At 38.6% G+C, this 253,030-nt stretch overlaps 26 protein-coding genes, 1 long non-coding RNA gene and 4 pseudogenes across 32 annotated transcripts; 13 read left to right on the plus strand and 18 right to left on the minus strand.

The window, feature by feature from the left end:
• Positions 1 to 10,339: 10,339 nt before the first annotated feature.
• Positions 10,340 to 20,967, minus strand: LOC122651803 (protein phosphatase inhibitor 2). 4 transcript variants are annotated; one of them, XM_043845342.1, is made up of 7 exons: positions 20,720 to 20,808; positions 19,607 to 19,613; positions 19,298 to 19,304; positions 12,644 to 12,717; positions 11,412 to 11,524; positions 11,140 to 11,315; positions 10,340 to 10,564 (listed from the first exon to the last, which is right to left on the minus strand). In XM_043845342.1, the coding sequence occupies exons 3-7, from the start codon at positions 19,301 to 19,303 to the stop codon at positions 10,361 to 10,363; spliced, it is 573 nt and encodes a 190-aa protein (XP_043701277.1). In that variant the 5' UTR covers position 19,304; positions 19,607 to 19,613; positions 20,720 to 20,808; the 3' UTR covers positions 10,340 to 10,360. The 4 variants fall into 4 exon arrangements, with proteins under 4 accessions (XP_043701277.1, XP_043701278.1, XP_043701276.1 ...); XM_043845343.1 differs by lacking the exons at positions 19,298 to 19,304; positions 19,607 to 19,613 and adding an exon at positions 20,901 to 20,967 and having other exon boundaries at positions 10,346 to 10,566; positions 11,142 to 11,315; positions 12,644 to 12,707; positions 20,762 to 20,814; XM_043845341.1 differs by lacking the exon at positions 20,720 to 20,808 and having other exon boundaries at positions 10,346 to 10,566; positions 11,142 to 11,315.
• Positions 20,968 to 23,093: 2,126 nt separating this feature from the next.
• On the minus strand, positions 23,094 to 37,505 carry LOC122651801 (ornithine aminotransferase, mitochondrial-like). The gene is made up of 10 exons (XM_043845339.1): positions 37,271 to 37,505; positions 35,533 to 35,641; positions 34,734 to 34,964; positions 32,887 to 33,046; positions 32,414 to 32,469; positions 31,832 to 31,984; positions 30,598 to 30,695; positions 29,669 to 29,749; positions 29,140 to 29,373; positions 23,094 to 23,310 (listed from the first exon to the last, which is right to left on the minus strand). Exons 1-10 carry the CDS (start codon positions 37,402 to 37,404, stop codon positions 23,169 to 23,171), a joined length of 1,398 nt encoding a protein of 465 aa, XP_043701274.1. The 5' UTR covers positions 37,405 to 37,505; the 3' UTR covers positions 23,094 to 23,168.
• Positions 37,506 to 42,493: 4,988 nt separating this feature from the next.
• On the minus strand, positions 42,494 to 51,646 carry LOC122651800 (KH domain-containing protein At4g18375). Of its 2 annotated transcripts, XR_006331514.1 has the most exons (8): positions 51,632 to 51,646; positions 50,398 to 51,027; positions 48,647 to 49,147; positions 47,885 to 48,124; positions 47,531 to 47,794; positions 43,660 to 43,703; positions 43,460 to 43,560; positions 42,926 to 43,067 (listed from the first exon to the last, which is right to left on the minus strand). XR_006331514.1 is itself a non-coding variant. In XM_043845337.1 (7 exons), exons 1-7 carry the CDS (start codon positions 50,989 to 50,991, stop codon positions 42,936 to 42,938), a joined length of 1,884 nt encoding a protein of 627 aa, XP_043701272.1. In that variant the 5' UTR covers positions 50,992 to 51,027; the 3' UTR covers positions 42,494 to 42,935. The 2 variants fall into 2 exon arrangements, 1 of the variants encoding a protein (XP_043701272.1); XM_043845337.1 differs by lacking the exon at positions 51,632 to 51,646 and having other exon boundaries at positions 42,494 to 43,067; positions 43,460 to 43,556; positions 43,648 to 43,703.
• Positions 51,647 to 54,692: 3,046 nt separating this feature from the next.
• LOC122651864 (leucine-rich repeat receptor-like serine/threonine-protein kinase At1g17230) lies at positions 54,693 to 61,901 on the minus strand. The gene is made up of 3 exons (XM_043845424.1): positions 57,607 to 61,901; positions 57,095 to 57,478; positions 54,693 to 54,891 (listed from the first exon to the last, which is right to left on the minus strand). Exons 1-3 carry the CDS (start codon positions 60,536 to 60,538, stop codon positions 54,875 to 54,877), a joined length of 3,333 nt encoding a protein of 1,110 aa, XP_043701359.1. The 5' UTR covers positions 60,539 to 61,901; the 3' UTR covers positions 54,693 to 54,874.
• A 2,185-nt stretch (positions 61,902 to 64,086) lies between these two features.
• LOC122651121 (uncharacterized protein At3g28850-like) lies at positions 64,087 to 66,687 on the plus strand. The gene is made up of 2 exons (XM_043844447.1): positions 64,087 to 64,221; positions 66,190 to 66,687. The coding sequence occupies exons 1-2, from the start codon at positions 64,087 to 64,089 to the stop codon at positions 66,685 to 66,687; spliced, it is 633 nt and encodes a 210-aa protein (XP_043700382.1).
• An 11,725-nt stretch (positions 66,688 to 78,412) lies between these two features.
• On the plus strand, positions 78,413 to 80,980 carry LOC122651122 (WAT1-related protein At3g30340-like). The gene is made up of 5 exons (XM_043844448.1): positions 78,413 to 78,617; positions 78,694 to 78,761; positions 78,870 to 79,203; positions 80,606 to 80,757; positions 80,860 to 80,980. Exons 2-5 carry the CDS (start codon positions 78,727 to 78,729, stop codon positions 80,978 to 80,980), a joined length of 642 nt encoding a protein of 213 aa, XP_043700383.1. The 5' UTR covers positions 78,413 to 78,617; positions 78,694 to 78,726.
• Positions 80,981 to 84,273: 3,293 nt separating this feature from the next.
• Positions 84,274 to 101,132, plus strand: LOC122652196 (cytochrome P450 736A117-like). Its single transcript, XM_043845875.1, has 2 exons — positions 84,274 to 84,728; positions 100,490 to 101,132. The coding sequence occupies exons 1-2, from the start codon at positions 84,345 to 84,347 to the stop codon at positions 101,108 to 101,110; spliced, it is 1,005 nt and encodes a 334-aa protein (XP_043701810.1). The 5' UTR covers positions 84,274 to 84,344; the 3' UTR covers positions 101,111 to 101,132.
• Positions 86,407 to 87,131, plus strand: LOC122652197 (cytochrome P450 736A117-like). Its single transcript, XM_043845876.1, has one exon. The coding sequence runs from the start codon at positions 86,464 to 86,466 to the stop codon at positions 87,079 to 87,081; it is 618 nt and encodes a 205-aa protein (XP_043701811.1). The 5' UTR covers positions 86,407 to 86,463; the 3' UTR covers positions 87,082 to 87,131.
• Positions 89,034 to 94,003, plus strand: LOC122652195 (cytochrome P450 71A1-like). The gene is made up of 3 exons (XM_043845874.1): positions 89,034 to 89,065; positions 91,170 to 92,129; positions 93,371 to 94,003. Exons 1-3 carry the CDS (start codon positions 89,054 to 89,056, stop codon positions 93,986 to 93,988), a joined length of 1,590 nt encoding a protein of 529 aa, XP_043701809.1. The 5' UTR covers positions 89,034 to 89,053; the 3' UTR covers positions 93,989 to 94,003.
• On the minus strand, positions 98,044 to 98,526 carry LOC122652198. Its single transcript, XR_006331565.1, has 3 exons — positions 98,481 to 98,526; positions 98,172 to 98,312; positions 98,044 to 98,072 (listed from the first exon to the last, which is right to left on the minus strand). It is a non-coding gene; the product is annotated as an uncharacterized LOC122652198 (long non-coding RNA).
• Positions 101,133 to 104,794: 3,662 nt separating the features above from the next.
• On the plus strand, positions 104,795 to 106,542 carry LOC122651123 (annotated as a pseudogene).
• A 2,250-nt stretch (positions 106,543 to 108,792) lies between these two features.
• On the plus strand, positions 108,793 to 109,608 carry LOC122652860 (probable glutathione S-transferase). Its single transcript, XM_043846741.1, has 2 exons — positions 108,793 to 109,192; positions 109,273 to 109,608. Exons 1-2 carry the CDS (start codon positions 108,857 to 108,859, stop codon positions 109,606 to 109,608), a joined length of 672 nt encoding a protein of 223 aa, XP_043702676.1. The 5' UTR covers positions 108,793 to 108,856.
• A 1,391-nt stretch (positions 109,609 to 110,999) lies between these two features.
• LOC122652266 (probable glutathione S-transferase parA) lies at positions 111,000 to 112,396 on the minus strand. The gene is made up of 3 exons (XM_043845958.1): positions 112,331 to 112,396; positions 111,579 to 111,904; positions 111,000 to 111,415 (listed from the first exon to the last, which is right to left on the minus strand). Exons 2-3 carry the CDS (start codon positions 111,891 to 111,893, stop codon positions 111,071 to 111,073), a joined length of 660 nt encoding a protein of 219 aa, XP_043701893.1. The 5' UTR covers positions 111,894 to 111,904; positions 112,331 to 112,396; the 3' UTR covers positions 111,000 to 111,070.
• A 1,279-nt stretch (positions 112,397 to 113,675) lies between these two features.
• LOC122651124 lies at positions 113,676 to 114,449 on the minus strand (annotated as a pseudogene).
• Positions 114,450 to 123,345: 8,896 nt separating this feature from the next.
• On the plus strand, positions 123,346 to 124,207 carry LOC122651649 (probable glutathione S-transferase). The gene is made up of 2 exons (XM_043845131.1): positions 123,346 to 123,730; positions 123,858 to 124,207. The coding sequence occupies exons 1-2, from the start codon at positions 123,416 to 123,418 to the stop codon at positions 124,200 to 124,202; spliced, it is 660 nt and encodes a 219-aa protein (XP_043701066.1). The 5' UTR covers positions 123,346 to 123,415; the 3' UTR covers positions 124,203 to 124,207.
• A 7,781-nt stretch (positions 124,208 to 131,988) lies between these two features.
• Positions 131,989 to 133,029, minus strand: LOC122651125 (receptor-like protein EIX2). The gene has a single exon (XM_043844450.1). It carries the CDS (start codon positions 133,027 to 133,029, stop codon positions 131,989 to 131,991), a length of 1,041 nt encoding a protein of 346 aa, XP_043700385.1.
• Positions 133,030 to 133,957: 928 nt separating this feature from the next.
• Positions 133,958 to 135,193, minus strand: LOC122651126 (receptor-like protein EIX1). The gene has a single exon (XM_043844451.1). It carries the CDS (start codon positions 135,191 to 135,193, stop codon positions 133,958 to 133,960), a length of 1,236 nt encoding a protein of 411 aa, XP_043700386.1.
• Positions 134,481 to 145,057, plus strand: LOC122651651 (probable glutathione S-transferase). The gene is made up of 3 exons (XM_043845133.1): positions 134,481 to 134,491; positions 144,260 to 144,608; positions 144,698 to 145,057. Exons 2-3 carry the CDS (start codon positions 144,294 to 144,296, stop codon positions 145,040 to 145,042), a joined length of 660 nt encoding a protein of 219 aa, XP_043701068.1. The 5' UTR covers positions 134,481 to 134,491; positions 144,260 to 144,293; the 3' UTR covers positions 145,043 to 145,057.
• A 983-nt stretch (positions 145,058 to 146,040) lies between these two features.
• On the plus strand, positions 146,041 to 146,865 carry LOC122651652 (annotated as a pseudogene).
• Positions 146,866 to 147,424: 559 nt separating this feature from the next.
• LOC122651656 (probable glutathione S-transferase parA) lies at positions 147,425 to 162,369 on the minus strand. Its single transcript, XM_043845135.1, has 3 exons — positions 162,354 to 162,369; positions 148,422 to 148,841; positions 147,425 to 147,817 (listed from the first exon to the last, which is right to left on the minus strand). Exons 2-3 carry the CDS (start codon positions 148,734 to 148,736, stop codon positions 147,482 to 147,484), a joined length of 651 nt encoding a protein of 216 aa, XP_043701070.1. The 5' UTR covers positions 148,737 to 148,841; positions 162,354 to 162,369; the 3' UTR covers positions 147,425 to 147,481.
• LOC122651654 lies at positions 157,939 to 159,223 on the plus strand (annotated as a pseudogene).
• On the minus strand, positions 160,746 to 162,048 carry LOC122651648 (glutathione S-transferase U25-like). Its single transcript, XM_043845130.1, has 2 exons — positions 161,671 to 162,048; positions 160,746 to 161,171 (listed from the first exon to the last, which is right to left on the minus strand). Exons 1-2 carry the CDS (start codon positions 161,983 to 161,985, stop codon positions 160,827 to 160,829), a joined length of 660 nt encoding a protein of 219 aa, XP_043701065.1. The 5' UTR covers positions 161,986 to 162,048; the 3' UTR covers positions 160,746 to 160,826.
• Positions 162,370 to 164,779: 2,410 nt separating the features above from the next.
• Positions 164,780 to 165,721, minus strand: LOC122651650 (glutathione S-transferase U22-like). The gene is made up of 2 exons (XM_043845132.1): positions 165,360 to 165,721; positions 164,780 to 165,155 (listed from the first exon to the last, which is right to left on the minus strand). Exons 1-2 carry the CDS (start codon positions 165,672 to 165,674, stop codon positions 164,811 to 164,813), a joined length of 660 nt encoding a protein of 219 aa, XP_043701067.1. The 5' UTR covers positions 165,675 to 165,721; the 3' UTR covers positions 164,780 to 164,810.
• A 1,662-nt stretch (positions 165,722 to 167,383) lies between these two features.
• LOC122651653 (glutathione S-transferase U25-like) lies at positions 167,384 to 168,157 on the minus strand. The gene is made up of 2 exons (XM_043845134.1): positions 167,823 to 168,157; positions 167,384 to 167,728 (listed from the first exon to the last, which is right to left on the minus strand). The coding sequence occupies exons 1-2, from the start codon at positions 168,135 to 168,137 to the stop codon at positions 167,384 to 167,386; spliced, it is 660 nt and encodes a 219-aa protein (XP_043701069.1). The 5' UTR covers positions 168,138 to 168,157.
• Positions 168,158 to 171,872: 3,715 nt separating this feature from the next.
• LOC122651657 (probable glutathione S-transferase) lies at positions 171,873 to 186,006 on the minus strand. The gene is made up of 4 exons (XM_043845136.1): positions 185,995 to 186,006; positions 177,087 to 177,090; positions 172,298 to 172,627; positions 171,873 to 172,208 (listed from the first exon to the last, which is right to left on the minus strand). Exons 3-4 carry the CDS (start codon positions 172,610 to 172,612, stop codon positions 171,951 to 171,953), a joined length of 573 nt encoding a protein of 190 aa, XP_043701071.1. The 5' UTR covers positions 172,613 to 172,627; positions 177,087 to 177,090; positions 185,995 to 186,006; the 3' UTR covers positions 171,873 to 171,950.
• Positions 173,945 to 174,714, minus strand: LOC122651127 (probable glutathione S-transferase). The gene is made up of 2 exons (XM_043844452.1): positions 174,394 to 174,714; positions 173,945 to 174,286 (listed from the first exon to the last, which is right to left on the minus strand). Exons 1-2 carry the CDS (start codon positions 174,712 to 174,714, stop codon positions 173,945 to 173,947), a joined length of 663 nt encoding a protein of 220 aa, XP_043700387.1.
• On the minus strand, positions 177,895 to 178,218 carry LOC122651128 (probable glutathione S-transferase parC). Its single transcript, XM_043844453.1, has one exon. It carries the CDS (start codon positions 178,216 to 178,218, stop codon positions 177,895 to 177,897), a length of 324 nt encoding a protein of 107 aa, XP_043700388.1.
• On the minus strand, positions 179,264 to 180,137 carry LOC122651658 (probable glutathione S-transferase). The gene is made up of 2 exons (XM_043845137.1): positions 179,812 to 180,137; positions 179,264 to 179,615 (listed from the first exon to the last, which is right to left on the minus strand). The coding sequence occupies exons 1-2, from the start codon at positions 180,130 to 180,132 to the stop codon at positions 179,265 to 179,267; spliced, it is 672 nt and encodes a 223-aa protein (XP_043701072.1). The 5' UTR covers positions 180,133 to 180,137; the 3' UTR covers position 179,264.
• A 10,175-nt stretch (positions 186,007 to 196,181) lies between the features above and the next one.
• Positions 196,182 to 196,517, minus strand: LOC122651130 (probable glutathione S-transferase parA). Its single transcript, XM_043844454.1, has one exon. The coding sequence runs from the start codon at positions 196,515 to 196,517 to the stop codon at positions 196,182 to 196,184; it is 336 nt and encodes a 111-aa protein (XP_043700389.1).
• Positions 196,518 to 196,823: 306 nt separating this feature from the next.
• Positions 196,824 to 205,571, plus strand: LOC122652930 (cationic amino acid transporter 5-like). 2 transcript variants are annotated; one of them, XR_006331672.1, is made up of 3 exons: positions 196,824 to 196,953; positions 197,067 to 197,070; positions 203,575 to 203,587. XR_006331672.1 is itself a non-coding variant. In XM_043846815.1 (3 exons), the coding sequence occupies exons 1-3, from the start codon at positions 196,867 to 196,869 to the stop codon at positions 205,310 to 205,312; spliced, it is 1,827 nt and encodes a 608-aa protein (XP_043702750.1). In that variant the 5' UTR covers positions 196,825 to 196,866; the 3' UTR covers positions 205,313 to 205,571. The 2 variants fall into 2 exon arrangements, 1 of the variants encoding a protein (XP_043702750.1); XM_043846815.1 differs by lacking the exon at positions 197,067 to 197,070 and adding an exon at positions 203,177 to 203,178 and having other exon boundaries at positions 196,825 to 196,953; positions 203,575 to 205,571.
• Positions 205,572 to 226,194: 20,623 nt separating this feature from the next.
• Positions 226,195 to 228,140, plus strand: LOC122649888 (gibberellin 2-beta-dioxygenase 1-like). The gene is made up of 3 exons (XM_043843145.1): positions 226,195 to 226,860; positions 226,956 to 227,304; positions 227,778 to 228,140. Exons 1-3 carry the CDS (start codon positions 226,460 to 226,462, stop codon positions 228,042 to 228,044), a joined length of 1,017 nt encoding a protein of 338 aa, XP_043699080.1. The 5' UTR covers positions 226,195 to 226,459; the 3' UTR covers positions 228,045 to 228,140.
• The last annotated feature ends 24,890 nt before the right edge of the window (positions 228,141 to 253,030 follow it).

Here is a 253,030-nt window from a genome sequence, read left to right on the forward strand (position 1 = left end):
TCAAGATTCGAGCTCGTCTGTTCAAGGGTATTACGGTAATTTAGTCCACTCAGAAGACAAAAGAGGGGTATAATGGGTATTTGGGTTAAAAATTGGGGTTTAAATCTTAAAACTCAAAGCGAGAAATACCATTTTTAACAGGGAATGAGGAATCCCACGTTCCCACCTCTCACGCGGCCACGCGTCTCTGGGCAAGTAACTCGCTGTTCTCTTACAGTGGATCCCACACGTACGTTTGTGTGTTGCCGACTCTCGTCTTATGAGAAAGGATCACCTGCGCGTCGGGCTCACAGCCTCACAATTCTTCTTCCCCCTCCAAAAAGCGGAAAGGACCACGGATGTATCGGTATGTTTCGGCACAGCTACAGTAACTAGATCGATTTTTCGTAAGAAATTTTTGTTTTGATCAATGTATTCGATTAGTTTGATTCAATTTCGATTTCTACCAGTTCTATAAAACCTCAATATTCGATTCAGATTGAACATTGAGACCCCCTTATCTCGTAATTAGAGCGCAATACCTGCCAAGTGACACCGCAAGACACTTGAGATTTTCATCGTCCCAAGTGTGGTATCTTTATATTCTCCCAAGTGATGGGTGGACAGTTGAATTCTCAAGTGTGATGCACTGAATAGTGCAGTGCAATTTCCCATTAAGGAGTCATTGACATCCAAATAATCATAATTTTTTCTAGGAGAAGAACAATATCTGGTCACATGGCCCGGGCCTAAACACGGTGAGGTGTGTAATGACTGCCCCACCCCATGAGAAAGATGGAAATCCCACAACCTATGATGCTTGTATACATGCTCCTATTGGGTTTCGCACTAATACAGTGGTGCAAGGACCACACAACCAGATAACGTTCTGTTGCTTTTATTTATTAAAAAATAATCATTTGACAAATGAAAATTTAAATAAGTAGGCATTCTTCCATTTTTTTTAATACAACATCGTGATGGTTTTTCAAAAAAAAAGAAAAATTGTAATGTTTTTGTTTTTTTTTTTCGTTAAACTTTTTCTTTCCATATAATTAGGTTTATCTTCATAAACCTGAAACTAGGAATGGGATGGGGACTCCCTAATTTAAGGGGAAAAGTTCTCTCAGCCCACTCTCTCCCTCTTACTCTAACCTGCTCCATTGCCATTGCCATTCCCATTCCCATGTAAATGATGTAAAACATTAAATTAACTGTGTCTTTTTTTTCCCTCCTGCATGTCAACTTCAAATCATAAAAGTCAAATTTTTTACCCCTTTTTTCGTCTTACAAACAATGGATTTCAAATTTACTCCCTCTTTTTTATCCCTCCTGCATGATAACTTCAAATCATAAAAGTCAAAATTTTTACCCTTTTTTTCTTCTTACAAACAATGGATGGAAAAGGTATATTATTTCGACAATATTTATAAGTTTAGATGCCTTTTTTTTTTCTCCACATTCAACGAAAGGGTATAGATGAAAGTCTACTTTTCTTTATAGCAACTTCATAACAGAAAAACCATCAAAAAAAAAAACTTCCTAACATAAAATTTTATCAAAAATTTTCTAACCTATTAATGAACCAACATTAGAATATTTCATTACAAAAAAAAAAAAGGATAGAGATCGCTTAACTAGTTAACTACTGGTACACCTGCATAGCAGAAGCTAGTGCACACACTTGTTGTGTCTATCTCTCTCTTCCCTTTTCTTAAATGAATTTAGCTCATCACCAGGGAGGTGTGCGCCCAGGGTGCTGCCAGGGGGCATCCAGCGATTGAGCTGTACCACACACATCTCGACGCATGCCTAAGGATGTGTGCGGCATAGCCCAATAGCTGGCAGCACCCTGGGCATTCTCTGCTCCCTGGAGACGATCCTGATCCCTTTGAAATGACCTCTGTCTCTTTTGTATGATGTTTCATCTCACATCCTCATTGGTGCTACCCACTAATTACCACACGGGCCGTGTGCCTATCTCCCTTAAGGAGAAAAGTATTGAAAATTTAAGAATACACTATTACATAGACCTATCCTTCATATATTGAGTGCAAAATTAAGAGATCCTAAAGATGCTTAGCACGTAACACTTAGATAGGCTTCTTAGGTGGGTGTTATCTTGTAGTCATGTCCTAAACCTGATACTATTTTTAATATTGCATTATATATATACTTCTCAAGTTGCAATATTTGATCGTGAACAAAACAAAAACAAAAACATTAATTATTGAACATTATTGAAAATTTCAAAGTCATACATTATACGTTTCTCGAATATAACTATAGGAGTTGTTTTCCTACGATGCCAAAAGACCCATGCTCCCTCAATCTTTCTCCTCCCTGACACACTCTCTCTCTCCTACCCCTATTAAGAAACCAATCAACAACAGCCTTTGGCCTGACATAGGAAACCCTCTCCACCCCGGCATTGTGGGAAACCTCCTCCCATAACTATAGTAGGATTTTCATTGATAATAAAATTAACTATTGATGTTTTTCTTTCTTTTTTTACAACAAAGATAATAAGTAGTAACAAAAGTTTACCCAAAGTAAGATTTACTCCCACTATACATAATATTATATATTCAAGAAAAAGGTTCTCCAAACCGCCGGGGTAGGGTATGCTTGCTTATAGGCACAATTACATATGATATCCTTGATTAAGCAAGTTATTGACCAAGATTTTGAAGAGAATTAAAATAATCACCAATTACTCCCTTTCTTAGTATATATTTTTTGGTAATTCTTCCTAGTATGTTAAGGGTCACTAAGAAGTAAGAACATCTACTTTATAATGAAGTGAATTCATTACCTAAAATCCCTAGGTCCTAAAATTTTAAATTCGATTCTTTGTTCTCAGCACCCCCATGCCTAAAATATATGCTCTCTCACTTTCTCATGCTCTCCTCCTCTAAACCAGCCTTAAGATTTCTCTTTTATGCTAACCTCTCATACTTGAATCTCTCACTTCCAACCCCATAAAAAAGATATGCATGTTACTTTTTATTAAATATAAAATATTTTTGTTCAAGCCATAAAGTGAATTTTTACATGAGCTTAGGTCCTAAAATATTTTCATTTCAATAACATTTTGAGGAAGTATTTTTCCCTTTGATTGATTTTTTTTTTCTTTTTTCAATAAAATCTTCCCATTCCCTAAACTCATGCACCAATTGGATTTCATATTGCTTCAAATTTAAATGATTCTTAATGAGTTTATGAATAAATAATTCAATCTTATTTGAACACAGTTTTGAAAAAGATTTTCTGAGCTGCCGGGTAGGGTACGCTAGCATTTTAATGCCTATCTCTCTCCTCCCCCTATGAAATGAAGTTGGCCTCCAATGACCAGTACCATTTTGTCACATCTCATTTGTGCGCTGCCCTTATGCCGCTTGCTTAGAGAACACTCTCCCTAAAACTGAAATAACATTTTCAAGACTTGAACTCAAAAAGTTGTAGTATGTTTTATGCACATTGATGGTTGATGATTTTTCTACTCCAACTGACATGTGAGGAGAAGTAAGGGAGCTTCCTTTGGAAAAAGAAAAACAAACATTGGAAGTTGATGGTTAAACTCAGTTTTGAATTATTTTTACATAATTCTAAAATTAAGCTAATTAACTATATGAGTAATTACTTATTGGCGAAAGAGAATCCATGTAACTTACCTCATTTAGTTTGGATAAGATTAAGTTGAATTGAATCATTATTGTTGTTGCTACAGAGGTAACATAGCCCAAATATCTAACATGCAATAGCTACATTGATATTCAATTTTTAAGACATGCATTCCACATTATCATTTAACAATTTTAAAAGTTTCAGTCCAATCCAATTAGTTGACATTTCAAGATCTACGGTCACCCTCTCCGATTTATTCTATTGGTTGTGCTTTTGTAAGTCAAGATGCCCTCAAGATGGATGGTTTTCTACTCCAATTGACCATTTGAATGCTTTAATCTTGAATGGTTTAATTATTTATGAATAACAATAATAATAGATCATTGGGATGCATTAGAAAAACTAAATGATCTTATCTAGTTCAAAGAAAGGCCAAAGTAGAGGGGAGGGGTATGTAAAAAAAAGATTGAAAAGTGATGTTGTACTTAAATTCAAATTCTTTTTGGTGGTTTTTAATATTATATAAATTTACTATCATATCTAGTGATATTTTTTTATTTTATTATTAGTTAATTATTTTGCAAGTAATTTATCATGTCATGGTATTAGTGATTGTTATAAACAATACAACTACATGTTGATCAATATGTATATAGTGATTGTACATAACGAAGGAGATAAGAAAAGAAAGAGAGAAGGAATGCAACCTAGGCGTGTGCGGTGCGCTGTTCCTGCACCCAGACACAGAGGCTGGCGAAATGACTGCTGCACCCCTATGAAAAGGCAGAATTTCTTGGGGTGACGACAGTCATTTTGTTTGCCATTGTGTCTGGGCACAAGGGCAGTGTACCACATGTGCCCAGTTTACATTCTCTTTCTCGGAAAAAAAAAAAATTAGTAGGAAGAGTGAGAATGACAAAATTAAAAAGAAATACTTTCAATGAGGACTCATGAATTACACCAATAGGTGAAAAAGAAGACAATGTTGATGGAGATGGTTTGGACATTAAATATGTGCAACAAAAACTAATAAATGTGTCTGTAAGAAAGGGTATGATTCAAATATTATAGGTGGTAAGAAGGTTTCAGAACTTGGATCAGAATTAGCGAAATCGGTTGATTTGCCGATTCCAATTATATCCAATTCAATGCATTTTGAGTTCGATAGAGTTATGTCGGAATGATTTCAATCAAAATCGATAGAGACCAATCTCATACCCAATAAATTCTTAACGCTTAGGCGGTAGAAAGACAGAATAGAGGCCTACAATGACTTTGCATTGAAGTGCAAATAAAGGACATGGATGTACTACTACTAGTATGGTTTTAAATAGAATGAGTTTTGAAGTCTTAATCGTGGGGCTATATAGGACCTGTAAACTACACAACCCTTGCCAGCTAGGACCCAAATAACTAGCCACATATATAGATAGAGACATTCAAAACCTTATGGGGTCCTGCCTTAAAAAGATATTTTACTTCAAAATGAACATGACCCCACATTTTAAATTCATTTATCAATGCAAAAAAGTGCTTGGTTGAAATTATTTCCAGTTAATCTCTTTGATCCCACAACCTAGTTCCTCTTACCACATGTGGCATGGTTTTGATCACAAATTGTTTTTTATTTTTATTTTTATTTTTTTTATATTCCTAGAATATCTAAATGAATTATTATTAGTACTATACAACGTAGTATGAGAATCAAAGCGATTCATTGAAAATAAAATTATTTACTTTTTATATTGAAATCATACACATCTAGATCGAGGGGGTGGTGAGTTTTGATGAATATCGATTCATATAAGGGGACCGTTCTCTCGTATTCGCCTTTTTCCCTCGTTTATATTTGGGACTCATAATAATTCTGTTATTTTATAGCCAAATACCTAATTAACATGGTCCATCATTTTAGTTGGATGAAGATATTTGTAAGAGTAAATGGAGAGAGAGAGAGAGAGAGAGAGAGAGAGAGAGAGAGAGAGTAACATGTTACTATCTAATGAGTTCTTTCACGTGTATTAGAATTACAATTTCATTAAAGTGTTTCTTTACTTAGGAGTTAGAATTAGAAATCACACAGCTTTAATAAGGAAGTCACTCAACCTGAGATTGTGAGATTGCTTACAATTGTGACCGTTAGTCACATCTTAGTTTGAAATTAAGGAACAGTTTGAAATTAAGGAACCAATAAAAGCAACCCACATAGCAAATTCCCTCATTATGAGATTGAGTAGAGTTGTCTTCAATATGCTTATTTGTTTGGTTATGGTGAGCTCTCATCTACAAAGTATAGCTGTAATTAATGTGATCTTTCTTCTTTTTGTATCTTTCTAAAAACTGCTCAACCTCATACAATGGGCAAAGTCATTTGAGCACTTAGAAGTAACTTAAAATTATATTTTAGTACAAGATTGGGTCTCTAGAATTTGCATATGCATGATGACCAATGGGAGTTCACGCACAAGCATTGTCTTGGGTGGAAAATTTGCTTTTCTACGGGGACAGTGCAATGCTTTTGTGTGCTTCTGTGTCTAGATACATGAATAATACAGGTTATGCAACTAGGTAGCGTTCTTTTCTTTTATATTTTAATAGTAATTTTTGTCTTTTGAGTAGAAGAAAACTCCAAATTTCTCCAATTTTGGTAGCACCTAAATCATTTAACCACATAATGAGATTTCAATTTAAACAAGAGGGAAAAAAAGAAGGTAATTTTCATTGTAAGAGACCCAAGTCCCTTAAATAACTATTTGTACATTTTAGCTTCTTTCTTGAAACCATCATCAAGTGCCTTAATTAACTATTTGTACTTTTTAGTTTCTTTCTTGAAGCCTTCATTGAAGAATTTTTCATTACCTAGATACAGCAAGTTGAGTAAATTAATCTCTGTAAAGCTCATTGAAGAGAGACATAGAATGACTTGTTTGAATACCCATATAACTTAGATCTGCATAAACTTGAGAAAAAATAAACAAACAAAACAACATAGCCCACAAGACAAGTTTTCAAATCTGAAGCTCTTAATTTGGTGGCAAGGCAAAAGGACAGAAGCAGGTGCTTTTGCCGTACTACCATTTTAACAATAACAAGTCAACAACCCCCATCTACCTTCACTTTTGTTTTTTTAACTAAGCCTTTAACTACAATTTTGGTTATTCTTTTTGTTTTTTTTTTTAACAACCCTTTTAATTAACTAACTAACCTGTCCTTGTTCACTCTATCTCCATATGATATCTCTATATAAGAAACCCAAATGATATGACTGAAATATCCCTTCAAGAAGTGAGGGTATTTTTGTCATTTACAAATTATACAACATAATTAATTTGAGCATTTAATGAGCATGGAGTGGGCTGAAATTGAAGCTGGACTGAATTAGGAGGTGAAGGTGCATGGAACCTTCCAAGAAATGGGAAAGGACACATCTGGAATAATCTGGAAAAAGAGAAAAATAAAGAGAAAAAAAAAACTAATCAACGGATTGACAAACATGAACACATTTAATTCATAACTCATGAGAAGAAGACAGTTATGGATTTAAAGATTAATAAAGGGATGAAAGCAAAGTGAGAGATTATTAATTTAAAAGTATGGAGGAATGAACAAAAAATTGGAAATTTGTGCAATAAGGATGTCCTTATGTATGGGGATTAATTAGGCTCTGTAAATCCTAATTAGGTTCGGACAATCCGGCCTGATTTTTGGCCGATAACCAGAGACAGATGCATCGGTGTTGATTGATCCACTCGATAGAACCCCGATACTTGAAACATTCAATAAATTTCTCTCCCTTCAAAAAATGTTGGATTCAAACCCATGGCATTATCTAAATCTCAGATGTCTTTTTTAAGTGGAATTAGAAGCTAATATTATTGTTTAGTATCACAAATGAGGTGCAAGAACTATTAGTAACTAACAATTGGTTACCCTATATCTATCAAGCAAACCTGTCATTTGGGACCATTTACTCAATTCAGATATTCGATTAGTATCGACAAAGAGATCCTAACTGTTAATGGATTTGACTTCGTTTTAATCACTAAAATCTACTCTTAATTGAGTATTAATTGAACTAAACAAAGCTCAAATTGATGCTTAGGTGGGTTTCATCTTATATCATTCTGTATATTAAAATTTCATATCACTACTATATAATATCAGCTACAATCCCTACATGAGCTGAGAATGCTAATTAGTTTATAGTTTTCATCAACCTTATAGATCATAATATCTCCCTACATGATTTATTAAACACAGATTAGTTTAAAACAACAATCTAAAATAAAGAACAGAGGATTGTTCTTATAATATAATCTTAAAACAGCTAAGCTTTTCTGTTTTTATTTATTTATTTATTTTTAAAGCAGAGTATTGCCATTCTCATTCCACTTTTTTTAAGTCTGTATTATAAAGAGAAGAGAGTTAGTGATTGACAATAAAATAATTGATACAACTAAGGACCTTACAAGTTTGTCTTAACAGTGTCTCCTTTAAAACCAAATTATAATTTGAATCCTCTCATGAATTTCATAAACTATTCATATAAATTACTATTATTCTAAAGCAAAGAAGTTGTCTCTTGCAGTTTAATTATGGAAGAGCTGAGGCTTTTACTTTATTTTGTCTCAGTCATGTCTCCCTTAGCCAAGAAATGGTTTTTAGAATATTAAACCTAACCAAGTAAACAATATGAGCTAGATTTACTCTCTTTATAGACTAAGTAATGTCAAAACAGAGAAGGGGTTGCCTTGAAGAGAGCACCTTTTTAATTTTAGTAGAACCAATAAGGTTTTACCCTCTTATATATCATCCATCCATCCATCCATCCATCCATCTTCCCACGTGCTTATTGCACGTGTACCCCACCAATTAAGGAGGAGATCTGTTTAAAATGCTTATAGTATCCACCATCACTCTCTCACGTGAATTCCACACACACTCAACAAGTTTTAGGTATATTTTTAGCAACCCTTTTGCTCCTAAAGGCATCACTGTACTAGTTATTGAAAGTAGATCAGTGTATGCTCTTATATATTACTCTTAGGAAGGGATTTAAAAACTGGAATCGGATCAGGTAAATCGGTGGATTCAAACCGATTCTGATCCCAATTCGTGCCATTCTGGAGCGGGAGATCCATATATGATCGATTCTGATCTATTCTCGATCAATTCCGACCAATCTAGAACGAAATCGGCTAAACCCTGCTCTTAGGGGGAATGCAAGATTTTCCAATCATGTTTAACTTGATGAAGGTTGGGGGTGACATACTATTCATATGGCCCAAGTATCTGTTACCTGAAGTGGCCAATCAGGATTCCAGTTTGAATGACCCATGCTTAAAATTTCATTTCAAGACTGTAACAAGAGGTAGATTCTATACATTTCTCTCCATATCGATTACTGATTCATAAAATGTACCCCAAACGTTGTTTCTGTTGAAGTCTTAATTTTTGTCAATCTATTCATAAGATTCAGAAAATTTGAACGAAAAGAAACTCACCTCACAAGAGGGTTCATGGACAATTATTGGGCAGTATGATTTAACCCAAAATAAATAAATGAAAAAAAAGCTCCCAATGCAACTTTATGTAGTTTCTATATCATTCTAGATGCATGAAGCTTATTTATAATCCTTGAATTTTTCATGGGAAAATGCAGTGTTTGATTAATACAGCCCCAACTTTACTAGGAGAAAGATTTTGTATTTTTGGGAAAATATTTGAAAACCCCCTCGTAGAAACAAATCGTATAATAAAAACCCATTGTTTAATTTATTACCAAAAAAAAAGCAATTTTTTGGGCAAAAGATCGCTTCCTGGTTGTGTGGCCCCTGTACAAACGCGAGGGCCCATGAATGCATACGGCAGAGACATCAAAGAGAATGTGATTTTTATTTCATGATGGCGGGACAGGCTCCACACAACCAATCAACGCTCTTTTTCCTTTAATTTATGTATATCCGTTGAGTCATTAAAGATAAAATTCTCTCTTCCATCCTTGTAATCAAGAAAGCATACATAATGACCAAAATACTCATCAAGATACCTTCAAAATGAAACTCGTTTGGTGTATTTTTATCTTTAGCATTTCTTTCTTCTTTTATCTTTTTTTTTGGTAGAATTTATCATTAGCATTTCATAACAAACAAAACCTTTTAGAAAATCTAATCCTAAAAAAACCTTTTACAAAAGCATTACGTATGTTTTGAGACCCAATTCCACATCCCTAGCTTCTCCTGTTAGTGATTCATGAATCTTGCAAAATTGAATGTGAGAATAGAAGATCCCAAAAGTTAGTGAACTTCACTTATTGGTACTAGTTTTATGATGATAGACTGGGAAAACAATCCATCCAACAGGTCATCCAAATCAACTGAGGTTGAAGGTAAAGCTGAAGGGACTTTCTTCGAAACCAAAGTTAAAAGAAATTCCCATTCTCACATCTTAAGCTGCACCAGTTGGAGTTCAGCATAAAGGAACCGGAGTACGGCCAGCTTACCTGAAGATCCAGTTCTTGTGCTCAACCAACCAACCAGTTCAACTGACTAAGTGAATAAACAAGAAGAGAGAGATCCGCAAAGTATCACGGCATATAGAAAATATCTATTAACAAGTGCATAGAAATACAGAATAGTGAGAGCTGATGACACAGCTCAAGAACTGTTTTGAGACACAGCCACCTCACCGGTGGGGGGGGAGGGGCGTAAAGTTTAGGCCAATTTTTTTGAAGTCAACTTTGCTGGTTAGCATCTCAAGCCCCATTGACCGGTGAATCAATTTCTATTTCCCTTGCACCATTGACCGTTGGAGCCCCTTCCACCACCTTACCATTACCATCCTCATCATCGTCATGTAGAAAAGATCCCTCCCGTTGCAGTTCTTTCACCTTCCGGTATTCATCATAATGTGCTCTTCTGTGCTCCCGAAAACTCATACCGCTTCTATCTGTTTCAGAGTCTGGGAAAAGTCCAAATACAATAAATAAGAGAAGGTTAAAAGTAGACAAATAAATAACAACCAACCTACAGAATGGTTGGATAAATTTCTCAACAACCAATTAAGCAGATTTCAAGAGACAAAGAAGACGACTTATTGATTTAGTTTGGACCAGGTGACTCTTCTGATACAAGTAAAACTACCAAGTGTATTTATACACAGACTGCACAAAAATGGAATTAGACCACAAACAAGTCCACCAATACAGCTTGATTAATGAATTAGAAAACATTTCCAAAATCATGAGGTAAGAAGAGATGGTAGATAACCCAGAAAACACCAATTTGGTTGAGAAAGGTGAAAACCATAATAATCTGACCTTCATGAGGTAAGAAGAGATGGTACATAACACAGAAAACACCAAATTGGTTGAAAAAGGTGAAAACCATAATAATTTGACCTATTGAAAATCTCATTTAGAGTGTCAAGCAAAAGACCTAAGCCCAAGAAAGACGAGCATGGATCTGAAGATGAAAATCTGAAATGAATGGTGAGACAGGAATTGGCATATAATGTTTGTGGGAGAAATTGGGAACCTTCATCATCTTGTTCCATGGCGTCTGCCTCATCCTCAGAAGATGTCCAGCCCCCAGACCTCATAGAGTTATTTCTACTTGATGAAGCTACATCATTCAAGGCAGTCCTTATGGCATCAGCATGCTCAGCATTATCAAGGCATTCATCAAAATGCCGTACAGGAGATAGGGATCCTGCAGAAATGGAAACTATCCAGTTAAATTTGATCACCATCATTGAATACAATCTTCACAAAGTACTCAGACAAGAAATGAGGTCCATCAACACACCATCATCGTCAATCATGGGATGGTATGGTGTCTTGGGCTCCGTGATTTTCTGCCTTACAGGTTTATTTTTCTCAATTTCTCCTAAGTTAGCCTCATCCCATCTTACACGCCCCCTGATTCCAGAAAAGAATGAGCAAGTCACTATATTATTCGCTTGAAATTGGAACAAACACATAATGAACAAAAAAATTCCAGAACTAAAACACACAATTAACAAGTAAAATTCTGTATCTGGAATATGTTGAGCATATATCCAATTTAAGGCAACACATGTTTTATACAATTTAAAACCAAATTATACACCCAATTCACTAACATGAATGTGGAGAAACAATCCCCCCCCCCCCAACCCTCTTCTGACAAATCAAAGCCTGAACTCGTCAAAAACAAAAACACACAATCATATCTTTCTTTTCTACAAATCAAAGTTTTCTAGTGCTGTGGCTGCTTGGGATCCCAAAAGGGAACTGCAATATTTGCCATGTCACCCTATCTGTACGTGGTGAGCATTTGCCACAGTTGCCTGGCCATCTTAAAATAAGAGCCAGATAAGTGTGCCACAAGAGTGGTACCATATCCTTGCTGTATCTAATTTCCTTTGTCAAGATCCTACCTAAACCAAATTATTTTGGATTAAACCATCTGAAATCATTGGCCCGTGGGACCATAAGACTCGATGTTTCTCAGCTGAAATCATCCACTTCTGCAAGGTATGCCCCCTGATTCAAGGGTTTTCCTTGTGTTGTTTAAGAAAGTCACGGTGAAATGCTGCATTTGAAGGATTTGAGCAAATGATAGCATAATGGCAGTGGATTGTTACAATGGTTCTAATAATACAATAGTTCAATAATTCCCGCAGAGGCCAAGTTCAAAATGGAACATGCATCGTAGGATGCAAAACAGCATTCAGACACAGCAAATATCTTCTAGATGATATTCAAACAGAAATTACATGAGCTATTAAATAGCAGTAACCGTAGTACTTGTTCATAGCCTATCCATGACCATGAATCACAATCACGAGTGCAATTGATCAGAAGGTACTCCTGATAAGAAGAGATTTTAGCTCCACAGAAGGTAATAACGAGTTATTAGTGTCATTGATCAGGTTATCCAGCTATCATCAGCAATTAATACATATCAAGAATACAATGTCCACAATAGTTGAACTCCAACAACAAATGAGAAAGATATGAAAAGACACAAAATCTTGCAAAAGATAGATGAACTACCCCATTTCTTTAGGTGACCGATCTCTTAAATGACCCAAACACAGCAAGAAATTGCCAGAGGAACCTAAATTCACAGAAAAACAGTTAAGAAAAAGTCATACATTCTTAATATCTTATAGAATAAAAGAATGTTCAATAACTCAGGGGAAAAAAGGGGAGAGGAGAAAAAAAATAGAGAATGTCGAATAGTGTATAAAATCACTCTTAGTAAATTATGATACAGGAACAAATATTCCTGAATAATAAGTGCCACTTGGGCTGCCCCAAATGATATATCAGGCTTACAATTGAACTACATCGTGCTGTGTCTGCAGTTCAACCCTGTCTTAATATATCAATTGCACAACACAGGACAGCATGAGTTGCAGCCCTAGCAAAAAGGCATCTTGCCATGTGTTTGTCTTTAGTAAAAGGGTCAATAAAATCTAAAGAATATAATGGAACTCGCACATCCCATCACATAAAAGTATAATTCACAGAGCATGCCAATAAATAGAATTATAAAGCTAACTGCTAGCCAATAATATTAAGTTAGTTGCCAAAATAAATGAAACTAATAAAAAACATTTGTGCAAACAAATGCTTTCAAGTTCTGTTCCCAACACAGAAAACAAGTAATAAATTCCATTGATAGACTTTGGGTGTAAATATTTTCATAGAAAAATTAATAGAATTGTTGCAGTTGCATATAAAATGAAAGATTGTCTCAGGCTAATATTACAGGAAGAGAAGAGGACCTAGAACCTTCACACACTCTGACAAATTACTTAACCTAGCTTTGTATGAGCCCTTTGCATTTTTTCTTTCTAATGCAGAACTAAACTCAAACCAGGGTAAATCCAGTGGGAGATTAGCTTGTGACCAGATCGCAGGAAAAGAACCTCACCAGCACTCAGGAGAAAATCGTTAACCAAACAAAAACAGATCAGATCAGGCTATGGCTACGTTTGGTTGCACTCCCACACCATGAAGTCGATCTTAGGCAGAATTGATATTTCTTGATTCTTAATGAATAATGGATTTTGGTAAACATGTTCCGGAATCAATTCTGAAATCCAAAAACCTAGGTGCAGGCCTAAAATGACCATTGGAGAAGTTGTGAGGAAGGACATGCACTGTCTGGGTCTTGTACCAAGTATGACCTTAGATAGAGCCTGTTGGAGGGCAAGGCTCCTGTTGCAGACCCCATTTAGCTGAGAATTATCCCGACTTGTTGGGTTGTGCCTCCCTCTTACTTTCATTTTTCATTTTGCTGTTATTTTCCATCTTCTTTTTTTTTTTTGTTTCCATCTCATCCCCCATCCCTCTGTTCCCATCTCTTCATCCCCCTTTTCTTGTTTAGACATTTGTTTTCCCTACTTTGTTTTGTTGAATCCATGTAGCCGACCCCATTAAGTTGGGATAAGGCTGAGTTTGTTGTTTTTACGGAATCAATTCAAACACTACACATTGATTACGAAAATGCCATTATAACATGAGGACATGGTTAAGTAATCAGTGTTCGGTATAAAATCAGCCAGATCGACCAAACGTATCAGTATCGACAGAAGAAGCCTGTTTTAGTAGAAAAACAGTGGCAAATCCGTCCAATCTGAACAGATACGAATTGGCATTGGCCGATGACGAGCACTCTTGTGGCTCTCTCATAGTTCTCAGCCTGTAAACATAGGTTTTACCCGCCTAAATCTCAAACCAGTACTAAACTGCTGAAATAGTTCAAAGGAGATCTGGGGAGAGGAGAAGAGAAAGCGCAAACCTGGTCTCCTCTGGGCAGGGGCAAAGATGATTCTGGTTGCAGTTTAAAGACAGAGATATTGGCTCGAGGTTGAAGACGCTCAGCAGCGCACAAGTTACAGAAGCTTGAGCCCAGAGAGAGAAGAGGAGGGTGAAGTCATAGCTTCAGCTTAAGGTTGAAGACTCACTAGAGCTCACAAGAAACCCCCCCCCCCCCCCCCTTCCCATTTTTTTCAGATGAGCTCAAGAATATCATGAAGGTGGGAGGGGGTGTCTTATCGGGATCAAGGTAGGTTTCATTCCATTTTTTTCAATCCAGAACTCAAGTAGCATCTATAAAATGCTCCTTGATTCCTGATTCTTAGTGAAGTTTTTCACCGGTTCAATACGTGGGAGCAAGGAATTGAACCGACATAGCAAACAGAATTCCACTCTCAAATTGATTCCGAGAGAAAGAATCAATAGTACTAAGAATTGGGAGTGCAACCAAATGTAGCCTACAAGTCTGGTGAAAGGTCAGTTATGGGTGGAGAACAATTCTGCTGCAGTTAGAGCAGATTCTGACTTGAATGAGGAGACCGAAAACCATGTAAGAACAGAATTCAATACCAGAAAATTAATGACCTTTAATCAGAAATCAGAGAATGATATTGTATCAGGAATAATCAGATAATCAAGCTAGAATATCAAACTGAAATCAGATATCAGAAATTAGATCAGAAACAGGAGATTTTGAGAAAACAGGCTTAGAAAGCAATGTCAAAAAGCATAATGGATTAGAACAGTGATAACAGGAACATTCATTAACAGAATCAGAACACTGTTCTAAACTCAGATTTAAGAAATTAGAACAAAAGACGAAATTTTGAAACAGTTTAAATTAGTCTAGGAAAGCTAGAAATTGATTAGAAAAAAAGAAGATTTGAAACTGAACTGATTTAATAAAGGAAGATGAAGAGAGGTAGAAAGAAGGACATGAATCAGGAATCCCACCTGATCCTCAGGGTTGGCAGCTTGGAATCTCCACCAGGTTTCTACTGAATCACCAGAGCAGAGAGAGCTCTGGATCTCACAAAACCTTAAGGCAAAAGCCTTTCAACTAATCAAACTTGTGTCCAGGGCTGAAGACCTTTGAAACCTTATATAATACACTCAAACTAAGGTTAAAACTCCTCTAGCCAGTAGCTTACTATGGAGGTAGTCTTAACTAACTAAAACTCTGCATAAATAAAGGAAAGCAGCTTAACAAGGGTGGACCATAGAGCCCCTAATCCAGCCATCTACTAACACTTAATAACAATTAAAATATAAAAAAAAAGACTTTACCTAGACTACCTAATAAAAAATCCTCCATTTCTACCTCCTATCCCATATTCTAGGTCCATCAAAGTGGCATATTATAAAGAAAATCCAATGGACCAAAGGCCAAACATATATGTAACTCAATCCAAGGCTTATTTCCACAAAAACAAAGAGGGTCATCTGTGTTTATCTGCATCACTCTCTGTTTCTGAAGATGGAATGAATCTAGAAATTCAAGAATATCAAAGGCGGCATGAGTAGAATGGCAATAACAGGTTTCATCCCGTGGTTTGAACCTCATGAACGGATCAAACCTTACAATTAAATCTCAACCTACAGTTTGAATCCTATCATTCGAATTCTGAATATTGCTTTAAACAATTTGATTCCTATTGCAAATAGTCTCTTGAGTTTGTTCCCCTATCAAAATTTTTTGTAATAAATCCATTTTCTTCAATCCAACTGCTATCATAAATCACAGAGTTGGAAAAAAAATAAATAAAATAAGCAGGAGAAGAGCAATCAAAAAATTTCCATAATCTACCCAAGGAAGTGAAAAAAGATGAAATCAAACCTAAAGAGGCATAAATCTTTTGAAACTGCAAAGAATAGCCTGCAAGTCCCTCAAATCAAATGCACAGTATATGTGGGAAAATAACCACAACATTATGCCTATTCCCCCCATCCCACTAAGCCCCTTTTCATTAGTAGGGGTGGCAATAGGTACCCATTAACTGCCTCACATCATAGTTGTCACAGTGTCTAGGTGACCCAAGGCATTGGAGACCAAAATCAAGGCAACACCAACTAGGCCACCAAAGCTTCGCCGACGCTTTGACAACTATGCCTCACATAACCCTTCTTTGGAAGTTAAGGGTAAGAAACACATACCTATAAGTAAAACCTGGGGGAAGGGAGCTGTTGGGAATTGGATAGCATGTTGCTGGACTTGAAAATGATGTACTTTACTGAAACTTACTTACCCAACAACGGTCATATAAGTGTTAGCAACTGGGAAATGTCTAGGGAGTTGGGAACCCTAGGGTCCATCATCCAGAGAATTCCTGAAAATGATGTACTTTACTGAACCTTACTTTCCCAAAGGAATGAAAGGATCATATAAGTGTTAGCAATTGGGAAATGTCTAGGGTCCATCATCTAGAGAACCCCCATATTGGATTGGACTTTATGGAATAAAAAAGTTTCTGCAAAGAAGGCAATGAAACACGGGGATACCAAGTGATGCAAGTGCATAGATAGCTCCCCGGGTTGTCTTAGCATTTCTTTTAGCAATTTCTAGCCAGATTCATTTTTCAAGCAATTCATGCTATGTAATGGCTATTATATTTGTTGAAGTACTGTTCATGTGACACTGTTCATGTGAACAGTGATTTGGTTGATATGTGTATCTTCTATTTTCCTAGTCCTAGTTGGAGTCCTAGTTTCTAATTATGTCAAGTCCTAATTCTACTGTGAGTTGTTAGTCTTAGTTTCAGTTTGAGTTATTAGTTCTAGTTCTTTTCCTATTGTAACTTGGAATCCTATCATGATTAGGAATTCCTAATCTGATTAGGAGTTCCCCTTTCTATTGTAATTTGAGATTATACATACAAGCATTATGAGGGAGACTGATAAGTTGAACAGTTCTCTCCTCTTCCTCATCTTTTCTTCTCACTCAAGTTACTGGTTACAAGTCCTAGGTTTTCTACAATATTCCATCGGGAACCATTCATATTGTGGCCTTCAAATTATTAAAGGAAAAAAATACAAAAAAAAAAAAACCCTCCAATCAGCAACATGGACACTCACAATTGATAGTGTCAAAGTAAAGCAATAAAAATCAGATAATATGTAATCAAGGGTTAAAGTACCAGAATCGGGTATCGTATCGGAAGGGTGATTTTAAGAGACGTATCATATCGTAATAGAGAGACGCAAGATACGTTAAAGATACGCATGGAAATGTGCAAGAAATGCAGGATGTGCTTAGGATACATGCAAAATATAGTTTGAAGCCATAGTTGTGTCATGGCGATCCAAGTCGGTGGAGGGGTGTATATTGACACGTCACCCGCCATGGCGTTGCCATGGCAATCATGTCGACCATGGCAGAATTGTAATCAAATCCAAAGTTGAATGGCAAAGTTGAATGGCAAACTAGTAGATAAATCGAGATTTATAAGAGCAATGGAAGAATTGTAATTAAATCCAAAGTTGAATGGCAAACTAGTAGATAAATCAAGATTTATAAGAGCAATGGCAGAATTGTAATTAATCTGAAGTTGTAAAGGAGTGGCAGAACTGTAATTTAATGGAGTTAAAGAGAAAACTGAATGGGTTAAACAGAATAGCAATAGAGAATATAAGGGGTTTTATATAAATAATATAAGTCGTCCTTACTTGCAATTTTAAAGACTTAATGTCTTCTTCAAACTTGCAATAACACGATAGAAAGAGAGGCCGAGAGGCGGTGAACTGGAGTAGTTCCAGCAGAGGAAACTCCTTATGAAGACAATTCTCCCTGCAATTTCTGGAACAAAATCGCAGCACCCAGGTCTGCCGATCCCAACGAGAAATAGCCCCAAAATTCTACTGGCAACCGAATGGTGAGATCTGAAATCAGATCTGGCGGATGTCTTAGTTGTAGGTTACTAAACCAAGGCTAAAATAGGAGATTTTGGGAAGCAGGGAGTGGGTCTAAGGTTGGGGAAGAAACAACAAATTAAAGAAGAAGAAATCGAAGAGGGAAAGAGAGACAGGTTGCCATGGCGTAGGTCGATATGCACAGACCTCCAGCGCCAGGACGCCATGGTGGCGCCATGGCGATGCCATGACAACTATGTTTGAAGCATAAAACACCTTATTATGCAATATGTAAATATATATTAGTTTGATGCAAGGATTTGAGGTGGTTGTACCTAATGTAGTGATGAATAAAAGATAGAGAGATCTGCAACTTTACCACTTTTACGCTCAAATCTGTTTCGATCGTGATTTGAAACTTGTAAATCCCAAAAACTTGTAGAAAAGGTGAAGATTATCCTTTTTTTATGCTAGATGATTTCTCCCAACTCAAATTGAAGAGAAAAACAATTTTCCAAGGCCTTCAGTTGCTCTCGGTTTCATATCTCACTTATGGATTCTGTTTTGCATGTTTAAAGGAGACATTTCGAGTGTATCTTACTTGTATCAATCTGTATCAACTCGTATCAGTCCTGTATTGAGCCGTATCAGTCGATACAGGGAAGATACAACTACTTTTTTTGTTTAAACATATCGCATCAATACTGTATCGTAACAAGGCCTTCCGATACCGATAAGTATCGGTCGATATGGACTCATACAAATATGATACGATACATTAAAACTTGTATGTAATCTCCCCCCCGGTTCATACAAAAAGTGGAAGGAGAAGAAATAAGGTGAGCAGGTCTATTAGCTTTTCGGAAATGTCCAGTTCATGTCAATCTCAGTTGACAATTTTTGAATCTGCAGACTCCTTGATATTTCTAAATGGTTGTTGTTTAGAACATTACGCCATTCTATTTGTGCAGAGATGGAGTCAGGGAAAAATATCACTGATTACAATTACTGTAACCAGTATTTCCCTTCCCACCTCACCATTGAAGTTGTCTGCGTAGAAGTTTTTCTTAGTGTTTTTTTTTTTTTTTTGGTTTTGGGGGGGGGGGGGGGGGGGAGGGGGAGAGGATTCTGAAAAGTAAATAATACACAACTTTATTAATTTTATTGAATTTGGTAGAAATTCTAAAGCCAACTGATTAGTAGCTTTGATGCTATACATATTGAAAAGCAAATGAGGTACAAGACAAACTTAATTTATTAATGTAATAACCTGAGAAATTGACAAATGTACAAAAAATAGCAATAAAAGAAAAAGAGTTTCAGTTATTTTTGTTCTTTTATTGTATTGATCCTGCTGCAATCGATCTCCCACTAGTTTCCCTGGTTCAAGGTCAACTTTTGCATTAAGAGACATAGTCAAGATTAGTTATCAGGGAACATCTGGGTTCCAAGAATCCAATATCCAATATCAGTGTCAAGAAGCAACCTGTTTTAAAGTTTTCCAATAAAAAAAAAAACAACCTAGGGTTTGATTAACAGTAGCAGCAGGTTGATAATAAGCAGCAAATCACGCCTAAAGCTATGTGACGGCAACAATGAAGGCATAAAATGCACTAGTCATGGCCTATTCCCTCAAGAATTATCAATCTCCATTATACTATCCAAAATCAACCCATAACAACTGATCCCAATCTGTACGTATAGCCATTGCCTTAATCCCACCCCTAAAAGGGAAAAAGAATAAATAATTTCTGGAAATGAGGTACTAGAGAGGTTCACTATAATATACTCCATTAGAATATGACTAGATTTGGACCACTGATTAAGGTCCCCCTATGGAGCAACTATTGTTCTTTGAGGTTAAGTGACTACAGTAACTAACTGCACTTGATCACCAATCATTTCATTTTGTAATGAGAAATTCTTGCTTCAGTGAACAGTAGCATTGACATCTCTGTGTTTTCTATCAAGACAATGTAGACATCCCCATCAGAAGATTGAAAGAAAATCTAATAAGATCCTAGAAATCCTCTTACCTATATATATATTAAAAAAAAATTTGGTTGGGGGGGGGGGTGTTCTAGATGATGAGAGTTTCTAAATTCTAATAGGCTTATCAGAAACGCTGTAACCAAGTAAGCATAAACAGAAATGGTTATGAAGAAATAATTGCTGTCCAGACCTATAAGAATATCATTATTACAGCGGCAACTGATCGGGGCCCGATCAACTTCAGAAAAGGATATCCTTTCCCTTGCTTATCTAACCAATAATTACAAGAATTTTGGACCATGCTCGACACTCGAGCCAAACAAAAAGAATCAAAGCAGCGCAACATTGATAGACACTCTATTACCGTCCTTTCTCGCCAATTTAGTGAATAAGAGCAAATCCAAAAGAAACAAAACATGGAAGAGCACATATAGAAATTCAGTACCTGATCTCTCATATTCTAACCACACGGACAGACAGAGAGGGGAGGAGGGGGGGGGGACACACCTGTTCTGAATCTAGTCGACGGCGGAAAGCTCTTTAACAACCACAATGATGCCCTAAAACAGTTCCAGAAAATGAACGCAAAGATAAAGCAATCGAGCCGAGAGAGAGAGAGAGAGAGAGAGAGATCACACATAATTACCAGAAAAAAGAGGTCGCGGGTCGTGTCGACGAGAGTTCTCCAGAGGTTGAGGATGCCCCGGCTGAGAGAGAGAAGACAACCAAACTCGCTCCCTTAACGAAGACAACTGCGCTAGCAGTTGGTGGGACCCTGCTAGTATGGTATACGGTAACCAGCAGATCAGGGAATCGATTCTCCTCCTCCACGAGGGACTTGGGAGCGGGTTTAAAGTCTTCGCCTACCCTGTATCCCATCTTATAGGGGTAAAAAGATGGTTAACCAGTAGAATAGTATTTCAAATGCTAACTTACAAGTCACCTGTCACTTTGGAACTCTTATTTATCGATCTTCACCTCGCTGAGGATACAAATAACTTCTCAGGTAGGGTTGTAAATGGATAATCAAAAATTCAAATTCGATCCGTATCCGTATCCATTTTGAAGCATTCGAATTCGTTTAGAGATATTCGAAAAAAAATCCGAATACTCCGATAAAAATTTGAATCCAAATACTTAATTATAAAAAATTAAGTAAATAATGATCTTGAGAGTTTTTGAAGATTCAACAGGTTCTAGAATATGAGAAAAAGAGAATCATGGTCTAAAACTATGGATTGAGAATGAATTGTATCTACTAGGGGGAGGAAGGTTCGGGCTACACAAGGCAGAGGTGTAAACGGATGGTCGAAAATCCAAATTTAATCCGCATCCGAATCCATCCGAATCCGTTTAGAGGTATCTAAATCCGATCAAAAAATATCCGAATCCGATTACATCCGATCCATATCCGAACCGAATCCGATCCGTTTACAGGCCTATTCTCAGGTTTAACTTCTCACTTGTACAAAGGGAATACTGGCCATCCTGAACAGCCAAACTGACGTTAATGTAGTTTTGTTTGTGCGAGGGCCTCTCACAAAGAGTTGGAAAAGTCATAAATTCCCACTCGTTAATTAATGCCTTGAAACTCTCACTCTCTCACATACACGATTTATACGACCGTGTGTGAAAACTTTCCCAAAAAAGGTTACACAAGCGTTAATAAAAACTTTCCCCAAAAAAAAAAAGATTTCTACCAAACAAAATATCTTTATTGAAAGGGAAAAACCCAAAATTGAAAGGTACTTCACCATTGTGTCTTTAACCTTACAAGTACCTCATGGAAAAATCCTGAATGGAATTGACCCAATTTTAATATGTTGGATAATGGGTTACATATTTTTACCAACTCGGACAATTCGGTCTATCTAACCTGGAAAAAATTATGTTAGGAGAAAGAACAAATTGTTTGAAGGACAAGACTTTCTATGTTGGCAATTTTGTGATATATCGAGGAAAAAATATTGCTACACTGCCCTAGTTCATATTCTTTTATGGGAAGGAGTTTGGGAGCATGGCCCGACACCAAGTGGGGACAATGAGAACGTACACGAAAGCATCTATCTGGGTGGCATTTTTGCCTTTCATGGGTTGTGGGGGTCATTTTACCCTCTTTGTGTCTGGCACAAGGCACACTCATAAACAGTGTTCTTTTTTCCCTTATTTTATATTCTCTTCACATAATAAAACATAGGAAACCACATTGGCATTTCTCTCTTTCTCACTCCTGCTTATTTGGACTCATGTAAGGGCCGTCCCATATAAATAATATCACTTTCCAACCCCTCAGTAGTTGTAGTGTATGAATTCCTTCTTACACTACCTTTGTAGGAAACCCTCTTTTGCTCTTCACATATACTAAATAGGGAGAATATGATTCCTCCATGTATGTGGGGGCCAATGAGAGAGCCCACAGGAGCATCATGGGGGTAGTACTTTCGCCTTTCATAGGCAGCAGGGCAGTCATTTCACAATAGCCAACATTGCCCCCCCACCCCCCAAACTATGTCTGGGCATGAAGGGTACTGGCAAGACTTACCCCACAGAAAAATTCTCCTATAAATATAACTTATTCAAAAACAGATGTTTGTTGTCTTAAATCCCGGTCAAGTCCAATGAATATGCATAAGCAAATTAAATTTCTCAAGCAATTCTTCGACAGAGTGAATCAACCAAAAATGGATATTGGGTCCTTATGTTGGTTCATGTGGTTCAAGATAAATGAAGCTTCCAGGTGATGGTCCTTGAATCATGCAGGAAGATACAGAGGTGTAGATGTGCTCATCAATGGACGACTTTTTTTTTTATTTTTTTGGGGGTGGGGGGGGGGGGGGGGGGGGTGCAGAGCTATGTAGGAATCATAGTATGGCGTAAAAGTTCACATTGGAGTCAGATATCTTTATCTGAAGAATCAATACATATTTCGACCGCAACGGTCACAAACATCAGAGATTGCTGCACCCACTGCTTCTGGCTTCTGCTGCTTCATCTTTGGTAGGTCAGTCTCCAGAACCTTATGTAGTGCTTTGGAAGCTTCTTGGAGATCGTCTGAACTGTAAACAGCCATGCAAGCGGTAAAAACAAAGTCAAGGGCCACAATATATTATGGAACTGAAGCAGTCTTACCAAGAAGGCCTAGAGAAACTGTTACAATTATATACATTGAGCATGCAATGCAAGAGAGTACTACAAAACCCTCACTAATGATATAGCCTTGCATGGTAAAGCGTTATTAGTGGTGGGTTTCATCTGGGAGATCTGTCAAAAGATTAACCTGATTAAAATGCCAAAACATCAGGTTTTAGAAGCCATTGTGGAACGCTTCTGTTCTTCCCAAGAATTGAATGCCATTGGACCATTGCAAGCGGCTTATAGTGTAATTTTTGGGTGTCAGAATTCTCTGATAAGGACGGAATTCGCACCATTGGCATGGTATGCAATAGTATTTATCATTACGGTCACATAGATAAATGCCAACTTTTTCCTAGTGTATGGAATATAAAGATGAAATTGTAAGCAAGACATTTGACTTACCAAAACGGAATCAATGCAAGAAAAAATAAGTTCACAAATAAAATCCCACTGAAAATTCTCATGTATCCAGGTCATCTATTTCGATAGATTATCCACCAAAGAAAAATCTTGTGTGCGCAGTACAAAAATGAGAAGATTGTTTCAAGATGGAATTATTTCAATAGTCGAAAAATGTCCACTACCACTATCAGTTCCTACAAAACTGTCTCGGGAGGTCGCAAGAAGAATTTGGACCTGCATCAGTTCAAGAATTTTCAAAGAAATTTTTTCCTGGTTGTGCGTATACCAGTCCTACACTAAACTACACCACAAAGAGGATGTGTTACACAAAAAGAGAGGGAGAGGAGAAAGACTTATTGTGCAAAGTGAAGGGCAGGAGAGTCAGTCCCTCAACAAGCTGCAGGGGTATTGACCAAATGTGCTAGCAGTTGCCTTCTCAAAGAAGTAGGTCAGTATTACTCATTAGATGCCATTATATTCACAATAATCTTCAGCAACATATAAATACTACTCAGGAAGTAGAACAGGCCCCTCGTAACAAAATTAAGGCAGGAAGATATTAGCTACAAGTAATAACTATGTCCAAATTTCAGTTGAATGGAAAAGAGGGATGGTGTAGAGTAGAGAAGGGATAAATAATGGATAAAGGAAGAGACTCCATTAATTGTGTGAGTTTCATAGGAATATGAATATTTCAGATGTTTTGCATTTAGAGTATAATTGAAAATTTTTATTGATCATCGGAGATTATTTTCTAATTTCTAGAATCATATACCAATCCATGTAATGGATGACATCACATCCCATTGAATAGTATTTGCAAAATCAATTCTAGGGAGTTATTAAGTGCAAGTCCAATGAGGCATTTGAGTTGTTTACAAAACTAACAAGACATGTACCTAAAGGTTGACTCAATTATAAAAAATCAGAAAAAAAAAAAGATGTGGTTTATATATAAAAATTAGCCCCTTTAAACATAAATGATTTAAGAGTGTTAATGAAATTGCCTGGATAAGATAAGTATGGTGGTACATAATTATGTATAACTATGGACAGATGCATCTTCATATGAGGAATATATTTTCACCACATAGAAAAAACCAGAAACCCCCTTACAATATTCAATATTCACCCTTTTTTCAATTTGGGGTAGACCTGTGGGGGGGGGGTGTTTACACACTGCTCCATGGTGAAGATGGGACTCAAACCCACATGTGGAGTATGACGACCCGAAGACATTAGATTAAAGAACATTGTAATCTTCATAATGAAATTCTTAGTAAAAAATAAGAATATTAGTGTCCTAAAGCATGCACAAATTAGTTCCTCAGAATATTATTAGATATAAGAGGTTGTTCTCTGTAAAATATTGATTCTGAGAAGGCCTACTGTATAAATTACCAGATATAAACTTTAAAAACAAAAAAAAAAGTGTCCTAGTGCACGAGGCTCCCGCTACTGCAGGGTCTGGGAGGGGCAAATGTAGACAGCCTTACCCCCTGCTTTGTAGGAGAGGTTGGTTTCCAAGTTTTGAACCCGCAACCAACAGGTTGCAACAGCGCAACTTAACCGTTGTGCCAAGGCTTGCCCAGATATAAACTATTCCACCTATATAACTTCTCCAACTAAAAAAGGATGAAAGGTTCATACGAAATAAAGAAAAGCATGGGTAGCCAACCATCACTAGGGGTCGTGAAATTTTGACCAACCCATCCTACCGGTTCTACCTGACCCAGTCAAAACCAGGTCGGTCAATTCAGACAAGTTGACCTGGTTTTGTAAGGATTTCAAACATTTAAGATATGAAAAAATGATATGTTTTCCTAGATTCAAATTAGTATTAGGTCAGGCTCTCTTTGGTATAGTTTATGTTTCTATTTATCTGACCTATTTTTATTTATGCAAGCATTTGATATGGTTTATGGTCCTTATTTCTCACAAACATAAATCAAAATAAACATAAACTCATAAACAGCTTGAGACCTATTTGTGATTTAGTCACAAATTGTTTATTTCTATTTGTGTGCTAGTTGTTAATCAACATGTGCTTATAACAGCTTAAATAGAAGGGTAATTCGGTCACTCACATGATTTTTAAAAGAATTGGTTGGAAACCATTGCAACCGCAGCTAGGGCTGTCAAAAAAGCCCGGCCGACCCTAACCCGCCCTGAGCCCGGACCCGAACCGACCCTGTATTTTCAGCCCGAAGGGCGGGTTAGGGTTTATTAATACCCTGACCCTGGCAGGGTCGGGTCGGGATCGGGTTTAGGCCTCGGGCTCAGCCCGGCCCGGACCGACCCGACCCTGTATTAATAATTATACTTATTTATAATATAGGTGGGGTTTTGGGGATCTATTTTGGAGCGTAGGATTGAATTGGATGCATTTAAGTTGTTGGTTAGAAATGAGAAACCCTAAAATTTCTTAACTCCTCATCTATTGTTCTCGATTTCTCCTTTGGAGGAGAAGGTCATCGGAACCTAGCCGCATTGTTCTTCCTTTCAATGGGAGTTGCGAGTCTACAACATAGACACATAGAGGGAGAGATCAGTTTTAGGGTTTGTCTTTGAGGAAGAGAATGTGAAGAGGAGAAGAGCTCTGCTTCGTTAGATCTTCAAAAGCTTGGAAAATTGTTTAAGTTTGTAAATCTGAGATGGACAGAGATTTCTTGGGTTTGAATGCAAAGGAATCGTCGCCGGCGGTGAAGGAGGAGAGCAAGAAGGGATCAAAAGATTCTGGTATTCTATTATTTTCCAATTTCTACTTTAATTTGAGAAATTTTGTTTCTCTAAAGTTGAATTCCCTTTTTTTTCTTTATTTGATAGTTAAGAACTTCACTCCGCTCCCTTCTATTCTTCTTCCACACAGGGAATCAGCCATTTTTTGAAACCAGTTTTTGGTGGTGTCTCGTTGGAGAGTCTCCTCTCCTTCTCTGTTTGTTTCTGCAGTTCATCGTCCTCCATCGTTCACGGATTATTGGCTCTTTGTTCTCAGTTCTGGAGGATCGATTTGAGCTTGCTAGGCTCTTAAATTTTGGGTTTATGTTGAGGATTCATCTTTGTGATTGTCTAGATCTAAGATTCAATATAATTCCATTGCAGAGGATTTTTTCTTTGAGTTCTAAACTGATGGGCAAGGTAAAACCCTTCAATGTATCTTTTGATTTGGGTAATTTGTGGTTCTTTGGTCTGATTCTATTATTCTTTGGCTTGAATTCATGGCACAAAGCTTCAATGGTTGACTCTTATTTTCTAATTAGATAAGATTCATGGTTCTTTTTAAAATAAAAAAAATGATACTGTTCACTGATTATATAGCAAAAACTATTTACAAAAAAAATAAAATAAAGTCAAGGTCAGGTTAGGGACAGGGTCAATCAGGGCCAACCTGACCCTGCCCCTTGACCCTGCCCGACCCTATCAGGGTCGGGTCGGGCCGGGCCGGGTTAGGGAAAACCCTGGCAGGGTCGGGTCAGGGTTGAGGGTTTCTTGGCCCTGCCAGGGTTGGGTCAGGGTCAGGGTTTAGGTTAAGGCCTCTAGGGTCAGGGTCAGGGTTTAGGCAGGCCCGGCCCAACCCGACCCATTGACAGCCCTAACCGCAGCTCAAACACCCTTACCATCTCCACACACATGGCAGCTCTCCGGCCCTCCCTGCACTCCCCCTTCCCTTCATCTGAACTCCCTGACCCACCTGCTACTCCCACACCCATCTTCCCACCCCTGCCTTTCCTGCCCCTCCCACTCCCATCCGACCCCTCCACAAAACTTCCCCACTCCTTATCTCCCCCTCACCAGCCCCTCCCCACCTCCCAGCTCCCACGGCCCCCTCTCTTACCCTCCCTCCCTTCCCTTCTTCCCCACCAGCCCGATCCCCTGTCTAAACCCAACTCCTGCACTCTCACAGAGGTCGGCAGGAAAACACTGTTCATCACCTTAAGCCACTTCAGGTGCCATGAAAAGGGGTTCCCTGCAATTGTCATCTCTGGAGCATGCTCCCCAACCCATCTCACACAACCCAAGTTGCAATTTTGGCTCCATTTTGTCCAACCAAGACATTGTGACCCTTAAGGTCACAATACACTAGACCACAAGAGTGTAGGTAATCCAACCACCGCAGAATCGCTCACATGTGAGACCGGATCGCAGACTCGTTGAGGTGACCACCTTGGTCCCAAAGTGTTCTCTCTTCTAAAAATAAGAAATACCAAACCTATTATTATTATGTCTATTGCTACCAAAGGATTTTTATTTACGACTCACAAATAAGTATTGTGAATCATTTTTCATAAATTGGACATAAACATAAACTATATCAAAGAGAGCCTCAACTGATAACAAGTTTTGGTTATATATATCGGGTTTTTTAGTTCAAATCTTCAAACATCGTAATCTAACGCTATACCTTTTGTGATAAAAAAAAAAATATTAAATATGATATATTTGGAAAAACCAGGTCAGACATGGAGAACCCTGCCAGGATTCAAACTGTGGGTTGAACATGGACATATGTCCTTGTCCAAAATCCAAGTCCGTGTCAGGCAGATTGTAGAGCACTCGCTCCCGGTGGTCGAGACCTGGATTTGTTGAATTTTTTCCATCCCTAACCATCATCCCCCTTCATCCCCTGCACATGAGTGCAAGGGTTAGGTTTGGTATCTTGCACCAGATAGGCAGGTGATTACCTGTTGCTTTTAGCAGTCTACCACTCTACCCAACCTAAAATAATCCAACCCAATCGTTAATCCTAATCACTGCCCTATGAAATTTTGGTAACTAAATGTTCAACTCCTAGGTAATCTGGAAGAGTGACAGCTTAATTTTTCTCTATTAACCCGAATAGTACTAAATTTATTCAATAATATGAAAGCCGGGGGTTCCCGCTGGTAGGGTACGAAATGATGTTCAATTTCAAAAATTCTGAGTTGCATAAAAGTCAAATCTAGGAGATGCTAAGCACCATAGAAATTGATGGCGTTTACACCAACTATCAAAATGTGGCCTACCCATGCATCAATCCTCGCATTTCATAGTGGATTAGAACTGGCAATGGCCAGAAATTCTTAAGACCTGCAAAAACTCAGCATCCAATCTAGAGTATCAACTCTGGGAAGGAAAGAAAAAAAAAACACTGAACACAACCATCAGGAGTCCATACATCCAGACAGTAAAACCACAAATGGTATAAAGTTTTGGCCTTTTATCACATAAAAAGGGTATCCAAATGATTCAAGTCAAAAGACAAAGTATAGTGGTCAACAAAAAAAACCTCAATGGGGCTGTCACCATATATCTATTGTCATGAAAATTAACTAGAGACAGGTTTTGAGGATTAATGAATCATTATTTACCTCATGGAGAGTGGCGGGGTTAGTCGAATTATAGTGTCATGTGTTGGCTTAGCAAGAATTCCTCTATCTTTCAGCTTGAGACAGATATCATAAGCAGAAACAGGGAACAGAACCTTGCCATTGAGCTCCACAGCATTGAGCAAACCTTTTCCTCGTACTTCCTTTACCAATTGAGGAAATTGTTGCTGAACCTTCACTAGCTGATGCCTAAATTCCTCGCCCAACTTTGCAGCCCTATAAAGTGATAGAATAATAACAATCACTTTTTCTTTTTCAATTCAGAAAATAAGGTGCAGCATTCAAAACCTGATCAAGTAAATTCAAATTAGCAAGATTTAACTTTTCCGAATGCTTTTATCGCCCCTTAAAACTAAGTTCAACTACACTGTTTTTAAAGAATAGCTATATTTTTGTCTGTATCTAGACAAAAAATCGCACTTTCTCCAATATGAAGTACTGGTGCAATTTGGAGTCTCATCATTAGGTTTTATTATCTTGAAGATAGCATAGGAGATGCAATATTTCATACCTCTCATCAAGTCCCTCTTCAATGATGACATCTAGTGAAGCAATGGCCACTGCACTTCCCAAAGGATTTCCACCAAAGGTGCTGAAAACAATCAAATCAGAGGAAATAAAACCTAGTAATGATACCAAGAAAGCAACCATGTACACACTATAGGTGTCTCTGACATGTGTGTGTGTGCATGAGAGAGAGAGAGAGAGAGAGAAACTCTAAAACCTGTGAATCTGTGATATAGGCAATTGAAATGTACACTGATTATGTAACACCATTGGTTGAGGAATCTATGGAATTTGATATACCAAACCCGGCTATAGAAAGTAAAATAAATCATATTTATTGTTTTCTGGAAAGCTGGACCTTCAGTTCAGTCTAAATTTAACTATGATCTCACTTACCATTCTTCCTGTGACCAGTACACTAAGCAGACCTAATACACAGATGATTGGAGTTGTTGATCAAGTATCATGACAATGTTTTGCAGATCAACATGGAATGATTTATGATTAGATCCAAAAGTAAGGATACAACTTGAGCTGGCAATTGAGAAATTCAGGCTTAAATTTGAGCTGCATAGGTCTGGGTCGTCAGTCTTGGTCCTATCCAAATTTCATCAAGTGCACAACCCAACTTTGTCTGATTCGAACCCTTATAAGAACAGAATAAGGATTAAGCAGCAAGCCATGGTGAAGATTTGGAGAACATGTTTCTATGCAGTAAGTTGATTTTGGACCTGAAACCTGAAAATATCAATTCCATGCCATGCTACATGGGTGTGGCAGAGATACAACCTAGGCATGGTATCTTGTACTAGGATGAAGTGGTTTGACATGGCTAAATCTCCTAGTCCAATGCATCCAAAAATCATAATTTGCACTTACTGCAACAATAGATTAAGAAATTTCCGGGACAATAAATCATTAGAACCAACAAACCTTCCATGTTCTCCAGGCTTGATGCACAGCATTATATCCTTGTCTGCAAGCACGGCACTTACGGGTATGACTCCCGCACCTATTGCTTTTCCTAGGATCTTAGTCAGATAAATGTAGATAAAGTAATTAAAAATCAAAAGCATGAATGAAGAATGAAGTCTCAATAAGATGGCATAATTAGGTATTCGCGAATAGTAAAAGACATGTATGTAGAGATCAAACATGGCAGAACATATTTGCACATAAAACTGGTAAATGAATATAGACAGCATGAGGTTTATGCTTAGTTGGCCATCCATAGCATATAGTCTTGTAACATACTATTTTGAGTACATTACTCAGACGGTCAGACCTCCCTTGGACTTTGCCCTAATTCCAATCACCTCCCCTGTATTTTCAACAATTACAACCATCCCATTTTGTGGAGATTAAATTACTCTACTATTTTATTAGTGAAACGACTGAGCTTCAGGGACATAGTGGAACTGACAGTAATTCCATCAGTGAAAAGATTTAAGATTACTAAGAAGGATTGCTTTTGGATTCTCATCCAAAGTGCCAAATCCCCTTTTTTTTTCCCCCAACATCTAATAAGACAAACATCAATTGGCAGCTCTTTGAACAGATACATGGACCTTTTTTGTGTACGGTTGTTATGTAGTCCAATAAAAAAGACTTTCAACATCAAACAGCATTACAGTTAAGCTTCCCATTACTCAGATGCCATTTATATGGTGCAGATGCAATGGATTTTCACTATTCAATTGGTCAATCATCTCTTCGGTCAAAATCTAGAATCAGCATAATTGCGTGGGATATTATTCTGAAATATTGACTAGAGATGACATGTATGAGAAGAAATCAAATGAAGTAATTGCTAATCCAATCTCTTGGGGCTGTGACATCTACATGAATGATCCAGACAACCTTGAATCGTAGCATGTCTTCCATACTGACTGTTACACTTTTTAAATCTTATCTTAGCCTCTAAAGGAATAAGAAATTAAAAGTTACAGTGTTTACCTCCAAAAGAAAACAGAATTTTAAAGAAGAATACAAAAGGAGATGGGAAAATTAAATTAAAAAATGAAGAAACTTCTAAACCAAAAACACAAGATTGATGTTTACATGTGTATCCACACCAATGTACTGGAAGCTACATAAATACACTAAAAGTGTGTTCTCCTTGACAAATTGTAGGGTGTTCACAGATAAATAGATTAGAAGGTCATACCACAACATCAGGTCTAACATCTTCCCAGTCACAAGCCAGCATTTTTCCGGTGCGTGCTATGCCAGTTTGTATTTCATCGGCAATCATTAGAACATTGTATTTCGAGCATAGATCTCTCACAGCTTTTAGATAACCATCTGGTGGAACTATAACCTAGAGGAAAAGGGACAAAACATTGAGATCCAATTATCAAAGCAGCATTTACTCAAACTTTTAGAAAAAAGTACACGACAATATATTTATAAAGGGCAGAGGTTTCCCACGATGCCAGAGTGGGAAACCGCACCAATGATAGGGCAGGAGATGGATTCATTCAGCAAGGGGCCCACATTTTGTCTAAGGAGAGAGAGTATCATGTGTGGGACCCACAGATCATTATGTGAGAGGGTGTGGGAAGGAATCCCCACTCCAGAGACTTGGGGATCTTTTTCCCATTTATAAAATAAGGATTTGGAGCTTTGATTAGGTGGCACTCATAAAATAATTGCACTGGATTGAGTTTCAAAAAGGAGGAAAAAGTGCATAAAGTCTTGAGCATCGTTCAGATAGCCTGCGATAACTTCCTATCCCAAGAAGACATACCCCAGCCTCTCCTTGAATGGGTTCAAACAAAAAACCAGCAATCCGATCTCCTTTTTCTGCATTCCGGAACAGAAGAAAATGATTAAACTTCCCGGCTATATGCCTGTTTACCAATGGAAAATCTGTATAGATGGATCATATGCATATAACTGGACCCAATCATCCAATGGTTTACTCATAAGAGATCTCATAAACAATTTAATAAATTACATGATTATGAATATAAAACCTATAATATAATTTATGAAAGACAAATAAAAAGAAGGATCAAGATTATCTGATTAGGATTATTTTTGCATATCTGATCTTCCCGATTGTAGACCACCAAATAGCTAGTACCAGCATGTTTAACTTTAACATGTTTATTCTTTGGATTTTCACACTTGCGGTCGCTTCAACAGTGACTTGAAACTGATAGAAATTAATAAGACACAATCAGAACCATTGTTCAGCATAATATCTTATTTATATACCTTTGAAGATGTTCTCAAGCATATCAGCATCACCAAAATCAACTTTAAGATGGCCAGGTAACAAGGGTCCGAAACCACGAGTAGCTTCATTGTCACAACTCATAGAAATCACACCAATGGTACGGCCATGGAAGCAGCGACAACATGAGACAATAATAGCCTGAACATGACTCAGTTTGAATAAAGGTTGTTAGTTTGCTTCTTTCCCAACAAAACTGAACTGGATACTAAAGACTTGATCAATTACCATTCATCCCTATGTCCTACAAAAAAAAAAAAAGTAAATAAATATGCAGTTCAGGAAAGTAAACTGACTTATGGAGTAAATGTAACTAGACCATCATAATGTCTAGTAAAATTTGGGCCTTCAATTATTACAAGATTACTCTTTTGTTTTTCATAAGAAATTAAAGGTTACTCATACATGAAAGTTAACAAATGTATATATATATATATATATAAACACATAAATCCTAAGAAGGTGTAAGCCCAGCCAAAAGATACAAAGGGCCACTCTATACATAACAAGGCCCCGTGAAACAAATTAGTACAAAAACTTATATCAGTTAGCATGTATCTCATCCATCAACATAGTACAGACTCTACAAGACATAACCCATAAAACAGCTTTATCAGCTACTTTATCTGCCTGAAGACATTGTTCTCAGATGCCCTTCTATTCTTTCAAGCCAAATGCACCACAAAATTGATGAAAGGATGAGACCTCAACAGTTTGTGTCCCCAAAGGGTCTACAACATGATATTCCACCTACTAATGAGATCATTGACCCGAAAGTACCATCCCAGAACTGCATTATTGGAGCTGAGAATGTAATGCCACACCTCTAGTGCGGCCAAAATACAAATAATAAAGCAAAAACAAAGATGAGAGGCACCAACTCCGTATATCATTAATATGTATCGTGAGATAAGATGGTTAATGGTAAGAATTTTGTCCAGGAAAGCATACCATAAGAAAAACTAAACCTTAAGAGAGCTCCCATTGATCTAAACCATAGAAACTAGGTGAGATGAAGGTTGATCTATGGAAAAACCTTCATTTTTTGATTTAATAGAAATTATACCAGAACATGAACTGAACCATCCTCATTCTCCCAGTCATTAAGTTTCTTCTTTAACTAGGAGTTCCCATAGTATTTGAGTTAACCACTTCAAGGTAATGGAAAACCAGAGCTTCATGGTTGCCAGCTAGATCATATACATAGGAAAAGGTTAGGTTGGGAGGTTAACCTTGGAATGGCAACCTAGATGGCTAGAGATGATGGATTTACGAATTTTACATTTTTCTTTATTCTCTTTTCAAAAGACCTTACGCCATTCATAAATCTACACTTCCTTCAATTTTGTTATGCATCAAAGTCTTTGATTAGAAAGGAAAAATAAATTCATCGGAAATTGAATTAATACGCAGGTCTACACAAAGTAATCCCCATTTAGTTGGGATAAGGCTTAGTTGTTGCTGTTGTTGTTGTCTATACAAATTAATAATGGCTCCAAATGTTCCAAGAGGGCCAATGCAGAACAATCCAGTGATCCTCTTGTTTGCCAAGGATTATTTTCTAGCAATACTATCAAGAAGGTGTATTAAAAGAACTTGCAAGACTCGTCAGATATGCCAAGAAATTTTAACAGTACTTTATACGACAGCCCAAAAGGAAAACACAGATATCTCCAAATTCATTCTCATTCACAGACAGATTGTTCAGATACATCATTAACCACGTTTCATCAGTTTATTCAAATATTGTATTTGAACACCAAGGCTAACCCAAAAAATCATAAGCACTAATAGACTTGATACTCATGGTTGATTAGGTGCTTCGTACCTCATCCTTGGGAATATTTTTCTTTTCATAACCCCATTTTCTTGCCAATTTAAGAGCTGTTTCTACACCTTCAGCTCCAGTATTCATTGGTAGCACCATGTCATAACCAAAGATGCTTTTTAGCCGCTCTGCAAATGGTGGGAATTTATCATTATAAAAGGCCCTAGAGCTGAGGGTGAGCCTTTCTGTCTGTTCAACCAAGGCCTTCATGATCTTTGGATGACAATGTCCCTGCATTGCAGAAGTCAAAGGTGAATTTTACATCAAGTTATAATACAAACAAGAGTCTTCTCATGTGTTTGTTAGCTATAGTCATAAATAGGCATTCTCAAAAATAGAAGATTTTGTTGATTGCCTTTGCATATATATATATATATATATTTTTTTTTTTGAGGGGAGTTGGTCTGGGTTGGTTCTCAATTACCACTGACCAGGGAAGATGCTTAAGCTGAGCCCAGCCTGATGAGCAGTTGTGTTGGGATGTGTCAACCCAAACTGGGGAACTGCCTGGCCCATGAAGTAATTGGATCGGTACTTGCTAATTCGAACGTCATATTTTGGAGTTGAAAATTTCACATTGAAAACAAAGGGGAATTGGGTAAAACCAAGTGGAAAGAATTCACTGAAAACTTGGATCTGTTTTTGTGTGCAATCATAGGAATTACAAACTTCATAGTGAAAAAAGAGCAGTTAAGGTTTTGGTAAAAATCATAAAACAAAATCCAAACTGACCAAAATAAGTTGCTTCTTAGATCTACAATTCCAAATCAATAGCTCATTTAGTATTAAGAGGAATGACCTGATTGACTGCAGAGTAAGCTGAGAGGAAATCCAGATATTTGTGGCCTTCAGGATCCCATACACATGATCCCTTTGCTTGAGAAAACACTACAGGTATTGGATGGTAACTGCATTTCAATCCAACAGAATCACTTAGAATAGGACACATGCAACAAGATGAAGGAATTCAAAGCCAAAATGAATACAATCACAAGGGATTACTAAAAGGCAAAAGGGAGCCCAAAATAATACATATATTGTGACAAAAGATAAGGAACACAGAAAATCAAACCCTCAGTGACTCTCCTCTGACTCCAAAAGCTTCATTTCAACTTGTGTGTTCTTGATTGTTGGATCTGATTAGATCTCTCATCTCTGCTCATATATCCTGATTGATAGCACCCACCTGCTATAGGGATTTCTATTATTCTTTTTCTTCTTTTGTTAGTTTGCTTCTATATCTGAATTGTGCACCTATATTGCAATTCTGGACAGGTACAACCGATACTTGTAACAGCAACCAAAATAAGAGAGCAACGTATGTTTTTCTCAACCATAGTCTCTATTAGAGAATAACAAACACTTGACTGAAATATGTGCTGGTTCGGAATTGAAAGAAAGAAAGAAAAAAAAAAATGTGTATCCAGTGCACAAGTTCAAGGTTCAGTCTTAGTTTGGTGCCCATTGCCAGCAGGTTGTCTATTCTGGCTGCATCGCTGACCGACTCTCTCTGTATTTGTAGAGGCTAGAGATCTAATAATAGTCTTGGCTTTAGAAAAGGTCTCATGCAATATCTGTATCCTTGTGTCCTATTCAGATGTTAAATTTGAATTTATTCAATTTGGAACAATGTCCAATCAATGACATTTCACAGGAGAAAGTTGCATTTGTGGTTCTAAATTGACAATGTAAAATATGACAATAAGGAATATATTATTAGGTGAATTTTCCATGCTAAAGTCCTATAGCTTTAATCATTCAAGTGGCAAAATGAGTGATTCAATCTGCTACTCCTACAAGCCCATTTCTCCTAGGTTTTTAATATCTGTCCAAAGTGCTAGTTTGGTTCTAATTAGCTTCCAAAACATTATAAAATGAAGACATTCTCTCCTATCCAAATCTTCAATAGCTCAATCAGTGATCAAAATGTGAAACAGACCTTGTCCAATTTATTAAGAGTAGTATTACTTAAATGCCAGCCAGGCAAGTGTTAATGGGCATGATCCTAGTGTCTGAGGACATGGGCTATATAAAGCAAAGAGACAGGCAGCTGTCTTTAAGCAATCCTAGCCACCAGACTTCGACCAAGAGAGCCCACAAGTATAACGAAAATCTCAGTTGAAAATTACTTTCTTCGTTATAACAAACACATGAATGTTAGACTTAAATCTTCTACAGAGACTTCTTATGGAAATCGATCTAGTCAAAAGACATTAGTTACAAGCTTACAGCATCCGATTGCCCTTAGCGGTCACCCACCAAGGCAGAACATAAACATTTAGGTAACGTAGATTCACATTAAATAAAATGAACAAATCAAATACTGAAGCACATCATCTCATGGGAAAATTGATCAAAAGCAAGAACAAAACTATAACTCTTGTTTGTATGCATGGGTATGTACGTGGATTAAGAAGATAAACGAAAGAATCAAAGCAGAATAGAAAACCCAGCAACTAAAAAAATTAGAGTGAAATAATTTTACTACTGTGAGTCTGATGACTCTCATTTTAACATGAGAGAGAGAGAGGACCAACTTGTGAGCGCTACATTCATATTCCTTATTGATGAGTTCTTGAGAAGAGGAAGGGCTTCCTTCTGGGAGAGAACTGAAACTCCTCCCCTTGCAAATCCTATTCAATACATACATTAAAGGTCTCCTGGTAGCCATTGATGACAGTGGTTGGTCTGTTTTCCCACCAACTAAAGATGATCTTCTCAAACGTCTCGGAATTTTCTTCTTCTTGAATTTGGGGACCAACTCAGATCGCAAAGTCCTGCAAAAATCGCCTAAGTCTCCTTCCCTTCTGCAATTCTATAGATTCCTCGGATTTTGATTCTATGTACTCACAGATTGCAGTTCCCACTTCCCAAAGCATATCCATGAAAACTGATCGCCTTGATCCCAGCCAAACAAGCATACCGAAACAGACCCCACCTAGTTTTTTTCTTAGGTCCTAAACTACCCCTAAGTTCTGCTTCAATTCCTGCTTATGGTCCATTATCCTAGACAGACTCCTGATCAAATTCATCAAAACCCTCCGTTTACCCGAGTTATCCTCTTCAATTTTTAAATCTCGGCAGTGCGGGAGTGCCAGGTGGAGTGTCATGTCCGAGCTGTCACATGTTGGTATCTTCACCTAGCACTGCTGCACTGCCAAGCCTTAAGAAATTTGAGAAGATAATTTTTCAGCACAACATTTTCTCTCTCTCCCTACCCCCCCCCCGGAAAAAAAAAGGGTTTTCATAGAATTACAATTAATCATAGGCTTTATGATCGTTAAATTTATAATTATGTGCATTTTTCATTATTAAATTTTTTTTTGGATAAACAAAATATTAAGGGTATGTTTGAAAAGAAAAAATATGATAAGACAAAAATAATAGTTACTACGATGATTAATTTTTTTCTTACATAACTAAAAAAAAATAGGCTAAAATCATAATAAGATAATAATTGATTTATGTAACATTCTCTTTCCTCAAGGCAAAGGGTAGAGTAATAGAGAGACACACCCACAATGATAATATTCTCTTTCCTTATTAACCATGTGAGTCTTATTTATATATCGAAATGAACTTCATGTTTTGTTCCCAACAGTTTCACATGTATCTTACCCAAAAACAGTTTCACATGTATGATGCCAATATATCCGATAATATCCCTCTCCTTCGATTAAATCATGTGTTTAAAAGAAAGATAATTAGATGAGGACACATCTTAACAAGAGGGTAAAGGGTGATTTTGTCATTTCAATGCCTCGATAATGATGTCCTGTTTGGATAATGTTAATTAATGGATTCATTTCATCCACAGTGGGTCAGAAGGATGATTGGTAGTAACACGTCTTTTTTGGTAAAATGGTAGTAACACGTCAACATCCACAAGATGATGCGCCGATGCGGTACCTCGTAAGTAAACCATATACCAGATTTTTTTTTTTTTTTTTTTTGGTAGAACCATATACCAACTCATCCTCTGCCTCCCATACATTGACACCTTACACTTCAGGAATTGAGATGGACATATCTGTTTACTGGGCCCATCACTTACTGAAGGACCAAAATGAAAGGAAAATGACTCCAAGGAACCTTTGGCCTCTGACTACGGCCCACTCCCACATCCCATAATTTAACCGACTAAAGAGGATTCTCTTTATGCTTTAACCCTAATAAGCATCTACCATTTGATTGGCGTCTGTTTGCAAGGTAAAGTAAAAGGAAGCGAATAAAATTCATTTTAAAAATGAAACTTTTGACATCATTATTCATCATTATTATTCCTTTTTTTTTTTGGTAATAATTCAACATGAATATTTAACTAACTCCAGAATACAAATTACATCTAAAAAATATTCTTATTAAATATAATAAAAAAGTTAAGCAATTCATAGAGTCACGTCTCACATTGGTAATAATTATAGAGGAGAAAGTTTTTCGTTCACCACGTGATGAAGGGTTAGCAACCCATCCTAGGTTCCCAAACTCTGATAGGGGTTTAATATAAATCCCAAAATTCCCTCATCCTTCAACCCACAACGGCTCGCAGGAAAACTGTGTCCTAATTACAAATTTTAAAAATTTTCATTTCTTTTTGCTTTAATTTTTCCCTTGCAACCAAGGGTAGTCTAAAGGCTGATCAGCATTGCTTATGAGGCGACAAGTTTGGTAGCTATTTGTATTGAACTTAATTTTTTTTTACATGAAAACAGAACAACTTCATTGAGAATGAAGTAAATAAACATTTCATTCTTACCACTAAAAAATAAATAAATAAAACATTTCATTGTTCCTCAGATTGTTTGTTCCAACTGATGTTAAAAGTTTTAGAAGTATGGAGACTTGACTCTTGATTGATTACCAATAGGAGGCGTAGTTTGATGATTCAGTATCAAATCGTTATGGAATTGGAGGTAAACTGGTAAACAGATTCCTTGCTGATCCCGTATCAGTGGATTGGTAGGGACAAGGGTAAATAAGTACAAAAAAAAAATTCGAATTTTGAACAAAATCAAAGGTATATCTGACCTGATACCGTATCTGATAACTCATACCTAATCTTAAATTCATCATCGGAAATGAAAATTTAAATGAGACAAGAATCCAATCACATGGTGAATAAAGATGTGAACAGAAATTATAAAATTTGCAATTGATTCATATTCATTTAGAAAAATCTGTATGAGAAAAATCACTTTCCAAAATCTATTCAAATCCATCCAAAAACCAATCAGATACAAATATGATAATCCGACAATAATAATACATCTAAAATATATAATCGTATCTGCTTATTTTCAATTATAATTTTAAGTACCTATTAATTTAAATAGTAATAGTTGGCGGGCAGCTGACGACAATGTCTTTCCTAGACTCTGGTAACCAGCAATAATCTTCTTTTTCCTTCAACTCTAGTGTATACCAGTTTTGGTTTTTCTTCTTTCTTCCTTCCTTCCAATACGTTTTCTCCTCTTTTTCTTCTTTTTCTTCTTCGGACTCCGATTCCCTCTCTTCTTCCTACGATTCTGATTTATTTTTTTCTTCGGAAATGATTTACTGATTTTATTTCATCAGAAAAGTGGCAATCAAATAATCATAATTGGTCCAGATCTAAAAATATAAAATGAGAGCAAACTAAACCCATACAGTCCATATCAGCAGATTCGCATCGGAATACACCATTATTTAAATCTTTGTAGGTGGGAGTTCCAATAGGACTCAATTTGCGGTAGATACTAAGAGCGTCTAATCGCCAATCCCACTCTCACAGCAGAAATAAAAAAGCAACCTCGATAACCTCTCCAACGAAGCCACCTAGAAAAAGATCTACTTCTATGACCAAGAAAAATGTGTATGTAGCTCCTATCTAAAATTCTGGTGAAGTAAAGGAATCTAACTGGCATTTAGAGACCAAGCCGAGAAGAAAATTGTGTTATGTAGTTCCTATCTAAAATTCTGGTTTTTAAGAGTGTAACTGGCATCTAGGGACCAAGTCGAGAGGATATATTAGACAGTATAGTACAATAAGAAACAATTGGGGAGCAATCTACTCCAGTGACCTAAATATTGGCGTCCCATACGAAGCCCACCATCAGCTGAAGTTGGAATCTATCATCCCAGATGAAGAAACCTCTACATCTGCCAATGATGAACCCTTGTAGGTCACCATGACAACTCCAGAGAACCTTATGACAACATAGTACCACCAAGTACCATAGCAATTTTTAAAACAAAACATACACCAGGAACAAAGCAAATAAGGCAAAGGAACCATCACCATACGGTCACTCCCAACTTATTTAATGCTTACACTACATTTCAACTTAAAATTTTGAACAATAGAAATGGGTGCACCTGTATTATGAGCCAGTGATCAGAAGAAATTGAAGCTCATTCACTATTTCCTTTACAGTTGATATTGTAACAAAGAAGGCTGTAATCATAGAAGGATGTATGCATTATACAATTTTAAGCATACAAACCAGTGATTCCTTCAAATTCCATACCCCATGACAAAAAATGAAGGGGGAATATACATTAGCACTGTTCAGTGAATTTTAAGCTGATTAGAAGGATGTATGCATTATACAATTTTAAGCATACAAATCAGTGATTCACTCAAATTCCATACCCCATGAACAAAAAAACTGAAGGGGTAAGTTACCTCTTGGAGAATGTCCTAAGAAAAATTATACCATGCTAATCAGCTTTTCAATTAGCACTGGTTCGGTCAAGTCTAGAAGTAACAGGTTTGATAAATTTATAAAAACAAAAAGTGGAGACAAGTCAGGGAACTAGTTAAGACAATACTGAATCGTTAGTATAGTGAAAGTCAAAGAACCAGAGGAAAACCACTCTTGGAGCATGTCACCCAAAAAATATTAATGGCATGCCATAAAGAGCCATTTGATTAGCATATTACTTCCAAGTCCCAAACTACTTGGCTTGGTAACAAGGATGGAGTCAAGTCGGGAATTAGAACAACCATTGTCAATTCTAGTCTGAATTTTCAGTAGAGCGGTTGAGAAAGAGGAACGAAAAGTAACAAAGCTTGGAGCATGTCACCACAAAAAATGAAGGCATGCTAAACATCTTTTAGATTAGCATTTTTTTGTTTTAGTATAGTATCAAAATGACTGGTTTGGTAAGATAGGATGGAAATAAAAGTCAGGAACCAAAACAAGTGTCATCAATTCTAGTTCAGATATCAAAGAAATTACAGCTGAGAGAAGTCACGGACAGAAAAAGAGGGGAGGGAGAAACAGCAAACATGATAGTAAAATTAGGAAAAACAGCTGAAGAAAACTGCATAAAATACATATAATGACGAAGAGAAATCACAGATCTCAATCCACAAATGAAATTGCAGAAGGCTATGTTCTAGTAGGGATGGATAACTTAGGTAAGAGTCCTTGTTATAAAATCTGCAAGAATAAATGAACCCAGCTGAAATGCAGAGACTAAAATTATGATTGAGATGCCAGGTCATAAAATTCTACTATTCAAATCCACAAGGATTTCTTCCTAACCAAGCTCAAGAGACAACTCCATAAGCAGAACCACAGAAGGAAGGAATCCAATATTTCTCAGATGGTATCAGTCTTGGCAGTAAAATGGATTCTCTGGGATAAAACTAGGCTGCATTCCTCAATCGATGAGGAGAAAACCAAGAAAACAGCTACCTACCACAGCCGCATTGCCCTGTATATCATCGATAGACAATGATCCTATTCACAAAAAGCTGAAGGCAAGGATTGAACGACAAGTAAAGCATACACATTTATTATGAGTCGCAATGAACGAAGTTATGGTCATTAAAGAGAATATTACTGGAGTGAACATCATTATAAAGAGCACAGCAGCACACTGGAAATAAGACGGGTCTATGCTAGTCAAAGATAAGGCATGATAAAATACCAAAATAGGAAAGAAAGATCCTATTTTAGTTCTAAGATAACAGGACAGAAAAGATTGAGCAACTTAGATAAAAGCCCAGCTCCCAAAAAAATAACCAGAGTGAATCTGCCAATAAATCTCGAGTAGGCTCTTTTATGAAGGGAATAGGAGTTCCAGTTGGAGAGGCCTAGGAACACTGAATTCTTCTGGAGCAACACCTAAAGGAAACATGGAGGAATCGTCTGGGGAAGAAATCCCCGTATCTATATTAGAATTCACCTTCAAATACCAGAGTGATCCATAATCTCATGTGGCCATTATGAACGCCTGAATTAAGTTCTCAGCAGAACGCTTCTGATCAGGGGAACCAGATATCTGGGCAATTCTATCACCACGAGATGTCTTTGAGTCGAGAATCTCTATCAATGCTCCTGAGATCTGGCAAACAAACAGTAAAATATGATTTAAGGAGCAGAAACAAAATACTGCTCAGCAAGCAATGAGTACATCCTTTTCAATAGGACAGTTGCCAAAATCAATGCCCTTTATTAATAAATCGAACAAAAACAAGTCCAGTAATTCCACTCAAGAGAGATTGAAGCAAGACCCACTTTCATTGTTTCCAATTAAACAAATTATAGAAAGAAACTAGACTCCAAATCCCTAACACCAATAATTCTTAATAAGTTATTTCATTCTTATGGTCATTATAATCAAGGTGTTTTTATCTTTGACAAGGTGGGTTGCAAAACAACCAAAGCCCTAAGGTAATCCATCAACAAAAAAAGAGAGAAAAATGTCAATTCAAGATGGATAGAATAGAGACACACCTTCCGAATGTTAGCAATGTTTGCTCCCCCTTTACCAATCACTTTACCCACCGCATTGGCAGGTATCACCATATCAAAGTTTGAAGGCGGTGGCAATCTGCAACAAGGATTGTATAAGATACAAAGTCAAACAAGTATATGACATATCAAACTTTGCAAATAGAAGTTGTATGTTTAAAAATACAAACCCTCCATATGGCTTTGATGAGTATGAAGATAAGGAACCATAGCCATTCTCTCCCATCTTCAGAAAAATATCCAGTAGAGACATCATCAGAAAGACGAACAATATTTTTACACAATAGCTCAGATGCAAAACACAAATAGATCAGCTGCAAATATACTAACATTAATTCTATAATGGTCGCTAGAGAGAATTTGGACAGTACCACAAGTAGAATACATGCCCTTGCACATGATCGCATAGAAATTTATTTGACATGTAAAAGAGGCATCTAGAACAAGAAACATGAACTAATTTCCGCCAGATACCAGAATAAAACATCCAATGTGTTTTTTTATCTTTTGGGTGCATAAAGAAAAAATCACATTAATTGGGGCAAAATACATCAGAGTTTTTTTATACAAAAAGAGGACTTCCCCATTAAAGTGCAGAGAGCTAAATGCTGCATAATGTAAACTAAAGGATTAGTAGGGTTCGGCTAAACTGATATTGAAAAAATATCAGTCAAAAATTGAAGTAATGAAAGCATGAATTTTTATGGCCAAAATTCCTTAGAAGGATTCAGTAGCAAAGTTGGAAGAATACTATTGTAACACCATATCTCGCTGACAGGAGTCTGATCATCCTTTGCTTGACCAAGTCCTGCCAGAATTCCAATGTGTTGATCGTAACCATCCAATGCATTTTTCAGGTTCAGTGGAAAACAACAGGTTAGATCTTTCCCTATGATAGTATTTATTTGATGCACATCAAATGGAAGATGCAAAATTAATGTAATTCTAGATTGGTAGGAGACTAACTAGAACCAATAACCAGGATCTGCTATGGATTGGGAAAATCGGCTAGGTCAAATTATGTGAAATTGTGAAATTAGGGTTAGGGTTTGATGGGACCTAGGGTTAGATGGTAGGATTAAGTTAGAAGAGTGTGGATTATATGGGGGAGAAGAGATACTGAAAGTTTTAAACCAGATGACTAAATCTGAAGTTTTTGAGGACTCCTAGTAGACATAGGATTGAGGGGTAAAAGGTACTTTCAGACAATCGGTTGGGTGGATGGTAATGAAATTTGGATCGAGTCTCTCTTGGGGTTTACGGAAGATTCGATCAAAATTTCAGCAGGTTCCAACGGTTAGATTTGGCTGGGAAGATTTCTCGCGAAAAATCACCTTGCATGTGACCTTCCAGAAGAGAAGAATAATCGCAGAATTTCAATTTCAGACTTGCTTGTTTTTTGAAAATATCTTGAACTTTGCAGAGAAATTCCAGCAACTGAATATTTTCTTCAAGAGATCGGCTATGATAGAGTTGAAACTTGAATGGATCTTGATTGGAGATCGATGGAGTGGGTTGGAGAAGGGGATGGCTATCTCAGCGCACCCTGGGCATCTCACCCAACCTATCTCAAGCTTTTTAACAAAGGCTAAAGCCAATAGTTCATTAATAAAATCGTGTACATGCTGGCCTCCCTTACAAACTTATATAGAAGACTCAAAAATAGACTTAGACACTAAAAAGGAAAGGCCTAACCCTACTTTAACTAATAAGACAACCTAAATTGACTACGAAAGTGAAATAATAAAGAAAACAAACTCAAAATAGGACTCTAACTAAACTAAGTAAAACCCGTTTTCTTATTTTCTACCCATATTTTAGGCCCATTAAATTGGCCAATTACAAAATAAACCCATGGGATCAAAAGCCCAACACATATATTACCCAACACAAAGCTTATTTCCACTAAAATAATCCCTAAGTGACTTATTTACATAAAAAATATAAGAACATAAACCTGTGTTCTAACTCAGCACCTTCACAGACATAAATGTAGTTAATCCACAAATACGATAGCAAGTCCATTTATCAGAAGACAACAATCATAGCCATTCAATGCATTTTTTTAGTTCAGCAGAAAACAACAGGTTAGGCCTTGATCTTTAGCATCATCTAGTAAGAAATTTTTCCCTATGATACTATTTATTTGACGCCCATGAAAAGGAATATACAAATATAAGAACATGAACCTGTGTTCTAACTCTACACCTTCACAGACATAAATGTAGTTAATCCACAACTATGAGAGAAAATCTAGTTATCAGAAAACAACGATCATGTGATGTCATTGATATTCCAGGATTTAAAAAGACACCCACCAATATTGGGGACCAAAACCAAAAAAAGGTGTACCAGTTGTACAGGAGGATGGTTACTCATGCAAACACGAGCAATCCCATAATAATGGGGCACTGGAACAAACTAATATGAAAAATAAAGATGATCATCCATTATTTATACCTAGATATTTTTTATTTTTTTGGCATGATATTGACAACCTATGACATAACTTAGGACAGCAGATAGAAGTGCACAAATGTAGAGGAACCAAAATCTCTAGAAACCTCCAACCAGGAATATTATGAGTCCATACATGGACCTTAAATGGGCTGGCAAGTGAACTTCACTACACCCAAGCCCAGCTTTCTAGTTTCTACCAGTTGAATTTTGTCCAACTAACGCGCACTTAAAAAGAAACCAAAGAACAAAAATAATTGAAATTATAATCTGCACACAACATTCTCCAAGTCCACAAAATTGCCCATGTAGTTTTCACTCTCTACTTACCAAAGTTCAGATTTGAGAGAACAAAGAAAAGAAACATTTGTTTTTCAATTGCTGTTGGTTCACGGAGCGGTTTGTGTAATGCTCACATAGCCGGTCACTGACTTTTATCAATGCATCAATTCTTTTAAGCGTGAGTTCAATAAGATATGTCTCAATTCTAGCCTCTATTAACACGATCATATATAGACAATATAATAAGCTCCATTCACCAACAAATTATGTTTAAACCACATAAAATGGAATGAGTTTTACAACTTTAGAATTTATCAATTTTTGATATATCATATTGCTCTGTTTAAATCATTCCTACATCACTCGCTCATATACATAAGTGCGCATAAAATATTCCTCTCAAGCTGAAACCAGAACATATTATTTTAACAATTCTACATCCCCTACCCACAATCCCATTTGGATTCACATGCACACTATACCCCCACCCAACACACAATATTCCTCAAGCCAACCCAAAGATTGGGGACTTTAACATGCACAATCCACGCAATAAGATTTTCAGCACCCAAATACTAATTATTTTGTAAGAAAATAAATTAATTTCCCTATTAACAGTCCCATGGAATTGACTCTCCTGCAGACAAACAGTAATATATCTTTTACAAATTTCACAAAACCCTAAACCATGAATTTTGGGCATTCATAATGCAAAGAGTAAGATTACATTAACTAATATATAATATTCACATCTTGGGATGGCTAGCACTAGGTGCCCTACATAAAATGAACCTCCTAATTAGAAAATCCTCTTAATAATCTTGAAGGATTAAGTGTTTTGTTTACCCTAAGGTCACAGAGGTCATTTAACTTATGTTTAAATTAAGATAATTTAAAATTTCTCATGACAGCAGCATTTGCATTCACCTAATGACACTCTTCACGTGTTGACAACATGAGGCTGCTGAAGGGTCTCAGATAAATCTATATACCTCAACAAATCCAGAGAGCAGCCTTAAGAGTGTCCATCAGTGACCTCATTTTTAAGCGCAAACGGACATATACAACCTACCATATGATAGTGGTAAATTGTGGCTATGCAACTCACCAAAACAAATGTAACAGCTATGTTCAGAAACCTGTGTTCAAGTGAAGTTAAAGCAGCTCCAGGAGCATGACCCATATCCATAAAAAGTCCCCCCCCCTCCCCAATAAGAAAGACTGAGAAAAGTGTCCAATAGGAACATGATCTTTATACATGCATTTTGCAATAATAAAAAAAATATATTGTATAAGAAACTGCATGTAACATACCGGAAATGACCCGTACCCATAGAGGCTGTTTGAGGAAAGCATGCCCAAGCCGCTTCCACTATCAACCCTTTGATCATAGCCGAATGGAGCAATAGCAGGAACACTAGGCAAGGCCGAAGGCATTGAAAGATTACCACTAGAATAAAGAGAATCCAAAGCAGGAGGAGGATTGTGACCACTGTCCTTATCTTTCAAGGCATCATCCCGGAGCCTCAAAACAATCTGAACAAGTGCATCTCTCACACTACTAACCTCTCCAACCACCTAGAAGACCAACAGCAAAGCTAAGAAAATGAACATAAAAAGCAATTACATCGTTGGGGTTATTTACAAAAAGAAGGCACAGATACAGACCTCAACAAGCTCATCATTCACATCAGCACATTTTGGCTTCTCGCCTTTTGATATACGAACATCTGCTTTAGTTCTCTTCCGAATTTCATTTATAATTGAACCACTCTTTCCAATAATACACCCAATAATTTTAGATGGAACAAGGAAACGGATACGAACAGTGTCATCATCGTCGTCATTTATCTTCTCTTGTAGCAGTAGAACGGCTTCAACCGCCACTGATTTCACATCATCTGAAGACTGCCACAGATCAATGACACTTATCATCAACACATAAATACTAAATAGGAAATTCATAGAAAGAAGTTAAGAAAGAAATAGAAGTACATACGTTAAGATCCCACCCATGAAGATAAATCAAGTTCACACTAGATCCTTTTGAAATAATAAAAGCTACTTTATTTTTTTTTCCAAAATCAGAAGAATTATGATGTACAATCTACAAACTATAACATTTTCTAAGCATATTTATCTGTTCAGCCAAGAAGAAAACCTTCACCAGAATTATCTCTAAAAGAAATATATTTTAATTAAAAAATGTGAATGATCCCCTCAACCCCATGGATGTGTAGCAAAAGTTCTTTGAACAGCAGCAGAGACAACACAAAATAATTCTTTTCAACTCCTAAAAAAAAGAGTGTCCCAGTGCACGAGGCTCCTGCAACTGCAGGGTCTGGGAGAGGCAAATGTACACAGCCTACCCCCTACGTCGAAGGAGAGGCTCCTAACAGGAAATAAAAAGGGAAAGCTGAAAGGCCTAACCTCTGTTGATGTGATAGTGATGAGGCACTCGTCACGATCAACTTTTTTGTCATCAACCTCGATACGAGCACCACTTGCCTGCCTCACACCTTTAATGGAACTTCCTCCCTTGCCAATAACACGGCCAATCTTGTCATACGGACACAACAGTCTTACTGTTAGCTCCTCGGATCGAGATGGAGCTACATAACCAGAAACCATAGGAAGGGCACTAGAATACACTGGCCATGCACTCCCTGTATCCGCATATCCAGGGAGATCTGGTACATGAGGTGTAGATCCAATGACTGGGGGAACAGATCTAGAAGGAGGAACCATAGAATCAGCACTTGGATAGAAGCCTGCAGCCGGATAAATAGGGACATCTGATGGGATAATGATACTAGGAGGTGCTTCAGGGACGGATGCCTCAAGAGAAATATCTTCTCTGGGAGTGAACTTGTACATGATAGAAGATATGGCATACAGTGCCTTTTTTACTGCTTCAGCCTCGCCCGTTATCTGCTCACAAAGTAATACATCGTCAGAAAAGAAGAGGTTGAAAGTAAAATAACAAAAGCAAGACAGTTAGCAACTTAGTATGGATAGTTATTTCAGCAGGAAATTTTTTAAACTTAAAGTTCAGGATTCTGTAACACAAAATATGACGTAGGATAGAAGTATGGATTATGATAACAAAAAATCAATAGACATCAATATAAAATTACAAGGTCCTCACTCTATTACATACAGAACCAAAGTCATTCTCTAGAGCATATTATCAGCCAACTCGTTCCTTGCAGTTTAAGCAGTTAAGAAGCAATTTAAATAAAAGGTCAACAAAAATCCTGACAGCATAAATCCAATTGCACTCCACAAATGATACCATCCACAAGGGCAAACCAGTTGAGGTCTAGGGAAAGTCTAAGTATACTATACAGACACAGTAGACGATGTTATACAATAGACATTGATAAAAAATTCTGGCAACTGGACCAAAAGAGAGAACTTTCAATAGAAATCAATATAAAATTACAAGGTCATCCCTCTATTACAATAAGAACCAAAGTCATTCTCTAGAGCATATTATCAGCCAACTCCAACATTCCTTGCAGTTCAAGCAGTTAACAAGCAATTTAAATAAAAGGTAAACAAAAATCTAACAACATAAATCCACTTGCACTCCACAAATGATACCATCCACAAGGGCAAACCTGTCAAGGTCTAGAGGAAGTTTAAGTAAACTACACAGACACATTAGAAGATGTTAGACATTGTAAGCTAAGACATAGAAGCCCAATTCCAAATAGTTGGAAAAATTTAGATCCCATTTTCCCGGGAGTTTGAAAAAAGAAAAGAAACAGGAAAGCCCTATGTCTAGTTCATATTACAGTCAATTGTTATTGTGTAAATACATTCAACATAGGAGAAGTTTGATCTTGCAATATCCCTCTCTTTTAATTTATAATAGATTTATGGAAACGAGAACGCTACATGGTCGCATGTGGCACGTGGCTCCTACGCATAGACACAGGGCCGTCCGCCGCACCCTCAGGGATTTCTGCCTTTCCTTAAGGTGCGGCAGTTATTTCGCATGGCCCTGACCACACACGATCAGTAGCGTTCTTTTCCCCTAAATTTATTTACAAAGATCTTGATTGTAATAGCTATTGCTTACAACATGACTTAAGTTTAACAGATTAGTTTCTGACAACAAATTTACAGACAAGCATCTTTCAACAATCTGCACAAAATTTTAAAAGGATGCTTACCAGAACAAAGTTATCGAAGTCCATAGCACATGAATGAGTGGGGTCACTCGTGTCCTTTGGATTAACTTTGATGTTTGCCCTTGTCTTGTTTCTTAACTTCTTGATAGTTGCCCCAGACTTACCGATGATATTCGCTGCTTGGCTGGAAGGAACAAGAAGGTGTGCTTCCTCTTTATCTTTCCGTTTCTTGTCAGATTCTCCAACTGTAGCCAATGCATTAGCAATGGCTGCATGCACTTTGAGGAAAGCATCCTGGGCAGGGCAGAGAGGATCCATGTCCTCATCTTCATCGTCAACCTCCACGTCGCTCTTGTCCTTAACATAGCAATATATTGTGATAACCCTGTCCTTAGCTCCAGGAAAAGGGTCCACGACCTTAACCTTTGCTCGTGTCTCCTGCCTTATTGAATTTATTACTTTCCCACTCTTACCAATCACACTTCCAATAACGCCGTCTGGGCAGAGGATGCGATATACAATCAACTCACCATCCCCGGAATCGTCTTTGTTGGCTGCCCGTTTCTTCTGGTGTTTACCGTCTCCATCATTATCCCTATCCCTCCGTGAACGCGATCGTTTTCCAGTCTCACCCATACTGGGCAATGGGTATGCGACAGAGAAATATGCCTCCTGGATGCAAAATATACTGTACCAATGAGTATTAAAAAAAAATGGGAATATATAAAAGAATAATGAGAACCCAAACCAGCACTTTCACCGGAACACAAAAAGTAACACAGCCGATTGCAAAAATTGTACAAAGCATAACAGCATAAACACCAAGTTTCCCAACCAAGGACGTGTATTTACGGTACTAAACAGTCAGATATGCTACACACCGAGGAGAAATTCGACTCAACTAACATGAACAAAATTAAGAACAGGGGAAATTGGGTAACGGTAAAATGCACAAAAAAGGACGGAGGGAAAGGAAGAAGAAAGGACGAAGAGACAAGGGGAAAAAAAAGGCGTTCATCTACAAGAACAACCAATAAGCATAATGCATAGAAGAAAAAAAAAAAGGATATAAGAACAACACTAATAAGCTGGAATTTTGCGGCTGCGGAAAAGTCCAAACAATGTTGGAACCTAATCTCAGCAAACAAATCCAGGGAAACAAGAAACCCTGGCAAGAGGCAAGAAAACCCTAACCCCAGATATGAGATAACAGAAACAAAATGAAACGAAGAACTACACAGAGTACAAAAACCAAAAACCCTAGGAGGAACCGTACCTGCAGAGATGGAGAAGACGAGAAAAAACCCCAAACCCTACGAAGAAGCGCAGAGGAATCGTTGACGCCGCTGCTGAGCTTTTTTATGTTTTGACTAATGATTAATGAAACCTCAGTGAGAGAAGTATCTAGGCCTCTAGGGTTAAAATTTTGAGCCGGTTCGTACGATGAGATGTGGAAGGGAACCGGCGATAGGGGGTCGTCAAAGCACATGACCTTCTTAATTAAGCAACCGGTTCACCGGTGAGCAGCCATCATGGGCTATGAAATTATCCCAATTTAAAGGCTTTTTCGTTTTATAAGGTAACAAGCCCAGTGGACTGGGAATGAGGAATTCTATTTTACATGTTCATAAAAAAGTGGGCCGGGCATGGATCATTAGGCGATTTTTTGTTCCAAATGCTAGGAAAAAGAACATTGTTTGGTCGCATGCCCCTCTGCTAACATGAGTAATGAGAAATTTTTCACTGGCCAATGGAAGGCTTTCTGGGTCCAGTCAATCTACAGAGAGTGAATCGATACCTAAAGGAAGCCCTGAAAGGGCTGGCATCCTATGGGTACATGAAAGTGATGAAGTTGCTTTAACTACTGAATCATGCATGTCTATTGGAGCGAATTGAAAGATTTGGCCGAGGGAACAAGCAAGGGATGAGTGCTAGCTAATCTATGACCACCGTTGCGCGTTTGCATGCACTGGTTGACAACCAACATGATTTGTGGCCAGACATAGGAGTGTACGAAGTTACCATTCCGTCCCCTATGAAATCAAAAAATCTCATTCATATTGATGCTCATGCGCTAGTGCAAGGACCCCGCAACGAGACACTAATCTCTTGCTCTAAATGCTATTTAAAAAATGAAACGAGGAATTGGGTTTTATATGATGTCAGAATGGGTACAAATTTGAATGTCAAACCAATGGTGGTGTAGAAAATATTATCATCCATATGAGACCCACATGGGACATAACAGGGGGAGAAAATATTATTGTATACCCCATGACTCATTATGTGAGATGACGCATGATGGAATCACGTCACCATCCTCTCTCTCTCTCTCAAGTCTCAAGCACACATACACCGTATTATTTGTATTGAATTGCCCTGATGGATGGGCATGTTCAATCAATATAGGGAGAAATCCAAATTGCTAAACATCCATTTTTTTTAATATTATTTATAATTCATTCAACAAGAAAGGGAAAAAATAAGAATAGAGGTATTTACAAGACTTACAGAGAGATTGGGACTTCAAGCAAATATTATGGCTCTTCAACCAGTAGTTATAGGGGTTGACTCAACTCTCCGAAATTATTGTTTCTCATTATTAGGAAAAGGTAACAAAGATAAAATACAAGCTTGTTTTATAGCAAAAGTAATTAATCATTGTTGTTTCAATATGCACTCGTCTAGATAAAAAATTTCCTTGTTCACTAATAAATCAACAAATTAAAACTCATGTTTCTATAATTAATTCGATTCATAAATTTGTAAATCTAAATAGTTTTTGATTTTCAATGGGATCTAATTCTACCCAATGTGAATGAGGCTTAGAACATGTCCATTAATATAGGAGATAATTTATCTCTAATGGGATCTAATTCTTCCGAATGTGAATGAAGCTTAGAACATGTCCATTAACAATCCAATCCACCCACAAAATTTATTGTATCCAAATATATGGAAACTGATTTTTCAATCTAGAATGTGGTGATTAATTTTTATTTTAGGCTATTTTCATTCACTTGCCTTGCTACACTTTACCATTGAAAATTTTAATATAATCTACTTCAAACTAACTACATAGGGCCAAAAGGTCCAACTGCTCTCCTATATGCTTTTAACTGAAGATCATGGAGAACAGGAGAAATGACACATTGCCTTATTTCACTTGATTGATATGAGCCAAGAACTCACAACTATGAAAAACCCCATCTGTGAACCTTCCATGGTTTGAAAGTCCAGCTCTTATGGCATCAGATATTTCATCACTAAGCAGGGGTTTCTATGTCATCTATAACTGGGTGAATCTTGGCTGATCAATGGAACTGCTTCTGAAGAATAATCAATTTTGGTCTGATTGGAACTGACTGTGTTAACCGATTTTGGTGTCAGTTTCAAAACCTGGAACTGATTATTGATTTCAGTTTGGGTCCATTACAGCCCGAACCGATTAGTAACCCAACCGATAAATCGAAACCAAGCCGACTAACACCCTTACACAAAGGACATGTTGGCAAATATTGACCAGTGAAAATATAATACATAATATTGAAAGGTTGTAATATTTTTTGTTGAGGCTGAAACAAACATTGTTTTTTATTCCTTGGAAGTGGAAATCTAGCATGGGGATTCAGAATGTAGCAATCAGTGTCCCTTTTCTCTTTTCCCCTGCTACTATTATTCTCCCCTCCATAGGGACAATGTTGCTGTCCCATTGTCTTCAATATGATCCATGACTGACCCAAATGCTATTTTCAAGTAGATGATATTTTTCCTCCAATTCCATTTGTTTTCATGTGGTGGAAAAATAAGATTTCTTACAATAGGATTTATAGTATTTGTTGTGATGCAAAATACTAAAAATTACATTGAAAAAAAAAGAAAAATCATGTAAAACATCATTTGTAAGAAAAATTTTAAGAAAACAGAAGGAGCCTTCATGGAGTAGGAAATAGCCTATTCAAATGAACCAAAAGCATATTATTCACTCTTATCAGTGAATTTTCTCCCACTTTTAATGGACTATAGATGCCCATGCCAGTCAATAGATTCCCAGTAAACCATGCACATAAGTTAAAAACTTACAGCGATATTTCGCCATGGCCAACCTCTTTTGAGGTTTTGCAAATGGTGAACAGAGGTAACATGCTCTGTAATTGACTCAAATTCCTTCTCTCTGTTTTTTTTTTTCTAGGGCATTGAAGCTGAGGAGCTTAAAGTACTTGTGAATTAGGGTTTCTTGTTATTCTTCCTTTCATTTATTGCACTTCATGTTTTATTTGGATTTCTTACAAAGACAAGTACAGAGAGAGGGAGACATTATTTATTAATACTTTTCCTTGAGGGGAGAGGTGTTTAGAGTGAGACATCGCCTCTTTGTATATAGGGAAGGCCGGAAGAAATACAACTAAATTATCTCTACTTCTGAAGCCACAACTCAGGTGAGATGGGTTGCATAGTCAGTAGATAAACCTACGAGGTGAAAATCTTTATTGCATACTCCACTCCTCTAAGGAAGAATCTATGGCTCCCCATGTCCTGCACAGATTTAAAAGAAGCAAGTGGATTAGAAACAATCTCTCTCTCTCTAACAAACTGCATCCAATTGAGAATAGTAGTTGAAGTAGCACTCAGAACTCACATGTAAAATTGGTTAGGAGTTCAATTATTTAGGATTCAATAACCGAATTATCAGAATTTCAACAAAAAAATAAGAAAAGTCATTCATCAGAACTGCAGGAAAAGAAAGTCCATCTGAAAATTTTTCAGCTGAGATGATGTAAAATAGCATTTTGGATAATATCTTAGGAGCTGATCCAGTTGAGTCTAACAGGGAATGCTCATGGTGGAAAGCTTTTCAATTAGTAAAATTGTATTGTTGGCCACAATACTTGCAGCTGAAGTTGATGAGAGCAAAAGTTGATCACATATGAAAAAGCTTTATAGTGTTGAGGAAGAGGAAAAGCCATAACAGTTGCCTCAACCAAGGACCCCAATTAGAAGAAAAACTTAAATCAGTTTCTAGAGTTTTTCATATTCCTAGTTTTGCATTAACCATCTAGTTATCAAACGGGAAAATGGAACAACTCAAGGTCTTGTACAGCTCTTCATGGAGTTGTGTAACTTCATGTCAGTTTTCATGTCTGCAGATTGGATAACAGTAATATAAGATCCAAGTAATCCATCAAAACAAATCCAGAATGTTGACTAGTAGTCCTTCACTCCTTCCAGTTAAGAGTGCATGCAGGATCCTTAATTAGTCATGATCTGGTATGGGGAAACAGCACAATAAACTAAATGAAATACCTTGCAAACAATGAACATACAAGATAAATGATTAGACAAGTCTTTGAATAGTAGTTTTGCTTTGTTCAATTGGATGGGGTCAGGTATGAACATGGCCATCTTAATTGCTGACTAGCACAATCAAAACTTACACTTATGGCTGCTGCTTCATTCATTATATTACACAATATGACATTTGAAAAGCAACATAACTGCATATGTATATTGTAAACAGATTTTTTTTTTTAAAAAAATATATCTATAGAACTATACATTTGAATAGATTAGAAATATTTAAATACAACGTCCCGAATAAAGTATTATGTAAAGGAGCATGTTAAGTTGAAGTTCTTTGTTTTTCCCCCTTTCTTCTAATTAAAAGCTTACTAAAAATTTAAGGTGAAATGGAACATGGAAGAGAGGAGGACAAATCCCTCCAGACCTTCAAAACCCTTACTTATGAAGGTGCCCTTTATTTTGGTCATGCAGTGGGTTTTCCTTTCCCTATTTTTCTCTTTTTACCCCTAAAGAAGAAATAACAAACATCATTAACAAGCAGTCGTTTTCTAGGACCCTGATCTAGTTGGTGTGTCATGGCTGGATATGGTACTCATTTTCTTTTAAATTTCTTTACTCAATTATTTATCTAAGTAAAATGGAACTTAATATTTTTAGTTGCACTCTGAATTTACATTTTGTAAAAGTGAATTTAAGTAGATTGTGCTAGGTTGTCAATTGAAACTAAATTATTTAATAATCTAGAATTTGATATCAGATGGGGATGCTTTATGGTGGATTTATCTTGAGTCATGATTCATGACTGGTTTTATTAAACAAAATCTATATCAATTCATCAATGGATTTTATGGAATGATTTTTATCTCTTTGCTGGAATAACAAAATGATTTCCTACTCTGTTGACGAATTAAGATGGTCCATCTTTATGAAAACCATATGGACTTCGACGCTATGGTAAACGAAACCAAATAGTTTTTCAGGTGGCAACCAAAAATAAATATAATAGCAATGGTGCTGTATATAAATTGAAAATCAAGACACAAGGTGCACATGCAGAGGTCCCACAGGAATTCTGATCCTCAACAGACCAGGTTAGAGAGGGCCTTGCAGAACCAAGTCACAAGGGGAGAAGCAGAACAAGAGGTAGTCCACAGACTACATGGTGTACAATTAAAGAACACCATTGGCTATCCAGTTCACAATGAACAAATACTTTGCGGAATCTTAAAGATAAAAGTTATCCAAGTCAATCTATAATTAAATGACAAACAATTGAGATATCATATGATGCTGGGCAAATCTAGCACAAAATTTTAATTTTCACACCAAAATATATTTAGAACCCATCAAAGTGAGGTTCCTGAATGAATCCTAGATCATAACTTCATAAAACTCTATAGATGGGCTGACATTTATGGAAGTAGAGAATTATTCTAACCTCTGCAAGCAGCCTCTTCATTAAAAGGGGTTTCTGATGTTGGCGAAGACAGAGAATTGCATGCTGATTCCCTAGCATCAATCAGCATCGCAATTACCTCCCTCATAGTTGGCCTATTTAGCGGTGTTGTGTTTGTACAGAACAAGGCGATCTTGAGCACTAAAGACATCTCCTCGACTGTACTCCTCACACTCAGATCTAGCCGGTGATCAAAAATATTGGATGTTGGGACCATACTCTGTATTGACCTCCTTACCCAAGTTACCAGGTCTCCTCCTTGGTCAAGGGGCTGAACAGGAGACCTTCCAGTAATTAATTCGAGCAAAACGACTCCAAAGCTGTAGATATCACATTTCTCAGTGACTTTCATTGTGTAAGCGTACTCTGAAATTTAAAAAAAAAAAAAAAAAAAAAAGATTCTCAGATGGCAAACACAAATGAAGAGAGAGAGAGAGATTAGAAAATGCATAAAGAAGGGAATAAAAGCTGAAGTGAGCAGATAAGGTTCTTACCGGGGGCAATGTAGCCATATGAACCTGCAACAGCAGACATGGATTTTGAGTATGGAAAGTCCATCAACTTAGCCAAGCCAAAATCTCCAACATGAGCCTCCAGACTTTCATCCAGTAAAATGTTGTTTGATTTGATATCCCGATGGATTATTTTAGGTTTGCAGTCAGAGTGGAGATAGCATAAACCCTCTGCAGCTCCAAGAGCAATTTTATACCGAGTATTCCAGTCTAACAGGCAGTTATGCCCATTCCCATGGAGGAACTCTCCTAGGCTACCATTCTCCATATACTCGTATAAGAGAAGGTTAGAATCTTGGTGGTAGCAGAAACCATAGAGCTTCACAATATTGCGGTGACTGATCTTTCCCAGGGTTGATATCTCAGCACGAAAGCTGCGGTCAACATTAGATCCTTCTCCACGGGACTTCAGCTTCTTAACAGCAATAAGTTTGCCATCAGGCATGATAGCCTTGTAAACCGTTCCACACGCTCCTCTCCCAATAATTGCACTCTCTGAGAAATAACCAGTAGCTTCTAAAAGGTCCTGATATGTAAAAACTTCTTTGGCAAGATAATAATTGTCAGACATGTCAGGCTTAATTTGATCTTCAAGCGAAACAAAAACAGGCCCCTGGCGCTTCATAACCCAACAAATACCCACTGTAAGAAACAAAGAAATTAATCCTACAGTCACTGACGTAATGGTTACTATTTTCTCCTTCAATGAACTCTCCTTTATCCAACTTGGGTGCGGAGTGAAAGATGGAACTAAAGATGCATGGCAAGAGTTTGACATCAACCTGCATAGACCATTATTTCCGGCAAAATTGCTGGGATCCATCCTCCGGAAAACAGGGGTATTGGGCACAATTCCTACCAGGTTATTGTTAGAAAGGTTGCAAACCATTAAGCTCAACAACTCACCTATGGAAGGAGGTATTTCACCAGACAGTTTATTGTTGTTCAAGTATAGCGACTCCAACATCTGCAAATTTCTCAAATTGTCTGGAATTGCTCCGGAGAGTGCATTGTGGCTGATGTTGAGAGCAATCTGCAGGGCAGTAAGTTGACCTAGCTCAGTGGGTATATTGCCAGACAAATAATTCCCTCCCATTTGCAACTCTGTGAGTCGGGACAGACTGCCTAAAGTATGTGGTATAGCTCCATTCAGTCTGTTGTCAGATAGTTTCAACAGTTCCAGATTCACCAGATTGCCAAGCTCTTCTGGAATGTTACCAGTGAACTGATTTCTGCTCAGATCAAGCCTCTGAAGCTTGGAGCAGTTGCCAAGCTCATGAGGGACACTCCCTGAGAGTAGGTTAGATGAGACATTGAAGGTAACAAGCTGCACTAATTCTCCAATTTCTGAAGGTATTTGACCAAAGAAATAGTTGTCCGACAAGAGAAGCCGCTCTAGCTTTTTAAGCTTGCCAATTTCTGGGGATAATGGCCCTGAAAATCGGTTCTGATACAATTCTAAGGCTGAGAGGTTCTGCAGTCCAGATATTTCAACAGGAAGACTTCCAGTAAGCCGGTTGCCACCCAGCATTAACTGTACAAGAGACTTGCATGTTTTTAGCCCATAAGGAATGTTACCAGACAAAATATTTGACCCAAGGCTCAGAAACATTAACTTCTGCGACTTGCAAAGCTGTGGCGGTATGCCACCTACAAATTTATTCTCAGAAATGTCAAGAACAGAGAGATTGCTGTTAGCCCCAATGAGGGCAGGAATGGTACCCTCAAGGTTGTTGTCGAAGAGTTGCAAATTCTCTAAGAAGGCAAGGTTCTGAAACTCTAAAGGAATTCGACCTGTCAAATTATTGATGGACAGATCTAAGCTCCTTAGTTGTCCTAATTGCCCAAGCTCCCTCGGAATACTTCCTTGCAGAAGGTTTTCAAAAAGATGAAGCAAGTGTAAATTTGGAATCTGACCCAGCTCCGTGGGAATCAACCCCGTTAACCCATTTTCAGAAAGGTCAATCTCAACTGCACTTCTACAATAGCCAATTTCCCTTGGAATTGTCCCATTCAACTGGTTGGTGTAGAGATACAACCTTTTTAGATGGGATAATTTCCCAATCTCTTTTGGTATGCTTCCACTGAAAGCATTGTCATTCAAGGCAAGCAACTCCAGGCTACTGCAATTCCCAAGCTCAGGAGGAATTTCACCATATAAATGGTTTTGCCAAAGAATCAATGTAGTGAGATTCCTAAGCCTTTGAAGCTCCCCAGGAAAAGAACCTTCGAGCCTATTCTGTGCCAACCCTAGAATCTCCAGGCTATCACATTCACTGATTTCAACTGGTATTGGACCTGAGAGAAGGTTCCGACCTGCTCTGATAATCCTAAGCTTTTTCAACATCTTAATTGATGAAGGGATAGTGTCTGTCAGATTATTACTGTAAAGGACAAGCTCTTCAAGAGACATCAAGTTTCCAATCTCAGCAGGGATTTGACCATACAGATAGTTCTCACTCAGAAAGAGCTTTCTTAGTTTGGACAATCCAGAGAGCTCGGGGGGTATTTCTCCATGGAATTTATTTGTGCTAAGGTCTAGAACATCCAGGTTCAGGCAGTAGGCCATTTCCTTAGGTACAGGACCAGAGATGAAATTGCTTGACATGTTTAACACAGTTAAGTAATAGAGCTCACAGACCACGGGAGACAGATTCCCAGACAAATTGAAGCTGTGGAGATTTATGGAAGTTACCTTAGAAATGGTACACCCTATTCCGCTCCAACTGCAAGGAGTTGGATCCAATGGACTCCAGTTTTGAAGATTGTTACTCTTGTCAATGAAGCTGTTCTTGAACTCCAGAAGGGAATTCCCCTCTTCATTTAGTGATACAACAAAGATAAAGCAGTAAGAAATCACCAGTATTAACTGAAAATGATTGTTGACTGGAGAAAAAGCCTTACGAGTTGCCATCTCAAGACTATTTCTCGAACAAACAGAGGAGGGGGAAAGCAGGAGAGGAACAAACTGTTAAGCAGTGGAGGAGGAAAAGAGATGACTTTTTGAGCTTATGATTTGAATAACAAGAAACAGCTATAAAGATGAATGCAATTTGAACTTCCCCTGGTATATGGTGTTAGCCGTTCCATCTTCAATGATAGAACCGGTAGCAAGAAAGGATTGAGGGGCAACATGAAAGCAGGCCAAGAGGCTTCTACGGGAAAAATCTCATTAACAAACATGTCCTGACTCAACAATTGAGAGCAATGCAAGCAGCACTGCAGTCACAGGCTTGCAGGAGCAAGAAAAGCGATCAAAACCAGTTGGAACCGACAGGAAACAAATAAAATGACTAATACAAGAGCAGAATCTGCCTACATAAAGCTCAATTTAGCACATGATGACACGCTGCAGCTGAATTACATTAAGGGTTTAAGTAAAATTCAAGTGTAAATTGCCCAAAAAATAGAGATGAAGAACGTTATCTGTCACAATCAAAATCAGACATTTCTTGATTCTAGACGAAATGGAATCAAGCTCTACAAAGTAAGAACAAGCCAAGGAAGAAGCCCAAACTAAATTAAATTATCTAAAACTAACAATACCCATAAGGTTGGGAAAAGAAAGAGAGAGAGAGGTTGAAAGTGAAGAGATTAGATTAAGGGGATTGAAACTGAACTGGGCACAAGCTAGAGAGCCAAATGGGAGTGAATTACAAAGCCTGAGGTAGGGATGGAGCATTTAAGGAAGAGATAAAGGAGTGAGATAGATAGAGACCTTTCATTCAAAAGGGCAAGAAGCTCGAGAGATGAGTTGGTGGTGGGTGGTAGGCGAAGGTGGCTGTCAGAGAAGTCACGATCCAAAAGGCCAAAACCCAAAAAACCCAAATCGAATTCAGAGTCAACGAACGCTTTCCAACATCAACTTCGCTTCCTCTTCCTCTTCTTCTTCTTCTCCTTCTTACGATCAATTCTGCTGCTTCTCCTTATAGAACTCTCCCACTTAATCATCATGATCATTGTCCTTTTCATTTACTAAAAGAAAAAAAGAATCTAAATCTCTCTACTGCTAATGCTGCTGCTACTACTACTGCTTTATACGGCGTAAAAGAGAGAGGTTGGTAGATACGACTTACGAGTGGGTAATCTCCGCCATTGTTGCTCGCTGGGCCATGAATTGAGGATTTGGGAACGAGGGCTTTGAGTGCTTTTGTTCTTTTGGGATGTTTTTGGGATGTTTCTGGTCTAGAACGTCATGATTTCCACGAGGAATGTTAAGAATCGAAAGCAAAACTTCGAGTGGAAAATTTGGGCCACTTTCATTAGTGGGACTGGAATCTCTCTTTTCTCGCCTACACAGTTCAATCACAAGTCCCCAACAACATTCTCACCCTCTCCTCGTGTCTCCAACTCCAACAGTCCTGCTCAGCTTTCTTTTTGTTCCTTCTTTTCTTTCTTTTTCCCCTCCACCAACTGTCAAATCAACTGCCGCTTGCAGTGGAATTTAATCCGTGGAGGGCTTGTGGCCTGAACGTTGAGTTACAGTTGAAGGGTCGGATAGGGACGTGGGCATGATCCGTATCCAATGTGCTTCTAATCCTGTCCTTAGTATCCCATGGAAAGCAAAGTCCTGAAAACCAAATGAAAAAATAAAAACTTCCCCATAAAAGTTCAATGGGAAAGCCACAATTCCTCTCAACAAACTAGGTGTTGTGGTTTGACCTACTCTAACCTAATCAGGGCAAATCTTTTTTTTTTTTTTTAAATACAATAAATATGTATAATTAAGAAGAAATAATACAAATACAAGCTAGATGATGAGCTATAGAAATAACATGTCTATCCATCTTCTTAATACACACTGAATTAAAAGACTTCGAATGGATATGAGATCATAGAGAATAGAAAATTCCCATGGCCAGGGTTGGAGATTGATTGTTGTAGCCAATTGATCATCTTTGTTGAGTATGTCTAAATTTCTATTCTATGTCCTCCCATTGGTATTGCACTAAAGATTTCTTACAAGATCCCACGGGTTTTTGTTTCTTGCACTAATCCTGTACCACCAAAATCCAAATATACAGATGCAATAGAATTATTAGATAATATTACACCAGCCCATCCTTCTTGTTTGAATTCTTGATCAAAACTTCCATTGGACATGGTGAATAGTTTGTCCTCAGTTGAAATGTTTAGGTACAACTCCAATGGTGTTGGAGGGGCATCAATGATGGATAAAACCCCTATCTTATAAGATAAGAAACTTGATAATAATCTAAGGTAAGTTAGAAAGAGTTTTCCCAAATTGTTAAAAGGTTTCCCACCAGTAGATGTTGCGGGAAACAATTCATACAAAGAGGGATTTAATGTGAAAGAAAGTAAAAATATCGCGGAGTTCATGGTATGGGATGTGAGAGGGCGTGAGATGGAATTGTATATTATCGTTGTATGGATGCTTTTCCCATATAGTTATTTATACGTTTTAGAAGCACGCATAGAATGAAGAGCCTACCTAATGATTGCGTATTTGTTACTCAATTAAAACATAATGTTGGAGCTAATGGGAATACTAATTGTGTCTTGTGCCTAACCAGCATGCACAAAGACCTATGATCATTACTTCTTGTCATCAAGGACTAAGGAGAGAGAGTCAAATAATGTAATTTTGATCAGGTTTAATAAATGATTGTCTGCGACTATGCATCGTCACTCTAATCAACAATTGCATAGGCTTTACCTATCATCAAAAAAAAAGGGCTGATGTTCTCCGTGGTACAGTGCAGTCTGCGTTCAAATACATGGGCCTGTCATTTAAAAGGGCAGGATAATCATTTTGCCCACCTCCATGTGTTTGGATGTACCCTATGCTCCTGATATAGAAAACATTCTCTCAAAAAAAAAGCATCAACGATTGCATAGGCTTTCAAGAGTATGATTTTAGTTATCGATCTAGATCGGTTGAATTCGGCTGATTCATACTGGCGTCGACATAGGTTGATCCCATATTGGTGGAATGGCACGCATAGAGGGTGAACTTGTAAAAAAAAATGATTTTTAAGGAAAAATAGAAACAAAACCTTCCGATCCTAGCCTATCTGTATTGGTATCATATCGGTTTCAGGGATATCAATCCTTGATTTGATACCACGCACGTACTTAACCAATGATCGAGGTATTGGTTGGCCGATTTAAAATCAAAATAATTTTTTTTTGGGTAAATTATAGATCACCCCCTGTTTTTCAATCGAAACTCATATCACCCCCTGGTTTTTGAAAAAACTCAAATCACCTCCTCATTTAGATCCCGAAATGCCAAATTAGTCCCTGATGTTAGCTTTATGCTGTTAAGTGATGATGTCACTCAGTTAAATAAATTTAAATCCCTAAACTACCCTTGACCAATGTAAATTTACTATTTTATCCTTAAATCTAAAAACCCCAAAATCATCTTCTTCCCATGACCTGCAACTCAAAATCCATGAATGTTCTCCATAGAATTCTTGTGCTGTCAATCATAAATCCATGAATGTTATTCCGAAATATTCTGAAGAGAGATCGATTAGATCTAGTGGTCTGCGAGAAACTTCTGTGAAACCGCTGAATGGGTCAAGAAAATCTACAAGCCGAGATCTTCCCATGTCTAAGAAGATCACCGAGGTACTCTAATAACGAAAATACACCGGCATTTGTCGACAACAAGGCCGGGAATAATAAGGCAGAACTATTGGTTTGCCGTAACGGAAATGATTTTTTAGATAAAGAAATTTCTTCTGAAGTAACCTAGTAAGCAAATTCGGGGGAAAACCGGCCAAGAAATATTGGAGTGCAAAGGGTTTTCACGAAGGCGGCAGGAAAAGTTAATGAGGGCGTTAATGTCCAATGAATTGGCAAAGTACAGGGAAGGCATTGAGAATGAGATTTCTACAGGTTCTCCAGCAATGACGCCAATGGGAATGGGAATGGGAATGGGAGGGATGAAAAGGAGGAGCAATCTTTGAATGATATAAGCGAAGTTGTCAATCTGCAACCCCCTGTAATTTCTCGTGATTTTCATTTTGAGACCGTTTTCATTATTTTAAAGCCAAATCCAACTGAATTTATAGCTGATAAATTGGATTTTTTTTCATTTTTGTGCGGTCATTCTGATACAATTCGAGATGGGTTTTTTAGGGTTTTAGGGTGAATAATCTGCTTTCTCTTTGATAAGAAGTCATATGTAAGCAACACTTGTCGTAGAACTTGAGTTGGGTTTTGGGGGGTTTTAAAGCTTTGCTCGTGTGTTCTTTGTTGTAGCTTCAGTAGTCTTCTTCAAATATGCTGGGTTTGAACTTTGTGGACCAGAGGACTCTGTAATGGCCTTTTGAAGGGCAGATTTTCCAAGAAGACATCTATCAATCTCTCATTTGGAGGGATTCACATCCTCTACTTCCATCCTACTTCCACGCATTTTGGGAGCGACACTTGTACTGACAACCATCCAACGGTTGTTAGTCCAAAATTTCAAATTAAAGTGGAATGGGTTTTGAACCACATTAAACCCAAAAACAACCCCAACCGATCCAAACGACCCAAAACCAAATCCAACCCATTACACGCAAGTGATAAGGTTTCAAAACGATTTGAATCCCAAATTTCCCAAAATCTCGATCCTACAAAACCCTGCTCTGCAACCATTAGGGCTGCAACAGGGTCGGGTTGGGCCGGGCTTTATAGAACCCTAGCCCAACCCTAAGTCCCCTTAGCTGGGCCCAAGCCCGACCTGACCCTGACTCAGGGCTAGGAAAATCCAACCCTGACCCGCCCTCAGGGTCGGGTCGGGCCGACCCTAATTGGCCCTGATCATGGGGAGGGGAAAAGAAATGCATGGGTTGGAATGGGCTGGGAAGAACTTATTAATTTTACATAAAATAACAATATAATAAATTATATTATAACACTTATTGTCTTCATATATAGTATATTATATAAAAAAATGTGGGTGAAATTTAAAGTTCATAATGTATAAATTATATCAATATATATTTTATAGTATAACTTAAATCAAGGTCGGGCCGGGCTAGACCAAGCTTAGCTCGAGGCCTCAACCCTAACCCGACCCGACCCTAACTCAGGGCCAGAAGTTTCTAGCCCTGACCCGCCCTTAGGGCCAAATATCTCAGCCCAGACCCTGTTCGGGCTCAGGGCGGGTTCGGACCGGCAGGGCCAAACTTGCACCCCTAGCAACCATCATTACCAAGAAGGAAGCAATCGATTTCTGCAACAAAGTGGAAACCTCCGTAGATCTGAGCCCACCGGAAATGGGTGATATTGCAGCGTCGATCTGAGCCGCGGCAACCAGCGTGGAGAAAAAAAAAATCCAAACCCAAACCCAACCCATTTCACTTTCCCCTACCTTCTTCATCCCTCACTCTCTTCTTCCACCAATCTGCCGAAACCACACCATTGAAACCCTATCTCTAAACTCCATCAAGTTTTGCTCTCTCTCTCTCTCACTCGCTCTCAACCCTCTGTATGGTTTGACACCATTCAGTTAGGTTTCTAAACCCCAAAGCTGCAAAGCAGAAAGCAAGAAAATAGAGCTTTCATTCTCCTTTCTGTTGCTTCTTCCTTTTTCGCCCGCACTAGATCCGTCAAGAAGCTCTGCAGCTCCTTCGGAGCCACCGGTTAGATAATTCGGAATCAAATTCCATCGGCGAAGGGAAGGTGAAGAAATTGTACAATTCATTTGAATCGTCGGCAGATCCCAGGGAGAATAATAATTCATCGATGAAGTCCCTCTGGAAACACATGTCGGAGGAATTGCTTTTAGCTGATATGGATCCCAACGTGGTTTCTAGTTTCAGACATGCTATGTCGTCTAGGCAACTGGGTATGAATCAATCGAAGATATTGAGGCCGCTTGTGGGTTCGAGCTCTAGGGTTTCACCTTTATCCGATTATCGTAGTCGATTACCCGGAACAGAGGATAAGATTGTTGTGTATTTCACCAGTTTACGGGGAATTCAAAGGACTTACGAGGATTGTTGTGTTGTTCGAAATAATTTAGTGGACTCTGTGGATGAGAGAGATGTTTCTATGGACTCAGCTTATAGGGGAGAGCTGCAGAATGTGCTGGGGTGGTGATTAGAAATTTTTCTTGGGTTTTCTTTTTCTGTGTACGTAAATTGTTTTCCAACAGGGCATTCTTATTCATCATCTACCTGAACATAATAAAGAAATAAATTGAATTTTTTGATCGGCTTTGTTACCATTATTGTGTAGATCTATATGTGAAGTTTAAATTTGCAGTTCTAGAAGATAGAAATTGAAGTTCATTTTTCTGATAGTGCAATGTCATCTATTTTCGGTGGGTTCAGATTGACGGAGGTTTCCACTTTGTTGCAGAAACCGATTGCTTCCTTCTTGGCAACGATAGTTGCAGAGCAGTGGTTTTGTAGGCAGAAGGATGGATTGCGAAGTAGGGTTTCACTTTTTCCCCTTGATGGTTGTTGCGGCTCAGATGAACGCTGCAATGTCACCCATTTCCGGTGTGGTTCAAGCAGATTTGTGGAAGAAGAAGAAGAGAGCGAGGGAAGAACAAGGTCGAGAATTTGGGAAATTTGGGATTCAAATTGTTTTGAAACCCTTGCGTGTAATGGCCTAATGGGTTGGGTTTGATTTTGGGTCGGTCGGGGTTATTTTTGGGTTTAATGTGGTTCAAAACCCATTCCATTTTAATTTGAAATTTTGAACTAACAACCGTTGGATGGTTGTCAATACAGGTGTTGCTCCCTGAATGCATGGAAGTAGGATGGAAGTTCCATCGATGGAAGTAGAGGATGTGAATCCCGAAAGTAGCTTTTAGGATTTTAGCTCCTTCCCTGTTTTAGTTATTCTTTTATTTTTGTTGGTACGGTAGCAACAACAGAGGAAGAAGAAAGAAGAAGAGGAAATCATATTGGTTTTAGGTTAAAACCTTATCTTTTCAATTTTTTATTGTTTTATTTGTTTAAATTTAAAGAGTAAATATGTCATTTCATTTTTTTATTTGATATAAGTTAACACCGTTAGTGTAAAGGGGGACGGTTGAGTTTTTTCAAAAACCAGGGGGTGATCTGAGTTTCGATTGAAAACCAGGGGGTGATCTATAATTTACCCTTTTTTTTTCTAAAAAAAATTATATCCGTATCAGATAAGCTGATTCCTACAAGTCAGATATCAATATCGGTCACAATCAAAACCGATACAAATCTATTCCTAAAACAAAATGTCAATTCGGTTCTAATCCTGAAGTGGAAAGCATTGCAAAGACCAATAATGCACAAGAAAGGGAAAAGCATATTTCTTTTTCTATTATTAATGACCCAAGATGAGTAACCAAAAAAAAACCAGTATGGCAGTATGTATATAACTTGTGACCACACCATAGGAAACATCATTTAGCTATCCAATCAGGATACAAAACACTCATTAATAGGGATGATCATTAGCTTAACAATTTTTTTAGGGAAAGTGTTGGTATGTCGTCAACTTTTGGTAAGCTAGTGGTATGCACCAATTATAAGGTTGGATATAAAAGGACAAGAGAGTCATTTCCAAAGGAAACGAGAGAGGATGACACATACTAGGCACCTTGGCCAGCGTGCCTATCTTTTTTCCCTTTTTTTAATAGGTATGCTTAATTGGCTTGACTCTTGTTGTAATGGCCATGTCATTTATATGGACCAATGACAGATGGCGAACAATGCTTTTGTTCTAGTTACTTAATTTTCATTCTAACCGTGAGAAATTTTTGTATAAAAAGAGCAGGACTGAGTTCGTTTTACCCATGATGAAAAGTGAATTTCTTACAATCTAACCCTTCTACTGGCATGAAAAAATGCATTTTGGACCTTTGTAAAAATAGGGTTAACGATTACCAAGAGTCAAATCATAATGCCAAATCACTTTAAATAAAGAGATTTCCTCTTCACCATGGGCTCTTCATCCTGGGTGAGGAAAACTTTTTCCAAGAGATTAAAACATTGTTTCTTTGTTTTTATCATGGTTGATAGATAGCAATATGATAGTGACTATATGGGTATGAGATGCATTTATTAGGATGTTATATGAGTTGCCATGTCTAAAAGTTGGTGTTGTATTAAATGAATTTACAAAAGAAATAAAAAATACAAATCACCTTTTTTAGGTTTTCCTAATTTTTATCTCTCACAAATCTTAATTAGAGATGTTGTTTCTAGTAAAGCAGAGTAATAGGATATCTTTAGTCCCACATTAGTTATGAAAGAGAGTACCCACGCGCGACAAGTTGAGCCACGTTGTATTGGGATGAGGCAAGGCCTTTGTGTGTGTAGTTCCCTTTTGCTAGTGGCCATACTTGTATATAGAATTCTTTTTGCTGATGTCTGATAAGGATTAGACTCAGACCAGGCTTCACCAATAACAAACTTCAAGGGACATATCTCCTATATAAGTAGAGGACGTCCTAGACACTATAGACATGATATTCTAAGTGTTCTATTCCCTCTCTTTGTTTTGCCTCCTAGTTAACTGTTTTGATAAGTATTCTTAATTCTATTTCTTTGGTTGAATGAGCATAATCTAAGTGTTTCTCAACATAACCTAAGTAAGTGAGTGCAACAACTATCGAAAGACCTAAGAGGTTGTTTATCTTGGAACTTGATCTATAAGAACCCATATTGCAATATATATAGGAGGCGGCTACGATCTTAAGAAAAGTAACTAGCGGCACAACTCAACCCCACCATCATTCTTATTCGTATGAACTATTGTGTCCTGTTTTAAGCATTGAGGATCCTAATGCCCTGGAATAGGAATAAGAAGGAACTGCATATATAAGTGTGTACTAGAGGTTGTAGTATGACATAGTGGCTAGCTATATAGATCTATTTAGATTATTGTCGCATCAGTTGCCATGTAGAGAAGTCTATATGAACAGGACAACCCCAACCCTCTCTAAGAAAGTAGAAAAATGTCAACTTAGGGCAGGTTGCCATGTAGAGAAGTTTATATGAACAGGACATCCCTAACCCTCTCTAAGAAAGTATAAAAATGTCAACTTAGGGCAGGTTCAAGACAGTTTTTGAGCATTAATGATCTCAATATTGACTAAAAGGAATGGGTGATTATGCAAAAAAGAAACATAGGGGATTTTCTTATTGACACCTAGGAGGATGTCAAATAATTTGTGATCCCCACTAGTGAAGTATCCCTGTCTTACACTCTCCCCCAATAGTGCAGGACATTATTCATCTTTCATCATACATTGTACGCTATTGTTTCAATTACATTTTCAGAGACACTAAAGTCCTGTTTGTTTGACATAGAAAAATGAAAAAGCAAAAAAGGGGTGGAAAATTTGTACTTGTTTCCCATAAATTACCACAAATGTGACAACTTGATTACATGGGATGAGAAAATTATAGACAAACTCATTAAATGCATTTATTCTTGTGATCTTATTTATTTTATATTATTTAGTATAACACATTTTATTTTCTAAGAGGGCAAATCTTGTCATTTTACATGTGTATTTGAAAAAATGTTTACAAGGATGAAAGTTTTTTGAAAATGAGATAATATAAGTCATTTTCAATTTATGTTTGCAAAATTCTATTTTATCCCAGCTTTAAGAACTTTTAAAAGTAAGACAATAAACAATCAAAAGGTATCAATTTCTAAATTAACTTATAAAGATGTCATTTAGACAATTTTTATCCTCTCAATTACACTGTCCGTACTTGACATCAAGTACATCTAATAGAGGGAGGTGGATCCCATCTCGGGCAGTGTGTTCGGGCAAGCGTAGGATAGTCATTTCTGCTTCCTCTGTTAGATGTACTTGACATCAAGTACAGGCACTGTAATTGAAAGGATAAAGATCCTCCTTTAGACAGTTCCAAAAGGCAACAGATTCTCTACATAGGCACATTTAAGGATGGGTCTCTATATCAAGGTTCTAGGAAGTAGAATCGGTAGCCAAATTGTTTTGAACCTTAAAAATTGGCCCATTTTTGGAATTGATCGAGAATCAGACAGAATCATAAATCAGATCCAACCAATTCTGATCCGATTAGACCAGAATCAGCAATATATGACAATCGTTGGGCCATTGGCCATCTTTTATTTGCCACGTGGCATATGGTTGCCTTTTAGAACTAGCATCATCACCCTATGTTTGTGTGGTAAATTAAACCATTAATGACACTATCAATCATACATGGTGGGTTAGTTACAATTTGACTTATGACATTTTAACATCTAAAAATATATGCAAGGTGAAAAAGCTCAATATATGGTGTGCATTACCTATTTGAACATGAGGTTGGCTAAAACATTTTCACATTATAATAAGGGAGATGGTTCTCTAGCAATCGACATATATAGGAAAGCGCATTAATGACATGTGATAAAATAGTATTATCTATATATAGGAAGGCAACAAGGCCTTTTCATACAAGTAGGATAAACAAATAGACATAGAGGGACTAACATACGTTGCCCTGGTGAGAACCCTTTCTCTTGTAATAATTATATGTGTAGATAGAGATTCCTCTCTACCTTTGCTCGTATAGAGATTTTTTTTTTTAAGATGGGGAGAATAGAGGGAGAAGCTTATCAATTGGTTCGGTCCAAGAGAGTGCTAGTATGAATTGAGATTGATTGAGAATTAATTCGATTTTGAAATTTGACTCAAACCAAACCTGCTTGGTTCAATTCGATTTTGGTCCATATTCGGTTTGGATTGTTAGGCTAGGCTCTCTTTATTATGACCCCTTGCTTACCAGAGAGGCTATGTTCAAAGACTTTAATCACCTGTGATTGTTTGATCACAATGAAACAACCTTACCATTGTACCAAAGTCCACACGTTGATTTTTAAATTTTTTTTTTTCTCACTGGAAGTTCATGGAAGTCGCATACCACCAAGGATCTATGATATCATTTTCCATAATTATTGTTTGTTTGGTGCACTCGGAAAATCCTTGTCAGTCTTCATTATAAAAAAAGAAAAGAAAAGGGAACACCCTTGTGAGTCCTTAATTTGCTAATCTTTATGCAAATCAACTGCTGTGACGCCACCAATCTTTGAGAAATAAGATTGATCTTCCATGAGATAACAGCTAAAATCCACTGAAAGTGATGGAAAAAGACATGAAAACGGATCTGCTTCGAGATGAAAGTCTCCTTCTCATATTTTTTCGGTCTTTCTTTCTTTCTCTGAATCCAAGATTGTTATCTTTGAAAGATAAGCTGATGAGCTGTTGAGTCAGAGAGTGAAGCTCAGCTCTTGGGTCCATTAAGACAGATCGATTAGTCTTTCACTCTTTCCTCGCGTGAAGGGCTGGCGGACCCCTCACTCCACCACCTCTTAGTCAACCAAATTACTGTTTAGGATGATATCTTTTTTTTTGATTTCCCAAAGAAGGCCAAAGTCATCTTTAAGGATGTCATGCTCCTACTTATCTTAATTCTTCATATCTGGAATTCGATCTTGATGTATCATTCTCCTAATTCCTTGTCACTGCTACTACTACTACTACTTATAATTCAAATAAAGATTTTTAAGTTTTCTAGAGGATCGTACATATCCCTTCATTCTCTATCTCTTTTTGGTTTTCAATGATCCCTTCATTCTCTTTTTTCGTTTTTTCAGTGGTGTACGTTATAAATTGTCAAGTAGTCACTTAACATAACCAATCACGTAAGGGGATGCTTTCCTTGGCTGATAATGATAGTATTTTGTGTTTGGCTTATGTCAGATTCATATGTAGCTAATTAAGGCCACAGACGTCGACTAGAAACCACTAATCTTAGGAAAATTTATTTTTCATAGATATTAGTTGATAGTGTAGAATGATGGATCAGACTCCTCTCCATTGAGCGGGGCAGCCCAATGAATGACCAATGATCATCTGACGGCCGGGCTAGCTGGCACACATCCTTGAGTGCGTGCCAGGCAGCCCAACCGTCGAATGCTTCATTGAGCACTCATTGGGTCGATGCCTCCAAGGAGAGGAGCCCAACACTAGAATGAGGATTGGAGTTCACCACTAGCTGGTACCGAAATAGTATATTTAATTGTCTCATAATCCTTTGATCATGAGACAATAGCAAATATGCATGGTTGCCCAACACCTATTTTATGGGTTGGGTAACCAGTATTGTTATATAAGAATAGGGAAAGAGAACGCCACCTGGTCGCACAGTGCACACCGTCCCTGCGCCCTAACACAGGGGCATGCAAAATGACTGCCGCACCCCTGAAACCCTGAAAATGATAAGAAATGCGGTGGTTATTTCACACATCCCTGTGTTAGCGTGTAGGGCAGAACAGCGCGTCTGACACAACCGGGTGGCGGTCTTAATCCCCTAAGAATAATGCATTTTTCTTTTGGATGAACATCCAAGAACAAAGTTGTTATTAGCTAATGTAGCTGAAGGTTGAAACAGACCACGAAAAGAACAGTGTCCCAACTCCGAATGTCGGTCTACCTAAACCAAACTGGACCACAAAATCTGCTAGATCATTTCTTACCAAAATGGACTGCACTAGCTAGTAGGCCTACATTTTCAAACAAAAAATATAGGAGCCAGTTTCTCTCCATTCATTGTGAAGAGAGAAGCTCTTCATCCATTTGATATGATCCTCTGATTGGACCGTAGAAGGGTATTTTAGATAATAAACAATAATGGGGTGATAATTAATGATCTTCCTAGAGTCCAATCATAGCATTACGTCACCATTTGTAAAATTATTGGTGAAGAGATACTCTCTCTAGCCTGGGTCTTCACCCTGGGTGAAGGAAGACTTAATCCTAAAATATATATATAGAAAGATTTCTTCTTATGCCTAACAATGATTAGGCTAATAGTGAAATCAAGGGAAGGAAGGTAAATATGTAGAAAATATATCAAATATCAAGGGAGTTGGCGGAAAATGGGTTGGGAATTGGGATGTATTCATAGGTCTCAACTTCCAATTTTACTTTGCCACCTTACCCTTTCTTATATTTTTTGAATTGAGCTCTTCTCCAGGGAGCCAAGCACGTCCAGGGGACATTCAGCCGTTGGGTTGTGTCGTACACATCTCTAGACATGCATCGAAATATGTACGGCACAGCCCAACCCTTGGATTCCCTCTGGGTGCTAAGCTCCCAAGAGAGGAGCCGGATCCTATATTTTTTCTGGTGTAGGTCAGGTAGGATAAAACTCATGAACCCAACTACCCAAGGGTTAAGGCTGCAGGTAGGGTTGGCAATGTATGATCACACTGGTGACTGGGCAGGTAGGGTTGGCAATGAATGATCACACTGGTCCAGTACTGCACCGTTGCTTCATTGATTGAATAGCCCCATCTAAGGCTGGGTCAGTGCCTTCTGAATTGAGGCCTAACTCCACACTCTTTTTTTTTTTGGTGGGGGGGGGGGGGGGGGACTAATAATGACGGGCCAAGACCATTATCAGTATTCTCACAAAAAAATGCATTATCAATATTGGCCTGCATATGTATCATGGGCCACAAGGCCCACAACCATGGTTAAAACAAGAACCCCAGTCTCACAACCAAAATCATGACAGCCTGATTAAATCGGAACACATTTAGGTTGTATTTGGTATAATGCATTCTAGGTTGATTTTGCATTCTGGAATGATAAAAATAACTATTTTTATATCTGAGTTACAAGGTCCAAGGCTAGTTAGTGCAGTCTATAGTCTATACACATAAGTCCTGGCCGGTAGTGTTGGTATAATTAGACCGGACTGGCCATCACAAAAATTTCCCTTTTACAAGGTTTTCTTAATTTGGTAATGGGAAAGTGTTTCCTATGCCTTCTCACATAGGAGAGAAAAAATATACATTGTGAGATAGCATAGGAAACACCTTAGGCTCCAAAGAATCCTTTTCCGAAAAGGTTCGATCTCTGAGTTGACACGGTAGGGTACGCTAGCACCTATGTGAGTCTCTCTCTCTCTCTCTCTCTCTCTCTCTCTCCTTCTAATGGGAAATGACCTTGCTACCCTCCTATGTAGGAAACCGATTATTCGGTAACCCATTGGTATATCTTCTATGAGCAAGGTTCTAAAACTCGGGTTTCGACTAGGTTTCGATCAGCCAGAAAACGAATTCATCTCGATTTCGACCATATCTCGATCAAAACCTGGGACTTTCTCCAGGCTAACTCGAATCTTGGTTTCGAGGCCCAGAAGTTGTTATTTTGCCCTGATTCTTATTGTGTTTGCCTATGTTTGACATTTTAAACTCAATCCATGCATTAGTTTCACATAAAGAACACTAAAAATATTACTTGTGGTTTTGATCCAAGTTTGATATTGTATATTGTTCTTGGACATGGTATCGAATGAATCATCCCCTCCAATTCGTTGCCCACTCCTATTCTTCCAATTTCGCACTTATGAGCAGAAATGACCACCTTACCCCTTGCCTGAACTTGCTGCCCAAGGTAGGGTAGGGTGGTCATTTTCGCTCCTATGTGAGGAATTGGAGGAAATTGGAGTGGGCAGCAAATTGGAGGTGATAATTATTCGTATCGAATAAGGTTTGACCGAAACATAACTCTTTCAATATAAATGAGATTTAAACAATCTTGAATTTGTTAGAAAGCTTTGTTTTGATAGCTTTCCAACAAGTCCAAGATTGATTAAATCTGATTTATATTGAAAGAGTTATGTACTGGTCAAACTTAATTTGGTGTGCGCAAATGCTGTCAAAATCGCTCTGAATGAAAGAGTTCGCCACTGCATAATTTCTTGGGGCCACCCGCCTGAGGCTCACTAGGGTCCAGAAGCTCCCGGTTCGTGCGTGGTGCGGGGGTCATGTATGAGCCTGGGGGGGATTTAGTCGGCCTAAAGTCGGATACCCCTCCCGTCTCCAAAAAAAAAAAAAAAAAAAAATTTTTTTTTGGATATCAGAACAAATGAATATTTTACCGCATTTTCGATTTTAGCAATGTTTTACCATACTAAGATTTATGGAATTTTTAGATTTGAGAAAACCCTAGTATTAGAAATTTGCAAACTGCACCTACCATTGAAAATCTAGTTTTTATTTTTGAACTGGGGGGTTGATTTTTTTTTCCTTTTGGAATTTGATTTTTTAACTATTTTTATTGGATTCAAATAGGAGTTATTTGCTTTTTTATGAATAATATCTTAAGTAAATGAAATACAAATACAAAAACATTTACTTAAATGATATTAGACATAACTAAAAGTGTTTGTCCTGGTTTCTGGCAGTTTCTGGCATAAGTACCTGTCTGCCCTAGTTTCGAGCCAAGTTTTTCCTAATTTCGATGGGTATATGTGTCGAAACCACCGAAATATGGTCGAAACCATTGAAACCTAGTTGAATCCAGGGATTTTATAAAATCCTCCTTCAACTCGTTTCGAAAACTGAGAAACCGAATTAACTCGGTGATTTCGATAAGTTTCGATTGAGTTTTTCTTCCATGTCTACGAGACTGATTTAGAGAACCGACCCTCTCCCTTTCAAAGAAAAAGAAGACCATAGTATTGCCACTTTATTCTTGCTTCAAAATTACCTCAGTATAGAGAGAGAAAGAGAGATCTCACCTTTTGGCTTTTGGCCAACTTTTTGAGTTTGCTTTGTAGAGAGTCTACAGACACACAGGTACTAGCTAGTGTTGTTAACCTTTACCTCACGAGTTATCTGTGGTCTCCTCTCAATTTGGTTTAGAAAGTGAGATTTCAAATCCTTGAAGGTGGTTGTTGGCTGTGGTAACAAAGCTTTTCCTTGGGCCCATCTCCTATATATCCCATGTTGTCTCCAAGTTTCTCCTTAGATTTTTCAAAAGCTGAACTGCTTAGTTATATCTCTTAAGTCTTAACAAGCTAAATCAAACCCAGTTGTGTGTGTGTGAAGTGATGCCGCAATAAGCCTCCTGAGGCAAGGAGCTGTTGGTGCTATCAAATGTGTCTTATGCTATAGGAATGTTAAGCATTGGTGTTTGCAAAACCGAAGACCTCTCTACCCAGCTCTACTAAACCTTTTTTTACATGTTTTGAAAGCTAGTTGACCATTTTCTAAGTATATACCTCTTGCAATTGCGTGTGATCTTTGGATAGAATAATTGATTGTGATATACTAGCTAGACGATTATGGATTGTCTTCTCATATTCTATTGAAAGCATGGTATACTATTGCTTATTGGGTACAAGTTCATGAACTTCCAAGGCAGGATTTTCATCCTCTCAAGTGTGGTGCACCACACTTAAGAATCCAACCGTAAAACATTGGCATCCTCTCAAGTGTTGGGTGGACGGTTGGATTCTTAAGTGCAGTGCACCACACTTGAGAGGATAAATTTTCTCAAAGCCGTCCATCCCTCTTCTCAAAACACGAAAAAAAAACAAAAAAAAACAAGTTTTTCACTTGAGAGAGAATTTTGTTAGATAAGAAAAGGGGTGCTATTCTCTGTGACGCAGCGCAGCCTATGCCCAGGCACATGGGGGTGGGCGTAATGACCACCCTACCTCCCTGCACAGGCTGCCCATGTGCTTGGGCACAGGCTGCACTGTGGCACTAAGAACATTCTCCAATAAGAAAAATATTACAAAACAAGTAAGTTTACAAGAAAAATAAAGATTCCACTAAGTAATTTTCCCATTTTGTTATGCCTGTCCATGACCCCAGGCAGAAGAGAATCAAACCAAATAAAATCCGAAGGGTGGGGGTGGTGGGAGAGTAAGCAACAATATAGTGAGGTAAATCAAATGTCACTTTAGGATAAGCAAAAAGGACCAAATCAACCAACGATCTAACCTTGTATTATATCCAAAAAAAATATAAATTCAGATCAGTGACATTCACAGAGAAAGTATGGACCACATATACATGAGTACATACTATTAAATGGTTTACCCAGGTATCATGAAACAAGATACACTTCATCTATTCTATTCTCCCCCCAAAAAAAAAAAAAAAAAACCCCTGAGTGCAATGTTCACGTGGAGGAAAACAAAGCCTCGGAGGGATGTTTTGGTAAATTCAGATATTGAAGCTATCGCCCTAATGCTCCTTGATGTTTTCTTTTTCCTCCCCTTGAATGTAATTATCCAATTACAATGTGTTTCAGAGGATCTGATCTTGGATTAAATGACGATCGTTATGCTTAATTAGTTGGGATTATGCAAGCTAAGAAGATTGAGAAAACTGCAAATTGGGGGGAGAGGGGAATTACAAAGATACAATCAACATTGGTTATGTGAGACCTTGGATGTGTCTTAATATACTCGTGGGTCATTTCCACCTGATACTTTAGGGTTCTAAATTAGACCTCATGTGATATTTCATAAGCTATCCCACTTTATTTAAGATCTAACATATAAGGGAGTAAAATTCCACTAGAATTGGATAGAAGAAAGAGTTAGGGTGGGGGGAGGGGGAGAGAGGGGCACCGGGATTGACCTCCTAGAGGGCATGCACTCAACTAGCAAGCCATCAACCAACCGAACTAACGGTTGTTTGCGAGGGGGTGGATAGGAGAGAAAGGGGTGAAAGGTAATTTCAAATGAATGTACAACTCAATAGATGGGGTTGAATCAAACTTTGCCATTTAGAAAAAAACAACTTTGGAAAGCAAAAGTTAGGGCTCAACAGCCTTCGGCCTTCCTTCTTTCTTTCTTTTTTTCTTGGAAAATTTAAGAATACCTTTTTTGAGTTTCTTGTTTGGCTTAAATTTGATTGAAAAAAAAGATGAAATTACACCCTCCCATGGGTTATGCATAAGTGCTGAAGCTCAACTCTTGAAGAACGAAGAACAAAGAAAGAGAGAGAGAGAGAGAGAGAGAGAGAGAGAGAGAGAGATTGAAGATGGAACAGAGAGAGCTGAGGGTCTTGCTTGAGCTCTGCAAGCCTTATTTCCTACTAACCCTTTTCCAACTCTGCCTTGCAATCCTCATGTGTCTTACACAATTACTTAACTCCAAAGGTATCAGCGCCCTCACCCTCGTCGTCTATGCAAACATCGTTGCTACTCTTGTTTTTTCGCCTCTTGCCTTCTTCCTCGAAAAGTAAGTAGTGCTTAAAAACTATTCACTGTTCCATTCTCTCTCAGTTTCTCATTTCTCTTGTATTAATTTCTTGCAGAGATAGAAGGCCACCACTCTCTTTTAAGATACTATGCTATGGCTTTGTTCTTGGATTCTTACAGTTAAGTAGTAATGCAATTTCCCTATCCCCTCTTCCCCTTTCTCCAATTATTGCAGTTAACATTTCAATTCTTAATTTTGTTTTGTGTTGTTGTTGTTGTTGGTGATGTATAGGGTACTGTTGTGTCAAATGCTATTGGCAGTAAGCCTGCAAATAGTAGGATCCACATTCGAGACCGTTGCTTTGAACTTACAGACAGCTATAATCTTTGTTTTGGCATTAATTTTTAGACAAGAACAATTCAGCTTTCAGAGTTTTAATGGACAAGCCAAGATACTTGGGGTGACCATCTCTGTTTGTGGAGCTTTAATAATGGTTCTTTGGAAGGGGCCTGCGATAAAAGAATCGACTTTGTTAGCCAGTTCTCAAGCTTCTACTGGAAGAACTATTGGCAGTTTCATGGTCATTGTTGCTGTATTTTCAACTTCTTTCTGGAATATTTTGGTGGTAAGAATGATCCCCCCCGCCCCCTACCCCCCAACCCCAAAAAGACAAAGAAAAGAGAAAAGCTTTCCAATCAAAATGACAAGTAACTTACAACAATAGTATAGTTCAAAATCTGGTTGAAATTTCGGGCAGGTAAAGACTAGATGTTATGTCGAAATGAACAAAAAATGCAATATTTCAAAATTTTCAAGCAAAACTCGGAGAAAAAAAATAGGTATCTCTAAATGAAAATTTTGATCCGACCAAAATGAGATTTAATACTACTTAAAACTAACAAATTGTATATATTTGACATTACAGGGCCATGTTGGTCGAATATATCCGGCAGAACAGTCCTTAAATGCGATTATGATGTTTTTCGGAACTATCCAAGTGGTAATCTCTACAACAATGATCTCAAGGTCCTCCTGGGAGCTGAAGTGGGAAGGAGGTCTTGTTCTTTTCACCATCTTTTTCGGGGTAAGACAGGCATTTCGAACTTGGATCACCTACCCTTACGTGTATGCTCCACATACGGTTAGGTGATGAATCTATCTTATCTGTTGTCATTACAAGTGCATTGAAGGGTATTTATGAAAGTGAAAAAATGACATGTCATTAACTAACCGCACGTACGGATATGGTTCCGTTTGGCCAAGGGAAATCAAAAGAAGGGAAGCAAAATTATATCATTACAATATTGGAAAATTTTATGGTAATTACTAACCCCGAAACATATTAAAATTGCTTATTAAATTTCATTTTATTTTGTAATCAAATTTCTTTGATTTGAGATCTAAAACAAAAGGGAAAACAAAATTAACACGGCTCGTTCAGAATTTGGTCCCTCTGAGCCCCAAATCTAGACAAGCTAGGCTTTGGACCAACCCCGAAGTGAAGTTGGGCTTGGGTAGGTTGACGTAGGCCCAGGAGAAACCTCTCCTAGTGAGAGTATTAGGTCTGACCCTATTAAATGCTTTCTTCATGGTAGATGACTCAGACTACACTATGGTTTGAGCTATCAGTATCGGATTGGGGGTATCAAGTGATTCATATTGGTATCGGCACATGCTGATCCCATATCAGTGGAACGGTACGGTCTAGGGTTAAAACTGTTAAAACCCCATATTTTTTAAAGAAAAAACAGGGGCAAAACTGTCTGGTACGAGCTGATCTGTATCAGTATTGCACTGTTTTCTAAGATGGCTGATACCCGATACAATACCGTGCACTAAATCCATGGACGACACTGTCCCATCTCTAATGGCAAACCAGAAAAACTGTTGCTTTAATGGGCTTTAATATAAGTGCTTGAACACATGGGCCAAATAATGTAGTTGTTGGCCAAGCCCATGTAGAGAAAATAATTCCATTTATGGCAGTTAATTAAAGTCAATAAAATTTTCTTATTGGAACTGTGCAGGGGATAATGGTTACAGGACTCTGCTTCTATGTGATGACATGGTGCATACACAAGAAGGGCCCTGTATTTACATCAGCATTCAACCCACTTCTCATTGTTTTCTCTTTTCTTTCAGAGACAATTGTATATAAAAACCCTGCACATTGGGGAAGGTTAGTCTAATTTACACATATTAGGGCTTTCTAGCCTGGGTTTTTTTTTTATCTCCTAATCCAAATCTAAGTTTTTGTGGGTTTTGGCATTTGATTTTGCAGCATTGTTGGAGTAGTACTGGTAGTTTCTGGTCTCTACCTACTTTTGTGGGCTAAATCTAGAGATACTGAGACAGAAAAGATGAATGAAGATAGGCCCATCAGCTCACCTTTGATCCAATGATCTCTTATTCCCAACAGTTGCTGCATGAATTAACAATTAAGCAATAAAAAAAGAGCATAAATCAAATTATTAAGTTCAAAGAATTTTTAGAAGATGCAGAATAAACTCCACATTTGTAGTTATATGAATTAGACTTGTGATATGAAAACTTACCTTGTATCAAAATTTGGAACATGGATTGATCCATTTATTTCATAGTTTCCATGTTTGATCGTCGTAATATACCAAGATCAAGTTCAGAAAGATCATTGAAAGGCTGAGTTGTAGGTATTGGCCATAGATGGCAAAAAGTGTTCGCAACGAAAGATACTAGGGGGGGGACCTATCTCTTAACTTCCCTCATCCCGTTTGCCTCTTTTAGAGCTGTTGTGCGTTATATCCGGGAAGAGAGATGGGAAAAGCCTTTGAGGAATGTGCAGAAGCAATGAACATAAGAAATAAAACATACATATGCATATAGATAAGAGATTTACGTGGTTTGACAAAATCGCCTACTCCCCCGGAGTAAGTCCAAATTTTCAATAGGATCAAGAGAAGAATACAATAGGTTTGAGAATGGTCTTACCCATGCTATTTAAGTGGGCTCTCTCTTATCCTAGCGTAGGCTTTAGGTATCCTCCATCGAGTGAATGAATTCCTCTTAATGGGGGCTCTTTGCACAAACAAAAAGTGTAATAATGGTGACTATTTTTGGCCAAGAACCTACCACTAATTTTTAAGTGTTTAATCCCACTTAATTTTTGTGCCTTCAAACGGTACTACTTAATTTATTATTTCTTAATTTTTTTTTTGGATAGAAATTCTTTCTAAATTAGAGACTTACGAAAGGCTCCAGATGTTATTTGATTTAGGACAAATCCCAAATCTATATCGTAAATCCTTATACATAGAATAGGAAGGGTTATGGCCCTTACGGATTGCGAGCATGGGCCAATAAATGAATGGTGGGTTGGAATTGACGTCCATTACCCATGGAACAAAAACTCGATCGAAACCTATCGAAACCACCGAGTTAACTCGGTTTTTCAGGTTTTCGAGATGGATCGAAGGGGGATTTTATAAAATCCCTGGATTCGACCGGGTTTCGATGGTTTTGACCAGTTTCGATCATATTTTGTTAGTTTCGACACATATGCCCATCGAAACTAGGGGAAATTTGACTCGAAACTTAGACAGATAGGTATTTATGCCAGAAACCAGGACAGACACTTAGTTATATCTAATATCATTTAAGTAAATATTTTTGTATTTATATTTTATTTAGTTAGGATACTATTCATAAATAAGAAAATACCCCTTATTTGAATCCAATAAAAATAGTTAAAAAATAAAATTTCAAAAGAAAAAAAAGTCAATCTGCCAGTTCAATAACAAAAAACTGGATTTTCGACGGTAGGTACAATTTTCAACTTTCTAATGTTTGTTTTTTTTTTTTTCAATTCTAAAAATTCCATAAATCTTAATATGGCAAAACATTGCTAAAACAAAAAATACAGTAAAATATTCAATTGTTTTGATGTCCAAAAAAATATTTTCATTCAGAGCAATTTTGACAGCATTCGTGCATACCGAATTAAGTTTGACCGATATATAATTCCTTCAATATAAATCAGATTTAAGCAATCTTAGACTTATTGGAAAGCTATCAAAACAAAGCTTTCTAACAAATCCAAGATTGCTTAAATTTCATTTATATTAAAAGAGTTATATTCCGGTCAAAACTTATTTGATACCATGTCCAAGAACAATATGCAGTATCAAACTTGGATCAAAACCACAAGTAATATTTTTAGTGTTCTCTATGTGAAACTAATGCATGAATTGAGTTTAAAATGTAAAAAATAGGCAGCACAACAAGAATCAGGGCCAAAAAACAAATTCTGGGCCTCGAAACCAAGGTTCGAGTTACCCTGGAGAAAATCCCAAGTTTCGATCAAAATATGGTCAAAACCGATACGAACTTGTTTTCTGGTTGATCGAAACCTAATTGAAACCCGAGTTTTAGAACCTTACCACTACAGAATAAGAAAGGGAGGTTATTGGTCCTAATCGATTGCGATGCATGAGCCAGGGAAGAGCATTATTTGCATCCCTCTATCCCATTTTTGGAGGGTCGGAATTTGGGTTCAACAACAAGACACGTCCATCACTAGCAAAGGGAGATTTTTAGGACTGAAACGGTCTAGAAATTTATAAATTCAAAACCAAACCTGGCTCAGGTCTCATCAATCCGTTTTGGTGACTGGGTGACTGAAAATTAGTTCAACCGGCCGGTCAATTAAATTGTTTCCAACTCATTCAATTTAAACCTGCCGGCCTGATAAAGACAGATGAATCAAAAATTTAGATTCTGTTTCGACCTAAAATGAATAGAAATTAAAATTAATGAACATAATGTTTTGCCCAAGCATTTTATGTCGAAACAAGGGAAGACCAATGTGTATGTTGGGTTGATGATCCACCCAGTTACTCAGCGGGCCAGGTCATTATTATGTTATGGATTGATTTGGGGTTGGACCGGTTGTCTTAGAACCCTTGGAATGATAGGTGGATAATAGTTTTATTTTGGTGGGTTAAGTGGATAATAGGTTCATCCTCCACCACCAAACACCAAAGGCCCAATATCATTTCCTCCGTATATGAGTGAGGTGATCAGCACAAGCAGGACAGGGCAGCACGCCGTAGAAGATCTGTGTTGATATATTCTTTCATATCCTGCACGTACTACAGTTTGAGTGGCAACAAGTGAATTAAGATGTCTAATATCGTACTGCAATGGTTAGTGCAACAGGGTCAAGGGGACTTACTTCATGCCTTCTTGCTTCTTTGCTTTCCGATCCTCCTCCTCTTTGTGTTCTTTTTCAAGAATAATAATAATAGAGTAGGAGGAAACAAGGGACACCACCACCACCACCTACCTCCTTCCCCATCCAAATTCCCTATAATAGGGAACCTCCATCAGTTAGGCCTTCTGCCACACCGCAATCTCCAATCCTTGGCTCAAAGGCATGGCCCTATCATGCTCTTGCACTTTGGAAGCAAACCAACTCTAGTGGTTTCATCAGCTGATGCGGCTCGTAAAATCATGAAAACCCATGACCTAGTCTTCTCAAACAGACCCGATACCAGCTTTGGTAGGAGACTCTCGTTTGATCGCAAGGACATTGCCTTAACACCTTACGGCGAGTATTGGAGACAAGTACGAAAAATTTGTGTCCTCCACCTTCTAAGTGCGAAGATGGTTCAATCTCTCCGGCCGGTAAGGGAAGAAGAGACGACTGCAATGACCGAAAAAATCCATAGCTCTTGCAAATCCTCATCTTCACCTTCATTCTCAGTACTGGTGAACTTGAGCGAGGTGCTCATGTCTCTAACAAATGATGTTATCTGTAGGGTGGCCCTAGGGAAGAAGTATGGTGGGGAGGAGGGTGGTGGTCGGAGGTTTAAAGAGATGATGAGGGAATTAGGGTACCTGTTAGGGGCTTTTAATGTAGCCGACTTTATACCGTGGCTTTCCTGGGTGAATTATGTAAATGGGCTGGAGAAGAGGGTTGAGAAAAATTTTGCAGAGATAGATTCATTTATGGATCAAGTAATTGAAGATCACACACATGAAAAAAGGAAAAAGGGCTATGGTGACGATGCAGATAGTGGCGGCCAAGACTTTGTGGACTTCCTTCTTCAGATTCAACAGGATAAGAACGCTGAAATTGCCCTTGGGAGAGACAACATCAAAGCCATTGTATCGGTAAGTAATATTTTTATTTTCTATTTTTTTCAAGAAAAATAATTAACTCAATTGGTTATGTACCATGTTTGAAAGGGCCAAGGTTTGTTTGACATTGAATTGTGTTGGGACTTGGGAGAATAGTCTCACGTCGGTTACCCCTCATCTTATGTACCCTCACTCTTAGGTACAGGAGGGGACAAAAGATCTCAAGGAAACCAATGTGGGATTGTTCTCCCAAGGGATCTTTATCCCCTCCAGTTCCCTCTCCAGCCCCAGTTCTCAGTGCTTCTAACAAGGGATGCATAATGTTCACCCTACCCCTGTCCGAACATTCTGTTTGGGTGGGTTCCAACCCCCCTATTGTTAGAGGCATTGGGGAATTAAGTCGGACAGGGAACTAGAGGAGATAATTTTCCCCCAACATACTGTCTAAGAATCTAGGGAGAAATTGAAGGGTTGATTTTGAGCTCAATTCCAATTTCATTAAGACAAAATTTTCTTTCACACATGGATAAGGAAGAATGCCTTCACCACTGGTTATTTGACCAATTAGGATCCTCTTTTCCCGCCTACCCACGCTGCCGGCGTGCAGCCTCACATAGTAGGGGCGAAATGACCACCCTACATACTGCCCCGAGCACCCTGCCCAGGTGCGGTAGGGTGTTCATTTCACCCCTACTTGTGTGAGGCTACACACCGGCGGAACAAGCAAGCGGCAACAGAGAGGATCACAATCCTTATTCGACTTTGTGATAAAAGACTCCTGTGTGAACATAGGTTGTCTTTGGTATGCATTCTAGGTCGATTTCGCATTCTTGGATGATAAAATAGTTGTTTTTATCGTATGAGAATGCAAAATCAATCAAAAATGTATTCCAAAAATACATAGCAAACACAGTCATAAACTCCCACCCACTATTGTATAAGGTCGAAAATACCTCTTCCTAGCTCAGTCAGACTTAACCTATGACAATGATGATCAAGGAATTCCTCTTTCATCGTAGGTGAAGGAAAATTCGATCCTCATTTCATTAACTAGATTTCAAGTTTTAAGTGATAGTTTAGAAAAAAAAAAAAAAAAAAAAAAACTGCAAATATTTTCAAATTTCTTGTCACATTGAATAGAGTTCAAAGTCTTCAGACCCTTTGAAACTTGCCATGCAGGGATAGCTGTGCATCTGACATTCAAATAAGGCAACAAAGAATCACGATGTATAAGCCAATTCACTGTGCAAGTTTTATTAACCAAAAGGGTATAGGTTGCCTAGGTAGATTTACTAATATATCGAAGCATCTCTAAAGTTGAGGGTTTAAGACATGTGGTTACGATAAGATTTTAATCTTACTATTTATTTTTAAACCTTTTTAAGATAAAAAAATCTTCTATTTTTTTTCTCCCAACAAGGATAAATCTTGTCATTTCACCTATGACAAAGATAGCTTGTAATGATAAGTCACTTTGGATTTGTATTGAAAACCCATTTTTACCTCTTACTTCTAATAACTCTTGGGAATAAAACGATGGTAAAAAAAAGTGTAAGAATATAACTTCTTAATTCACCTACTTGGTGAAAAAAAGATGCATGTACCCTATAATCATTTTAAGTTTGAGCCTAAATACATTCCACCATCTAGCTAAACAAAATGATAAGCTATCGGCTTTGCTCAAGCTGGCCAATGATAAGTTTGAGCCTTAGATTCTCCAACTGAAATTTTGGTAATTATTTTCATTGTCTTTCATACCTTGTAGGATATGTTTAGTGGAGGAACTGATACCTCAAGTGTACTCCTACTATGGACAATGGCAGAGCTTTTAAGGCATCCTGAAGTCATGAAAGAAATTCAAGAGGAAGTGAGGGGGGTCGCAAGGGGTGAAGCAATTATTACAGAAGATGATATTGAACAAATGCACTATTTGAAAGCAGTGATTAAGGAGGCACTACGAATGCATCCTCCGGTCCCTTTGTTGGTTCCCCGTGAATCGACAGAAAACAGCAAAATACAAGGGTTTGATATTCCGGCCAAGACCACAGTAATAATCAATGCATGGGCCATTGGAAGAGACCCTGTGTCATGGGATGAACCAGATAAGTTTAAACCAAAGAGGTTCTTGAATGATGCTACTACCTCTAATATTGATTTCATGGGTCATGATTTCCAACTAATTCCGTTTGGGGCTGGTCGGCGGGGATGCCCGGGAATCCAATTTGCAATCACCATTGTTGAACTTGCATTAGCCAGTCTTCTATTCAAGTTTGATTGGGCATTGCCTAATAGAGTGAGTGGGGAGGATTTAGATATGACAGAAACTCCTGGGATTATGTGCCACTTGAAATCTCCTCTTCTAGCTGTTGCAACTCCACACTTCTAAAATGTTAGAAGGAATTCAGCTTATATGAAAATAAGGAAAAAGTTTTCCACGACGTCATCAGGGTATCTCTCCATTTGGATGATATTGTTCTTCGTATCGCCATTGATGTAGCTAGCGTCCAAATTTTCCTCCATATTGACATTGTAAGGAATCTCTCCCATGAAAATAATATTAATATATATAGCACACATATGATATATAGCACACATATATGTCTATGTGATATTGTTATTTCAATTTTAATTCAACATTAATATATTTAAAATGGAAATCAAAGATTGAAGTTGAATATTATACGTAAGATTTGAATGTGAAGCACCTGGTTGTATAATCTTGTTCTCTTAAGTGATTATTATTATAAATATTATTACTATTAGGAATCAATTTTAGTTTTTTTGGATTTGTTTTTATGTTCTTTTTATTGGATTTTGCCGAGCCTACAAAGAATTGAAGTTTGAGTTGAACAGAGTATAGCCGATCACTTAGTCCATCCACCAGAATTTAGCCCATTAAGCGAGACCAGACTTGGGCTCTTATCTTGGTAGCCCGTTGATGCACCGCTTCCATCCGCACCCAGTTAAAGTTGTATGGGTCTAAGCCTAAGATTTTTTAGATTTTTATGTAAAAATTAAGGGGAGTGTCTGAATGACATATCTATAGAAGTATTATAAATTTTTGACATAAGGTAGGTTTATCTAGTTGTAATCTATGTTGGTTACAAATGATCTGTGACCTATTTTCCAATGCCTTTGAGGCTTGAGCTAATGTTAGCATTGGTCAATAATGCAAAGAAAAAAGCTGGCGAAATGATCACCGCACCCTATGGAAAGGTGGAATTTTTTGGGGGACCAATAGTCATCATTTTGCTCGCCCTTGTGTCTGGCGCAGGGGCAGCGCACCGTTTGTGCCTATGTAGCATATATTCTCTTTCCCTAGAAGAATTTTGAGAATCTTTCTTGCTATCAAATGAATGGTATAATTGATGAACTTTTACAGAGAGGGTCGGATTTCGGCTTGGTCAATCAAAATTCCGGCCATCCCCTTCAAGAATCTAAGGTTAGGACATTAGATTCTAGTCGATTCAAAACTGATCCTGACCAATTTCAATCTGATCCAAATAGAGAAATCTAAATGTCACCACTGTTGGTAGCAAGTAGATTTTGTCACCACTTGCGTCATGGACACATGCATGATGATGTCTCAACTCACATGTTGAATTTCAATAAAAAAAAATAAAAAAAAAAAACAATCACAAGACTGAGTTATTTTAATTTATTTTTTTGGGTAGAAACTAAAATAATATTATCAGTGTAATGGAATGTAGATACATATATGTGTACTTTTGAAAAACTTTGAAGTCACTTTTCAAGCTCTTCCCCTGTTTGTTTGGGATTGTGTTCACCAAATAGAGGAGTTTAGGGTCCAATATAACATGGACCCACGTCAACCATTTCAGACGAGCCCAGCCCAAGCAGATTTGGAGTTATATATTTTTTTAGGCACGTGTCTAGCATGTGTCATTCTCTCTTCTCAGTTCTCTCATTTTGAATAAGACCCCTTTGGCCTCCCTTATCCAACCATGTGATTGGTGAATATATATAACTAGTTTTACAGTAATACTCAACCCGCTCCTTATTATTATATTTTTTTTTATGGAAAAAAGAACTCTGTTGGAGAATGAACACGCTATTTTCCTGCCTTTCAGATGTAACGGTACAACTTTATTCTCGAAGTGTCTTTGAAGTACAAATCATCAAACACAGAATATGGAAGCGTCATTTGCATGCCTCCCTCAATATATAGGGGTATCACATGGAAAAGACTCTCTGAGCCTGTTAGCTTAAGGGGTTGCCCACGCGTAGTCACATGAACATTGTTTCAGAGAGCCCTTAATTTCCTATATAAATATGTATTTGATTTGAGGCATTCTTCCATATCCTGCGCCATAGTTAGAGTTGCAACAGTACTGAAGATGTCTAATATACTTCTATGGTTAGACCACCAAGGCCAAGGCCAAGGAGACTTACTTCATGCCTCCTTCTTGCTTCTTTGTTCTCTACTCCTCTTTCTCTTCTTTTTCAAGAAAAATATCGGAAACAAAGGCCACCACCATCTACCACCTTCTCCATGGAAGCTCCCTATAATAGGGAACCTCCATCAGTTAGGCCCTTTGCCACACCGCAACCTCCAATCCATGGCTCAACGTCATGGCCCTCTCATGCTGTTGCACTTAGGAAGAAAACCAACTCTAGTGGTTTCATCAGCTGATGCGGCTCGTGAAATCATGGACCGGTGGCCGAGCAGTCGAAGTTAGCATCGGTCACCAGGTCCTTGATCGCTTCCAGCGCCTTCTTAAACAGACTCCCCTGCACAAGCCTCAGTTCCAACATCTTCGAACTTCTTCTCTGCTCACCACACCTCTTCGAGTCCTTTTTTTATTTTTATTTTTATTTTTTACATAGACAGTAATCTAACAATATATTATCAGGGATCATTTAAGAATAACCAATAACATGATCTCCGAAAAAGCAAATATCCAAAAACAAGCATGGCAGAGGACAAGAAATCAGTCGCAACAACTCAACCAATATATTCTGCTTTGAAATTCAGAATAAACAGAGTCAAAATTTAACAGACTTTAACAGACTGAAATTAGTGTTCTACTGCTGCTTCATCAGTTGCTGTAGGAGGAGACAAGAATATACCCAGCCTTTCAACTTCTCAGTGTTTCTTGCTGAAACCTTCAAGACCCTGAAACTGCAGATCCATCCGTCAACTAGAGCCAATATTTTTACAGTCAAATACACTCCTTATAGTCTCCCTTCGATGGTAATCTGAATTCAATCTATTGGCTAGGTTTGTCTATACCTATGAGTTTTTAATTCTGGACTTAACTTCCTATTTCTGAATTCAATCTAATTGGCTAAATTCCTTGATTTTCCCCCCCTTCTCACGAGCCTCCCACCAGGGGTTTTGACGACCCTCGTCTGGTTGGATTTGGTGGCATAGCTATGCCGCTTCCGATAAGTGAGCCTCTGAACCATTTTCAAGAAGTGAGAAGAAAGTTGCAGCGGTGGTTGAAGAAGAAGAAGAAGAAGAAGAAAGATGAAGAAAGAAGGGGAAGAAATAGTGGTGGGTCCCACTTTTTTATGTTAGAAAAATAAAAAAAATTAGAATAGGATTATTTTAATTGAAGGGCAAAATTGTCATTTAAATTTTATATTTAACACCGTCTACTTAAAGGTGTTGGGTGTATATCTTGAAAACACAGGGGCTCGCACTGTATTTAGTACAAACCTCAGGGGGTGGCAGTGTAATTTTTCCTTATAAATATTAGGGAGAAAGAACGCCAATCGGTCGTTGAGCGTTGAGCGCGGTGTGTTAAATGTTCCCAAACCTAGCCCAATGTGGAAAGAATGGTACATCCCCTTGAAAGACAGAAAAGACTAAAGGTACACGGATCCGACTCCTCTACTTCCAAGGCGGGCAGTACTTTCGTGCGCCCAACTTTGCCCAGCTTACAAGGTGGGCGGAAAGTACCGCCTTACCCCTGCTCGGGTAGGGGGCAAGGCGGTACTTTCCGCCGCCTTGTATGTGGGGCAAAATTAGGCGCACGAAAGTACAATCCGCCTTGGGAGTAGAGAAGTCTCTTCCAGAGGTAAACCCCGTTGAAAGACGGAAAAGACTAAAAGTGTGTCGACCTTATCATGCTGGGCTATGTCTGAGTGGTGTTCCAAAAAATTAATCCACTATTACAATGGTGAAGAAGCTGGATTCTGCAGGGAAGCGTTACTGCAACGGCTAATTTTTCTGCCTCCAAACGTAATTAATGTTACAGCTTTATTTTCCAAGTGTCTTTGAAGTACAAATCTTTAAACATAGAACCTGAACTGACTTCTTACGGACAAGGGAGGATTCACATGAACATTAATGTTTCAATAAACAATGTTCATGTGACTATGCGTGGGAAACGCCTATGGTTCAGAGAGCCTTTTCTCATATATATATATATATAAACATATTTGAGTTGAGGTACTCTTTCTTTCATATCCTGGGCCTAGTTAAGAGCTGCAACAGCAAAGATGTTTCTGCAATGGTTAGTGCAACAAGGCCAAGGGGACTTACTTCATGCCTTCTTGCTTCTTTGCTTTCCGATCCTCCTTCTCTTTGTGTTCTTTTTCAAGAATAATAATAGAGTAGGAAACCAGAGACACCATCTACCGCCTTCTCCATGGAAGTTCCCTATAATAGGGAACCTCCACCAGTTAGGCCCTTTGCCACACCGCAATCTCCAATCCTTGGCTAAACGTTATGGCCCTCTCATGCTGTTGCACTTGGGAAGCAAACCAACTCTAGTGGTTTCATCAGCTGATGCGGCTCGTGAAATCATGAAAACCCATGACCTAATCTTCTCAAGCAGACCCGATACCAATTTTGGTAGGCGACTCTCATTTGATTGCAAGGACATTGCCGTCACACCTTACGGCGAGTATTGGAGACAAGTACGAAGAATTTGTGTCCTCCACCTTCTAAGTACGAAGAGGGTTCAATCTCTCAGGCCGGTTAGGGAAGAAGAGACGAGAGCAATGACCGAAAAAATCCAAAGCTCTTGCTCATCTTCACCTTCATTCTCAGCTCTGGTGAACTTGAGCGAGGTGCTCATGTCTCTAACAAATGATATTACCAGTAGGGTGGCTCTAGGGAAGAAGTATGGTGGGGATGAGGGTGGTGGTCAGAGGTTTAAAGAGATGATGAGGGAATTAGGGTATCTGTTAGGAGTTTTTAATGTAGGGGACTTCATACCGTGGCTTGGGTGGGTAAATTTTGTAAATGGATTGGAGAAGAGGGTGGAGAAAAATTTTATAGAGAGAGATTCTTTTATGAATCAAGTAATTGAAGACCACACAAATGAAAAGAGGAAAAAGGAGTATGGTGACGACGCAGATGATAGTGGTGGCAAAGACTTCGTGGGCTCCCTCCTTAAGATTCAACAGGATAACAACGCTGAAATTGCCCTTGGGAGAGACAACATCAAAGCCATTGTAATGGTAAGTAATTTTTTATTTTCAATTTCCTCCCCCAAAAAACAATTTATTTTGTTTTGTACCATGTATGAAAGGGATTTGTTTAACATTGAACTGTCTTAGGAGAATAGTCTGACGTCGGTTACCCCTGATCTAGGTATACGATGGGACAAAAGATACTCAAGGGAAACCAATGTGGGATTGTTCTCCCAACAAATTGTTTAAGAATGTAGAAGGAAAATTTATTTATTTATTTATTTTTTTATGATAATTAATAAGTCTTTATTAAGACAAAGTTTTATTTCACACAGAGCTAAGGAAGAATACCCTCACCACTAGTTATTTGATTTTGTAATAAAAACTCCTGGGTCAACATAAATTCTCATCTTCTATTGTATAAGGTCGAAAATACCTCTTCCTAGTCCAGTCAGACACAATCTATAGGAATGATGGACAAGGGATCCCTCTTTGATCGTCGTCGGTGAAGGAAAATTTGATCCTTATTTTATTAACTAGATTTCAAGTTTTAAGTGATAGTTTTTTTTAAAACAAAAAACTGAGAATATTTTCAAATTTCTTGTCACATTGAAGACAGTTCAGACTAAAAGTGTCAAAATCAAATCGAAATGTTTACCGAAACTGAACCGTTTAAACCGAAACCGTGAAACCATTTAATAAATAGTTCGGCTATGGTTTCAAAATTGAGACCCTGTAGCTAAACGGTTTGAACCGAACCAAATAAACCGTTTAACACTCTTAAATGTCCATAAATATGACAAAAGTAAATAAAAACTGTTTACAAATCGAACCGTTTAAAACCGAAATCGTAAAACATGCAGGGATAACCATGCATCTTACATTCAAAAAAATTTCTTTTTTGGTAAAACTCCTACATTCAAATAAGGCAACAAAGAATCACGGTTTATCAATTCACTGTAAGTTTTATTAACCAAAATTCCCTTCGATGTTTTTACTCCTCTTTAATGTGAGACGCCGGCAAACCCTACATCGTAGAACTAGAGGACATGCTTGATATAAAAGTGTATAGGTTGCCTAGGTAGATTTACTAATATTGAAGCATCTCTAAAGTTGAGAATTTAAGACATAGGAAAATCTTGTTGTCACTAGGGTGGTTACAACAAGATTGTAATCTTTTTTTTTTTTTTTTTTGATGGTTTTAGAACCTATAACAATTAGATCAAAATGATAAGTCATTTTCAACTTAATTTTGTATAAATATTTTCATTATCTTTCATATCTTGTAGGATATGTTTACTGGTGGAACTGATACCTCAAATGTACTCATACAATGGACAATGGCAGAGCTTTTAAAGCATCCAGAAGTTATGAAAGAAATTCAAAAGGAACTGAGGGGGGTCGCAAGGGGTGAAGCAATTATTACAGAAGATGATATTGAACAAATGCACTATTTGAAAGCAGTGATTAAGGAATCAGTACGATTGCATCCTCCAAACCCTTTGTTGATTCCACGTGAATCGATGGAAAACGTCAAAATACAAGGGTTTGATATTCCGGCCAAGACCACAGTAATAATCAATGCATGGGCTATTGGAAGGGACTCTGTGTCTTGGGATGAACCAGAGAAGTTTAATCCAAAGAGGTTCTTGAATGATGCTACTAGCTCTATTGATTTCAGGGGCCATGATTTCCAACTAATTCCGTTTGGAGCAGGTCGGCGGGGATGCCCGGGAACCCAATTTGCGATCACCATTGTTGAACTTGCATTAGCCAATCTTCTACACAAGTTTGATTGGATATTGCCTAATGGAGCGAGTGGCGAGGATTTAGATACCACAGAAGCTCCTGGGATTACATGCCATTTGAATTCTCCTCTTCTAGCTGTTGCAACTCCTCACTTCTAAAATGTTGGAAGGAATTCAATTTATATGAAAATAAGGAAAAATTTTCCAAGTTTATCAAAAATAAAAAGAAAAAGTTTCCAACGATGTCAGGGTATGTCCCATATGGGGTTCTTAATTTATTACTTTCTCTCTCTTGGTCTTGGCATACGAGAGCCCAACGAGTGGATGATATTGTTCTCCACGTAACGTGAAAGGCTGAAAGGATTAGGGGTATACTGGTCTTTTTATGCTGGATCGTGTTTGAAGCAGGTACACGTCGCGCCCAACGACCAGTTAGCGTTCATTCTACCTAAATATTATTACTATTAGGAGTCAATTTTAGCTTTTTGGATATATTTTTATATAATAATAATATATAGGTTGACCGGTAGCGGCACGTGCGTGTTTTAAATTTTATTACCTTGGGTCAGCAGAACTTTGTCATTACTGCACTTCGATCAGTATAATTGTGTTTGATGAGGCCGACCAGTTAGTCCATCCACCAGAAATTAGCCCATTAAGCGAGACCAGCCCTGGTATGATCCACCGCTTCCATTAAAGTTGTATAGGTCTAAGCCTAAGATTTTCTAGATTTTAATGTAAAAATTAAGGGAAGTGTCTGAATGACACCTCTATAGATATATTTAAAAATTAATGCATTTGTTTAATTATCTTTTTTCTTATCTTAAAGGTTCTTTAACCTAAAGATACAAAAGGATTTGCAAAATAATTTGGAAATAACATATTATCTAAAGATGTCATTGTTATACACACAATATCACTCATTGGGAAAAAAAAATGTGTGTGAGACTAAAATGGTAAAAAATGAGATTACAAATTATTTGACACCTTAAGGGGTATTAATAAGAAAACCACAAACTTAAATCTTATTTGTCAGAGAATGGACATTGAGGTAGTCGTGATTCGTAAGACAGAAAAAGGGGAGGGGGGTTGTTGTGGTAGTTCAAACCCAAGTACCCGGCCCCTAACCCCAACGCCAAAATATGCTTTAGTCCTTCCCTCCAAATAATTGAATGTAACAGTAGAAGGTCTAGGAATCATCTATTAATTATGGATTTATCTAGTTGTAACCTACATTGGTTACAAATGATCTTTAACCTATTTTCCAATTCCCTAGAGCTAATGCTAACATGTAGGGTTGAACCAATTGGTTTGAACCCATCTTGGTCCATCTTGAGCTCGAATAGGGCTTGGGTTGAGATACCTTGGAGAGAGAGGGTTATGGGATTCATCTCGGATCGAGACCCACTACTGCCGAGCAACTTGTACTGCGTCGTATGCTACAGACACAACAAGGCAGTGAAAAGATTGCACTACCCTTGCCTGAGCAGGGGTAAGGCAATCTTTACCACCTTGTGTGTCTGGGGCACATGTACATAAGGACAGATCGGAAGTAGAGGATCCCGGATCCATTCATCTCTACTACTAGTGAGATCCTTACGAACAAAATTAAGTTTTTTTTATTTATCCCAAATATTCCTTGGGACCTGGGCTGGTCCCTAAAATTTTATTAAAATCAAACTCCACAAAAACGAAAAAATACACCAAGGGGGGGTGGGGGCTCTGCAAGGGAAGATCTTATTCTGAACTAAACAAAATTAAGCTTTTGACACAAGTGGTGTTCCAAAAAATTCATCCACCATTACAATGGTGAAGAATATTGAAGCTGGATTCTAGAAGGAAGCGTTACTGTTTTTATTCTTTCAAGAGCGTTACTGCTTCAATTCAGACGTTACTACAACCACTCATTTTCCTACCTAATTTTACAGTTTTATTATCCAAGTGTCTTTTATTTTTTCAAGCGCTCATAACGGTTAACTAACTTTTACAAATGTCAGACTGAAGTACAAATCTTCAAACATAGAATAATAGGAAAGCGTTATTGTTTATTGGCCCCCATACAAACGACCTGATTTTTGAATTACATCTGTGCGTCTAAGGGCGTAAGAGAATGAATGTTCATGTGACTAGGCGTGGGAAACGCCTATGGCTCAGAGAGCCTTTTCCCATACAAATAAATATATTTGAGTTGAGGTACTCTTCCATGTCCTGCGCCGTAGTTAAGAGCTGCAACAGTGAAGATGTCTAATATATTTCATGCCTTCTTGCTTCTTTGTTCTCTACTTCTCTTTCTCCTCTTTATCAAGAAAAATATAATAAGAAACAAGGGACACCATCTACCACCTTCTCCATGGAAGCTTCCTATAATAGGGAACCTCCATCAGTTAGGTCCTTTGCCTCACCGCAATCTCCAATCCTTGGCTAAACGTTATGGCCCTCTCATGCTGTTGCACTTAGGAAGAAAACCAACTCTAGTGGTTTCATCAGCTGATGCGGCTCGTGAAATCATGAAAACCCATGACCTAATCTTCTCCAGCAGACCCGATACCAGCTTTGGTAGGCGACTCACTTATGATTGCAAAGACATTTTCTTCACACCTTACGGCGGATATTGGAAACAAGTAAGAAGAATTTGTGTCCTCCAGCTTCTGAGTTTGAAGAGGGTTCAATCGCTCCGACCAGTGAGGGAAGAAGAAACAATAGAAATGGTCGAAAAAATCCAAAGATCTTGCTCATCTTCAATTTCATTCTCAGCTGTGGTGGACTTGAGCGAGGTTCTCATGTCTCTAACAAATGATGTTATCTGTAGGGTGGCTCTAGGGAAGAAGTATGGTGGGGAGGAGGGTGGTGGTCGGAGGTTTAAAGAGATGATGAAGGAATTAGGGTATCTTTTGGCAGTTTTTAATGTAGCGGACTACATATCGTGGCTTGGTTGGGTGAAATATGTAAATGGGTTTGAGAAGAGGATTGAGAAAATTTCAGCAGAGATAGATTCTTTTCTTGATCATGTAATTGAAGAACACATAACACATGGAAAAAGGAATGATGACCTCGATGCAGCTGATAGTGGTGGCCAAGACTTCGTGGACTTCCTCCTTCGGATTCAAGAGGATAAGAACGCTGAAATTGCCCTTGGGAGAGACAACATCAAAGCCATTGTATTGGTAAGTAATTTTTCCTTTTTGGCAAAAAAAAAAAAAAAAACAAAAAAAAAAAAAATCTCATTTCGTTATTATTCATATTGATAGTGGTAGAGACCGATTCTTGACCGATCTTGGATCGGTTGATCGATATGAACCAAGGGTAAAAAGGTAATAAAATTTATTTTTTAATAAAAATTAGGGGTAGAAAGTCCGATCCTATTAAATCCCACGTCGGAGGGAAAATTATCGCTCCCGCGTAATGTGGGGCGGCACATGGTGGTGCTACGCCACACGATGCGCACAGCATCCCCTAGTACTGGGGGGGCGATAAGGACCCAGTCTGGAGAGGGATCTTTGTCCCCTCCAGTTCCTTGTTAGGCAAAGTTCCCCCAGTGCCTCTAATGCTTGAACCTACCATTGGTTTAGAGGTGTGTGTTTGGGATTTGGATCCTCTACTGCCGAGCTGCCCGGCAGGACTGTGCTGCCCAGACACAGTGCTGTGCGCAATGTCCACCTTATCCCTTCCCAAACTCCTTGCCCGAGTGAGGGTAAGGCGGTCTTTGCATGCAGCACCGTGTCTGGGCAGCTAGGCAATAGAGGATCCAGATTTGTGTGTTTGACACTAAACTGTCTAAGAATTTAGGGGAAACTTGAGGGGTTGGATTTGAGGTCAATTCCAATTTTATTAGGGTTAAGTTTTGGGGAAATTTCACGGACACCCCCTAAAAGTATCCAATATCTCAGAAACTTACCATACTTGGTCAAAATGTCACAGACACCCCTAACGTTAAGCACAGTTAGTACCCAAAGGTGAAATATCCATTTTACCCATTAGTCATTTACATAAAAGGACAAAACAGTCATTTCATCTTCTTCCCTAAATATCCATTTTACCCCTTAGTTATTTAAATAAAAGGGCAAAACTGTCATTTCATCTTCTTTCCTCTATGACTCTGGCTCCGGCGGCTCCGGCGACCATTACCAGCGGCAAGGCAAGGAGAAAAAAGTCTGAAACAGGGATGGATTTCCCAGAGAAGGGGGGGAAGAGAGAAAAACCCTTTACATGAACAATCCACCTTACCTTCAATCTCCAACTCTTCCTACAATTTACATGAACAATCCAAAAAACAAAACCCTAGCTGACAACATTTTCAAGCTGAGTTCTAATGAACCTCAGTCTGATTCCCACACAAATTAACCTGGATCTTAACCGTGGAGAAGTAGGAAATATCGAAATCGAGGGACAATTTGATGTCTCCTTTATAAGTTGATATAACTGCACCTCCAACTACATCGATAATGGTTGCTATTGCACCCAAATGACAGTTCCCACTTCGATCCTGCAAAGTATGAAAAAAACCCTTTTAACAATTTGGTACTGTTTTGAATCTTGGGAAAATAAGATAAGGAGATTACAGAAGGGTGCATGGAAATTAACAAAAAATTGCCCTACAGATGGTAGAAGGGAAGAATTGAAGGAGAGGATAGGAGAGAAAATAGGAAATTACAGATAAGTGAGGATGAAGTTTGAGGTTGCAGAGGATCCAATCCCTCCAGGAGTGTAGGACTCTGATGTTACAAAGAGAAAGGTATTCAATCTCATGACTGGTGCTACCCTTCTGTCCAAGTTCTTCTAGCCATTTCTTTGCTTTCTCCAGGAGAATCTCTTCCTCATTTACCATCTTCTTCATGACTTCATAGGCATATGTTTTTAGTTGAATTGTTTGTAAAGAACACAGCTTTTGCAGTTTCTTCTTTGGATCTCCAATAACACCCATCAGCATCGCCCTCCACTGCCTCCTCTGTTCCGCAAGTCACAACCTGTTGCCGCCTTTGTTTTCTTTGCAGGCACGACCCAACCTTGCAAAACTTGTTCTGCCCATACCTTCTACAAACCAGAGCTTGTAACTCATGAACGTAAAAGATTGAACAAGCCAAGAAAGCCATGGGTTTCGGCGGTGGAAGAGGATTGGCGGCGGCAGTGGTGGCGATGATGGTGGTGCTGGCGGAAGAAGAAGAAGAAGAAACGGAGAGGAAGAAGAGGGCTGGAGGGTGGTGGCGGGGTTGCAGGGGAGCAAGAGAAGGAGGGTTGGAGGGGGTGGCGGTGGTGGTGGTGGTGGCGGCGGCAGCAGAAGAAACAGCAGCAGGGGAGCAAGAGAACGAGGGCTGGAGGAGGTGGTGGTGGTGGTAGCGGCGAAAGAAACAGCAACAGGGGAGCAAGAGAAGGAGGGCTGGAGGTGGTGGTGGTGGTGGTGAAGAAGGAGAAGAAGGAGAAGAAGAAGGGGAGAAAAAAGGAATACAACAAGGTATTATAGGGATTTCACTGTGGTAAGGGTATTTTTGCCATTTAAAAAGAGTTAACAGACACTTAACTGCAGAGACTAACGGAGTGGACTAAATTGATACAAATTCATAAAAATAGGGGGTGTCTGTGACATTTTGACCAAGTATGGTAAGTTTCTGAGATATTGGATACTTTTAGGGGGTGTCCGTGAAATTTTCCCTAAAGTTTTTATTCACCCGTGGATAAGAAAGTATCGCCCACCGAATCGACATCCTATGCTTTCGGCTGCCCCTACTTCTGTGTGCGCCCTACACACAACGAGGCGCGCAAAGATCGCCTTACCCCTGCTCGGGTAAGGTGCTTGGGCAGGGGTAAGGCGGTCTTTGTGTGCTTGTAGGGCGCACACGAAAGTAGGGGCAGCCGAAACTAGAGGATCCGGACTCTCGCTCACCACTGATTATTTGACTTTGTGATTAGGTTCTTGCGTCAACATAAACTCTCATCCCTATTGTATAAGATCGCAAATATCCCTTCCTCGTCAAATTATAGATGGAACCAATGACAATGGTCATGAGGGAATTCCACCTTCACCATAGGTGAAAGAAAACTCGGTCTTCGTTTCATTAACTAGACTTCAAGTTTTAAGTGAAGATTTTACCAAAAAAAAAAAAAAATATATTAAGAACATTCTCAAATTTCTTGTCACATTTTAGGGAGTTTGGATTCTAAGAAATTTGCAACGTAGGGATAGCCATGCATTATACATTGGGATTTGGAACATCTACCGATGAGCTGCGCAAATGCAGCAAGGCGAGAAATGACCATCTTACCCCCACTCGGGCAAGGGGAAAAAGAATTCCTATGGTAATTAAGTCAATGCACTGTTCAAGTTTCATTGGCCAAAATGTCCTTCGATGTTTTTCCCTTCCTTATGAATGTGAGGAGGCAAACCCTACATAAGTACGTTTTAGAACTAGAGGACACGCTCGGGATAAGAGTATAGATTTTCCAGGTAATTAGTCATACAGAAGATTATCTAATAAGTGAATAGAGGAAATGTAAAGCACCGTATCCTTTAATCATAGTCAAGGTTGGGTTTTAAGTACGTAGGTCTTCGTGGTCCAGCTTCTTCATATATATATATATATATATATATATATATATATATATATATATATTCTCCAACTAAAACTTAATTTTGTAATTATTTTCATTGTTTTTCATATCTTGTAGGATATGTTTGCTGCCGGAACTGATACCTCAAATGTACTCCCACAATGGGCAATGGCAGAGCTTTTAAAGCATCCAAAAGTCATGAAAGAAGTTCAAGAGGAGTTGAGGGGCCGGGTCACAATGAGTAAGCCAAATATTACAGAGGATGATATTGAACAAATGCACTATTTGAAAGCAGTGATTAAAGAGACACTACGATTGCATCCTCCGGTCCCATTATTGGTTCCGCGTGAATCAACGGAAAACGCCAAAATACAAGGGTTTGATATTCTGGCAAAGACAACAGTAATAATCAATGCATGGGCCATTGGAAGGGACCCTGTGTCATGGGATGAACCAGATAAGTTTAATCCAAAGAGGTTCCTGAATGATGTTACTAGCTCTATTGATTTTTGGGGCCAAGATTTCCAACTAATTCCCTTTGGGTCGGGTCGGCGAGGATGCCCAGGTACCCATTTTGCGATCGCAACTGTTGAACTTGCATTAGCAAGTCTTCTACACAAGTTTGATTGGACATTGCCTAATGGAGCAAGTGGGGAGGATTTAGATATGACAGAAACTCCTGGGATTTCAACCCACTTGAAATCTCCTCTTCTAGTTGTTGCAACTCCTCACTACTAGTTGTTTGAAGGAATCCAACTAGTTTCAAAAATAATAATACCAATGGCACATGTAGTGCCTACCTTAATAAATAAGTATGTGTGAATTCTTATATAAAGTGTATCTAATTCTCTTGTCTCTTGGCGTAGTAAAAAAATAAAATGTTAATTGTTCCAGTATTGAAGTCAAGTACTTTGCTCTTGCTGATGTTTAGTCACTGCATTTTGACACCTTGGGAGAAATATCTCGACGAAGATGATCAAGGACCAACTGACTCGCACAATGACCAAATGGAAAAAAAAAAATTGCCATTTTACCTCTGGCCTATTTCTACCCCCAAACCTTCCCAGATAGAACCAAAATCCCTATGATAGCCTTATTTAATCATCTTTGATTTATGGCAAAATTTCCTCCAAATCCGGTACCCTTTTGCAAAAATTATTGTTCCTCCCCTAATGTTTTCTCAGTATTCAAACCTTCCCGATTTGGGCCAAAACCCTTGGGATAGCCTATTTTGCCTATTTTAAGCCTATACATAAGTTTCGTTAAATTTTGATACCATTTGGACTGCAAAACATCACTTGTGTGGATTCCTCGATTTCTATCGCTTTTTGGCAAAATCTGACCATGGCCACCGTACGGATGGGAAGCACTCGAAGGAGTCATGACGATATGTGGCGCATCAAAATCCACTGCATTGTTTTAAAGATATTAACTTTTTTTTTTACCATTAAAAATATACACATAAAAATTTAAAAAAAATAATAAAAATACACATTTTTGGGTCAACCGGCTCAATGCAATCACATTTGAGTCAGTCCGGTCTGACCGACTAACTCAGGTCAGGCAAACCCTTGAATCATAGGGCCTAAGGTTGATCTGAGACCCTCTCACGCTTCAACGGTAAATTTTTTATTTTTATTATTTGGTTTTTTATATTTATTTTATATTTTCCTTACATAGGTGTTAATTAAAAGTTGGTGTTTTATTTTTTAATTTCCTTAAAAAATAATTAGGAGTCTCAGAAAATTCAGAAAATTTATATGTGATGAACCTCAGAATTATGAAGTTTTCAGAAAAATTCTAAGTCCAAAATTCTCTGTAATATATAACGGTTTTGCCCATCAAGGTTATGTTAGTCGTTTTGTAGATTGGAGTTTAATTAAGGACTCAAATTTGGCTCGATTTCTTGGGTGGATATGATAGATAATGTCTTAATATGCAGATCTGGGTTTTGGTTTGAATTAATTTGATTCCAGAAAATTGGATTTATATTTTACCATTTTATCCCTCAAAAGGGTATTTTAGTAATTATAGTTTAAAATGAAAAAAAATATATATCATAAACCATTTGGGGAAAATATGTGTAATGCATTTTCATGTGTCTTAGCGTATTTAATGATTTCCATTTGTTTTATGTAAATATTTACATGTTATTTTATTAACATATTAGCCCGGCCCCTAGGAGCATTTGGGTCATCTGGCTTTTCAAATGTAAGAAATGCTTGAAAAATGTTTTAAAAATCACGTTTAATTTTCTCACGGTTTTTAATACTACGATGTACGATGTGTCATATTACTGTGTATTGTTTACCAAAAAAATGTTATTACGTATTTAAATCATATTGTGTGAATTATTAAGTGCATTTTCATATTTTAAATATTTAGGATATGCCGCTTACATTAATTAAATCACCACGACAGGTTTAGGGTTTTAAAGGATCATTTCATGATTTGTATGTTTTACATGACAGTGTATGAAATCAGAATGCATATTTTTGTGGATTTTTTACCCTTTATGCATATTTTAAGGTTTTTTTAACTTGGAAATTAGGGAAAATTTGTTTCTGGTGGTTTACAATTTAGGAAAAATTAATGGATGCCATGCCCTGCCTCCTGTTATGTTCTATATAAGTTAATTAGGCCATATTTTCTCTGTACGTAGTTGATGTCAACATGCTTGTTATTTAAAATTTTTATAATTAAGGATATTTTGATAATTTTGTAATTCAATTTCCAAAAAAATGAGAAAATTCCTCAAAAAAATTATTTTTAAAGCATATGTGACCATGTTTTGAATGCTTTTTTGCAATGTTCTCATGTGTTTGGAATTTGGATACATGTCCATGCTCTATCATGTGTAAAATCCTCTTTTAACTTAAAAGGGTATTTTTATCATTTGACCACTTTCATGACAAAATATGTTTTCCAGACCATAGTATTGTATGTTTAAGTGTTTTAAAGGGTTCAAAACTATGTCATTTTTTTGAAATGCATTTTGGTTAGGAGAAAAGCCTGTCAAGAGTATTTTCCTTTTTTGGCCATCACAGGGGTAGTTTGGTCATTTGACCCTTTTTCTTCCCGCATACCCTGAAATGATTTTCATTCATACATTTGGATATTAATTAATTTTCAAGTTATTAATTTGTATGCATCTCAATTAACTTTCATCCATGATTAGAGTAACTTGGGGCTTATTTTTACCAATTTAACCTTTAGGGGCAACTTGGTCTTTTGCCACTGTAAGCTCTTTTGGGCATGTTGTCTTTGCCTCTTTTAGGACCAATTCTGATCCAAATTGACCAATCCAACCAATTCGATCCTAATTTTTGAAATGTTCAGAAGGACATAAATGGAATTGACGATTGAAAGAGGCCGGGACACCCCCGTCCCCGCCTCCGCCTCGTCTGCCTTTCCAATGGATGTAGACGAGATTTGTCTATGATATTTTTCTTTGCTAATACTGCTCGATCAACCTCATCTTGTCAATTCATAACATGTTGCAATCCAATTTGAATTTGAACTTTGTGAATTGCAGCCTAGATTCATGATGGTCCAAATGGACCAAATGATAACCACAAAGAAGCAAGTCAAGTCATTGCGTGGTTGTACAATTTGTAGTAAGAGATTGAGATATATAGTAAACATGGAAGTCATGAGCTGGCGCGATAGGCGTGGATTTCTTCAACCGGTTAATCAAATTGTTCCAACTCATTCAAAATTTATTTGCACTAAATAAATAAAGGATTGAGTTTTCCTTCAGCCATGGTAAATCTTTAGCTGTGCAGTGAAGGGTATATTAGGAGAATTCTTTAGGGAATATACAATGGACACTAGTTTGCGGGATGGGGTGTATAATGCATGTATTAGGAATTTGTGTAGAACTCATCCTTAAAAACTAGCTGTTAAGGAAAGGGTTCCTAAATACCTATAAGTCTTCACAATGAACTACTCACATCTGATAGATGTGGGATTAATACTTCCGCCTACGTTGGATCATTTTACAGGCTAGCACCTCCTATGAAGTGACCAAACCCCCATTGTTTTTTACTGGGTTGGATCCTCCAGCTCCCACCACGACTGAAAGAGAGCTAGGTCTAGCTTTTTCCCCTCCAAATTTTAAGCTGTCTATTTCCACGTAAAATATGCCGACATTAAAAAACTAAAAATAATAAACATGTCGGAGCAATTTAATTATGTCGAAAAAAAAAAGGGAAGACCATTTTGGTTTAGTCTTAAAAATATTGGAAAGAAAGAACTTATTGGAATGGTAGATGGATAATGGGTGTCAATACACCCTCCCTCACCCAACACTAAAGCTCAATATCGTTTCCTCCACATATATATATATATATATATAAATATGTGTTGAAGCACTCTAGCTCCCATATCCTCTACTGTAGTTAAGAGTTAGAAGAAGTGAAGATGTCAAATATAGTACTAGTGCACCAAGGCCAAGTAGATTTCCTTCATGCCGCCTTCTTGCTTCTTTGTTTTCTCCTTCCCATCTTTGTGTTCTTTTTCAAGAAAAATATAATAGGAAACAAGGGACAACACCTAAGGCTACCCCCTTCTCCATTCAAGCTCCCTATAATTGGGAACCTCCATCAGTTGGGCCCTTCGCCACACCACAAACTCCAATCCTTGGCTAAACGTTATGGCCCTCTCATGCTCTTACACTTTGGAAGCAAACCAACTCTTGTGGTTTCATCAGCTGATGCGGCTCGTGAAATCATGAAAACCCATGACCTAATCTTTGCAAGCAGACCCAATACCAGCGTTGCTAGGAGACTCTTTTATGATCACAAGGACATTGGCTTCACACCTTACGGCGAGTATTGGAGACAAGTTCGACGAATTTGTGTCCTCCAGCTTCTAAGTCTGAAGAGGGTTCAATCGCTCCGGCCGGTGAGGGAAGAAGAGACCATAGCAATGATCGAAAAAATCAATAGCACTTGCTCATCGACTTCTTCACCTTCATTCTCAGCTCTAGTGGACTTGAGCGAGGTTCTCATGTCTCTAACAAATGATGTTATCTGTAGGGTGGCTCTAGGGAAGAAGTATGGTGGGGAGGAGGGTGGTATTCGGAGGTTTAAAGAGATGATGGCGGAATTAGGGTATCTGTTAGGAGTTTTTAATGTAGCGGACTTCATACCATGGCTTTCCTGGGTGAATTATTTAAATGGGTTTGAGAAGAGGGTTAACAAGATTTTTGGTGAGTTAGATTCTTTTCTTGATCATGTAATTGATGAACACATAATCACACATGGAAAGAGGAAAAAGGATGACTATGATCATGACGATGCAGCTTATAATAGTGGTGGCCAAGACTTCGTGGATTTCCTCCTCCAGATTCAAGAAGACAAGAACGCTGAAATTGCCCTTGGGAGAGACAACATCAAAGCCATTGTATTGGTAATTTAGTAATTTTCGCAACAAATTACAGAAAGACATATATGGTCAGATTAATTATCCTTCAGATTCTATATATAAACTGAAATTATATATGGTAATTAATTTTTGTAGGATATGTTTGCTGCTGGAACTGATACCTCAAGTATACTCCTACAATGGACAATGGCAGAGCGCTTTTAAAGCATCCAGAAGTCATGAAAGAAGTTCAAGAGGAGGTGAGGGGCCGGGTCACAATTGGAAGGGGTAAGCGCAATATTACAGAAGATGATATTGAACAAATGCACTATTTGAAAGCAGTGATTAAGGAATCACTACGATTGCATCCTCCGGTACCTTTGTTGATTCCACGCGAATCGACAGAAAGCGTCAAAATACAAGGGTTTGATATTCCGGCCAAGACAACAGTAATAACCAATGCATGGGCCATTGGAAGGGACCCTATGTCATGGAATATTGAACCAAATGAGTTTAATCCAAAGAGGTTCTTATTGAATGATGCTACTAGTTCTAATATTGATTTCAGGGGTCATGATTTCCAACTAATTCCGTTTGGAGCAGGTCGGCAGGGATGCCCGGGAATCCAATTCGGGATCATCATTGTTGAACTTGCATTAGCCAGTCTTCTACACAAATTTGATTGGGCATTGCCTAATGGAGCAAGTGGGGAGGATTTAGATATGACAGAAGCTCCTGGGATTTCAACCCACTTGAAATCTCCTCTCCTTGCTGTTGCAACTCCTCACTACTAATTGTTAGAAGGAGTTCATCAATTTATATAATTGTAGTGCTCCATCTTAATAATATATATAAGTATGTGTGTCTTCTTATATTAAGTCTATGAGATATTGTTAATTAAACAATATTTTTCAAAATAAATAAATAAAGATTTAAGTTTGAAGACTATATGTAAGATTTGAGTGTAAAGCACCTGGGTGTCTTAAATATCTGGATTTGGTATGATTGTGTTACAAGTATCATAGATATGCATTTTATATAGAATATAAGGTTACCTAAATGAAATTTAACATAACAAGAGGAGGAGCATATATGTGAGAAGAAAGATTATTTTAAAATGATGATTGAATAACAAAATTGGGGTTGCTGTTCTCTGTGCCGCAGCGCAGCCTGCGCCCAGGCACATGGGGGTGGGTGTAATGACCACCTTGCCCCCCCTGCACAGGCTACCCATCAGCCTTGGCGCAGGCTGCGCTGCGGCACCGAGAACATTCACCCAACAAAATTATACAAGTCAAATATTTAAAAGCAGGTGTGAAAATATAGAGATAAAACATGCACAAACCGTTTTAATAGGACATACATTTAAAATACCATAATTAAACAAATGCAAAGTATTTTCCTAAATTTGTTAAAAACAAAAGAGTATTTATTAGTGTCACAACTGTTTGTGATGTTTTTAAAAGTCACAAGATAGATCTGAATTGAACCATCCATTTTTATTATGATTTTTTTTATTTATCGAAATTGTCTATTTCTACTCAGAGTTGAAAGAGTAATATATAGCGATGGGTAGAGAATTGGTACACATGCAATGACATATACAAGATGCATCTAGAGACCATATCTTCTCTATCCAAAGCTCGAACAAACACATAATTTGTTCATATGACATAATAGTTGTCTTTCTGAGATTAAGAAAAATAACAAATCCTAATGATAATAATATTTTACCTCATAATTATATTTTTGCAAGCATTATTATTTGGGAAAAAGCGATAGCATCTTCCTACGTCTATATCTCTCTTCCCTATAATAATATGACAAATATAGTCCTATAATGGGAAGAGAGAAAAAGACATAAGGAGGCACAGGCACTAGTGGCACCCCGCCTATACTAACCCCACCAGAATATGCTTTCCTCCAGTCCTGCCACCCCCTTACATGTAAAGGTAACAGTAGAGGTCCTAGAAATCATCTTTTAATTATAGTGGCAAAGAATTTAATAGGATTCTTACCCCCCCCCCTCCCCTTTAATTGGATTTAATGGGTCCCACCATGCACACATAGGTGGTGTTACGCCGCACGATGCGTACAGCATCCCCAGTAGTACTGGGGGCGATAATTTTCCGATGTATAGAGCCTGGACCCAGACCAAGGTGTGAAGTCCCAAACCCAAAACCCAGCCTAGCCCAACATAGCCTGCCTCGGACATGTAGGACCGAGCTCAGCCTAGTAAGGTTTAGCTCAGCGTGGGTCCATAGAAAAGCCCGACCTTAGAGTGGGCTGGGCTGGGCTTGAGTTTTCTAGCTATATTATCTTGCCAATACAGAATCACATACAAGTACTTAATCAATGGCAGATGTAATGGGTGTATAACGCCTATTTAATGCATCAAACATATAATATATGGAGATAAGTTCTTTGTGGGGGAGTGTATTATCCATGCCCACACACAGAGTTGGGGGAGGGGGGAAATGACCACTCCAGCTCCTAGGCGAAAATCCTGCCCCCAAGATGCTTATGTGCACATTCTCATTGGCCCCTCTAGGCGTGCAAGGGCCATGTTCCCCCATAGAGAACACTCCCCCCATAACATATACATGCTTTCTTTTTTTTTTGGACGGACCAGACATTGCCCAAGGTCTTAACCTGAGGCCCAGCCTGACCCAAACTCGGGTTTATATTTTTGGGCCTAAAGCTGGCCTAAGGGCTGAAAACCCCCCATTCTATCATTGTATCATCGTGATTTTGTCTCATTACGCTTTTTATTTTATTATCTTGACATCCATACATAACCTTAGGGCGGCTTCTTGTGGTCTTAATTTTTGTGTGATTTGTAACTTGTGGGTCAACAAATTTAACCAAGTCAAAAAATAAAATAAGATAAAAGCCCTTACGTCAAGCTTCACATACAAAAAATAATGTTGAGAGGTTCTAGAAATTTCCTTATTAAACTATAAACACATTCTTTGGCTCTGATATTGAAAATTGTCTGATTAAACAAACTATAAATACCTTTGTTAGACTTGTTCCTATCTGAAATATTATTTAGTTACTTTGAACCAAGCTTTAAATTTTCAAAACAAATTGGGATTGAAACAAAAACTAAATCCCATGTCTGAGAGTATAGATGTGGAGGTTATGGTGGTTGATTTCTGGGCAAATGGCTTTGGGATGAGAGTGAGGATTGCATTACAGGAGAAGGGAATCCACTATGAATTTAAAGAAGAAGATCTCAGGAATCCCCAGAAAAGCCCACTGGTTCTGAAGATGAACCCAGTTCGGAAATCTACCCCTATTTTGATCCACAAAGGAAGTCCCATCTGTGATTCTTTAGCCATACTCGAATACATTGATGAGACATGGAATGAGGGTTTCCCTCTCTTCCTTCCTAAGGATCCATATGAGAAGGCCAAAGCAAGATTTTGGGCTAATTTCATCGACGACAAGGTCAGTAATCTTTGCTTAATTTCCTGGCTCTTTTTAATTTGTTTATATCAGATACTACACATAAATTTGCATTGTTGCAGCTTTTTGGGTCTCAAACGAGGTTCTTGAAGAGCAAAGGTGAAGCTAAAGAAGCTGTTAAGAAGGATTTTTTGGAGGAATTGAAGCAGTTGGAAGGGGAACTGGGAGATAAAACTTACTTTGGAGGGGATATGTTTGGGTTTTTGGATATTGTCCTCATCCCTTACTCAAGCATGTTTTATGCGTACGAAAGGCATGGGGACTACAAGATGGAGGCTGAGTGCCCTAAACTGGCATCTTGGGTGAAGAGATGCATCGAAAGAGAGAGTGTCTCTAAGACCCTCCCTGACCCAGTAGAGATGTATGAGTTTCATAAGAAATGGTATGGGACCGAGTAATATTTCTTCCCCTCTCCCTTATTCACTTCTCCCCTTCATTTATTTTCTAGGGCTCTTTTGGTTGGAATTTGATAATGAAGTAAAAGAAAATAAAAAGAGTATGTTTTGTTACTAACCCAAATCTGTTTGTCAACCTTACCTATTACTTTTAAGTTCGGCAGTGTTTTAAGATTATTGATTGTGAAATCTTTATCAACAATCTATGATATCTTTTAGGAAATTTATCCTCTCAAGCGTGGTGTACTATCCAATGTACCATACATAAGAATCCAATCGTCCACTCAACACTTGAGAGGATAAAAAGACATCACTATCCATGTTTTTACGATTGAATTCTTATGTGTGATGCATTGGGCAATACACCGCACTTGAGAGGATGAAAATTCATATCCTTTATCCTTTCCTATTTAAAGACACTATAAAAATTAAAAATTAAAAAAAAAAAATTCAGATAATTTTGCTGAAAAAATTGACCTCAAGTAATAAGAGAAGCAACAACAAGATATCCCCTCAAAGTTCCCAAAAAATTCCTCCTGCACCCGCATGGCCAGCTTAATCCAACTTTTTTTAGGCTTATCCCAAAGAGCTCCATAACATTTGAAGAGATGATTCCGGAAGAGCAATTCCTAATTTTTTGGGAAATTATATATGATCATTCACAGATTTGATATTGCATGACATGAAAGTGGTCACGTCATCAAAATCACTTCTAACATCCTTCATTATAAGACAAACTGTTCTACTAGTTCCATCAAATCTCACCAAGGTACGTTTGTTTTTTTTTTTTTTGACTACACATAAAAGCAAAGTAACAAAGGCACCAAGTTTACCCAAAAAAGAAAAAAACAAAACAAAGGCACCAAGCCAAATCTTTTTCAAAGACACCACAAAACATTTTGTTTCCCATCAAAAAAATAACTCTTATATAGATATATGTGTTTTACCAAAGAAACAAAGGTATACCCAATATATGAGGTTCTCACAGGTCTGCAGAGGGTCATAATGTATATATGTAGTCTTACCTATTTATCATGGAGATCAAGACAATTTCAGGCCAACTGGAACCTACGACTACTAGGTCACAATAGAACAACTTTATCAGTGTGCCAAAGTCCACCCTCCAAAGATGTAGGTAAAAAAATACAAAAAACTAGTGTCGAAAACATGGTAAGGAATATAATTCAAATAGGCCACTAAATATGACATATGGTTACAAATCAACTTTCTTATATGATTGAGAGAGAGAGAGAGATTATCATTTTGCTAAGTTTACCAGAGGGTCGTGTAGAAATGTTTATTTTTCTCTTATTATTTTTACAATGGAGAAGAAACAATACATGAATAAATAAACTGATAAACAATATGTAATTAAGTCAGCAATCTAAAATTGTAGGCCCTTCAACTCTGTGCTACATCTTCTCAGTCTCTCTCTGGTGAGTTTCTGTTTCTGTGTTCTAAATATCTAATCAAATCCAAACCTCTTCTTAATATGCAAAACGAAGTCATAAATCTGGTGCTGGCCAGGAAGAGAAGTAGAAACACTTTCCCTCCGCATACACCTCTTCGCCCAAGCTACCAGCTTTGGGCACTCAGCTTCTATACTGAAGCTCCCAATTGTCTCGTATGCATAAAACCAACTGTAGAAGGGAATGAAACTCACATCAACGAATCCCAAGTTATCACCCCCAAAGTAAGCTTTGTTTCCAAGCTCTGCTTCCAAAACCAATAACACTTCTATGAATTGCTTCTTTGCTCTTTCTAGTTCTTCACCTTTGCTCATCCATACCCTTCTCCCCGTATCGAATATCTGCACTTTTCATGCCCAGCAGAAGCAAACAACAAGCATCAATTCCAAAACCCAAATCACAGTCTCTTTGATCTATAAACAGAAATTCTAATGAGAAAAGAAATATAAAAAAGATAGAAATCTAATAAAAAAAATTGAATTAATTAAATTAAAAATAATGTACCTTTTTGTCAACGTAATCAGCCCAGAATCTGGCTTCTGCTCGCTGGTAGGGATCAGATGGCAATAATGGAGATTTTCCCTTCCAAATCTCATCGATGTATTGAACTATATTAAGGGATTCACAAACGGGTCTCCCATTATGGACCAAAACAGGGACTTTCTTATGAATTGGGTTCATTTTCAGAAGTAGATGGCTCTTATCGGCTAGGTTCTCTTCCTTATACACGTATTTGATACCCTTTTCACTCAAGGCAATCCTTACCCTCATCCCAAAAGGGCTGGGCCGAAAATCCATCAGAATCACCTCATCTGCCATTTCTCATAAACCTACACACAAAAAAAAAAAAAAAAACAATCCAGAACCGCGAAGAACCCCCCTCAAAAAAAAAACAAGGAAAATAACAAATTTTTGCAGTAAATAGAGAGCTATTTCGTTACAATCTTCGCCTACTCCTTGTGCTACTCATAATTGTGTAATCCGAAACCACAGAGAACGAAGTACAGAGGAGATGAGAGAAAAAAAAGAGTGGTTTTAAGGATAAATCCGTTGGTCTTTCGTCACGGCCGTCGCCGCCTCTGTTTTGGGGGATGTGTTGTTAAAGTATTAGAGTTCGCAGGGTTGTTGATAGCTGCAGAGCGGGCGTAAGGAAATCTTCAGAAAAAATGATTCGGTATGAAGTTCTGAACAGATATGGTTTTCTTGCGTTGTCAAACTAGGAAAGGTAGTTTTCCATTCTTTCACTAGAGACCGACCTTGTCTCCCCTCCTACCAAGAATCCGGCTTTCTTTCTCGGCCTTCCAGACCTAGTCTTCTTTTCTTGGGTTTTTTGAAGAGGAGGAGAAGACCCCTTTTAAGGGCTTTTTATTTTTATTTTTTATAGGATGGCTCATGCAGCATTATCTTAATTATCTTATGCACCAAGTAGCAGGATTGATCACAGTTTGATGGATTTTTCTCCACCATTCAAACGTTTTGACTAAAATTAATTATAACTCATTTTTGGTTTCAAATTTACCATTTGGAAATGGGTAATTTAACAACATGCTCACAAAGTTTGAGTGCCAATTGGTCTTTCACATGGTAGAATTAAAATTGTGTGTTAAAAAGCCAATATTATATCCACCATTCCACGGTTTCAAAAATCGGTTAACCTTTTGGGATTGGTGTGTGGTTTGTGTGATTACACTTCACTTTGTTGTTGTTTCATCAAAAAAAAAACAAAAAGCCAATATGATGATTATGGATTTGATGATCAAGGCTTTAGCGTTAGAATTTTACACAGATCTTGTTTCAGATGTATTTGGTCATTTATGTTTATACTGAATATTCTTTTATAATGATCATATCTCTCTTGAAGTTTATGAATTTTATTTTTTTTTTAAAAACTTTTATCATTATATCTGCACATTAAAATGGGAAGTGCTTGTGCATTAGGTTCATTTTTAGGAGCAGAGAACTCTTGTCTTCAACGTTTCTTCCTGGTACTTCACTCGATTCGTTAGGCCAGAAAGCTAGGAGAACTACATCATCCGCCATGCATATCAGGTATAATTGGGCCGGGCTGGGCCCAGATGATTTTTTCAAAACCCAACTCAACCTTAGGTCTCCTTAATTCAACCTAGGTCCAGGCCCACACGAGGTTTTACTGGGATATCTCTCCCCAGGCCCAACCATTTTGGGTTGAGTTCAGCTCAGTCCAGCCCTGATTATCATTGATTGGGCCGATTTGCCTTGATTGACCCTAACAGCACCTTTTTCTTCCATTTCAAGGATTAGGCAGGGTGTGCCGACCCTAGCTGCCTCCTATTTTTGGATCATATGTATGGTATGATAGGGGGAAAGATTTTTATCCGAGAGCGTGGCCCCTACACTAACGCATGGCCAGTGGGATTATTCGTTCTTAATTTTGATTTTTTAATCTGTTAGTTTTAATCCTTAATTCATCAAAATATTTCCTCAAGATTATTAAAAGATTGAATTTAGATCTCTGGTATCACTCACTCACAACAACAATTACATGCAAACAAACAAATGTAGCATTATCAAGAAAACTCTTCAAAATCTAAAATAGTAAAACCAGGCACCATGCACATTCCATTATTCTAACCCAATTTTCTTTCTGCGTTGTGAAGCAAATTCAAAAATCTTTTGAGGATCAGGAAGGGATTTTGATGTTAACCTTTTGGCCCAAGTCATCAACTTTGGGCGTTCAGCTTCCATCTTGAATTTTCCATAGGTCTCATAGGTGTAAAACCAGGTATAGAAGGGGACGAGGCTCAGGTCTACAAAACCCATGGTCTCACCCCCAAAGTAAAGCTTTTCTCCAAGCTCTTCTTCTAATACTTTTAAGCCCTCTATCAACTCTCTTGCTGCTTCTTGCTCCTCTCCACTACTCATCCATATCCTCCTTCCACAAGCGTGTATCTGACCTTTCACCACGTTTCAGGACATAATTAGGTTTAAGTAGAAGAATGAGAGAGTAAAGAGTAAAGAGAGAAGAAAGTAAAGTTGGAGATATAGATAACGGACCTTCTTGACAATGAAATCGGCCTAGAATCTGGATTGGGAACGCTGGTAAGGATCAGAAGGTAGCAGCAAAGGAGATCTGTCTTTCCAAACCTCATCAATGTATTCAACTATGATGAGTGATTCGCAGATGGGTTTCCCTTTATGAATTAAAACAGGGATCTTCTTGTGAATTGGGTTCATCTGCAGAAGCAGAGAGCTTTTGTTGAGGAGATCTTCGTTCTTGTATTCATATTTTATACCCTTCTCAGCCAATGGTACTCTCACCTTCATCCCATTAGGACTAGGCCATGAATCCAGTAGAATAACCTCATGGTGGGAAGTGATGAAATACCTGGCTACCATCCATTGGCGAATCACCCACTGCTATCGGGAAGGAAACTCAGCAGCAAATGCGTTAGCCAATCATGCAGCGAAGACAAGGAGCACGGAAAAGTGGAATGATACCCCTTCGCTCATAGCAAGAGTAATAGCGTGGGAAGCAATGAACCACCCATACTACAGATTCACTTAGAGTCCCTCTTCAAAGAGGCTTTTGTTGGCTGTGGCGTAGTCTGTAATCTAAGACTAACCCCTCTCCCCCCTGTTGTTCATACTCGCGGAGGAGGTGTTGTGCCATGGGTTAACTGCATTGAGAAATATGGGCTGGATTCATGCACTCTCTGGACCTCGGCAAGTAACTACACCCACGCATCTACTTTTTGTTGACGACCTGTTTATTTTCATTAAAGCAGATCTACGAAGTCTGAGGGAGGGTAAAGCAATTCCTGGAGACTTATGGTGCTTATTCAGGTCTAAGTGATAAAACTTACTAATAGTAAAGTATTCATGGGGCAAATTATAGCGGCGCAAAGGCACAGATTAGCAGCTGCTCTACAAATCCCTGTGTGTTCTTTCCCCACAAGATACCTAGGGGTGGAGATGTTAAGGGGGACGGTGAAACGAGAACTGACGCTGCCCCTAATGGACCAGTTCAAAAAGAGACTAGCTACATGGCAAGGTCGCTTGCTCTCACTGGCGGGTCGAGTTGAGCTCGTTAGGTCGGTTATGGGGAGCATCCAAAGTCCATAATTTTTCAACATACCTCTGGCCGAAATCTGTTACTAATGACATGGAAAGATACATTCGTAATTTTATATGGGCTGGCGAGGCGGATAAAACAAAGGGGATCACAGTTGGCTGGAATAAGCTCTGCAGGCCCAGAAAAGAAGGGGGACTTGGAATCAGGCGATTAAGAGACATAAATTTAGCCTTAATTGCAAAGCTGGTGTGGACTATAAAAACAGGAAAATCATCCCTTGCAACATTTTTGCGAGGAAGATTTGTGAAGCAGGATGGATCCTTAAAGAGATCGGTAGGAGGTTCGACTAACCTCCTATATTGCCTGGAGTGCGAAGGGTTTGGAATTTTGTTAGCTCTGCAGAACGGTGGGATTGGGAATGGAATCCATTAATTTCTGGTATGACAAATGGGTGGAGAGTAATAGTATCGATGATATGCTATAGCCGGCCCGGATCCCCCTCAAATTATCAACCATAGTTGCTAATTTTCTAACTAAGGAAGGGTGGGCGCTACTGGTGGTGGAAGAGCCAGCTTTACAGGGTATCTTTGCCATGATACAGGGTATGGGAATTACAACGACAAATAGGCCAGACTGCTATGTTTGGGCTCATACAATGTCGGGGTCCTTTTCAGTTAAGTCGGCTGGGAACGCCCTAAGGGTTAAGACCTCCACCCCTAAGTGGAACTGGGCGGTTTGAACTCCCAGCCTGCTCCCTAGAAGTTCAGTATTTGGGTGGCGGTTGGCTCAAGGTGCCCTACCCACGGATGAGAAAGTCACACGCAGGGCCATCCCACTCGCATCCAGATGCGATCTCTGCCGTGCAGCATTCGAATTAAGAACTCATATCTTCTTAGAGTGTTGCTACTCGGCATAGGTATGGCAAGGGCTTCTTTTTCACTTCAATGTGATATGGAGTGGATTCCCCTCGATGGAGCTACTCTTCTCATGGTGGAGAAGGAAAATGAAGGTGGTGAATCTCCCTTTTTTATGGAGAGATCTACTAGTAATTACATGCCAACAATTATGGCTGGAACGCAATAGGCGACGGTTCGATAGCTCGAGTAGAACTGTGACACAGGTTGTAATGTTGTGCATCAAAGAGGTGAAGAGTTGCGCCCACACCAATGGAGTCTAGGTGAAGTCCGTGAGTGATCTTTTGTTGGCAAGAAGATTTCAGGATGCTGCCAAGGCCCCCCCCCCCCCCCATCCAAAGAATATTGGAAGTCATATGGAGAAAGCCACCACCAGAATGGTGGAAGCTCAATATCGATGGATCTTCAATGGGGAATCCTGGCCATTCCGGTGCGGGTGGGGTTATTCGGAATCATATTGGAGCTGCGGTAAGATGCTTCGCCGCCTATGAGGGGATAGGAACAAACTACATGGCAGAAATCTCAGCATTCTTTGTAGGCATTAAGAAAGCTTGCGAGTTACAGATTCACAAATTATGGATTGAGTCAGACTCTGCTGCAGTAGTTACCTCAGTCCTCATTGGAAAATTGCCATGGTGTTTTTTACAATCATGGTGGGAAGCGATGAAATACCTAGCTACCATCCATTGGCAAATCACCCATTGCTATCGGGAAGGAAACTCAGCAGCAGATGCGTTAGCCAATCATGCAGCGAAGACAAGCTACACGGAAAAATGGAATGATACCCCTTCGCTCATAGCAAGAGTAATAGCGGGGAAAGCAATGAATCGCCCATACAACAGATTCACTTAGAGTCCCTCTTCAAAGAGGCTTTTGCTGGCTGTGGCGTAGTCTGTAATTTTAGACTAACCCTACCTAGGGTTACTTCCATCATAGTGTAACATTGTTTCACTTTTTACATTAATATATACCTTACTGACCTTTAGCAAAAAACAGTAGAATAACCTCATCATCCATTTCCAACAAATCTGCAGAAAAAAGGAAAAGAAAAGAGGCAAGTGATGGGTAATTGTGATAAAACAGAGCTTTACATTTTAAACAGCTTTTTCTGAGCCCTCTCCGTTGACTCACTTGAGTGATGAGAATGGATCTTACTTCTAGATCCATCTAATATTAGATCCGTACTACAGACCCATGGATCAGCTCTTAAAATGTGACCCGATATCGATGCTTTATTACGTAGATGTAACATCGATGCAGATCTGACGGATCAAGTTGACCAAGAAATAGATAAAGAATTGAGGCCCCTACTAAAATGAATCTGACCCCTTTCATTTGGGCATAGTTGCAGATCCTCCAGAATCTTTCCAGATCTTTCCCAACAAACGTCATTGCTTGCGCTTGGAGACTGTGGAGTGTCTCACTAATTAGTGATAACTCACGTTCTAATTAATTTAAAATTTTACTTATTACCCTCGATTTGAAGAATTTTTTGGAACAAGGCAAATAGCAGTTCTAAAAGATACATTAAAATGCCAATAAACAAAAGGTAAAGAAAGTGTTATATTGATTATTTTTTACGCTAGGAAGTTGAATGGTAACGTTAACTTTTTTTATTTTTATTTTTATTTTTTGTCTAACATCGATGCTATATATTAAAAAAATAATAATTATCCATATAACAATGGTAGTTGATATTATAGAAAATCATAAAACAAATTCGAACCATTTATTTTATTTTATTTTATTAATTTAAACCGTCTATTTCCACTTAGAATTGAAAGAACATGGTAAAGTCTAAAGTAATGATACATATGCATGATATACACGAGCTACGCACCTATATAAAAAAAGGGTATTTGATTGAATTAGACTCTGAAATTTGACTAATCTAGATCATGTTCTCACGATTGGAATGGACATGTCATTTACTCATTTGTCCATACGCCATAATAGATACCTAGTGATATTTGAAAAAATAACATGCCATTGTAATATTAATAATAATTGTGTGATCATAATTTTTATCTTATTATATTTTCTTTGTTTTCCTTTTCTCTACGTTTAAACATAGCCTAATAGGTTTTAATCTCCCTCTTGTCATTACCAGCAAAACAGATGTGGTCCTGGTGATTCAGTCTTTTTGAAATTTGTAGCATTCTCAATTTAAATCCTTGAATTTATATGATCAGTTTGATTAGATCTACACTTAATTATCAATTCATGTTTATCAATGGTGCTTCAAGGAAATTCAAGGGTTAGGAATGCATTTGAAGACTACATTATTAATATGAAAGAAAATATTTAAAAAGAACAAAGACATAAATTCATCATTAAGGTCATAATAATTAATTTGGTAAGATTATATATTTCTTTTTCTTTTTTTTTTTTTATCAATTTCGTGTAAACCAAACATACCCTCAAGAAAGAAAAAAGAAGTTTTGAGATGTTTGAACTTTCTTTGTAATTTAAAAGTAAGGGCCCGATCGAGTTACTTCTGTTGGTGGTAGGTCCAAATTTATTGCCCTAAAAAGTATAAAAAATAAGACAGTAGGTCCTGATCAACCTTGATGGTGGAATTTTATCCACAAACCCAACCATAAAACGAAAGATTCTTAATAGATCTCATGGATTTCCCCACGACGCAAGAGATAATGAACACTTCAGTAGACCCTAGAAAGATTCTTAGATTGTCCCCGGATTGCCCTAGAAAGCACCTTGAGAGGCCACTTTTTAATGGGTTTCTTCTCAATGCAAGAAAGGGCTATAAAACAATAAACCCAACGACCGTCACACACTCTATTAATACTCATCATCTGTGACCAGACTCACCACTGACCACACCCGCCAAACCAAACAGAGAAAAATAAATTCATTCTCTTGCTTCTGCTGTTCAAGGAAGTTCAAGCTAGTCTGCTAGTCCTAAAATTCAGTAACAATGGCTGAAGAGGTAATTCTCTTGGATTTCTGGCCCAGCCCTTTTCGGATGAGGGTGAGAATCGCCTTAGCTGAGAAGGGTGTCTGCTATCAATACAGAGACGAGAATCTTCCAGACAAGAGCCCATTTTTGGTACAGATGAACCCAGTTCATAAGAAGATCCCTGTGTTAGTCCATAATGGGAAACCCATCTGTGAATCTCTCAACATTGTTCAATACATTGACGAATTTTGGAATGACAAATCTGCCCTGTTGCCCTCTGATCCATACCAGCGAGCCCAGGCCAGGTTCTGGGCTGACTACACAGACAAGATAGTATTTAATATATTTGATGGGGGTGCTGTTCTCTGTGCCGCAGCATAGCTTGCGCCAGGCACATGGGGTGGAAGCAATGACCACCCTGTCTCCCTGCACAGGCTGTCCATGTGCCTGGGTGCAGGTTGCTCTGCGACACAGGGAACATTCGTATTCAATTTTTTCCAAACAAAAAAAAAAAAAAAAGAACATTCGTTCTTAATTTTGAATTTTTAATCTTTTAGTTTTAATCCTTAATTCATCAAAATATTTCCTCAAGATTATTAAAAGATTGAATTTAGATCTCTGGTATAACTCACTCACGACAAAAATTACATGCAAACAAACAAATGTAGCATTATCAAGAAAACTCTCCAAAATCTAAAATAGTAAAACCAGGCACCATGCGCATTCCATTATTCTAACCCAATTTTCTTTCTGCGTTGTGAAGCAAATTCAAAAATCTTTTGAGGATCAGGAAGGGATTTTGACACATTCTCCTTCTCCATTAACCTCTTGGCCCAAGCCATCAACTTTGGGCATTCAGCTTCCATCTTGAATTTCCCATAGGTCTCATAGGTGTAAAACCAGGCATAGAAGGGGACGAGGCTCAGGTCTACAAAACCCATGGTCTCACTCCCAAAGTAAAGCTTATCTCCAAGCTCTTCTTCTAATACGTTTAAGCCCTCTATCAACTCTCTTCATGCTTCTTGCTCCTCTCCACTACTCATCCATATCCTCCTTCTACAAGCGTGTATCTAACCTTTCACCATGTTTCAGGACATAATTAGGTTTAAATAGAAGAATGAGAGAGTACAGAGTAAAGAGAGAAGAAAGTAAAGATGGAGATGTAGATAACGGACCTTCTTGACAATGAAATCGGCCCAGAATCTGGATTGTGCACGCTGGTAAGGATCAGAAGGTAGCAGCAAAGGAGATCTGTCTTTCCAAACCCCATCAATGTATTCAACTATGATGAGTGATTCGTAGATGGGTTTCCCTTCATGAATCAAAACAGGGATCTTCTTGTGAATTGGGTTCATCTGCAGAAGCAGAGAGCTTTTGTTGAGGAGATCTTCGTTTCTGTATTCATATTCTATATCCTTCTCAGTCAATCACTCATTCACATGCCGATATAGATTTGGAATGCATCAATAATTAAGGAAGAACAAGACATACATTTTTTGTTGATAACTGAAGTCCATCCCCAAGTTTTTCCTTTCCTTTAGCCTTCCACAGTCTTTCATTTTTGCTCTCCCGTGAGTTGGAATTCAAAATAACAAGTGACAGCTGTGGGGCCCTTAGGGTTGAATATATAATATTCTCTCTGATCTTAACCACACTCTCACAATGTGTTAGGTCAGTAATACCCCTGACTTAATCTGGAGTGAATTATTATTTACCATATGGACCCAATAAAGATAACTTATATTAATAAAACCCAATAATCTCAGCATCCATTTCCTACAAATCTGTAGAAAAAAAGAAAGAAAGAAAGAAAGAAAAGAGGGTGTTGTGCGCATCGTATAGTGTAGCACCGCCCATGTGTGCATGGTGGGGTCCACTGTACACACATGGGCAGTGTTGTGCCGCACTATGCGCACAGTACTGGGGCGATAATTTTTCCAGAAAAGAGGCAGTGATGGGTAATTGTGAAAAAACAAAGATTGGGAACAGAGTTTTACATTTTTAAACAGTCTTTTCTGAGCCCTCTCTGTTGACTCACATGAGTGATGAGAATGGATCTTAGATCCATCTAATATTAGATCCGTACTACAGACCCATGGATCAGCTCTTAAAATGTGACCCGATATCGATGCTTTATTACGTAGATGTAACATCGATGCAGATCTGACGGATCAAGTTGACCAAGAAATAGATAAAGAATTGAGGCCCCTACTAAAATGGATCTGACCCCTTTCATTTGGGCATAGTTGCAGATCCTCCAGAATCTTTCCAGATCTTTCCCAACAAACGTCATTGCTTGCGCTTGGAGACTGTGGAGTGTCTCACTAATTAGTGATAACTCACGTTCTAATTAATTTAAAATTTTACTTATTACCCTCGATTTGAAGAATTTTTTGGAACAAGGCAAATAGCAGTTCTAAAAGATACATTAAAATGCCAATAAACAAAAGGTAAAGAAAGTATTATATTGATTACTTTTTACGCTAGGAGTTAAATGGTAACGTGGGGAACCACCTGTTCCCTCGGTTAATCTGGTGAGGGATGATCAGCCTTCTAGGCAGGCCGGGGTCACCCCCTGTTCCCTCAGCGTTGGGAACCCCCCGGTTGGTGTTATCAAGGTAAATTGCGAAGTTGTGTTACCAAGAGGTAAGTCAAAAGGAGGTCTGGGTTTGATTTTCCGAGATCATAAGGGAGCTCAATGTAAAGCGGGGTCAATTCCTTATAATTTTTGTTCCATTATTCAAGGGGAGGTTCTTGCAATTCGTTTTGCAATGTTGGTTGCGCGTGAGTGGGGTTTTGAAAGCATCCTTGTTGAGTCTGATAATAGGGATGCTGCTATGTTCGTGGATGGCAGTCTAACCCCGATGGTGGAAGTAGAAGACCTAGTAGCTGATATTGTGAGGCTGATTCTCTCGTTCTCCTCTGTTGTTTTTTCTTTTGTTCCAAAGGCTATGAATGTTGTCTTAGATGCCCTGGCTAGGAAGGCTCTGTCTCTTGGGTGTGTGACAGATTGGTCGGATTCCATTCGGTGGCTTCATGACCTTTGTGTGAATGATGCCACTGGTTGTATACCTCCCCCCCCCTTCAATAAGATCCTCTCTTACCCAAAAAAAATAAAAATGGTAACGTTAATTTTTTATTATTATTTTTGTTGTCTAACATCGAAGCTACATATTAAAAAAAAGAATAGTTATCCATATAACAATGGTAGTTGACGTTGCAGGAAATTGTGAAACAAATCTGAACCATCCATTTTATTTTTTATTAATCAAAAACGTTTGTTTCCACTTGGAGTTGGAAGAATGCATGGTAACGTCTAAAGTGATGGTACATATGCATGACATACACGAGATGTGTACCTATATAAAAAAGGGGTATTTGATTGAATTAAACTCTGAAATTTGACTAATCTAGACCATATTCTCGCGGTTGGAATGTACATGTCATTTACTCATTTGTCTATACGCCATAATAGATACCTTGTGATATTTGAAAAAATAATATGTCGTCGTAATAATAATAATAATTGTGTGATCATAATTTTCATCTTATTATATTTTCTTTGTTTTTCTTTTCTCTACATTTAAACATAACCTAATAGGTTTTAAACTACAAAATCCGGGTATCTCCCTCTTGTCATTACCAGAGGGTGCTGGTGATTCATTCTTTCTGAAATATGTAGCATTCTCAATTTAAATCCTTGAATTTATATGGTCAGTTTGATTAGATCTACACTTAATTATCAATTCATGTTTGTCAACAGTTCTTCAAAGAAAAAACAATCTAATTCAAGGGTTAGGAATGCATTTGAAGCTACATTATTAATATGAAAGAAAATATTTAAAAAGAACAAAGACATAAATTCATCATTAAGGTCATAACAATTACTTTTGTAAGATTATATATTTCTTTTTTTTTTTATCAATTTCGCGTAAACCAAACATACCCTCAAGAAAGAAAAAAGAAGTTTTGAGATGTTTGAACTTTCTTTGTAACTTAAAAGTAAGGGCTAGATCGAGTTACTTCTGGAGGTGGTGGGTCCAAATTTATTGCCCTAAAAAGTATAAAAAATAAGACAGTAGGTCCTGATCAACCTTGATGGTGGAATTTTATCCACAAACCCAACCATAAAACGAAAGATTCTTAATAGATCTCATGGATATCCCCACGACGCAAGAGATAATGAACACTTCAGAAGACCCTAGAAAGATTCTTAGATTGTCCCTGGATTGCCCTAGAAAGCACCTTGAGAGGCCATTTTTTAATGGGTTTCATCTCAATGCAAGAAAGGGCTATAAAACAATAAACCCAACGACCATCACACACTCTATTAATACACATCATCTGTGACCAGACTCACCACTGACCACACCCGCTAAACCAAACAGAGAAAAATAAATTCATTCTCTTGCTTCTGCTGTTCAAGCTAGTCTGCTAGTCCTAAAATTCAGTAACAATGGCTGAAGAGGTAATTCTCTTGGATTTCTGGCCCAGCCCTTTTGGGATGAGGGTGAGAATCGCTTTGGCTGAGAAGGGTATCAGCTATCAATACAGAGACGAGAATCTTCAAGACAAGAGCCCACTATTGCTGCAGATGAATCCAGTTCATAAGAAGATCCCTGTGTTGGTCCATAATGGGAAACCCATCTGTGAATCTCTCAACATTGTTCAATACATTGACGAATTTTGGAATGGCAAATCTGCTCTGTTGCCCTCTGATCCATACCAGCGAGCCCAGGCCAGGTTCTGGGCTGACTACACAGACAAGATGGTATTTAATTGCACGCTCTAATCTAATCTAATCTAATCTATACTTTCTTGCCTTGCCTTGCCTTCCCTTCCTTTTTAATTTGTGATCTTTCATGTGTTCTTTATTACTTTTGTAAAATTAATTGCAGATATATCCCTGTATAAGGGGAATATACACTGGAAAAGGAGAAGAACAAGAGAAAGCAAAGAAGGAGTTCATAGAGGTGTTGAAGGTTTTGGAAGGAGAGCTTGGAGACAAACCATACTTTGGGGGTGATAGTTTTGGGTTTGTGGATCTGAGCTTTGTACCCTTCTGTAGTTGGTTTTATGCCATGGAGGAATTGGGAAAATTCAGCATTGAAGCCGAATGCCCAAAACTGGTTGGATGGGTGCAGAGGTGTATGGAGAAGGAGAGTGTGGCCAAGACCCTTCCTGACCAACACAAGGTCTGCGACTTCGTTCTGCAACTCAGGAAGAAATTTGTTGCGGAATAGAGAAGGAGGAGATGAGGCATTGATCAGAGAGAAGAGCTATCGATTTCAGGTCATGTAGTATAGGGATTTTATAATACTATTGTTATCACTTTATATCTGTGTGTGTGTGTGTGTGTGTGTGTTTTGGCAAAGAAGGGGAGGGGAATTGTAGTCGTGTCCATGATCTGTGTAGTGTCTAAGGTTTTGTTACTTTGGAATAAAAAATATTTTAACATTTCGTTGAGAATTTGAGGTTATGCTCTTCAAATCTGTTTTGCAACTTGGAACTTGTAGCCAATAATGTCAAGAAAATTCTTTACCCAAATTAAGGAGTTTAGGTTGGTGTGGTGGTAAGGGTCATGTTCAAATTGGCTGACCACCCCATGGATTAGATCTAATTAACTAGACCGTAATTAGGTCTCACTTTCTCTATTTTCTTACTACTTAATAGTAGTGATCTTTTGATTGTTATCCTCTTTATTAGAAGTGATTAGATCACCCACATCAAAGGATAAAACTCAAAAGTCTCCCAAATTGCAACTGCTCTCTCTTTCTTTCTTTCTCTCTTTCTCTCTTTCTCTCTTTCTCTCTCTCTCTAAAAGTCAAGAATAAGAGTGTCTTTTGATTATGGTGTTTCCATTGAAGAGGGAATTTAGCTCGTCTCGATGCTGTCAGGGGGTATCCAGCGGTTGAATTGTACCACACACATCTCGGTGCATGCCTAAAAATATGTACAGCACTACCCAACGATTAGCAATACCTTGGGCATTCACTACTCCCCAGAGACGGTCCTGATCGGCGGCTAAGGCTAACTTGTAAAGAATTATTGACCTATCATACTTTCAGCAATCAAAGTCTTTTTCACCAAATTTAGAAACTCTAATTGTTTACGTAACTAGTGGTACGTGTCAAGTCTTCCAATTAAAAGTGTTTCGATTTGGACCACTGACTTGTAGTATTGCAATACTGAACCTTTCTTTTATCCATTTATAAAGATTTTTCCCACTTTTCTGTTCAGCAAGTCGCACAATAATGGAGGCTAGTGGGAACATATTCAACAGCTCATAACCTTCTCATAAAAAAAAAAAAATTTAATGAAAGCAATAAATAAGAAAAAGAATATAGACAAAATACTGAATAAAAAACCTAAGGTTAATCCTTTTTTATTTTGGGTGAATGGAAAATTAATTTAAAAAAAAAAAAAAAAAAAACATAGTACAAAGGGATCCGTCTCCTCCACAGCACCGCACCCTTGAGTTGCACATCGTTCGGTGCGGTAGCTTGGGTCGATACATGGCTAAGGTGCCGATCAGATGGGTTGGAAAAGAGGATTTCAAAATTAAGAAATCGTTCTCTCCATCGCATGGGACATCACACTCCGATGTGTTTCATTTATCCTCGCTGTTTGATTGGTATCCTAGCTAGCCATGTGTTGTACCGAACTGCCGCACCAGATGATGTGCTGCTCCTGGGTGCTCTGAAGAAGAGCTGGATCTAATACAAAGACAAAGACAAAAGGCATGACACATATGAGACACTTATTTAATCATTAAAACAATAATAAAAGATGATACATCAAAATACAGGGAAAAGGCAAAACATCAATAAAAAGATGGTACAACAAAAGCCAGCAAGGGGCAAAAACAACAATAACAAAATACTAACTATTATTTTGAGTCCAACATAAAACTATTACACAATCACACAGAAGAAAAGCGCCTGTCAGCCGGTCTCGCAGCTACACAGATATTGACTAAACTAGAATAGCCTATATTTGTTTAAGCATCTGCAAGTTATTCATGATCGATCAATGAAACCGGCGATGGAAGCGATGAAGATTCACAACAACGATCACATAGAGTCTGTCCATAATATTTTCCAAGAAACAGAAATACGCACGCCTCCATGATTTCTTGACGATTAAGCTGCCACAAAATTGTAAGGGTATTTATGTAATATCCCTTTATATGTTCTCATATAATCCTACTTGTATTAATGCCCAGGCTGTGAGGGGCAATCTAGTAATTAGCCCATTTGACCTAAACCCTAGTTTTCCTATATATACTAGCTGGAGGCAGCAGTCTGGGTATTCCAAACTAGATACTCAGGGTGTAATGCTTTAAGCAACTTTGTGCTTAAACCCTAAACCCTAACAATCTTAAAGCATTATTATTTTCTTTTCTCTGCAATCAAGATCGACTTTGAATTTTTGGATTCGCAATTCTAGTTTGTTGATCGTGCGTGGTCGCTGCAGAATTTTTCTCCTAAAACGTGGGTCATTACCCACTTAGAGAATTCTGGTGTGAAGATCGGACTCACGGCTTTTGAATTTTTGTGCAATCGTGGGTTACGGTTCTAATTTGAAAGGAAGCTTTGAAAAGCGTGCGATCGATTTGGATTTCAAATTCTCATTTTTATCGTGGAATCAGTCTTCTTGCTCTCTAAGTCTTACTGGGAGAAACGGTTCTGTAGGTTTTGTTAGACTTTTGCCTTTTGCCAAAGCATTGATATAATTGATTGCTTTGATTAAAATAAAATAAAAAAAAAAATCTTCAAAGCATTGATTATTCTGTCAAAGCATTGAGTGCTTTTTTGTTTGAGAAGCAATTAATCTATTCTGATTTGATTATTATTGAAAAAAAAAAATAACAAATCAAAAGCTTTTTTTTTGGAAGATTACCTACCTCTTTGGCAGCAGCTTCTCTGTCCGTACCAGACTTTTGGTTGTTTGAAAAAAAAAAAAAAGCAGTTTTGGCAGAAAGTTTCCTTTTTCTTGGGTTCAGCCACTACTTGCGAGCAGCCAACACCGCATCAGAGCCGACACCACTGTAATTTTGCGTTTCTTCCTCCATCATCTAAATCCAGGGTTCTCCATCTCAGGTGTGACTGTTCCTTGAGCATTTATTTTTTTATTTGAACTTTTGTTTGGACATATAAACAAATCACTTAATATGGAGAAACACGCTGTTCCAATTGAGATGATCAAATTGGAAAGTTTTAGTGGCTCGAGTTCGATTCTTGGAAAAGGAAGACTCGGTTTGGATGAAGTACCTCAATATTTTCTACACTGTAGTAAATAAATTTTTCGATTGTACGGACTCAATCAAGCCCAATGGATAAGTGACGAAGACTTTTGCAAAGACTACCTATTGAAGCTCGCCGTAGATAGGTGGCAGAGACCTATAGTAAATATGAGACGCAAAAGAGATTTGGGAAAACCTAGAAGCCCAATTCAAAAAGGAGGAGGACCTATCAAAAACTCACTTGGTTGACAAGTTTATGGACTTCAAGTTTCAAGAAGATAAGGAGATACTTCCACAAGTAATGACTTTGAGAACTTGAGAACAAAATTGAACCAAGAAAACATCCCCGTTGTTGATGCATTCTTAGTGGGTGCAATTATCTTTAAGTTACCTTCTACCTGGCATTCCTTTAAAACCGAGATGCACAGAAAGAAAACACAAGTGGGGCTGGATGATCTCAAACGGTTCATTAGAATCGAAGATGAGAACAGAGCCAGGAATAACTTGGAGATGGTGAAACAACAACAGGCATCGCCAATTTGGTTTCACAACCCAAGAAATATCCTAGGCATCCAAGCCACCTAAGAAAGAACCCCAACAGCTTGGAGGCCAAAAAGCCTAATTTTAAAAAGAGGGGCAAGTGTCGCAATCGTGGAAAGTGGGGTCACTATGCATCCGAGTGTAGGGGTCCTAAGAAAGGGAACACTGACACACCACAGAAGGAAGTTCACATGCTGGTGGACAAGACTGAGCCTACTAACTTTGTTGCCATGATTGGCAAGGGTAAGGGGTTGGCCAAGACATCTTCGATTGGTGGTTAGACTGGAGCGACTTGTCATGTTTGCAATAGCAAGGACCCGCTCACCGATGTTGTTCAAGTAGCGGACCCATCCATTGCAAATGGAGACGTCGTGGAAGTGGCTCAACAAGGGACAGCGAACCTGGTTCTCTCATCAGGTAAAATATTAACTTTGAAAAATGTTAAAATCTTTCCTGGTTTTGAAAAGAATTTAATTTCCATTGGAATTTTGCTTGATGCTGGCATGTCTATTACTTTTAATAGTGGTAGAGTAACATTGTCTGTTAACTCCTTTTATTTTGGATGTGCTTATAATTTGAATGGTATGTTTAGGTTGAGTTTAGCTAATGAGACAATAAACCAGGTTAACCATAATTTACTTGATCCCAAAATACTACATTGTAGGTTAGGACATGTGAACTATAGGAAAATGCTCAAACTAGCTAAAACTCATAATTTACCATTAGACACTTCAATTAGATTTAACAGATGTGAAGTGTGTGCTCAAACTAAAATAACTAGAAAACCGTTCAGACCGGTTTCTAGGAGCACTCAACTTCTTGAACTTATACATTCTGACATTTGTGACTTTAAAAGCTACACAACTAGAGGAGGTCGGAAGTATTTGATAACATTTATAGACGATTTTTCTAGATATTGTCATTTATACCTGTTAAAATCTAAAGATGAAGCTTTTGAAAATTTTAAAATTTTCAAGAATAGGGTAGAAAATCAGTTGAACTTGAAAATTAAAAGATTTAGAAGTGATAGGGGAGGAGAATACAAATTGACAGAGTTCAAGGAATTCTGTGCCTCTGCAGGCATAATCCTTGAAACTACTGCTCCTTACTCACCTCAATCAAATGGCATAGCTGAAAGAAAGAACAGGACGTTAACAGAGATGTTAAACTCCATGTTATTGACATGGTATGCCCTCTTGCTATTGGGGAGAAGCAAGAGTGTTGATCGCAAATCACATTCTAAATAGACTACCACATTCAAAACCGACTTCTACACCTTATGAACTATGGCATAATCATCCTGTAGATATGACACTCTTAAGGTTTGGGGTGTGTAGCTTATGTTAGGATACAAGACCCTAGGAGACCTAAGGTGGGAACTAGAACAAACACTTGTGTATATCTTGGTTGTGCAGAAGACAGTGCTGCAGACCGGTTTTTGGATCTATCAACCAATGTGGTGATAGAATCTAGGGATGCTATATTCTTTGAGGATAAATTCCTTAGAGATAAAGGCCCGACCTTGCCTGGTTTGGATCGAAGTGGTTCTGAGAATCACCTTTGGAATCGAACCAATTGTTTCGACACTACTCCCACAATGCTCCTTGAATCAGAATCTAGAAGAGTATCTACTAGAGATCGAGTACCCAAGAATTTTGGTGAGGATTTTGTGACCTACCATTTAGAGGCTGATCCATCCACCTATAAGGAAGCGATGAGATCTAGGGACTCCTGTTATGGAAAGAAGCCATTGATGAGGAAATGAGCTCTTTAATGCGAGAATGAGACTTGGCACCTTGTTGATCCGCCTAGAGGGGCCAAGACAATAGGGTGTAAGTGGGCATCAAGAAGAAACTTAATCCGGATGGGTCTATAGCCAGGTATAAAGCACGATTAGTAGCTAAGGGCTATAAACAGTGAGAGGGATAGATTATTTTGACATCTACTCTCCGGTTCCGCCATTTGGCAACAATAAGGATTCTTCTTGCCATAGCATCTATTGAGCACTATGTTGTGCATCAAATGGATGTAAAAACGGCTTTCCTTAATGGAGACCTAACAGAAGAAATCTACATGAACCAACCTGAAGGGTTTGTCATGGAAGGTTCTGAAAAAAGAGTTTGTAAATTAAACAAATCTCTCTATGGTCTTAAACAAGCACCTAAATTGTGGCATGAGAAGTTTGACAAGACAGTAAAGAGCTTTGGTTTTCAAACCAGCAACTCGGATAAGTGCCTTTATTTTTTGTCTGAGTCAAACAAGGTCGCGATTATTTGCTTGTATGTAGACGACATGTTGATTCTAGGTTCTGATCTCTCTGTAGTGAGTGACATTAAAGAAACCTTGTCCAAAGAATTCAACATGAAAGATCTTGGTGTGGTAGACACCATTCTTGGAATGAGAGTAAGCTTCAGTGAGCAAGGGATCACCCTTAATCAGACTCATTACATTGAGAAGCTACTTTCTAGTTGGAAGATACGAGTGATTGTAAACCGATTGAGACACCCTATGACTACAACAAACGGTTGAAACCTAACACAGTGACACCGTGAATCGCTTAGATTATTCTAAACCGATTGGTAGTCTCATGTATGCAATGAGTTGCACTAGGCCGGACATAGCCTTTACGGTAGGCATGCTGAGTCGTTTCACTAGTAATCCTGGAAAAGAGCATTGGGATGCCCTATCGAGGCTGATGAGATACCTTAAGGGTACTCAAGGTTATGCTTTATGTTATAATGGACATCCTCCAACTTTGGAAGGATATTCGATGCATCTTGGTGCTCGATTTGGGAGACAAGAGATCCACCGGTGGTTATGTATTTACACTAGGAGGAGCATTGTAGCATGGAAATCCAAAAGACAGACTAGTATTGCTCTGTCATCTATGGAATCGGAACTTTATGCTCTAGCTTCGGAGATGAAGCAGAGTGGATAAAGGATCCGATTATGGATATTCCATTGAGGAGTTTTAAGTTAAACTCTATATCTATATTCTGTGATAATCAAGCAACAAAGACGATTGTGAATAACTCACTCTTTAATGGTAAGAGGAGACACATCAGGCTGAAACAGGCCATGCTGAATTATAGAACAGAACAAGGGATTATCACTTTGATTGATGTGAGATCGAAGGATAATACGGCAGATGCCCTTACAAAGGGATTGAACAAAGATCGAACATTCAAAACTACAGGGGAGATGGGGTTAAAGACCATTTAGTCAGGTCTTAATCTAACCCGATATTATTTTGAATTATTCGAATCTCATCTAGCCTTGGTAAGCATTCGGGACAGTTTACATGTTTCAGATAACTTAGTTAGGTTACTAAGTATGGGGGTTTGTGAAACCATTCCAAACTTGATGGTGTAGCAAATTTTCATGTGAAGTCTCCTTACTTTGTTATTCCACAAAGGAATATGAAAAAATGTCTGATATGTTTCAATGATATTGTGCTAGTCTTTATGTCATTCCAAATTTGATGACATGTCTTTCATAGTATGGTGTACCATTCCAAATTTGATGATACAACATAAATCTATGACTGATATGACGAATACAGTATTCCAAATGGAAACATGGTATGGTCCTTATGATAGAGACTATATAGGATCGAGTTCTTGTAAAGAAACTTGATGATGATGCTTATTGTTTTTTGATTTACCTTCAGCCATATATGAAATGTACTAAGTTCTTATTGTTGAACTAGATACTATTGTGCAAATGATTGAATTCATAATATCTTATGAAATTCATATTTGACAAATTACAGAGAATGGCGAAGATGGAGGAGAACGGTTGAATCTGGATCTCGATGAGGATGACTTACTTGATGAGTAAAGTCACATGGATTGCAAGGACTTTTTCTTTTGATTATTTCTTTTGGTTTAGCCACTTGCATGTGGAACTTCGGATTTATTGTTGGGTTTAGTTTTTCTTATTTGATTTATTGGATTATTGATATTCAATTTATATTGATTCAATTACTGATTGAACAATGGTTCCTATACATGTGTAATGGATATATGTAGAACATAGGAGGAGATTGTAAGGGTATTTATGTAATATCCCTTTATATGTTCTCATATAATCTTACTTGTATTAATGCCCAGGCTGTGAGGGGCAATCTAGTAATTAGCCCATCTGACCTAAACCCTAGTTTTCCTATATATACTAGCTGGAGGCAGCAGTCTGGGTATTCCAAACTAGATACTCAGGGTGTAATGCTTTAAGCAACTTTGTGCTTAAACCCTAAACCCTAACAAAAATCCCACTATGAAACCCAATGCCATGCCACTGTAGAACCCTATCTTTTCTTCTTCATCATCGTTGCCATTAGAAACCTTCCCAATTTGGGGTCTTCCATCATCATCATCACCGGGGCATTTGTTTGAAAGCGGTGAACCACAAAGTTGTGGGTTACCGAAGTAATTGGATGATTCATTGAGCGTTTGAAGTTGGTTCCTAGAAGGTATTCTCCCTGGCAAGTTGTTGTTGGAGAGATTCAAGTAACTCAAGAAATTTAAGGATGAGATACTTTGTGGAATCTCCCCAGAAAGTTGGTTCCTTGAGAGATCAAGGCTTTCTAATGATCTCAAGTCCCCAATATCCCTTGGGATCTTCCCTGTTAGATGATTTATTGATAAATTCAAAAGAAACATTCCTAAAAGCATTGTTATCCCTGTTGGTATGTTTCCTGATAAATTATTGCTTGAAAGGTCCACAGCCATTACCTCATTAAGAATCTCACCATAGTATTCAAGTTCTCTTCCTTTCGCAACAATCATCATGGTTTCATCATATGGATTTACTTGAAGCCAAAATCCATCAACCAAACCATACAAATTGCCTAAACATGTTGGAATGAATCCTGATAATTTGTTTTGAGCTAGAACCAAGATGCGAAGATACATAAGATGACATAGCTGTTGAGGAATTTCTCCAGTGATTGAGTTTGCTCTTAGATTTAGCATCAGCAGACTAACTAGGTTCTCTCCAATCCATGTTGGTAAGATTCCAAACAACTTATTATTGCCTAGGTCAAGACTAAGCAAAGAGGTGCAATATTTCAGGGATGACGGAAGCTCCCCGTAAAGACTGTTGTTGCTCAATATCAATCTTTCAAGGGAAACCAGAAAACCTATCGACGAACTTGGAATTTTACCCGATAAGTTGTTGTTCGATAGATCTAGAATTTCCAAACTTTGCAAACCCTTCCAATCAATAGAAGATAATTCTCCAGATAAATGATTGTTTGAAAGATCTAAATAACACAACAATGCCATTGTTTGATCAAAATTGGAAAAAGAAATTGGCCCTGAAAATAAATTGTGTCGAAGGGATAGGTAGGACAAATTAGCAGAAGACCATAGAGCAGGGAGAGGACCTTCTAAGCAATTAGAGCTCAAGTCCACATGCACGGTCTCCTGTCTAATAATGCTTGGCAGGGTACCATGCAACCTGTTTACAGAGAGATCCAAATACTTCAATGAGGGAGACTTCCAAAACCATTCTGGTATGGTATCTGAAATACTGACTTTGGTGAGGGTTAAATCGGTAAGTAGATTTTGAGTTTTAAGCCATCCTGGAAACTTGGGGCCCACTTGAAAGTCGAACATATTCAAAAAATCAAGTTTAAAAGGAGGAACCCATTCTTCTTGTCTCACATCAAAAACCAACTTATTCTTCTTATTTCTAGAAAATAATGAAGATATTGATAATTCTTTCAAATTTGTGAGTTTTGTAAAATGATGTTCTGAAATTGTGCCCTCCCAATAATTCCACTGTATATCCAAAGAGACCAACTTTGAGAGTTGTCCTAAGCTTTTAGGAATTGGGCCACTTATTTGATTCCTAGAGAGATCCAAAGAGACCAACTTTGAGAGTTGTCCTAAGCTTTCAGGAATTGGACCACTTATTTGATTCTGAGAGAGATCCAAAGAGGCCAAATTTGAGAGTTGTCCTAAGCTTTCAGGAATGGGCCCACTTATTTGATTCGGAGAGAGATTCAAAGAGACCAACTTTGAGAGTTGTCCTAAGCTTTCAGGAATGAGCCCACTTATTTGATTCCAAGAGAGATCCAAATAGACCAAATTTGAGAGTTGTCGACCGAAGCGAAGAGACCAAATTTGAGAGCTGTCCTAAGCTTTCATGAGGAATAGGCCCACTTATTTGATTCTCAGAGAGATCCAATTGTTTCAAGGACAAGAAGCGTCAAATTGATATAGGCAAATGCCCACTTAGCTCACTATAACTCAAAACTAAAATCTCCAGGCTCTTGTTACTGAATCCAGACAAACCATCTACAAGTGCACCCACATCATCACCACCACCACCACCGTTGTTGTATGACAAATCTAGCCTACGCAACTTCCATAGACTTCCTACCAGCTGCTGCTGGGCTCTTCCAGCAGCTGTAGTCCTGCTAGATGCAGCATCTCCTCCACCAGCTCCACTGTGAATACTACTAATAATATTATTGTTGGAATAAGAGAAGTTAAGGATGAGTTCATTGTAGCTAAGATCAAGATCTTCAAGGCTGCTAATATTTAACAACCAATGTGGTAGAAAGGAATTATTAAAGAAGTTCCAAGAGAGATCAAGTACCGAAAGGGATGTAAAATTAACAGTTATTGATGATGGAAGTGTCTCAGAAGAAGAAGGAAGTCTTCCGAGTTCACAATCACTCAACTTTAATTCCCGAAGCAAAGAAAGCTTATTAAAAGCTTGGAACCAATCATCTGCTGCGTTGCTAAGGTTGACGTACCCCATATTGAGGTACTCCAAAGAGGAGAGACCGGAGATCCATTCCAAGTTGTCTACACGCATCAACCAAGAAGGATCCTCACTAAAGGAATAGTAGTCAAGAGACGAAGAAGAAAGATCTAGGTGATGCAAGGTGGATAGGTTTCCCAGGTGAGGAGGAACTGTGCCAGCAAAGAATGAATGGGAGAGATTGAGATACCTCAACTTCTTGAATGAACCAAGGAATTCTGGGATTTTGATTCCCCGAAATTGATTCAAGCTCAAATCCATGTATTTCAAATATTTCAAGTTTAGCCAAGAAGGGTATATCTCACCGCTCAAGCGTGACCTCTTGAACGCTTCAATATCCTCATGATCATCATCATCATATTGAGGAAGTTGAATTGGGTTGCGAAGGTTGAGGTGGACTACATGTCCAGTTCTGGTACTGCAACGGACCCCTCTCCATCTGCAACAATCTTCTTCTTCTTCTTCTTCTTCGCCCGTCGTCGTCCAAGAAGAGAGCCGGCCAGTATGGTCTTTGATACCTTCTTTGAACTTGAGAAGTGCCTTCCTCTCCATCTCTTTGCAACGCGCGTTGTTGGGATCTCCAATATTAATGCATGAACTGAACCCCGATAAGAAAAGAAGCAGCAGAAGTTGAATAATGGACTTATTGCGACTACTGCAATCCATGGAGGACATCTATCTTAACGCACCAAAATCAAGAAATTAAATCAGGAGAAATGTTAGGCCTCGAAACCCAACTCACTCACTCACTCACCAGCTGATTTTTTATAATCAAAACCAAGATATTGTACTAGCCCCTATATATAGATGATCAACTCTTTGGAATAAATGGGTCTTGACGACAAGGCCCTAAATGCTAGAGCTTTTCATACAATTACAAGTTGGTAAAAATCATTAAATTGTCCACTTTTAGGGTATGTATGGTAAAGATTCTAAAAAAAACACTGATTCTAGTTTATTACCCTTTTTTTTGGTACAACAGAAATAGTAGTGTGAAAACTGTATGGTATGCCCGATTTTTAATTTATTTTTTAACGAACCAGACACTTGGTATAGTTTTTGAACCTCATTTGAAAAACACTGATTTGGTGTTTTTGCATGTGAGAAATGATTTTGCTAAAATACAATGAAACCCTAATGTCACTAAAGTGGTTTAGGGGTATTTATGATATTTTAATCCAAAACATTACAATGCCTCTCGAATATAAGATTTTGACCTAAAACATAGGCATTCGAACTATCGAATTGGAGAGCTTCTATAAAATAAAATTTTTATAAATTTAAAATATTTCAGGAATAAGAAATTCAATTAGAAGTTCAATTGAAAGTGTGTCTTACCTATTTCAGAATTATCATGAAATTATTGCTTTGCCCATCAAATTATCCATGTGCTCATTAAAATAGGCAATACCAAATATTTCAAATTGATACAATCAAACAATTTTAATTTTTTAACTAAAAATTTATTTGCTGACTATTCCATGAAAATTAATCTGAAATTGAAATAGAAATCATATCAAATTAGGCTAAGTGAAGGCAGTGAAATAGGCAATACCAAAAGAAGGTACGATGCAATAGGAGGGCCCACTAGAGAATTGAACCACGAATCCTAGCATTGCTTCTTGTTTCTTTCACTTCTTTGATAAATTAGATAGAACTTAAGGTAAGGTGACAACCTTGATGGGTGGTCTCCATCATGATCCAGCTCAAAGTCAACCCCATTAAGAGATATTATAGTGGTTTTTTTTTTTTTTTTTTTTATTGTTTTGGGGGGGGGGGGGGTGTGGTGTTTCTTTCTGTCACTTTGTTTAGTGAAGTATAATGCTTCACTATTTGCCATATGACAATACATGGGTTAGACCATGTGATGGAGGACCAAACAAGCATCTCATTCTCATTGGTATACTTTTGGCTTAAAATTAGTAGAGGAAGTAGCTAAAACTACAAAAGATGGACTGAAAGAAACTTCACAATATTTTGTACCCTCTTATTGTTGAAGATATCCGATTCGATATGATTATTCACTGCAAAGATGTGATCTCCAGAGGGAAAGAACCCCCTCCTCTCTCCTAGCTGGTATTGTGTTTTCTCTTGGTTGTCTTGTGGCCTGGTTAGGCTTTGTTTTATCAGAAGTTGTAGCCTGTCACTTGGGGGTTGTCCTTGGAATGGATGTGTGGTTGTTTCTCATTTTTTGTTATATTCTCTTGGGCTTGTTTTTTTTTTTTTTTGGGTAATAAAATTTATATTTATCAAAAAAAAAAAAATTGAAAAAATTTCACAAACACCCCCTAAAAGTATCTAATATCTCATAAACTTATCAAACTTGGTCAAAATGTCACAGACACCTCTAACGTTAAGCAGGGTTACCCCTAAGATAAAATGTCGATTTTACCCTCCTAATTATTAAAATAAAAAATAGATAAATGACACTTAAGATACCTAATGTTTGATAAAATTATAAGTTCCCTTACCTCACCCCTTCATCTCAATCATCGGCACCGGCTCTCCCTTTCCCCTCCATCTTGACTCCGGCTCCTTTGGCGGGAGCCAAAGATGGCACGGTACTTAACATCATTTTTTCTTCTTTTAAAATCAAAGAATAACGAGTGTATGTAAGTGACAACCTCCATAGATTCAGGTTCTGCATCGAACGAAAATGGGATCTTGAAAGGGGTAGGAGTAGATTTCCTTAGGACTTGGATTTCTTGGCTTAAAGAATCTCTAGATTAGAAAACCACTCAAAAAGTTTTCTTGCCTTTGTTCCCTTCTGTGATTAGCGGATGATGGTAATGGAAAAAAAACAAAAAAAAAGAAGAGTAAATATCATCCTCTTCCCTTCTAAGTTTTTTTAATATCAATCCAATACCTAAGTTTTAAAAACATATCATCCCCCATCCTTACTTTATAAAGTTACTATCAACCGTACCCTAACTGACTAACGCTGTTAAAAAAAAAATTTGAAAAGACAAAATCACCCCCCTCTTCTTCTTCTTCCTCCTCCTCTGCAACCCCAACGGCTTCCACAGGCAAAAACCTCAGAGCAGTTGCGGCAGTGGTAAATCTGCAATTTTTCTCCGTTACATGGAGCTCATCGACGGTAAAAACCTCCGCCTACTATCTTCTTCCACCGCCACCACCACCACGAGCTCCATCTCTTCACTCGCATTCTCCTTCTTCCCTAACCGAAACCCACCTTCTACTCCATCTCTAACTGATATATTTTTTTTTTTGTTTTCTAAAATCTCAACCCAGCCGAACCCATCTCCTTTTCCAATTTTTTAAAACCCACTCTCTTCTCCCATTTCTGGAACCCACTCACCGAACCCAATAGAAAAATCTTGTGAAAAACCTTGCTTTCTTGATTATTTCTTCTTCTTTGTTTACAGAACCTGCCCTGTAAAAAAAAAAAAAAAAAACGATTGAGTAGGGATCTCTATAGTCTACAATAGATAAATTTAATTGATTTACTGCTATTTTACCAACTAAAAGAGGGAAACAATGGCTAAAACAGAAGATCAAACATAAACATGATTCGCCACTGATTTGAAAGGGGGAATTCTGTTTTCATATGAATTTTTGATCCGGTCTTTCAACAGGGTTATGTGTTGACCGAATCATGTGGAGTTGCAACATTAGAGAATCCAAATGTAGGAACCCGAATTTTGGTTCATCTGGGGCAACTTGCTTCAGAAGTTGGTAGTGGTGGTGCTGGCGGTGATCTGGTCTTGATAATTGTTGCACCCATTCGGTGTGATTCCGGTACTGGAAGACGGAGATCTAAAACTATTCGAATCTAGACCGATAACGGTGTACTTGTCGAAGAAATACAAGGATCAAGTGAGGATTTGCTGGGATTGAAGGGGTATGGATTGAAGTGGAATCGCAGCAATACACCCCTGCTATTACACTTATCATCTCTGAATACTTCTTAGCTCCTATGCGAGGCAGAACCCCTGACCAGAAGGCGATCGATGATGGAATCACAACAATAGAATGCCACTAAAATCGTTGGAGGTCAGATCAAGGTGTTGAGAAAAGAGATTTGAGAAATCGATTTTGGTATTTGTCCATTCTTTGTTTCCACTCAAATCAATGACTTCAATTAGGAGTTTCTGATTCAATAAATTGCAGATCTTACTACAATAGATAAATTTAATTGATTTACTGCTATTTTACCAACTAAAAGAGGGAAACAATGGCTAATACAGAAGATCAAACATAAACATGATTCGCCACGATCTTAGGGGCATTCTATAGTCAATTTTTTTTTTCAGTCTCAGCTTCAACTTCAGAAGAATAGAAGAAGAAGAAGAACGATGAAAATGGGCTTTGATTTTCAGGGAAAAACGATATTAAAAAAGATTAAGGGTATTTTTTTTTTGCGTAGAAGATTAAGGGTAATTTGGGGTTTTAAAAAAATTGGACATGTCTACGTCATCAATTAATGATGTTTTTTAACGGTTAGGGTATGATTGATAGTAACTTTATAAAGTAGGGGAGGGGGATAATATTTTTCAAAACTTAGGTACTAAGTTGATATTAAGGAAACTTAAAAGGAAGGGGATGATATTTACTTTAAAAAAAAAAAAAAAAATGAGGGTAGGGGTTTGTCACTTTGCGCTTGTTTAATCTCCTAGGTTACATACGCGGATGATTCTGTTGGTTTGATTTTGACTTTTAAAATCATGGATGGACCCAAGACTTAATCAATTGAGATCACTATGTGCTTGTTTAATCTCCTAGGTTACATATGCGGGTCTATGAACATGGGTTTTCGGCTGGGAATAGATCTGTGCAGAGAATGGGAGGCGAGGTCGAGGGGGGAGGGGAGTGATGATTTCCGATAACATTAAGATCAGCGGCCAACTCTTTGAGTTCCTCTTCGCAGCCCAATATGGCAAGACGCTTCAATAGCTTCTCTCTTATGTGACATGAGTCTCTTGGATTTACACCCTCAAGTGTTGCAGAAGCCAGAAGGTCAGAGAAGAAGTCTCTACTATTTGAATGCCTGAATTTGATATCAAGTATCCGATATCAGCAAGAATTTTAGAGAACATCCAGATTACAGTCACTGCATCCATCTCTTCTACTTGATTCTTGAGATTCAAAGAGAAGCAATAACAGTAGCGAGTGGCGAAGAACAGAAAATGAGTTCGACAAGCAGAGCTTGGATCGTGGCTGCAAGCGTTGGGGGTGTAGAACATTGTTTCGCTGATGGGATGCAGGAGCAGTGGAGGCCCTGGGGAAGCAGAGTTGAGTTGCAGAGGAACTCAACTCAAGGACAGAGGCAAGGGAGGGGAGAGCAGGCAAGGGTGGAGGATGGCAAAACTTGGGGTCCACTGCCCACCATGATACGCAGTAACGCTGATGTTCTTGAATCGGTGGTGGTCAGAGGTTGCAGCGGTGGAGCAAAAAGAAACGAAGAAGAAGAAGAAATGGTGGGTCTCATGAAGAGAATGGTTTGTATTTTGGATTTTATCCTTAAGGGTATTATGGAGATTTCACAAGTAAGGGTAATTTTGTCATTTAAAAAGAATTAACAGACACTTAATTGCAGAGACTAACGGAATGAATTAAATTGAAATAAATTCATAAATAGGGGATGTCTATGATATTTTGATCAAATTTGATCTCTTTATGAGATATTAGATACTTTTAACGGGTGTCTATGAAATTTTCCAGAAAAAATTTGACAAAAGATAATATTTTGTATTTTATATTCATTTCTATTTGATGTCATTTTGATAATTTTATTAGAACTTTAAATAAGGGTTTAAACAACTTTCCTTATTTGCTTTGGACTAAAATTTGACCAATGTGAAAATTGGAATCTTCTATTACAATAGATTAATCCATATAAAGAGGTAATTTTACCTCAAAAAAAAAAAAAAATACTACAAAAAGGTAAATATTGAAGCATTGTACTCCACTTAGACATAGTGACACTTAAAAAAGATATTTTTTTATCCTCATCCTTTGTCTGGCGATCTCATTTAATTTGATTGGGTTAAGTCTATGTTTTCCCCCTTTCCGAAAGGACTTGTATCTTTGAATTCAGACGATAGCCCTTCCCTAAATCGTTACAAAACGTTAAATTGAGCGTCACTTGCACGGAAATGACGTGACCGTCCATTTCTCATCAATCAGAAGATGTCTTACTTGATGTTTTTTTCTAACCCAAATCTTACGGGTTTTCTATGTGGGGCCCCATTCAGATATCAAGTGGGACCATCTGACCATTCATTTTAGTTTTACTTGTCACATATACTTGTTATTACCACTTGTTATATGACCGATATTGGTGAGTCATTCTGCATGTGATTTGATCATGTGCTTCCATCTCAAAAGTCTTTAAGTTTCAATTTTATCTAACCCTTTTGGCCAAGTCTTAATGTCGAACTCCAAAAGATAGGTAAGTCACCTAGGGACCACTATTACCAAAAAAAAAAAACCTAGGGACCACATCCAGATAGAAGAGGTCTTACATGGGCTTGGGGTTTTCCTGGTCTACCTCATAAGGTCCCATGGCTCTCATGGACCTTGAGTTTTCCAAGTCCATGTGGGTTGTGGGGTCTTACATGGGCTTGGGGTTTTCCTGGTCTACCAGAAGGGTAGACCAAGATTTCCTACCTGCAAAAACATATTCTTAATGCCGACCACTTCTAAGGTTGTCAATTTGAAATTGAAATCAGTCATTTAAAATCAAATCGAATCGGACTTGATTGGTTTTAAAAACTACAATCTTATTCCATTCGATTTGATTTTGGTTTTATGGTAAAAATCATCAATTTTCCACCAAATCAAACTAAATAGGCTTTTGCATTGGGACATGTGACTTGTATACCACTTTCTAGATTATATTTTTTTTATAGCAGTTTATAGACATTAATCACGAGATGCCAGCCATCATGTTCCAATGTTTCGGTTATAAGATATATATATATAAAAGCAAAATACAAATAATCATTTTTTAGTAGAAAAAATAAAAAAATTATTTGATGCATTTAAATTTCAACTGACTGAAGAAAAAAAAAACATAACAAACAACTATTTTTTTGGTTCTTGATGAAAAAGAAAAAATTGTTTAATGCATAAAACATAGCTGTCAATTATTATGTTCGGGGTAGACTTGAATGATTTTAATAATATAAAAACAAGAATAAACAATTATTCTCTGCCTCTTTCTATTTTGGAGATCGGATAAAAATCAAAACCATATCGAATTGGTTCGATTTGAAAATATGTTTCGATTTTTGGTTCGGTTATGTTTTGATTCCTACAATATGTTTCTTGAATTGAACCAAAATCGAATCAAACCGATTGACACCTTTATTTGTCCACTTCTATCATATTCTATTACACATTGACTTGAAAAAAGTTAGAGTAAAAATCCCAATTGCGTACATTGAACGAAATTTAGTAAAGTCCAACAAACATAACCCCGCTCCCTCGTAAAGTTGATTGCATGATTGGAATGTTTTGTAAATCTGGTTTCAGGGATATTTCAAAAAGAGAGGAGAGAGAGATGTACATCACTGGTTGGGGTCAGGAATATTGCAGATCCTATGAAGCCTAGATCTAGCCAGATTCAAGACCTCATTGTAAAAGGTTTTGTTACTACACCACTTAAAATTGCCGCTAGAATAGTTTGCAGTTTCATCAACTAAAGTAAAGTAGTAAGTGATTAAGTTCCAAGGTGAACACATATTATCAGTGGGATGAAGGAGAGAGGATAGATCTTTGTTGCAACACCACACTTCTTTGAGATTAATATTAGCCTTCACAACATGTTTCCACCCTTGCAAGAGTCCATGAAGTTCTGTTTCACAAGTTATTCTGGTTTTTTGTGAAAATATAAATTCTAGATGACTACTGGTAAGGAGTCGAGTTGATGTTATGGTAAGGTGTCTGCAATTATAAACCATTTTTTTAACATGGGTCAACAAGGCCCATTTCGGCATAAATGGACTTAAATGGGCTGAAAATGCTACCGATAAAACATAACGGATGCAAAATACTAAGTACCCATCCTCTTTATATTTTCTAACTGAGTCCTAGTTACAACCTCTCACAGTCTTTTTTTTCTCGTGACACTCTCTCTCTCTCTCTCTCTCCTCCTAGTTATTATATTAATCCACTTTTATATGGATCGTGTGATACCCTCTTCAATTAATGATACTATACTGGCCCTTTCTATCATTCTCATGTAATATCCTTGGTGTTAATGATAGTAGACTGGCCCAACCTTTCGAGGAATATTCTATGCATAGAAGATACTATAGAAGAAAATGAGAAATAAATAATATTTACTTTTTCGTCAAAATGGTGGGTTATCTGGTTAGCCCACCTAGAGATCGAGGCTTATCTGGTTGGCTCAATATATCTGATGCATAGGATGGGCCCAATTCTTGTAAATAAGCAGAGCCCCAACGTCTTCGGCTTGTGTCAGGTTTCGTTTCAGTACGAATTGAGTCAATTGACAAATGACCAAAAGAGCAAAATATATATTTGAAAAAAAAAAAATTTTAATCAAAACGCACAAACCGGCTCAAATGTGTCAACCAGGTTTTCAAGTAACGGAGTACAAATAAACACAAACTCACACATCCAACCCACCCGATGTGGGACTAAACCCCACCGTGGGAGCAAACCATATTATCTTCTGATCAAACGCACACATCATCTCAAAAGCATATTTGAAAATCCAAGATTATTAAGAATATACACACCCAAATCCGATGTTATATGATTGATTTTTTATTATAAAGTTCTTAGTTAATTTGCAGTTAATTTAGATTAGGCAATATCTATTTAACATTCAAAAGTTGTCGCATTATCTAAGCGACGAGAAACAACTACATGAACACTCAATAAAACCATCTCTTGTCAATATCATGTTTTTGGCTATTTTCACTTCATGGCCCTAATCATATTAAGGAAGAAATAATGCTACTTAGTCGTGTACGACGTGCAACCCTTGCTCCTAAACATAAGTCTGTGCAAAATGATCATCGTATAGAAAAACGAAAACCCACCCCTGAGGGTGCAGCGACCATTTTGTGTGGTGTGGCTCTATGTCTGGGTGCAAGGGCCATGCACCGCAGGCGATCAAGTAGGATTATCTTTCCCACAAATTAATTAACCAAGTTACTAGCTTCTTAGAGATAATTAAGGACGGCTCCCATAGCTCTCAGGTCTGGCCTTGACTCTCGTAGACTTCATCATTGAAGCAACACTCACTGGTAATTAAAGATTCTAATTGCCTTCTCCCTCCCCTACAGGCTTTGGACATTAATTGGCATAATCTTCTTCTTTAGATTACTCATAACTTGGATGGCAAGGCAAGAGTTTCTGAATTTTCTACTCATAGTCAACGCCGTCTACGTTCTTTCTTGGAAGACATTTGCCTTTAAAAATTTACAAGTTCATCAATGACCCTATTAATTAGTCGGAATGGAGAATGCTAATCTCCCTCTAAGGTCTGCACATGCGTGGTGGCCAAAGAGAGTGTGCACAAGGCATCATAAGCGCAGGATTTTAGATTTAATGGACATCGTTATATATGACGCAATCCATGAGGAAATTCATTTCTCAGAAGATGCTCGAACTTTAAAAAAGAAAAAAAAAAGAAAAAAAAACAGCATGAACTTCCTTTGGAAGCAGAGAAGCTATAAAATTTCACAACCCACCATACATTTCCACACACCATATATTGACCAGACATTGCTCAACCAAACAAAGCTTCTTTCATTTGCTACGCTGAGATTTAGTAACAATGACGGACGAGCCAATTTTATTGACTGCCTGGCCCAGCTTTTTTGGGATGAGGGCAAGAATCGCCCTGGATGAAAAGGGTATCAGCTACCAACACAGGGAAGAAAACTTATTTGACAAGAGCCCTTTTCTGCTGCAGATGAACCCAATTAATAAGAAGGTTCCTGTATTGGTCCATAATGGCAAACCCATCTGTGAATCCCTCATCATTGTTCAATACATTGATGAGGTTTGGAAGGACAAATCTCCTCTGTTGCCTTCTGATCCTTACCAACGAGCCCAGGCCAGGTTCTGGGCTGATTACATTGACAAGAAGGTACATATATACCATCTCTCTCTCTCTATCTATATATCTAATGTAATCCGTATCTTTTCAATTGTAATCCATATTTTGTGAAATGGCAGGTTTACAATTGTATAAATGGAATATGGACTACAAAGGGGGAAGAACAAGAGGCAGCTAAGAAGGAATTCATAGAGGTCATGAAGGTTTTGGAAGGAGAGCTTGGAGATAAACTTTACTTTGGTGGTGACAGTTTTGGGTTCTTGGATGTGAGCCTTGTGCCTTTCTACTGCTGGTTTTACGCCGTGGAGAAATGTGGAAACTTCAGCACAGAAGCTCAGTGCCCAAAGCTGGTTGCTTGGGCCAAGAAGTGCATGGAGAGGCAGAGTGTGGCCAATTCCCTATCTGACCCAGACAAGGTCTACAATTTGGTTCTGGAACTCGAGAAAATGAATGATATAGAGTAGATAAGTTGGAAAGAATTTTGGATTTCAAGCCATGTAGAATACACAAGAATACTGGTAATTTCTTGGGCTTAGGAGTACTGTTAATTCCTTGGGCTTTGTTTGTACTCATGGTGTTGCTTTGAAATAAAGAACTTTAATAATTTTGGGGGTATGTAGTTCATTCTGATCTCTCACAAATTTAATTTCACTTTCAGATAAATTGGAACAAAGCTCAATTGAGAGGTTAGTGGGCCGGGGAGTGATCTGGCTTGGCCTTCCAGACCAACTATTGAATACACTGGGCTCAGAGGTTGGACTATGGCTCAGGTTTGAATAGAAAATCAGTTCCAGCCAAAAACTGTCCAAACCCAACCCTATTGCACAACTGATTTCTAAACAAACTGATAAACTAGGTCTGTCAACTGGTCGGATCTGGTCGGTTTCGGGTAGGCCTATTCAGTCCCCACAAATTTAAGGCTCCATACCATTACTGACAGTTGAGGTATTGGATCTGCCGATTCATATAGGTATCGGTGGAGATGATACCGATTCCATATGGGTGTAACGGTATGGAAAAAGATAAAAATGCAAAAAAAATCAGGTTTTTTAAAGAAAACATTACCGATACAGATCCGGATCGAAACCTCATGAGATTTTGGTTTACTACTTTTCCTCTTCTACTCTGAAGTCTGAATAAATAATGACTACATTTTTTAAAACCGCTGTTAGTGTTTTTAGATATATACCTAGAAAGTGGTGATCAGGTTTCTTTAATTGGTGCGAGTAATTGGTGCTTCGACCCCGCAAAAGGTTAAGGAAGCGAAACGAGAAGGAAGGGAACGGAGAGAAGACGGAAGTATAAACATCTTGGGAGCTGAGTCAGTAGCGTTTCTTGATCAAAGGAATAAATACACTTCCACACACCTACACCAGTGACGATACACTACTCAACCAAAAATAACTTCTTTTATCAGCTGGTTCCGTTGTTCAAGCATCTGCAACTCTGAGATTTTGTAACAATGGCGGATGAGGTAAATTCTATTGGATTTCTGGCCCAACTTTTTCGCGATGAGGGTAAAAATCGCCTTGGCAGAGAAGGGTATCAGCTACGAAAACAGGGAAGAGAACTTAGACGACAAGAGCCCTTTTCTGTTGCAGATGAACCCAGTTACTAAGATGATTCCTGTATTGGTCCATAATGGGAAACCCATCTGCGAATCCCTCATTATTGTTCAATACATTGACCAGACTTGGAAGGACAAATCTCCTCTGTTGCCTTCTGATCCTTACCAACAAGCCCAAGCCAGGTTCTGGGCTGATTACACTGACAAGAAGGTACCTAACTCCCTCTCTTTAATGTAATTTATATCTTGCTTTTACCTCCTTCTCTTTCTTCTTTTCTAATCTCTCATCTGTCCTTTCGTGTTTTGTGAAATGGCAGGTTTACATCGGTATAAAGAGAATATGGACTTCAAAGGGAGAAGAACAAGAGACAGCTAAGAAGGAATTCATAGAGGTTTTGAAGGTTTTGGAAGGAGAGCTTGGAGGCAAACTTTACTTTGGTGGTGACAGTTTTGGGTTCTTGGATGTGAGCCTTGTGCCTTTCTACAGCTGGTTTTACGCCATGGAGAAATGTGGCAACTTCAGCATAGAAGCTGAATGCCCAAAGCTGGTTGCTTGGGCCAAGAAGTGCATGAAGAGGGAGAGTGTGGCCAAGTCCCTACCTGACCCAGACAAGGTCTACAACTTGGTTTTGAAACTCAAGAAGCTGAATGGTATAGAGTAGAGAAGATGGATTGGATTTTGGATTTCAAGCCATGTAGAAAAGATTCAAAACTACTGTTAAGAGGGCTTTGGAGTAGTGTTTATTTCTTTAGCTTTGTTCACTTTGAGCTCCTTGTCTTTGTGTACTCAAGGTGTTGCTTTGAAATAAAGAAAACCTATGAGTTTTGTGAGAGAATTTAGATTATTTTCGTGTCTCATAAATTTGGTTTCTCACTTTACATAAATAGGAACAAAGCTCAATTGTGGGGCTAGTGGGCGGGGAATGATCTGTCTTGGCCTCCAGGCCAACTACTGAAAACACTGGGTTCAGAGATTGCCCTATGTTCAATCTCGATCAGGCACCAATCATGTTACATTCAAACACCATTACTGATCAAAAAGCTAAGTAAGAGAAGGAAACAGGGCAATAAGCTCACAATACTCAAATTAAGATCATTAAAGCATTAACCAATATAACATCTAATACAAATATAAAAAATTCTGAGTATAGAGTCTGAGTAGTTCATGCCGAAGATACCCAAGGTTAAGACCCACTCCAATCCACCTCTCTTGAAACCTTATGAAAGCAGGATTCATACTACTTCATATCATTATTTAGTGTCACATCAAGTTGACAAAAAAACAGGGGAAGCATCATCAGTCTCATGCCTGTGTTCATTATCTCCTTTACTCTAATCAAATATGCTTCCTACGTGCCATAGCATAGTCATAAATCATGTGTGGATCAGGGAGGCACTTGGACACACTTTCCTTTTGCATGCACCTTTTCCCCCAAGCAGCCAGTTTTGGGAATTCAGCTTCCATACTGAAATCGCCAGTTTTCTCATAGGTATAAAACCAAGCATTAAAGGGGACAAAGCTCAGGTCCACAAAACCAAAGGTCTCACCATTAAAGTAAGGCTTGTCTCCGAGCTCTCCTTCCATCACTTTCAATCCTTCTAGCAATTCCTTCTTTCCTGCTTCTTGGTCTTCCCCTTTGCCGGCCCACATCCTTCTCCCAGTTGGGTGAATCTGCATTTGCATTCACAGTTTCCATACATCAAAATGAACCTTCTCTCTTCTCAAAGCTCTCTATTTGTTTCAGTGTAAGCTATTTTGCGGGAATTTTCTTAAATTTAACAAAACAGATCGTAAAAGAATGAAAGAAATTTATTTTACTGACTACCAAATTTAAAAGCAACTTCCAATTTATTTCTATATATTGTTTCCCACAAAAGATAATGATAGCTTGATCAGAATATACTTACCACCCACAGAGGACACTACCCCCATCTTATATATAGCTAGATCCCCCCCCCCCTCTCTCCCCCTTCAATGATCAACAATTCATCTCAACTAAACCTAGTATTTTGGTAAAGATAGGACACTATTCCCATCAGTCTGGTATCCTGTTAAAGATCAGCCAATCGGAATCAACATGTCCAGCTCGGAATTAATCAAACATTGAGACTAAAATCCTAGGTTTGTGCAAAACAAAAATAAAGCAGAAAGTATGATAAAAAATCTATTTTTCTTGGCATCAAACATAGAATAGATATGGTTCTAGTTATGCACAAGGTCACAGACCCCCCAAAAAAAAGGCAGAAAAAATGAGAGAGAGCTAAAGAGAACTGACCTTCTTGTCGACAAAATCACCCCAGAACCTGGCGTGTGCACGCTGGTATGGATCAGAAGGTAACAAAGGAGACTTGTCCTTCGAAATCTCATCAAGGTATTGAAGTATGATAAGAGATTCACACATGGGTTTCCCATTATGGATTAAAACAGGGACCTTCTTGTGGATCGGGTTCATCTGCAGAAGCAGAGGACTTTTGGCGGCCAGGTTCTCGTCCTTGTGTTCACATGTGATTCCCTTCTCGATCAAGGCGATTTTCACTCTCATACCAAAAGGGCTAGGGCCGACGTTCAAAAGAACAAACTCGTCTGCCATTGTTTAGAAATCCGCAGAGAACTAAAGAAAACAAAACCCCCCAAAAGACTAATGTGATGGGTATGTGAGAACTACAATATAGAGCAGAGGATATATAGTAACGCTCTGAGCAGCCGCTACATATGTTGACTGGTGAGTGGCATGAAGAGCTGAGAGTTGAAAGTTGAAGGAAACATTTCACTTCACCTGAATGATATTAGACCCGGATACGGATCCATAAAGGAAACCCAGATGGAAACAGATGTGATCCATTCCTTATGGAGTTCAGATTTTTCCAAACAATTCTTAGCAGACGTCATTGCTTGCGCTTTGATAGATCGATCCTAGGACTGCATGGTTAGTATTGCTTTTGGTTCTTGCTGGTATAGGTTTCTTCTCTGTGGGCAAGGGATTTCTTACTAGTTAGTGTTAAGTCACATTCGAATGGTGGCATGTTGCAGAACGGCTACGTTGGGTGGAAAAGTGGAATTTTTATCACCTGCGGTCCCTGCCCGTTATGTTCTCTAATGCCTCTAATAAAAGGGAGTGGATCCCATTTGGGCAGTGTGTTTAGTCAGGAGGTGGAATGGTCAATTTCAACTCCTCTCTATGAGAGAAATCGCACAACCATACCGATCAACGAATCTCAGGAGATACTGGTTGAGAAATGTGATGGAATATTTTATTTATGATCACACCCATTTTATTAGTCAAGTTTCATAGTTAATAAAATATAAATAAAATCAAAATTAGATTATAAAGGAAAATTTTCTGTCTACATGGCCCACTATTTTGATTCTTGCATTATTTTCTTGGATTTTTCAAGGCTATATTTTATCACTTGACAATATATCATTGATGCCCCAGTGTGCTTTCATTGGTGCAAGGGCTATACAATCCGCTAGCGATCTCTTACCCATTTTATTATGGAAAAATTATAACATTACCCAATTTTGTGTTTCACATTATAAAATTAACAATCTAATTTTTTATTTAACTAAAATACTGAAAAAATATATGCCATTGTAAAAATAATCAAAAGAGTGTCCTCCGTACGCTAACCCTTACTATGCTTTATTATTTGGACCATCTTATCCCTACTTTCAAAAACATTGCCTCTCCGATCACTAGTCGGTGGAAGTTTAATGGTGGCAAAACAAATGCAGCGCCACCACCAGCACCCTCTATGACAGAGCTGCCCGTTTGCCATCCAAGGGGTGGAGAAATCGAACCTTTAAGCCAACTTCCAAGATTATGAATAGGCAAGATGGGAGGTCTCTATATCTCTCTCAGTTGAACAATTTTTTTCCTTCCAAATCTTCCGGGAACCCTCAAGACCAAAGATTATAAGGGTTGGGTCTTGTCATATTGCCCTGGTTGCTACCTTAACAACCTATGTTACATCTAAAGAGACCGTGTATGTTTGCACCCATGATCTACCTCTTTCATGTGTGTCGGTTACAGCGGTCCGTATATGGTTTAAAACAGACACCACGTGCATGGTTTCACCGTCTGTCTCTATTTCTTTTACAAATTGGCTTTCAGGCTTCTCATACGGATCCATCTCTTTTCCTTTATCAGACTGGTCAGGTTACTATTTATGTTCTCGTCTATATGGACGATATACTAGTGACAAGTAGCAACACCTCTCACATTGGTCAGCTTCTTCATGCCTTTTCCACTAAGTTTTCAATTAAAGACTTGGGGCCACTTAGTTATTCTTTTGTAATTGAAGAAGGTTTTTCCTCCATAGGCCTCTTTATCTCAACACCGATACATTGTTGATCTCTTTAAACAGAATGGGATGTCTGACTATAAATCGATCCAAACACCAATTTCCAATATCGTGAAACAATTGTCCATAAGGGGGCATCCCTTTTTCTGAAGCAACTAAGTGTCGATCCGTTGTTGGGGCTCTTTAGTACATAACCTTAACTCAAATTTTTATCACCTCAAGTGCATCAAAAAGGTACTTCTGATGGTGCACCTTAAGGAAGTGTTTGGTTCGAAGAACCAATTGGTGTTGCACCAATGGATCCATTGTCCTGACAGATTAACTGTTTGGTTACCCTGAGTCTGTTAGTTGAATCATCCTGAAAAACTGTTTGATTACCTTGAGTCTGTCAGTTGGATTCTACTTGGATTTATATGAAAAACTGTTTGGTTTCCCTGATTCTGTCAGTTGGATTCAGATTGAATCTATATGAAAAACTGTTTGGTTCAGATAGATCCTATCATCACATTGGCTACTCTATGGTTAGAAAATGAAACAATTATGAACAATTTTGCATACATCTAATGTTTAAACTTGAATTAAAATAGGAGTTAATAAAGTTCTTATCCAATAGTTGTTATTGTCATTCATTACATAAATAAAGTAAACGATGTGAAGACATGAAAAGTTATTACAAATCCTCAACAAAGTGTATATTAAAAAAAAAAAAAAAAAGAGAGACAGATGCACAAAAAGGGTCTTGAGAAGCACACATTGTATGATGCTCATGATTATCTTTTATGAACAGTTGAATAAAAAGAGTCCTGGTGGATTCGAACCACCATCCTCTTAGAACATGCTTGAGACATCCTCATGTTCCAAGTGCTCTACCAATTTGAGCTAAAGACCCAACAAGTAAAATTTGACATTTGCAAGTTTGAATTTCGCAATTCCATCCTCTTACTTCATAGAATCTCACTCATAACTCATATGCATATTTCAAACTAAATATGGAGGATCAATCTATCTTTTTGTTTTCTTTTCCTTTGACACCATCATAAAGGAATGTGGTGTTACCTTCTGGAGGGGAGTTGCAGAAGGTAAATGTGATTACTTCAAATCCTAATGGGGTGAGTAGATGATCCTCCATCATCTACTTCAGAGACTAAATGTGATTAGAACTTGCAAATCCCAAATCTAATGGGGCTGAAACTAACATATATCAGAGGTCCTAATGGGGTGAGCAAGTGGTTAAAATATCAAAGCAAGATGTTGGCTAGATTAGGAGACATAAACATGGACAAAAAATTGAAACTAAGAAAAAACAGAAAATAGCAAGTAAGGAGAACTTGAATAACTCTCAATCCACCACTGTGATGATGCTCAAGTTTGGGTTGAATGGAGTAGAAGGGGGAGGGAATAATAACACAGTCAAAACTCAGCCCCATCTGATGTTTAGATACTCTAAAAACAGAGTCTAAGCTTCAGACTTATATGCTGTCAAATAACCCTATCGCAGACATGAAACAGCACATATGCTGTCAAATAACCCTATCGCAGACATGAAACAGCACATATGCTGTCAAATAACCCTATCGCAGACATAAAACAGCACTAAAAAATATAGTAGATAGAAAGAACTTGAAGAGAAAGAATAAAGGATTAAATAAGCACACAAAGTTCTAAAATCACCTAATAAGAGTTAGAGATAGCCGTTGGAATACCTGCTATGAAAGAAAGAGGAAAAGAAGGGGTTATGATCATAGTCTTCACCATCTATGACCTGTGGGAAAGGCTTCACCACCAGTCCCAAACCAAGGTTTCACCACCTGGGGTTGCTACTTGCTTCACCACAAGGACTGTGACTGATTCACCACAGTATACATGTTTTTCAAAACATCCAAATCTGTGGGCTAGTGTGCCCTTGTTCTTTATTTATAAGCTGCCATCATTACAACCAAATAGGAAACTTTGTAATAAAGTGAGAAATTTAATACAAAGCAACAATGAAAATTTAATAACTGCCTAAAATAGACAGTCCTAAACAACTAAGAAACAATACAGTTTAAGAACTCTCCACAAATTAGAAAGTCATAGCAATATAATGATGGGAATCTCTAGGAACACTCCGAAAATATGAAATTTATTCCTAAAGTCCTCTTTCTATCGAATACTGAATAGCTCCCTGCAGTGATTAGATATGTACAAATGTGTACCAACCAACACAGCTCTCTAAGAGTAAGAGAGAGGGAGAGAGATAGAGAAATACTTTCTTGAACAACTTTTTGATGCAGAAGATTGGCTGAACCATCCAATTTGGATAAAATAGAAGGGTTTATACATGGTGTAAGTCCTGCTTTCAAGGATCCCTATAGGGTGGACTGGAATTGGTTCTTTTTGCATGAAATGGCCGCCCTCAAACTTGCACCATTTCCTCAAGTCGGCAGCCCAAGCTCAAACCATTGCAGCAAGTAGTCATCCCTAAAATTTGTGGAAATAGATGGGAGAAAATTTAAAAGAAATATTAAACAAGTCAATGAAACGAACATGGTGTGTTCCTCCACCATAACATCAGTTTCCTTCCTGCATTCGATTCACCTCATAAATGATTAGCAATATTCAAGGTCTCTCCCAAATCTCCAAAAACTCCCATCATGCATGAAATGCACGGAAATTATGGCATCTTAGGTTTAAGCCTAAATGCTTCAAAGCTTACAACAGGTTGGAGCTGATAGTCCAGATATGAAGAAATGTGACCCATGGATTCTTTCCCAAAATTATGGTCAGGAGAAGGAAAGATTTTAGAAGATGACAAGACCCAATTATGATCAAATTCAAGGAAACATATCAGTGGACTGTGGATATGCAAACTAAGAGAAAAAAAAAATCTCATCACAGCAAAACAGGAAGATTGCAATAAGGATCAAAGTCGAGAAGAATAAGAAACCATATATTCAAATTCTGAAACAGAAATCTAGGTTTCTGATAGCACAGAATGTGGACTACAAAAGAGGATGGAATGGGGGAAAAAATCTCATCACAGCAAAACCTAACATCTCGATCTTTTGCTGGACATTTATCTCTATTTCTTCTCTCTTTCATTCTAGAAATCGCCTTGTGAACAAAACCAGAGAAGAGGAAGAAGGATATGAGAGTACCTTCGTTCGGAGAGATGAGAGCTTCGGAGCTTCTCAAAAAGACAACCACCACCGCTTGCTCGAGTTTCGAAGCCTTCTCAGAGAGAATGAACCAGCACCAAAGACGTTAGGGCTTTTGAGCTTCTACCTCAGAGAATGAGTTCTACGGCCTTTCTTCTCCCTTCGGCAACGACGACCACCTTTTTTATCCCTTTGGCAACGACGACCTTTCTTCTCCCTTCGGCAATGCAGCAGTGGCGGGTTCGTTCTTCAGGCGAGTCGAGGAGTTCATTCTTCAGCTCGATAGTTGGGATAAAAATAGATGCATGAAATAGACTGGGTATTTATACTAGGTCAAAATTTCCTTGAATCAAATATGAGGTGGACCTAAACATAATACACATTTACATAGAAAAAGGTGAATCATGTAGATTCATGAACTCGGATGACTTCACCAACATTTTCAATCAAACGGATTTTTTAATTCGAAATCATGAATCTATTGGTGCAGCACCAATTAGTTCTTCGAACCAAACACTTCCTAAAGTGATTTTGTTTAAAACACTCCCCCAAGTGCATGTGCACCGTCAAATGTACCTTTTTGGTGCACTTGACGATGTACTGTACTTGAGGGGATAAAGGTCCCCTTAACTCACCCTGATGTGTCGTTTGCAGTTATTCGTGCATTGCAATTCATGCATGCTCCTACAAAGGATCACTGGACATTGGTCAAGCACATTCTGTGTTATCTAAAGTCTACATGTACACACAACCTATTAATTTCTTAATCTTCCTCTCTTTGACTACAACCCTTCACCAATGCCAATTGGGCTGGGAACTCTGATTATAAAAAATCCATTGGAGGTATGCCATCTTCCTTGGTAGTCTTATCTCATGGTCTTCTTGTAAGCCAAAAAATATATTGGATAGGTCATCCACCGAGTCCGAAGACAAGCGGTGGCAAGTGCTTCGGCTGAGATTTCCTCGATACAATCCTAACAGCGCAAGGATGACACAGAGATTTGATGATGTGGTGACCAAAAGTGAAGGCGTGAAAGATTGTTGGAAAAATTATATCTAATGATATTGAGAACACAAACATTAAGAAATATGAAGAAATAGAACAAAGCAAGGATGACACAAAGATTTCATGTGGTTTACACATCAATATGATGTGTTACATCCACGGGTGAAGTTGAAGATGATTCACTATGTGATAGTACAAAAATACAATGGATATCTCTCAAGAACACCTAAAGATCACAACAAAAGATCTTCCAAGAAAACCTTGACACAAATATGCCAAAATCTTCACTTCTTTTTCTTTCTTACACAACAAGACAATAAAACAAAGAAATACTCTTCCAAGTCAGGTCGATCCATCGGTCTGATAGTCCCGTACAACCTCACAAAATTTATCCTCAAGTCACCACCAAAAAAAAAAATGGAACCGGGCAAACTTTGAAATTGAGTATATGAATTCTTTTCTTTTTTTTTAAAAATTACATGAATTCAAGAGACACATAAGCGGTATTTTTCCCTTTACCTTGTAATAACTCTTAATATTGTTTTTCTGGTAAACATAACTCTTAACTAAATCTACATAGGTCAAATTCTTTAGAAAGGTCCTTAGAGAATGGAAGGCTTTTCGACAGAGTAATTTGGGGAAATATTATCCCACTCCCCTCTAAGTTTCCTAAAATGCCATTAAGTGATGACGTGAGTATACCCAATTTTTTTAAAACCTTAATAAAATTTCATTTCAATTTTACCCTATTCAATCCCAAAACCGCTTTTTCGTTTCATCATCTTCTTATTCTTCTTCCTTACCGTCCCTGCAACAACTTCTTTCTTCTTCTTCCTCTTCCGCCAGTACACCATCATAAATAGAACCGTCGTCGATCTTCTTCCTATTACTCTTCTTTAATAGTAATTGTCATCTACACAACTGAATGAACTCTCTCCCGTAGGTTTAAAAAAAAAAGTATTATTTTCGTTTTCATCTTGGCTTCCGACTCTGTTTTCGGGCTAGACTCAAGTCAAAAGGAAGTTCGTCACCAGCCAAAAGCGATTGAAGCTATGAATTATGCAAAGCCCAAGGTATAAATCAAATGAAAATAACTCAGAGATATAAACTCAGATCTTGCAAAATCAACTCTAAACCTTCTATAAAAACTGAACCAGAAATTCGTTAGAATATATAACCCATTACCCTTAAAAGCTCGATCTGTATTTTAACCCTAAAAGAATCACAATCTTTGATGTAAGAACCAAGCCAGGAATTAATTTTTCCCATTTGTTCTAAGAAACACTCATTTGAAATTGATTTTGATAATCAGATTTGATGAAAAACTGAACCCAGAAATTCTTTAGAACATGTAACCCATTACCCTTAAAAGCTCGATTTGTATTTTAACTCTCCCAATTACTCACTCCCTTAAACTTCAGTTCATGTAAGAAACCCACTTGTGCTCTGTAATGGCACCTCATATATTTTTAATGCCCTTCAAATTCCATTGCAGTGCCCGACTTTTCAGTTCTCTCCCCTTCTGTTTCTCTGGATAATCTCTTCTCTTCTCCATCTTTTTTCCCTTCTGCTTCATCTTTGATATGTGGTTTCGATTTCATTCTCAGAAGACCAAGTAAAGCGAAGCCTAAGTGACTCCAACTGAAACCTGACCTCCTACCGCCGCCTTTGCTGAGTAATCTTCTAACGTCATCACCGGGTTGTACTTGGCGTCGAGAGTGGGAGTAGTGAGAGAGGAGAGAGAAACGGATAACTCAGGTAAATTTAGGGTTGAGTGGGGAAATTTGGGCATTGAAATTTGTCCATCCGATTTGAGGTTAGAAACGAGGATAATATCATCTTTTCATATGTTGTTTTAACAGAATTAATAACTTAGGGTACGGTTGATACTTGATAGAATCTTTGAAAAGTAAGGAAGGGTATTATCATTTTTCAAAACTTAGGTATTGGATTGATATTAAAGAAACTTAGAGGGGAGGGGGATGATATTTCCCCAAGAAATTTCAATGTTTAAAAAGTCCCAATACTGACCAGTAGCCCAGCCTCGTTGGATATCGGATTGAGCTCCTCTTGTGAACACCGGATCAAACTAAGAAGGGGGGGTGAATCAGCTTCCCTTTTTTGACGTTTTCTGTAAACAACACGGTCGCTTACAGTCCTACCTTGCACCACTAGAATGTGGTGAGGTCTACCAAGACTGTAAACCCACTCTGCAAAACAGGGATTAGTCTCCAACAAAAAACAGCAGGCAACGAGACAAGATATACGTGGTTCACCTCACAGTATATGAAGGCTACGTCTACGGAGCAATACCCCTCGGGGTTTCGTATATGCCCAATATTCAACTCAAATACGATAAGCCACCCCTACGGCCAGGATACTCCTTACCCTACTTCAACCTCTTACCTTAGTGAGGGCAAAGACCTAAATCCCAATACAATAATGGCTTCAGCCTTACAATCAATCAACCCAATAAACAGATTCAATCACAAACCCAACCCAAACAAATCACACTCTAGGTTCTACCCAATACATTCAAAAACAAGAATTAAACCTAGAACAAAGAAGTAATGGTTTGTGATCACGTTTACCTCCTCAAAGGCAAACCTCCAACTCCAAACGAATGTTGTGAGATCTTCAATAGAACGAATCAAGCATTCGAATCCATCGCCAATACCAAATTGAGGTTTTCAGATGATTTTCTTCGCGCCTCTGCTCTCGAACCATGCCAGAATAGTAGAAGTCGATTTCTCCTCGATTTCCTTCTTCTCTAGGGCTCCAAAAGTCCATTTTCGGTCATTCTAAGTGAAGATATATACTTTCCAATAAAGACCCTCTGGACCGACAAGAAAGAAGTAAGAAAACGCAAACCCAAAAAAATCGCCTCCACCTTGTTGACCAACAGATTACTGTTCCTACAACCATATGCTGATAACCACCGGTGCCAAACCTTGTTGCCAACAATGACAACATTGCCACGAGCATTAACACCTCTCCAGGGAGCGCAACGCCCAAAGAATGCCCAGGGGGGCATCCGTCGGCACTCCCTGGGTGTTGGGCTCGCAGGAGAGCCGGAGAGGAATCATTATCCTCTCCTATTACAGCACGGTGCTGTAATACATCGTATGGCGGCTGCAGAGGCCATGTGCACCATGTGGAGCCCACTGTGCCACATGGCCTCTACAGCGTCGCATGATGCATTATAGCACCGTGCTGTAACAGTAGAGGATAAAATTCGCCGCAGAGGGGTCGAGGTCCTTTATCTTTTACACTGACATTTACCAAAATTTATTCACACTGCAGCAATCAAAACCAGTCAATTAAAGTAGTTACTGGTCGTCGTATCGTGGTTAATATTCACGCCTTCAAGCTCTGCAAGATTTGTTGAACAATGGATGAGGAGGTGACTCTTTTGGACTTCTGGCCTAGCCCATATGGGATGAGATGCAGAATTGCCTTGGCCGAGAAAGGCGTCAAATATGAGTACAAGGAAGAAGATCTCCGGCAAAAGAGCCCTTTGCTTCTGTAGATGAACCCTGTTCATAAGAAGATCCCTGTCTTGATCCATAATGGGAAACCTGTCTGTGGATCATTGAACATTATTCAATACATTGATGAGACTTGGAAGGATAAATCTCCCCTGTTGCCTTCTGATCCTTATCAGCGCGCTCAATCCAGGTTTTGGGCCGATTTTATCGACAAGAAGGTGGGTTCTCTTCTTGTCCCTTTTCTCCTTTGTTAACCTTCTAGGGTTATTCCCTTGAACTGGACTTCATCCTTTACACTTGTTTCAAGGGAGAAGGCTCTGTCAGCTTAATTATTTAACTCGTGCAGAAGACTGGAAAATAGTTTCATGAATTTTAATCAGATTGGTATTTTGCAGGGTCGGTTTTATCATCCAAGTCCTACTTCTTTTCCTTCTTGAGATTGAATCACTGCATCCCCTATTCGATTTCTAGCGAGATGGGTAGTCCGCAATCGCATTTTTCGCATCTGGGTTCCTTGTTTCTGACACTGAATCACTGATAAATGCTCTCTTTGGGATTTTTCGGCTTCCTGAAAGTAGGCCTGATTACAAATTGCATTCACGGTTTTTCTAATTTTCATGCGATTTTTTCACTTGGGTTCCTTCGGTTTTTCATCTAGGACTGAATTTTCAGATGCCCTTTTTGATTTTCTGAATCTGAGCTCAATTATAGATTTACTGAATAGCTAACTTGTGAGAAGTGGGCTTTAAAAATTCAGGCATACGAAGTGGGATCAAAGGTATGGCAAACCAAAGGAGAAGAGCAAGAAACAGCGACAAAGGATTTCATAGAATGCTTGAAACTGTTGGAAGGGGAGCTTGGTGACAAGCCTTACTTCGGGGGTGAGAGCTTTGGGTTTGTGGATGTGAGCCTTATCCCCCTCTATAGCTGGTTCCCTGGCTATGAGAGCTCTGGGCACTTCAGCATTGAAGCTTCTTGTCCAAAGCTGATTTCTTGGGCCAAGAGGTGCATGGAGAAGGAGACTGTGTCCAAATCCTTTCCTGGGCCTCAGAAGATTTATGAATTCGTTCTGCACCTCAGGAAGGTTTGGACTGAGTGAGGAGAAGAGATTGATCAAGCAATATTAAAGAGTAACTTAAATTTGGAATCTGAATTGCACCTTTTCTTTCATGTCTCTGTCTCTTTGTGGATTTTGTGTTATGTTGTTCACTCATTGGGTACAGAATAGGCACTTGTTGGAGTGGCAGATAGAGAGCACAAGGCAAACAGATTTAGACAAGCTGCCATTTTAGACTTGCTGGGTTTGTGGTCTTTGGCTGTGTTATTTATCAGCTAATTGAGAATAGAATATGCTTTTGAAGGGATGGATAGAGAGGAGTTGGCAATTGGCATTTGGTAATCAGACAAGTTGCCTTATTAGACTCTTAATAGTAGGTGTTGTATGACTTGTTTCCTTGTTTTCTATTCATTTTTATAGAATGAATGGACGTTCGTTTTTGGCCTTTTGAGTGTCTAGCCCAGCCTTCACCCAAAAAAAAAAAAAAAAAGTGTCTAGCCTAGCCTCTTCTGCTTCATTATTGTATACTTTTTTAATATAAATCAAGTTTTCACAGGAAATTGCTAATAGTTTAAAAACCCGAATTGGGATCCAGATTGATCTCGGCCAATTCTACTTTAGGTCTGTTTCGATCAGGCTCAATCAAAATCGGGTTCAACCTCTGCCGGTTCTGAAGTTCTGATCCAGATTGGCTTGAGTCAGTCATTGGATCCAAATTTTTAATCCTCTATAGAGGAAAAACATAACCAATAAAACACAATTGGAAGGAATTCCAGCCTAAACAACTTTTTTTTTGCTTGCAGACTAATTTAATTATTCCCACATTAAGAAATTTCACAAGTCAAATTTTAGAGTCTATCTCAACCACATTGCCCACCTTTTACAAGGCTTGTCCTTCTCCCACCCCCTGCCCCCACTCCAAATAGTTATTGTACTACCCGAGCCTTTCTCACGGTCTTGGGTTAGGAGCTTGTGTGATTACATATAATCAGTTATTGCTTTGTGAACAACTTTTTAGTCTAAAATGGCCAAAGCTTTTCTTAGACTAATCATCAGTTGTTTCCCTCTTCAATATTTATCTTATTTTTATTTAGTTGTTTTACTTTTAATTGATGAGGTGTTAATATAAGAATTTTTTTTTGTTTTGGTAGAAGTTAATGGAAGAATTTAAGAAGCTGATTTCCAGTAAGATTGGTTGCTTTACTAATTTTTCTATCTTTAAGAAGGACCATCCATTTGTTAAAGAAAGAAAAGGAAAATGATCGATCACTGGACTTGATTTTGTGAATCAGTAGTAGAACTACTCACAAAGCGAAACCAAGGGAAGAAACATGGTAATAAGCTCACAATAAAATCATTAAAGTCTTAACCGATATAACATCTTATACAAATACCCCCACACAAAAATTGAGTATAGAGAATGACTAGTTCATGCAATAGATGCCCAAGGTTAAGACACATTCAAATCCACCTCTTTGAAACCTTATGAAAACAGGATTCATACTACTTAGGATACAATCGCTTTATATCATTATTTAGTTGACTTGCAAATCAAACTCTTCTTAACTGTGGACTGTTTTACTCCAATTGGAAGATAACAAAAAAAAAAACCAAGGAAAGCTTTATCAGTTGGGAACTCCTCAAATCTTTTGTATGAGACCTCATTGCTGTATCCATAATAATCTCCTTTACTCTAGTCCCATTATCTTCCTTCGTTCCATAACGAAGTTATAAATCTTGTGTGGATCGGCGAGAGACTTGGACACACTTTCCTTTTCCATGCATCTTTTCCCCCAAGCAACTAGTTTTGGGAATTCAGCTTCCATGCTGAATTTGCCAACGTTTTCATAGGTGTAAAACCAAACGTTAAAGGGGACAAAGCTCAGGTCCACAAAACCAAAGGTCTCACCATTAAAGTAAGGCTTGTCTCCGAGCTCTCCTTCCATCAGTTTCAATCCCTCAAACAATTCCTTCTTTCCTGCCTCTTGCTCTTCCCCTTTGCTGGCCAACATCTTCCTTCCAGTTGGGTGAATCTGGATTTGCATTTACAGTTTACAGGAATTATCTTAAAAGGAATAGAAGATTGTAAAAGAATGAAAAAAAAAAAAACAAATAAATTATTTTACTTTCAATTTATTTCTATATTATTTTCCAAAAAATTGATGATAGCTTCATCATCATATACTTACAACCGGCAGAGGATACTACTCCCATCTTTTACTTAGATTCCAACCACCCCCCCCCCCCCCCAATTATAAGCTTAGTGTCTTGGTAAAGATGTAATACTATTCCCATCAGTCTGGTATACTGGTAAAGATCACCCAGTAGGAATTAACATGTCCAACTCGGTATCAATTATTGAGATTAAATTCTGGGTTTGTGAACAACAAATGAAAAATCTTTGTTTCTTGGCATCAAACATAGCCTAGATATGGTTCTAGTTGTGCACTAGGCCACAGAACAAAAAAAAACTGAACAAATCAATGTTGTTGTCGATAATCATAATGAGAAAGAGAGTTGTAGAGAACTGACCTTCTTGTCGACGAAATCACCCCAGAACCTGGCGTGAGCACACTGGTAAGGATCAGAGGGTAACAAAGGAGACTTGTCCTTCGAAATCTCATCTATATATTGAACTATGATTAGAGATTCACAGATGGGTGTCCCGTTATGGATCAAAACAGGGATCTTCTTGTGGACTGGGTTCATCAGCAGAAGCAGAGGACTTTTGTCGAACAGGTTCTCGTCCTTGTGTTCGTATTCGATTCCCTTCTCGGCCAAGGCCACTTTCACTCTCATCCCAAAAGGGCTAGCGAAAAAGTTTAAGAGAACAAACTCTTCTGCCATTGTTAGAAATCCGCAGAGAACTAAAGAAAACAACCCCAGAATATAGGTTTGATGAGCATGTGAGAAACACATTGTAGAGCAGAGGATATATATTGTGACACTTTCAGCAATTCTATCTATTGAATGGGGACACCGTTGAAGGAAACCCCCCTTTTTTTTTTCTCTCTCCCTCGCTTTTCACCAGAATAATATTAGACCCGGATATGGATCCATGGATTTGATACAATTTAAAGATATTGTGATAGGGTTAATCTGATCGAAATGAGTATAGATGCAATGTTTTTGAGAAAAAACAAGGGAGAAGTAGTTTATGGATAGAATTTAGAAGCATAAAAATTCTCGGATCCAGATTGGAAAAAAAATCTGACCCGCTACTTTTGGAGTTCAGATTTATTCAGCAAATTCTTAGCAGACGTCATTGATTGCGTTTTGATAGATTCTAGGACTGCATGGTTAGTACAGTGTTTTGAGACCGATATCGATCTGGATGGACCCATATTGGTTCGGATCAAATGGATCCACCCCTGTTTTTCTTTAAAAATTGATTTCCCTTTAGTTGCAGTGAAATTTAAATTCGCATCCAAATCAATGCCTCACTTTCATTAGCTAGCTACATGATCGATTAACGTTTTCTTTATTTTTTTTACTCCTTGTCAGTATTGATCCATTGATGCCGATCGATTGCTTCAATACCAATTCCTCAAACCATGGTATACCCAAGGGATTTCAAATGTGGTGTCACAAGTCACATTCAAATGGTGGCATGGTTTTTACCAAAAAGAAAAATTTGTGCTGGCATGGTGAATGCCAATGCATAGATCACATGTACCATGTTACAAAACGGTTCAATAGAGGACCTTATTGTCTCTTAGTAGTCAAGTTTAATCTTCAATAGTAAATAAGGAAACACTTTATAAATGTATTTAAAGTTAAATAAAATTAAAAGAAAAAATGTTGCCTTCCCATGGATCTATTTTAATGGGTTTTTAGAGAATCTATTATTTTGACTTTTGAGTCACACAGATAGATGATGTTATAATTTGTTTTTTGTGAAATGATGTGATAATTTTGATCATTGGATAAAGAGGAAATTGTTTGGATTAGTCACACGTTATATTTTAAAGCATAATTTAATCAAATACCCTCATGTATTGACTTGCATATCAGTGTATATTTGTGCACACATACAACACTTTGACCATTACTATCGTTCTCTCATAGCCTTAGATTTTTAAAAGCTTTATTTTACCACTTAGAAAACTACAATTAGACAGAAACTTTACATATAAACAAGAGACAACTCATGAGCCTATCTATCCCCAAAATTTGGATCCCATCTGATATGTTACTTTAAAACTCATTTTTTAACCCTACATGTCCACAACACACCATCTCACTCACACCATGGTTTGAAGAATCCGTATAGGATCGGTCAATTTGTATCAGTGTCGATAGAGAGCAATACCGATTCCTGAATGGACATGTGAGTCTTCCTCCATTACATAAGGAGGAAATTCAAGAGGTCTAACCTCATAATGGATTGATAAGTATATTTTATTTCGTACCATAGGGTATAGGAGTTAATAATAACGTTCACTATTCCAAGAGTCCAATCATATCATCAAATTCTCCGTTCACTTAAAAGTGAAATAAACCTTGATTTCCATAGAAGAGGGTCCCCAAGGGCCAAGACTAAGTTTAATGAACCTAAACTCCTTTCATATGGTAACTAGTGGGACCAGCTGCTAACACAACTGGCTTGAGGCTAGTGCAATGGAGCTTACCCTCTGGGAGCTTTTGTGTTCTTGACCTCATGTTCCTCATCTAGTCTAGGATCACCCCCAACCTACCCACAAAAAACCAACTGGACCAGTTGACTTGTGGGGTGATGTATACAATCTTGACGAAGACGTTGTTGGATCATGATTTGTTTATTTTATAGCAGATATATATGGCGTGGTAAAAAATGGTACAATTAATGAGGAATGTCTACAAACTAGAGGTGTCAACGGGCCAGGCTGGGCCAAACATGTTAAAACTCCAGCCCAACCCTAGAGGTCTTAAAGTCTACCCCAGCCCCGCCCGGCTCTGCCAGGGTCTAACAAACCCTTGACCTAGGCCCAACCCTGCCAGGGTTTACCCTCACCTGGCCTAACCCTAATTGACCATGTTTGGGCAAGGCTGGACCGGATTGGCCCTGTATTATTAAAGTTGTCCCACATAATACTTGAGAATAATGACAAGCCTGTAACTAATAGCAGGGACACGCAAGAGAGGTGAGCCAATATATGTAATTTAGTATGGAATGGATTGAACTTGGACCATTGCTACACTTATTTAATGTATGTGTTCATTTTGGGTGCAATTCTTTTGTCTACTCAAGTTTAATTTCCTCAAGGCATTGAAATAGTGAATATTTTTAAGAACCATTCACCAATGACATGGATATTGGATGACTTTAGTTTTTATGAAAGTCGCCAGAAAGCATTGGATTAGAGTCCCATCTAACGATAATAAAAATAAGGAATCTCTTCACCATATGTAAGAGAAGCTTGGTTTTTATTTTGAAATAAAAAAAAATTAGTCTAGTCATCCATATAATTCAGTCATGGTCAAATATTTATTTCACATTGGATTAGAATGAAATCTTATGGATTGATAGACCTTAAAGTCCTCTGCTCACGTGTTAAATTTTAGCCAAAACTAGATAGCCGTCCATTCATTTATTGCTATATAATAAAGAACACAAGCAAGAACACCAGAGACGACCAAGACTAAAGAAAACGGTGCAATTGAAATTCCAGATTTCAATCTCTTCTCTCTGCTTACCCAATCCCATAAAACTTCCTGAGATACAGAGCGTATTTATAAATCTTCTGTGGCTCAGGAAGGGACTTTGACACACTCTCCTTCTCCATGCACCTCTTGGCCCAAGAAATCAGCTTTGGACAAGTAGCTTCAATGCTGAAGTTGGCACAATTCTCACATGCATCGAACCAGCAGTAGAAGGGGATAAGGCTGACATCCACGAACCCAAAGCTCTCACCACTGAAGTAAGGCTTGTCACCAAGCTCTCCTTCCAACAGTTTCAAGCATTCTATGAAATCCTTCTTCGCTGTCTCTTGCTCTTCTCCTTTGGTCTTCCATACCTTTGCCCCCATTTCGAAAGCCTGCATTTTTAAAGCCCAGTTCTCAAAAGTTAGCTAATCAGTATAACAATTTGACAATAATGGATCCCAGATTCAGAAAAATAAAAAAGGGCATCTGAAAATTCAGTCCTAGATGAAAAGCTGGACCCCAAGTGAAAAAAATTCATGCAAATTAGAAAAACTTTGACTGAAAAAAAAAACAGAGCAGTAGAGAAGAGAACCCACCTTCTTGTCGATAAAATCAGCCCAGAACCTGGCTTGAGCACGCTGGTAAGGATCAGAAGGCAACAGGGGAGAGTTATCTTTCCAAATTTCATCAATGTATTGAACAATGTTCAGTGATTCACAGATGGGTTTCCCATCATGGATCAAGACAGGGATCTTCTTATGAACAGGGTTCATCTGGAGAAGCAAAGGGCTCTTGTGCCGGAGATTTTCTTCCTTGTGCTCATAGTTGACGCCTTTCTCGGCCAAGGCGATTCTGCATCTCATCCCATATGGGCTTGCCCAGAAGTCCAGAAGAGTCACTTCCTCAGCCATTAATTCAACAACAAATTGCAGAGCTTGAAGGTGTAAATAATTACGATGGCTACAACCCTTAACTGCAGTAGTTGGATAGATTTGCATGTGAAGAAATTTTGGAGTGTAAGGATTTATAAGAGTTTGCTCTCTCAATTTCGGTACTGGGACGTTGTTGAACGTTGAAATGTCTTTCCATCGCTTCGCAGAAAATTTATTTTTAATGCTTTTATTCCTTATCCCAATATCTTAACCAAAGAAAATTGGGTCAGCGAATTTATAAACAAACCCTACCCCATGTGCCTGGGCGCAGGCTACGTTGTCGCATAGAAAACAACATCCCTAAATCAGATGGAGAATATTTTCTGTGTTGCAGCGCAGCCTACGCCTAGACACATGGGCAGCCTGTATAGAGGGGCAGGGTGATCATTGCACCCACCCCCATGTGCTTGGTGCAGGCTGCGCTGCTACACGCATAACAGCGCCCTTGAAGAGAATAAGATATTATGGTGTTCTTTGTTTTCTAGTATTTTCTGTGGTGATTCCGTCACTGATTGCATCAAAACGATTTCCTGGGATCCAAGAAAAGAATTGTGTTTGGTTGGTTTTTGCATAAAATATAAGATTGCGTGACCCAAAAAACCCTACTAATTGATAGTCTTTGACTTCAAAGTTCGAATATCTCGAAACCTCTTCTTTAAATCTGACTTTACTTACCACATGATAGGAATAAAACTTGGGCTGGGCCAGCGATGGGCCTGATCTATCTGTCCAGCCCTTAGATTTGCTCCATTTTGATGCTCAAGTCCTAACCTGATAGCCTGAGCCGGCCAAGGAAGGGAGAGAGGATCGGTTCCAGCAGATAAACTGGTCGTGTATTCCTGAAGCGGGAGGCCCATGCTACCGGGGTCGGGGAAGGTGCGACTGGGAGATCTAAACACAGAGGAGGACATGAAGCTGCCGGAGAGGGAGGGGGAGGAGCCCATGTAGGGGTTTGGTATAATCTTCTTTGTATGTAAAATTTCTATAACTATCCTCAAAATATAGAACAATACGAATAAAAAATATGGGCAAAAAAAGTGATAGTGGAACAATCCACTTCACTTGCCACAATGCTACCGAAGATTACCCTAAATTTAAACCTACATTTTAATTTTATTATCTTATACATCATTACATATTTCTATTAGTTTATCTCATAGCATACTTATTATGAAGTTGACTTAATTTACATAATTAATAAAGCAATCTCTGTATAGGTTTTAATTTTTTTATGGGGGGAGGCATTTCAATTGACAACAAATAAATAAACTTTCCGCTCCATCCTGGACAAGTTTCAATCCAAACACATGTCAGGACTTAAATGGGAAAATATTAAAGGATGCATGAGAATGACCAAATTTTAAAGAATAAGATGTCATAGAACTTTTAAATTATGATGCATAATACCATTTTTCATCCGTACAGATCGCTCGAACAGAGCAATTCCATCTTGTTACAATCTTAATTAGTGTAACCAATCTGGGTTATTGGTTACACAGAGGTAGGGTAAGTAAGTAACCTTTTATTTCAAAACAACACATTGATCGAGTAACACAAAACAGGGGAACCAGAAGTGAACAAAGCCCAAAGAAATTAAAACAACATAAAAACTCCAAAGCCCTCTAAAAAGCAAGTCATCAATACTCTTCTTCTATATGGCTTGAAATCCAAGAACTTTTGTTTCTTTTCTACTCCAGACCCATCTTCTTCCTGAATTGCAGAACTAAGTTGTAGACCTTCTCTGAGTCAGGAAGGGATTTGGCCACACTCTCCCTCTCTATGCACTTCTTGGCCCAAGCAATCAGCTTTGGGCACTCTGCTTCAATGCTGAAGTTGCCACATTTCTCCAAGCTGTAAAACCAGCTGTAGAAAGGCACAAGGCTCACATCCAAGTATCCAAAACTCTCACCACCAAAGTAAACCTTGTCTCCAAGCTCTCCTTCTAAGACCTTCAAGACCTCTATGAATTCCTTCTTAGCTGCTTCTTGTTCTTCGCCCTTAGTACTCCATGTTGCCCTTAGAGAGGTGAAAACCTGCCATTTCACAAAACACCAAAGGACAGATGATTAAAACTGCAAGATATATTACATTACAGAGAGAGAGAGAAAGAGAGAGAGAGAGAGAGACCTTCTTGTCAACGTAATCAGCCCAGAACCTGGCTTGGGCTTGTTGGTAAGGATCAGAAGGCAAGAGAGGGGATTTGTCCTTCCAAGTCTCATCAATGTATTGAACAATAATAAGGGATTCGCTGATGGGTTTCCCATTATGGATCAATACAGGGATCGTCTTATTAACTGGGTTCATCTGCAGCAGAAGAGGGCTCTTGTTTTGAAAGTCCTCGTCTCTGTATTGGTACTCGATTCCTTTCTCAGCTAAGGCGATTCTTGCCCTCATCCCAAAAAAGCTGGGCCAGAAATCCAAAAGAATTAGCTCGTCCGCCATTCCTTGTTACTAATTCTCAGCGTAGAAATTAATGCTTGAAGCCTTGAACAACAGAATAGAAGCTTGTTTTGGTTGAGCGGTATCTGGTTACTGATGTTTGGAAGTGTACAGTCGCTGAGTGTATTTATAGCTGCTAACTCGGATGGATCAATTCATGCTGTTTTTTATTTCTGAAATCTTCTAAGTGATTTCATCATGGAATGCAACCTAAGGATAAAGGGTGTATCCAGTGCACGACGCTCCGGCCAGTGTAATACCCTCCCCTTATATGACCAAGCCTGAAGACCCTTCCCAAAAATAAATTTATGTATCTATGGGGGAAGCATGGCCCCAGGCCAACGAGTGTGTGCAAAGCATCAACATGGAAGACATTTTTCACCTTTAATGGGGTAGGGTGGTCATTTTACCCCCTATGTGTTTGGCCGTAAGGGCCATGCTCCGCCACAAAAACTGTTTTCTCTTTATATATGTATTTTGGAAAAAAGAAGACTATCGAGGTGCATCATGCACCCAGACATAAGAAGGGCCAAATAACATCCCACACCCTGGGAAATAAAAAATCTCAAATACCCCCCCCCCCCCACACACACATTTCAATGCAGGGCCCACTTCCCGTTTATATCTTAGAATTTTGAAAAATTGATTAAGAATTTTATTGAGTTTTATTTTTGATAAAAAACTGACTAAGACTTTTAGACCCACATTTTGTAAGAGTCCACATGCCATATCAAGTCCCCTCATATATGTATTATGTACCCTAATATCACACATACTTTTTATTTTATAAATGAACCTCTAAACACTCTTTTTAATAGCATACAAAGGTATTTAAATGTGGAAGTGAATGTCACCCCTATAGGTACATTTAGAATTTTACACTTTTTAATTGCTCCTCATCTTATTCTCAAAAATTCTTATAAAGTAAAGTATAATTGATTTTTTCTAAAAACAAATTGAAATAACAGTACTTTACGATTCATTATCTAAAGGTATCATTGTCATGCATATTCTCGAATAGGCATGTAAAGTGATAATATTTATCCTCATTTGAAAAAATATGTATTATACCTTAGGGTAAAAAAATTTGATTATAAATTATTGGGGCGTTGTTCTCTATGTCGCAGTGCAGCCTACGCCCAGGCATATGGGGGTGGGTGCAATGACCACCCTGCTCCCCGCATAAGCTGCCCAGGTGCCTGGGCATAGGCTGCGCTGCGGCACAAAGAACATTAAAGAGAACATTCTCCCAAAATTATTTATCACCTTGAGGGGTGTCAATAAGAGACCTCTTTAAATATTGGCAAAATGATTCTATAGGGATACAGCCGCATAGGCACATAGCTTTCGCTAGAGCCCATGTTTCTCTCTTTTCTCCTTTTGAAATGACTTCCTTATCCCTTATTAATTGAACGGATAAGGGGTTCTTATTGATTGGTTTTTTTCCCCAATTAATCTCCCCCATTGGACAAGAAAACACTCTCCCCCCTTAAATGTTTTTATAAAATTAAAAAAGACACGTATCGTAACAAACCATAGATGAAGCCTTCACGTACCGATAAGTGTCCTTGTAACAGAGGCATGATTCATGACTCGTATGACTAGTGACATTTCAAACGTCTCCTCAAATCGCGTGGCTCGTCTGCTTAAATTGCACGTATCTCAGGGTGAAATTAATGAATGGTCAAGGGCATTCCCTTGCACCCGTATCGCAATGTTGCAGATCTGACCTAGAGTTTGCTTTAAAATTTATTTTTTTTAATTATTATAATGAAATATTATTTAGAATAAAGCAATCAATCAATATTTTGTTGACGTGAATAAAATTGTTTTTTTTTGTTGGAAAAATTGACATGAAGTTAATAGTTTATATCTACTTAAACTACTTTTAACCGTCTCTTATCTTATTCTTAAAAGGTTTTTGAGATAGGAATATTAAATGACAACAATATCTATCTCTTGATTCAATTACCATATGAACCTCATCTGTTGTGATTCGAGTCATGAATCACAACAATATCTATCTCTTGATTCAATTACCATATGAACCTCATCTCTTGATTGGTGCATTGATAACGTTGCTCCATTATGAGTAAGTGATCGTGAGTTCGAGTTTGAAAACAACCTCTTTATAAAACAGGGTTAAGACAGCATACTTAAGACCCTCTGCAGACCTACTACTCGAAACAATTAAGATGGACCCGATTCATTGCCCATCAGATTCATGTACTGAGAACCTTGGAAATTAAGAATGATCCTGTAATTTCACAAGTCATTGACTATTCCTTCCAATATGAAACTGAAAGGAATAAACGCCGTTTTAGGAGGGTAACTTTTAAGAGGAAAAATATATAGTATTTTACTCGGGTTGGAATTGACCTATTGGACATGGAATCGATTGATGCCAATTTCAACTCAATCCAATGATATGCATAATGGGATCCGACTCCTCTACTTCCGGCCTGGTACTGCTGTGCGCCCTTACACACAAGCATGGTGGAAAGTACAGTCTTACCCCTGCTTGGGTAAGGCACTCGGGCAGGGGTAAGGCGGCACATTCCACCTTGCTTGTGTGTGGGGCGCACACGACAGTAGGGGCAAGCGGAAGCAGAGGAGTTTGACCAAGTAAAATGGAGTCAGGGCTAGTCCAGCTGATTCCCATTGAGTTCAATTGACTCCGTATCGATTCCGGGACAATTCGAATCAGACAGTTCCAAGTTGTTAAATATTGGTTTACCTTTCTCTTTGGTTAAATATTTTTAAGAAAATGTTGTGTGGGTGTGTTGTGGGGGTTGGGCCGCCCAGACAATGGGTGAGTGAAATGATCATACCACCCCTATGAAAGGTGGAAATTCCACCTTCGAGATGCCAGTGTGTGTGCTCTTATTTGACTGCTGTATGCACATGGCCCCTGCACTCCTCGCAGAGAACGCTCTCTCAATATTCTTTTTAACCTTTAGCACTCATGTGTAAGGGTAAAGGTCTATCGTAGTCCCAATCCAGATATTGATTGTAGCCTTAAAACACAGCTAATTAGGCCCAGTCCAACCATTAAAAATGGGCTTGGGAGGTATGTTAGAGCCCATAAGAATCAGGCGAATATTTTTTGAATGCTCCAATTCGTTACATATGAGTAATACTGGGTCAAAGTAAACTTATCATCAACGTTAGAGACAGGAGGATGGAAAGCTGGCATTCTGTCCTGCGCATTGGCCTGTGCCCTTTGAAGAATTAAGTTAGCGTAGATATATATCCACACCAGCATTCAATTTTTTTGTCCCTTGGAAAATGATGTGATAATTTCAATCATTAGGATATAACCCTATAAGGTAGTGAACTCATCCGCTTGGCCTGGTTACAATTTAATTGTGTCTAGGGCCTGGGCCCAATTACTTTCATCCATTGACCTGGGTCAAAATTGGGTCAAGCAGCGTCGGCCTATATATCCCATTGTACAGAGAATAAAAACAAAATTCAGGCCCAAACTCTCGAACGCTCTACAAATTGTCAAAAGAGTTTCTTTATTTCAAAGAAACAAAGTTTTAAAATACTACATACATACATACATAGATACATACATAGATCATCATCATCACCTACACTAGTACCCCCACAAAGAAGAACAAATTCACACAGATTCAAACTGAAATTTACAGAGATGTGTCTACATGACCTGAAATCTAAAGCTCTCTCTCTCTCTCTCTGAAATATATTTGTCTCATAGCCTCCCTATTCCGAAACAAACTTCCTCCTGAGACGAAGAACGAAGTCGCGGACCTTGTGTTGGTCAGGAAGGGTCTTGGCGACACTCTCCCTCTACATAAACCTCTTGGCCCATGCAACCAGTTTTGGGCACTCTGCTTCAACCCTAAAGTTACCCAATTCCTCCATTGCGTAAAACCAGCAGTAGAAGGTTACTAAGCTCAGATCTACAAACCCAAAACTCTCACCCCCAAAGTAGGGCTTATCTCCAATCTCTCCTTCCAAAACTTTCAACACCTCTATGTATTCCTCCTTAGCTTTCTCTTGTTCTTCTCCCTTTCCACTGTATATTCCCCTCATACACGGATATACCTGCAATTTAATTTGGGGCACAAATCAATATAAATCAACAACACATGAATAAATTAAAGCTCAAGAAATTTAATTAAATATGAATATACCTTCTTGTCTATGTAGTCAGCCCAGAACCTGGCATGTGCTCGCTGGTATGCATCAGAGGGTAACAGAGGAGATTTGTCCCTCCAAACCTCGTCGATGTTTTGAACAATGATGAGAGATTCCCAGATGGGTTTCCCATTATGGATCAACACAGGGATCTTCTTATGGATTGGGTTCATCTTCACCAAAAGAGAGCTTTTGTTTTCAAGATTCTCTTCTCTGTGTTCATACCTCACACCCTTCTCAGCTAACGCAATTCTCACCCTCATCCCAAAAGGGCTAGCCCACATATCCAACACAATTACTTCATCTGCCATTGTTACTGAAACTCAGTAGTCTAGCTAGCAGACTAGCTTGAACAACAGAAGCAAGCAAGAGAATGAAGTTTTTGCTGTAGTGCTGTGTATCGACTGGGTGCGACTGGGTTGATTTAAATAGCCTTTGCTTGCAAAGGATAAGTTTGATTGGGATGAAACCCAGTAGAAACTGGAGCCTTCATGGTGATTTCTAGGGTCTTCTGAAGTGATTTTATCGTGTCTTGCGCCAGGGAGATATCCACGAGATATAAGTCAGAATTTCATTTTTGGGGTGTGTGTAATATGTATGAGTAAATTGCGATTTGTCAGCAAAAGAAGTAACTAGGAAGTTCAGTTCAAACATCTCGAAACCTCTTTCTTTTAATTCTTGCCAGTTATCAGCCTCCCATGCTACTAGTACTTCAAATGAGTTATGTAAGGTAAGGTAACCACACGACCCAAAGTTAACCCAATCTACCTCCATTTGGATCTTATTATCAGATCATAATTGCCTTTGCCTGCACTTTTTTTTTTTTTTTTTTTTTTGGGGGGGGCGGGGGGAATTTGCATACCCATTTATCAATTATCAAAGTTTTATACATCTCAATTTCCACACCTAGATTTGAAAACAAAAAAGGAATAGAGAAGAAGGCACCTCTTATATAGTATAATAATCCAACCCAACTCCCTAAAAGTGTGCACTGCGGTTTGGGGTGGAGATGCCAACATATGACAGCTCGGACATCCAATGGTGCTCAATTTGAGAAGAATAAAAAAAATCAAAGTCAATGAGTTCGGACCATTGGATATCTGAGTTGTCAGGTATTGACGTCTTCACTTCGAACTGCTGCACTGCACCCACAAAACGGATCTGGAACCTCTACTTTTGAGCTGCCCCTATTGTCATGCGCCCTACACACAGCACGGTGGAAAAGACCGCCTTATTCCTGCTCGGGCAACGAGCTCAGGCAAGGGTGAGGCGATCTTTTCGTGCTTTGCTGTGTGAGATGCACACGGCATTATGGGCAGGGTGGAAGTAGGGGACCCCGACGCCACCTAAACTAGACTCGGATCTCCTCGGACCAATGGATCATTAGTATGGTTACAATAATATGTGGGAAGGAGGTCTCCCCAAAAACAAAGTCCAAAGTCCGGTCTCCAGTTTCAACTGTTCTAGCCCTAACTCCTACTACACACTATAACAGGAAGAAATGAGAAGAAAATTCACATTCCCAAAAGCACAGGAAGATCTTTATTTGAAAAAATAAAAATAAAAAAAACCAAAAAAGTACAAAATTCTGCTACATTGCTTTGAAATCCAAGATTCTCATGCACCCTCTTTATGATCTCCCTCTACTTCTTACTCATTTGAAGAACGAAATCATAGATCTTGAGTGGATCAGAAAGGGACTTAGCTACACTCTCCTTCTGCAAGCACCTCTTGGCCCATGCAATCAATTTTGGGCACTCCCCCTCTACGCTTAAATTCATGGCAAGTTTCTCTAACGTATAAAACCAGCTGTAGAAAGGTAAAAAACTCACATCCAAGAACCCAAAATTGTCACCTCCAAAGTAGGGCTTTTCTCCAAGTTCTCCCTCCATCACCTTCAATCCCTCTATAAATTCCTTCTTGAACTTCTCTTGTTCTTCTTCTCCCTTTGAGCTCCTCATTATTCCCCCTATGCAGCTGTAAATCTGCAATTTCACAAATCCATAAAGAATACTTGATATCAGTGAAAACTAAGAAAGAGAAGATACTTAATAGGCAAGCATAGATTAGAGTAAGAGACTGAAGTAAGTACCTTATTGTCGATGTAGTCAGCCCAAAATCTGGCCTGGGCACGTTGGTAAGGATCAGAAGGCAACAATGGAGGAGCTTTGCCGTTCTTCCACGTCTCGTCAATGTATTGAACAATGAGGAGAGATTCACAGATGGGTTTTCCATTATGGATCAAGACAGGTATCTTCTTATGAATTGGGTTCATCTGCAGCAGAAGAGGACTCTTATCTTGGAGGCTCTCCTCAACGAATTGGTATTCTACACCTTTCTCAACCAAGGCGATTCTGACCCTCGTCCCAAAAGTGCTGGGCCAGAAATCCAAGAGAACGACCTCGTCAGCCATTGTTACTGAATCTCAAATGTAACAGAAGCCCACTCCAGAAAGATAATAGAAGGAAAAGAAAGAATCCCTAGAAGCTTTAATTGTGGAAGCTAGATAGCTTGATGAGGCTGGTTTGTCTTGTCTTGTCTTGTCTTGTGTGTATTAATGCAAGTAGCTTTTGAGTGTATTTATAGAGATTTAGTTTGATCTGAAAAAACTTAATTAACTCAGTACAAGTAACGGATAGTTCTTTATTTTATGTCTTTGGGGAGAGAAAATAATTATATTTAGAGCAGGAGACACGGTCATTGGGGAGCTGCCATCTTTGGGTTTTAAATTGTGGAGACTTCACCACACAGTGAATTAAGGTTCTATCACTCCAGCTTAGGGTTCCTAAACTCCTATAGGATTTTAGTATATTCTTCAAAATACCCTCTTGCGCATATTTAAAATCCCATAGTAAATAAGAATCCGTTTACCATGGCTGAAGGAAAACTTGATCAATAAATGCTAGCTGCTTTGAAGCAACTGCTTGCTTAGTTGTTTAAGTGGAAGGAGATTAACTTGGGCATCACTCTTCAATATTCTATATATTCTCTTCAAAATTTGATTATTTTTATATCAAAGCATCAAATTAATGATAATACCAATACTACAATATTATAGAAATTTCTTTTTTTTTGATAAAAGAATTTTAAAATCTCAATCTCGTAATGTTTTGGGTACCAATTCAGATGCCACATGACAATTGTACTCGGCTTAATGGGGATAGGCTATCTTTAGGTTTATAGAAAGAACCCAAACACATACTAATCACCAATGCCAACAAATTGTGGTATATAGCCGTTGGCCAGGCAGATGGGTTTAGACACGATGGTGTGTACTCGGCCCAAAATTTAATTGGGCCAAAAATATAAGGACAATCTAGGCCCAAGTCAGCCCATGCCTGCCTAGTTATCCCTCATTGACCTTGACCATATTTTTTTTTTCCCTGTGTTAATGATAAGGATGCGACTGTTGATCATGGTCTTTATCTCCACAAGCGGCCCACCTTGCAGCTCTCTGCATATTCTGACGCTGACTGGGCTGGCTGCCCAGATGACAGAAAATCAAGGGGTGGTTTTGCTATTTATCACGGCACCAATCTCATTTCATGGAGTGCTCGTAAACAGGCAACTGTGGCACAGTCGAGTACAGAATCTGAGTACCGAGCCATCGCAAATGCAGCCGCTGAACTCACCTGGCTACAATCTCTTCTAAAGGAACTTGGTATCTACATGGCACAGGCACCAGTCCTCTGATGCAACAATGTTGGAGCCACATACTTAACTGCAAACCCAGTTTTTCATGCCCGCACAAAGCATGTGGAAATTGATTTCCACTTCGTCCGAGATAAAGTTGCCAAGGGCGATCTCACTGTTCGGTTTATTTCCACCAAGGACCAAATTGCGGACATTTTTACAAAGGCGTTATCTACTAAGCGGTACACCCATATGTTATCCAAGCTCAAGGTTCAGCCCACCTTGTGCTTGAAGGGGCATGTAAACAATAAGGATGCGAAATTATCTCCGGTGATTAACAGATCAGAGTCCAACTCTAATCCCACATGTGATAACGGTTCAAGGAATAGCTGTGCAACTACAACTCTTCTCTCAACCTCACCACAGCAATCCAGATCGGTTGATGAATCATCATCCATATCTCCAAGGCTCAAAGATAATGCACAACAGTGTTCTCGATTAACACAATTACCTTGTACTCAGCCCTATGTATTTCAATCCTCTAATTCTCCTCAACATCTATATAAAGGGAGGATTAGCAAGGAATTAAATAAGTGAGAAAAACAACATTACAGTGGACGTAGGTTACAAATAACCGAACCACTTAAAACCCTGTGTCCTCCTTCTTCTTCTTCTTCTTCCTCTCTTCAGCTTCAACCTTCTTTCACTTCTAACACCCTGAATCCATTTTAACTCAATTTTTTCTTTTAAGCGTCTGATTCAAAAAACAGATGCAACAGGGAAGGAAAAAGCAGAAACATTTCCTCCAGAATTGGGAAGAGAGAATGTGGATGTTTGTCATATTGTAAAGAGAGAAAAAGCAAGAATCATGATGACAGACAACTTAGTAATGTACATGTTTTAAAAGAATCTACATGAAACCATTAAGAGGGCGGGCAGGCGGGCGGGCTTTGGTGCAATCGTAAAAGTTGTTCCATTGTGATCAAGTGGTCATGGGTTCGAGTATGGAAACAGCCTCTCTGTGAAAGCAGAGGTAAGGGTGTGTACATTATGACCCTCCCACGTCCCACAGTGACGGAAACCACACAGAGAGAGAATACATGTCTTGTGACTGGGCCACGGTCGTGATGGTGAAGAGCGGGAGGAATGAGCAGCACTGCGGCGGATGGACAAAAAAGTGAAAAAAACGCCCGGTAGTCGTGATTTTGTCTAGTACCACAGAGGATTTATACGCTTATATTTATTTTATATTAAATATGCAGGATTGGGCCGGGCCTGGATGGGTTCAACCCCAAACATCAACCATGGCCTGACCCAGACTTGGCCTCGGTCCTAAAATTTCGATTTTGTGAGAAGAAAACTCGTCTTCTTTTCATTTTTCTTTTGAGCACAAGTGGAGAAGGTTTTTTGGGGGTTCTTGTGAATTGCAGTGTGACGGTGTTCTCTTTGTCAAGGGATATAGAGAATTAAAGGTGTTGGAATTTCTCTATATTTGTTAGACGGGTTTTGAGGTAAGGATTCGATACTCTTGTGAATCTACCCATCTTGTGCCTATCATTCTCCTCCCTCCTCTAAAATGACTTATGTGTCTTTATTGTATACGAGAACAGATATCAGACACAAGGAGACACTAGCATATGCTAAGCAGTCCACCGTGTTCTAACTAATACAAACATAAAACATAAAAAAAAATTCGTAGAATAAATTTTAGTAAGCTTACAAATATTCAACACTATATGAATTTTTTTTCTCCCTTACATTCACTAGCCTTACAATCGATGGGTTTCCATCATAGGAGATCGAATTGCAACAGATGATCAATCTCTAACAGGAAGAAATGAGAAAGAAAAAAAAATTCACATCACCACAATTCAAGAGTTTCTTTATTTGAAAAATACTAAAAAAAGTTACAAAATTCTGCTACATGATCTGAAATCCAAGATTTCAACACTGGCCTCATCTAATCCACACCAAATTTCTTCCTCATTTGAGAAACGAAATCATAGACCTTGAGTGAATCAGGAAGGGATTGGGACACTCTCTCCTTCTGCAAGCACCTCTTGGCCCATGCAATCAACTTTGGGTACTCTGCTTCTACGCTTAAATTGACTAAGGTCTCTATCGCATTAAACCTGATGTAGAATGGCATAAAACTCAAATCCAAGAACCCAAAATTGTCACCTCCAAAGTAGGGCTTGTCTCCAAGTTCTCCCTCCATCACCTTCAACTCTTCTATGAATTCCTTCTGAGTCTTCTCCTGTTCTTCTCCCTTTGGGCTCCTCATTATTCCCATTTTGCTGATGTAAATCTGCAACTTCACACAACAATCGATAAAGAAGACACGTGGTATCCATTGTTTACAAGGTTCAAGTTCTCGGGAGTCGGATTAGGATCGGTTTCAACCGATACTCAGTACCCATTTCCCCGTCTAATTAGGGGGAAATGATCACCCTATCGCCCGAACACACTGCTCGGGTGGGGTCCATCCCCCCTAATAGAGGGACTTGGGGAAATGGGTCGGGTAGGAAATGGAGCAGAGAATTTGTCTGTACTGATTTGGTTTGTCTTGAATTGAATCAGGTTAGATTGGACATATTTACTTCATTTTTTTTTTTAATAAAAATTTGTTTTTAACAAAAAAGAATGCTAACCATCCTTTTACCTTGCACCAGTGCACCTAGACTCATGGGGTGCGAAATGGAAAGAAAAAATTACTATTACAAGGCTAGCAATCAAGGAAATGGAATAATTGACTTCCCCTTTGGGTTCGTAAATACTCTCTTTGATTTTAATATTTTTAAAATACCCTTTGAGATCCCATTTCCTTGGTTGTCAGCCTAGTAGCAATGTCACAGGAAAATTTCATCGATGCAAAATGATCGCCTCATTCCCATGGAAAGACGGAAATCCCGTCCCCCTATGATGCCTTTGTACATGCTCTTATTGACTACCGCACATGTGCAGACCTTAGAGGGACGGTTAGGGTTCTCTAACCTTGTAGAAAGGACTTGTATGAATAAGAAAGTAAGATAGGAACGTCTACATACTACATAGTAAGGATTTTCTTAAGATAAAATTTAACTATGATTTTATTAACCATGATTACAATAATATGTGGGAATTAGGACTCCCCCATGATCTGATGAGTTAATGACCTGCCCTCGGCCAGTTTCAACTATTCTAGCGCTTATTCCCACTATACTCTAACAGGAAGAAAAGAGAACCAAAAAAAAAAAAAAAAAAATTCAAAAGAGGAACTTTATTTGAAATCCAAGATTCACACACTAGCTAGTACTCCTCTGTACCGGTCCCCCCATCTAAATAGGATATCTAATCCACACCTAACTTCTTTCTCATTTGAAGAGCGAAATCATAGATCTTGAGTGAATCAGGAAGGGACTTAGCCACACTTTCCTTCTTCTCCATGCACCTCTTGCCCCATTCAATCAACTTTGGGCACTCTGCCTCTACGCTGACATTGACAAAGGTCTCCATGGCATAAAACCAGGTGTAGAAGGGCACAAAACTTAAATCCACGAACCCAAAATTGTCACCTCCAAAGTAAGCCTTGTCTCCAAGTTCTTCTTCCATGACCTTCAATTCCTCTATGAATTCCTTCTTAGCCTTCTCTTGTTCTTCTCCTTTCGGGCTCCACAATATTCCCCTCATACTACTGAAAACCTGCAATTTCACACAAATAAAGAAGATATATACCATGTAAAGTTTCTATCTCAAAAGTTCTAATTGGTTTGAGATCATATTTCCTAACTAACAGACGAATTCCCAGGTGTAATGAAAACTCAACTAAGAAAGAAAAGATGATCGATGATGATGATGCAAGCATAGATTAATTAGAGTAAGAGAATTAAGTAAGTACCTTCTTGTCGATGTAGTCAGCCCAGAATCTGGCCTGGGCACGTTGGTAAGGATCAGAAGGCAACAATGGAGGAGCTTTGTCGTCCTTCCATGTCTCGTCAATGTATTGAACAATGAGGAGAGACTCACAGATGGGTTTTCCATTATGGATCAAGACAGGGATCTTCTTATGAATTGGGTTCATCTGCAGCAGAAGAGGACTTTTGTCTTGGAGACTCTCCTCCCTGTATTGGTATTCCACACTTTTCTCAGCCAAGGCGATTCTCACCCTCATCCCAAAGGGGCTGGCCCCTGCATTCAAGAAAACCACCTCGTCTGCCATTTGTTACTGAATCCGATCGATCAAGCGTAGCACAAATTGAAAATAGAATAGAAGCTTAATTTGTTGGAATTGAAGCTTTTATGATGCTGGTTTGTATTGTGTGTGTTAAACCATGTAGCTGAAGGGGTGTATTTATAGAGATTTAATTGGATCTGAAACTTACTTAAATTAACCCCCAAGTAACAAAATTGTCTCTTCTTGCATTCCATGTTAATTAATTAGTTCTTTATTTTATTTCTAGAAACTTCGATCTCTAGCAGTGCTGATGTTCATCATCCGTTGCGTCATCATCCATGAATTGAATAGAACTTGTTTTTGCGGTTGGGTTGTGACTTGCAGAGGATGGATACACAAATTCAAAAAAAACAAAGAAAGAAAGAACCTTTAGACATCAGCGCTGACTTCAAAGTTTGATTTCGAACCAAACGTATTCTGGCTTGGTATGCAACGTTATGATATGAGGGGTGCGATAATCCAAAAACAATCCCATAATAATCAATGGTATGTCAAAAGAGTGGTGCTCAAGGTATCTACAGTGTTTTCTCTTTTATATGATTATTAAATTATTAAATGGGAGAAATAAAGTCACCCATTACGTCAGACATGCCGCCCATGCGCCTTGATACTGGGGCATGCAAAATGATCATCGCACCTTCTCTTGGAACCTCGGAAATGATCAGGGGTGCATCGGTAATTTCACACACATTATTGTATCAGGGAGATGGGGGGGACCGTGGTTTGTAATTTTGGGATTAGATTGGTATCGGTTGAGGCCGATCTGAATATTGATCGATCCAATATCGATCTGCTGGTACGACCCAAGGGTTCAAAAAATGATAAAAATCAATTTTTATTAAAAATCACTGGCTAATCCTGATGATCGACTCTAGGTGATCCAGATCGGTATCAACCAATACCAAACTCAATCAGATTTCGTGGGAGAAAAAAGGGAGATATAGAGGTGGATGATGAATGTGGAAATGAGGTTCAAACCCGAGAACTCACCAAGCCTAAGTGACTACCGCACTAGCCCATTCCAGCTGAGCTAGCACCTCGATCTCCAAAAAGATCCTGTCCAGCACCCTGCCCGGGCTGCATGTGCAGCGCTAGACAGAGTGAGGCGTGAAAAGACCGCCTCACCCTTGCTCGGGCAAGGCGCTCGGGCAGGGGTGAGGCGGTCTTTTAACGCCTCACTCTGTCCAACGCTACATGTGCAGCCCGAGCAGAGTGCTGGACAGGAACCAAGTCCTCTCGATCTCCACCACTTTTGAATATTTTAAATTAGGGTATGTTGCGTGTGGAAATCTCCGATGCTTGGTTCGCCCACGGATGAGCCTTCAAAGACCAAGTGATGAGCACAAGAGAACCGGTGTGGCTCCGGCCTAGGACTCTCCGATGCTAAAGTTAGATCACCAGTGCAACAGCGTAACTGCGTAGTGAAAAGCAAGATGAGGAATGGTGCTCCATACCTGGGTATTTATAGAGTGAGGATGAGATGAGGCGGTTGGGAGAGTCCTAGTATGGTAGGAGTCCTTCTTTTGGAAGGCTTTCTCGCGTAGAGCGGAGTAGAGAGCTATTTTCGGGGTCGGGCTCTTATTAAGGTAAGAGTCCATGTAAAGTGTGATTTCGTATTGCGCTAGGATCGTGGCTCGATCCTTATCCCGTGATTCTCGGGATGTGTTGACGTGGCCCCGCGATCCCCGGTGGGGCACTATGGTAGCTTCTGTGGAGGAGGGCTCGGCCTCGGAGGTCGGCCTAGGAGGTTGGCCTTGGCAGTCAGTTCGGCCAGGGGTTTATGGCTAACCTGTGTGAGCTCGGCTCAGAGCTCGGCCTCAGCCACCGGCTAGCTTGTGCGAGTCTGACTCTGTCAGGTGACTTTATCGGAGATGGGGTCGGCCCAGTTTTTTGCTCGGCTCAATTCGGTTCTCGGACTGAGGTCAGGTCGGCCATGTGGCAGCCTCTGATAGGTGGGGTGTTTTATGCCTCATCACAGGCCCCCCCCACTCATCAGGGGTCGGCTCGACACTGATGAGTGAAGTTTCCATGTCTGCTTGTCTGGAAGATTTTTGCTGTCGAGCCGAGCTTATTTTTTGCCGTGGATTTGACGTTGCACGGTCTGACGGTTGGGTGTCAGTGCCACGTCAGCAGAGTCATTATGACAGGCTCGGGAATTCGAAACGTCTTTTGATCTGGGCCGTTGAATTATGCTGAGCTTTGCTCGGTCGTTGGATCAGTTCAACCCAAGAATTATAAATAGGCGACTCCTAACTATTCATTCTTCACTGCTCTAAGTTATTGACTTCTCGACAAGCTCGGATTCTTCAGCTCTGTAGCGCTCGGTGTTTACTGGTTTGTGATCAGCTCGGCCTTTGCTTCGTCCGTACTCAGCTCACCCTCAGCTCTTCTTCAACCAGTAAGTCTTCTCCGCCCATTATTTTAGTTGGTAGTAGTCTCATGGGCGAGCTGTTCGCCGGGGCGACAGAGGGCGCTAGTCCGAGCCGAGAGCTCCCCGCTCGTTCTCCCACCATAGACTTGTTGGGCTCGACTTCGGATGAGCCCGATGTAGTAGAGCCTCGTCAGGCCGAGGTGGCCGAGCCTTCGTTGCTCCTGGAGTTCTACCACGCGGCCCAGCCAATTGCCACGGATCAAGCCGAGAACTCTGGGTCGTCCTCATCCGATGAGGAGTCAAGTGAGGGAGATTCTTCCGAAGTGGGGGTTGGATCGGTCAGCTCGTCCGCTGACACCCATGAGCTCGAAGAAGGGAGTGTCGGCATCGTTCCGAGCACGATCAAGGATGCCGACCTCGACTATCTGAGGACGACCTATGCCATCCCCGAGGACATTCAGCTCCGAGCTCCTAACCCAGGGGAGATGGCCTGCTACATCAGGCCCGACGAGGTGGCTTTGTACAAGCTGCCCTTCAAGTATGCGTTCAGGCTCCCTGTCCTTGTCCTGGTGGACCAGATCTTGGACCATTTCCATCTGTCCCCGGGTCAGCTGGTGTCGAACTCTTGGCTGGCCGTGTACGACTTCTATGCCTTATTTTACGAGATGGGCCGAGGCGCAAGCGTGGCACTTTTTTCTCGGCTCTTCTTCTTGAAGAAGTCTCCAGAAAAGGGGTGGTATTATTTCAGTCGCCGATCTGGGAAGAGTGCATCCCTGGGCGGCCACAAGTTTTTGGTCGGCACGTCGAGCTTCAATAACCATTGGAAGCCTCGCTTTTTCTTTGCTTCGATCCCAAACAACCCTCTCCGAGCCAAGTGGAAGGAGATCCACTTGAATTATGTCAACAGGGTACTACCCCTGACCGAGAATGAGCTGACCTCGCTTGACTTGATCCCCCAGCGTCCGCCCCTCGATGTCCTCCAGCTTCAGGACGAGGGGTTTCTTCAGAGGTGGCATATGACCCCTGGTAGGAGCCCGAGCTGAGCCCGTCTCTGTTGCCCGAGCTGACCCCTTTACTTAGTCTTCTTTTCTTTTTCGATTTATTTTTTATGTTTGGTTTCTCTTGCAGTGGTCGGCCACATTCCCCCTATGGATACTGCTCGGCTAAGGGCCGAGACCCTTGCGGATCGAAGGAAGAAAAATGCTGAGAAGAAGTCCCGGGGCCAGTCCTCCAAGGCCCCCAAGGGCAAGGCCGTGTTGCCGAGCCCGCCAGATGTTGTGGTCGGCCTTGAGGTTGAGAAGAGTACGGGTCCAGCGGGGTCTCCGAGGAAAGGGAAGGGCCGAAAAGGCGAGAGGAGCCCACCGAAAGATATCAAGCGTCAGAAGCTCTCGGTCAATCTGACGAGTGGTGGCCTTCCGCCCGTGGCTTCACCCCCCAACATCTCCCGATATGTCTTGGGGAGGGCCTTGACCAGCAACGTTCCTGTGAGGCCGACCTGGCGCCTCTTCCCAGGGGACTCGGCATTGACGTCAGCCGCACATGCCAAGGAATGGATGGACGCAGGTCGGTTGCTGGCTAACAGGGAGAAGCTCGAGGCGCTGTCCGACCCTGAGCTCCTCTCCACCCTGTTTCAGGACTTCAACATGGTGAGTTTCCTGGTCGGCTCTTGTGATTAGGTCCGACCTTTGTAGCCTGTCCTGACTTTTGTTCTCATGCTTTTTTGCAGGGCTTCGCCAAGGCAGTGGAGACCATGCTTCGTTTTGAGCGGCTCTTGACCGAGAACCACTCCTTGGGCTTCCAGTGCAAGAAAGCCTACCAGGATGCCCAGGATGTCGTTCAGAGGAGTCGAGAGACCCAAGAGAAGCTTACTGCCGCCGAAGCCGAAGTGGAGAGCTCTCAGGCCGAGGTGATCAGGCAGAAAGAGAAGGTTCGGGCTCTGCAGGCTCAGCTCGCCGAGGCGAGGGAGAAGGCCAAGGAGGACCTGGCCATGGCTCGGGACAAGGCGATCAGCGACTATCTCTAGTCGAAGGAGTACGCTGATGTGTGCCATGAGATCAGGAAACCTCCCTACACCGAAGGTTTTGAGGCAGGTCGGGCTGATCTCTTGGCCGAGATCAAGGCGGTCTATCCCGATCTCGATCTCTGACGTTTTGATGATGACGCCACTACCTTTGCCAGGGAGTTGGGAGATGAGGAGGGAGCCGAGGTCACCCAGGCTCTGCCCCTTGAGGAACCTACGCAGACCGACCTCTTCGCCCTTGACGCTGAACCCCAAGACCCCCTCGCCGAGCCTATCGCCATGGATGTCACCGAGGTCGCCTCCAAGTCCATCGCCGAGGAGATTAAGATGTAAAAATTTTTTTTTTTTTTTTTTTTTTTTTTTGGGGGCCGAACTGGCCTCATTGTAACCATGCCGAGCAGTCAACCTGTACTGAATAAAAAATCTATTTTTGCCGGAATTTGCCCAAGTGTTTTAGCTCGGCATTCTTAACCTTCTTTTCTTTGTGTATGTTGTTCCATTTGAGGTTGTGGCCGAACTGACGACTCGTTCCGCTAGCCGAGCTTAGGACTTGTCTATTTTTACCCTTGAGGAACCTTTTGAACCCCAAGACCCCCGAGCCTATCGCCATGGATGTCAGAGTCGCTCCAGTCATCGAGAGATTAAGATGTAAAATTTTTTTTTTTTTTTTTGGCCGCTCATTGTAACCATGCCGACATCCCATCGAATAAAAATCTATTTTTGCGGAATTTGCCCAAGTGTTTTAGCTCGGCATTCTTAACCTTCTTTTCTTTGTGTATGTTGTTCCATTTGAGGTTGTGGCCGAACTGACGACTCGTTCCGCTAGCCGAGCTTAGGGACTTGTCTATTTTTTACCCATGCTTCACGTGGTCGGCGGTTCGGCCATGCCATGCCCGAAGTCAAGGTGACCTTCGCTTTTGGGTAGTTAATTCGCCATTCCCATCGGTCCGATTGGACCGGCTATCATATAAGCGGACGCGTGGCCGAGTAGCCTTCCTGGCTGAGCATAATGCCTTTGCTTAGTTTCAAACTTTGTTAGGCTCGGCCAAAAAGGGGGGGAGTTTGCTCTTGAGAGGTCGGCTAGGTCTGTGAGGACCGGTCTACGACCTGGTTGCCGACCTATGAGGGCAGGTCTTTGAGGTCGACCAGGTCTATGAGGACCGGTCTTACGACCTGGTTGCCGACCTATGAGGGCCGGTCTTTGAGGTCGGCCAGGTCTATGAGGACCGGTCTTACGACCTGGTTGCCGACCTATGAGGGCCAATCTTTGAGGTCGGCCAGGTCTATGAGGACCGGTCTTACGACTTGGTTTCTGACCTATGAGGCCCAGTCTTTGAGGTCGGCCAAGTCTATGAGGATTGGTCTGACGACTTTGATTTAGGAGCTTGCAAATACGTTAAGTGGTGGAGAAAGACTTTATTTCATTGAATCAAACGTCGGGGCTGAAGCCGAATACAAGCATGCTCAGTTATTGAAAAAATTTCTTCAAATTTTTTGAGTTCCAAGGTCTTGGTACCTTCTTGCCCCCCGAAGTCTGCAAGAGATACGTCCCGGGGCGAATTTGCTTAGATACTATGTATGGGCCTTCCTAGTTTGGTGCTAACTTTCCTTGCTGCCTTGGCTGGGATGCACTAAGCTTGCTGAGGACAAGGTCCCCTTGACGGAAGTGCCGCTCTTTTACTCTTGAGTCATAGCACTTTGTCGTCCTCTGTTGGTATGTCGTGTTCCGGAGTAGTGCATTTTCTCGAACTTCGTCGAGGAAGTCCATGTTGGCTCTCAGTCCATCTTCATAGGTCTTCTCATTAAAGTTGAGCACTCGGTACGACGACGCCATAATTTCGACCGGGGCGAGGGCTTCGGTCCCATAAGCGAGGCGAAAAGGGCTCTCCCCGGTTGGTGTTCTTGCTGTCGTCCTATATGCCCATAGGACACTTGGGAGCTCTTCCACCCATCTTCCTTTGGCCTCATCTAACCTTCTCTTAATGCCGGTGAGTAATGTTCGGTTAGACACTTCTACTTGTCCATTTGCTTGTGGATGAGCTACTGAGACGGGTCAGAAGTCAATGTAGAAGTATTCGCAGAACTCTCGGAAGGCCGGGTTGTTGAATTACGTGCCATTATCTGTGATGAGTACTTTCGGTATTCCGAACCGGTAGATGACCTTATCTCGGAAGAATTTCTCCATGTTCTTCTCGGTGATGGTTGCAAGGGGCTCGGCCTCGACCCATTTGGTGAAGTAATCGATCGCCACTACCACGTACTTCCTGTTTCCCGTTTCTGGGGTGAAATCTTCGAGAATATCCATTCCCCACATAGCGAAAGGGATTGGGCTCAACATTGGGGTCAACTTTGTTGCTGGTCGGCTCAGGATTGGTGCAAACAGCTGGCAGTTCTCGCATGTCTTCACATACCTCATGGCCTCTTCTTTCATTCTTGGCCAATAGAATCCTTGCCGAAGTATCTTGATGCAAGAGCTCGGCCACCCATGTGACTCCCATATATTCCCTCATGCACTTCGGCCAAGGCATACTCAGCTCCCTTCGATCCAAGGCATCGGAGAAGAGGGGCCAAGATTGCTCTTTTGTAGAGCACTCCGTCGATAATGGTGTACTTGGCAGCTTGGATCTTGACCTTCCTTGCTTCGTCTTGATTCTCCGGGAGCAGGTCATTCTCCAAGTAGTTGACAATGGGGTCCAACCAGGTCGGCCCATCCTCTTCAATGTGCTTTACGCTTTCTTCTTGTAAGGAGGGTTTCTCCAAGATCTCTATGTACACTCATCGGCTCAGATATTGGAGGTCGGCCTCAGCCAACTTTGACAAGGAGTCAGCCGCAGCATTCTCTTTTCTCGGTATTCGAGTCATCTCAAAGTGCTCGAGTTCAGAAATTAGATCTCGTGCTCGGCTCAGGTAAGCTATCATCCTTTCGTCTCTCGCCTCATAGTCTCCATTGACCTGGTTGACCACGAGTTGGGAGTCTCCTCACACCTTCAACCGCTTTACGCCCATTGCTTTGCTTACTCGAAGTTCTGCTAGGAGGGCTTCATACTCGACCTCATTGTTCGAGGCGAGAAACTTGAACCTCAGGGCATATTGGATCAGAAACCCTTCGGGGCTCACCAGGATCAGGCAGGCCCCGCTTCCTCTGGAGTTGCTTGAGCCGTCGACATTCATGGTCCAAGTCGGGTCGGCCGTAGCCCCAACCTCTTCTACTGTCTTATCTTCCCCGACTTCAAGGTCGGGCCCTGTACATTCGGCGATGAAGTCGGCAAGGACTTATCCTTTTATCGCCGTCCTCGGACGATAGCTTATATCGTATTCACTTAGCTCAACCGCCCAGGTGATCAGCCGTCCTGAAACGTCGGGTTTGTGCAATATCTTCTTGAGTGGCTGGTCGATCAGTACCGTGATCGGATGAGCTTGGAAGTATGGCCTTAGTTTCCTTGCGGCCGTAACAAGAGCGAATGTTACTTTCTCAAACCCGGAGTATGTTGTCTCGGCGTCGACAAGAACGTGGCTGATGTAGTATATGGGTCTTTGAGTTCGACTTTCTTCCCTAATCAACACCACGCTAACCGCTACAGGGGTAGCAGCTAAGTAAACTTGAAGCTCCTCTTTTGGCTCGGGTCGGCTGAGAAGAGGCGGGTTCTCCAAATATTTCTTCAGCTCATCAAAAGCTTCCTGGCATTCGTCCGACCAGATGACGTCCTTCGGGTTCCGGATGTTCTTGAGTGCCTTAAAGAACAGTAAGCACTTGTCGCCCGACCTCGACATGAATCGTGCCAACGCCGCCACCCGTCCGTTTAACCTCTGTACTTCTCAGATCGTCCTTGGAGGGCTCATCCCTTGGATAGCCCTGATTTTTGCCGGATTGGCTTTGATCCCTCTGACAGAGAGCATGAAGCCGAGGAATTTTCCCGAGGTCACGCCGAATGCACACTTGGCGGGGTTCAGCTTCATTTGATTCTTCCTCAATACGCCAAAGGCTTCTTCCAGGTCGGCCAAGTGGTGTTTGGTTTTTAAGCTCTTCACTAACATGTCGTCCACGTAGACTTCCATGTTTCTTCCGATCTGCTCGCGGAACATATAGTTTAGGAGCCGCTGGTAAGTCGCTCCAGCGTTTTTCAATCCGAACGGCATGACCTTGTAGCAAAAGTTTTCTTGGTCAGTTCGGAATGTCGTGTATGGCTCGTCCTCCTCATGCATCATGATTTGGTTGTAGCCGGAATATGTGTCCATGAAACTCAGCATCTCGTGGCCTACCGTGGCGTCGATCAAGAGGTCGATCTGAGGTAGCGGGTACTCATCTTTTGGACAAGCCTTGTTGAGGTCGGTGTAGTCGACACACATTCTCCAGTTTCCGTTTGGCTTGGGGACCATGACGACGTTAGCCAACCAGGTTGGGAATTTTTCTTCTCGGATGAACCCTGATCGGCGGAGCTTCTCCACCTCTTCTTTGATTGCAGTTTGTCGATCAAGTGCGTAGTTCCTTCTCTTCTGCCGAATTGGTTTTCGACCTGGATCTACGTGGAGCCGGTGTACTGCTATATGCCTGGGTATGCTCGTCATGTCGGCAGCCGACCAGGCAAAGACATCGGCGTTCGCCCTTAAGAAAATTCTGAGCTGATTCCTCTGATCTTCATTCAGCAATGATCCGAGCTGGACCACCTTTGCTGGGTCCTCATCCCTGAGGGGGAACGGGGTCAGGTCTTCCACAGGTCGTCCTCTCCTCTCGATGAGCTCATCCCGCTGATCTTCTGGGAGGTGTTCGACGCACATCGCCATTCCTCGGACATTGCCTTTGTTTTGCTTGACAAAAGTAGCATAGCACTCCCGTGCCTTCTTCTGGTCGCCTCGAACTTCGCCGATTCCGTTCTCGGTGGGGAACTTCATCTTCATGTGCATCGGGGAGATGATGGCTTGGAGAGCGGTCAGTGAAGGGCGGCCTAGTATGGCGTTGAAAGCCACTACCAACCGTACTACCATTAATTTGACCTGGATTGTCGCCTGGCATGGAGCTTGCCCGATCTTGACCAGCAGGTGGATTGAACCCTTAATGGTCGCGGCAGCTCCCGAGAACCCATGAAGTGAGGTGCCCTCCGGCTTGAGCGCTTCGTCGCCAAAGCCAAATTGCCGATACGCATCTAGCGACATAAGGTCCACGAATGCGCCGGTATCGACCAATACTCGATGGACGGGTCTCTTTGCAATTTCTACCTGTACCACTAAAACATCGTCATGAGGCAAACTTATACCTTCGAGGTCGGCATCAGTAAAGGAAATCGTCGCCGCTGGCTTGAACTTCTTGGTGGGCATCTCGGTGACTTCGACAAACCGTGCGTTTGCCTTGGCTTTTCGAGTAGTCTCTTGTCCGGGCCCTCCGAGGATGGTGTATATGGGAGCTCGCTTGTCATTGCTCGGCCCGGACCCGTCCTCTTTCTTCTCAGCTCGGGCTTTATCTTCATCTCGCTCAGGTCGCCTATTTGCGGGTCTTGGCTCGGTTCTTCTTTGCTCGCGCTCTTCAGGTCGCCGACCCCCACGCTCTTCACGACCTCCCTTGACATATCGCTTCAAGTGGCCCGCCTTTATCAGCTCTTCAATTTCTCTTTTCAGCTGATAACAATCCTCGGTGTCGTGGCCGGTGTCCTTGTGGAATTGATAATATTTGTTAGGATTCCGAGATGACCCCGCTTCACTGTCCATACTTTCTTTCACTGTAATTATAAAGAGTCAAATTAGAGAGAGAGTGAGAGATAGAAACTGTGAGATCGAAGAAGTCTTCGCAGAATGCGCAAGGTGAGAGTGAAGTGATCGAAGCTTTATTTATAGGGGTCGAGTTCGCCTATTCCACCTATAGTCCTATTTATACATGAATTTGGAAAGCAGGCAGCAGATCCACTCCAATGTAGAGTGAAATTAGGAATTTAGGACTAGGAGTGAATAATATAAGGGAAAATATCATCCCCCTCCCCTCCAAGTTTGCCTAATATCAATCCAGTACCCAAGTTTTGAAAAATATCTACCCCCTCCCCTACTTTATAAAGATTATATCAACCGTACCCTAAGTGATTGACAGTGTTAAAATAAGAGTTTAAAAGACGATATTACCCTTTAATTGGAGTAAAAAAGGTTTCTGGAGTGGGACCCACCCCTTCTTCATTCTTCTTCTTCTTCTTAAACCCCATAATACCCTTAATGTTATTTTATTCCAATTTTACCCTCCTCAACCCCAAAACTCCTTTTGCAGCTTCTTCCCAAAAAACCCTGTGTTCTTCTTCTTCAACCCCAAAACAAGAACCTTGAGTGTATGAATTCATCGAGCGTGCAAGCTTTCCCACTGCATGTACCCTTGAGATGGTATCGCTCTTAATCGAATACAAACCCCTAACCTACAGTGTTTTTTTAACTATAAACTATAGGTTTTCCTAACTGAATCTGAATCTCTTAATCCATTCGTATTCGTTCTGTTTCAAAAAATCCCCAATGCGTGGCTCTTTTTTCCACCAAATCACCAAACTTAATTTCTTCTTTCTAACGGGTTGACACAAAGTTCAGAAATTTAAAAACCCTTCAATGAAGCTTAGGAATGCAATTTTGAATCAGTTCCCCTATTTCCGGCAGTTCCATTATCCAATTTGGACTTTTGGAACTGCTTAGGGGCTATTTGGAAGAATGGATTACGTGGGTCATGCATCCTACCACTGGACCTCACATCCACCGCTGGATAACAAAATCCTTTTTCTTGAATTTCCATTTTTCCATTTTTTTTTTTTTCCATATTAGCGAGCTTCTCTGGTTTCTGGTTCTAAGTTCCTTTTCTGACTTCCTTCCTTCCCTCTTTCTTAGAATCTCATTCGGTAGCAAATTCCTAAATGCATCCGTGTGATGGGTTGTCCAAGTCTACCTTCAAGAAGTGTTGGGTGATTTCTGAAAGGCTTGAAGTTTGAAGTAATATATAGTCTAGGTGTTTCATGAAGATTTTTGAACTAGGTTTTTTTCTCAAACTTGCAGTGTTTGTGGTCGTGAATGACTCTTTCTATTTTCAGATAGGTAGAGGCATTGTAGATGTGGAGGGTGTTCTTTCCAAAATAAAAATAATTGTGGTCGTGAATGACTCTCATGGATTGACTTCCCTTGATATTTAGCTTCTTTTGTACAGATCCAATGGTTGGTTCAAACTTGCTCTTGGAAATAGTTCTTGTCAAGAACAGAAAGCAGTTGCAGAGCAAAGTTTTGAGTATAATTTGAAAGCAGAGAAATACCCAGGATAGTTAGAAGATTAGAAGAAGATGCCAATGCGTCTGAAACCCCAAACCCACCTTCCCTTTCCCTTCTATCTCACTATATAGCAGGGGGGAAAAAAAGTTGAAACCCTTCTGCAAACTAATCGAACCACCCCTTCTCATTTTTTCCCAGAACCAACCCCACTGTCTTCCTTTTCCAAAAACCCCAATCCAACACTCCTTGGTTCCGCCAGAACCAGAAAAACAAAAAAGAGTGAGAAGAAGAAGAGCAGAGAGGGTGAGAGAGAGTACAGAACCAAAAATAGAAAACCCTTTCTCTATGTTCTTCTTCCCCCCCCCCCCCCCCAAAACCCCTCCGTTTTCAACCAACAAGTCTTCTCAGATTTGTCACTGGAGCACTGCTACTTTCCCGTCTTCTCGCTCGACTTCATCACTTCTGGTAGGTCTAATGAAATCTCTGCAAATAAACGACATCATCATGAACATCTGAAGGCTCTGGTTTACAATGGAGGGATCTCTTCAGAGAAGACCGAAGTGTTGGGGTTGAAGAGGGCAAAATTGGAATAATATAACATTAAGGGTATTATGGGGTTTTATAAATTTTGTACATGCCACATCATCCCTTAATAGCATTTTTTAACGGTTAGGGTACGGTTGATAGAATCTTTATAAAGTAAAGGAGGGAGTAGATATTTTTCAAAACTTGGGTACTTGATTGATATTAGGCAAACTTAGAGGGGAGGGGGATGATATTTTCCCATAATATAAAGAGTAAATTACATATCACCCCTGGTTTTCGAACGAAACTCAGATCACCCCTGGTTTTTGAAAAAACTCAAATCACCCCTGGTTTAGACCCCAATATGACAAATTAGTCCCTACCGTTAGTTTTATGCTGTTAAGCGATGATGTCAACCAGTTAAATAAATTTAAATCTCTAAACTACCCTTGACCAATGTTGAAGATGAAGGAAGGGTAGTAGTATAAATTTAATTCTAATGTTTTAGTAAAGGGTAAAATAGTCCTTTCACACCAATAAGTAACAGCAGACTAACACCGTTACTGTAGAGGGGGTGATTTGAGTTTTTTCAAAAACCAAGAGGTGATCTGAGTTTCGTTTGAAAATCAGGGGGTGACGTGTAATTTACCCTAATATAAACCCAACAGAGAGAGAGAGAGAGGAAAAAGCAAATTCTAAAATTAGAAACTAAATCGACTAGTGTGGCGTGGCGATTTGGCTCCTGTCCTGCAGTGGCGGGAGCTGGAGCGTCCAGCCCAGCTAAACGACAACGAAAATAGGGGTTGGGTGGTCATTTCACAGGTGGGTCCCACCTGGGCCCCACATGTGAAATGACTACATCACCCCCTGTTTTTGGGTGGTTTCCATGGGCTGGACCCTCCAGCTCCCGCCACTGCAGGACAGGAGCCAGATATAGGCTCCCCTGCTTCTAAATTGTAAATCAGATTTGCCTGTGGGTCCCCTACTTCTAAAATTAGAATCGACCATTCTAGTTGGGTCGACCAAACTAGGTTTGGTTTCGTTTGGAGATTGGGTTAATTTTAACTCTTAATTTAACTTCCCCATTTATGATTAGGCAGAAATTGGAATACATTTCCTACACGACCTGTTAATGTACACCTACCTAAAATATTGCCACGTATGGATGTGGCTTTTAATCAAATTTTGTTGCTAACTTAATCAAATCAGCTCTCTGATTCCCATCCAGATCGTCCTGTATCGATTTGAATTGGAATGATGTACCCCTATTGTTTATTTTAAAAAATATATATTTTTTTAATATTTTTACCCTTGGCCCGTACCAATCAATGATTGATACAGGATTATCCCAAAATCGAGATCGCTAATGATTGATACCAATCTGATCCAAACGATTCTACCTATCCGCTACCGATCCCTAAAACCACCTAAGGATTTACATGATTCGATAAGATTGCCTACGTCCACGATGAAATGAGATTTGTTTCACCATCAATGGAGAATATGATTATTATCACTTAGTGTTAAGCCTCTCTCAGATTACTTACAAAGAAAGAAGCCTCGCTACAATATATAACAAAATCCTATATAAAGTTAATTTACGGGGGACTGCTGACCTCCGCAAATAACATATATTAACCCCCGCCTTCGATCCCTACAACTTCTTAAGGGCTCTTTGAATTTAGCATAGTTATACAAGCGACAAAGTACAAGACATCAAACCCCCCAATAACTTTACCAAAAAAAAACCCAACAATAGTTTCAAAGAATTAATTTAATGCCATTCATGGGATTGTGATGTCTTACATGGGCTTTGGCTGAAGGGTGGACTATGGGTTCCCTCTTATAAGAAAGAAAATTGTTTATATAACCCTGTCAAGAAAGTTTTTCTCAATCGAATGGAAAATGTCAAATTTTGAGTTCCATTCTACCATACGAAACATTATACCAAGATTTTTTTCAATTTGTTTTATAATCGGATTGGCATCAAACGGGAAAAGGATTTATAAACTGAAAAAATTTTATCCAGTTTGATCTGGTTTTTAGGATTAGAGGTGTCCTTATTACTATTACAAACCCTAATAACCCAATTATCCTGTTGTCCCTGCTGCAACAAGAAGCCGTGGAAGGAAAGAAGAGGAAAGAAGAAAAAAGATCATCATCTCTCCTTTGTAGCCAATTCAGTTGCCATGGTGCAAAATATTGTTACCCACAAAAAAACAAAAAAACAAAAAAAAAAAAAAAAAAAAAAGCCTTCTAAATATTTTTTGAAAAATCAAAAAAACTGGTAAGGGGGTTTAACCATTCAGATCCTCTGTACCAAGATTTTATTACTTTTTACACTTGCCAAATCAAGCGGAGAATGATTTAGTCTGAATGCAATTCTCTCTCTATGCTACGTAGTGAAGGTTAGAAATTCACTCACTTTTTGTCAACACTAATATAAATGACTTCCATGGGGATTGTGGGGTCTTACATCATTACATGGACCCAGGGTCTAACAGGTCCATTTGAAGGGTGGGACCATGAGTTACCTCGTTATAAAAATAGAACTATTTAAATGACCATGTCAAAGGAAGATTTTCTCAATCAAAATGTCGCATCAAATTTTTTTTTACTCTCCTCTAAGATTAGGCACATGCCGAATTTTGAATCTCATCTCACCATTTCAAGTATTATGATAAGATTTTTCCCTATTATTCGTCTTACGGGAGAGAGGATTCCTTGAAAAACAGCATGGCCCCAACAGCAATACGAGGTCAATGGGAGTGTGCATAGATTGTAGAAGCATCAATAAGAACATGATTTTCATCTTTCATTAGGAGGGGGTGATCATTTTGTACCCCTCCTTCCAGGCGCAAGGGGAACGCTGCCTTTCAGAAAAATGTCAAAAGTTGTGCCTAATCAGTCAACCTTGAGATCATACATGCTAGGCCTGGCTGAGAATGTCCTGGACTGATTTCTAACTAGACCGAACTAGTCTAGGCTTAGTCTGAGGGATAGGGATCCCTAGTTAGGTATAGGTTTTTAAATACCCTACCCACACGGTTGCATCCCTAGTTCTTTTGTACAAGTAGATTAGTTAAAAATAATAAGGGAGAGAGAACGTTAACTAGTCACATGGTGCGTGGCCCCTACATCCAGACATAGGGAAAGGCACAAGACGAGTGAAATGACTGCCACTTTTTTAGGGATTTTTACCTTTTCATGGGGTGTTGTGATCATTTCACGAGGCCATGTGTGAGTATAGAGGTCGTGCGCCACACATGACCAAGTAAAGTTCTTTCTCCCAAATAAATTTAGGGAAAAAGATCTCTACTTGGTGGTGTTTCCTACGCCCTCTCACAAGGCACCGTGAGATGATGCCTTTGCCCCTGGGTAGATACCCAGGTGTGCTTACTCAAGAGGCAAAGGAGAGAGAGTCCCTTCTATTTAAGGAAAATAGAATTTCTTGAAAAATGTTAATATGGAGGGTCTTTTGGACAAGAGAAAACACCATGAAGGATGTTTTCTTCTAGTGAGAAAGTATATCAAATCCAATAATAAAGAATTCACGTGAAACTTAAAATTATTACTTATTATTTCTTATCTTATTACCAACATAAACTATAATAAAACTTTTATAAGATAAAATTTAGCATATGATTTATTAAGGAATTAACAGTAATTTAGCATGATTACAATAATATGTGGGAATTAGGACTCCCCATGATCTGATAAGTCAATGACCTGTCCCTAAGTTTCAACTATTCTAGCCCTGCCTTGCTCCCACTAACCTATATATAACTGAAGAAAAGAGATTAAAAAATAAAAAATAAAAAAAAATCAAAAGAGGAACTTTATTTGAAATCCAAGATTGTCACACTAGTGCTCCTCTGTACCTGTCTTCAATTCCCATCTAATCTAATCTAAACCAAGCTTCTTTCTCATTTGAAGAGCGAAATCATAGATCTTGAGTGGATCAGGAAGGGACTTAGCCACACTTTCCTTCTTCTCCATGCACCTCTTGGCCCATTCAATCAACTTTGGACACTCGGCCTCTATGTCGAAATTGACTAAAGTCTCCATGGCATAAAACCAGGAGTAGAAGGCCACAAAACTCAAATCCAAGAACCCAAAATTGTCACCACCAAAGTAAGGCTTGTCTCCAAGTTCTTCTTCCAAGACCTTCAATGCCTCTATGAATTCCTTCTTAGCCTTCTCTTGTTCTTCTCCTTTCGGACTCCGCAATATTCCCATCACACTGCTGAAAACCTGCAATTTAATTCACACAAATAAAGAAGATACCATGTAAAATTTCTATCCCAAAAGTTCGAATTGATCGATAAAAGATTATTTCGTAGCAGACGAATTCCCAGGTGTAATGAAAACTCAACTAAGAAAGAAAAGATGATGATGATGATGCAAGCATAGATTAATTAGAGTAAGAGAATGAAGTAAGTACCTTATTGTCGATGTAGTCAGCCCAGAATCTGGCCTGGGCTCGTTGGTAAGGATCAGAAGGCAACAATGGAGGAGCTTTGTCGTCCTTCCATGTCTCGTCAATGTATTGAACAATGCTGAGAGATTCACAGATGGGTTTTCCATTATGGAGCAAGACAGGGATCTTCTTATGAATTGGGTTCATCTGCAGCAGAAGAGGACTTTTTTCTTGGAGGTTCTCTTCCCTGTATTGGTATTCCACACTTTTCTCATCCAAGGCGATTCTCACTCTCATCCCAAAGGGACTGGCCCAAGCATTCAAGAGAACCACCTCGTCTGCCATTGTTACTGAATCGAAAATAGAAGCTTTGTTGGAAGCTTTTATGAAGCCGGTTTGTGTTTTGTGTATTAAACCATGTAGCTGAAGGGGTATATTTATAGAGATTTAATTTAATCTAAAATTTAAATTAACCCACAAGTTACAAAATCGTCTCTTCTTGCAGTCCATGTTAATTAATTAGATTTCTAGAAACTTCGATCTGAAGTACTACGGATGTTCATCATCGGTTGCGTCATCCATGAATTGAATAGAGCTGGTTTGTGCGGTTGGGTTGCAGAGGATACACAAATTCAAAAAGAAGAAAGAACCTTTAGACATCAGCGCTGACTTCAAAGTTTGATTTCGATCCAAACGTATTTCGTTTGACTCTGCCTTGCTTTGCAAGGTTATGATATAAGTGGGCAATCAATGGTCATTAATTGAATCCAAAAACAATCCCATAATAATCAATGGTAGGTGAAAAGAGGGGTGCTCATGGTATCTACAGTGTTTTCTCTTTTATATGATTATGTTAAATGGGAGAAAGAAAGCCACCCTGGCGTGTCTAGGGCACGCAAAATGATCATCAAACTCATCAGGGGTGGGGTGGTAATTTTGCATACCACTCTATCAGGGTGGAGAGCAATGTGCGCTGCTCAACCGGGTGGCATGCACTTTCCCTATTGGCCAGCAGTTTTCTATGGAACCCAATTTCATTAGACTCTACGAATCGGATCCAAATCTTCTACGGTGCGATTTCCCCTAGTGGCCTGAGCGGCGTAGACACATGGGTGCATGCATTGACTGCCTTGCCCAAGCGGGGGTAAGACGGTCATTGCAAGCACCCATGTGTCTGCACCGCTCAGGCCGCTACGGGCAGCGCCCCATACAGGATCTGAATTGCTATGAACCTAGCCATCTGATCGGATGGTGGTGCTGGGAAAGAAAAGTGGAGAATGAATAAAAAAAATTGTAAAGGTGGGGCAGCATCTATTGTCTGGATTGACTAATACATGGTTGGTTTATGTTTATGTACTTTGTTTTGGTAGCAGTATAATAAGTTCTTTTGAAGGTTGAATGGACTTTTCTGTTATTTTTTTTTCTGGTTTGGGTAATGATCCATGGTTGTTGGTTTATTACTTTTGGGTTTTAAATTTCAGCCTAGTACAATAATAAAACCCCAAAATTAAGGCCCAACCTAAACCTATTTTAAATTCTGGTCCAAATTTAAATCGGATCTGAACTAAGATTGGTGGTCATAATTAAAATCAATTGGTACCGTCTGATTTTAACCTTTATACAAGGTTTCCCTTTTTCATCTGTTGTTGTCGTGTTCAAATGCTCAGAAATCAATATGTATTGATCAAGACTTCCAGATAAATGTTGATATAAATATTTTGGTGTTGATGTTATGGCCACACAATAGAAGACCAATTCTGGTAATTCTCGCCAACTCTACGCTAATGCGGCTTTGAAGACCATGCCTCCAGCCCTTAAGCCACATGAGACAGCAAGTCTTTAGGCCCCAAAGGCCCAAAGGCCCAAAGGGCCCAGCCATGAAGCCCCTCTAGCCCATCAGTTTTAGTTTGATGTAAAATTAATTGACTAGTCTTCCGCACGCACGCTCGCTCTAGAGATCGAGAGAGAAAAAGGCATAACTAACGGTTTTCTGGTTCGCTCCTCCAATTCGCTGCCTGCTCCAATTCCTCACATTCCTCACATAGGAGCGGAAATGACCATCCTATCTCACCTTGGGCAGTGTGTTCGGGCAGGTAGTAGGGTGGTCATTTCTACTCCTATGTGAGGGATTATAGGAAATTGGGACGGATAGTGAATTGGAGTTGATAATTATTCCTTACTATATATTGTCTGAACTCTGAAGTTGAACCGGGATCATAGGGATACTCATAACATATTAATTATGGCTATTTATTGATCATGTTTAAAAAAAAAAAATAGATTCAGAAAGAAATTTCTAATTATTTCAGAAGGTTGAAAATTGATTGGCCAGGGGATTGAACCACACACACTGATGAGCTGGTTATGGTTTGGTTGATCTTGGTTCAATTATGATTGACCGACCTCCAACAAGTAAAAGACTCTGAGATGAGGGCTAAGCTTAATTAGATGGTTTTCGTTAATTTTGGTTCTTGTCTTCTTAGGAAAGGAGTCATTCAAACCGTACCCAAAACCTCAAACCACTTACCCAAATATCCATGCCGGTTCACCCTAGTGAACGGGATGAACCACTGCACTCTTTAATTAATACTAACGTGGACAAACCGAATCTTGTCAAATGCTTTGATGGATTATCAATCTCTATTGTCCACTTTGTTTGGCTGTCAGGATTACAAGCAAACATAATAGGGGAAAAGATGGTAAATTCCCTCCCTTTCTTGGAAGTGGTTGAAACTGAAAGCGCCTTCTCCCGAACTGGAAGTGGGAAGTGAATTGGGGATGGAATTTAGGCGAATTGTTTGGGATAATACGTGACTAGTCCATAAATATTGCCACGCCATTCATGGAATTGTTGAGTCTTACATGGGCCTGGGTTGACCTAGTCTATTTGAAGAGTGGACCGTGGTTCTCCGTTATTAGAAAGAGAAGTGTTTACAATGATCCTGTCAAATTATTTTTTTGGTATTGGAGAGCTTTCATAGGGGGGTAGGGGCTGGGATAAGGCCCAAGGTGGTTTGAACTCATGAACTCATGATCCTGTCAAGTTAATTTTCTTTTAGTGGCTGCTCTTCAATCTTCCCTGGGATGGCACTTGTCAAATTTTGAGTCCCATTCTACCATATGAAGCATCATGCCAAAAAATTTCTCAATTTGTTTTATAATTGGACTGGAATCAAACTGGAAAGGGTTTTTTTTGTTTGGGTAAAGGAAAGGGTTTATGAACTTGAAAAAAATTTATCAAGTTTGAGCTTTTAGTATTGCGTGGTTCCACGGGGGCAGGCCACGCCTAGATACAGTGCAGGATGAAATGATCACCCCTCATACAAGGCAGAAATCCCACCCCTAAGATGCCAGCGCGCGTGCTTTTATTAGCTGTCGCCCCTCCACTCCCCTACACAGAACTGCGCAACACACGGCAGGATGGACAGGCGACAGTAGAGGATATGGATCCGTCTCCACTATTGACAGTTAAAGCCCTTACCACTACCAAGAGTAGTATAATAAATGGAGGAAACACTACAAATTTACACAAAAATATAAAATAGAAAACAATCATGCCACATAAAGAAATATTAATTGCCATCAAAATTTTGATGTGAAAAGCCCCTCAAATTGAAGGGAAAAACCTTGGAAAAAAAAATCATAAAAAGGGATATCTCAATGCCATTGTTCTAGGTCGCTTGTGGGAACAAACATCATTACTGAAGAACATTAATTGCAAAACAGAGCTTCTTCCCTCCTCCTCCATTTTGTGAAGCTCTGTAGGACCAGATTTAGACTGTATCACCCTCATGTAAATGTTTGTTCACCACCAACTTGCCCCAGATTTTTATTAATACATATATGCTGCTTCTGTTCATCATCCATTTTTTTAAGTTCAAGTTTCACAAATCAGGCATTTCAGCTCCCATTACCAAAACCAACACATCTACAAGTATCTCCTCCTTGTTTGATGTTTGCCTTATTTCTGTATCATTTAAGAACTCTTCCAACTTTACTTGGTTTTCTGGTATGGATAGACGGTTATGTCCCCCACTCACATCAGTAGCAATTAGTGTCTTCTCTATCACCCACACCACATTGTCACCTCCATATTCATTGATTATTGCATTCAAAAGCTCTCTAGGCATTGTTGCTGGTACTGCAGGTGCATGCCTGGGTGCAACTGATCGATTCACTGGATTATTATTGATCACCTTTTTTTCTTCTTCTTCTTGACCATCATTAGTTTCTGTTTCTTTTTCGCTCTCTTTTTGTCTTCCAGCTTCAAAGAAGCATCAACTTTCCTTTTCTGGGTATCATGAATCTTAGGCTCATCATCAGGAATTGCAATGGGAAGCTTTTCAAGTACCTCAACGAAGTTCTTCCTCATCTGACCCTCAATCTCACGCGACAACTCTAATTTTTGCTTTCTAATCCATTCTAGCAACTTTGCAGGGTTGTTGACCAGATCCTCAAAATTGATGGCCTGATTGGCATCATCAAACTCCTCTGGAGCTTCTAACTCGTCCTCCTGAACAAATTCCATGTCATTCTTCTGATCATTCCGGGCCACTTCCATGTTCAAACCCACATTGAGCACCATCTTCAATCGAATTTTGAAGCTGTGAAAAACAAAAGCAAAAAAAAAGTCTAGTTGGAGGAATTCAAAGCAAGGAAGAGATTTTAAAAAATAATTGATATGGAAAGGCAAATAATACATGCTGTGACGAACTGAAGAGAGTTTCTTCTTTTTCTCATCTTTCCTTCCTTGGCTTGGTTTATAAGAAGAGTAAGGACACCTGTGGTCCTATATATATATATATATAATATATGATTTTGGAAAGCAGCAAATCGACTCCAATATAAAGTGAAATTAGAAAACCAAATTAGGACTAGGAGTCAATATATATAACGGTGAAACAGATGAACAAAATAGAAAGTTAAGGACCCAGAGAGAGGGGGGAAAGCAAATTCAAAAAATTAGAAACAGAAACACGACTATTGTGGGCCCTGCTTCTAAATTATAAATCAGACTTGCTTGTGGATCCCCTGCTTCTGAAATTAGAAATAGAATCGGCTGTTGATCTTTTTAACTTCCCCATTTTATTAGGCAAAAATTGGAATGCATTTCTTACACGACCTATTGATGTACACCTACCTAAAATATTGCCACATATGGATTTGGCTTTTATGACCTTTGGATAGAGTGGTCATGGTCTAAGCCTTAATCAAATTTCGTTGTCTAACGACTAACAATCTTCTAACTTAATCAAATCATCAATCTAATACCAATCTAGATTGTCCTGTATCTATTTGAGTCGGACAGATTTACCCCTCTTGTTTATTTAAAATTTTACCTTGTTACCTCTGTCCTATTCCAATCCATTGATACAGGATTATCCCAAAATTCGCTCATGATTGATACCAATCTAATCCAAACGATTCTGCCAATCTGCTATCAATCCTAAAACTACATAAAGATTTACATGATTCGATACAATTGTCTATGTCCACGATAAGATGAGATCTGTTTCACTATCAATGGAGAATATGGTTATATTCACTCATCGATAGAAAGAAGTGTTAAGCGTATAGCACTAGAATTATGGGATAAAACCGATGTGTTTCTATTGATGTTAATGTATCAATATATACAAAGATTACATGGATCAATCACCATCAATTATTCCCTAATTAACTCCTATCAATATGATATGGATAGGAATGAATCAATTATCCTAGTCATTGGATAAACTATGAAGACTCATATGGTAAACATATGGTAATAAGAAGTCTCGCTACAATATATAACGAAATCCCATAATGAAGTAATTTACGCTGCCCTCGAGCCCCCGCATGGACCCGCTAGTTTGTTGAGGCCCTGCTAGTAACATAGTTAAGCCCCCCTCCTTTCGACCCCTACAACTTCTTAGTGGCCCTTTGAAATTAGCATAATTATTCAAGCGATGCAATACAAGATATCAAACCCCCAACAATTTTACCAACAAAAAAATAAAATCAACAATGGTTTCAAAGAATTCATTAAATGGCATTCATGGGATTGTGATGTCTTACATGAAAACATCTAGTTTGATTTAGATTTTCTTTTTTTTAATAAAATGTGTGATTACTTGACTAGAGTCACTAGTATTACAGAAAATAGTGAAAATCTGTATGCTTAGGACAAGACATCTATAATGAAGAGTGTGTGGCTTTAAAATAGTAAACTGATGAGATTGATTCCTAGATCACACATCATTAGAGATCTCAGGATCTGTCTCCAGGGAGGGTGCTGCCATGGGGCATTCGCACACATCTCGGCATATGCCTAGGGATGTGTGCAGCACAGCCCTACGGCTGGCAACACCCTAGGCATGCTGGGCTCCCTAGAGACAAGCTAAATTCTTGGATCAAGATTGTCTCCAGGGAGCAGGGAATGCCCAAGGTGCTGTCAACCATTGGGCTGTGTCATACACATCTCTAGGTGTGCATCGAGATGTGTGCAGCACAGCTCAACCGCTAGATACCCCCTGAAAGCACCCTCGGCGCACGCCTCCCTGGAGACGAGCTCAATTCTAAATTCCCTTTCTCTTGCCTTTTATTTATCTTTTTCATTACAGGGTAGACACACTGTTAGGACACGTGCCGTGTTTTACTGACAGTGCATTATTAGAGAATTTGTGTCTTTGTTTTTGGTAATTGTCTTGAGTCTACTTCAATTTCCCTCTTAATACCCATCCCCCACCCACCTCGCTTTACGGCCACGTTCAATTGCGATTATGATTCCATATAAGCTCCACAGTCCAAGATCGGAAAGAACTCTAAACAGCACAGAAGACCAATCCCTATCAATCGTCGTCTCTCTCGAGATTCCAACATCACCATGGATGGAAGGGCTGAAGAGGGTCAAGGGAGAAGCTATTGGAGATGGAGCAAACAGGATTTCTTCCCTGAACAGTCCTTCCAAACCTGGGGTAGCTACGGATCAGCACTCTCACAGACATGTTTCCGATTCAAGGATCGTCTACTGGACCGCTCCACCGAGTCGAACGAGTTGGAAGTGTTGAGCAGACAGAGCGAGAACAGCATGAAACGATGCCTCACATGGTGGGATCTCATCTGGCTAAGCTTTGGTTCTGTAGTCGGCACTGGCATCTTCGTTCTCACAGGTCAAGAAGCTCACAACCATGCCGGCCCTGCCATTGTTCTATCTTATGCCGCTTCAGGTCTCTCTGCCTTGCTCTCTGCTTTCTGCTATACAGAATTCGCTGTTGAGATCCCAGTTGCAGGTGGGTCTTTCTCTTATCTCAGAATAGAATTAGGAGACTTCATCGCATTCATCGCTGCCGGTAACATACTCTTAGAGAGTATCGTGGGTGCTGCTGGACTCGGTCGATCTTGGACTTCTTATTTTGCGACTCTGATCAACCGTGAACCCGATTCGTTACGAATTAGAGTCAGCAAGCTTGGAGAAGGGTTCAATCTATTGGACCCAATTGCAGTGGTTGTACTAATAACTGCTTCGACTATTGCCATAACTGGGACTAGGAAGACATCGTATGTGAATTGGATTACATCTGTGCTTAGTGCTGTGGTTATTCTGTTTATAATTATTGCTGGTTTTGTTAATGCCAAAGCATCAAATATGACCCCTTTCTTACCACACGGAATAGAAGGGGTGTTTCAGGCTGCAGCCGTTGTGTACTGGGCTTATACAGGTTTTGACATGATTGCTACAATGGGAGAAGAAACTAAGAAACCCTCTAGGGATATACCTTTGGGTTTAGTGGGATCTATGTCATTGATCACTGTTCTCTACTGTGTTATGTCTCTGTCACTCTGTATGATGCAGAAGTCTTCTGAGTTGGATGTGAATGCAGCTTATTCTGTGGCATTTCAGAGTGTGGGAATGAAATGGGCAAAGTTCTTGGTGGCTTTGGGGGCACTGAAGGGGATGACTACTGGCTTGTTGGTGGGTGCTCTCGGTCAGGCACGCTATACTACTCAGATTGCTCGAGCCCATATGATACCACCATGGTTTGCTCTTGTCCACCCAAAAACTGGAACACCTATTAATGCTACACTTTTGGTAACACTTGCTAGTGCATGTGTGGCATTGTTCTCAAGTTTGGATGTCCTGTCAAGTGTTTCATCCCTCAGTACACTCTTCATTTTCATGCTTATGGCTGTTGCATTGCTTGTGAGGCGATACTATGTGAAGGATATCAGTACAAAGTTTGACCTTTTCAAATTGGTTATCTGCCTATTGACAATTATTGGTTCTGCAATTGGAACCACGGCTCTCTGGAATTCGAATTATAGAGGATGGGCTGGGTACACAGTAACAATGGCAATCTGGCTTATTGGGACAGTGGCTATGTATCTTCTTCCTCAGCAGAGAGTACCAAAAGTCTGGGGTGTCCCTCTGGTCCCATGGTTTCCTTCTTTGTCAATTGGGATAAATACATTTCTTATCGGATCATTAGGTTACATCGCTTTTGTGAGGTTTGGTATCTGCACTGCTCTGATGTTGGTTTACTATGTATTTTTTGGTCTGCATGCAACATATGACATGGCTCATCAGAATCCACATGAACCAGGAGTTCCTATGGAAGGGAAAATAATTACATAGATGATTCTCAAGGCAATGATGACTTTATTTTCTTTCATTAAAATGATATCCTTATTTTATTTTTAACAATGTCACTGACTCTTGAAATAGATTTTTGTGAATTGAACAGGCAGTTAGATATTGCAATCTTTCTTTTTCCAAACTCATTGGTTTTTCTATTTCTGCATTGTACAATAGCTAGGAATGAGCAATAAACAAGCTTAATTTCTCTGAAAGTTTAAGCTTTCTATATGAAATTAAAGCTATGTTCTAAATTCCATTGATTTGGAAACTAGTGAAACAAAGTTACTTTTGAAAATTATCTCTGAAATTTGAATAACTACAAAGATGTAGGACAGTGGAATTTGAATAACTAGTTATAGAGCATATCCAAGCATGATGCAAGACTTGATTTGAACTCCATATTCTTTTAGAGTTATCTATTTGCAAGTGTTTTTCCTAAAATGACCCGAAGGACTTCCTGTATTTGTCTTATATTTTAGTTATTTATATTAAACCTGTATTGACTCTAGTTGCAGAGCTATCCATACAGTTAGCCATTAAAGTGTAAAGAGAAAAAAATAGTGAAAAGTAAGAAGTATCATTTTTTTATGAGATCATTCCCTTTTGTTTCTTTGTCATGCTTTAGGTTGGAATGGCTGGGAAGGACCATATGTCATGCTTAGTTTCTGCCAAATCCTTATGCTTCTTGATATTAAGGTATCTTCCTGTCTGCAAGATTGAACTTTCATTACTTTTAAAAATTCAACTCTTAGTTTTCAGTCCTAGGGTCCCTGCAGAAAAAAGCCTAACTTAAAGTGCATTACTGTAGGATGGACATCCAATGACTCAGGTCAAATCCTATATCCTAGAAGAACCAACCAAATCCTATCATTCTTAGGTCAAATCCTATATCCTAGAAGAACCAACCAAATTCTATCATTGAAACTTTCAGTCAATAGAAAATTTGCTCTGTTTCAACTTATTTGGAAATAGACCTATAAATAAAATCTTTTGTTCATATCCTTTGGAAAACTTAACAGAATGGTCTGAACTGGTTAGATGAGGTTTTCTTTTTTTGTCCTTCTCTTTTTATTGGGTAGAACGTAGGTTTTTCATTATTCAAAAAAAAATTATTTGTACACTTGTAAACACAGTTTTATCTTTATCTTCCCTTGCAAAATGTGAATAGGAGGGTTGGATACAAGTTGGAACCAACAATCCCCATAGAAAGGGCTATGAAATCAAGTGGTTGATTAGCCTCACCTCTCAGAGAGAGGATGAAAATAGCATCCTGAGTTCTACAAGTTCTCACAGGCAATAGCCTCATACCACCTTAGCCACCCTTTCAGACTTCACATTGGTGACTTACTATTTGAATAAATTAAGCACAGACTGATCCCAGTCAAAGTGTGAACTCATCTACTACAAATGTAATCTAAATAAACTATTGTTGGAATGCATGCAGGTGCATTTTGAATTAAAAGAAGAATTGATATGTCTTAGAAATACCTGCATTTCACTGTCTAATAACCGTAATGAATCAATAGAAGCATAACTGAAAAAAATGTGAGTTGTACCCTCTCTAAGGCAAAGAATTGAAAGAGGACTGGTTTCAAGAATAGAGGTGGATACAGAATCTGGTCACTTATTTTGTCACCAATATCAGTAGTTCAAAGAGGAGCCAAAAAAAATAGAAAAAAGAAACTATATAATAGACCTTAGAAAAAAGTTCTGTATGGATAGGTAGAGCAACAGAAGTCACAGTATAACAGAGGAATACACTTTCAAATGACGCCAAACACAATTTATTTTATTTTTTATTTTTTGCGGAGCAGGGGTTGGAGTGGCTTGGAATCCGTGAAAGACATGCACACAGCATAGGACTAGTAACAAGTATGGCTTTGAATAGAGCTCTGATTGGATCCTACCTCATTTAGTTGGGATAAGGCTGAGTTGAGTTGGATTGTCTATGTTATCAGGATATGTTATCTGTATCATAAAAGCTTAGTCCTCACATTCTTATGAACTGTGCTTAGAATCGTAGTAACATCCTCTTCCTTTATGTTGGTTTTCTGCTATATCTGCTTCCTTCCAATTCCCCGGATGTATATGAGCTTGCATATCAACATAATTGCTCCATTAAATCTCCCAACTCACGCTGCTAGAGAAAGCTTGGCCTTACTTTTGTATCTTTGTCCCTCATCCCTCTTAAGGATTTCTAACTTACATACACAACACCCTTCCTAGTGCATGTCCAATATGACATTCTCAATCACATATCTCTCGGTTCTATAAGATTGGATTCCATTTGTCAGAAAAATCTGTTTTTGTGTTGGGTTACTAGGTTACAGGGCTTTTGTAGATCTGGAGTCTGCATTTTAGTGTTGTTGGCTTATGCCTTTGTGGGTCTCCTTACAACTTATGAATAGCTGACCTGAATCGACATGAACCAGAAACTGCTGGATAAGAGAAAATAGAGCCAGATGACTAGGCCAGGATGTTATACCATCTCAACAGACAGCTTCCTCTCTTCTCCTTCTTGATAAAATTGAAAACTTCTCTATTTCTGAAATAAAGCTGCTGTTTTATTGCATGTGTTAGGGAGCTTTCTGCCATAGAGGGAAGCACCCATACCCCATCCCAGCAGGTGTGAATGAAGCGGTCCTTTTTTCTGAGGATCTTTTTGAATATGAAGAATTTTTTGATCTTCAATCCTCTTTTATTTTGAAGTATAGGAATTCAACTTTTTATCAGTTTCAATCCTAATAAAATACCCAAGCTCCCCCTCTTTAAGGCCCAAGTATTAAAGAATACCAACCATTGAGCAAATAACTAAACGGTGCAACCCTGACTTGAACTCCAATGTCTTAGTATTATTAATCAGAATGACCATGAATCAAGCTCTCTCCTATGAAATGTTTAAGCTCTGTGGTTATGTTCATATTCTTCCACCTTCTAGAGTTCTCAATCTATGGCAGCAAAACTGATGAAAATGCTAGTACAATAAGATCCCTTTCTCCAACAAATAAATAGAGAGAAAAAAAAAAGAAAAGAATGAGAGACAAAACTGAAAAGGGAATCAATAATGTTTGACTGAAGAACTAATCAGATGATCCTAAACAGAATTTGCATCATTTATTATCAACCCATATGCATCAGTTAACAATAAAGGCAGAACGGAACCTATATATTACTGAACATAAATGTGGCACAGTTGAAAACTATGAGAAGTGGAAAAAATTTGGAATCTCAAGCCCAGCCCAAGCCTGCCCTGATTGGCCCTGATTGGGTCGGGCCTGGCCTATTGGCCCTGACCCTGGCGCTGCAATAAGCAAATTAAAATAGCAAGGGGAGGGAAGATGTGAAACTGTAGGCAATGAAAATATTTTTCCCCTTCGTCTTTTGGGTTCAAAAAAGAAAAAAAAGGTCGTCATTGAATTATAAACTCTAAAAATAGGAATTAAAAAATATTGGCACATCGAGTAAAAATGGTGTAAATTCAGGATTGGTTTCTATCAATTTTTATTTGAATTGGATTAGAATGGGTCAAAGTTTGTTGAAATCTTAGCAAATAGAGATTTAGGGAGAAAAGCAAACGTTTCCTTAGGATTTCATTAAAAAAAAAAGGGGAAAACTTCCCCCAAAAAATATTTTCATAGATACAAGAAATAAGTTTTTTATTAATTATTTTATTAATTACAAGGGCACATGTTCTTTGTCGAGGAGTGCACGGTATCCAGATACAGGGGTGTACAAAATAACCACCATACCCCCTTTGGTTCGATGCCCATGTGCGCACTCTCTTTGGCCAAGGCACTAGTGCGAGGACTATGCTCTCGGACAAAGTTCATTTTCCCATTAATAAAGGAAATGAAAATCAAATTACATTTATGATTGATTCCAAAATGAATTTTGAGAATTAATAATTAGAATCGGAGTCAGCTATTCTGTATATTCTAATTGAATTTTTTTTTTTTGCACAAAAAAAAAAAAGGTCATGAGATAGGCTCAGAGGAAGTACTTTATAACTAGGGGTGTTAATCAGTCGGGCCAGGCCAATTACAGTCGGGTCTAGTCAGTCTTCCCCACTTTAGGACCTTGCACTGTGACCGATTCATTTAAGTAATTGATTCTCATAAGCTAGGTATGATCCCATTTTTAAATGGTTGGTCTGGTACCGTTCTTTAATTGAGCTAAATAGTCCATATACGGGCTTTAAACGGGTTAATGACACATTTATCTCTAAATGAGCTATAAATAGGCTTTACATAGGTTGTAAATGTGTCAGGGCTCTAAATAAACCTCTAATCAAGCTCTAAATGGGTTTTAAACATGTCGGGTTGAGTTGGGCTAGTAATCTGTTTCGGTCGACTTTCGTTAGGTAGCACCTTTACACCGGGAACGACCGAATGTTAGTCAAGAGATCGGACTTAAGGCCAACACATTTAATAAACAGACCGTGTCGATTTTGGGGTTTTGTGGTCGGGCTCGGTCGGACCTATTAGTGCGGGTCTGGAATTGACACCCTATACAAAACTATAGTGAACCAGGAGATCAAAAGGCAAGAAGAGAACAACCGACTCCGATCAAAGGAGATTAGGTGGAACAGCCGACTCCATTGCATCAACCACTGACTAGCAACTTCCACCTCGAACATCCAACCAATAAAGCAAGGGACTATTTACAGAATTACCCTTTCTTGGGAGCTTTGTTTTATCCTTTCTCCGCACATGCAACACGACATTCGTGTGTGGATGTGGATACGTGTGTGATAGGGAAGGTTTTTTTAGGTAATCCCACTACCTATCACGTAGTTCAAATTTAAATATAAAAAAAAAAAAAAAAAAAAAAAACATGAGAAACGGTTAAAAAATATGTCCAAACTATTCACCTATGTTTGCGCAAGCAGTGACGAAATAACAGTAAAAGACATATTAACAAATTAAAGTAAGAAAAAAAAAAAAAAAAAAAAAAAAAAAAAAAAAAAAGGCTGAAAAAAGCCATAAGGCCAAAAAGTCTTTGATATTGAGGAAAGCTGACGAAATAAAATGAAGCCCATAAGGAAGGTATGATCCAATTTCACATGCATATCAGAATTTGAAGCCCATGAGAATAGCCATATGTGTAACGTGAATAAGCCCAATAAATGGATTCCACTTGGGCTTACCCACGTGATTGTCCCACTTAATTTGACAGCTCTTTCTTCTCTCCTCCTAAATCTCAGCGCGCCCTGGCTCGATCTCGAATACGATAAACATTACCCCCGGGGTCCTGGCTCCTATACTGTTTGCCACTTGTCAATTATATTAAGTCATTGTTTGCCACTTGTCAATGTAAAGACATACACGTGGCACAATTGACGCAAACTATATGAATATAATGTTTTGGTCATTAAAACAACCTGTAATATTACTACATTGGTCAGTCATTAGGAAAGACTAATGGATCCAAAGAAAAAGTATGTATGAAGATCTAATGGCTGTGATCACTCCTTTGTCTTCCTACGTATCATAGCCATTGTTGGGGATCTTTCATGTCACATCAATGACGATGAAAGAATAGTATTATTTACTTGTGGTTCACATGGTTAGAGAAAAAATAATAATAAAAAAAAAAACATGTGAAAGGACATAGGTTACATTGGTTTCGTGGGAAATTTTATTAATACAACGAAAGAAATTTCTTACATAGACTATATATATATGAGACGACATTTTCATACACACAGATTGTTTATGGGAAATTTAATAGATATGTCACATGTCAAATTTAGTAATTCATCATGTCTGAGGTAAAATGTATGACCTATCATGTGGATTTACGAAAATTTATCCTCTCAAGTGCGGTGCATTGCCTAGTGCACCACACTTAAGAATCCAATCATCCACCTAATACTTGAAAGGATAAAAAGACGCCACTACCCATGTTTTTACGATTGGATTTTTAAGTGTGGTGCACTTGAGAGGATGAAAATCTGTAGATTTATCGAATCATATTGTTCGAAGTTTAAATTGTCTCAAATAGAAATGAATTCTCAGATAATTAATTTTAAAAGTATTGTAGTTACGATTAAAAATGATATCTAAAATTTTTATTCCATTATTAGATAATGATGTGAACAACACACGTATGCAAAATTTCAACACCGACAGAATTAATCCCCTAATTAAGACAGTGAAAGCTCAACTAACATGGAAGTCCAAGTAGACAAGAAGAAAACCATTCCAAACCCAAAGATCAATTCCTGATAAGAAACTGAAAGATAGAAACTAGAACTTCCTACCAAAGATTTCACATCATCAATCACACTAAACAATTCGCAATCACCACGAATTCTATCCTCTCCAAAAGGAGCTAGAGAACCATCCAATCATATTGACTATTTCCACTTATAATAAGCCCACAGGAACTGAAGGGATGAGGGGATTATCCATTGGACAAGAACCTTTGAAAAAATCTTCCCCTATGGCTGTTGTGAAGTTAACATCAAAACTCACAAGTATGGGAAAAACCATCACAAATAAACTAAATAGCTACACGAAAAAAGTATTTAGAGAAACAAATTGTGACATTTAGTGAAAATGACATTACTTAGTTATCTCTCTCTCTCTCTCCTAAGATCTTATGGAAAACGTTCTCTAGCAAGCAAGTTGGGCACAGATCGTTCTCCTCTCAGGTTCCCTGCCCGGTCAGGTGTGCAGGTTCCTTTCATAGGAGGGGCGGAAATGATAGACCTCAACCCATACCCAAACGCACTGCCCAGGTGGGCTGAGGCCGTCATTTTCGCCCCTCCTATGAGAGGAATCTGCGCACTTGACCGGATAGGAAACCTGAGAGGAGGAGAAAAATTCGTTGGACACCTAGAATTCTTTGTTTGATTTATTTTAAAAAAATCTAAAAGAAATTAAATTTACCATATTATCTAGCATTCCATTCCAGGGCTAAAATTTGGCATTTGAATAGAGGGTACATAAGGAGCCCAACTAAAACCATAATGTCTAACTAATATCCCGTGATCAACTAAATTTCTCTGTTTGGTGAATTACTTTGTTAGGTGAGTCATCTAGCTAGCAAAGAAACCCCATGTACGAGAAGATCTTTAATTCACATGATCTCCAAAAGCTAGCTAGAATTATATATGTTACTTCATGACCCCACTTAATATTGTATTCCTAGTAATTAAATTTTAGTCAGAAAATTAAGCACCACACCACCTATTTCTAATTTACTTGAAAAAAAACCCAAACCCTGAAATTTTCATTGCTGATATATAATGCCCGAAAGATCTCATACACAATGGGCCACAAGGCCTGGAGGCTGACTACGAAAACTTGACATGTTACCAATTTAGAGAATACCCCATCAAATGGTTAAGCTAAAAAAAATCTATATATACCTATTCTCCTAACATTGATTATCAATTCGTACAACTTGCATTACTTTTGATTAGGACCAACCAATCAACCTAGGTTAGCAGTTAGCGTGTAGAAACGGAAGTATTATATAAGAACAAAATGATGGATCAATGAACACAAACAATAATAATATTTGAGATTCGATTAGAAACCATACTAGGATTGGGAGTAATTAAGAACAAACCCTGTTAGATTGAACAACTAATGCCTCCCCCAAACCAAAATGGGCTCGGTTGTTAATAAGATCATACATGATAATAATAATGCTTTACACATGAGAAGGGATTAATTGAGACTACTACCTATTAAGGAGATCACCTCGTATATTGGGTTCCATCAAACCAAACTCATCAATCAACATTCTTCCACTAATCTATGCTCCCATACAATTATGACTAGATACTAAGTTACTAACCCACATATATATATATGATTGAAACATCACACCATGTCCTCTATAATTAGGTAATTATTTCTAGACCAAATTCCATGGATGTTGGTACAATTTTGATGTACGATAAAATGCAAACCAAGTCAATATGATATCAGATATTTAAACAACGTCAATCTATTCTAAACTATCTTTACGTGGGAGCACACCAGACTACTGAGAGTTTGAGTGGCCAATATTTTCAATATAATTGGGGGGGGGGGGGGGGGGCCATGAAGGTTTTAGTAAAAGCTGTCTTTTTTACAGAGTTGACAAGTGCTTGCATGCTTTGAAAGAGATGTTTTTAAGTTGTCAAAAAGATACACATGCCATTCATTTAATTTTAAGACCATTATATATAGAATAGAAGGTAGCTTCTAGGGTTTTTTTTTTTCCTTGGGAGGGGAGAGAGGTACGTACGTGGTGGGAAGAGCTAAGGTAGCCTCATTTGGTAGTACATGTCGGGAATATCAACTGTGGGGTCCATGCCATGGTGATCTTCTTCTGTTATAGCCCAATGACTGGTGAAACTCACACCCCCATCTTATCTTCAACGATATCTCTATATAGTTATCCACTAGTGGACGTAATTAAGAATGTAAAAGAGAGAGAAAAAGAAGAGACCCAAAGTCATGGAAGAGCGACTGTTAAACGTGAAGGTAACATGATTACGTACGTGGAAGTCATGCAGAACATCAGGACCCACCAAAAACAAAGGAAAACCATTGGAGGATCAGAAGAAGGGTAAAACTTAAAATCAGGGTTACATCAGAAGGTGTGGCCAAATTTAGAATGAGAGACTCTCAAGTGGTAAGTAAGCATGCATGCCAGAAAAGCATGAAATTGCTTTCAGGGTTTCATTGACCATACTCTGGGAGAGAGAAAGTAAAAATAATGCAGAGTTGTTGCAGAGAGAATATATATATATTGGTGCATGAAGCACAATAATGGTGGGGATTGAAGGAGAGAAGAGGGGGGACTAGCTAGTTCATTAATGGAGGACAAATGATGCAGAATATAACATGCAATACCGGGACTAGAGATTCCTATCAACATATTTGCAGACAACAGAGATAAAGACACGGAGAGAGAGTGGCCACCTTCATTATAGAAACGATATATAGAGAATCATTTATATATATATATATATAGAGAGAGAGAGAGAGAGGATCCCATATAAACAGTAAGGGTTTTGGAGTTATTGACTCTCTACTCCATCATCACCCTTTCTAATTCCGGAGAAAGAGAGAGAGATCTAATATTCTTGTTCCTACTCATTCTGCAACACTTTTTATATCTTCCTCTCCAACTTCTTTCTAGTCATGATTTCTTTCTTTCTAGCTTTCATTTTCTGATCTTCTTTTATAAGATGTGAAAGAAACAATAAACACTACTTGTAATATATAAATATATATTCTTTTTTCTTTTGCTAGTGATTTTCATCTATACCTAAACCGGCCCAATGAAAACCCAAGATATTTTGGTCAGTTACTTTCTATTTGAATGGTTGAAGTTAAAACTTGGGATAAGATTTAGGTTTAGATTTGATTCCAATTAAGTCCATAGCTAGGTCATTCTTAGGGGTTTTTTTTTTTTTTTGTGATTTAAATAGAAACCCAGAAACGCTAGGACCTCCCTCTTACACCTAGCACAGAAATTCAATGAAAACTAACAAAAAAAAAACCAGAAAAATAAACACCTCACAAACTAGTTAGATCTAAAACATCCAAGACCCACTTTGGCTCCCACCACAATGGACCTGACAGATTTGAGGAAGCATCACTAAGGATCCTTCCTATTCCATTGTTGCCTCCCCCATATTAAGATGCAAAAATGAACAGCGACAGACCCTTATTGTCCCAATCATACCCCCACCCCCCACCAAAAAAAAAAAAAAACAGAAATAATTAAAACTCTACGTACTGAGATGCATTATTTGGTTGCAAATACTAGGCTGCCAACCTTGCTAGCTACTCCAATATCATCACTATACATTGAACAATTATTGATCATGTCGATCATAATTTGGAGAACCAATCAATTAATGAACCATACAAAAATTCAAAAATAAGCATCTTGATGGTATATTCATGGAATTGGTTTCAAGGTAAATTAAACCAAATTTTAAAAAGCTTACTAGAGTTAATATAAGGTGTACTAGAGTCTAGAGGTCATACTATGGTTAGAACGATAAGTTCTTAGGGCAGCTAGGGTTTTGAAATTATGGGATTTAAAGGGTAGAAGATAATTTCTAAAGAACCCCTTGGAGAAATAATTTTATCCACAAAAAAAAAATAAAGAAACCCTTGGAGAAATAATATTAGCCACAAAAAAAATAAAAAGATAGTAAGACTGCATACATTATGACCCTCCCTAGATCTTGCAGTTGCGGGAACCTCGTGCACTGGATACGCCTTTTTTAAAAGGATTTATAAAAAGTACTTACTCCATGGAGTATCTATGAGTGATCTACTTAATTGTGTCATGTGGATCGGTGATGTGGTAATTTGCCTATTGGATATCTAAAGAGTGATCTCAATTGGGCATTTGAGATATTTCATTCTTAAACTCAATCATATACCTTCTCATTTATCGTCATATATATAGTTTCTTGGTAGTCTAAGCATTGTCATGCCTCCTCAATCTTGGTGGTCTTAGAATTTTTGAAAGCTTAATTTTGCTGTTGATCAACTTTGTTTGAGCTAATACATAGCATATGAGGAGAGGAGGACCTTTGGGTCTACCCCTCTACAAAATTTCATCCCTCATCAAACCTAACATGTGGTGCAGTGAAGTGGGTCAACCCCTTAGCACCAAGCAAATCTAGCAAGAATCATGAGTAACACTAATATCTTTAACCCATCAAATGAACAATAAAGAGGAAAAAGATGAAGAAATATCTAAAAAACCCAAAAATAAAGCTTGGACAATGGCTTTTTGAGATATGATTCTGTTACTGATGGTTTTCTAGTGTTTTGAAGTTTAAAGAAAAGAAAAATATCTTATAAAAAGAACCTTATTAAAAAGAAAAAATCAATTGCTTTATTTGTAAATTAGTAAGAGTTAGTGAAGACAAAATTTTAGACCCTCTTCCCTTGTCACAACTTTTGATCTTCATAACATATGAAATTACCAAAATATCCATGAGAACACCTCTATAATGAGGTGGTTCTATATACTTATATATAACTTAATTAATATGCAACAATATTCAAGATATTATAAAAATAATTAAGAGTTTGATTTACAATTATTCTCTTTAGCACTTAATGCTAATTTTTAAGAATGTATTTTCATCTTATAACAAAATCTTTTGAACTAAAATGCTTTATGAGGACTAAAGAGAACTAAAAGAAAAGCTCCACGAAAGGCCCTTGATCTGGGAAAACACTTTCGGAGATTGAGATTGGATTTGTTTTTCATCGAAAACGAAGAAGATCGAGGAAGGCCTACGGTGCATGTTTTTCTTTTATGTAAGATATGCACATACTTACATTGATTCTTTTGATAGATCCCTGGATTCATATTGGAAATAATCAGCAACCCAAGAATTAGAAACGTAAGAGTAAGAATTTATATTTGATAATTTCAAGCTGATCTAAATTAATACAAATCAAATGGATGTAACAACGAAATAGAATTGGGGTGCTATGTACATGTAAATACTATATCTTTATAAAGATATATAAAGCACAATTGTATCGGATTTGTTTTTCAATCTTGCAGGGTTTTATTAAATATAAAAGTTGGACAATAGGGTTTTTCAGATATAATTATTTTATTGATTGTTTATGAAGATATTATCTAAAAGTAGAAGAGAATTAGAACCAACCCTGGGAGTTTGATGCTTAATCTGATTTCCTCAAACACTATTTGGATTGTTTGACTCTCTCTCTCTCTCTTTCTCAATGAAGTGGCAATATTGTTTTTAACTCTAAGGTCATAGATGCTAACAAAATTTTTCATAAATAAGGTGACATATGCAAAAACAGAAAACTTCAAGTTTCAAATGCAAAAGTGTCAAAACATAAGGATGCACGTGCAAAAACCCTAAAAAGGATATTTCAAAGGGCTCTTTTGGGGAGCAAAAAGATATTTGCAGTTGTGGTGTTTAAGTGTTTGAGATTGACGGCCTAGGCACGCCTGCTAAACCTCTCTCTCTCTCTCTCTCTTTCCTCAGTCCTGTGTCACATCTAGAGTCACTTCTTACGTGACACCTAAGTCCTGGACCACAAACTTTGTGTAATAGATCCCACTGGTGTAACCGTGTAACATCCAAAGTCCTTCTGATATTAAGTCAACATTTCTGTCCTACACATTGGTCAGCCACTCGTGTCAACCATCATAGGATATTTTGACCATCTTTGTGGGATCCAATTAAATACAAGTTTTTTTTACAACATATAATCACCACCGTTGATCTTTCTTTGTGTGGGACCCACATAAGGTGAGTGTCGTGAGGGGGTAAGAGAAGGTCTGAGGTGCGATGGGGGATAGGTGCATTAATCATCTCATTTGCCTTTCAATCAATTTCAAAGGAAGAAGAAGAGACTGACAGAGAGAGATCGAGAAGGAAATTTTGGGGGCCCACATATAATTGGCCAACCTGGACGCCATAAATGCTGCCCGCATACGCGTAGTACTGTGACATGACCGACAAGGAAAGTAAAAAAGAATGGAGGATGACGTGGTCTTATGGCAACCTCTGTATTGTGGCGCAATCATATGAACAGCCACGTGTCGGTAACCGAATCCGTGAAAGGAACATAGACTTGACATAATTTTAACATGTGCTTTTTAGTGGGTCCCCCATACGAGGTGGGTTTCTTACATCCTGATTTCCTCCCTCTATTTAGAATTGAATTGGTGGTTCCTAGTTTCCTACCCACTTGATAGCGATTAGTGAGAATTGCATAGACTTGCAGAACGGAGTGGCGTACGTGTCTCTTCTTTATTCTTCTCAAATCTCTTCTCTCTTCCTTTTCCCTTCCCCTAAACAGTTCTTCTTAGTTGTTACCAAGGTTCAAGGTATCACTATTATGTTAAATAATTTTATTTTTTTTAAGGATCAAAATTTTCGTCACCTATGTTGAATAGGATCTCATTCACTCAAGAGTGGAAGAAGACGAGAATAGATATCGAACGGATATTTTGAAAACTTATTAAACCCTAGAATAATGAATGAACTATCCCTTTATAGGTCGTGGGAAACTTGGTCAGTTTCTAAATTACACTCAATATTGATGAATACAACCCAACTTCTGCACGGGCACACTTCTATAACCACAAGTAGTCAGACCCTCATATCAATATTAGCCAAGACTGAGATATTGATATTGATATTGATACTGATACCTATAACTTTGTTTCCTATCCCCACATCCCCCTATGGCTCTATGAAGGAGATAAAGGGGGAGGGGGGGGGGGGAGGGGGAGAAAACAAGAGATAAAGGAAAGTCTTTGTAGGGCCCACATGTAAGCTATATGACATTTCTGTCTTGTCACGGAAGGAGTATTTTTCTGACTTAGTTCACTTGATTTTTTTCTAGTGAAACTTTAAAGAACCAAATCAATATATGGTCCTTTGAGCTATCAAGAGTAGACTCAGTCCATGATTTGGCACTTGTCCACTGAAATGGGTCTCTTCAGTTTTACCGAAATTACTAGTGAATAGAATCAGAGGATATTACTTGAAACCATCAAGAGTGATCAAGAGTAGACTTTTCTTTTTTATTTATTTAAAATTTTTTTCTTTTATTTATGGAGGATTGAGTAGACCTTTCTTTGGTTGGACTTATACAACTGAAATAGGTCTGCTCGATCAGTTTAGTTAGATAGGTATAGTAGTGAATCAAATCAGGAAAGTGTTAGGAGCCATCAATAGTGGAAGCATAATATGCTTCTCCCTATATTTATAGGCAGAGTGGCTAAATTGGTTAATTATCCCAAGCCCACAAGGCCCCTCCATCTAAAAGAAGGTAAAAGGATTCTTTTAATGAATAAATTAAGATTACATATTCCTATCCTGTTTTGGCATCAAATCAAATCCCTTCATGCACACAAAAGGCTAAGAGTTGACACTTCATAATCGTATCATATCAAGATGCATAAAAGAAAGCAATAAAGATGCATCTCTCTCTCTCTCTCTCTCTCTCTCTCTCTCTCTCTCTCTCTCTCTCATAACACAAATAAATAAATGGCTCTTCAAAAGAAAAATACATGAAGGGTATCTATCATATATATGAAAGATTGAGGTAGAAATAAATACATAAATAAATATAAACGTATAATATATATAGTGTTATCTGGGGGGCGTGCAATCTCCGCTAGTGCCCCTATCGTCTCTATCTCCTCTGCCCATATAAGTCATTTCACATGGGAAGGAGAGAGACATACTATGGGGGCGGGACACTAGTAGAGGCTGCACTCCCCCACAGAGAATACTATTCCAAAATATTTTTAAGAGAAAAGATTTCTACTCCACTGACCAGACCTGTTCGAGAGTAGTCAATGTTAAATACCAATCCCCTATCATACGAATTGTCCAAAACATACTTCACCAATCTTTCATTTTCTCTTCTTTGCCGACAAGAGAAACTTTCATATTTTTTATACACAATCTCTTTTCTTTTTCTGTTTTTTGAAGGGGATAAGTGATCAACTTAGGAATTTGGATAAGGCTAAAAAGAAAGAAGAAAATGATGATTCATGATCAATCAGTATCTCTTTCACATGGGAAAAAAGTAGAAATCAAGTTTGACAGTAAAAAAAAAAAAAAAATTTGTTATATGATGAGTTATGTTATGATTTGTTTAGTTTGGATAAGTAAAGAGATAGATGATAATGATGATAATGATGATAATGATAATTATGATCACTCAATTTACCTGTCACAATGATAAGAACATAGTCATTTCGGAAAAGTTTTCCCTTACCTAAACATATGCTTAAAAATTGCATAAGTGTGACGCGTATATTTTAAGAGTAGAATCAACTCTTAGAAAAATTACTCAGAATAAAAAACAATGTAGATGGAGAAAAAAACAATTGGGCAACATTTAATACTTTTGCATCTTAGTTAGCTTACTTTAGCCAACTTAAAAAATATCTCATGTAACAAGGTGGGGTGGGGGGCTAAAGAAAAACCACTACTTCTATTTATTATCGGATTGCTCATATCAAAGCTGATACATTGAAAAAGTTAATATTATTGCCGAAATTAAAATTTATTTCAGTTAAATATCAATCCCCTATTGCAAATTCAGTAAACAATATAACACTTCAAAATTTGACTTAATAAAATAAAGGGTTTATCCATTACACGAGGTTCTTGCCACTGCGAACACTTAGGGAGGATCATAATGTACACAACTTTACCCCGGCTAAAGTCTTCAAATATCCATGAACTAGCTTGATATATTATTAGTCAAATGAACAAAAAAATTGGTGAACTTTTTGCAAGTTTTAGATAAATTAGTAGTCTAACTAATGATTTGTAATTGTGGCTTCTATAGTTCAGTTAATCATTTACAGAAATGATTGATTGCACAGCTCATCTTAAAGATGTTTCAACGGTTTGAATAATCGTTGCCATCCAAAAGCAGATCTTTTTGATAAAATTAAGGAATTGAAAGGTAAATATCAAATGGATGGTTAAAATCATTTTAACCAAAGCACCTTCCGTATGTATACCACCTCCATCAAGAGATTAGCATTAGAAATTATTTCCTCTGCCTCTAGTGAAAGACTATCACATCCACACTCATAAATATTAGTAAACTAATTAGCCTGCTATAAGTGGATTGTTTCAAATCCATATGTTCTAATTTGAGGAACTAGAAAAAAAAATCATTGAAACAACAATAAAAGAATTTAAAAACAAAAAGCCCTGATCAGGTTTTCAACAAATTTCTTTTGTTTTTTTTTTTTTAAACCTGAATATTCACTGGGACCCAGGTCAGCCCCTAGAAATTTTATTAGAAAATAGCACAAAAATTGATTACATGGGAGAGACATAACTCACCTGACCCCAAACCCACAAGACGAACAATATAATTCTCTCACACAAGACACCGTGAAAAACCCATACACAACAAATCCTATGCAAAAAAATAAAGTCAAAATGACTAAACTATCACTTTTTGTTGTGTGTATCAATTTTTTGTATCCGTTTCAAAATTTTCAACAAACTTACATTGATTAAGTTTCAAATTTTTTTGTGGCAATCCGAAATAGAAATTTTGTAAGATTTGTGATGGATCAACCCATTTTCAAGGAGTACTTATATGTTTTATCGTCTTATTGTGTAAGCAAGAAAGAAGAGTGAGATTTGGGGATTTTAATGTTAATGTTTTGAGAAGAGAATTCTTGTTGTGACCGTCGGGTGTTCTTGAGAGATTTCCATTATACTTTCTTCCATCACATAGTAAATCATCTTTAGCTTCGCCCGTAGATATAGCACATCATATTGGTATGTGAATCACATTAAATCACTGTGGCATCTTTTCTCTATTTCTGTTTCTTCATGTTTCTTGATAAATAAGAAAAAAACAAAGAACTTTGAATAAACATAACCACGTGTACATTGAGACTTTATTTCAATGCTTCACTAATAGTGCAGCCTTCTGAAGAAACTAGCAAAAGCCATTTTGTTGTTTAATTATAAGTTACCCAACTGTTTAATTTATCCACCCCCTCCTCTTCAACTCACCTTTTTACCATTTTACTTGAGAGCCTCTAGTATAATCCATGATTTTAATCTGAAATTTATCAAAGCACACCTCTCTCTCTCTCTCTATTAAACTGTCATTTTTTTTTCTCTTCCTCCACTTTTCTCAAATGTCCTGATGCAAATATGCTATCAAACTTGGCTAAGTTGGTCAATCTTATAACCTTTTCCGACACAATCTTAATCATCTCCTAATATTAAACTATTTAACATCTCCCACTTAGGTCATAATACAATCTCTTATGATCTTTCCTTATACTCGAATAAAAATTCTATGGGCCCAAATATATGACAATTCATAAAAGATAGATTTTAAGAAGATCTGTTACTTGATACTGAAAGGTTGAGAGATGTGAAAAGTTAAAATATTTATTCATAGAGAAGTGGATGTGACTAGGAAAGTACTTAACTAACATTTCACTCATTCTAAATGCATGAGAATTTTTATAATGTACTAATAGGAAAGATCTAATTAAGTGGGATATAATTGGAATTAAGTATGTTATTTCTTTTCCATAGTGAAGAGGTTAAGATTATTGTGTTTTTGTATGTGTGTACACGTGAAGGGTGTGTAGAGTATGCACGTGAGTGATAAAGGTTTAGTATGTGACCACATTTAGACAAAATTTTTGGCTTAGTGGAGACTTTGGTTTGATCCAAAGGAGAGAAAGAGACGAAAATTTAAGAGGTTTAGTGTAGGAGAGAGAAAGATCTGCCTCTCTAAATCTTTCTTGGGTTTAAGAATTTCATTTCTTAAATTTGTGAAGTACAGATGTTATGATAGTTGAATCAAAATCCAAAGATTGGCAGTACTGTAACCTTATACTTATCTTCTTTTATAAATCAATTTTCTTTTGAGAATCACTTTTCAAATACTCATAATTTAGTGAAACTTCTAATAAATTTCTATAGAAAATGTCCTAAATACCAATTTAACAAATGCACCATTTTCAAATTCTCGATACCATAATATATAATACAAGGAACTTGCATGATCTAGGGAAAATATTGAATAATGAGAAAGAAAAATTTATAGGGGGAGGGTTTCCCATGCCGATAGGCGAGGAAGGAGGGAGAAGGGGAATCTCCTAACCTACACCAATCATCACACGAGGAGCGGCTTCGTTCATTAGAAGGTCCAAATGGTGAGGGAGGAGATAGAATATCAGTGTGGAACCTACATGATCAGATGTGAGAGAACATGGGAAAGCATCCCATACTGTTGGTATGAGGATCTTTTTCTAAAATTTTATATACATATTGATCCAAAAGACCTATCAAACTTTGAAACTTCTTCATATTAAAAGTTAATAAAATATATACAATCTTCCAAATAGCTATATGAAACATTAATGACTAGAGTTTAAGTGTTTGAAAGAAAAGGGGAAAGGGGGGGGGGGGGGGGAGGAGAATAAGTTATATGCCATTGCCAAAAAAAGGATCTTTTTATTTTATTTATATCCTACCCTTTCCTTTCTCTTTTCATTCCTTCCTCTTCAATCATATAATCTTCTAAATTAAAATTTTAAACCTTAGTTGACATGGCCAAGTGGACCTTTTGCCCATATCACCTGATAGATTGAGTCAACATGGTCTTATAGTTTACACCATTAGAATATCTTCTATGATGGTTGATGACCATAAAAGGAAAGAATGGATTTGGAACATTGATAGATTCTATTGTTATATAATCCATGGCATTATTCAAATTTATCATACATGATAAAAAAATAAAAATAAAAAAATTTTCCTTTTCTTTTCTTTAAATTTGTTTTTCATACTAAAAATAGAACAGATGATAATCTTCCCCAGTTTCAATCAAAAAAAAAAATTTGTGATAAGGACAATGATGAACCTTTTAATAACATATGTGGTATTCTATCATCTCATCGCGGTTTTAAAATTAATAAAAGGGTTTGGTTGCCAATAATGGATGAAAATTGTGAGAAATGAAAGTAATTTTCCAACACTTGTAGCCAAGAAAATTAAATAAACTAGAGGTTAATTTATATGATCACTTTAGGTGTCAACTTTAAGAAAGCCCCTATTACTCAACAATAAACATTGACCCCTCCATGAAAAATGGCAGATTTAAAAGATTTATAAACAAAAGTCTAACCTTTTTTCCATCTTTGATAGAGATGTAAAATTTTATACAAGTAGGCTATTTGTTTATTATCTTAATAATTATTATAATTATCTATTGTCATCTCAACTATTCTTTTTTTTTTTTCATCAAGGTTTGTTGTCTCTTCGGAATATAAATCCTTGTGATATATACTAAAATCATATCTTTCATAAAGTTTTTTATTTTTTTATTTTTAATATAATGATTTAGTTGGGCATGATTGACCTCTATATTCTAACTTGTGGCATGTATTGGTATGTGTTTTCAACTTTTTAAGTAGTACGGATGGTTCTCCTGAAGTTGAGGCCTTTATTCCATTTGAAGTCCTTAATCACTGGATGCTTTGTACTTTGGGGATCACATGTGCAGCAGTGCTTGTAAACGACACTATCCGGGGTTTTCGATTATCAATGCAAGCTTAAGGACCCATGCTCTCTCTCTCTCTCTCTCTCTGAATCAGGTTAAAACCCCAAGTGAGCTCCGTATTTTAGGGGTGATATTAATGCAGTTTATATTCAAAATTTAACCAACTATCCAAGAGTATGAAGACATTAAGCCCAGAAAAAAAGGAAATCCGTGTGGAAAGTGATATAAGAAAATGGAGGGGAAATTAAATGGGCTTCAAGATAAATATCCCTTAAGTGTGAAAAATGGGTTTTCTTAATTATCATTAGTAAGTTAAGTAGTCCAACTTATTGTGAGTAAGTGATTTGAATCGGAAACAGTCTCTCCGCAAAACGGGGATTAAGGCTACGAACATTATGATCCTTTTCAGACCCAGTAATGGGGAGAACAGCATGCACTAGGTACACCTTTTTTAAGTAGTCCAACCCATATGAAGATTGATATGACACTAATCCTATTTCATGGCAAAGGGTTTCATCTTTTTCAATTACCAATGGAAGAAGAGCAACTAAGCAAGCTTAGAAAAAAAAAATGCAGAGAGGGTACCCTCATCCTGTGAGATATGTAAGGAGTTCTCTTCAAGTCACACTTGTCTCACTCATGTACAGTGGATCAGGACCCAGCACCACTACCACCACCACCATTGAGTCCCCCCGCCCCCACCCCCTAAAACCAAAGAAGAGAGAGAGAGAGAGAGAGACTAAACCAAAGATTCAGAGTTGGGTAATAGTTAGTCTTTCATCTTCTGCATTCAATCACCCACTGAAAAGTTGCCTTATGACTCCAAAATCTCTGCAGATCGATAACATGGTTTTCTGATAATGCAGATTTCTAATCTTGGGAATTTTATTAAGTGGGACCCATAAATCCTTTAAGCATTTGACAACTGTCAGGTAAATAAGGTACCTCATCTCTCCCACAACAGGGGACACCTCTCTCTCTCTCTCTTATTTCTTGCCAACCATTCTCTGAGTAGATATGAAAGCCACCAGATGGTGGATTGAATAGAGGATAACTCTTACTCTCTTAGGCCATAGTTCTTATGGACAAAACATTTCCCCATTTCAACAATGCTTTCAATTTCACATCTCTACTGCTTCTTTTATCACAAGGCTCTGGTTCTGTAAATATACTGTGTTTGTATTGTTAGCTACTTAACTTAAGTGGGACCCAATGAATTCTGAATTACCAGTTTACCTTTAGGTTCAGGAATTTGACCACATTTGTCCTGAATCCTGATCCCATTCTTACACAATTCACTCTGCTTATCCCGGTTGTCACCTCAAGGATTGACACATAATAAACCTCTAGAGTCTCCACCCTGTTTTAATGAAATCAAATGAAAAGAAATATACTGTCTGGATGAACTCAAAATAGAAAAGAATGAGCTCTCCCCTTACCTTTTCCAATAAATTCTTGATGATTATTAGAAAAATCATTACCATTAAAAAAAAAAAGGGGTGTGTTCGGCTCTCTCTACAAAGCTCCTTGTTCCATAGTAATGAGTAGAGTACTGAAATGAGAGTGTGCCCTCCTAACTGCCATGTGTCATAATCCCAGAAAACTTGGACCCATCACTTGAGGTGTAGTGATTTGGTGAGGGGACTCATCCAATGGTGGATGTTGACTCCCTTCTTTTCTTATAAGTGAAATTCCTTCCTAAGTGGGTGGAGAAAGAATCCCTTCATCACCTAGTAGGGATGTGATCATGTGATGGGATTCTTGTCCTATCATCAACTCCCACCCGCCATCCGATGGTACCAAGGGAAACTTGGGTCCTTGATTGAAACCATGGAAGCAGAGGATCTAAAGTTCTCTGTTTTGAAAGGTGAGGAAATCTTGGTTTTGAGTCTTAACATATCATGAATTGCCAAACAGGACCTGAGGAGAAAGCCAGATGGCTGGACTATAAAGCTTGTCACGCCTCCCTCCATGCATTCCCACCCCTTCCCACTTGTCCGTTTGAACTTCACTTCCATCGATTGAAATCTCCACAACCACAACCGCAACCGCTTGTCCATTCAAACTCTGCAACTCATTCTTCTCCTGCTCTTCAGCCATGGTGGTCTGCTCAAAACCTGCATTAGACACGTTCTTTCTAATAAATGACTGCAAACCCACCACCTTTGTTTTTAGAATTCCTGTTATAGACCTCTCAAAACCGGATGCCCAGACCCTTGTTGTCAAGGCCTGTGAAGAATTCGGATTCTTCAAGGTGATCAACCATGGTGTCCCAATGGAGTTCATCTCCATGTTAGAATCTGAAGCTGTGAAGTTCTTCTCCTTACCACAGCCTGAGAAAGAGAAAGCTGGCCCTGCTAATCCATTTGGGTATGGAAACAGGAAAATTGGGCTAAACGGAGATATTGGTTGGATTGAATATATCCTCTTGAGGAGCAATCCGGAATTCATCTCTCAGAAATCTCTTTCCATTTTTGGAGAAAGCCCAGAATTGTTCCGGTAAGAAAAACAGACTCTCAAACTTTGTGATTTACAGAGTTTTTTTTTTTTTTCCATTCTAATGTTTTTTTTTCTTGGTGGGAATTCGGTTGCAGCTCTGCTTTGAATGCTTATATTGCAGCTGTGAAGAGGATGAGTTGTGAAATTCTTGAATTATTGGCTGAAGGGTTGGGGATTGAACAGAGGAATGTGTTCAGCAAGCTTTTGATGAAGGAGGAAAGCGACTGTCTGTTCAGGATCAATCACTACCCACCATGTCCAGATGTTCAAGCTCTGACTCGTTCCAATATGATTGGATTTGGAGAGCATACAGACCCACAGATAATCTCAGTTCTGCACTCGAACAACACTTCAGGCCTTGAAATCTCTCTCAGAGATGGGACTTGGGTCTCTGTTCCACCTGACCAGAACTCCTTCTTCATCAATGTTGGTGATTCCCTGCAGGTACTGAGACTCTAATTCTAAGTGTGTAGTTGCTTTCTCCATCATCTCTTTTTCCAATTTCAGTAACTGATTCAGTCTATAAACTTGGTGAATTCAAATTTTTTTTCCTTTCTTTGGAAAGAGGGGGTGGGGTTAAAGGGAACAGAGCAGATAACTGGAGTAACTCTTCCAAACATCCAATACAACCACCACCAGGTCCACCCCCCCCCCCCCCACTAGCTTCATTAGTTCAACTAAGCAAGCTTTATTGATGGGTTCCCTTCAATGTTTTGTTTTTGAATTTCTTTAATGGGTCTTCTTTAATGGTATTTGGAACATCTTTAATGGGCTGTTTTGCAATGATTTTTTGAAATTTATTTAATGGGACCCTTTTCCTTTCTTTAGTAGATTTTCTACACACTTTTCAACATGAACTGAAACTGTCACCTTCTCCCCCTCTTCTTTTTTTTTTTTTTTTTTTTTTGATCTTGCAGGTTATGACTAATGGGAGGTTTAAGAGTGTGAAGCATAGGGTTTTGGCAAATGGTTCACAGTCTAGAGTTTCAATGATCTTCTTTGGGGGACCACCCTTTGATGAGAAGATAGCACCATTACAATCCCTCATTGAAGAAGGAGAAGAGAGCTTGTACGAAGAGTTCACTTGGTGTGAATATAAGAAGTCAGCTTACAAGTTAAGGTTGGCTGATAATAGGCTTCAGCACTTCGAAAAACTGAGGGCAACAGCTGCAGATGGACTCTAGACCACATTTTAGTGTTTGAAAAAGACACTTAGTAGAATGGATTGGTCAAAGTAGGTTGGACAAGTTGACCAAATTAGTTAAAGTTTGACAAAGAAATAAAAAATAAAAAAAGTGGGTTTGGGTTTGGGTCTGGGGTCTGGGTTGGGTCTGGGTTTGGGTTTGGGTCTGGGTTTGGGATAGGGATAGGGTTTTCCTATCTTTAATTTCCTTAGTTTTATTTTTATTTTTAGTTTTCCCTGGCCACCATGTAACTACCTCTTATGAATACAATATCGACATCCCTATTAAACCATTTGCTTCCTCTGTTCCCACTCACTATATAAGCAAACTTAAGGATGGATAGTTTTCATATAAGGCTTTCAAGAAATTGAATATTACAAAAAGGCTCTCTACATGTTTTTTATTATAAGTTGCGACTCTGTTGGTATTTGGTATAGCTATAAAGAGCTTAGAAGAATCCCATTGAAAGACTTCAAGAAATAGATATTTTAGAAGGTCCCATTGATACAAGGTGCTTTATAAAAATGAAAATGATCACTAAATAACAATCCTTTCAGTCAAAATCTCTATTATAAACTTTCTTTGACAGTTACAAAGCAAAAAAATGTCAAAAGAAAATTGAAAAATTTTCAACAAAAGACTAATAAAAATAGATATTCTGAAAGGGAAATTATGCCTTTTTAGAGAAAAGCCAACCTTGAGACTATTCAAAAGATTTATATTATGGAAGGCAGAAGGACCCCTGCTTCTGGTTCATGAGAATAAGATGGCCCCAATAAGGTGCAGTGTATGTAGATAAAGGGTGCTTTATGATACTGAAATTTGAGGTGAGAGTGAAGGTTTTCCTCTTATGTCCACTGTTTCCTTTGGAAGATGAGGTCTCATTTATCATCTTTTCTCACCCAAAAATAGATGAAAAGAAAGTTTATAATTCATTGTGAATGTGAATTGTCAGTTGTGGTCCTCACCAATGATGTCAAAACAACTTATGACCCTAACAAGTTCCTCTAAGAATGTCCATAACAAAAGCAATTGTGAAGCAAGGAAAAAAAAAAAAAAAAAGATTTAACTCTACTTAAAAGAGATCTTCCACATTGGTTTTTTCTAAAACATTTTCTCATTTCCTATCCTCTGTGGATATGGTTTCATTATCTTTAGAAACCTTATAAGGTGCATAACAAATAACTCTTTCTCGATCGATCGATGTCTACCGTTCTTTTTGATAGATAGAGCTTTCATTGGTCAGTGAGAATAATCTACATATGGAGGAGGACAAACAACTCAAATACAAGAAGTCATCAACTAAAGAAAACAAAACTAGACAGAATGTACAACAAATTAAAGGCTCTTTCCACCTATACATAGCCAGCATATATACAGTGATCTGATCATATAAGTATTAGAGAGTTATTGAGATAAGGCTCACTATTCTAAGCCTTAAGTGCTCCTCTATGTAGTGAAGGTTCTTAGCTCCTTTGGGGTGGTGGGAGGGTAGCTGCTTCAATCACGCTTACCTGTTATTAAGGTTTGTTGGACTTTTCGATCTCTAGCAAGCTTCAGTGGTTGTGGGTCAGACAGATCTGATCAATGAAGGCCAAAAAGAAACCAGTAACTCTCAATGGCCAACCTCAAGGGACCAAAATTGAAATATGGAATATTTTTTCTTCCAATTATAATAGAATCATATGAAAGGCGACAGAGAGACAGAAAGAAAGAGAGAGAATTGAAGAAGGGAATTTCCTCCAAAAGTAGATGATGGTTTTTGAGATGAAGAAGAACTCCTATTTGTGAGGAGGGATTTAATGGATTCCAGAGATTACTTAGCTGTAAGTGCCCATTTTTGGAACAACAAAGACAAAGGGGAATTTGGGGACGTTTGCCTGCCTGTGGTCCAAGCTGGTCCATCCTAATAAGGCCATAAGGTTACCTTAGAGGTGCCCTACTTCCAAACTCTATGGGGCTCTCTACCAGTTTCCATTCCAAAACCATATTGTTAGCTAAAATTTTGCTATTGTTAGGTGAATTGGTCAAAAGGAATGTTTGGGAAATTAGTACCTCTGGATAAGGTTTAAAATAAATCAAATAACAACATATACATATAATTTTTAGGAGGAGAGTGTTTTTTTTTTTTTTTTTTTTTTTTAATTTTATTCAGGAGCCAATGTGGAGGTCAATGGAAGCACACAAGGAAGCATCTATCAATAGGGGTGGGATCTTTGCCTTTTATAGGGTCTGTGCAATCATTTCACGGGGACCAGTGTTTGGGCGCAAGAGTCACGTTTTCAAACAAGTTCCTTTTTCAATTCCCTAATTTTTTTTATTTTTTTTTCAACAAGGGTTTCTGGACCTTCGGCCTGCCTACTACACACGCACATTGAATCGCAATAGAATCCTATGAAAACTATAGAAGCCGTAGAGCTGACCCCAAAAGAGTAAGGGAAGTGAACAAATACATATAATGTTTTGTAGAACCTTCCATGTCAACTGATCACAAACTGTTATAATGGTTGTAATGGCTGTTATCTCGTCACTACCTTATACTTTAAAAAAATCTTAAATATTTTATTATTTTTCATGACTAATAATATTAAAATATTTTTATTAAAATAATACAAAAGTATTAATAATGGTAGAAAATAACGGCTGTTAAGTTGGCCAAGGGATAAAGGTTCAATCATTATTACTTTCTTTAAATTGGTGGAGCCAAGCCCATGATTCCAACAGAAGAGGAAATGAAAGGACAAAAATTCCAAAAACAGAGAAGAGCCAATTACATGATAGACTATACCTATGGTCCAATCATGGAAAGAGAAAATGCATTAGAGAAAATTTGTGTAAAGTATAGTGATTACTGAGTGTTAATCCAACAATAAAAAATTAACTAAAAGAAGAAAAATAATTTAAATAACATCTATCTCTTACCCATTTCTGTGTTTGATAAAAACAAAAATTCTCTTACCTGATTTTGGGTTTTTTTTTGGGGAGGGGGGGGAGGAGACTTTAGGGTAATGGCCGGTTAAAATCTAAAAGAACATGCCTTTAATATATTTTCGTAAAAGTTAATTTACATGGTGTATGATCATTCATCAAACCATTGGTACACGGCCTTTCATCTTCATTCAACGGTTTGATGCATGATTGTGTACTATGCACGGTCATTTTTACTTTATGAATGTAATAAACTAAAGGATAAAGGATGTGCATGTCGTAGTGTGTCAATCGCTCTGACACTATTTTTTCTCTTGAGACTCTATCTCCTCCCAGACCACTCTACCTCTCTTATACGTACTGTGTAGCACTTTCTCCTATGTGCCCATTGGGTTGGCGTTAAAGATTCAATTGCATATAAGCAATGTGTAGATCCCGTGCCCATAAACTAAAACTTGATTGTGATAAAGATTCTATTTCTTACATTCTCATTGACTTATACCATGCGACTGACAAGGATACAACTCAACCACTGTACCACTTGTTCTAGAGGCTCTAGATATCCCAAAGGTCTTTAATGTCTATACTGTAGGGAACAACTTTGAGGTCCAATCTGAATTATATCCATTTTAATAAGTTTTTAGATGCTTTTCCCTGACCCATTTTGGATATTGGTTGGACTAAGGTTTTAGATACTTTTCCCTGACCCATTGTGCTTTTGTATTGAACTGGGTCAATTAATATGAACCAATATCCCATCTGGATCTGAATTTGCATAGATCCAACCTAGATCTGACACATTTCATGCCCACTACCAGTAGAAATAGTAAGTGCTTTGTAGAGTTGGCCATTACTGATCTATAACTTATCAATCTACCAAGTTAACACAGGAGATTTTTGCCCTGATCCATCAACCCGAAACTCAACTTTGTGTTGTCATGGATTTGGGTTTTGAGATTGAACCTTAGCTGAACATTGGGAAAGTTTGAAAAGTTAAAATCAAATCATATATGTTAGAAATTAACAACTGGTATATGTTATTGGTGAAGCTTGGTCTCAATCTAATTCAGGAAGTACATTTCACTTTTCCTCAATTATGGAAGTATCGTATTTTGGAGACGTTTTTAATGGAGATATTTTGTATTTTTGAAAATTAGGGTTTCTCTATATTGTAATGTGTTATAAACTATATATAGGAGTCACGCATAAGAAGGCGTATGTGTAAGGGTTTTTAATTTCTTCATCAAAATAGTGGAAGCTATGGTTTTTCACTCAATTGTGGACATAGTACATCTCGGATGAACCATGTGAATCTATGTGTTTTGTGTATTCCTCTTGCTTTTTCTTTTGCAATCGTTTTTCTGCTGCATTGTTAACTCCTAACAATACAGAATCTTTTTTTTGGGGATTTTGATAATTTTCATTTTAATATTCCCTGGATTCTTAATGAATTATTGTCAATTGCACTTTTCATTCTTAACCATATTGAACTTTCAAATGACCATATAATACATAAAATTATTAAAATTGGCTCTACTGTCTAATCTAATCTATAATGTTATCTAACAATGTAGGACATTCACATTATAATATTATTTATGGCCAATTTTTCATTCATATAACTATATTTTCTGTTAATAATATCGTTCATATGTACGTACTCATACACACTAAATTAATAATCATGTAAATAGAAAAATTCATAAATTTTCATAAAATTTTCTAAAGTTTTGGCATATAATTGACCAAAAAATTTATAATATTTAAGAACATTGCTCCAAACAAAATTTTATTTTCAATTTAACATTTTTTGGACCCAATTTTAAAAAAATTGGAATAATGTTTCACTTTCATATAATTCAAAAGATTTTTGAATTTTCATGTCAAGATTCAATACTCAAGGTTGAAAATTTCACCAATTCAAAAGTTTGCAATGATCATGAACACAGCCTTACCTAGCTAGATTGCAGAGAATATACATAATACATTGAAAATCATTTTTCTTGACAAGGATGAAGGACTAGGATATTGTTGGGAACGTAGGTACATGTTATCGACATCGTCGAAATAAAAACGTACACATGCAATTAGCTAGTTGATCCAATTATATTCCGACACGGTTACCCGACACCGACATTTCACGATGTGTCACAGGACAAATTGAATAATGATAGAAAAGAATGAAGCAAATATATAACTTTTTACATGTACCTATTGATGAATGATAACATTGTTGAAACACAGAGTGCCTAGATATGTTAGGTTCAATGTCGAACTCATATCATTGTTGGCTTACATGTATTTACCAACAAAAGGTGGGTTTTGTAAAATGCTACCAAAATATACATTGCCAATGAATTCTATTTGTACCAAAATTTGAAAATTTGAGGGCTTTTTCAGCTTTCACAGTTTCACTTGCATATATCACAGCCTCTCCTAATTCAGTGCACGTGAAAAATATTTTTATTCTCTCTCTACTTCTCTATCATTTTCTATATGTACATGTGTAATTGAAAAGTTAAGAAACTATCCTGAAGGAAAGTAAAATCAGGGAATGTGGCAATGGAGATAACATGCAATCTTATTTTCATTTCTTAGGTCCCGTTTGTTTGACAGGAAGGATGAGATGGGAATGTTGTGGATTGGGTCCCATAATGTAGTGGGTTGGAGAATAAGAGTGAGATTTTTACTTTTCCCATTATCAGTAACCAAAGCTCTTCATTTTTGCTGTGGGACTTTGGATAGCATAAGGGTGGGATTTTCAAGTACTACATCGTTCCTTGAGCTTTTGTACGTTCACCACCCTAGGTTAAACAAATAAGGTTGGGGTGGGAATATCCATGTACAGTGTACCTAGCGTACTTGTAATATTCATGCACTACAGATGCCATTCTTGTACAATTGTTCTATTCATGTACTATATGTGTACTTACTGGTGTATTATACATTTTATTGTAAACTCTCTTGTGCAAAGAATGATTGTCACTTTGTGCGGAAGCATCCTGTTCCTAGCACTCTTCACATAGTATCAATTACATCTAATAATAAGACTACCGATGTCCTCTCTCTCTCTCTCTCTCTCTCTCTCAAGATTGTATTAACATACGCTATTCAATTTGTCGTATATTAACAATATAATTATGTAATTTATTCATTTTGTGTTAATTGATGTACTAATTATCAAATATGATGTCGGTCCAAATACTATTAGAAATTAGCATCTTGCCTTGACTTGGGATCTTTCTTTTGTTTCCCTCCCCCTCTTAGTTTTGGTGAATCATATATTTTCTTTGTCCCTCGGGTTGTTTTGATTTTCATCCCCCCCCCCCCTTGGTTGGTTGTAATTGTTCCCCCTCCCCTCCCCTCCCCTCCCCTCCCCTCGGTTTTGTTGTTTCCTTGTTGATGGTTGTTTTGTTTTCTTTTGTTTGGGTGTTTTCCCTTGCTTAGCCTTTGAGACTATTGTTTTTCCTTCTGTTTTAATATATTATCCATTCACAAAAAAAAAAAAAAAAAAAAATTATCAATGTCATCAGCAAATAATAGCTATTACCTAGAATAAAAGGTTTTAGCAGCATTAAATATACTCGCGCATGTTGAAAGATTGTATGCATAATGTCAAAAATTGAAATAAAGCTAGCCTTGATGAGGTAAGAAGTTAGATCTGATCATACATCACCCTTGACAATATATTTTTTTTATTATTTATAAGTATGAAATATACTCTTTTTGAAAGGTTATACATAAAAAAAAGTGAAATAAATTAAAGCTAGCATTGATGAGGAAAGAAGTTAGATATGCTCCTATATATATATACATCCCCCTTGACAATGTATTGTTCAATATTTATAAAATACTCATTTGATAAACTCTCTCTCTCTCTCTAATTTCACACATGTGCACGTGCACGCAAACGCATGCACAAACAAACTACAAAGTTAAAGTAGAAAATTAGAAGCATGAAATGTGAATGTTGCCAATTAAACAGTTGATGATCTTGAGTTCTCTTCTTAATTAATAGTTAGAGTCATAAAATAGCATGAAAATGTAAATGTTTCAAGCAAGTGATGATGAAGAGTTAAAAATGTGGAGTGGAGGACAAACCGTCTCCATTATAATATATATATATATACCTTACTTGCAGGCTCATCAGTTAAAAGAAACATTTATATATGGTATACATTGAATGAATGATGAAGAACAAGAAGAAAAAGAAGAGAGGAGTAGGAGTAATGCCATGAATGAGCTAAGCATAACTGCATGAACCTTCGTGATTTTCTCTCGTTTTCCAAGGTAGATAGATAGATTGAACGCACAAGATGCATGCATGCATGCTTGAGGCTAACAGTCTAGCTATATATTTATATATAACTGATGTTTGGCAAGCAAAACCCATGCCAGCCCAATCCCTTATGTACAAATAGATCTCTCTCTCTCTTTCTCTCTTACGTCATGATTATAGCTTTTGAGAAATTAATATAAGCTACATTAACGGTAACCCTTGCGCCACGCATTTATACATAAGCAGGCCATGGAAATATGGTATAGGGAACCTTACCAAAAAATATGGTATAGGGACATGTCACCTCATTCATGCATGGTACCATTAATCGTTTTTATTTTTATTTTCTTTTGGTAATATTAATCGTTTTTATTACTTTTTATATTATATTGCATACATTAATATTAATAATGGATATATGTAGCTTTCAGGTTTCAAGAGGTTGACTTGATGATTCAACCCCGATCAATTCTCTGAATTTTATTGAGTTGATTCAATCAGCCTTGATTTGGTATGATTTCTATTTTAATTTTAAATTGATTTTCATAAAATAGTCAATAAATAGGTTTTTTTTTTTTTTTTTTTAAACTTCAAGAAATTGAAATAATTTGATTGCATCAATCTGAAATATTTCAGGAATAAAAAATTCGTTTGGTAGTTCAAGTTCTGAGAATAGATTCTCTATATTTCTTTGGGAGAGGGTGGTGGTGGGAGTAGGGGCAGGGCTGGGAAGGGGATAGTGGTGATGGTAGGGTGGTTGTGAGACCATCAGGAGAAGAAGAACGGTGTTTTATTTTTAACATGAAATTACTATTTTACCTATCAAGAGCAAAAGTGGATGCAATTTCAATTCGAAATTGAAAGAGTTGGGTCTCACCATTTTCAGAATTTCAATGAATTTGATTTCTATTTCACTGAAATAAGGTGTAAAAATCAAACCTCAATAACTTCATAAATAGAAATCACCCCATGAAATTGAAATAGAAATCATATCAAATCAGACCTGAAGTCTCAGTCTGAATTAGCTCTCATCAAATCAGACCTGAAGTCTCTCTCTCTCTCTCTCTCTCTCTCTCGCATAGTTTAAGAAATTGGATCCGAAATGGTGGAATTGCGACCCCAGCTTTGGTTAATGTTTTTTTCTTTCTTTTTCTTCTTTTAATTTAGTAAAATAACAGAACATGAAACTTACCTAGATTTACAAGCTTTTTTAATCAAAACTCTAAAAAATCATAGATATGTGAAAATGAACATATATATGAAATGGGATCAACGATCATCAGATCGAATTTTTTGGGGCCCCCAATGTTCTATGGGCCCAGACCACACTGTACCCTCTTTTAAATTTGAGTAATCATAATGGGCCGTACTCTCTCTTTTCAGGTAATAATGGGCTACACTTCCATTTTCTAGTAATAATGGGCCATATTTATTACCTATCACATCCTTGTTTTTTAATTCTGCCCTTGTCTCCCATGTTTAAACTTTAATAAATAAGAAAGAAAGAGAACTTTCTTGAGAGAAATTCTAAAAATATCAATTCAAAATAAATAATTGGAGAAAAGTGAAAGATACGGTGTGGCTGTTCAGGATCATAATTACAGTTACCAAAAAAAAAAAAAAAAAAAAAAGTTCAGGATCATAATTACTACTGTCTCATCTACCTGTATTGTCATATGCTAATATTTTGTTTATAACCCAATTTGGAAGTAAAAAATACATTTTAAAATTAAATTAAAAATATAAAATGTATTTCAATATTTAAAGTAGAAAAACAAAAGGGACATCGACCATTCATGCACATATAATACATGTTACTAGGGTCATAGATAAAAATACATAAACTTCAACTAAAATTTCATTTTGTCTGCCACTTATGCCTTTCCTGCATAATATTCAATATTCTCTTTCCAAAAAATAATAATATTCAATCAATATAAATAATTTTTTTATTGACAAATGATGTAATCATCATATTTGGGTTTAATTCAAATTTAAAATTTTAAAACAATAAAAACTCAATATAAATATTATAGGGAGCGGGTTTCTTACAAGGAAAGTGTAAGAAATAATTTACATACTACAACCAATAAAGGGTTAGAATATGGTATCATTCATATGACGCCCACATGGTCGATCAGGATAAGAAAGGTTTTTATGTACAATCACATGAAGGGGAAGGGGTTACTATTGCAAGGTCTAAGAGGGGTAAAAATGTACACAACATTACACTAGCTAGCTTTGCAGAGAGGCTATTTCCATGTTTCGAACCTGCAACTTGATGGTTGTAATAATGCAACTTAACCATTATGCCATAGGTCGCTTATTATACCCAAGCAAGCAAATATGTATTCTCTTCTATTCCTTTGACTCAAGATGAACTATTGAACCCATTATGTGTCCATCATATTTCCCTGATGATCTATGTTGTCTTGTAAAAAATGATTATGACAATTGTATCCATTATCATGTAGAATTTTTTTCAATAAAGTAATATTTATTTATTTATTTTTTTTAAATGATGAACTATTGGCCTTCTATTCTTTTCCACCTACTCTTCAAAGTTCCATAGAAATGCATTTGATACACAAGTTTAAATCTTTTTTACACACTAAACATAATTTTATTGAATATAACAATAAAAAAGGAAAAGAAAATTAATGTTTCCCTTACCAATTAGAGAAAATTAGTGGATAGTAATTATTCTTTGGATGTCAAAATAGTGGCACGTCTCAATAAGCTGTCCCACCATTTGTTCTTAGATATGGTATTTAAAAAAATATATATATAATGTCATCCATTATTCAAACATGGCAAAACCCACTTTAGTGACATAAGTAGATTAGTGGAGGATTATGTAGATATATAGATGAATAAAATAATGGATAAATAAATTAGGATTCTAATCCCTTGGACCCATACCACATTTAATTAATTAGAGAAGTTTTTTAATTTTTTTTTTCTTAAATGGCATATGTGCCTAATTGTCTAGATCCTTTGAAAGACAATGAGAAATTTATTTTTTTTTCGTGTTTGGAACAAACTTCTTGTACCCCAAAAACACAAACCGATTCTAAGCACCTGGTTAGAAGCTTCCCTTATCATCTCTCCTCCTTCCCATCTCTTTCAACTTAAAATTCTTCCATCGTTATGGTTTGCTTTCTTTTTACTGGTTGAGGTTGACAACCACTCCACAGACATTTATAGAAATTAGAAACCAGTGGGAGATATCTATAGAGACATTCAAAACCACTCAACTTCAATGCTTTTCCAGCACCTTTACTCTTATAAGAAGCTTATAATTGCGTAATTGATTTCTCTATTCTTTCTTAAACCAACGGTTATTTAGTTGCACTGCCCATTTGCCTTCCTATATCACACTTTGAGAAACCCAAAGGATATGATATGGCTTTTCAAGGTTGGGTGACAGATTGAGAACTACTTTTGACAATTACTTATTGCTTGCTTTCACACCTTACCATAGATTTACTTGTAAAAGGAGAGCTTTTATAAAAAAAAACTCTCCAAAACTAAAGAGAGCTTTTCTTCTTCTTCAATTCTCCACCCAAGAAAGAAGAATGAATGAGTTGAGTTGATGTGACCTCCTTGATGTGGAGTGGTACTTAGGACCACAACTTTAAAGAGAGTTTAATAGGCTCATGCTGATGTTTTGTGTAGGTAATAGCTAGAAAATCTCTTAGGTGGAAATGTGAATTTGAATGGTCGATTACTGTTTGGATGATTTATTCTGTATAAATTAAGCATGGAAAAGGGCTTCACTTCGGAGTGAGAATCATCAAATTATTTGATATCTTTTTTTTTTTTTGGTGCTGCAATTTTCGTTTCTTCTATTGGAGAAGAATGAAAACCATTCCAACTCAGTCATGTGTTCTGAATATTGAACTTGTTGGGTTAGATATCTTGTATTCTGTGGTTTGCATTAGTAGGTTGATTCTCAATAACAATTAAGAGGTTGTAGGACTTGAGGTCTCAGTATCCATCTTGCACCCTATCTTCATTATTAGGGTCTTGATGCGGATCTTTATCTCCTCCAGTTCCTTGTCCGATCTAGTTCCCTAGTGTTCCAAACAAGGGAGACGCAACGACCACCCTATCCCTACCTGAACATTCTGCTAGGGTGGGGTCCATCCCCCCCCCCCCCCCTTTATTAGAGGCACTGGAGAATTGGGTCGGACAGAAAACTGGAGGAGATAATTTTCCACCTTGATGAATTGGTCAATGCGGGGAGGTTTGGAGGTGACAACCCATGAGAAAACTTGTTTAGGGCTATATGGATATTTTTATTTTATCATTTTAGTTCAAGATATAATAAGAATAAAAATATCTTTTATATTTCATAAACTAACATTCTACTAACACTGTTAGCTTTCATGGGTACGGATGTAATTGTTGAAACAACGAGGGGAGTTCTATAATTGGTTCAAACACGAGAGGGGTGCATGTAATTTGCTCTTTAATAAATTACTTGTATAAGATTTTGATGTGAAATTATAACGAGGGTTCTTTCTTTGTACTTGATCTGAAAGACTTGTAAGAACGAACAACTGTAACCCTATTCTCCATTAATAATGAAACAAATTTTATCTTACTGTGATCGTTGGAAATGTTTAAGTTTCATTTTTTGTTTTTTAACAGATTATACCATATATGTTTTGATTTTTTTATCGGCGTTGTCTACATCAAAAGAATATCTGCTTGAGTTCTACATTCTACTTTACAATAATGATGATTCATTCATGCTATTTAACAAGCATTTCAGACACATCAATCACGAAAAGGTCATCTGAAGTTATCTTCTCCCAACCATTTTCCAATTTATTCTTTAGGGACGGCGCCATTCAACTAACTTAGATGCGTCGGATACACTTTCAAGTTTAGCATCTTAAACGCAACTCAGGCAACCCCTTTTAAGTGTTTATCAATTTTTCAAAGCAACAATTAAAGCCGTATAAAATGGATGGACATCCCCTTAAACCTAAAAGATAGAAACCACTAACCATTAACCAATGATCAAACATAATCTAGAGACTCAAACCAGCTTCTCCAAGTCATTTGATCGAACACATTTTCTATTATAGAGTGATGGGATGTTTGACTGGAGTTTTACATAAAGTGTTTTTAAGTAAGATGGTGGAGTGATTTTCAGTGAAACGTTTATGTTGGTTAGTTTTGGAGTAGTCACTATCTCTATGTCATCTAGACAAGCTAGCCAAGAAGATTATCACCTCTGTCATACCCTTTTGCTCATTCTAATTATTTGATGTTTGTGGTATATAATTTTGGGCCAAATGTTCTCAGTGCCAAGGCGTCCAGATACATGGGGGTCTATGAAATGATCACCCTGCCCCCTAAATGGCAGGCCCATGTGTTTGGGCGCAGACTGCGCTGTGACACGGAGAACATCAACCCATAATTTTGATAGTTAATGGTCTTATAATTAGTAGTGACAGATCGATCACACACTCAAGAGTTGTGAGAATGACATTAGTTGCATCTTTGTTAGTGGTTGATGGTGTGAAATGTAGAAAGAGATTTAAGCGGTTAGGATCCATTTCTCAATCTAAATCAGTGGGGTTTGACGGGGATTCAATTCAAGAGGTCTATGATGAAGCTGAGTTCAATGGCGGCAGTGGTGGACTTTAATTAAGTCCTAGGAAGTAGATAGACAACAATATCTCCCTGAAAACAAGCCCAAATTCACCATAAAGTAGTATAGGCCCTTGATGGGCCTTAACCCTGCCTCCATAATTGTCAATGGCTCCAAACTAGGGCCTTGGTTTATTCCAAACTTCAAATGTATAGTCCTGAGGGAAGGGGAGGTTTAGCAGGAGCAGGAGAGAGAGAGTACTTGAGAGTGATCGCCAGCCCAGGGGGAGTAGGAGCGAGAGCGAGAGTGGGAATGAGGGATTTAACTCCAGAGAGAGAGAGAGTGTGTGTGTGTGTGATTGCAGGCCTGGCCCAGCCCAACCTCGTACTTGAAAATGTCAACCCTAGCCTAGCTTGCGGTTGAGGAGCTTGGCCCAGGCCCTGCTTTTCAAGGTGGGCTTCAGGCGGGCTTGGGCTAAGTGGGTTCAAATTTGAACCCCCTAGTGCCATACCTCTTAGGCTCTTACTCCTGCCCTTGCCTCTACTTCTGGCCCCTTTTTGTAGACCCTTGTGGTGTCACATTGTGTACTTCCTATGGCCGGTGATAAGAAGTGTAGGACTATTTACAAATTCCAAAAGAAAATGTTAAATTTCTTTTTTGGGTGAATTAATGCTAAATTTGCCTTTACTTTACCTTACTAGTACTGTGTAATGTGCACTCTCCCATTTTCTAGATTTCTTGAAGCTATTTTATCACTTGGCAGACTCAAATTAAACTAAAACATGCATATAAATATAGAAACCTAGGGATCTACTTGTTCACAAAATTTGATCATATCCATTCTACCATGTGTCAAACAAAGGGACCATTTACACGACCCCAAAGGAGTTTTTCCCTGTTGAAAAACTTGTTATTGTTGTCCAATTACTTCATCTTATAATAAGTTTGTGACTTTCAAAGTTGTGTTTTTTTCTTTTCGATCATAAACTAAGCCATTAAACCAAAGAATTTCATTTGGACATATGGCATTTTGTTAGATGGAAAATTCATTTTCGTCGCTGCAAGATACTTAACTACTCACCATTTTTTGGAACCAGAAGTTATTACCATAGTGAGAGATCTCGAACATGCTACTCAATTGGGATTGATGAAAGAAGTTTGGAGCACTATCAAGGCGATTCCAAGCTTTCTTCCCCCTACAACTCAAACAGCATAGTCGTGGCCTCTTGTCCATCTCTTTTTGAAGATAATTAATCTTGGTATAGGGACTTTCTTTTGTTTGGCGAAGGACTTTGCTTGATCTTTCAGTTTTTTTTTTTATGAAATGAAAAATTAGATTAAACTAAGGAAAACAATTGTACATCAGAGAAGTGTTTATAGGAATTACAGTTATCCTTAATGGTTGTTGAAGCCAGATTCCTAAGAGTGCTATAAAAGATGTCTTTACTGTACCATTTAAAACTAATACTAGTAAAGTTGTTAGTTAGCTCGGCTAAAACCGGACTAAGTTCCATGGAATGCACATTTGGTCAAAAGGCTGTAGATAAGTGCCAAGAGTTTTATTGCTGCACCAAATCGCTTTTAGATGGATCTTATCTTTAGTTATCTGCTCTCTCAGATTTAGTCACTAATATCGCTAACCTGGCCTTCGAGAAAAGGCCTTCTTTTGCTTTTCATTATAACAGTGTAGATATTTCTTCTATCTCTAATTAATTTCTTTTTATTTCTATTAAAAATAAAAACAATGCATACCCAGTGCACACATATTTGGTCAATTTAACAATCTGGCAGATGTCTTGGTTAGAAAGGCCCTGTACATTATGTGTATGACAGATTGATCAAATTCCACTCTGTGGTTTCATGATCTTTTGTGAATCTAAAGCTTTAGACCGTACACATACTATCCTTCAATGAATCTTCCTTTAACAAAAAAAAAAAAAGAAGGTAATTTACACATACCATCCCTGAGGTTTGATAGAAGTATAGTTTTACCCCCCAATTTTAGATAATTCTGTGTTTACGAACGTTAACAAATGAACCCATTCCGTCAGTTCGTGACTAACAAAATAAAAAATAAGGTGTGACCTGACGAAATTACCTTTGCAAGAAAGACAAAAAAATAAAACATTCAACTCATCTTCCCCAAATCAATTGGGAAAGATGAGTTGCAGGCTATTTCTAAAAATATATCTCTCTTTACAAAAACTCTTGCTAATCTTTTTGCCGGCCCAAAGGTGCATCACAAAAATAATAAGAACCTGCAACAATCAAACCCAAATATTATCAATTTTATGTTTTGGTAAATAAAAAATTGAATATTTAACTAATTTAAAAGCCCATTGTTTTCATATTCCCATTTCCCATCTGCTTCCTCTTCAGTTCTAATGCTTCAATCCCAGCAACGATTTCATACCCTCTCAACCTTCAATCATGGCTGCCAACCCACCTCTGCCTTTCGTTCCAGTCAAATCGCTGGCAACTGAATCCATTAGCCACCCAACCCTCTTCTCCTTCCGTTTCTGAAATCCCAAAAAAGAGACTCATAATCACCAATTCCGAGCTATAGATTTCATTCATCGGAATCTTTGTAGAAATGGGTTTTGGTTTGGGTTTTGTGAGGGCCCCCTTTGCAGATATTGGATTATATTGGGAACAAAGAGCTAAAAGTTACAGCTTCTACTTGTAAAGAACTGCAGTAATTGAGGGTGTTTTCATTGAATCCCGAAGGTGGGGACGGGCCTCATTGCCATATCTAAGGGTTGCCTGAAGCTTCATTCTTTGCTATATGAATGCAGCCAGATGACAAATGCAGCCCTAATTTCTTTCGCGAAGAACTGCCCCAATTTAACCCGCTTCGAATTGTCCATCGTTGTGCCAAACCTACCTGATCCTAAGACTCTGCAGCCGTTAGATGAAGGATTTGTAGCGATAGTTCAGTCATGCAAGGGCCTCAGGCGATTGTCACTTTCTGGTTTCCTTATGGATCAGGTTTTTCTTTGTATAGGACTGTATGCTGAACAGTTAGAGATGCTTTCAACTACATGTTTTGGGGACAGCATAAGGGAATGTCACATGTTCTAAATGGATGCAAGAAACTTTGGTGATTTAGGGTTCCAAATCAGAAATTTTGTCCGTATTTCAGTGTTTTGTCCAGTAAACCTTGTAAATCAATATTTGTATAATAAATTATCGTCTTGTAGTTTAAATGTTTGGAAACTTTAATCGAGTTGCTCATGAAATAGCCTGCAACTCATCTTCCCCAATCTATGAGTTGTAGGTTTTTTTTTTTCAGCAAGGGCAAATTTGTTAGTTCACATCGTATTTTTAACATTGTTAGTCATAAACTGATGGATTGGGTGTAAGTATTAACGTTTGTAAACCTCAAGGGATACGTAGAATTATCCAAAACTAGAGGGTAAAACTATACTTCCATCAAACCTTAGGGGGTGGTATGTATGAATTACCAAAAAAAAAAAAAAAAAACAACCTATACCGATTTTGTTTAATGTACTTTGAGTAGGTTCTAATCCTTACTGCGTGGGCTCATTTGTTCAAATATGCAACAGAGGAAGTGAAATACGATTGATTCCAACTGAGTCTGGTCTATTTCCACTGATTTCGATTGATTACAACCATGTCCAATGGATTCAAATAGCGATCACAATTTGGTTCGGTTTTGATTTATCGGTTTGGTTTTGGTTCTGTTCAAGATGTAATGAACGCAAATCAAAACTGAACTGATTAATCATCGGTTTCAATTTTTAAAACTAAAACCTATTAGTAATTGATTTGGCTCAATTGGTTTGCCCTTTACGGAACAAATCCGTGATAATCCCCCAAACACACAGGGAATGGATTGCAAGAGTATGGAAGGAAGTCCATCAAGTTCGGTAGAAACAAAACGTTAGAGAGATGGGAAAGTGAGAGAGAAAGACCGCCTTGCCCCCCATGAAAGGACTCGGACTCTGTCCGGGAGTATAGTTTGTGCTCCCAGACTCAATCCTCTATGAAATGACTTCTTTGTCCTCATGAAAAGCAGAAATGCCGCTCCCATTGAATCAATATAAGCGGTTTAAAAAAAAAAAAATTAGCGGTTAGAGGCGGCTTCTTCCCCGTCCCTCGTTCCAGAAATTCTTCGTGACACTCCAGACGTTAGAGTCATGCAGGGAAGAAGGCAATCTCCCGTCTCCTGACTGTGCAGTCTCCAACGTTGATGCAGCCGACCGTAGAAAATTCGTTATGAGTTGTAGGGTTCCACACCTGCAACTTCATTCCTCATTCATAGTGAGTGTTCTTGCTTCAATTTCCAATTTCTCTATTTTTGTTTTTTGTTTTTGTTCGATCTATCTGGTTTTGAATGATGGTACTTAATTCGATTATTTCCCAGTGTTTGATCTTCTAGTTTCCTTCTTTTCATTTCATTGGGAGGGAGGTTGGGGGGCTGGTTCCGATATCTGTGGTTTAAGAAATATGTTTTTCTGTTTTTTTTTTTTTTTGGATCAATGCTTTTTGCCACTTTATTCTTCAAGTTAGTCACAGTGGAGAAATAGGAAAGCAGTTACAGCTTATGCTAGTTGCTTGATTTGGGACTTTTTTCACATTGCGTCACTGTCAAAGAAATTAATATATATTGCTTAAATTGAAGTCCTGACATTGAAGTAGGGCTAGAATTTTGAGAGAATTAATGTGAATCGAATGGAAATCCCATGATGTTGGTGTGGAACCCTACATTCTCAATAGAAGTGGTAATGGGTTCTCAGGGTTTTCAACTCTATCACTGCCCACTACTAAAGATTTAGAAGGCAAAATACGAAATTGGACATGTGTGATGTAAGAAAATTTGGTTTTTTGAAATAGGGCTTGAAGGGAAAATCTAGGAAAATAGGTTATGAGAGGGAATAAATGAGACAAAAGGGGGAAAAAAAGACGCATTGTTGTGGTGATTTAAGGAATCAAAAGACCAGTAAAATAAATAAATAAATAAATGAGAAAGAAGAGTTGTAAGGGAGTGAAGGACTACTGAAATGAGTTAAAAGTTTGAAAGGAGTAGGACTGACAGCCCTCTTGTGAGGAGAAATGTATCCAGTTGATACTCCTTTATATCACAGGAGAAATCACAATTATTCCTAGGGAATTGCTAGCCCTATATGCTTATGTTGCATCACACATGCAGGGACCCATTCATACAATGGCATCCATCCCAATGCAGGGGTACCTCTTTGGCATGTGTGTAGCGTAGTTCTAGATTGGTAGGAGACCAACTAGAAGCCAATAACCAGGATCTGCAATGAACTGGGTAATTCGGCTAGGTCAAAATTAGTGAGGATTGTGAAATTAGGGTTAGGGTTTGATGAGACCTAGGGTTTGATGGTGGGGTAATGTAGTCCAAGAATAGGAAATAATCCTACTAGGAGCCAGGTAGAATCAAGCTCTGGCTAAGCCTGCTGTTTAGGGCTGATTAGGGGCTATTTTAGGGCAAAATTAGGGTTTAGGATGGGAATTTGGGAATGAGGTTTATAGGGTTTTAATCTGCAGGTTTAGAGGGTCATTATGGTATAAAAATATCTGGATTTGGTTAGGTTTCAAAATTCTGCAGATTTAGGGTTAGGGTTTCGGATTTTAAAATTAGGAAAATAGCCAAAACTAGGGTTTACAGTAGGATTCAGGCGCAGGGGTTAAGGTCGAGTGGTAGAGGGACTAGGAGGAAGGTTCGGCTGCAGCAGGAAGGTTTTCTGATGGCTGAATAGATTTGGACTGAGATTAGGGTTTCTTAGGTTTATAGTGATTAATGGGGAGTTAGGGTTTCGGGTGATGGGAAGGGCAGCAACTGAGATCGAGTATAGACAGGGGTGTGATGGGGCTATGGTCTGAATCTGATTGAATTCAGATGGTGGATGAGTATTTAAAATAACCTAGATGATCTAGGGTTTAAGGGAAATCGATAGGGAGGGAGAATGAATGGAAAAACAGAAATTAAAGAGCAAACTTACTACTAGATTCCACTGGTAGCAGCTTGATTGAAGAAGGATGAAGCCACCTTTGAATGAGAGACCCTCCCAGCCGTCACGGCGTAAGGAGTCGCAGGATTCCACCCACCCTTCCACCTTGATGTACCCACAAGGATGTAAACACTCTTGAAGAGCAAGGAGCAGCAGCAGCAATCGGCCAGCAGTAGAAAACAGGGTTTTTTTTCAAATTTCAATTGTGGGGGAGCCTCCCACGATCTCTTATATTTATAATAAGGCCATAGGCCAATTCCTACTACAAATTAAATACCTCTCCTTCACAAAAACGTGGAAGGGAGAGGTTTAAGTCTAATTAATTACTTAAAACAGTGTAATGACTTAACTACCCCTACTAACTTAAAAATAAAATAATCTAACTTAGAACAATTAACTTAAGTGAAGATTCCATACTAGCCAATAGGATATAAGAACCTATTAGCCAATAGGAAAATTTCACTTAAATTAGACCAATTGAACCAATTGGATGCAACCAATTTAAGCCGGTTCAATCTAAAAAATAGAAAAATAACTAAGTATGGAAAAATAGAAATCCTAGCCTACGGCTCCCTATTTAAACCCTAAGTTCAGGGTTTCTTCTTCTTCTTCTTCCTTCTTGGAGCTGCATCAACTCTCCCCGTCTTGAAAACATTCATCCCCGATGAATGGCTGGAGATCACAGAATGGTCTTCCAAATCAGGGTTGAGTTGCTTGAGTTCATCTTCAGCGGATGGTGCAATTTTGTATGCGGACAGTAGCTCTTTGGAGGATGAAGAAGATTGCAAATCTGGCTGGACAGCAGCCTCTTGACGAATTACATGAACACCTTGTAAATCTTCATCATCAAAATAATGTTCATCATCATCAGGGGGAAGTGCATGAATGTGAATGCCGCCTTGGTCTTCATCTTCACCTTGAACTTCTTCTTTTTCAGCCACGTTGAGAGGCTTCTTCTTATGTGGGCAGTCCCTAGCGATATGTCCCTTGTCTTGACAATAATAGCAAGTAAAGGGGTCATTTCGGCCCATAGGAGTCTTGCCCTTGTCATCCACACGTGGGGGAATAGCAGGACGAGAAGTGTTGCCTTTAGAGGAACCTTGTTTTGAGGTGCTAGTGTTGATGTAGGCCGGCTTGGAAGTAGAACCTGGCTGTTTACATGAAGTTAATAGCTCCTCTGCTTTCAAGGCCTTCTCAAAACAATCTTGAACATCTACAACATCAACCACTCCAATTGTCTTGTTGATCTCACTTGATAGTCCCAATCTGAACCTGGAAAGCATTTGGATGCCCTCCTCCCTAATGCCAGTGCGAGAAGAAAGAGCATTGAATTGCCTCATGTACTCAGTTACAGTCATGGTCCCTTGGCGGAGGGAGTTGAATTTATCCTGCATCTGAGACCTGAAGTGCCTTGGTAAGTATTGCTTGCTCAGGTCATATTTCATGCCTTCCCAAGTGCGAGGTGCAGTACCATTGAAGTCCATTTCTCTTTCAGCAGTTCTCCACCACTCACGTGCAGCTCCGACAAGGTTAGCACGGATTAACTTCATTTTCCCTTCTTCAGATAGATCATACCAATCGAAATAGTCTTCTATTGCAGCAAGCCAATCATAAAACACTTGAGGGTTAGAATTACCATCGAATTCTTTCAGCTCAAGCTTCATCTTCTGGTTACCTGTATGTCGTCGATTAGTACCTTGGTCTCCAGTGAAGTAGGACCTCATATACTCTTCAAAAGTGGGCTGCCGACCTTTGTCTCTGTCCCGGTCTTCTCTATCTCTGTCTCTGTAGCCTCGGTGGTGATCTCTGTGTTCCCGAGAAGGCTCACGGGCATATCTAGGTCTGTCCCGACGATCTCTATAGTAGTCTCTATCATCTTTGTCATCTCGATCAGTCCTGAATCTGTCCCTATGACCTATATGTCCATCTCTATAACCCCTGTAGTCATCTCTAGGGCTCCCATCTCTGTTAGGCAGTCTCTGTACCACTGAATGGGATTGATACCTGTCCTCTTCTATGGGTACATTGCTGTCCCCATTAGCTGTAAGCTGCCTATGTTCAATTACTTGCAGCCTTTCAGCCATAGCTCTTTGTTCAACCCTAAGGTCTTCAAACAAGGTCTTCTGGTCTGCAGTAAATTTCCTGAACATCTCTAGCATGGCTGCCATGGGGTTGGGTGGTTGTGGCAGCACCGGGTTGCCATGTTCATCCATGGCTCTGATACCAAGTTAATGTAGTCCTAGAATAGGAAATAATCCTACTAGGAGCCAGGTAGAATCAAGCTCTGGTTAAGCTTGCTGTTTAGGGCTGAGTAGGGGTTGTTTTAGGGCAAAATTAGGGTATAGGATGGGAATTTGGGAATGGGGTTTATAGGGTTTTAATCTGTAGGTTTAGAGGGTCATTATGGTATAAAAATATCTGGATTTGGTTAGGTTTCAAAATTCTGCAGATTTAGGGTTAGGGTTTCGGGTTTTTAAAATTAGGAAAATAGCCAAAACTAGGGTTTACAGTAGGATTCAGGGGCAGGGGTTAAGGTCGAGTGTTAGAGGGACTAGGGGGAAGGCTCGGCTGCAGCAGGAAGGTTTTCTGATGGCTGAATAGGTCTGGACTGAGATTAGGGTTTCTTAGGTTTATAGTGATTAATGGGGAGTTAGGGTTTCGGGTGATGGGAAGGGGCAGCAACTAAGATCGAGTATAGGCAGGGGTGTGATGGGGCTATGGTCTGAATCTGATTGAATTCGATGGTGGATGAGTATTAAAAATAACCTAGATGATCTAGGGTTTAAGGGAAATCGATAGGGAGGGAGAATGAATGGAAAAACAGAAATTAAAGAGCAAACTTACTACTAGATTCCACTGGCAGCAGCTTGATTGAAGAAGGATGAAGCCACCTTCGAATGAGAGACCCTCCCAGCCGTCACGGCGTAAGGAGTCGCAGGATTCCACCTACCCTTCCACCTTGATGTACCCACAAGGATGTAAACACTCTTGAAGAGCAAGGAGCAGCAGCAGCAATCGGCCAGCAACAGAAAACAGGGTTTTTTTTCAAATTTCAATTGTGGGGGAGCCTCCCACGATCTCTTATATTTATAATAAGGCCATAGGCCAATTCCTACTACAAATTAAGTACCTCTCCTTCACAAAAACGTGGAAGGGAGAGGTTTAAGTCTAATTAATTACTTAAAACAGTGTAATGACTTAACTACCCCTACTAACTTAAAAATAAAATAATCTAACTTAGAACAATTAACTTAAGTGAAGATTCCATACTAGCCAATAGGATATAGAACCTATTAGCCAATAGGAACATTTCACTTAAATTAGACCAATTGAACCAATTGGATGCAACCAATTTAAGCCGGTTCAATATAAAAAACAGAAAAATAACTAAGTATGGAAAAATAGAAATCCTAGCCTACGGCTCCCTATTTAAACCCTAAGTTCAGGGTTTCTTCTTCTTCTTCTTCCTTCTTGGAGCTGCATCATGGGGTTAGGTCAAGTTGATGTAGGGGAGTCTATCAGTGAAGGTTGCGTTAGGTTTTAATGGTTGGAAGTGTGCTAGAATGAATTAGCAGCAGGTTAGGTTTAGGGTTTTAGGTTTTTGAAAAGAAGAAGTTGAGGGAATCTAGGGTTTAAAGTGGTCAACTAGGGATGGGGCTTGGATCGAGTTTCCCTTAGGGTGAGGGTAGAATTCAATCCAAAGTTGGAGGGGTTTTGATGGTTGAATTGGTCTGGACAGAATTTGGGTAATGGGAAAAAGGTTTAGAGATGGAGGGGATGCTAGGGCTTGGTGGTTAAGAGTATTAGAAGAAGAAAGGTTGGGGTTGGGGATGATTCAACTCAGTATAGTTGCAGAATTTCTTGGGCAGCAGCTTGAATGGTTGAAGATCCTTGAATGAAAACTCGAACTTGAACTAGAACTTGAAGTGAGCTTCAAAGGATCCACCCGGGCTTCACACCGCCAGGTGTCGATTGGATCAAACACCAATCCCACCAGCCTTGCTCAAACACAAGACAATCTTCAATTGAGAAGACAATTGCAGAGCAGCATCAAAGAGTTTCAAATTTTCAGAGGTAATGTATGCCCTCCCACGAATTTTATTCCTTATATAATGGCCAAAGGCCTTACTCCTAACCAGCCTAGGAGGAGGAGTGGAGGACTGTTCCCCCCCTAGCCGAGCTCTAATTACATCACCACTAAGTCATGTGACTAACTTAAGTTGGTCACATGACACTTAAATAAAAAAATAATAATTAAAAGACTATTTAAATTGAACGACTAGTTCAACCAGCTTTGGACCAGTTCAAATTATTACATGAAAAATAAACTAATTATGGAAAAAATACTATTAAGCAACTAACTACTAATACTACTACTAATTGGATAGCTTCTTGTTCTTCTTGCGGATGTAGGACTTTAGTTCTGCATCAGTGTGACTAGCATCTTTCTTTATCTAAATTTTTTCTTTTCCCTGCATAGAAGATTCAATATTGTATTTTCTTGAGTAACTGATCATACGTAGAAGGAAAATTACATATCCATACACTGCTAGTTTTTGGGAATATTTAAGTAACAATATGGCAAACTCATTAGTTGAAGCAGATCCAAGTTCACGCAGGAAGAAGAAGAGCAGCCTTTGATATGCGTTGGAGCCTTTTTACTTTTTAGTTCTTCTTATTAGGGTTAAAACAGTCTTTTTATATTTATTTTCTTAAGTTCTCCCTCCACGATTTTAGAGGGATAAGTATTTAGTTGTGTTAGTTGTTCAAACTTATACTCCTATTTAGAGTATAAGTCTATGATGTGTTATGTTTGTGATTAGGATTCAGATTAGGAATTCCCACTCCTAATCTGACTAGGATTGCTTTTAAGTTGCTTATTTGTAAAGCCTTTTAGCCACCCCCTTTTATTATAAATAACCAATTCGTGGGAGGCTCCCGCACAACTTTAAACATAAAAAAAAATCTCTGTTTTCGGATCAGGAATTGCTGCCTTCGAGCTGCTGCCTCTGCTCCTCTGCGAGCTTGCATCCTTGTGGACTCAAGGTGGTGAAGGGTGGGTTCTCCTGCGACTCCTTGCACTGTGAAGGTCTGGAGGTCTCTTCAATATTCAATCTGCTACTGCTGCTTCTGCACATTCAGACCTGCAACTGTAAGTTACAGCTGTTCTCTTATTCCCTTTGCTTAACCCTAGCTTACAGCCCTTCTCTCTTAAACCCTAAAAGCTCCTAAACACTGCCCAGCCGTAATCAACCATCCAAATCACTCCAAACTTCAACCGAACCCTCTCCCCAACCTCTGTGACACTCGGCCAGAAGCTCTTGGCCTGTCTCCCCTTAGGCTAGATCCCTTTATTCCCTTCATTCCCAAAACCCAAAACCCTAACCCTAATAATTCTGAAACCTTATTTCCTATTCAAGCCTAAGTAAAACCTATACCAATAGACCCCTAAAAACCTGCATACCATTACCTAATAAAACCCTAACTCAATCTCCAATTCCTAACCCTAATTTTTGCCCTAATCACCCTAATCTGCCCGTTCGGCCAACCTATTACACGACCTGGTCCTAAGTGAGACTTATTTCACCTAGGCTACATCAAATTGGTATCAGAGCTATGGAAGGACAAGGCAACCCTGTTGTTGATCCACCACGGCCACCCCCACCTGATCCAATGGTTGCAATTCTCGACATGCTCCATAAGATCAGTGATCGGTTACAAATTGTTGAGCAAAGGCCAACTGTGCCTATTGTAAACAACCCTCTATATGTAGAGGAGGATCGATTACAGGTACATTCTGAAGTTCATGGAACTCTGGGAAGGGATGAACATCACAGAGATCATCCTAGACGTCACAGGGACCGCAGAGATCAGTCTAGACATGAACGAGGTTACAGGGATTGACGTAGGTATGACAGAGATGACTACAGAGAAGACAGGGACAGAACTACTGAAGCACCTCGAAGACCTAACTTTGAGGAATACTTGAGATCCTACTTCACTGGAGATGAAGGCCATAAAAGGAGATTTGATACACAGAAGGTCAAGCTCGAACTGAAAGAGTATGATGGGCATGGTGATCCACAGAAATTCTATGACTGGCTTGCTGCCCTAGATGACTATTTTGACTGGTATGACTTGCCTGAAGACCGAAAGATAAGACTGGCACGCA

This window comes from Telopea speciosissima, chromosome 2 (genome assembly GCF_018873765.1).
Source record: "Telopea speciosissima isolate NSW1024214 ecotype Mountain lineage chromosome 2, Tspe_v1, whole genome shotgun sequence".
Taxonomy (NCBI): Eukaryota; Viridiplantae; Streptophyta; class Magnoliopsida; order Proteales; family Proteaceae; genus Telopea; species Telopea speciosissima.

What these genes read in the sequence shown, in the direction of transcription:
- LOC122651803 (XM_043845342.1), bottom strand. An exon ending in TCCCATGATTGACGATGATG is followed by an intron (nt 11,316 to 11,411) that starts GTGTGTTGATGG and finishes CCATTTCTGCAG; the next exon opens with GATCCCTATCTCCTGTACGG. An exon ending in TGGAACAAGATGATGAAGGT is followed by an intron (nt 10,565 to 11,139) that starts TCCCAATTTCTC and finishes CTTTTCCCAGAC; the next exon opens with TCTGAAACAGATAGAAGCGG.
- LOC122651801 (XM_043845339.1), bottom strand. Translation starts at nt 37,404, where the DNA reads ATGGCTACCAGGAGACCTTTAATGTATGTATTGAATAGGATTTGCAAG. An exon ending in CTTACTCTGCAGTCAATCAG is followed by an intron (nt 34,965 to 35,532) that starts GTCATTCCTCTT and finishes TCTGCAATGCAG; the next exon opens with GGACATTGTCATCCAAAGAT. An exon ending in CCATTCAAGGAGAGGCTGGG is followed by an intron (nt 31,985 to 32,413) that starts GTATGTCTTCTT and finishes CTTTTCCTCTAG; the next exon opens with GTTATAGTTCCACCAGATGG.
- LOC122651800 (XM_043845337.1), bottom strand. Translation starts at nt 50,991, where the DNA reads ATGGGTGAGACTGGAAAACGATCGCGTTCACGGAGGGATAGGGATAAT. An exon ending in ACTTCGATAACTTTGTTCTG is followed by an intron (nt 49,148 to 50,397) that starts GTAAGCATCCTT and finishes CTTTGTGAGCAG; the next exon opens with ATAACGGGCGAGGCTGAAGC. An exon ending in TCATCAAAGCCATATGGAGG is followed by an intron (nt 43,557 to 43,647) that starts GTTTGTATTTTT and finishes TCCTTGTTGCAG; the next exon opens with ATTGCCACCGCCTTCAAACT.
- LOC122651864 (XM_043845424.1), bottom strand. Translation starts at nt 60,538, where the DNA reads ATGGCAACTCGTAAGGCTTTTTCTCCAGTCAACAATCATTTTCAGTTA. An exon ending in ATATGGCTACATTGCCCCCG is followed by an intron (nt 57,479 to 57,606) that starts GTAAGAACCTTA and finishes TTTAAATTTCAG; the next exon opens with AGTACGCTTACACAATGAAA.
- LOC122651121 (XM_043844447.1), top strand. Translation starts at nt 64,087, where the DNA reads ATGAATGTTATTCCGAAATATTCTGAAGAGAGATCGATTAGATCTAGT. An exon ending in TGTCTAAGAAGATCACCGAG is followed by an intron (nt 64,222 to 66,189) that starts GTACTCTAATAA and finishes CGCCCGCACTAG; the next exon opens with ATCCGTCAAGAAGCTCTGCA.
- LOC122651122 (XM_043844448.1), top strand. Translation starts at nt 78,727, where the DNA reads ATGCTATGGCTTTGTTCTTGGATTCTTACAGTTAA. An exon ending in CTTTCTGGAATATTTTGGTG is followed by an intron (nt 79,204 to 80,605) that starts GTAAGAATGATC and finishes GGAACTGTGCAG; the next exon opens with GGGATAATGGTTACAGGACT. An exon ending in AACCCTGCACATTGGGGAAG is followed by an intron (nt 80,758 to 80,859) that starts GTTAGTCTAATT and finishes TTGATTTTGCAG; the next exon opens with CATTGTTGGAGTAGTACTGG.
- LOC122652196 (XM_043845875.1), top strand. Translation starts at nt 84,345, where the DNA reads ATGTCTCTAACAAATGATGTTATCTGTAGGGTGGCCCTAGGGAAGAAG. An exon ending in ACATCAAAGCCATTGTATCG is followed by an intron (nt 84,729 to 100,489) that starts GTAAGTAATATT and finishes CATATCTTGTAG; the next exon opens with GATATGTTTGCTGCCGGAAC.
- LOC122652197 (XM_043845876.1), top strand. Translation starts at nt 86,464, where the DNA reads ATGTTTAGTGGAGGAACTGATACCTCAAGTGTACTCCTACTATGGACA.
- LOC122652195 (XM_043845874.1), top strand. An exon ending in ACATCAAAGCCATTGTAATG is followed by an intron (nt 92,130 to 93,370) that starts GTAAGTAATTTT and finishes CATATCTTGTAG; the next exon opens with GATATGTTTACTGGTGGAAC.
- LOC122652860 (XM_043846741.1), top strand. Translation starts at nt 108,857, where the DNA reads ATGTCTGAGAGTATAGATGTGGAGGTTATGGTGGTTGATTTCTGGGCA. An exon ending in CTAATTTCATCGACGACAAG is followed by an intron (nt 109,193 to 109,272) that starts GTCAGTAATCTT and finishes GCATTGTTGCAG; the next exon opens with CTTTTTGGGTCTCAAACGAG.
- LOC122652266 (XM_043845958.1), bottom strand. Translation starts at nt 111,893, where the DNA reads ATGGCAGATGAGGTGATTCTGATGGATTTTCGGCCCAGCCCTTTTGGG. An exon ending in CTGATTACGTTGACAAAAAG is followed by an intron (nt 111,416 to 111,578) that starts GTACATTATTTT and finishes TGAAAAGTGCAG; the next exon opens with ATATTCGATACGGGGAGAAG.
- LOC122651649 (XM_043845131.1), top strand. Translation starts at nt 123,416, where the DNA reads ATGGCTGAAGAGGTAATTCTCTTGGATTTCTGGCCCAGCCCTTTTGGG. An exon ending in CTGACTACACAGACAAGATG is followed by an intron (nt 123,731 to 123,857) that starts GTATTTAATTGC and finishes AATTAATTGCAG; the next exon opens with ATATATCCCTGTATAAGGGG.
- LOC122651125 (XM_043844450.1), bottom strand. Translation starts at nt 133,029, where the DNA reads ATGGCATTGTTGTGTTATTTAGATCTTTCAAACAATCATTTATCTGGA.
- LOC122651126 (XM_043844451.1), bottom strand. Translation starts at nt 135,193, where the DNA reads ATGTCCTCCATGGATTGCAGTAGTCGCAATAAGTCCATTATTCAACTT.
- LOC122651651 (XM_043845133.1), top strand. Translation starts at nt 144,294, where the DNA reads ATGACGGACGAGCCAATTTTATTGACTGCCTGGCCCAGCTTTTTTGGG. An exon ending in CTGATTACATTGACAAGAAG is followed by an intron (nt 144,609 to 144,697) that starts GTACATATATAC and finishes GTGAAATGGCAG; the next exon opens with GTTTACAATTGTATAAATGG.
- LOC122651656 (XM_043845135.1), bottom strand. Translation starts at nt 148,736, where the DNA reads ATGGCAGACGAGTTTGTTCTTTTGAACGTCGGCCCTAGCCCTTTTGGT. An exon ending in GTGATTTTGTCGACAAGAAG is followed by an intron (nt 147,818 to 148,421) that starts GTCAGTTCTCTT and finishes ATGCAAATGCAG; the next exon opens with ATTCACCCAACTGGGAGAAG.
- LOC122651648 (XM_043845130.1), bottom strand. Translation starts at nt 161,985, where the DNA reads ATGGCAGAAGAGTTTGTTCTCTTAAACTTTTTCGCTAGCCCTTTTGGG. An exon ending in GTGATTTCGTCGACAAGAAG is followed by an intron (nt 161,172 to 161,670) that starts GTCAGTTCTCTA and finishes ATGCAAATCCAG; the next exon opens with ATTCACCCAACTGGAAGGAA.
- LOC122651650 (XM_043845132.1), bottom strand. Translation starts at nt 165,674, where the DNA reads ATGGCTGAGGAAGTGACTCTTCTGGACTTCTGGGCAAGCCCATATGGG. An exon ending in CTGATTTTATCGACAAGAAG is followed by an intron (nt 165,156 to 165,359) that starts GTGGGTTCTCTT and finishes TTAAAAATGCAG; the next exon opens with GCTTTCGAAATGGGGGCAAA.
- LOC122651653 (XM_043845134.1), bottom strand. Translation starts at nt 168,137, where the DNA reads ATGGCGGACGAGCTAATTCTTTTGGATTTCTGGCCCAGCTTTTTTGGG. An exon ending in CTGATTACGTTGACAAGAAG is followed by an intron (nt 167,729 to 167,822) that starts GTCTCTCTCTCT and finishes GTGAAATGGCAG; the next exon opens with GTTTTCACCTCTCTAAGGGC.
- LOC122651657 (XM_043845136.1), bottom strand. Translation starts at nt 172,612, where the DNA reads ATGGCAGATGAAGTAATTGTGTTGGATATGTGGGCTAGCCCTTTTGGG. An exon ending in CTGACTACATAGACAAGAAG is followed by an intron (nt 172,209 to 172,297) that starts GTATATTCATAT and finishes ATTAAATTGCAG; the next exon opens with GTATATCCGTGTATGAGGGG.
- LOC122651127 (XM_043844452.1), bottom strand. Translation starts at nt 174,714, where the DNA reads ATGGCTGACGAGGTCGTTCTCTTGGATTTCTGGCCCAGCACTTTTGGG. An exon ending in CTGACTACATCGACAATAAG is followed by an intron (nt 174,287 to 174,393) that starts GTACTTACTTCA and finishes GTGAAATTGCAG; the next exon opens with ATTTACAGCTGCATAGGGGG.
- LOC122651128 (XM_043844453.1), bottom strand. Translation starts at nt 178,218, where the DNA reads ATGAGGAGCCCAAAGGGAGAAGAACAGGAGAAGACTCAGAAGGAATTC.
- LOC122651658 (XM_043845137.1), bottom strand. Translation starts at nt 180,132, where the DNA reads ATGGCAGACGAGGTGGTTTTCTTGAATGCAGGGGCCAGCCCCTTTGGG. An exon ending in CTGACTACATCGACAAGAAG is followed by an intron (nt 179,616 to 179,811) that starts GTACTTACTTAA and finishes GTGAAATTGCAG; the next exon opens with GTTTTCAGTAGTATGAGGGG.
- LOC122651130 (XM_043844454.1), bottom strand. Translation starts at nt 196,517, where the DNA reads ATGGGAATATTGCGGAGTCCGAAAGGAGAAGAACAAGAGAAGGCTAAG.
- LOC122652930 (XM_043846815.1), top strand. Translation starts at nt 196,867, where the DNA reads ATGGAGCAAGACAGGGATCTTCTTATGAATTGGGTTCATCTGCAGCAG.
- LOC122649888 (XM_043843145.1), top strand. Translation starts at nt 226,460, where the DNA reads ATGGTGGTCTGCTCAAAACCTGCATTAGACACGTTCTTTCTAATAAAT. An exon ending in GAAAGCCCAGAATTGTTCCG is followed by an intron (nt 226,861 to 226,955) that starts GTAAGAAAAACA and finishes ATTCGGTTGCAG; the next exon opens with CTCTGCTTTGAATGCTTATA. An exon ending in ATGTTGGTGATTCCCTGCAG is followed by an intron (nt 227,305 to 227,777) that starts GTACTGAGACTC and finishes TTGATCTTGCAG; the next exon opens with GTTATGACTAATGGGAGGTT.